Raw genomic sequence first — 288,358 nt, forward strand, 5'->3', positions numbered from 1 at the left:
TTTGCGGGCTTTCTTATGCATCATCTTTAGAAGAGGCTTCCTTCTGGGATGACAGCCACGCAGACCAATTTGATGACCCCCCACCCCTTCAACCTCTGTAGCAATGCTGGCAGCACTCATATGTCTATTTCCCAAAGACAACCTCTAGATATGATGCTGAGCACGTGCACTCAACTTCCTTGGTCGACCATGGCGAGACCTGTTCTGAGTAGAACCTGTCCTGTTAAACTGCTGTATGGTCTTGGCGGCCATGCTGCTGCTCAGTTTCAGGGTCTTGGCAATCGTCTTACAGCTTAGGCCATCTTTATGTAGAGCCACAATTCTTTTTTTCAGATCCTCAGAGAGTTCTTTGCCATGAGGTGCCATGTTGACCTTCCAGTGACCAGTATGACAGAGTGAGAGCGATAACACCAAATTTAACACAACTGTTCCCCATTCGGACCTGAGACCTTTTATCACTAACGAGTCACATGGCAATGGGGAGGGAAAATTGTTAATTGGGCCCAAATTGGACATTTTCACTTAGGGGTGTACTCACGTTTGTTGCCAACGGTTTAGACATTAATGGCTGTGTGTTGAGTTATTTTGAGGGGACAGCAAATTCACACTGTTACACATACAAGCTGTACGCTCACTACTTTACTTTGTAGCAAAGTGTAATTTCTTCAGTGTTGTCACATGAAAAGATATAATAAAATATTTACAAAAATGTGAGGGGTGTACTCACTTTTGTGAGATACTGTAGATAAAATCATTAATAAAAAGGTATAATAAGCATGCTTCAAGAAAACATACATATCATACAAGATTCCAAAACAACATCTATATATATTGATGCATGTTTCTCATGGATGTATATATCTAAAAAAAAGGCATAAATAGTTAATATAGCCACCAACTAACAAATCATATACTTACCCACAAGTGGGGATTTGATACAACCACCACATGCAGACAGTATAAACCATACATCTGTACTCCCAAAGATCCAACCAATTTATGAGCCAAAACAAAAATAATCATGTAGAAAATATGTATAAACCTATTTGATTGGCCATATGATGATATAGATGGTCAACCAAAAGAAAGAAGGGGAGAAATGGAAGACCAAATGACAAAGGTCACTGAGTCTGGCTGTATATGTATATCCATATACCGGACAACATACTCATAAGCAAAAGAAAAAAGATAAGAATGATAGGTACTTGTCGGAGAGTTACCACATTACCAGACAGGTTATTAGACAAGTTATTAGGCAAACCCACTATCGCTTGAAGGACAGAGAAGCGTAAGAGACCTATTAATAAAAGTGGCTTACATCAGCTACAAAATTAAAATCCATGGGAATGCAAGTCTGAAGGTGAAATATGCAATACACTTCTCTGCGGCACAACAAACAGAAGGCATCCCCACCTCTTTTCGGGACTCTAATCTTATCTATGACCTGAACCTTCATGGTGGCTTTGTCACCTCCATGACACAAGACAAAGTGTTTTGCTATATTCGTGGATTTTTTCTTATCAATACTGTAAGTGTGTTTGTAGAACCTATCACGTAAACGTCTTGTGGTCCTCCCTACATACTGAACACATCAGAAGCTGCATGAAACCAGATATATCACATAGCTGGTGTTCCAATTATAGAAGGAATCTATATTTTGAATTCTTTCCAACTTATCATGGAAGTAAATTTATTTCCACCCAAAATATATTTACAACAAGGGCATTTTACAGCTCCACACTTGTAGTTCCCCTTACAGTGTAACCATGTAAGGGACTTGATAGGTTTCCTGAAACTGGGGGACAAATAGTGTCCTTGGGTAGGTGCCCGCCACATTAACTCCATCCCTCAATTTCAGCGCAGGTTTCCTCCATGCATAAGATCGGTAAATATTTAAGGATGATATCTTTTATGGAGTTAAATTCTGCACTTAACTGCTTGCCGTCCAGCGCACGATGATATACGTCAGCACAATGGCACTGCTGCGCAAATGGGCGTACCTGTTTGTCCCCTTTAAATCCCCCCTACAGTTAGAACACACTGAGGGAACACATTTAACCCCTTGATCGCCCCCTAGTGTTTAACCCCTTCCCTGCCGGTGTCATTTACACAGCAATCAGTGCATTTTTATAGCACCGATCGCTGTATAAATGTCACTGGTCCCCAAATAGTGTCAAAAGTGTCCGATCTGTCCGCCGCAATAACGCAATCATGATAAAAATCACGGATCGCCGCTATTACTAATAAAATATAACAATTTATTTTACAAATGCCATAAATCTATCCCCTATTTTGTAGACGCTATAACTTTTACGCAAACCAATCAATATACGCTTATTGAGATTTTTTTTACCAAAAATATGTAGAAAAATACATATCGGCTTAAACTGAGTAAGAAATTCGTTTTTTATATATTTTTTCGGGATATTTATTATAGCAAAAAGTAAAAAAAATTGCTTATTTTTCAAAATTGTCACTCATTTTTTGTTTATAGCGCAAAAAATAAAAAACGCAGAGGTGATCAAATACCATAAAAAGAAATCTCTATTTGTGGGGAAAAAAAGGACATCAATTTTGTTTTTGTGCAACATCGCACGACTGCGCAATTGTCAGGTAAAGCGACGCAGTGCAGTATAGCAAAAAATGCTCTGGTCAGGAAGGGGGTAAATCCTTCCAGGGCTGGAGTGGTTAAGGGGGTGGTAATAGTGAGTCTATTGTCACGCTCTCTGTTTCTATTTGGTTTACTGCCTCTACGAGTGTCTTTATTGGATAATAGGTCTACTCTCCTTTTCCCTCCTGCAATTGATCATCCATCTCAGGTAACCTCTGTACAGGAAGCGCCTGTATATAGCAAAGGCCTCCTGTTCAAAAGCAGTATCACTACTACAAATCCTTCTCACTCTCAAAAATTGACCAACAGGTATCCCTTTGATGGTGTGTTTTGAGTGGACTGATTGAGCAAGGAGGAGAATGTTGCCTGAAAGGGGTTTTCTAGAGAGGGAGGTAGTGATACCCAATTCCCTACCAGTAAGCTCAACATCTAGGTAGCAAATGCTCCTATTGTCTCCCTGCCCTGTGAAGGATAAGTTTTTATCATTCAAGTTAAGGAACACAAGAAAGTAATCAATATGTACCATCCTGTCCTCACGACGATCAAAAGATCGTCTATATATCTAAGGTATAAACTTATTCAAAGCCTAAAGGAGTTTTCTGATCCAAAGATGCGGGACCGCTCCCACCAACCCATGTAAAGGATGGCAAAGGGAGGGTGAGAACTTAGGCCCCATCGCGGCCCCGCATCTTTGGAGGTAGAACCCCCATCAGAGGTAAAATAATTGTGTGACAAAAGGAACTCCAAAGTATCCAATATGAACATGTGATGCTCCGCAGGTAGCGTAGTCTCAAGTTCTAAATAGAACCAGACCCCCTCGATAGCTAGATGGTGGAGTATTAAAGAATATAGACTGCATACAGCGCATGCCAACAAGGAGAGATTTTCCTCCCAGTCCAGGTTTTTCACCATCTGCAGTAGGTGATTGGTATCCTTTAGGTAGCCTAGTAATTTCACCTCTAGGGATTGCAGCTGTTTGTCCAACCATTGCCCAAGTTTCTCATTAAGGGACCCAATGCCCGGGAGCCTTAAGATAAAGAAACTTCCATCCTTTGAACTACAAGATTAAAACCTGAAAAAAACAGTGGACGAATTCTTTGTCAGTCTGTTCAAACACTCTGATGAACATCATTGTTGTGTCCAAACAAAGGGAAATGGACACTCTACAACATGAAGTATCAGATCTGTAACAAGCCATAAGACCACTACAAGGTGCAACAGATTTTTTAGATCTTGACAAACGTTTAAATGATAAATGAAGTTGCCTGGAACAGGCAAAAAAGAAAAGATGTTACAGGACAAAACTGACTTTGAGACTAATAACATTTACATCTGGAAATGTGTTGACATCACTGGAGTATTCATCTCAGGTGGCCACTGGATCTAGGAAACGTGAGCTTTTCTGATGTGGAGTTAGATCTATTGAAGGATACATTTGCAGCGTCTGATTCCAAGGGGTCACCTGTGCGACTGACTACTTCAAATCCACAGGATGGTACACATACCTTGGCTTCATCAAAAAACGACCAGCAAAGGTGGACACAACACAGGAAGGGCCGGAAAAGGGGTAGAAAAGGACACGAAGAAGAGACCGGAAGTGGTGACGCAGGAGATCAGAAGCGATATCCATTACGCCCATTACGCAAAGTGTAGAGGAATTCTCTGGGACATCAAATGTTCAAGCTATCTGACAGGACACTCTCGGAGGATGAGACACATTTGCTTTCCAAAGGGTTAAATTTTTGTCCTTGTGGAAAAAATTCAATCTGTTTGATACCATTTTGGATATCAATAAGTTTATTTGAAATTTGACCATTAAAAAACATTATTTTGCAGCAGAGAACATAGATCATGGTGATTCAATCCAATCTTCTCATGACATATTCGATTTTAACAATCGTAAATTTACCTTTACCCCTTTCAGGCAACACTCTTCTACCTGGTCAATCAAGCCATTCAAAACACACCATCAAAGGGAAACCTTGGTCAATTTTTGAGAGTGAAAAGGATTTGTAGTAGTGATACTGCTTTTGAACAGGAGGCCTCAGCTATATACAGGCACTTCCTGTCAGAGGTTACCTGAGATGGATGATTGACAGAGCTCTGTCAATTGCAAGAGGGAAAAGGAGAGTTGACCTATTATCCAATAAAGACACTCATAGAGGCAGTAACCAAAATAGGAACAGACTCACTATTACCACCCTCTTCAGCGCAGAATTTGACTCCATAAAATATATCATCCTTAAACATTTACAGATCTTATGCATGGAGAAAAACCTACGCTGAAATTTTGAGGGGGGGAGTTAATGTGGTATCACGCTGGGCACCTACCCTGGGATGCTTTTTGTCCCCCAGTTTCTTTAACAGGAAACCTATCAAATCCCTTACTTGGTTACACTGTAAGGGGGACTACAAATGTGGAGCCCCGGAATGTCCTTGTTGTAAATATATTTTGGGAGGAAATAAATTTAGTTCCATGATAAGTGGAAAAGAATTCAATATAGATTCCTTCTCTAATTGCAACACTGGCTATGTGATATATCTGGGTTTCATACAGCTCCTGCTGTGTTCAATATGTAGGGAGTAGGGATGAGCTTCGTGTTTGAGTCAAACCCATGTTCGACTCGAACATCGTCTGTTCGCCCATTCAACGAATTGCGAACGATATGGGCCGTTCGCGCCAAAATCGTGTGGCGCGTCACGGCCCATAATTCACTGCGGCATCGCAGTGCATTGCTGGCTGATGATTGGCCAAGCATGCACTATGACCCGCATGCTTGGCCAATCACAGCGCCATCTGTAGAGAGAGCTGTAATTGGCCAAAGCCAGGGTGGCTTTGGCCAATTATGGCTCAGGGGGTTTAGTACACGCCCCACACTATATAAGGCCGCCTGCACGGTGGCCCTGTGTAGCGTGTTCCGGTGTTGAGAGACAGAGACAGAGAGACAGTGTCATTTGATTTAAGTTAGATAGATTAGGCAGGACAGTCAGTCAGTTAGCTGCACTTACAGTGTATTGTGTGTATATATATATATATATATATATATATATATATATATATATATACATCCCAGGTGTTGTGTATATATATATATATATATATATATATATATACACTGTATTCAGTTTAGCTAGATTCGTTCCTGTTATTATCTTCCTACTGACAGGCAGGCTTGTGTTGTTACAGTATTTACAGCTACCTGAAGAAAATTGCTGGTGTTCTTCTGATCCCATTAGTACCACAGTCAGGCAGCTAGACTATTTACAGTTAGTGTAGTGCGTCCTCCTCACAGTGTTCAGCTAAAGCTACAAGTTAGTTTAGTGTGACCTCTGCACAGTGTTCAGCTAAAGCTACAAGTTAGTGTACTGCGACCTCTGCACAGTGTTCAGCTAAAGCTACAAGTTAGTGTAGTGCACAGTGTTCAGCTAAAGCTACAAGTTAGTATAGTGCGACCTCTGCACAGTGTTCAGCTAAAGCTACAAGTTAGTGTGGTGCGACCTCTGCACAGTGTTCAGCTAAAGCTACAAGTTAGTGTAGTGCACAGTGCTCAGCTAAAGCTACAAGTTAGTGTAGTGCGTCCTCCTCACAGTGTTCAGCTAAAGCTACAAATTAGTGTAGTGCGACCTCTGCAGGCAGCTACATTATTTACACGTTAGTGTAGTGTGACCTCTGCACAGTGTTCAAAAATAAAAAGAAAAACTGCGCTGCAGAGCAAAAAAGGTCAAAGGTAAAAGCTGCACACAAAATACACCAATATCTGTGTATACCATGAAAAATAAAAAATAAAAAATAAGTGTTCAGCTAAAACTACCTGTAGAAGGTTGGTGGTGATTTCCTGATCCTATCACTACCTATCACTACCGCAGGCAGCTACATTATTTTAACATTAGTGTAGTGCGACCTCTGCACAGTGTTCAGCTAAAACTACCTGTAGAAGGTTGGTGGTGTTTTCCTGATCCTATCACTACTGCAGGCAGTTACATTATTTACACGTTAGTGTAGTGCGTCCTCTGCACAGTGTTCAGCTAAAGCTATCTGTAGAAGGTTGGTGGTGTTTTCCTGATCCTATCACTACCGCAGGCAGCTACATTATTTACACGTTAGTGTAGTGCGACCTCTGCACAGTGTTCAGCTAAAACTACCTGTAGAAGGTTGGTGGTGTTTTCCTGATCCTAACACTACCACAGGCAGCTACATTATTTTAACATTAGTGTAGTGCGTCCTCTTCATAGTGTTCAGCTAAAGCTACCTGTAGAAGGTTGGTGGTGTTTTCCTGATCCTATCACTACCGCAGGCAGCTACATTATTTTAACGTTAGTGTAGTGCGTCCTCTTCACAGTGTTCAGCTAAAGCTACCTGTAGAAGGTTGGTGGTGTTTTCCTGATCCTATCACTACCCCTGCTGCAGCATACTGCCAGGTTTGCTCCAGTGATGAGGAGGGAGGGGATGATGAGGTGGATAGGAGAGAGGAGGAGGAGGCACATCACCAACGAGGAGGATGCCCTCCAGGGGCCAGCCTAAGGGCAGCACACCGACTGCATCACACCGCAAAGCTCCGCATGTGCAGGGCGCTGCTGTCTCTGCACGTTATTCCAAAAGTTCTTTGGTGTGGGCCTTTTTTGAGACGAGTGCATCAGATCTCACCGCTGCTATTTGCAACATATGCCTCAAGCGTATCTCGCATGGCCAAAACATCTCCCGCTTGGGCACCACATGCTTGACCAGACATATGTTGACCTGCCATGCAGTTCATTGGCAAGCGTATCTAAAAGACCCACACCAAAGAACAAAGAACAAAGAGGACCTCTCCTTGCTCCTCATCAGCTGAGATCTCCAACCCCACTATACCTTCAGTCCTCTCTGAGACCTGCACTGAGAGGAATGAAGGTGTAGAATTAGGTGTGTCACAGCCAAGTACTTGTGTGCAAACTGCTTTCCTTCGGTACACCGACGTCAGATTGTACCAGGCAAATTTCCCTGCCCCAGCTGCTGCACCGCCGAAAGAGGTTCGCTCCCAGCCATCCACATGCCCAGCGGTTGAATGCTAGCTTGGCAAAATTGCTAGCACTTCAACTGCTACCTTTTTTAGTTGGTAGACTCTGCCCTCATCCTTGAGTTTGTGGAATGTGCGGTTCCTCAGTGGCAGGTACCCAAACGCCACTTTTTCTCACAGAAGGTGATTCCGGCTCTCTACCAGCATGTGGAAGGCTGTGGAAGGCAATGTCCATGCCTCGCTGGACAGGGCGGTCAGCATGCATCAGTGACACTGTTCCCCTTGTTCCCCTGTTGGAGCACACGCTGCGTGGAATAATGGACAGGGCACTTGAGGCAGAACAGAGGCACGAAGAGGAGGACTTCCTTAGCTCTCAAGGCCCCTTTTATCCAGACAGTGTTCCTGCGTGCCCGCCGATCACACAGGAAGAGGACGAGGAGGAGGAGGATTGTGTCAGTATGGAGGTGGAGCCTGGCACTCAGCATCAGCAGCAGTCTTTAAGGGATAATTTACAGTCCCAAGAAACACATGGACTTGTACGTGGCTGGGAGAAGGTGGCTGCAGATCATGTCGTCCTTAGTGACGCAGAGGACTCCGGACCGAATGCCTCAGCAAACCTACGCTGCATGGCCTCCCTGATCCTGCAAAGCCTGCGGAAGGATCCTCGTATTCGTGGTATCAAGGAGAAGGAACAATACTGGCTGGCAACCCTCCTTGATCCACATTACAAGGGTAAGGTTGTTGACCTTATCTTGCCGTCGCAGAGGGAGCAGAGGATGAAACATCTTCTGGAGGCCTTGCAGAAAGGTCTGTGCAACGCGTTCCCAGAGACTGGGAGGTTACAAACTCCTGTTTCTGGACAACGTGATGCTGAGGCATCGGTCAGTCAAAGAAGGAGCGGTGGAGAAGGTGGACATCTGACCGGTGCGTTCAGACAATTTTTTAGTCCACAGCCCCAAGGTATGATTGGTTCCAGCAACCATCGCCAGCGTCTGTTTTACATGGTGCAGGAATACCTAGGGGCAAGATCTGACTTGGACACCTTTCCCACCAAAAATCCTCTGGGTTACTGGGTCTTGAGGATGGATCACTGGCCAGAGCTAGCACAGTATGCAGTTGAGCTACTGGCCTGTCCTGCATCCAGCGTTCTTTCGGAGCGCACATTCAGTGCTGCTGGAGGCTTTGTAACCGATCACAGGGTGCGTCTGTCCACCGACTCGGTCGATCGACTGACCTTCATAAAAATTAATCAGTCTTGGATTACCACCAGCTACCAAGCACCTGATGCTGATGTAACCGAATACATTTTTTTGAAATGTCAGATCCCTTCAAAGACTGCCTATGCTGATGCTGAGTGACTATCCTGTTATTATCCTCTTCCTCCTCAATGATCATGATGATAGCTTGTTAGAACATTTTTGGTTCTGGGCACCGCCAATCCCGCCACCAGTGCCTAAGGCCCAATTTTTCAGCCCCTGTTTAACAGGGGCATGTAATTACAATTTTTCATGCAATTCTTTGCAGCAGGGCTAGTTCCTGTGCTCCAACTAGAGTATCTGTGAGGGGTTGCAGTGTTGTGGCACCAGCACCAGTGCCTAAGGCCCAATTTTTCAGCCCCTATTTAACAGGGGCGTGTAATTACAATTTTTGATGCAATTCTTTGCAGCAGGGCTAGTTCCTGTACTCCAACTAGAGTATCTGTGAGGGGTTCCAGTGTTGTGGCACCAGCACCAGTGCCTAAGGCCCAATTTTTCAGCCCCTGTTCAACAGGGACATGTAATTGGAATTCTTGATCTAATATTTCACAGCAGGGCCTGTTTCTGCGCCCTCCAAGAGGTTCTGTGAAGATTTACAGTGTTGTGGCACCAGCACCACCACCACCAAAGGCCCAATTTTTCTACCCCTGTTCAACAGGGGCATGTAATTACAATTCTTGATCTAATATTTCACAGCAGGGCCCTGTGAGGGCTTATAGTGTTGTGGCCACAACAACACCTAAGGCCCAAATTTCTGTTGAGTATATAGGGCAGGCCCCTACTTTCAAACATCCAACTTACAATTCACTCTTATGCCCCGTACACACGGTCGGACTTTGTTCGGACATTCCGACAACAAAATCCTAGGATTTTTTCCGACGGATGTTGGCTCAAACTTGTTTTGCTTACACACGGTCGCACAAAGTTGTCGGAATTTCTGATCGACAACCACGCGGTCACGTACACCACGTACGACGAGACTAGAAAAGGCCGGTTCAGAACCAAGCGCGGCACCCTTTGGGCTCCTTTTGCTAATCTCGTGTTAGTAAAAGTTTGGTGAGAGATGATTCGCGCTTTTTCAGACTCGTGGCTTTCAGATCGTTTTCTGCTGTTCAGTTTGTGCTTGTGGGTTTGTATCTGCTCTTCAGTGCGTGCAGTCAGTTCGTATCAGAGTTTTCTGTGTGATCTTGCCTGCTCGTTACTGTTTTTCAGGTCGCTCTTCACAGGCCTTGCTGTTCTTCAGTGCGTTCTGTTACTTCGTTCTGAGCAGCCGACCGTTTTCTAGCCATGTTTCCTATGCGTACTCCTCGTACAGTTCGTGCTGTGCGGGGGCTTGGTGTTGGGGTCCTGACTTTGACACAAGTCCAGTCCATGAACAGGGTGGGGAGGAGTTCATGGACCAAGAATTGGTTGCTCCAGCATGACCAGTTCTCTCATATGCCTTTGCTCCGTGAGATCCGTGAGAATAATCCTGATGATTTCAGGAACTTTCTCAGGATGACGGACCCCGTGTTTCACCGTTTGTTGGCTTTGCTGACCCCTTATATTAGCAGGCAGGATACCTGCATGAGGCAAGCCATCACTGCGGAGCAGAGGTTGGTCGCTACCTTGCGGTATTTGGCCACAGGGAGAAGCCTGCAGGACCTCAAGTTCTCAACAGGCATCTCCCCCCAGGCTCTTCTATGTGGACATTTACTGCTTGTGTTTGTTTTAGCTGACCCTGACAGAAATGTGTGGAGTGCAGAAAATGTCGTGATTGTGTAACCTTATACAAAGCACTGTTGGCTGTTATTTACTAAATGCAAAGACACTTTTCACTACAAGTGCACTTGCAACTGCACTGAAACTGCACTTGTAGTGCAAAGTGGATTTCCCCTTAGGAAATAACCCCCATTTTCTCATAAAACAACAATTACATCACCCCAAAAGTGTTGTAGCGTGAGACAATAATCCACACATTCTTGATGAACAATCTTTTTAATACCTGCACAATCACATGTGCATTTACCAAAGGTTTTTCTGACAAACCGACATGTTTGTTGTATAACAATTTTTGTGGTGTCATTATCCAAAATCAAAATGTCCATTTTATAGAAAACAGGCCTGTGTAAAACCCACAAGAAAGACACAAATCTTTTGATCTTACAAAGTTCACATTTGGTAGAACTTGAAGGCAATATCAGACATGAGTATTTAGGAACTGTGTTTGATATAGCGTTCAGATGGGGGGAAATCACCCCTGGAAAAGCCAAATTTGGAAGATGCACACAAATTTCCCAATGTCAACATGTGCTATCTGCCATCAGGGGGGATCAAGGGACGTGTTTTGGGGGAGAAAGCCCTTCCTCACCACTACTTTATTATTGAGGAAGGGGTTGCACCCCCAAAAAGCGTCCATTGATCTCCCGTGATGGCAGATAGCACATGTTGACACACTGTGTGCATCCTCCAAATTTGGCTTTGGGAAAAATCACAAAAACATTTAGCACACTGTAGCACACAAAAGAAGAAAGTGATTTGGAGGGGTTTTAAACTCGCCCCAAAACATCAATGATGTTTTTATATTTTGGAATAACATCATTGATGTTTTGCTTGATGTTTTCCAATTGTAAATTACACCCCATGATCTCCCCGATCACGATCTGGGCACTTTCGGATGTGAAAGGATCTGGATCCACAACCTCACGATCACCTAAAAAGAGAGGAACCCCAAAATAAATTAGGTTTCAAAAAAAATGCCGCAATCCATCTCTTATCTGAGCCTGTGGTCGCAGACACTCACCTGTTGTGGTGACTACTTCCACCACGTCTTCTTCCTCCTGCTCAGCTTGTGTTGGGTGGATTTCCCCTTCTTCCGGGGGGGGGGGGGGGGCTCTGGTCTCCTCGGATGAGGGGTGTCCTCCGAGTCTTTTCTCCCCTATGTAAAACAAAAATGGTATAATTAGCACACAGATATTTAATGTCAGAACTATAAAGATGAAACATTGCTTGGAAGTGGGGTACAATTGTCTATTTTAGCAGAGTTCCAAGATGTAGCTTTTTTAGTGCCCTTTGTCAAGCTGCAATACTTTACCTGTTTGGTAAAAGCTTCACAGATGTAGCCCCCCCTATAGTATACACTGGAGCACCTGTGTGGCCCCCCTAATAAAAATGGTGTTCTTGTGTCCCACACTAGTGCTCCAGTGTCCAGATGTGAAAACAGCTGCTGAGTGTCCTCTCCTTACACACAATCTAGTTTGCATTTCATTCTAGTAACAAAGCCATCTACACAACCCAATTCTTTGAAGACAAGTATAGGGCGTCAAAATGGTGGCCAAATGCATATGGCCTAAACAATGGTATTTTATCGTCCGAAATAACAATGTGTGATCCGAACGAATAATGTGCCCATGAACATGAAAGTTGCCATTTTAAACTGTACAACAGTTCCTAAAAGCACATGGAGCAGCACGAACATAATAAACATAAAGAATAGGAACACAGCACAACTACTTACTTTTTTGCAGCACTCTCCGGATCTTTCTGTACTGCTCGTGTTCTCGTAATTTCAGGTCCGACCACCGCTTCCTGAGCTGATCTTTCGATCGTCGTACCCCGAATTTCCGGTGCAGACTCCTGACCACTTTCGCCATGATCTTGGCCTTTCTGACATTGGGGTTGGGGTAAGGCCCATACTTTCCATCATAGTCGGCCTTCTTCAGGATGTCCACCATCTCCAACATCTCCCCAAAGGACATATTTGAGTCCTTTAATCTCCTTCTGGATCGGGACGTTTCAGGCTCCAGCCTTTCCTCCTCCTCCTCCTCGTTGCTACAATTAGCACGATCCTGCTGTCTATCCGCCATGTGCTCTTCCCCCACTGCGCCGAACGAAAAGGGGCGGGGAATAGACTAGAAAGAACGTCAGGGGCGGGCGGAGTTATACGCATGCGCAGTGTGTATAAATCATAACGCGCGCGTCTTACGTACGATCTGTGAGCGGAGGAAGGAGCATCGGAGACGCCGATCGTGCTAACGAAGGTAGGATCTAAACTTGGGCCTATACTGCTTCGAAATGGAAGCCTATATTGTAACAAGATTAGGGGAGTTTGGCCTGACATTAGGCTTTGTCTTGTGTTGTGTCTTACAGAGAAAATGGATGGGTTCAACGACCACAATTTCCTGCCCCTGTTCATAGACAAGTACAGGGAGCTGCCCTGTCTGTGGCAAGTGAGACACCCCCACTATAATCACAAACAGAAGAGGCAGGCAGCGCTGGAGAAACTGCTGGAGTTGGTGAAGCCGGTGGTCCCCACAGCAACCATCCCTTATTTGAAAGCTAAAATTGGTGGCCTGAGGAGCACTTATCTTAGGGAGCGCAAGAAGGTCACAGATTCCCAGAGGTCCGGAGTTGCAGCAGATGACGTTTATGTCCCCAGGCTGTGGTACTATGAGAGACTGCGATTTCTGTCAGACCACACTGAAGTCAGGGAATCCCTCTCTACTCTTCCTTCCACTCTTCCTTCCACCCCAGCTGAGGCTTCCGATGTCCAACCTGGGCCTTCCAGCCAGGAAGAAGTGGAGGAGCCCAGCTGGAGTCAGGTATAGCATTCTTCAACAGATTTCTGGGCAATAAAGAAATTATGTTTACTAGATGTTATTATTGATCACTAATTGCTGATTGAAAGTGTTTTACATATCAATAGACAGTAGTGGGCACCCAAAATTGGGAAAAGAATGAAAACTGCTGGGCTCAGAAGGATAGTCTGTTTGTTAACATTCAATTTGCAGCAGTCAGGAGGTGAAAATTGTGTGTGATTGATGAATAAAAAACTAAAACTATGTCCCTTTTTCATACACAGGAAGACCTCAGCCAGGAGGAGGTTGTGGAATGTGGCAGTCAGGAGGAGGCAGGGATTATTAGTGTCAGCCAGGAGGAGGCGGGGATTAGTGGCAGCCAGGAGGAGGCGGGGCTAAGTGGCAGCCAAGAGAAGCCTGGGACAAGTCGCAGCCTGACTGAGTCTCAGGTCCCTCCCCTCCGCCTGCCATATAAACGAGCCAGGAAGGCCACTCCGAGTCCCGTGCAGGATTCAGCGTACAGGCTGATCCAGGAGGCTTCTGCGTCCCTCAGAGCCTTCCCCAGTCCTGAAGAGGCCTTTGCCTTCATGGCTGCCACAAAATTGCAGGGCATGCAGGAGGGTCAACGCAAGATCTCTGAGGACCTGATTTATAAAGTCCTTCGTAAGGGGGAGAGTGGGGAACTGAGACACAAGACGGATGTCATTGAGAGGGACGATTCTCCTCCTCCTCCTGCTGCCACAACTCCACCACCACAGCCAAAGCCTGTAAGGAAGCGTGGAAGGAAGACCAAAGAGTGATGACCCTGGGTTCAGTCTGGTCTGACAGAAGATGCAGTCTCTCGTATGACCACAGCCTGGGGACACAGATGTCATCTGCTGCTTTCCGGATCTCTGGGACTTCTGGACCAGACTGCCCTCCCTTAGATAAGGACTCCTCAGGCCACCAATTTTGCTTTTAAATAATTGATGTATGCCCTGGGGGTCCAAGGCTTCACCCACTTCTGCAGTTTCTCCAGCATTGCCTCCCTCTTTCTTTAGTTGTGAGCCCTTACTAAAATTTTTTTGGGTAAATTATACTCTCCTGTGTGTGTTTTCATCCAAAAAGGACAGTTTGTTGGTGACGATTCAGGTACATTTCTAAAGTACAATGTGAAATTAACAAGGGACAACAACACCAAACAATCTCCTACAGATTAAATAGAACAACATATTAGTGGTGTTGTGGGAACTTGTCACCAAAAACACACACAAACATTTTTGGGAATACAAATCAAAATCACCAAAAAAAAAAAAAAATAAAAAAGAGAAACACAAAAAAAGAATCTACATTAAAGTCCAAAAAAAAAAAAAAATGTTGTTGTCAGATGTGAGAAATCAAAATATATTGAGGGAATCCCGATAAATAGTTCGAAATAAGTTTGTGAGAAGTGTGTGTGAATACGAGCAGCAAAACTACTTAATTCTTGTCACATTATAAAGAAGAAGAGAGTGCGCTGAATTAAACCATTTTGAACATTGCAGCGTGACGAAAGTGCTGTATCCATTCCGAATGCTACGTTTACCAGAACGAGCTGTCCCGTGTCGGAATTTCTTCTGAGCATGCGTGGCACTTTGTGCGTCGGAACAGGCCACACACGGTCGGAATTGACGCGATCGGATTTTGTTGTCGGAAAATTTTATCTCCTGCTGTCCAACTTTGTGTGTCGGAAAATCCGATGGAAAATGTCCGATGGCACCCACACACGGTCGGAATTTCCGACAACACGCTCCGATCGGACATTGTCCATCGGAAAATCCGACCGTGTGTACGGGGCATTACTTGCAAACGGAAGGAGACAACAGGAAGTGAGATGAAATCTACCCCTAGGAAGGGAAATACTCTCCTGTAAGAGTTAATATGGGAAAAACTTTTCTCCTTTCCACTGATGCTTTATCACCAATCCTTGCTTCACAAAAAAACCCAAATTTTCAAAAAACATTTGTCATTGGTACAAAAAGTGAGGTGAAATCTTCTGAAGAGGAGCACAGACAGCAAAACAAATGTCACAGGGGTGATAACCCTTCCCTAGGTTTTCCAAAAAGCTTAAAATAGATTTTTTGGTTGGAGCTAAACACATTAAAAATGTACCAGTTCAAAATTACAAACAGATTCTACTTAACAACAAACCTACAGTCCCTGTCTTGTTTGCACCGCCTGTATACTGCTGTTCAGAGTATATAGGGCCTGGGGGCCCCACACCTTTCCTTTTTTAATTTGGGTGCTGGGTTCCCCTTAATATCCATACAAGACCCAAAGGGCCTGGTAATGGACTGGGGGGTACCAATGCCGTTTGTCTCACTGATTTTCATCCATATTGCCAGGACCCGACATTACATTAAAGCCGCAAGCAGTTTTAAATGACTTTTTTTCCTTCAAAAATGACATTTTGTGCAGGAACTGTTCTAAGCACGGGAAACACGCGCCACTTTACAGCCATACTATAGACACCCCTCAGGTACGATATTTAAAAGAATATTTCACTTTTTTTTTTTTTACTTTAAGCATCATTAAAATCACTGCTCCCGAAAAAACGGCTGTTTTTAAAAGTTTTTTTTGCATTGATACATGTCCCCTGGGGCAGGACCCGGGTCCCCAAACCCTTTTTAGGACAATACCATGCAAATTAGCCTTTAAAATGAGCACTTTTGATTTTGAACATTCGAGTCCCATAGACGCCAATGGGATTCTAATGTTCGTGCAAATTTTCGGTCCGTTCGCAGGTTCTGGTGCGAACCGAACCGGGGGGGGGTGTTCGGCTCATCCCTAGTAGGGAGGACCACAAGTTGTTTACGTGATAGGTTCTATGAACATGTTTACAGTATTGATAAGAACAAACCCATGAATATAGCAAAACACTTTGTCTTGTGTCATGGAGGTGACAAATCCACCATGAAGGTCCAAGTCATAGACAAGATTAGAGTCCCGAAAATAGATAGGGATGCCTTCCGTTTGTTGTGCCGCAGGGAAGTGTATTGGATATTTCACCTTCAGACTCGCAATCCTATGGATTTGAACTCTGTAGCTGATGTAAGACATTTTACTGAATAGGTCTCTTAGGCTTCTCTGTCCTTCAAGTGATAGTGGGTTTGCCTAATAACTTGTCTAATAACCTGTCTGGTAATGTGGTAACTCTCCGACAGGTACCTATTATTCTTATCTTTTTTCTTTTGCTTTTCTTTTTCCATCTGAGTATGTTGTCCGATATATGGATATACACATACAGCCGGACTCAGTGACCTTTGTCTTTTGGTCTTCTCTCTCTGATTGTTGTCTTTCCTCTTCGGTGTCTTGAAGGTTTTTTCCTATGGTCTTCCATTTCTCCCCTTCTTTCTTTTGGTCGACCATCTATATCATCATATGGCCAATCAAATAGATTTATACATATTTTCTACATGATTATTATTTTTTTTTTGGCTCATAAATTGGTTGGATCTTTGGCAGTAAAGATGTATGGTCTAAACCAGGCATGTCCAAATTCTGGCCCATGGGCCAATTGGGGCCTGAGTTCTGGTTTAATGTGGCCCCCCTGGTAATTTGCATTTTTATAAAAATTTTGAGGTCCCTAGGGCCACAAAAGATATATACCATATTCATCGGCGCTGCCTCATATATATATTAGGGCTGGGAAAATTAAAGATTAATTCCTCGATTAATCGTTAATTTTTTTGATCGATCAAAATTATTTTGATCGGTACTCACCTCTCCGCCGGCTTCTGGGTCTTCAGGGAGATCCGTCGGAGATCTGGTGATGTCACGGACATCGGCGTCACCGGACTCCTCCCCCTTTCCCCAAGTGCCTCCGTCTGCTAACGAAGGGAAGGGGGAGGAGTCCAGTGACGTCGATGTCCCTGAAATCATAAATTGAGGAAGACAGATCCTAACGATTTGATTGATCTCACTGGTCAAAGTATTCAGATAAACATCTATGTAAATCCTGGGCTTGGCTATGAAAATCAAGATATCTGAGGGCTTTCCTGGCTGTAAGTCAGTTTGACGATGAACTGACATTAATTGGTTATCCAGCAATCAAGAAACATTTATGATGAGGGTACTTTTTTCCAAAGAGCTGACACTTTGCTGTCTCAGCAGGTGATGGTGTCTCTGGCTCTCCATCGGTCCCCCTGATGCACAACAATGCTATTTAAATAGACTGTAGGGTGACGCCATAGCCCAGCCCCGCTTAGGAAATTCTGATTGAACGCAATGCGTACGGGGGAGGAGCTACGCATGACATTGGCTAAAAGTAGTTGGATCTGTATGTGCATTATAATTAATCAAAATTAGTCGATTAATCGATTAAAGAAAGTAATCGAACATGAAAATTTTAATCAGTAACAGCCCTAATATATATATATATATATATATATATATATATATATAGTGTAGAGGAGGGAGAACTGCATACAGCTTGCAATCTAGTGCCAGCAAACAGGTCCTCCCACCGACCTTGTATATATAAGAATAAAGTTCCAAAGGTTGGTGCACTTAAAAATTTGTTGCTTTATTCCATCTTTAGAGCCCTTGCACACTGGGGCGGTTTGTAGGCGCTATTGCGCTAATAATAGCGCCTGCAAACCGCCCCGAAAGTGCCGCTGCTTTCATTCCAGTGTGAAAGCCCCGAGGGCTTGCACACTGGAGCGATGCGCTGGCAGGACGGTAAAAAAAGTCCTGCCAGCAGCATCTTCGGAGCGGTGAAGGAGCGGTGTGTATACCGCTCCCTTACCGCTCCTGCCCATTGAAATCAATGGGACGGCGCGGCTATACCGCCGGCAAAGCGCCTCTGCAGAGGCGCTTTGCGGTGGTATTTAACCCTTTCTCGGCCGCTAGCGGGGGGGTAAAACCGCCCCCGCTAGCGGCCGCATACCGACGGTAAAACGCCGCTAATAATAGCGGCGTTTTACCGCCGAAGCCGCCCCCCGCCCCAGTGTGCAAGGGCTCTTAGAAAAAGATTACAAAGAAAGTAGACTAATTCCAAACAAAACTGTTACAATCATCAGTCAGAACACATCTGCAAATGTGTTCTGACTGATCTAAGGAAGGGCGTAAACAAATCAGCCCGAAACTTAATCTTTGTCTGAACAGATGATTGTAACGATTTTGTTTGGAATGACTCTACTTGCTTTGTAACCTTTTTCTAAAGATTTGATGGAATAAAGCAACACATCTTTAAGTGCAGCAACTTTTAGAACGTTATTCTTATATATATATATATATATATATATATATATATATATATATATATATATATATATATATATATATATATCCAAATAACATGCCCAAGCTCATGTCTTTACCACACACAGTCACAAAGGCAAGATAATTCTTGTTGGGCAGTGTACTAGTGCTCAGACAAACACCCCTGGTCTATACTATCTGCATGTGGTGGTTGTATCAAATCCCCACATGCAGGGTAAGTATATGATTGTATATATAGATGTTGTTTTGGAATCTTATATGATATGTATGTTTTCTGGAAGCATGCTTATTATAACTTTTATTAATGATTTTATATGCATTTAGTATGTTTCACTTATTTGTTCCCTTTTTTTCTGGGTCCTGTTCTTTTCTTTTTTTTTTGTTTTTCCATTTTCTATTTTAACTTATTTATTTTTCACTGTTTATTTTTCATTTCAGCGGTATATATTTCACTTGTTTTTTTTAATTAGGTGTTGCCTAATGTATTTTCTACACTTTTTTTACATACATATATAATCCTATTTTTGTATAGTGATTTAAGGTTTTCATACTGGTATCTACCTCTATTTCTGTTGGTTCTTATCTGTGTTTTTGTTGGTATTGAACAACAGGGGATGGTTCGGTTCTTATGCACTTTATGTCCACCTGTTCTTGTACTTTATATCTTGACATTTTATGACATAGGATAGAGCGACATGACGAATCATCTCTTCTGTTTTGGTTTTCAATGCACAACATTAGATACAGTTTAGTCAGGAGGTGTGCTCACGGGTGGGGGGATGTTGGCCTATTTAAGGAATGTCAGTGGTACACCTCAGGGTTATGAGTAAGCACAATGTAGTTGAGTGAAATGCATCAACCTCTGCAAGAGCTGATGTACTTGTGGTGTGTGTCATGCACGTTTATGAAATTGCCAATTAATGGACTTGCGTTACATAGGTGTTGTGACGGGAGGGCCCATGGAACCCAGAATTCCTTGGAAAGGTTGGGAAACCCTTGTTTCAGCTCCCCATGCACCTCTTATGTCTAAGTCACCCAGTGCCATCCTGGCACAGGGTGACTGACCTGTGACTGAGAAAATGTATCTTGGATTACTTAGAATGGGACAGTAATATTTATCCATAATATCTCCCAGGATATATGTAAAGACTATTCTTGGTTTATTTGATTCTGAACTCAACATGTTAGTTGAGAGAGCTGATCACATTGGCCTCTGTACAATGTAGGAGACAGGCCGACCCCTGCTGGAGCTCCTGATATTGTGAGGAGGTGTCCTATGTTTATACTTATGATAATGTATAATCTACTGTGTGAAGCTCAGTGACAACAAGTCTGACCTGTAGTGAAATCCTGATTAATCATAACAATGCTCAGGAGGGCACGGAGTCACATTGGCTGCTTTAGGGGCTAGTTAATTAGCTCATGTTAATTAAGTTTCTGGTTACAGGTGTATTGTTACAGTAATATGAGCAGGAGGGGGGACCTCCTCTTCTACTGTATATAAGACTTGTATTTTGGTTCTAATAAACAGTCCATGTTCAGCAACTAAACAAGTATCGTCTTGTTTTGTGCTTGTGAGCGGATGGCATATCTGATATCTATATTCAGACTGGGAGAAAGCGGTATATGACGAAAGCACTTAAGTGGAGTGTGGGATATTTCATTACAGGTGTGCAGCCATTTTCTTCACATTACCATATCACCCCCAACCATGTTAAAAGGACTCCATCCCTCCAGCCTAGAGTAGCAAAACACTATACTCAGCTTTCATTACCTAGGAGAACCCCCAGGCATAACCCAACCCAATTGACCCACCCCAAACATCACATACCCCTACTGCCCACCATGTAAAATGTTGTTCAAACTATCACCAGGTTGCTGGATCCTCTCCTCCCACTAATCCACCCATCAAACCACACACAGAAAACCAATACAAACATGGACCCTCATACATTAGTGGACCAGAGCTGCTTTACAACAAATCAACCAAAAACATGTCTCACAAAAGTACTTGCTGACAACTGACAGACATAGAAATGAGGAGACAGGGAGATTGTGGTTATAAATGGGGGGAAAAAAGACAACACAAAAAAGGGGGGGTAGGAAAAGGGAAAAGGGAAAAGGGAAAAAGAGAAGAAAAGTAAAATTAACAAATTAAGCTAAGCCAAGGTTACTTTGTCCAAAGTATTAATTCTTATCATCAATGATGCTACAAATAGGGCCTAAAGGACAGTGTTAAATACACTGAAATTCTAAACATGAACTTATGTTAAACCACCGATGTAGCTTTATGTCTGTTTATTACTCGTTTTAAAATTTGTATGATCCAAATGACCCAAAAACTGTTTTTAATCTATGTGTAACAATAAAGATAGTTTATTTTAAGAGGAATCTACTGTATGTGTGTCTGCTTCAGCGACAACCTCACAATGGTTTTAGATTTTTGTACTTGTCTCAGTTAGGATGCTGATGTGACTAATTGTCCCTAGAACTGGTATTATTTAACCTTAACTGCAGATAGCAGGTTTCACAAGGTTTAGACAAGACAGCACTGGTCACATGCAACAAAGCAGTTTACATAGCCTGCTTGGAGTTAGCTTTAGTGACAAACGCTTGTATATGCACAACTATGTGCCAACCTTTCACACAGATACAGTATTTGTCCTGATGCACCATTCTGTTTATTGGCATGTCCATCTTACCACAGGCTTTACCTGGGGGGGGACATGTGTGAAGCTGCTTTCTGACCTCTTGGGCCTTCTGCCTGAGGAAGTCGCACGTTTGCTTTGAGAAACAAGGCCTTGGTTTTAGGCTTATAGCTTACATACCTTGCTGGAGAAGGGAAGCTGAGTTCTGAAACAGAGTACCAGGAGAAACATCTACTCCTGTAAGGCCCCATGTACACAGGACGCTGTTAAAAGTACATTCAGAGGCAGTTGAAAAAAGCGTCCAACTGAGTGAATGACAATTACTCAGTCATGCTACATTGTATCCAAACAAAATTTTTATCATTTTCTTCTCACAAATAGAGCAGTGGTATTTAATCACTGCTGTTTTTTTTTATTTTTTGCGATATAAGCGAAAAAACAGCGAAGATTTTGGAAGAAAAACACACTTTTTTTTTTAGTTTCTATTGTAAAATTTTGCAAATGATTCATTTTTCTTCATAAATTTGTGGCAAAATTTATACTGCTACATATCTTTGGTAAAAATAACCCAAATTAGTATATATTATTTGGTCTTTGTGAAAGTTATAGAGTCTACAAACTATGGTGCCAATCACTGAAAATTGATCACATCTGATCACACCTGATGTACTGAAGGCCAATCTCATTTCTTGAGACACTAACAAGCCAGGAAAGTACAAATACCCCCCAAATGACCCCTTTTTGGAAAGTGGACAGTCCAAGGTATTTACTAAGAGGCATGGTGAGTTTTTTGAAGTTGTAATTTTTTCCCACAAATCTTGGGAAAATTAAGATTTTTTTTTTTTTTTTTTACACAAACTGGTCATATTAACAGGTTATTTCTCTCACACAGCATATGCATAATTGCAACTACACCCCAAAATACATTCTGCAACTCCTCCCAAGTATGGCGATACCACATGTGTGAGACTTTTACACAGCCTGGCCACATACAGAGGCCCAACATTGAAGTAGCACCTTCAGGCGTTCTACAAGCATAAATTGCACATATCCTTTCTCAACCACCTATTACACTTTTGAAGGCCCTGGAGCACCAGGACAATAGAATTGTCCACAAAATGTCATCATTTTGGAAAGCACACACCCCAATGTATAATCTATGAGACATAATGAGTCTTTTGAACGGTTCATATTTTTCCAGAAGGTTTTGGAAAATCTGGGGAAAAAAATGAAAATGCATTTTTTTTTACACAAAGTTGTCCATTTTCCTGTATTTCTAACACGTACTTAGCAAAAATAACATCCCAAAATGCATTCCGCTACTCCTCCTGAGTATGGCCATACCACATGTGTGAGACTTTTGACACAGCCTGGCCACATACAGAGGCCCAACATCCAAGTAGCACATCCAGGCATTCTAGCAGCATTAATTACACATATAATTTTCTGACTACCGATCACATTTTTGAAGGCCCTTCATATTTCTAACACATAGCAAGTACATACCAAATAACAAAAGATTACCCGTGGTTTTAGAAGTACAGTAGTCCACAGAGGAGAGCATCGGTCCAGGCAGCAGGCAGGAATGAGGTCAGCAGCAGCAAAAGCAATCATCCAGGCAGTAGGCAGGAATACTGTCCATAGTTCGTACAGGCAGAGATACTGTCAGCACAGCCAGAGCATAGCCAGAGCACAGCCAAAGCACAAGTCCAGGTAGCAGGCAGAGGTGTCCCGGCAGAAATAAAGTCCAAAGTCAGTAGAGGCAGCAGGCAGATATATGGTCAACATAGCCAAAGTATTGGTCCAAGCAGCAGGAAGAAACATGGTCCATAATGTCATGGGTCATTACAGGCAGCAATATGGTCAGCACAGCCAAAGTATTGGTCCAGGCAGCAGGAAGGACCATCAAGCTTAGGGCCAGGGGGACAGGGGTAGAGACTTCTCCCACCCAAATCGCTTTGAAGCCTCCAGGCACCAGACCCTGTTCTGGGAGCACAGAAAAAGAAAAACTGGTTTTCTCTACTCAGAACGCTATTCTGAAGCCCCTCACATATGTGAGACCCCTGTGTACTGAAGTAGACGACCAAAAGATGAGTCCAAGTGGCAGGCAAAAACATTGATCGATTAACAGGCCAAGGTCGGTGCACGTGGAAGTCAGAAACATGGTTTAAATCGGCAGGAAGAGGCATCGTCGGTAAACAGGCTGATGTTGGTGCACGTGGAAGTCAGAAACATGGTTTAAATCGGCAAGCAAAGACATCGTCTGTAAACAGGCCAGGGTCAGTTAATTAACATGGTAGCAGGCAAATAGGGAAATGGCAGTCTGTTAATAATAAGGGGAACTAATATTGGATGGAAGTATGACAATTTTTGAAGCAATCTCCGATGCAAAGGCCAGGTTGGGAGGGACATTGGGGGCAATAATAGCTGGTATCTTTTCTTACTCCTCCTCTGCTGCATACACAGCATTTCTTTTGGCGTCTTCTTCCAGATTCTGTGGGGGGAATGTGATAGGGAAAGTGTTGCTCATGAAGTCGACTCACGCTATCAGAACGAATGCTTCCTGGGCCGGACCTTGTTGGTAAATGAGGGCAGTGACGATATCTTCAATATACTTGAGGTAGGTGATTTGTTGGTTTTGAGATGCTTTTTGGTAGCAGACAAACGAATTAAAAAGGGCCATGTGAAACAGGTGAAATGCAACTTTCTTGTACCAATAATAGGACTTTCTGGTTGATAAATAGGGCTGTAGCATCTGATCGTTTAAATCCACCCCCCCATGTACATTTGTAATCGTGGACACATTCGGGCTTTACAATAGGGCCGCGTCTTCTTTGGATCTCCACCACGGTGTCATTGTGAATGGTAGAGAGGATGTGGACATCTTTATTGTCCCTCCACTTCATGGCCAACACCTCCTTGTTCCTCATGAATGCCGATTCTCCATTTTGCAATTTTTTTGTCAACAGATTTTGTGGGAATCCCTTCTGTTTTTTTTTTTAAAGTACCGCAGGCCGGGGTTTTTTTACTATAAAGGTGACGAAAAAGGGGCAGGCTGGTATAATAGTTGTCGACATATAAATGGTATCCTTTGTCGAACAGGGGGTATGCCAGCTCCCAGACAATTTTCCCATTGGTTCCAATATATGTGGGGCAATCATGGGGCTGGAGCTGGGAGTCTTTGCCTGTGTAGATCCAGAATGTGAAGACATATCCAGTGGCTCGACCGATTTAATTAATTTCAGCCCATACCTGGCTCTCTTGCTTGGTATATACTGCTTGAAGTGCAGTCGGCCAGTGAAATATATGAGGGACTCGTCCACACAAATTTTTTGGTCTGGGATAAAAATGTCTCTAAATCGCTGGGAAAAGGAATTGATTATGGGGCGTATCTTGTACAATTTGTCGTGGTTGGGATGATCTCGGGGAGGGCACTGTGAATTGTCACTGAAGTGGAGAAAACGCATAATCATGTTGTATCTTGTCCTGGACATGACAGCGTAATATATGGGCATGTGGTGGATGGGGTTGATGGACCAATATGCATGGACTTCTTTTTTGTAAGCCCCATATTAAATGTAAGGCCCAAAAACAATATAAATTCGTCTAGTGTTAGGCGTCGCCACTGGAACATGCGGGCGTACGAAGAATTGGGGTTGGCAGCAATAAATTAGGATGCATACAGGTTAGTTTGATCCACCATATTCTGCAGCAAATCTTGTGGGAAAAATAAACAAAAATAATTAAATTTAGAAAAATTTGTGTCGGGCTGCACACCTGGCTGTGCAGTAAAAGGGGGGATGATAGCGGATCCTGAGTTGGCAGGCAACCATAAGGGGTTTGCCAGGGCATCGGGAAGGTAGGACTGGGGCTGGGTTCTTCGGGTTGGGCGTGTGATTCCAGTACTTGTACTGGGCTCCTCTTCCTGGGATCTGGCGCTGCTGGTGGTGGGCAGATCTCCTGATCTTGGTCCTGATCTCATTCTTTTGGGAGGGTCGGTTTCCTCCGAGGACTCTGATCCACTATCCTCCACTGGCTCATATTCCGAACCAGAATCGGATGATGGGAGCTCCCCGCTGCTTTCATCATCCGACATGGTAAGAAGGGCATATGCCTCCTCAGGTGGTGTGTAAACCCTTTGCGACATTATGGTAGTGCTTTTTGGCAGGACTATGTAATGGTACTGCTGGTGGTAGTGGTGGTACCAATGTGGTATTAGTGGTGGGCCTGTGTGGTGGAAAATATATATAACACTGCGCTGACCCAAAGTGTAACAAAAAGCAGCTACATATAAATGTGACTAACATTCAAAAGCATATGGTAAAAAATCAAATCAAGTTCAATGGTGTCCAAATGAGTAAACATGGAATGGTAGTCCCATAATGGTGAATGTGTGGAATAAATCCAACCAGAATGGAAAATCTTCACGTCTGTGTATCATTGACTGTATGATCTTGAATGGGAAACAGATGGAATACGCTTACTGGAAATGGTGGATTCGGATGCCAGTGACACAGAATCAAACAGGCTCAGAGATCCACGATGAACATGGTTGGTCCAAGAAACCCCGGATCTCAAGGGGAATCTTCCCTCTGCTGTCACAGTCACGACTGCCAGTCCGAAAGGCCAAGGGAGAGTCCCAGCTGCATGGAGGTCTCAGAGGAATAGGTGATTCTTACTCAGCGATGTTCGTGGATCTGTTGAATTTTAATTTTCCATCCAGAGCTTTTATAGAAGGTGTTAATAGGTGGGAAACCAGCCACTGTTGATTCCCTGACAGGTAAAATGTGAATGGGCCTGTGTGGTGGTACCGATGGCGGTACAGGTGGCGGTACGGGTAGTGGTGGTGATACCGATGGCGGTACGGGTGGCGGTACGGGTGGTGGTGGCGGTACATGTGGTGGTGGTGGCGGTATGGGTGGTGGTGGCGGTATGGGTGACGGTAGTTGTGGCGATACTGGTAGCAGGCCTGTGTGGCGGGCCCGTGTGGTGGTATAGATGGTGGTTCTGATGGCGGTACCGATGGCGGAACTGGAGGTGGTACTGGTAGCCTGTGTGGCGGTACCAATGGCGGTGGGCCTGTGACAGATGATTGACAGATGGGCTGATTGATTGACAGATGGGCTGATTGATTAATTGACAGATGGGTTGATTGATTGGCTGATTGACAGATGGGCTGATTGATTGGCTGGGCTGATTGATCAGATGGGCTGTGTGACAGGTCCTCTTTATTGGGGGGGTCGTGTTGTGCACAGTATAAGGACAGAACACTACACTGATAGCTCACTTACTGATCTCTGCTCTCTCCTCACACGATCGGTGTGTGAGGAGGGAGCAGAGATCAGATAGTAACTGCTCCTCAGTGTTTACATTTGGGACCGGCTGTGATTGGACACAGCCGGTCACGTGGTAAACAGCCAATTTCATTGGCTGTTTACCCTGATTGGGGAAGCGCTGTGTCCAAGGGACACCCACCTTCCTCAATCCCTTCCCTGCACTCCTCCGGCGGCGCGCCGCCAAGTTTGTTATGACATGTGATCGGCTTTGACACAGCCGATCACGTGGTAAACAGCCAAATTCATTGCCCGTTTACCGTGATGGGGAAAGCGATGTGTCCGAGGGACACACGCAGTCCCCGATAACCACGCTGCGCACCCCCGCGGGCGCGCGCTAGGGGGTTATCCTGCTGGACGTCATATGACGCCCAGTCAAGATAACACAACCAATCGCCCGGCCTTCAATCTGCTATAGGCCGGACGGGAAGTAGTTAAAAAACAAAAATAAAACCATATACAACTAACAAAAAATCCAATAAACATATTAATCAATTAATATTAAATTATTATAAATATTTTTTAAAAATTTGCCCAAAAAAATCTTATAAATTGTAAAAAATTGAATTAACATTTAAATATGCATAAAATAGACAAAATTTTTTTATACAAAAAAATAAAGGAAAAACAAAAATAATACATCTGTACATTTACGTATCTCTATATATAAATATATGCACATACTTGATCGTCACCAACAGACGTTCCTCTGGTGACACACTCTTCCTGTGGCAATGGACATGCGTGTGAAATTTAAAAATTTGTTGGGGTAGGTACGCAGCTGTACGCACATGTTTACAAAATATCCTGCTGACATTCGCTGCGCAATCAAAGGATGGGTCCAATAGCGACGAACTCTGACTCTGGACCTCTCACGCAATTTTCTACGTCGTTTTAGCCTCATCAAGAGCAATGTCAGGAGCATTTCCTCACATATGCTCATTATGGGATCCCTTGCAAAAAAAAAAGCACAGAAATAGAGGCAAATACAAGTAGATAACTACTCTCTCTGCTGCTGCTATTCACTCTGGTCAAAATAAACTATTCTAGACGCAAACGCGGCATGCAAATACGCCTAAACGGGCATTTTAAACGCCAGTTTCAAGGTGTAAAAAAAATTTGTTCAGAGGACTTTGCCTCAGCGTCCCGTGTACATGAGGCCTAAGTCTCCTGAAAAGTTGGATGATAATTGAAACCTTGCAGGAAGTCTGGTAACTTGTTTTTTTTTTTAAAGATATTTTTATTGGTTTTAGGTTCAACACAAACCAACAGACACAAAACAGTCACAAATAAAATAAAATAAAAACAAAAACAAAACACACCTGGATATCTGATCCATTCAGTATACACAAGCCATATTCAATTAGTAGGTAGATCACACAAGTCGTAGTAAGCATGTCATTTCGTTTCAAGAGAGTTGAGGAATTGGTAATCGCAACAGTCAGATATATGCATTTTTACACAGCATAACCATATTAATGGACCTGGTATTGGGGGTCCCTGCGGCACGGCCCATCAATGATCAATTGTATTCAATTTTTGGAAAGAGTTAGTGGACTATCCAACCATTTCCCCCAAATTTTATGAAAGGTTTTATTTCTTTTACGAATTTCAAAGGTTAATTTGTATAATGGAATAGAGTCATTGATGAGTTTTAACCAGAGGGACTTCAAAGAGGTCTGTGCACCTTTCCAGGACAGTAGAATAGATTTTTTAACATAAAAATAAAGAATACGGAGCAGTCTCTTGGCATGTGATGGTATATGTAAATCTCCAAATACTCCCAACAAGCAGTTCTTAGGGTGAATTATATTAGGAAGGCCCAGTACAGTCGAAATAAAGGCACCCACTTCTTTCCAGAAGTCACTAACTATCGGGCACGACCAGAAGCAATGTAAAAAGTCTGCCTCCTGGCCACAGCCTCGGAAACAGACAGCTGATGGCAAGAGACCCATTTTATGCAGTCTGGCCGAAGTGAGGTGGGTTTGATGAAAAATTTTAACTTGTATGATACGGTCTCGGGAGAAAATGACAGAGGTTTTATATGTGTCACTAAATTCTGTTCAATCGTCTTTTATCATATCAATATCCAATGTCTCCCACTTCTCCTGTGCTCTGTGAAACCTAGGGTTAGAGTCTGTCACTAAGGCTGCGTAGTAGGTGGAAACTAATTTAGAAGGTTCTGGTTGCCTAAGTAGTCTTTCCAGTGGAGGCAGATCAGTAATATCATCTAGGGTACCAAATTGAGTATGTATGGCATGTCTAAGTTGATAATAATAAAATAAATGAGATTTTGGTAGATCAAAGTCTGTACTCAACTGAGAGAAAGTTTTAAAGCCCTGCGTAGTATATAAGTGACATAGATATTTAACTCCCTTTGAATACCAGCGATTGGCATCTGGAAAAGAGTATAATTCTTGCAGATTGGGATTAAACCACAAGGGGTTATTAGGGGATTTCAACCAAGAATGTTTCGATATTTTTGTGGTAATGTATTTAAACAGTGAAATGGAGATTGAGAGTAGAGAGGTTCCAGGACGGTCTGGGACCTGGCCCCTAATATTATATTATGTAAGGTTTCATGGGAGGATGCGATAGCCCCCTCTGTGGCTGTACAGGCATTAGCTGGATCCGGGTTTATCCAGTCATGTATATGCACCAGTTGAGATGCCATGTAGTAAAGGAAAAAGTTAGGGAACGCCAGACCTGCCAGATGAGCTGGCAATCTCAAGGTCTCCAGTGCCACTTTGGGGGATCCGCCCCTCCACAGGAAAGAAGTACACAACATATCTATACGTTTGAAAGTAGCTTTGGATATTTTACATGGGGAGTTAGAGAGAATATAGAGCAGTCTAGGTAAATAAATCATTTTAAGTATATTGGCCCTCCCCATGAGGTCTAACGGTAAATCCATCCATTGTTTAGTTTGTTCCTGGAGGCGGGTCAGCAAAGGGTCAAGATTATTAGTAGCATATAAAGATAAGGGAACCTGAACCAACACCCCAAGATATCTAAAAGAAGACACCACCTGAAGCTTAGAGTTCGGGTGTACCCGAGGGGGGTCATTCACATCCAAAGGGAAAAGACTGGACTTATCCCAGTTAACTCGGAATCCAGAGTAGTCCCCAAAGGTGTTGACCTCCTCCGGCAAAGCCCCCAGAGACTCATCAGCATCTGCCAGGTATACCAGTGTATCATCTGCGTAAAGAGAAATGCGCTCCTCTATATTTGCAATTGGGAGGCCTTTAATTATAGGGGAGGAGCGAATGCGAACTGCAAGTGGCTCCATAGCCAGGGCAAACAACAGGGGTGACAATGGGCACCCCTGTCGAGTGCCCCTAGTAATTGGGAAGGAATCAGTAATAAATGAATTAACCCTTATCCTAGCCGTTGGGGAGGTGTACAGAATTTTTATCCATTCTATCACTCGGGGACCAAAACCATACTTCTGCAACACCTGAAAAAGGTACGGCCATTCCACACTATCAAATGCTTTACAGGTGTCTAAGGACACGATGACGCGTGTAGGAGGGCAGTCATGTGGATATTGCAAGTTATGGAACAGTCTGCGTATGTTCATTCTGGTAGACCTGCCAGGGATAAATCCACCCTGGTCGCTGTTAACCAAGGATGTGACCACAGTATTTAAACGATTTGCTAATATTTTGGCCAGAATCTTAACGTCTACGTTTATAAGCGAAATTGGACGATACGATTCACAGTGAAGTGGGTCCTTTCGGGGCTTCAGCAGAAGAACTATCAAAGCTTCCCGCATTGATGGAGGAAGGATCCCAGCCTCTAGTACTTTGTTATAGGTTCGGAGAAGGAAGGGGGATAGGAGGTCCTTGAACTTAGCATACCATTCAGTCGGGAAACCATCAGGTCCAGGGGTTTTATGTGCAGGCATTTGGGAGATAGCTGCTGCAATCTCTCTACCGTGATAGGCTCCTCCAACATGTCCCGTCCCTCATCTGACAGGGAGGGAAGGGATATGTCAGCCAGATAGTCAGACAACTGGGAATCATCATAGTCAACCCTGGAAGTGTACAATTTTCTGTAAAAGTTTAGAAAGGAGTCTAGGATGTCTCTTGGGTTGTCACTGATCGTACCTTGAGTAGTCAGGATTTGTGGTATAGAAATGGGGGTATGGTCAGGTTTGGTCAAATATGCCAAGAGACGTCCTGCCTTATTACCATATTCAAACGACTTTTGTGAGACATATAACATGCGTTTTTGTGTGAGATCTAGCAAACGAATTTCATATTCCCTACGGCACTGTAACCATGTCTCCCTAGTTTCAGAGACAGGGTTAGAGGTGTAAGCAGATTCCACACTTATCATAGCATTTTCTAATTCCTCAGTGCGCATCTTATTATTTTTACGTAAAATACCTGTAATAGACATAAAGGTACCTCTTAACGTGGACTTAAATGCATCCCACTCCGTGGGGGGGTCTACTTTGTTTAAATTTTGCTTCCAGTAATTAGAAATGCTCATCCTGCACTCACCCTGTACTATCTCGTCTTCCAGCCAGTATGAGTTCAGGCGCCACAAAGCAGGTCCCGAACCTGGAAGGATGAGAAGGGACACAGACAAGGGGGCATGATCGGAAACCCCCCTGGGCAAGTATGAGACGGCGGAGACAACCGGAAGGGTCTCCGTCGACGCAAAAGCCATATCTAGCCTAGACATAGTATGGAAGGAATCCGAATGGCAGGAAAATTGACGTTCATCCGGATGTTTCCATCGCCACACCTCGGTCAGACCATGAACCTGAGCCCAGTCTACAAATGAGGGAAAAGATCTACCTCCCCCACCCAGGCGATCCACCGTTGGGTCTAGGACTGCATTAAAATCCCCTATATAAAGTAGAGGGCCCGAAGGCCTATTCAGTAATTGCAGAGATAATTTAGAGAGTACTTCTACTGAGAATGGAGGGGGAACATAGATGTTCACCAATGTAAAGATTATAGTAGAAATTCGTAATATAAGAACAATATACCTCCCCTCTGGGTCTGTTTTAACGCTAATCAACTCAGCTGAAAGGGATTTAGCCAGGAGTATAGATACACCTCTTGAGTAGTTAGTGTGGGTGGCATGATATAGCTTAGATAGCCAGGGGCGTTTTAGAGCCCTTATCTTAGAACCTGTCAGGTGAGTCTCCTGGAGGCAAATAATGTGAGGGTGATATTTTTTTAACACAGATAAAACCAAGGATCTTTTCTGAGGTGCATTCAGGCCTCTAGTGTTCCATGAGACTATCCTGAGGGGTTGTGCCATAATAAAACATGAAGTAATAAAGATGCATAAGTAAACCTCTGAATTGATATCAATATGAGTAGATAGGCCGTGCCACCTGAAGCACACACAAGCACATGACAAAAAAGTGCGTGGGTCTGCCGATAAGGTAACATGGACCAGGAAAATTTTCCCTTCTTTGCCTTAGAAAAAAACATTAGACATATAACTGACCACAGAGGTATTAATAAATCCCTATATGCAATGACCCAGTATGCCTTTGATGACTTTCCATTAGCAAACGGTATAGGTGTGTTAGAAAGAGCATAAAAAGTAAAAAAGGAAGGAAAAAACAAAAAACAAAAAACCTGAAAAAAAACCCCAACCACCTTTTTCTTTAAACCTTTGTGCCCCCCACCCCGCTCAGCCATCCCAAACATAGCAAGCTTTGGATCCCTAAACTAGAAGTCCTTCCTAACTAGCAACTGCGGAAGTCAAAAAAAAAACTGTACTGTGGCCTCGCCACAAGCTGGTAGGGGGGGTAACGTGGGGTCCGGTGGGGCTCCCAACTATTGACCGAGGAGAGAGGGAAGAGAAAAAAAAACTTTTGTTCCTTCCCCTCTAGTAGACATGTCCTGTTGAAGGATAGATGAGCTGAAAAATTCTCTTCTTCTCTTTTCCCCCTTTCCTTCTCTCCCTTCTTTGATCGGATGATTGTTCTGGTATGATTGTTCCGGTACGCAAGTTACCATACGATGTAAATCGTAGCAGTGCAGGTTGGATTGTAAAGTAGAAGATCAGGAACAACAAAAAAAAAAAAAAGGGGGGGGGGAGAAACAAAAAAAAAAAAAAACCCCCCCAAAAACATTACAATGGAGAGACATGCAGACTGTTGACGCTGTAGCTTGCATAGGAGGGTGTAGATCTTTCCTTGCAGGTTAAGAGTGCCCTCAGTCTCTTCTGCTTCTATGTGCTGCACCATATTGATCGTGCAGCCATTTCATGGCCTCCTTGGGGTTGGTATAGAAAAGAGCCCTACCATCATTGATAATGCGCAATTTAGCAGGGAAAAGCATGGCGTAGGAGAGGCCTTCTGTGCGCAGTCTAGACTTCACTGCTGAGAAGGAGATCCGCTGGCGCTGAACTTCAGCAGAAAAGTCCGGATAAACAGAAATATTATTGCCATTAAATGTAAGCGGGCCTTTTTTAACGTGCCAGGCGTAGGATGGCCACTTTATCTTGAAAGTTGAGGATACGTGCTATGATGGAGCGTGGTGGGGCTCCCACTGGAGGTGGACGAGGAGGAGTGCGATGTGCGCGCTCTATAACATGTGAGAATGAGGGCGCGTCTTTACCAAAAATGTCCCGCAGCCATGAATAAAGAAACTTTTCAGGATGGGAACCTTCCGCGCGTTCTGGAAATCCCACAAATCTGAGATTGTTCCTGCAAGAGCGATTTTCCAAATCGTCGATTTTAGCGCGTAGTGCCGCCATCTCACTTGTAGTATCACGTATAGTAACAGACATGGGATGTACAGTATCTTCTAATGTACTAATCCGTTCCTCAGCATCCCCTGTGCGGTCTCTGAGATTCTGGACATCTTGTTTCAATAGTGAAAAGTCCATACGGATAGAAGCTATTTGAGTGGAGAGGGAGGCCTTGCAATCCTGAATAGCCAGCATAATAGTAGATAGTGTAGGCTCAGCAGGGGGAGAATCCACAGTCTGACTAAATTCAGCAGACTGCTGTGATTCTAGTATCTGCAGGGGTTCTGTAGGTGTGTGGAATATAGCAGGAATTGATGCACTCACCCCTGTTACAGAGTCCTGGATGGCTGAGGAGGAGGGCTGCAGCGTGTCTGAGTGCCCTGCATGTGTCTCGGCGCCATTTTGCCTCCGGAACCGCGCCAGTTGTTCCGCTGTATGTGAGGGCCGCGGCGGCCCGTATTTCACCATGTCAGCCAGTCTGGTGGGTGCCCACAGCCGTGGGGAACAGAATGATGCCTTCCACGAGGATCTAGGACCAAGGATAGTTATAGGATGGTCGTTGAGAGCCGGAGCTGTGTGTCTATGCGACTGCTCTCTTCACCATCCGGCCACGCCCCCCCCTGGTAACTTGTTTAGGGCAATTAAGCATTGCATCTGCTTTACAGCCTAAGGCTATGTTTCCACTAGTGCGACTTTTCATGCGACTTGGGACTGAAAAGTCGCATGACAAGTCGTACTCCATGCTTTCCAATGAGTACCATTCATATCTGTGCGACTTCAGAGTAGTCCCTGCACTACTTTGTCCCACTTTGATGCGACTTCAGGTCCATAAACACAGGCATTGCTTCAAGTCGCGGTAAAAAGTAATGGCAAAATCGCGCAACTTTGGGGACGCAATAGTAGAAACATAGACTAAATCTGAAGAACAGAGGGCCAGTCTCAGCTTGAGCTCAGGTTCACACTAATGCGGGTTAGACATTATGCGAGTTCAGCTGAACTCGCACGATTTCAAACCAGCAATGCAGTCCAACTTCCGGGGTGATTTGACATACATCTGTGGGTTCATGCACAGATGTCTATTCAAATCGTCCCCGAAGTGGTCAAAAGTATTACAGGAACTACTTTTGGGAATCGGTGCGGAGCCACAAAGTTGGTACCGCACCGATTTGGATGGTGCCATTTTCGGCAATAGCCGCCGATTTGGCATGCGATTTGACAGGTCAAATCGCATGCCAAATCAGCCCACTATGAACGTGGGCTGAAGGTCCTTTCTGAATTACACATTTCCAAGTTGACTGGCACCTAATCAATCCCACCACAAAGAGTACTAATAACTTACAGTTAAAATGTTTTCACATATTTCCTAGCAAAACACTGTGCAGCAGGAACCATATACTTTCTAGCAATCAATAAAAAGACAAATTGGGTGGAGCAGGGAAACTGAATGAGAGCCCCTTAGGCAACACAACCTCTCCCCCAGGCACACTCCCTGAACAGGGGTGGTGGCAACTGAGCTCTGCTTGAACTCAACATTAATAATGCCAACAAATCAGGCTCATATCAGGAAGAAAAAGGAGAAGCTTAAAATCAAGAAAGAAAGAAATGGTTTTCTATAAATTTCAATACCTTTAAATGGAGGTATTTACACATGAATGTATGAACCTGTATTTAATTTGTCGGTTCTTTTTTCTTGAAAAAAAAAACGTGCATGCCACTATCGCTGTGTTATCCATACTGCCTAAGTGGCACATGGGTGCTTGTGAGCATTTTCTTTCTCTAGCTCCATGCTCAAGTTTAAAAAAATAATTTAAAAAAAATTGCTGCATTACATAATTATTTTCATTATACTACCTTCAGCTCTTAGTAAAGACTTAGGAGACCTCTGAATGACAATTCAGCTGATTTAGCTGTAGGGTGGGGCACAGATATGCTTGTGTAATTCCTTGGTTTAGCCACTAGATGTCCTTTATCTGGTAATGAAAAGTGGTGTAAGTTTAGCTTCTTCATATACTGTAGCATTAATACTGCAACTTCAGTGCTATTTTAGCATACGATTTGCAAACACAGTAAGTTATTTTGCAACTAAAATTGTTGCCTCTCAATGGCAAATGTGATCTTCATCACTTATTAGATTGGCGCATTGGTGATACAATACACTTGGTTTATCTCAATAATTGATTCTGGTAAGGCATTAGCACTACAATATGAAATCAGCGATTAGGTGCATTTAGCTTTTCTGATTGCACAGTGTAAATGGCACTGAAGAATTTTTACATACATTTAGAAATGTTCACTAAATGCATTTGAATGCAGTGCCAGTGTGAATGAGGCATTAAAGCGGTACTAAACCACTGGGGTTTTTTTCTGGAACCTGCAAGGTAAAGTCATAATGTGCTAGCATGTATCGCATACTAACACATTATGTGAAACTTACCTTAGAACAAAGCACTTCCAGCGGTGAGCTGTCACCACTGACAAGGCTTCCATCTTCACCTGTCTTCTTTCAGGGTTCGAGGACTCCAGCTGTTTGACTGGCCAGAGCCGCAATGACGTCACTCCCGCCCTTGCGCGCGGGAGCCGCCGTTTGCGCCACAGGGCTCTGAAGGAACAGACCGGATGGCCAATCCTTCAGAGCGCATGCGCCGGTGACATAACCGGCTGCATCACCAGTAAATATCTCTAAAACAGTGCACGTTTAGGAGATATTTACTGTACCTATAGGTAAGCCTTATTCTAGGCTTACCTATAGGTACAAATTATGCATGTGAGTTTACTCCCACTTTAACCTCTTTCTGCCACTGTAACTCATATCACCAACAGCTCTCAATCTCTGTGACTGGAAGCAAATATGAGCTCAGACTTGTTAAGACACCTATACACGCCCCTTGCATAAATGCCTCCACCGCTTAGGCTCGATTCACACCTATGCATGTTGCTTTTGAGCGTTTTTGGAGGTTTTTTTTTCATGCTTGCCACATTTTTGAGCAGCCTTTTTGCGGCGTTTTTGCCGCGTTTGTGCCGCGATTTGCGTTTTGCGTTTTTTTTTTTTTTTTTTTTTTACAGTCTAAAAAAAAAATTAAAAAAAAATAAAAAAAAAAAAATGGCAAAAACGCATCAAAAACGCATCAAAAACGGTGCAAAAACGGTGCACTTGCGTTTTTGATGCTTGTCCATTGAAATCCATTACATGCAAAACGCTGCTTTTTGCATGAAAAAAAGTCCCCGACCCTTTCCAAAAATGCAGAGAAACAAAAAGGCATTGATGTGAACATGTTCCATAGGAACCCATGTTAAAAAATTCCCGTGCATTTCTGCAAAATGCAAAATGCATCAAAAAACGCGCTAGTGTGAATGGAGCCTTAGGCCTCATGCACACTGGGGATTTTTACAGCTGCTGTTTTGGTTGTCAGATGTTTTTTTAACTGCCTCTAAACTCCCATGCATGTTATCCTATGTGTTCACGCGCACATAAGCATTTTTGGCAGGAGAGCTTAGTGGCAGAAAAAAAAAAACTCTCTGCCAGTGCGTTCTGGAGCAGCAGGATTTTGGCAGAAAAAAATCCTGACAGCTCCTATACTCTGCTAAATACTGGTGTCCAGCGTTTAGCAGAGTTTCCTTCTTTTTTTTTTTTAAGCCACTGCCAGCGTCCTTAACAACCACTGATTAGCTGGTTGTTAAGGAGTGGGCTGGGAAGCAGGCCGTCGCATCCTTAACAACGTATACATCATCATCTGTCAGCGGAGTTCCCTGCTGATAGCTGAATATTAAAAAACATACAAAACATACAAAAACGGCAGATCTATACAATCCTTAGGTCTGTTATGGATTTTGAGGGGAGCCCCCATGCCAAAATGAAAAAGAAAAAACACAAACCTGGCCAGTGGTTGTGGGGGTCTGCGGGTGGGATGCGTATCGGAATCTGGAAGCTCTATTTAACAAGGGGGCTCCCGGATCAAACCGCCCCCTCCATGTGAATGAGTATGGGGCACATAGTACCCCTACTCATTCACCAAAAAAGTATAAAAAGTAAATAAAGATACAACACAAGCTTTTGACAAATCTTTTATGTAAAAATTTTAAAAAGTCCCCCCCCCACTGTAAATCCATTGTCAGTCACTATGCCCGCTGCTGCCGCCGACCCGTAAAAAGAAAGTAAAAAACCCTCTTGTCCTGATGAAGGCACCGCCATCTGACAGCTCTTAAATAACTAAGGAGCGGGCCACCTGGTGATGGCGCCGGGTGGCACTGCCCTCTTGTGACGTCACGACGCTTAGTTTTTGGGTCGGTAGTGGCGACGGGCGTCGTGATCGATAATGGCCTACAGTGGGGACATTTTTTTACTTTTCAAATATTTTATTGGCAATTTCACATACAACTGCTACATTAAGTTCCATGCATAGTTTCTTACAATTAGATGATCGTGTACATAGAAATAATGTCGGAAAACAATGTATTAAGGAAAACTGAGTTTTTAGATAGCAGATATATTTCCAAATCATACAGTTTGCTGGAACTAAACACGTAAATGTATGAAAGATTAAAGGGGACTACAATCCCATTTTTAACACTATAAATTTGGGCCTTTCCCCAACACAAGTGATGGGGGGCCCCAAAAGTAATACATGTAACAGAGTATATTACCTATTTTTGGATTTGGAGGGTAAAGTGAAATCAAGGGGTGGAATAAAGAGAAGGGGTAGAAAGAAGGGGATGTAGGCGAGAGAGTTGTGGGTTGGAGTGGAAGGGGGAGGAGAGGTGCCGGCCGGCCCGCGTGGGTAAAGGAATCATATTAGAGTCTGGGGATGGTGCTCATGCCCACTTAAAGCGATATTAGATCTTCAGCTATGTCCGTTGGTAGAAAGTGTTCAACCCAGGGTCGCCATACTCGGTTATGTTGGGTGGCTTTATCGAGAATTTTTGCTTCTATTTTGTCATGTATCATTGCTAGGGTCACCCTATTCTTTGTTTCAACTATGTTAAGAGTGGGTGTTTTCAAAGCCTTAGCTATCGTCTGTTTGGCTGCGGTGAATAAATGTAGGAGAAGTCTGAGTTGTGATCTGGTGTAGTCTTGTGGGAAAAGGTTGAGGAGGGCTATTGTGGGGTTAGGGGATAAGGTAATTTGGTGAAGAGTGGTAGCCATCTGAAATATTATTGCCCAGAAGCGCTGTGCTTGAGGGCACGTCCACCATATATGTAGGTGCGTGCCCCTGTCTCCACAGCCTCTGAAACAGTTCGGGGAGGATTCAGGTAAAAATTTAACGATTCTAGCCGGGACAAGGTACCAGCGCATTAGCACTTTATAGTTCGCTTCTGAGGCAACAACATTCTGGGATGAATTTTTTGTATTGGACCATATGGTCGACCAGTCTTCTGGTTCGAGGGTAATATCGAGGTCTCTCAACCATCTCTGTGCATATGTGGGTAGATCTGGAGGTGGTGATGTAAGATGGGAGTATAGACGGGAGATAATACCTGGGGCATGCGGGTCCGACTCGCACATATGCTCAAACTCGGTTAGAGTATCCAGTCCAGAGTTAGATTTTATAGTTGATTGCACGAAGTGTTTAATTTGAAGGTAGCGGAAACATTCTCTGTGAGGGAGTTGCGCTTGTTCCTGGATAGATGGGAAAGGTTTCACAGAGTCTCCACTAACAAGATCACAGATGCGAGTCAAACCCGCCTGAGCCCAGGCGTGGAATGAAGTTGGTTCTGTGTAGGCTGGGGGGAATTGAGGGTGACCTAAATAGGATAGAAGTGGGGAGTGTGGGGAGATTAGTTTGAAGGGAGTTTTTAGTCTATCCCAAAGTTTAAGTGTGTGAAGTGTAATTGGGTTAGTCAAGGTTCCTCTTGTTGATGTGGGGAGCCACAGTATGTTGCCTATATTAATCGGATGTAGATCGATGGCTTCGAGGGCAACCCAAAGTGGGGTCTCTGTTTTGGCGTGGTATAGGATGGACTGAGCTAGACGGGCTGCGTGATAGTAGTGTGAGAAGTTGGGAATGCCCAAGCCGCCGTGGAGCTTGTTACGGAGAAGAATGGGTCTCGCCACTCTGGGTCTAGTTGGCCCCCATATATATTTGAAAACTTTATTTTGTATGATCCTATGGTAATAAGGAGGGACTGTGATAGGGAGCACTCTGTATAAGTATAACAGTTTTGGTAATAGGGACATTTTCACGGCTGCTATGCGTCCTAACCAGGAGACGCATAGTGGTAGCCAGGTATTAAGTATGGAAGATATTTGTGAGAGCATTGGGAGGTAGTTGGATTGGAACAGGTTGGAGGGATCCTTAGTTAGCCTAATCCCTAGATATGGTATCGAAGTGGAAGACCAGTGGAAGGGATAATTGCTTCGTAGTGTTTCAAGATCAACTTGTGGCAGGGACACATTGAGGGCCTTCGATTTGGATTGGTTGACCTCCAGTCCAGATATGCTGGAGAATTTATCTAAGGTGTTCATGAGGTTTGGTAAAGTGGTATGGGGAGAAATAATAAACATAAGTGCGTCGTCGGCAAAGAGACATATTTTATGGGAGGTGGATGCTATTTCTAGGCCCCGGATGTCAGGATTAGATCTAATCAGGGCTGCTAGGGGTTCGATAGTGAGTGCAAAGAGCAGGGGAGATAAGGGGCAGCCCTGTCTAGTCCCCCGTGCTATTGGAAAAGGGTCCGACCGGAATCCGGAATAGTGCACATACGCCTGTGGGTGGGTATAGAGGGCTTTTATCCAGTTTATGAAATTGGGGCCGAAGCCCCAGCGTTGGAGGATAAAGAATAGATAGGGCCAAGAGACCGTGTCAAAGGCTTTTCGTATATCTAAGTGGGGACATTTTTTTAATAAAGAAATTTCCAAAAATTCAATTTTTATTTACTTTTTACACTTTTTTAGTGAATGAGCATATTCATTTACATGGGGGGGGGGCAGAATCTGGGGACCCCTTGTTAAAGCGGGCTTCCAGATTCTGATAAGCCCCCACCCGCAGACCCCCAAAAACACCAGCCAGGGTTGTGGGGCAGAGGCCCTTGTCCTTATGAACACCTAAGCTTATTCCTGATTAGGAGTCATTGGGACCACCAAACACAGCAATGATGTAATTGGTTTTGGATGGCAGCGAGAAGGGGATACATTTGAATTTGAGTATATGTAATGTGTGTGGCCCCCTGAATTTGGGTGTGACACACATTACATATCCTCCCTTTATTCTCCCCATTACCTCAGGTTTACCGACTTCCAAAAGTTGCCAGTTATGCACAGAAAATAAACAATTGGGGTGCCTGGTGAGGATAAATGACCATTCTAGGAAAAGTCGAGCTTTGCATAAGTATCTGACATTAGATGTGCACTATACTAATTGTAAACTGTAAGCAGACCTCTCTTGTATTTCTCATACAATAATAAACAGTGCTGGACCACAAGGAGATGTTTGTTTATGTCACATTCCGATTTCTTACACAGAAGCTGAAAAAGGAGGGAAGCCTAGCAGAGCGAGAGACAAGTCCAGAGCGGGGAAGGTGATTGGATGAAAAGGTGTCATATGACTAAGCCTAAAAACCAGGAAGTGTATGCAGTGCAGACAGGGAGCTGAGGAATAATAAAGACGGTCATAGAGGAGCAGGTATTGTATATTATAAGGAGGGGAGACTACTATGTGTTCTATCACAAGAAGGGAGGCCTGAGACTCAATATACGAGTTACACGGCGAGCAAACACTAGAGTATAATAGAAAGTCAATGGGACTGCAGAGAGGCGACTGCATACAATAGCTAGTGCTGTGAGTGCCTCAGCTTTCAGGTATCCTAGAGATGGCTGCTTATTTCTACACTCCTACCATTGTTTGTATTCCCTGTGCATTACAATTGTCCTCTATGCTGCCACACTATGTGCACTTCTCAGTGTCGGGATGCTTTGCTGATTGCAGCAGGCTCCTTTCATTATTCTTTCTTTGTATTTACTGAATGGCTCTCAAAGTTCACTTGCATGTGTTGTATGAGTCTGCTCCTCCTCCTCTAATGAAAAGCTGTGCTGTTTCAGCACCGTTATTGTATAGAAGAGTGGTCTCCAAACTGCAGCCCTTTTACTAGCTTTTATCTGATCCTTGGGGCCCTATTCCTCCCACTGAGACCAATAGCGGGGCCCTATTCCTCCCACTGAGACCAATAGCGGGGCCCCCAGGAATGCCAATGATGAGACACTTCCCACCCCCCCTCCGGGGAATGCCAATGATGGGACACTTCCCCCCCCCCCCCCCCCTCCGGGGAATGCCAATGATGGGACACTTCCCACCCCCCCTCCGGGAATGCCAATGATGGGACACTTCCCACCCCCCCTCCGGGAATGCCAATGATGGGACACTTCCCACCCCCCCTCCGGGAATGCCAATGATGGGACACTTCCCACCCCCCCTCCGGGAATGCCAATGATGGGACACTTCCCACCCCCCCTCCGGGAATGCCAATGATGGGACACTTCCCACCCCCCCTCCGGGAATGCCAATGATGGGACACTTCCCACCCCCCCTCGGGGAATGCCAATGATGGGACACTTCCCACCCCCCCTCGGGGAATGCCAATGATGGGACACTTCCCACCCCCCCTCCGGGAATGCCAATGATGGGACACTTCCCACCCCCCCCTCCGGGAATGCCAATGATGGGACACTTCCCACCCCCCCTCCGGGAATGCCAATGATGGGACACTTCCCACCCCCCCTCCGGGAATGCCAATGATGGGGCGTTATTGCCCCCCCCCCTCTGGGAATGCCAATGATGGGGCGTTATTGCCCCCCCCCCTCTGGGAATGCCAATGATGGGGCGTTATTGCCCCCCCCCCTCTGGGAATGCCAATGATGGGGCGTTATTGCCCCCCCCCCTCTGGGAATGCCAATGATGGGGCGTTATTGCCCCCCCCCTCTGGGAATGCCAATGATGGGGCGTTATTGCCCCCCCCCCCCTCTGGGAATGCCAATGATGGGGCGTTATTGCCCCCCCCCCCCTCTGGGAATGCCAATGATGGGGCGTTATTGCCCCCCCCTCCTCCGGGAATGCCAATGATGGGACGCTATTGCCCCCCCTCCTCCGGGAATGCCAATGATGGGACGCTATTGCCCCCCCTCCTCCGGGAATGCCAATGATGGGACGCTATTGCCCCCCCTCCTCCGGGAATGCCAATGATGGGACGCTTTTGCCCCCCCTCCTCCGGGAATGCCAATGATGGGACGCTATTGCCCCCCCTCCTCCGGGAATGCCAATGATGGGACGCTATTGCCCCCCCTCCTCTGGGAATGCCAATGATGGGACGCTATTGCCCCCCCTCCTCTGGGAATGCCAATGATGGGACGCTATTGCCCCCCCTCCTCTGGGAATGCCAATGATGGGACGCTATTGCCCCCCCTCCTCTGGGAATGCCAATGATGGGACGCTATTGCCCCCCCTCCTCTGGGAATGCCAATGATGGGACGCTATTGCCCCCCCTCCTCTGGGAATGCCAATGATGGGACGCTATTGCCCATCCTCCGGGAATGCTAATGGTGGGGTGCTATTCCTCCTAATGACTATAGGTGCTATGTAACTGACCACTAAGGATGAGCTCCGGCGTGTTCGCATGGCGCACGTGCCGAGCCCGCCAGGAAGTCGGCACGGCGCAGCGCTAATCACAGGCAGGGAGACATTTCCCGATCTCTGCAGCCGCACATCGGGAAATGTCTCACTGCTTGTGATTAGCGCTGCCCCGTGCCGACTTCCTGGCGGGCTCGGCACGTGCGCCATGCGAACACGCCGGAGCTCATCCCTACTGACCACCAACCCTGGGGCAATGTTTATTCTCACTGATGCTGAGTACGGGACATTGTTTACCATCACTTGCCACAATCCGGCCCCCTAAAGTCTAAAGGACAGTAAACTGGCCCTTTGAAAAGTTTGGAGACCCCTGGTATAGATCCTGGGTAAAGGGCAGGTTCATGTTTGTAACCCACCAACCTAACCTCCCTAACTCTAATCTAATTTAACATGCACACTGCATATGCAGATACTTAAACTTCATTCACAAAATGAACCATATACAACCCCTGGCAAAAATTATGGAATCACCAGTCCCTGAGGATGTTCCTTCAGTTGTTTATTGTTGTAGAAAAAAAGAAGATCACAGACATGGCCAAAAACTAAAGGCATTTCAAATGGCAACTTTCTGGCTTTAAGAAACACTAAAAGAAATCAAGAAAAATAATTGTGGTGGCCAGTAACAGTTAGATTTATAGAACAAGCACAGGGAATAAATTATGGAATCACTCAATTCTGAGGAAAAAATGATGGAATCATGAAAAAACAAACAAACAAAATAACACTCCAACACATCACTAGTACTTTGTTGCACCACCTCTGGCTTTTATAACTGCTTGCAGTCTCTGAGGCATTGACTTAATGAGTGATAAACAGTACTCTTCATCAATCTGGCTCCAGCCTTCTCTGATTGCTGTTGCCAAATCATCTTTGCAGGTTGGAGCCTTGTCATGGACCATTCTCTTTAACTTCCACCACAGATTTTCAATTGGATTGAGATCCGGACTGTTTGCAGGCCATGACATTGACCTTATGTGTCTTTCTTCAAGGAATTTTTTTCACAGTTTTTGCTCTATGGCAAGATGCATTATCATCTTGATAAATGATTTCATCATCCCCAAATATCCTTTCAATAGATGGGATAAGAAAAGTGTCCAAAATTTCAATGTAAACCTGTGCATTTATTGAAGATTTGATGACAGCCATCTCCACAGTGCCTTTACCTGACATGCAGCCCCATATCATAATTGACTGTGGAAATTTGCATGTTTTCTTCAGACAGTCGTCTGCATAAATCTCATTGGAACGGCACCAAACAAAAGTTCCAGCATCATCACCTTGCCCAATGCAGATTTGAGATTCATCACTGAATATGACTTTCATCCAATCATCCACAGTCCACGATTGCCTTTCCTTAGCCCATTGTAACCTTGTTTTTTTTGTGTTTAGGTGTTAGAGATGGCTTTCTTTTAGCTTTTCTGTATGTAAATCCCATTTCCTTTAGGCGGTTTCTTACAGTTCGGTCACAGATGGTGACTCCAGTTTCCTCCCATTTGTTCCTCATTTGTTTTGTTGTACATTTTCTGTTTTCAAGGCATATTGCTTTAAGTTTTCTGTCTTGATGCTTTATGTCTTCCTTGGTCTACCAGTATGCTTGCCTTTAACCACCTTCCCATGTTTGTATTTGGTCCATGTTTTAGACACAGCCGACTGTGAACAACCAACATCTTGTGCAACACTGCGTGATGATTTACCCTCTTTACCTACATACTAACAAGCAGATTTAATCTGATGCAGGTGTTAGTGTTTGTAATGAAAATTTACAGGGTGATTCCGTAATTTTTTTTCCTCAGAATTGAGTGATTCCATAATTTATTCCCTGTGCTTGTTCTATAAATCTAACTGTTACTGGCCACCACAATTATTTTTCTTGATTTCTTTTAGTGTTTCTTAAAGCCAGAATGTTGCCATTTGAAATGCCTTTAGTTTTTGGACATGTCTGTGATCTGCTTTTTTTTTTTTCTACAACAATAAACAACTGAAGGAACATCCTCAGGGACTGGTGATTCCATCATTTTTGCCAGGGGTTGTACAAGTGATTTCTAATTACGGATCTGAACACAGCTGTATTGCTTTCAATGGAGGAATTCACACAGGTGTATAACACATGTAAGACTAAGGTCAAAAACTAAAAATCAATATGTGCTAAAACTAAGTAGAATGTAAAATATGTCTGTCTTTGTCACGCAAATATATATAGAGAAATGTACCTGCTCCCCCTCCAGCTTGTCAGCTTCCTTGGTTGTGGAGACAACGCAGCATCCTCATTTTCCAAATAGTCCTGTTGTCCCCTTTTGCATTATGCCATTATACCGTTATACAAGGGACTACAGTGTGGTTCCGTGACATCATTGGGGGCCATTGCTTCCTTTCCTTAGAAGCCCTAGCGTGTCAATTATCTTTGAAAACACACCAAGACTCAGGGCATTTCTCGCATTCGATCCGTGCACAGGACTAAAAGAAACCTGAAAACATCAGTAAGACTTTTTTAACCACTTCAGCCTCTGCCATGTACTGGCCTGATGTACAGTATATTTTCACTTGAAGCTGAACTCCGACCAACTAAACCTTTAATTCACTTATGGATTTATTGAAAACACTAAGTAGCCAACCCTAAATTGGCCATAGAGGGATCAAATCTTGTCCAGTTCAGTGGGGACCATCTGAGATTTGATTTATCTATGGTGAAAGAAAATTGTATAATCTATGGTTTGCTGTAGTGTTGTGTTTTTTTGTTTTTTGTGTTCTGCATTGTATAGTGTTTCATGGACATCGCACTGGAAGCTTCCCTGCTGTGTGTGTGTGTGATGATACAGAAGGTGAACTTCTCCTTTTTTAAAAAGATGAGGTTAAGTTGAGATGTAGCCACGCTGTTCCCATTTAACATGGTTGTTAGTCACCAAGAATGATAGTGGGTATTTCTGAGGAGAGAAAGTAGGGCAATCAAGCAGAGAAGTCACCCTGGTCCAACAGGCCGGTGAGTCACTACAATCTTCAGAGAAATTGGAGAAAACAGACGAATACATTTGGGTCTCAAAAGAGGAGAGGGAAAGGTAGGAAAGACTTGAAAGGTGCTCAGTGTTGATAGAAGGAATCCTAACTCCACCTCCTTTCTGTCCACTGAGTCTGGGTTAGTGAGTCCAGTGAAGGCCACAGTGGGAGAGGGCAGAAGGACAAGCAGAGCCAGATTCTTAAGCCAAGTTTCAGTAATGGCAAGCATATAAAGGAATTGAAGATAGTCATGCACAAAGATGAGCATGTTACAGACCAAGTGTACATTCCAGAGGACACATGACATGGGAGCTGTTTTTGTGAAGCAGGCTGATAGAAATTAAACTGTGTGGATTGTGGCTGTTGCCAGAGGAGGAAGGGTGCTGGATGTGGGGAATGCATTTAGAAAGTGGAGGGCCAGGATTGGGGGAAATGTCCCCAGAAAATGGGGGGAGGAGGGTGCAGAAAGTAAGATGGAAGTAGGATGTATATGAGTGCACATACCGGTCTTGATGTTTGGGTTAGCATGTGGGTTCAGTATTTTGAAGGAGGTGGTGAGTGCAGTAATAGGGTAGGAGTAAGGGTGATATATAAGCTGCGGAAAGGAGGGGTAAAGGAGAATTTGAGGCCAGAGGACACTAATGTGAGAAGGAAGAGTAGAGTGAAGAGAGAGTGGGAATCAAACCTCATAAGAAACTATATACAAAATATGGGTTTGATTGTCATCTTTCCGGAGTGGAGCATAGTTCTTCTTGTATCTTCGTACTGCTTTAACCTTATAAACCTTAGGGTCTCTGCTCAAGCTCCTCTAAATCCATCCAGTGTTTCCTGCAATGGGTGCTGGCTGTGTAGGAGTCTGTCTAACCCCTCACATACTGTGGCTGTGCCTAGAGAAAGGTCCCAAACACCACACTCCTAGCAAAGCCTCTGGTAAACGGGTGAAAGCAGCCTCAGCCAGCTTCATCCAAAGCCACACCCCAGCACATTTCACTCTGCCCCTGATTAAGCCTTGTGGGCTGGATGCAATGCATTGGGGGCATGGCTTTGGATTAAGCTGGCTGAGGCTACTCTTACCTGTTTACCAATGGCTTTGATAAGTGTGCGGTGTTTGGGACCTTCCTCTATACATATTCATACTTTCGTTAAACTGCCTTAACAGAGAAGACCTGGTGAGAAAGATTTTACAGTTGTATAGAACTTCATCTGTTTCTAAATGTTGTTTGCAAACATTTTTTGAGTATTTGTAATTGAACCTTTTTACATCTGCCTAATGTAACATTACAACATTTCTTTATGGCTTTTTATAGGTTTATCAATTTTTTATTTCCCAAAACTGCCAACTTCAGACACGCTGCAAAACAGAACTTTAGCCATGCCTTCAAATAAGATTCTCCAACCGGTTTTGAAAGTGAAAGTCGATCAACTATTTCTGTATTGGTTAAGTGAGACACCAACCCAACTGCTACTCAAAGACTACCTGAGAAGAATAAAAAATGGAGAAAATGTTATGGCTGACACTTTGGAAGATGGTGTAGATGCTTCACTATCAAACAGTAAAATGTTGTTACACAAAACAATGGATAACTTATCTTTGTCACCTGTGACTCCTTGCAGTCCTCCATCACGCTCACCTTCTTCTCTCCCCATTGGCCCATTTGGCAGCCCCCGAAGCGGCTTCACCCCCAGAACACGTAAATCCATTGGCTCAAGATTGGTAAGTAATGTGAATGGGATATAGGGGACTGTGGTTGTTTATTTTGTCAAGATTTCCAAAACCTAAACAAATTGCCCTAATGTCCATATTAACATAATGTTCATCAATGATAGTGAATGCACAAGATGTAAGGCTAGCCACACTGCCTAAGATTTGGTATATTTGCTATAGAGCTTGGATGGAGGAATCTCCTCTGCCAGCTATTGTATTCTAACAGCAGCTGCTCCCATAGCTGTCAGAATGCCAAAACAATTGCTGCATCTGATTGAATGCCAACAATTCAGCCAATCATTTTCCAACTGGCTTCTTTCATTTGCAGACAGGGCCACCCACCGCTCAAATTTTGGCCCATTGGGCAGGAATTGGCCAAAATTCAGACCATAAATGGCCAGCTTTAGGGCCCCAGCTGTACCCCCTGACATCACCAGGGGGGAAAAACTATTATGTAATGCTACAAAAGATTTTGAACTCTTTCAGGAGATTGTCATAGACTGGGTTTGTTTCTGGAATGGGGTAGACTTGATATGTAGGAGACAAACTGACACTTGCGACTAGAGAGTTTACGGTTGCATCACCTTTACAAATATGTGATCCCAATAAAAAAATGCTGGGATTTGTGGGCCATACAACAAGTATAAAGGGATGAAGCCAGTGCATCACGGATGTACGTGTTTATAATTCTTGATGCACACGACCATCTGGGACCATGTGGACACCAGCAGTCAGAACCCAAAGTTGCACATCCATACACATCTGTATCTTAAAGTGGAAGTAAAGGCAAAACCTATTGAACTCTAAACTACCACCACCTCCATTTTAAGCCTAATCTATCTAGCCCTGTAAAGAAAAGATCACTATACTTGCCTATTCTGAAGCCAGTCCGGTCTCCAGCAGCACCTTCTGTGTACAGGAGAAAGCTGACAATGGCTGAGAAGTGACGTCACCCATAGACTTTCTATGGGGCTTCCATTGTCAGCTGCCTCTCCTACACATTGAAGCCACTGCTGACAGCTCAGCCTGGGACTGGACTGGAGCGGCTTCTGAATAGGTAGGTATAGTGATCTTTTCTTTACAGGGTTATATAGATTGGACTTAGAATGTGGCTGGGAGTAGGTTTATAGTTAGGTTTTGCCTTTTACTTCCACTTTAATGCAAGTACCGGCACATAACCATTTACATCCGTGTACAGCCGTTGCTTTCTCTGGGTAGCTGTATACAGAATCTGTGGTTTCTGGATGAGGAAAAAAAAAGCCAGAATGCAGCCATGTGCATAAAGCTTAAGGGGTAGGGCAAAGACCCACCTAGTTGGATACTTTTGAATGATTTTGATAGGTAGGCCCTTTTTTGTAACTGTGCAATCAGACTGCATGTACAGCCACGTTGAAGGTGGTAGCGGGTATATTTTGGTGAGTAGATAATACTTATAACATGTGACTGCGCCCAGCTTAACACTAAAGTGATTTCAGATTCGGTAATTTGTTTCCCTTGATTGTAATTGATGATTTTACATTTTGAAACAGTGCTTTAATGTGAATTATACCACGCCAATAGTTGGGTAACGGCACTGCTGTTGTTTGATGTTCAGAATAAAACTGTATGTGCTGGCTCTTGAAAGCTCTTGAAATGAAGTTGATGCTACTCCCTTGCATAGTAGTGAGCTATTTTAAGAAGCCTAGTGAAATTTCTAGATACATTGGCATTCCTCAAAGGATTAGCTAAAACTTCACTCTGTGTCATCTATCTGCCTATGCTTCTGACAGCTGGTGTAATACTGGCATTTGATACTAAATATATCCATCATTCATATTTTCTGCTATATCCACCCACTGCTTTCTACCTGTGAAATAAGGATGCGTTTTTGAGTGTCACTTTCAGTGTAATAAGAATGATGGGTGTTAAACCAAAACTATTCACTGTATTGATCTTCCATGAGCTGAATGTTCTTTTATTGTATTTAAAAAAAAAAAAAAAAATCTTTTTATCCTTTAATTTCAACAAGGCAAAGTTGTTTGGTGTGGATTTGTATCTGGAAGGAATGCCTGGCGCAGCTGGTCGCGTAATAGAAGTGATTATTTGCATTCTTATGAGCTTTGACCTTGATGGAAAAGGATTACTATTACTGCTTCCTAATTAAGTAAATCTATCAATGCATGTTCAGACACATATTTCTAGAATATAATTTTGCCTGCAAATTATTGCACCCGCAATCAGTGGATTGTGGGTGCAATGTCATGCTCCTCCAATTTCTTCTTCCAGCTCCCTGTCCATACCGCTGGATGGGCTTTCAGCTAGAGAGAGTATCAATGGATTATGGGTGCAGTGATCACTGTTCTTGTAAGCCATTGAGAACTACAAGGTGGCAGACAGGACTTCAAATTTGACAGTGGCTGTGGGGTGGAAAAACCCCACTCGGTCTCAATTGAGGGGGCACTTTGTGTGTGTGTGTGGGGGGGGTAGCTTGGTTACAAGGTGTAGTTGGCCTTTAACGCAAGTGTCGACAGGATTTTGTTCGCCTCAGAGCAGTTTCTCCCATTCAAGTCTATTGGAATGCAGAAGTAGATGAAGTAGGTCAAAGGCATCTGGCACGGGCATGAATTCTGAATTATCTCAAAAGCATATTAAACTGATTTCAAAAGTACACTGCATTTGCCTGTTGCAACCTAATTCAGCTTCTATTGTTTGTGCCACTTTGCTCTGAATACTTTCTATTATGTGGTACCTCTGAGCATATCCCAGCCTTTTATATGTATTGCAATAATCACAGATCTAAATTACCTTGTAAGGAAGCAATACAGATACTGCTGACACTTGCAAGTAAAGTGGAGCGCTGTCTAAAACTTTTTTGCTTTTGGGTAGAATATGAAAATCTTAGTAAATTTTGACAGATTGGATAGGAGTTGTGTGACGGAGGTGTGGGTGGGACAGAACGCACACAGAGAGCAGGAGTGAACCCAAAGTTCTTTATTGAAAAACTGGGCTGACAGATGTGGGCAAGGATAGGTTCATAAAGGCCGTACAAGCACAGACAGGAAATGCGGGCAATCTGGCACAGCAATTGTCAAGTCTAGGGTAAGAGGACAGTAATTAAGGCACAGGACAGTAATCTGAGCACAGCAGGGTAGGCCGCAAATGTGGTACAGTAAAGGCCAAGTGCAGCTGACAGCAATCTCATGCAAGGGGATCCATGTAGGGTGGCAGGGAGAGGCCAATCATGGGTTCTCAGAGGGCTGTGTCCTGGCCACAGCTATCGGCATACCGCTAGCATTTGTGAGAGAAGTAGAGAAACTGCAAAGAGAAATAGTCTGGGTAGCAATATGGAACCTCATTGGGCAATTGTCCACAGGGCAGTAAGCGCAGCCAAGTATTTAGAAAGTAGCACACTGCCTATGCGGACAGCTGTCCTAAGCACATTTTAGTGTCCTTCCAGTGGAACCTCCAGACATGAGTTCCCCTGTGTTCATCACTAGGAGAAGCTCTGAATAGTCTGACCCTCTTCTATTGGCAAAGGGATGTTATTTAGTAATTCAAATTCAGTCGAGATTTCAGCCCCCAAATCGTCAGTGCAGAAGGGTCTGGTTCTATTCTGGTACAGGAGACAATGACTTCTGTGCTACCTGCTGAGAGGAGCTTCATCGCCTACCTGCTGTGGAGACACAGGAACTCGCAGACCAAATTACAGAGATAAACTGACTTCGATACACACTACCTTTGGACTACAAGTCCTTTACAAAAAAAAAAAAATCGAATATTTCTGACCACGTTACAGGTTGGATCCTCTGTCAAGTTTATTGCTCTTACAATTACTGACCTGTATGTTAAGAATATTGGAGTTTACTCATCTGCATGCTTGTTACAGGTCAGTGTTTAAAAGTAGTGAATGCAGAGGGTCAGCATAATAGCCTGACAACAGGTGTTTTCTTTTGGAGGCCTTGAATTTTTCTAATAGGTTTGCTTTAAGCAACAAAATCCAGTAGTGGGAAGTAGAATAATTTAGCGATCCTAAAATTTGGCAGCCAGCCTTGTAAGTGGGAGCTTTTCTCACTCTGATTCTCATCACAAAAAAATCTTGACCATGTGTTCTGATGTTTGTATTCCTAATGGTTTGAGTTACATTTGTACCAGAATTTGATCCAGAATTTTGAATAGGTGATGACAAACCAAACATGTTTATGTATGTGGTCCTCTTCCCTATCTCCATAAAAAAAAAAATCCTAATTGTCATTAAAAATGGTTTATTTTTTATTGTCTTCAAATTAAACCTAATATCTGTGAAACTGTAAGGTTGTGTAATGCTGACCTGATGAAAATGCTGCATTACTAAATCCTGAAATTCACCAATCCCAGCCTGTAGCTGTCAATCGGTCCCAATATGATCAGTGTTTTATAGCACCTTTATGACGGAGCATTAATTCTATTAAAAGGCCTGCTCTAAAGTTAAACATAAATACTGAAATGTCCAAGATTGTTTGTTTGGTTTTTCTGTATTTGTGTGTCTTTATCGGGTACCGATCTTTGATTCATATTCTGAAGAGGTGTGCTGTGACTCAGCTAAATAGTTCTGTAGTTACAAATCTTCCTCTGGTAATGTTAATCATTTTGTTCATTTCTTTTTATTAATATTTTATTTATTTATTTTTTGGTAACACATATGGTGTATAGAATAGGAAATTGAGGAAGTTTCTCAAGCCCAATCGCATCCACTGTAATCTTATAGATATTCTAAAAGTATACAGCTTGAACAGCTAAATATTTGGGTGCATTCCGGAGTATATTTCTAGGAATGTGCTCATTTGATTAATAGCAATACCTCTGTAAAGCCTGCAGATGTCACTGCAATAGCTCTTTTGATGTTTAGTGTGACTTTGTGGGCTGATAAATGTTGGTTTTTGTATATCCTATAAATGTTCCTAGGTAAAAGTTTTCAAACACAATCTCTGATGTCTGGTTACAATATTTATGGTACTTGATACTTTATCACCTGTTTTTCCGAAGTAGAGCAGTGATGGCAGAAAATGTTCTGTAATGTACTTAACCACCATTTATTTATTTTTACAGAATGGTGACGTGGGGGTTAATGGTTTTTAGATGTTGTGACATAATAAAACACAGCTTATATTTTTACACCCTAAATAAAACCTTGTTCGTTCTGTGGTGTAATCACTTTCACATGTTGAGTGAATGAGGAATGTATGATTCTGTTGGTCAGGTGGAAAGCGATAAATAGCTTGCATGTATTCACTATAAATAACTCCAAGCTTTATTGTGGCTATTACAATCCTTGAAGCTAAAAAAAAAGAAAAAAAAAAGACTGCATGCAAAAGAGTAGAATAATATCGCCATACCATTGTCCCTGAAATGTGGTTTACCTTTAGGAAGAATAAAGAGCAGGCATTTTTAATTTAACAATGTGCAGATAGTATTAGTGTGAATGAAGCAATGGCCTTTGTCTGTCAAGGCAGTCACTTTAAATAGAAATAACAGCAATTAAACTATAAAGAGGTAGGGTACATATGTCTGCAAACATTAGAAAAAGCTCAAAAAAGATTAGTATCTAAAGTCAGTTTTAGATGCATTGGAAGACTAGTATTTGCCAAACCTTAAGAAAAGGGGCATGTCCAGCAACTGTAATTTTCTTAGTATGTTTAGTTATCGTTGCTGCGGCCATCTAGGCAAGTATAATTGTTTTGTTTTTTTGTTTTTCTAATCCAATACTTCTCTTTTAAAGTACACTTCTCCTTTAACCGGTTGTGGACATTGGGTCTGCTACTCATGCCCCAAAAAAACCTAGAAAAAAAAACTTAATTGAAACACAAAGTGTTTTGTACACACTGTCCTCCTCCCCTGCAGCATTTGTCAGCAATTATAAAGCCGAAACATGCTGTGTAAATACAGCAGCTATTACAGCTGCTGCTGTTCTTGCAGTGTTTTATAAATGTTGTTCAGTCATAAAGGGACAGATCCAGAGTAACATGGTTACTTTTGTGTTTAAGGCTCGGTTCACACTACTGCGATGTGATCTTGCCATCATTTTCAGTGTAATGATGTAGTGCTACTTTGATGTTGGCTGCGTTTTTGCATATTCTATGAAGCCAAATTGCACTGTAAATCGCACCAAACTAGCACAGGAACCTTTTCCAAAATGGCACCATGCTGAGTCGCATTGATAAGAATGGACACTGTTGAACATAATGTGATTTCCATTGTCATGTGATTCTGTGTGACTCAAGTCGCATCAGAATTCGCACTAGTGTGAACCAGCACTTATTATTCTGTTCATTTGCAGATCAAAGGAGTGAGCATTGACCTGCATATACTTTTATTTTAATATACAATTTGTACTACTTTAACCCCTTATTAACCCTTAGTTTACCCTAATCTACCCCAATTAATTCCTTCACTTCTCCCATTTAATTATACCGCTGACTTGGTTCTTTCTATTTGTAAATAATTTTGCAATGCTTTTTGTATCAGAATCCTTATTTGTGTAATTTTGAAACTGGACATATTGTAGAATTAAAATGTATGCTTTTTATCTACAATTATCCAATTATATTATTATTTTTTTTTTTTTTCCATTTTATTTATTTTTTTACCAATACCTGATCAGGGTAGAAAGTGTGTGTGTGTGTGTGTGTGTGTGTGTGTTATTCTGGTTACTCCTTCCTTTTTTTTTTTTTTTTTTTTTTTTTAAATCTATAGACAAGGGAAAAAAAGTATATACAGTATATAAACGTTAGTTTAAGTAATGGCCAACTCATTGCTAAATAAAGGTCCATAGCAGAAATATAACAATTCCTCATTAATTCATCAACAAAGTTTGTCAGTGATATATTGGTGGAAACCAGTCCAGAGACCAGGTTGGACATCCTGTGACACATTACTTCTTAAGATTGGGAACCTCAACTGTGTAAGCGATGCTTTCTGGATGTTCATTGGAAACTGTAGGTCGTTTTTTTTGTAGAGGACTTTTCACTCTGCAATCATTCAGGTGTAATGCTAACACACAGCACTAGAGGGAGGATTTCCCAATCTTATACAAGTCCTATATGAAAATGCAGAGCATTAAATTTGTTTGGTCTACAGCTGTCTGAAAATCTGAGGCCCATGTGCACTTGCATTGTTCTAGAAGTGTGTACAGTTTTGCCTGTAATGCGTAATAACGTATGCTTTTGGATATATTGGTTACTAAATGCATAGCATGAATTAACTGTAGGCACCTACATTTACCTCTGCATGCCGTTCCAATTAGTCATAAAAACCAGGCAGCTCAGTAATCTTCAGATTAACTCCGTATACTTCCTCCTGCTACCTGCGCCCATTATTCTGTGTGATGGATGACCTTTCCAAGCAGCAGTGAACTTCTGGATAGTACATGACATGCCAGAACTTGATATCAGAAGATGCCTATATCGTGCTGTCTGTTTGGTAATGTAAACCCAACTGTACTTCAGGATCAAATACAGTCTGTTTGAATTATGGCATCTCTGGTGGTGCTATTGTGTTTATTCTGCTGGGCATTCATCTTGCAAAGATAAGTGCAGTGCTTCCTAACAAAACACTGGTATCCGTGTCATAATAAATGTTCATCTTCTGACACACATCACTCCAGCACACTAGCTGAAAAATAAGTGCAATTTCAATAGCTATCAAAATGCCTTTAGCTGTTCCTAAAGGAAGATTGTGATTGCCCCCACAGTGAACTACTATAGTTACCAACAGACATGGCTAATCTTTGTTTGCTGTAGTTGATCAGCTCTTGAACTTACAGTGAAGTGCAGGTAACAGCCAATCATCGATCCCTGTACCAAATATCGAATGTTCCTTTTGGGCCGTGTATGTGGATAATGTATATCTTAAGACGTTTAGTGATTAGTACCCCTGTTGGGTCTTTGCAATCTGTTTTCCATTGGTGAGCTTCTGTAGACACAACAGGGCGTGAGGACATTTCTTTGTTGTAAAATCCCCTCTAAGACCTTGTTCACACAGACTTTAGCTTAAAAAGAGCAGTGTATAAAACAAGCTTCTACAAAGTATTTGCAGAGTCTGTAGAAAGCCATGTTAAGGCTCCATTCACACTTGTGCGACTTGTCATGTGACTTTGGACACTAAAGTCACATCCCATGTTTCTCAATGACAACCGTTCAAATATGTGCGATTTAAAGTAGGTTCCTGCACTACTTTGGTCCAACTTTCATGTGACTTGAGTCTCGCCTTGTGATCCTTGCAACAGTTGTCCATTATCATTGGTCAAAGCCAAAGTCACATCCAGGTTGCACCACCCAAGTGGTGCAAGTGTGAATTGAGCCTTAGAGCAGTTTTCAGTTCCAGTTTGGGCATGTTAAACACAGATCCTAATGGGATTGCTGACTGTCACTTTAAAGGAGACGTAGGCTCCTTTAAAGCTCTTTTGGCTGTACTTCTCCTTTTGGGTCACAAGAGTGTACTTGGTTCTGCACTCCTGCGACTCATATTGAGCCTACAGTGGGCTAAGGCTCGGTTCATGCTGCTGTGACATGGGATTTGACTTGTGAGACACCCCCCCCCCCCCCCCAAGTCAGATCCTGTGTGAAATTCAATGTTTCCCTGTGAGAGCCAGCTGATGCTGCACAAGTCACTCTGACTTTAGAAAAGGTTCCTGGTCTACTTTGTCCGACTTGGGTGCAGGTTCAGCCCTTGTACAGGCTCCTAAATAGCATCCAAGTTGGATCAAGTCAGAAGGAAGTTGCAGGACAAAGTCGCAGGCAGTCGTACGACTTTGCTGTCGCAGTAGTGTGAATCCAGCCTAAAGTGCAACTCTTGAGGGATCCCAACTTTTTATTGTTGGGATACACCCAGATGCCTGAGCCAGCCGCTCCGGCCCCCTTCACAGCCCGGCACTACAGTGAGAGCTGGAGGGGCAGAGCAGAGAGCCGGTGACTGTCAATCTCCAGCTCTCTGCTTACTGAAGACTGTTATTACTCGGTCTTGGAGGCGACGGGAGACTAGATGAGTATGAACGTTTTGTTTTTTTTGTTTTTAAAGCTGAAATCTGGGTGCAAATACAATATTTTATTCATAAGGGTATTTGTGTGCACCAAGTGCCTTTGCAAACCTAGTCATTTCCTTGTAAAAATAGTGATGGCAACAACAGTCTGCTGTGCAGAGCTGTGAAAGGGATCAAGCAGGACCACCCACTACAGACTACCTGCAGAAAACTAGAGGGGAGTCGGTTACAAAACTGGTCCCCCTGCATAGGGAGAGGGAGCAGCAATGACTGGTCTCTATTAGAGGAAGCTCCTGCACAGTGGTAAGAAATACACAAAGCGCACCATGATTTAAGTAAGATTGTACATGTCTTGTAGCTGGACAATATTTGTTTAACCTGGATTTCAGATCCTAAACAAGTATGCATACAAGCTTCAGTTGGCTTTAGCAATACTTGTTAAAGCCCTGATGAAGCCTGCTAGCCAGCGCTCCCATTAAGATCTGTTTTAACCTTCCCAAACCAGAACAAATAAGTTCTTTAAATGTTCAATTAAGCTGCTTGAAGCTTGCTGTACACGTTGCTCTTAGGGTCACTGTACTACACAGTATGATCTGACTATAATCAACTTCAGTTTACCATGTATGCAAAATGAGGACCTACCTAAACTATCCAATTAATTTGTGTCCAATTTGGCAGATAGTTGCTTTACATAGTTCTTGGTAGATCAGAAGGAGATTGTACAGTCAGTTTGGGGTGTGTGTTAAGCTTTATACAAGCCAAAGCATTTGTGAACAAGGCCCTAAAGCTGGCCATAGATGGATCATAATTCAGCCAGGTTAGCAAGGGCCAGCCAAATTTCCATCCGTGGCCGTTTCCATGCATTAGAAGTTGATCTAATGATTGACTTTCTCATGAATGGTTTTGTTAGAAAATGTTGAATTTTTCTTCAATCCACGCTGATCAGTGTATTCTGGCAGTGGAGAAATCTCTGCTGTCAGAATACAATAACCCAGCAGGGAGCATTCCTCAATTCACCTTGATTGTGTAGATTGCTCTGGTGGAATAATGCTGTATTTATAAAGCAGTTACAACACATTCACTGCAGGTGTATGTTCCTGGTGCATATGGCTTAATATACAGCAAAATGACTGCTTTTTAAGTTTGGTCATACATTTTTATTTTCTCTCCTGTGATAATGGACACATCAATAAATAAATAAACCTGACAGAGAATCTAAGCCCTCACATCTCTGTCTATAAAATCTATATTACTGTGCTGGTTACTACATTCCTGCATACTACAGTTTACACTTAATGTTCAATGGTCAATGCACACCTCTATCTCCAGTTCTGTTAATATTCTACTACTTGAGTTAGATCTGTGTAGTCCAAGAATCCAACACAGTGCCTTGCAGTGCTAAATTCTGCTGATTGAATGGCTCTCCTGTTTCTGCCTGGCTCTATCAGTCCCAACATATTTGCTGATGTGATAGAGGCCACATTGAAGGGAACAGGAATGTGAATGCACTAGTGAGTGCCTGTTGACAGTCCTGGGTGTACTTCATTCACAGAGCACTTCCACTGAGGTTTGACAAACTAGAAAGGCAGCAGGAAATTACATCTAGGTTACCAAGTTTTGTTTCGGCTGCTTTTTCATTTCTGTCCTGCTTCTGTCTCTTAACACTGTTCTTCACTAGATGGTGAAAAGAATCAACCTGTTGCTTAACTGAGGTCTCCGTGTGTGGAATGTCTTTTTTGTAAAGGGCAGCCCCCCTCAGTGACTCTGCAAGCAGTGTCTTTATCTGACAGTCTGTTTTGCTTTTGTCAATGTATAGACCTGGAGAGAGTTGCTGCTCTCCCTGCAAGTTTTCCGATTAAGTTGGAACCAAGTTTTGTACATATTTTGGGTTTTCCTTGTGGCATTGAAGGATTTATATGAAATCTGGAAATATGAGAATGAAAGAGATTTCTTTGCGGCAAGATCCGGATCTTAGAAAAGAATTGGCACTGCTGGCTCGTGGATGTGATTTTGTTTTGCCTTCAAGATTTAAGAAAAGACTCAAAGCATTTCAGCAGATCCAGCAGGTTGGCTTATATGGTGATTTGTGTTAGACTTTTATAGTGTATATGTTCCAATGTTTGCAGTTACATTAAATATAAGGCAATTTTTTTATTATTACACCAATAATTGTGCTTTAATTATTGCTCTTTAAGTTGTGTGTGTGTAGATAGAGAGAAATTATATTTTATAAAACAGCAGCAACCAAGATTCTTGATAGTGGAACTCATTCCAGCATTGAAACCTACCAGTTGTCTTGGACATGCTCACAGCCATGTAGTTACTCTTAGTATAGGTATACAGAGAGCTATATAGCAGGCTTTGTTTTAACTAATTTTTATCCAGTTTGGGGCAGTGACATTTCCAAACACTTCAAAGCATTAGTACATTCATTTCTGTTAGGCTGGGTGCAGAAGCAAAAAGGATTGTGCATCTTGTTTCCCGATGTAGGAAATTTTAGTGCAGAGCTGTTTAATACTTTCAGCATCTTTATAATGGTGCTAGACTTTTTTTATTTTTTTTTATTTATTTTTTTAACCGGGCAATGCAGCCAACAACCTTGCTTGCTTCCTTATGATCTGTTAATAATTATATTCCATTAATTGTTATACATGTCTGAGTGTAGAAAAAAAATACCTTTTTATGATCTTCGAGAAAACTTGTCAGCTGATAATATCCTGTACACTGTGCTGCAATTTTACAGGTTAGTGTTCCCAGTTATCTCTTAGAACTACATGTTGGGCAGGAGAGGGGGAGGTTACTGTAGTCCTGTCCAGATGGCAACATTGCTTCTCCATAGATAAGGCCCAGTTCACATCTAAGCAACATCTAGCGACACTCCTGCATTGCGTTTTTTTTTTGTGGCGTATTTTTGGAGCAGCACCCTTCATTTTGAATGGGCCTCATGTACCAAATTTTGGCACTGAACCAGGGGTGCATTTGATGTTGCAATTTTTGTGCGTTTTGTCACATGACTATTGCATCAAAATCACATGAAATAATGGCACTGCAAGTCCGTCTTATGTTTTACTGCAATTCTTATATCGCAGGCAGAATTGCAGCATTCTGCCTGCGATTTTAGTATGCTCAGGTGTGAACGTGACCTAAGTGTTTTTAATGGCCATATCACCAGGTGAAAACAGAGCTTGGAAAAAAGAAAACAAATACAGCTACCACTTCTAAGGACTGGTAAGCTGCAGTATATTACATTTTTGTTCTTGGATTTGGATATACTTTAATGGACATGCAATGTCTGTCCGAATAAGAATGTTTAAAGTGTTTTCCTCAGATACGTTGGCTTTCATTGCTGGCTTTATGTCCTGCAAATCCATGAGCAAAAAACTGAAAGCCATAAAAAGGCATTGAATTGCTTGACTGTATTGCACCTTGAATTGAATTTAATATGTTCTTTCATTGAAGTCAATTAAAAAAACAAATGATGATTGTGATTGGAGCATGCACTACTGTCCTGGGGATAGATTGTTTTGATGATTAAAATGACATATAGGGTTCCTCCTGTATCTTCAGTGGATATGCCTCATCACTAGGGACTTTAGTTGCACAATTGTATATCCTAACAATTGCCAGTCTGCACCCAGCCTAAAAGAGCCCATAAATCATATGGTTGTTGGGAAGTTCTTAAATACCCATGCTGTTTTTGATCTAGAGTCTATCTAATCTATCTAATCTATCTAATTATCTATCTATCTATCTATCTATCTATCTATCTATCTATCTATCTATCTATCTATCTATCTATCTATCTCTCCTCTGCAGGTTCTGCTTCGCTATACATGTGGTGTTAAAAATGTGCCCATCTAGTGTTAAAAATGATTTATACGTAGGGTGTTGTGTTTTTTTTTTTTTTTTTTTTTTTTTTTTTGGCTTGGCTGGTAAGGGGGTCCTGGTTATAAAACTAATTTTATTATATTGTTGCTAAGTCAAAACCTGTAGCTGTCGTTATTTGGTTGAATGTGAAAAGAGAAACTGATTGTTGAATTGAGCATGCCAGAGCTGACTACAAGATGTTCGGTATTCAGAGTCCCAGGCTGAAGAGAGTTGAGAATCCCTGCCTTATAGGGATGTTGTCTCACTAGTTAGAAAGGATAGTAATGACAAGTGCCAGGTATACGCTCTTAATACTTTGAGGTTATTTCTAAGATGCTGTGTTTATCGAACAAACTTTCTTATTGTAACTGATGTGAATGCGTCAGTTTTTAAACCTTGCCTTTCCACTGCTCCACCGCTATATGCAGTTGTCAGTAAATCTCAAAGTATATCCTTAAACATTAACATTTCCAAGGGGTCACGTGAACACAAACTCTGGTGGGTGCATCTGCGCAGGGCAGACAACAGCGCTGAATCTTTAAAGCAATTACTTCATGCTACCAGTGTCCATGGCTCTAAGGTGGTGTTGGCCCTGCAATTCATGCCCATCGGATGCACAGAAATGCAATCACCGGAACCTATCCATTCACAAAAATTTTTTTAAAGTATTTACATTGGGATTTATTTGTAACTGTATGCTAAGTGGAAACCATGGGAAGGCACAAGTTAAAAGATGAGTGATTGTGTTGCCTTTCCTCATACTTTAAAGTGTTCACCTTTTACAGAATAAAGTGAAGGTAAACTAACAGGTACACCTTCCCCACCCCCCTGCTTTACCATCAGGGTTGCTGAGCTTTCAGCACCTCAACAGCCACTCCAGTGGTCTGGGAATTTAAAATCCCTGCTGTTCTCCCTATTCTCCATTAGCACTTCCAGGACAGCCAAATGGATTTTGATTGGTCAGTACCATCAATGTGAGTGAGTGTCCACTGTTAGTTCAACTTTTTGTTCACCTTTTTATATTTTTTCTGTAAAGGTGATCTAACCCTTTAAGTTGAGAATATCTACATATCCTAGTTTTTATTGGGACTAGCAATAAAACTTTATCCCATTACAGTCCAGATTGGTTTGTTCCACATAGGTGCACGAAGCTTGTGGGGTCAGCCCTGGGCCTCCATTAAGTACATGGCAAGTGACTTTAGAGTGGTATTAACTTCTTCATGCTTAAGCCTTTTTCTGACACTTGTTGCTTACGAGTTAAAATCAGTATTTCTTTATCGTACATCATGGGACACAGAGCCTTAAGTAATTACTTAATGAGTTATAGGCCACCTTCAGGTGTTGACACTGGTAAACCCAATCAAAGGAAGTTTACTCCTTTTATATAACCCCTCCTCCTTCCTGGAGCACATCAGGTTTTTTTGCCAGTGTCTAAGGTGTTGGTCACGAGTGAAGAAGTGATCTGAGGAGCTCCAGGAGGGATTCACGCTGGATTGAAATTCCTCCATAAAAAGAACCCAGATCCATTCAGAAGTGCCTAAGATGGATGGTACCTGGGACCTTGTATCTGAAGCACAAGGTTTTGCCTGTAATGCCTCTTTGTGGGGCTGGACCCCAGGAACCCAGGGCTTAGGTCTTCTTACATTACCTCAAGCTTCCTGACTGGGTGCTTGTACTTGGCCCAAGGCAGTTGGACCCCCGTTTTTGTGGACCCAGTCCTTGAAGGTTTGCTAAACGTTGCCCGCCGTGATGGGTGAAAGTTGGATTTTCTGTTAATTCAGCAAAATCCTGCGGCCAGGACAAGGTAAGGGAAGAAAACTTGGATATTAAAAACATCTTTGCATTTTCTTTCATTTAAGGAAAAAATGTTGTCGTGCCTTAAAATCTCCACTAGATGGAGTCTATGCACATACCTTACTCTATTGTCTCACTGTTTGCTCAGTTCCGTGTCTGGCTGCACAGCATGTGGAAGGAGATTTTGCAAGGTAAAAACAAATCTGCAAAAAATGTCTTTTTACTTCCCCTGATGGGACCAGAGGGTTAGGGGGACAGCAGTGCTGTACCCCCTTACATTGCCCAGAACCCCCGTGGGGGATGCGGTAGGTCCCGCTATTTTAGCGCTATAGTTTGTTACTGTAGGCTGTATATTTACAAAGGTCTGTGCCTCACTGCAGGAGGCTCTGCCGCCCGTCCAGCCTCCCACCCCCCACCCTTCTTGTTGGGTCTGGAACCCGAAAAACGCCGCGCTCAGGCGCGGGAAACATTTTAAATAAAAAAGGGGGTGAAATTTTTTCGGAGGGGGCGGGGCCTAATGCAGGTGCCATGAAACGTCCACGAGGACGTACGGCAGGCTAATAACAGATAAATACAGCTGTGTCAGTCTCTCCTCTGCTGATGAGGAAGAAACAAGCTGCCTGGACACACGAGCTGTGGAACACGTATGGGTTGCAAAACTGGCATTCCTGATACAGGAAGGACACTCTTTTCCAGCACTAGGCTGAACTTTATAGCAGCTTTTAAAAGTCATGACTATTTTCAGGCGATTTAGTGCAATGTGTATAGCGCCTCTGTTTTTTGTACTTAGGACTATGCCTGCCAAAAAAGACACCACAAAAGCCAAAAGAGTAAAGGTTTTACCCCCAGGCATTGGAATTTCTAGCTGTATTTCCATGCTGTCGTCCTCTCCTGAATTACCAATTATGGCAACTCAGGGTGAGCCATTGGAGCAAATTGATGGTACTAGGTCCCCCTCCCCCGCTTCAGCTTTGCAGGGGGGACAGTGGGCACATGATGGGGTTTTACCCTAAATTGATCAGGAAGAGAAACAAACAGATGGCTCTTCTGCAGAGGAAACAGCGGTAGATGAACCTTTTTCAGCTTCTCTATCTGAAAAATTACTGATACAATCTCCTTACAGAAATGGTTCGTTCCACTTCATGTTGCCTCTAACAGTCTCATAAAAACTTGGCTTCTTCCTTTTAGGTTCTTTAAAACCTTCCCATCCATGCTTTTCCTGCACATGCATAACTTGAACAGCTCATTTTTTGGAATGGGATAAACCGGATACACACTTTCTCCCTCCTAAGAAGAGGTTTTTAATTCTCTATCCTCTGGAGGAAAAATTCTCCAAAAGAGGGAAAGCACCAGCGATTGACGCTGCGATTTCCAATGTGAATAATAACTGAACTTGTCCTGTAGACAATGCACAGATGCTTAACCACTTCAGCACTGGGCCATAGACATGGGATCTCCCATCCTGGGTGGACGTCATATGACGACCTGGGATTCCCGGCCGTCTAGGGGGCGCGCGCCCGCCGCGTTGCTCGGGACCCGGTGCGTGTGCCCGGCGACTGCCCGTTAACCGGGCCGGACCGTGGATCTGTGTGTGTAAACACACAGATCCACGTCCTGTCAGTTGTGAGGAGAGCGATCTGTGTTCCCAGTACAGCGGAACACTGATCGGTCTCCTCCCCTTGTACGTCCCCGCCCCCTACAGTTAGAATCATTCCCTAGGAAACATACTTAACCCCTTGTGTCCCCCTAGTGGTTAACCCCTTCACTGCCTGTCACATTTACACAGTAATCAATGCAATTTTATAGCATTGATCGCTGTATAAATGTGAATGGTCCCAAAAATGTGTCAAAAGTGTCCGATGTGTCCGCCATAATGTCGCAGTCACGAAGAAAAAATTGCGATCGATGCTATTACTAGTAAAAAAAAAAAAAAAAAAAATAATAATTTTTTTTTAAAAAATGCCATAAATCTATCCCGTATTTTTGTAGACGCTATAACTTTTGCGCAAACCAATCAATATACGCTTATTGCGATATTTTTGGGGGAAAAAAAATGTAGAAGAATACGTATCGGCCGAAACTGAGGAAAAATTTTTTTTTTTTTTAAATTGGGATATTTATTATAGCAAAAAGTAAAAAATATTGTGTTTTGTTTTTTTTTTTCAAAATTGTCGCTCTTCTTTTGTTTATAGTGCAAAAAATAAAAACCGCAGAGGTGATCAAATAGCACCAAAAGAAAGCTCTATTTGTGGGGAAAAAAGGACGTCAATTTTTTTTTTTTTTGGGGGTACAACATCGCACAACTGCGCAATTGTCGTTTAAAGTGCGACAACGCTGAAAACTAAAAATTGGCCTGGGAAGGAAGGGGGTGAAAATGCCCTGTATTGAACCGGTTAAAGATCAAACAGATAAGCAGTTGGAATCCCTGCTAAAATCTGCTTTTTCCATAGCAGGTGCTGTCACTCAGCCCGCAGTCGCCGCGATAGGCGCCTGCCAATCCCTAAAGGACCAATTTAAACAGGCCCTTAGAGCGCTTCCTGCACAACAAGCTCGGGATTTTGCTGAACTGCCTAAGGCATTATGTTTTTCCATAGATGCCATTAAAGACTCCTATTCACCAGGAATCCCGCCTTACGCTTATGCTTGTACATATGCGCAGAATCCTGTGAAAAATTGAAAAATTGGTCAGCTGAAACACCATGTAAAAACCTCCTAACTGGGTTCCCCTTTCATAGGGAGCGACTGTTTGGAGAAGACTTGGATAATTATATCAAGACAATTTCTGCTGGGAAAAGTACTTTTTTTTTTTTTTTTTTTTTTTTTTTTTTTAACCAGTCAAAAGAAAATGTAAATGCCCTTTATTTAAACGGGCTCTTTCCCCTGCACCAGGGGCTTCCGCCTCTAGGCAGTGGTGACGGCCTCCACCGTCGGACTCTAGAGGAAAACCTCAGGGTCAGACCCAGGCTCAAATGAAGCCCTGGGGTAGGAAATCTGCAAAACAGAATCCTAAAGCCTCATCATGAAGAGTCAACCCCCCCTCACCTAGGTGGAGGGAAGACTTCTGCAATTTTCTGAAGTCTGGAAAAAGGAAATTCAGGGCAGATGGGTCATCTCCATGGTAACGCTGGGGTACAAGCTGGAATTTCGGGACTTTCCACCATCTCGTTTACTGAGATCAAGTGTTCCCAAAGATCCAGAGAAAAAACAATCTCTGTTTCAGGCACTAGACCGATAAATATCTCAAGGGGTGATGCAGATACCCACAAAAGAGCAAGGTCTGGGGTTTTATTCAAATCTTTTCATGGTACCGAAACCAAATGGAGACGTCAGACCCATTCTAGATCTAAGAAAGCTAAATCAATTCCTGAAGATCCACTCCTTTTCGCATGGAGACAATCGGGTCAATAGTTTCTAGCCTTCTAGGAAGAGAACTTCTGGTGTCAATCAACATCAGGGATGCATATCTGCATGTCCCTATATTTCCTGCTCATCAAAAGTTTCTGCGGTTCGAGTTAGAACAGCAGCATTTCCAATTTGTACCCCTGCCCTTCGGGCTAGCCACAGCACCTCGGTTGTTCAGCAAAGTACTGGCCCCACCTCTAGCCAGGTAAAGGGCACAGGGCATAACAGTCGTAGCGTACCTAGACAATCTATTACTTATAGATCAATCGGTGACTCGTTTTGGAGCAAAGCGTACGCACTACAACCAACTATCTGAAAAGTTTGGATTGGATTCTCAACCTAGAAAAATCTTTCTTAATACCGCTAAAAAGGCTGGAGTACTTGGGTCTGATCATAGACACAGCCCAGGAAAGGGTGTTCTTGCCTCAGGCAAAAGGATATAGGATTGTTTGGGACTTTGAGTGAGGCGCATGGGAAATGCGCCTCCATCCCTAGTTCAGAAAAAAGAAAGGGGATTTGGGACTTTAAATGAGGCCCACGGACATCAGGAGGTAAATAATAATTGTTGTTTATTGATCCTGAACCTGTATCAAGCCATATCACAAATATAGACCACATGTAAAAGAAGAACATTGTAGTGAATGTCATTCAATATACCTACACCCATAAGTGGGGCGCATGCAAAAAAGCATCAAGAATACATCAATATGTCAAACTAGAGGTCACATAATGGGCACAAGTGATCAATGGATACATACAATGGTAAATAGATATATATACACACAATAAAAAGCAGCATATGACAAAAATCGTAAAATTGTGTAAACCCATAATTGATTGAAGAAGGTGTTCTGAGTTGATAGTGAAGTGTGAGCATCTATCAGCGTAACAGAATGCCCGACGCGTTTCGTGTAAACCACTCATCAGGGGCACAGTGCTCAAACAAATCTATAGAATGTAATAAGGTAGGCAATTAGTATATATGTAGCTGATAGTAGCTAGGGGAGGCAAATTGCGACCCCTGAGTACTTACATAAAGTCATTGCAGAGGAGGTGTAATGGTGATATACCCAAGGCCATATTGATAGTCCGCACCGGGAGCTGAGGTGACCGAAACATGCACAGGCGGGGCGTATGCACACAACCCCCCACACAAGCACAGAGCCCGGAACACTGGATCTAAGGATGAAACAGTAATCTGCTAGTAATGACTACCAAGCAGGGTCTGCAACCAAAAGAAAATTTCATATTCAGTATCCCATATTGTATTAATGGAGTAATACAGGAGTAAAAATATATGTCTATATGAGCATAAGATGCATAGGAACTGAAATTGGAAAAGTCAAAGCAACAAAAAAAAAAAAAAAAAGACCCTGCTGGGGATGAAAGAAAAAGTGAAAATATATAAATATTGAAAATGTTGAAGGAATGACGGTTGAAGAGTAAAAAACGAAAAAATCAATAAGGAAAATAGATAGGTAATAAAATGAAAGTAAGTAAAATAAAATAAAAAAGGGGATCATGTCCAATCCCCCTATAATGTGATATAAATGAAAAGAGTAACAAAACATAAACCTAGTAGACGAATAAGATCAAAAAAAAAAAAAAAAAAAAAAAAAACAGAGAGGGGGGAAAGGAATGGAAAGATAGTGCCTAGTATGGATGATATATGAATGGGGTAGCTGAGTAGAAGCTTACATGTTTCCCAGAAGAGTATGCGCACACGCCAGGGTGAGGTATGTCATCATTTGGTTTGTGGCGCCCAGACTGTGCCGGGAGGGGCCATATAAGTACACCCGCCCCGACCACGTGCACGCTCGCGAACACCAGCGTCACGCAGGCACGGCGTATGCAGGGAGGGGCTCCAATGTGGGCGAAGGGTACCGCCCACACCGGATGCCCGCATGACCCCGCTAACCGGCCGGGATGGAAAACCCAAAGCCTGCACGCCGCGACGTCAAGGTTGACGTCCCCCGTGCGGCAGGATGCGTGGCGCCGATGCGCTGTGGGCGCCCGCCCGCCCCCCGCATACATTCACTCCCCCCGGTCCTGATAGGACCGGAGGGGGCGAGAGGGGAGGGGGGACACACAGAGCGCATCGCAGCTCCCGGATAGCGGACAACAAAGCAGCCCTGGTAATTAAAAGGACACACATCATATCCCACACAGGGAAAGTGTGTGTAACGGCCTGTGCTGCCTGATCTCATGGGCACACATGGTGGTGTCCATTGAGAGTGTGTATGAGCCCGGATAAGGTAACAACCCTCCAGGACTAGAAAAAACCTAGCCTGTGAGTAGCAGGGGGACATTGCTAACTCTGTCCGTGGACCTCCATCCCTAAATTGCGAAAGGATATAGGATTGTTTGGGACTTTGAGTGAGGCGCATGGGAAATGCGCCTCAGGCAAAAATCAATTCCATAAGAGAGCTGGTGCTGAGGGTCAGGTCAAATGGCAATCCCTCCATTTGCCTCTGCATGAGGTTGCTAGGAACCATGGTAGCTTCATTCGAAGCAGTTCCCTATACCCAGTTCCATTCAAGACTGTTGCAAAACAGTATCCTGTCTGCTTGGAACAAAACAATTCAAGCTTTAGACTTGCCAATGCGGCTGTCCCCAAGAGTGGCCCAAAGCCTTATTTGGTGGTCATTAACTCAGAATCTGCTGAAAGGAAAATCCTGCAGACCAGTCATCTGGAAAGTGGTGACGGATGCCAGCCTTTCAGGCTGGGGAGCAGTACTAGAAAAGACAACTGTCCAAGGACAGTGGTCAAGAACCGAAAGAATCTTGCCCATCAATATCCTAGCAATTCGGGCAGTAAGTCTGGCTCCAAAGGCCTGGACTTTCAGGTTACGGGATTGTCCTGTCAGGATTCAATCCGACAATGCCACAACTGTGGCCTATATCAATCACCAAGGGGGCACCAAAAGTCTCTCAGCGCAGAGAGAGGTGAACCATATTCTAACTTGGGCAGAAAGGAATGTTCCATGCCTTTCTGCAATCTTCATTCCGGGGGTAGAGAATTGGCAGGCGGACTACTTAAGTCGCCAGCAGTTATTCCCAGGGGAATGGTCTCTGCACCCCGACATATTTTGGGCTGTTTGTCAAAGATGGGGGACTCCGGACGTGGATCTTCTAGCATCCAGGTTCAACACGAAGTTGGTCAACTTTGTGGCCAAAACAAGGGATCCATGCAGAACAGATGCGTTAGTGACCCCATGGGATCAGTTCTCGCTGAACTATGCATCCCTATTCAGTTGCTGCCTCGACTTCTTTGCAGGATCAAGCTGGAAAGAAAGCTGATTAATTCTGGTGGCACCAGCATGGCCCAGAAGGTCATGGTATGCAGAAATCGTAAAGATGGCTTTGGAGGGCCCGTGGTCCCTCCCACTACGACCAGATCTGCTCTCTCAGGGACCAAAATTCTAAAGAAACGTGGGCTTTCCGGGTCAGTTATTTCTACCCTGAATAATGCTAGGAAGCCAGCTTCCAGAACTATATATTAGAGGTCAACTGATATATCGGCCGATATTTGGGGTTTTTTACTTAATCGGCATCGGACGATTGTGCTGATAAAAAAAAGGCCGATATTAAGGTTGCTTTCACACTGGAGCGGGCATGCGTTGACGGTAAAACGCTGCTAGTTTTAGCGGCACTTTACCGTCATTTTAGCGGCGCTATTCAGCTGCTAGCGGGGCGCTAACCCAGCTTGCAGCCGAGGAAGGGGTTAAATGCACCCCTGAAGCACCACTGCCGAAACGCTTTGCAGGTGCTTCGGCAGCGGTGCGCATTCATTTCAATGGGCAGGAGTGGTGGTATACACCGCTCCAAAGATGCTGCTTGCAGGACTTTTTTTTTTTTTTTTTTTAACATTCTGCCAGCGCATCGCCTCAGTGTGAAAGCACTCGGGCTTTCACACTGAGACTGCAGGGGAGCCGTTTTACAGGCACTTTACAGGCGCTATTTTTAGCCCAAAAGCGCCTGAAAAACGCCCCAGTGTAAAAGGGGTCTAACTGTTAGATTTTATGAGGAAAAAAAAAATCGGCCTAATATATCGGCCCAAAAAAATCAGCATCACATATCGGCATCTGTCAGAGAAAAACCCATATCGGTCAACCTATACTATATATTCTAGAGTCTGAAAGGCTTATGTTTCCTGGTGTGAATCCAAGGGTTGGCACCCTCGGAGATGTATCATAGGCAGAATTCTTGCCTTTCTACAATTAGGGGTAGAAATGAAATTGGCCTTAAAGCGGAGTTCCACAAAAAAATGGAACTTCCGCTTTTCGGAACCCTCCGCCCCCCTCCGGTGTCACATTTGGCACCTTTCAGGGGGGAGGGGGGTGCAGATACCTGTCTAAGACAGGTATTTGCACCCACTTCCGGCATAGACTCCCACGGGAGTCTATGCCTCTTCCTGTCCCTCCGCGCTGTCTCCTGGGAAACACACAGGTCCCAGGAGATGGCGGGGACCAGTTACGACGCGCAGCCCGACTCGCGCATGCGCAGTAAGGAACCGGGAAGTGAAGCCGCAACGCTTCACTTCCTGATTCCCTCACCTAGGATGGCGGCGGCCGCTGCCGAGAGTCGAGCGAGTGATCGGCGTCGGCTGCCGACATCGCTGGACCCTGGGACAGGTAAGTGGCCATTTATTAAAAGTCAGCAGCTGCAGTATTTGTAGCTGCTGGCTTTTAATATTATATATTTTTTTTTTTTTTTTTTTTTTTGGTGGACTCCCTCTTTAAGTACTCCTTAAAGGCCAAGTCTCAGCTTTATCGGTCTTATTTCAAAAACCACTTGCTACTCATTCTTTAGTCCGGGGCTTTATACAAGGGGTGACGCGGCTTAATCCGCCAGTCAAACCTCCCTTGAACCCTTGGGACTTAAACTTAGTTTTTCTGTGTTACAAAAAGCCATTTGAACCAATACAACAGATTCTCCTAGTCCTTCTGATGAGAAAGTTATTATTTTTGTTTGCTATATCCTCAGCAAGGAGGGTTTCAGAATTGGCTACTCTTTCCTGTAAAGAGCCATATTTGATTTTTCACGAGGACAGAGTGGTGTTACGCCCTCGTCCAGGTTTTTTTGCCAAAAGTAATTTTCAGGTTTTCACTGCTCAGATTCGTAAGACTGATGTCTTATTTATTCTGCCGGAGGGTCCTAAGAAGGGACAGGCAGCGTTGAAATCCGCTGTCACTAAGTGGATTCGGCAAGTGATGATTCAAACTTATGATTTAAGGGGTAAGATTCCCCCGTTTCAAATTAAGGCGCAATCTACCAGGTCAGTTAGTGCTTTTTGGGCAATGCGCCATCAGGCCTCCATGACTCAGATCTGTAAGGCCGCAACTTGGTCTTCAGTGCATACATTCACAAAATGTTATCAGGTGGATGTAAGGAGGTATGAGGATATCGCCTTCAGGCGCAGTGTGCTGCAAGCAGCAGTATAGATCCTCAAGTCTGGGTGTACCCTGCGGGTTGTTTTCTCCCACCCCTCATGTGGCATTGATATGGGACATCCCATTAAGTAATTACTTAAGGCTCTGTGTCCCATGATGTATGATAAAGAAAATAGGATTTTTTATTACAGCTTACCTGTAAATTCCTTTTCTTGGAGTACATCATGGGACACAGAGGTCCCTCCCCTCTTTTTTGGGATACAAGTATATTGTTTTGCTCCAAAAACTGATGTGCTCCAGGAAGGAGGAGGGGTTGTATAAGGAGTAAACTTCCTTTGATTGGGTTTACCAGTGTCAACACCTGATGGTGGCCTAGAACCCCCAAAATACATACATACAACGCTTTAAAATTTAACGGTTACCAGTTTGGAGTTACAGAGGTCTAGTGCTAGAATTTTTGCTCTCGCTCTAACTATCGCAGCAATACTTCACGTGTGGTTTGAACACGGTTTACATTTGTGGGCGCAACTTATGTATGCATTCGCTTCTGCGCGCGAGCACAGAGGGATGGGGCGCTTTTAAGGTGTGTGTGTGTGTGTGTGTGGTGTGTGTTTTTTTTTTTTTTTTTTTTTTATATCACTTTTATTGCTTTCACAAGGAATGTAAACCTCCCTTGTGACAGTAATGGGCAGTGACAGGTATTCTTTATGGACCCCATATAGAAGACCCCAAATCCCTCCTTTGCACTTAAAAGCATTAAAAACGCCAAGTTTGGCTGTTGTGAATACTGTGTTTTGTTCTTGTTTTTTTAAGTCTGGTGCCTTTTAAGGCTTCAGTAAACCGGAAGTGATGTCATGACATCGCTTTCGGTTACTAGATCTGAGACCCGTTCAAAGCTGATTGCGGCATGGTTTGGGTCTCCGGCCAGCCGGCGGACTTGCCAGCTAGTCGCTCAGGCCTCCTGGTGGGATGAGCTGCGGGGGGGGAGAAACGTCCCCTCCCGCTACTTGTGATGAAGATTGAGCGGCTGCTTGGCTGCATCAATGCGTATCATAAGTAAGCCAACCGTCGGCTCTAAAAAAAAAAAAAAAAAAAAAAAAACTGACCCCCCCCCCCCCCCCAAACCATTCAACCTCTGCAGCAATGCTGGCAGCACTCATACGTTGATTGCCCAAAGCCAACCTCTGGATATGACGCTGAGCACGTGCACTCAACTTCTTTGATCGACCATGGCAAGGCCTGTTCTGAGTGGAACCTGTCCTGTTAAACCGCTGTATGGTCTTGGCCACCGTGCTGCAGCTCAGTTTCAGGGTCTTGGCAATCTTCTTATAGCCCCAGATCCTCAGAGTTCTTTGTCATGAGATGCCATGTTGAAGTTAGTGACCAGTATGAAAGAGGAAGAGCGACAACACCAAGTTTAACACACCTGTTCCCCATTCACACCTGAGACCTTGTAACACTAACGAGTCACATCAAACCGGGGAGGGAAAATGGCTAATTGGGCCGAATTTGGACATTTTCACTTGGGGGTGTACTTACTTTTTTGCCAGCAGTTTAGACATTAATTGCTGTGTGTTGAGTTATTTTGAAGGGACAGCAAATTTACACTGTTATACAAGCTGTACACTCACTACTTTACATTGTAGTCATTTCTTCAGTGTTGTCACATAAAAAGATAATAAAATATTTACAAAATTATAAAGGGTGTACTCACTTTTGCGAGATACTGTATGTATATTATTTTGACATTCTGCACTTCTCCTTTTAATGTGGTGGCTGCATTTAGTTTACTTTTTTTCCCAACACGCTTCCTGTATTGGTGTACCTATACTCTGGATGAAGTAGACCCCTTTAAGACAGCAACACTGGCAGTCATGTGAGAGGGTAGTGTTAGATGCACTAGAAGATTTAAATACATTAACAAATTGAAGCCAAACGCCAGCTAACATTTTTACAGCAGTTTTTTCCTTTTAGGATAAACTTTTTCCGTAAATGCTGATCATCATAAGCACCCCTGTCCATGGTAAAAGGTTTGTCTCATCCCTCTAAATGCTACATCTGCAGGGGCTCTGTGTTCGGATCTGTGCTCCTGCTCAAACTTTGACATGAAATTGTGTCCACACAGCCTGTGCATGCCCACCAACATCTATGGGTTGCTTGCATGCAGCTCCATGATGGATGTATACACATCTGCCAGCTGTTCTGCACAAAGGACAGGCTTAATCGTCCATCTGAATAAGCCCTAATGCAAAACTAAAGCTGCCATCTTAGCTTCTGTTTGATTTGGTGCTGCAAATGTGGTTTAGTTATGACTCCAGACATTTAAAGGAATGACAGTTCGATTACAACTGTGACAATTCTCAATCATGGCATGCCTTGAATATAACTGTGCTAGGAAACCATAAAATCAATGTGTTTAGTTCTACTTTATGATGGCTAAATTAAGGAGTAGTATTGCAGTTACATTTGTATAGTTTTACATACGGCTGTTTTCTAATACTTTCCCTTTCTGTTGCTCCAATATTAGACTGCTCTGCTATGCATACTTCTTAAAAGTGTATCCGAGAAAAAATGAGGGATATTGGTACTGTAGGACAGATGTTTGCAAAACGTTTTTAGTTAGATGTCTCTACAGACACGGGGCATAAACGCACACAAAGCCATGTTGGATTCTACAAATGAGGGGCAGCTGGATTTCTTAGCCCATGAATTCTATGCTGCTCAGTTATTTCCTTGCACCCCCCAACAATCCTGCCCTTTGATGCAGTTTTTTTGATTATATTCACATACATATTTTTTTTTTTTTTTTATCATATTATTTTCCTGCACTGTAAAGATTTGTTTAATTCCTCCCCCACTCCAAAGACATGATGGTAGGTTAATTGGCTCTGTCTAAATTGGCTCTACTATGTGTATGAATGTGAGGTAGGGAACTTGGATTGTAAGCTCCTTGAGGGCAGGGAGCAAAGTAAATGTACACTATATTACCAAAAGTATTGGGATGTCTGCTTTTACAAACGCGTAAACTTTAATGGCATCCTAGCCTTAGTCCGTAGGGTTCAATATGGACCACCCTTTGCAGCTATAACAGCTTCAACTCTTCTGGGAAGGCTGTCCACAAGGTTTAGGAGTGTGTCTATGGGAATGTTTGACCATTCTTCCAGAAGCGTATTTATGATGTCAGGCACTGATGTTGGACGAGAAGGCCTGGCTCACAGTCCCCGCTGTAATTCATCCCAAAGGTGTTCTATGGGGTTGCGGTCAGGACACCCCAAACTCGCTCATCCATGTCTTTTATGAACCTTGCTTTGTGCACTGGTGCGCAGTCATGTTGGAACATAAGAGGGCCATCCCCAAACTATTCCCACATAGTTGGGAACATGAAATTGTCCAAAATGTCTTGGTATGCTGACACCTTAAAAGTTCCCTTCACTGGAAATAAGGGGCCAAGTCCAACATTTGAAAAACAACCCCACACCATAATCCCCCTCCACCATGTGATTTGGACCAGTGCACAAAGCAGGTCCGTAAAGACATGGATGAGCGAGTCTAAGGTTGAGGAACTTGCCTGGCCTGACCTCAACCCGATAGAACGGGTTTTGGATGAATTAGAGCGGAGACTGCGAGCCAGGCCTTCTCGTCCAACATCAGTGCCTGACCTCACAAATGCGTTTCTGGAAGATTGGTCCAACGTTCCCATAGACACACTCCTAAACCTTGTGGACATCCTTCCCAGAAGAGAGAAGCTCGCTGTACTAACTATCCAATGTTAGTACTGCCATCTCCCCGCTGAGCTGTTGTGTTCTGACAGGGGGAATGCCCCCTCCCCCACCAGAACACACCTAGCAGCGATTTGGCTGCCAGCGCTGATTGGATGCCAATTAGATGCTGTTTTTTCCAGCACGCCCGTTCGGCAGAGGTCAGCCTCTTTCAGACAGGCTGGTGCACACAGGCCGAATGTCAGGCAATTTTCTGTTGAACTGGCTGATATTCGGGCAGTGTGTACGGAGCTTAAGCTCTGCGTAAATTGATAGCGCTGCATAAGTATCTGTAACAAATAAAATTGAAAAATATATTCTTTGATCAGCATAAGGAGTGAGGTTTCCTAAACTTATAAGCTTGCGTAAGGTATGTATCACACACACCCCAAGTGCAGTCCTGTGGTTTTGGTGCAGTTTCAGAAAGTGCACCAAAGATGCAGCATGTAAGAGTTTTGGTGTGCTCGAAAACCACAGGTTAGTGGCACTTCAGTGAAGCCGCAGAAACTGTTGAGAACATTTATCAGTTCTGCTGCACAAGGCATTAAAAAAAAAAAAAAAAAAGAGCAATAATCCTTAAAATGTATCTAAATGCAACAAATTGACTTGTTGCAGGCTTTCCAATCCTTGGCTAGGTTCACATTAGAACGTGGTGTGGGAAACCTGCGATCCTTGTGCATTTCCTGTACTACCCTCAAAACTGCAGTTGCAGTCTGCAAAGGGTGTCTATGTTCAGTTAATGGCAACCCAAACGCACTGCGCTTGCGTGCACCTGAACGCGTAGTACTTTTGTACCATCCAGTGCAGTGCGTTTTCAAAAGTAGTGCACTACTTTTGGTGCGATGCAGCGCAATTTGAGCCCATTCCAAATTAATGGGCTCAAATCGCACTAAACTGAATCCCATTTGAATCAAACAGGAATGTGGGGTGCATGGTTATTTTGTTTTGTTTTTTTGTGAAATTCATAATGTTAACCAGGGCTGAAGTGGCTGTATTTCCTTTTTTGCCTGTGATCCTGCCGATGGCTCGCTTTCTGTGTAGGGGTGACAGCGCTTACTCACTGTAATGTATATGTAGAGGACAAGTGTTCTTAGCCTATAACAGGCTACTCTGAGTGATGAAGTGGTGTTCACAATGAATTGCAGTAACCTATATTAAACTGCACTTTTTTAATGCTCATTACTGTATTGCAGTAGTATGAATGGATCCTGACAGTTGACTTTTTTATGATTGTTGATACACAGATCCCAAACGCACAGAATTTTTAGCAATCCTTTAAATATTGTGACAGCCTGATTTAAAGAAATGTTTTTTTAAGCCTATCTGTTACCAGCTAGATAAGGCTGCAGTCACACCTAAGCATATTGAGAATGCATGCAAAATCGTAGTAGTAGCTTGCTCATGTAGCATTTTTCCACATTGAACCTCGTGCATTTTTAAACGGCATGTTTTGTTGCGCATAAACGATTAATGAAACCACAAATGCAACACGTGTTTTTTTTTCATGTTTAGTAGATGTACGCAAAAATGCATAATTTTGCATGCATTTACAAAACGCTCGGGTGTGAATTAAACCTATGTCTCCAGTTGAATCTCGTTAAAGTTGCATTTGGATCTGTAGGATACAATAAATAGTTGTTTATTCTTCTAGCGTAGTGTACTTCTGTATGTAACTGTGTGGTAATTTTGGTGAAAGTGAAGCGAGGCTAAAGAAAATACTTGGCATGTCCTCAGAATCAGCTGTCACTGTGCAGAAAGACCCAGCAAATTCACTTAATTGCTGCTAGAGTTCAGTTTCCTAATCGCCACTCTATCACATTTAAACAATGTGCGTTGGTGACCTTAACTTTTGAGGACACATTCCCATTCCATATTTTTGCAGAGCACAGTTTAGGAGCTGTTGGTTTGCACTGAACTCTTGTGGCATGATGCCCTTGATTAATTTGAGCTGTGGGTTAGTTTTAGCACAAACACCTAGGCATAACTTGCTGACTATGGTTTACTAGTTGGGCAGTGGTATGCCCACTCTGAAGGTTTTTCCGACAGAATTCCGCTCAAGCTGTCTTGCATACACTCCAAATTCCGACCATCAAGAATGCAGTGACGTACAACACGTACGACGTCTCGTACTTGCTTCAGAGCATGTGTCATTTTTGGTACGTCGGAACAGCATACAGACGAGCAGTTTTCCTGATAGGAATTTGTTCCATCTGAAAAATATAGAACATGTTCTCTATCTAAGTCCATCTGAATTTTGGACGTAAAAAGTCAGATGGGGCATACACACAGTCGGAATATACGATCTAAAGCTCCCATCAGACTTTTTCTGCCAGAAAATTCTGACCGTGTGTACGGGGCATAAGGCATATTTATTGTGCTAATTTGTAATAAACGTCATGTGTGTTTTTTTTTTTTTTTTTTTTTTTTTTTCCATTTTAAAGGGTTAGTTCTCACATGCGTTTCACCATTTATTAACAAACAGTATTTTTAATCTAGATATACATTTTGCAACTGTAGTGGCAATTACCCAAATTGGCCATGCTAATCAAAACTGACAGCTTCTTTTGGGTGTGGCTTGTCATGCGAGTTTGGGATCCAAGGTCTCATGACAAGTCGCACAACTGTGAATGGGGCCTAAAGCCTGGTACACACTGCAAAAAACAAAGCAAGAAACTGACAGATCATTGTACCAACACAAGTGGTGTTGGTGTTGCAATCTCCCCCTGCTGTGCTATTGTGGTCTGACAGGGTGGGACTACTTACCCCCTCCCCCTTACCCTACCCTGCCAGAACACATTGATCAGCGCTCACAGCCATTGGCTGCGAGCGCTGATTGGATGCTGTTTTTCCAGCAAGTCCCTTTGACAAAAGCCGGACATTAGACCAGTTTCTGTCGGACAGACTGCTGTACACACTAACTGAAAGTTGGCCGGTTCTTGCTGAATCTGACAATTTTTGGACAGTATGCACCCAGCTTAATTAGCTATCCTAGTTTATCTTGAACTTCAGAATAATTAATTATGGAGAATGGGTTAGGAGCAGGGTTTGACTAGTTTTTAAAAAAGACCACTGTACAGGGCTGACACCACTTGAATGCTCTGTGGTGTTGGCCTACAACATAACTTTGGAGTGGTGTGCATTTCTTTCACAGCAACATGTATTCTTCTGTACTTGCAGTGTCTTTAAAGAGATACAAAATGGGCAGATGTGCATGTTTTTCAGTGATGTACTGCATGTGTTTGTTTTTTTTTTTGTTTTGGCACTGACACTTTAACAGGATATTGGTCTATCCTTAACAAATGTTAAAGTGGTAAAAAACCCCAAACCAAACGTTTATTGTATTCCAATATTGCAGCTTACCAATTCTTGTATATAGTGGCTGCATTGGTTTTTCTTTTATAGTCTTTCCTTTTCAATTTCACCTGGTGATCTGGCCAGTAAGTCTGTTTTTGAACAGAACAAGCTGCCCTGCAGATGTAGCAGTTAGAGGGTGGAGACAAGCCACTTACACGTGTGCATACAATGATTAGCTTTTGTGTAAAACCTTTATCCCAAAAGGTAAAAACTGTTGCCGTAACTGCCTGAAAAGTATTAGCTGCTAGCAATAATCACTGTGTTCTCTCAGAAGGGATGACTACCTGTGCCTCTTTCCTTGCTCACTCTCTCCCTCCTTACCCCATGGGCACATGTAAACTAGTTAAAGGGTGCGTGTGGGTGTGTATAATATAGATAGATGGATATCAAACATGCCTATACTTACCTGCTCTGTGCAATCGGTTTTGCACAGAGCGGCCTCGATCCTCTTCTAGGGTGCCCTGCTGTCGTTCCAGGCCCCTCTTCATCGCGTGCCCCCACGGAAAGCCCCTTTACATGGGAGGGACCCGTGTGGGCTCACCGCCTGCTCCCCTGTCCCTGGATTTGATTGACAGCAGCGGGAGCCAATGGCGCCTGCTTCTATCAATCTGTCCAATGAGGAGAGAGAGACAGCAGCTGGAGCCTCTACGCTCGTGTACATCGCAGGATTTGAGTCCGGCTCAGGTAAGGGAGGGGTCTGGTGGGAGCTGCTGCACAGAAGGTTTTTCACTTTAATGCATAAGAATGCATTAACCACTTGCCAACCGGCTCATGCCGATATACGGCAAAATGGCACAAGTGCGCAAAACTACGTACCCATACGTCATTGGCGGCTAGTGGGTGCGTGCACGTGCTGCGGATTCTATGTTCGCCGGTGGCCCGCAATCAGGGCACGGAGAGCCAGAACGGGGAGATGCCTATATAAACAAGGTGTTTCCCTGTTCTGCCTAGCAACATGACCGGGATCTACTGTTCCCAGTGATTGAGAGCAGTGATCTGTCATGTTGTATTGGGTGCTGCTCACATGCATGTGCTTTTCCCTGCATGTAAATATAGTTCTATGTAATAATGCGGCACTCTCACTAATGGCCCGTACACACGATCCGAAATATTGTCCGAGGAAGAATCGTACGATTTTTGGATCGTGTGTACACTACTTTCGAGAGCCGATCATGACAGTTCATCTGATATTATTGTTCAATCGGACAAGCACGAAAATTTTCCTCGTACGATGCCAGATCGTACGATTTCCGTTTTAGTCAGTATAGTTGTCGTCCGAAAATACATTACAACACATTACATCACTTCCGATTTATTTATTTTTTTAATTTTTTTTCTGTCGTACGAGAATTTTTGTGACTTTAGTTACCTATCCAATTTCTACTTGCGACTATTAAGTGAAAAAAGTTGTACGATCTGTCATAAGCTATTCGGATCGTGTGTACGGGCCACAAGTGTAGCTAAGTAATCAATTCCCTATGTGAATATGTACAGCTGTGGCCAAAAGTCTAGAGATTGACCACAAATATTAATTTTCACAAAGTCTGCTGCTTCAGTGTTTTTAGATCTTTTTGTCAGATGTTACTATGGTATAGTGAAGTATAATTACAAGCATTTCAGAAGTGTCAAAGGCTTTTATTGACAATTACAATACGTTTATGCAGAGAGTCAACATTTGCAGTGTTGACCCTTCTTTTTCAAGACCTCTGCAATTCTTCCTGGCATGCTGTCAATCAAAACTTCTGGGCCACATCCTGACTGATGGCAGCCAATGCTTGGAGTTTGTCAGAATTTGTTTTTTGTTTTATTTTTGCTCATGAGCCTCTTGCGGCTTGACCACAAGTTCTCAATGGGATTAAGGTCTGGGAAGTTTCCTGGTCATTGACCCAAAATGTTGATGTATTGTTCCCCAAACCACTTAGTTATCACTTTTGCCTTTTATGGAAAGGTGCTCCATCATGCTGGAAAAGGCATTGTTCCTCACCAAACTGTTCTTGGAAGGTTGGAAGAAGTTGCTCTCGGAGGATGTTTTTGTACTATTTATTCATGGCGGTGTTCTTAGGCAAAATTGTGAGTGAGTCCACTGCCTTGGCTAAGAAGCAACCCCACGCATGAGTGGTCTCAGGATGCTTTACTGTTGGCATGAAACAGGACTGATGGTAGTGCTTACCTTTTTCTTCTCTGGATGCCCAAAACAATCAGAAAAGGGGATCCCTCAGAAAAAATTACTTTACCCCAGACCTCAGAAGTCCAATCCCTGTACCTTTTGCAGAATATCAGTCTGTGTCCCCCTTCTTTTTTTTTTTTTTTTTTCCCCTGGAGAGAAGTGGCTTATTTGCTGCCCTTCTTGACACCAGGTCATCCTCCAAAAGTCTTTGCCTCCCTGTGTGTGCAGATGCACTCACACCTGCCTGCTGCCTTTCCTGAGCAAGCTCTGCACTGGTGGTGCCCCGATCCTGCAGCTGAATCAACTGTAGGAGGCGGTCCTGACGACACATGCTGGATTTGAGCAGCCTGAAGCCTTCACAAATGCAGTGGAATTTTTTTTTTTATGGCTGGGGTTAAGTTTATTCAATTCATCTGATCACTCTTCATAACATTCCGGAGTATATTCAGTTTTGACCATGGCTGTGTATATCACTTTACATTTTACAAAAATAATAAATGCTAAAAATGAGAAATGTATTTAAATTCAGAAGAATTTATTACGAGGAGCCGGGTGCCGCTGCTGCCGAGTGCTGGCTTGCAGCGGTTTCATTGATTTTAAAGGCACATTTACCTGATTTTAATGGAATTTATTTTTTTTTTCTAATAAATCTGGGATCATATTACACTATAGGTACCCACCTTGTGTTTCTTTGAGTGGTTGGCAGCAGAGCAAAAGAGACTGAGGATTTCCTAAAGAGGTACAAGCCCACTGCCACCAAGGAAATCCCCAGCTCAATGAGGACACCTGTGCTGAAGTGATAAAAACCTATTCACACCCCTAGGGGGTTCAAGCGCATTTGACCTAACAAAAACGTAAGTTCTTAGATCCATACTTTGAGGTAAGCGCATTGGAATGAAGGTGACGGTGGTAACACATTGTAACATTTGTACACGAAGCAGAGGAGGAGTTAATGTGGATGCCATAACTTGGGACTTGATCTTACTAATAGGGATGAGCTCCGGCGTGTTCGCATGGCGCACGTGCCGAGCCCGCCAGGAAGTCGGCACGGCGCAGCGCTAATCACAAGCAGTGAGACATTTCCCGATGTGCGGCTGCAGAGATCGGGAAATGTCTCCCTGCCTGTGATTAGCGCTGCGCCGTGCCGACTTCCTGGCGGGCTCGGCACGTGCGCCATGCGAACACGCCGGAGCTCATCCTTACTTACTAATAATGTGGTTATAGACTTTCTCATACCACGAAAGTTTCAGTGATTTAACCCTTTCATGACTAAGCCTATTTTTGAAATTTGGTGTTTACAAGTTAAAATCCGTATTTTTTGCTAGAAAATTGCTTAGAACCCCCAAACATTATATATATTTTTTTAGCAGAGAATCTAGAGAATAAAATGGAGATTGTTGCAATATTTTATATCACACGGTATTTGTGCAGCGGTGTTTTAAACTCAAATTTTTTGGGAAAAGGGACACTTTCATGAATTTAAAAAAAACAAACAGTAAAGTTACCCCAATTTTTTTCTATATTGTGAAAGATGATGTTACGCCAAGTAAATAGATACCAAACATGTCACACTTTATAATTGCACGCACTCGTGGAATGGCGACAAACTACGGTACCTAAGAATTTCCATAGGGGATGCTTTAAAAAATTTTTTCCGGTTACCAGGTTAGAGTTACAGAGGAGGTCTAGTGCTAGAATTATTGCTCTCGCTCTGACGATCGCGGCGATACCTCGCATGTGTGATTTGAACACTGTTTACATATGCGGGCGCGACTTCCATATGCGTTTTTTCTTTGCTTCGCGGGGACGGAGGCGCTTTTAAAAAAAATAATTTTTCTTATTTTTATATTTATAAATTGTGTTTAAAAAAAAAAAAAATTTTCATGTCTTAAATTGCTGTCACAAGGAATGTAAACCTCCCTTGTGACAGTAATAGGTGGTGACAGGTACTCTTTATGACCCCCGATCCCTCCTTTGCACTTCAAAGTATTCAGATCGGCGAAAACGGCGATTCTGAATACTGTATTTTTTTTTAATCGGCGCCATTGGCAGCCGAGTAAACAGGAAGTGACGTCATGACGTCGCTTCCGCGTTTACACTTAGAAGGCTGGAACGAAGCCACCCACAGCTTCGTTCCAGCCAGCCCCCAGCCGCCGGAGGCAGCCGATTGGTCATCGGGCCTCCCGATCGAACGGGAGGCCCAGTAAGAGCGGCGGGACGCGGCTAGAGGGGGGAACGTCCCCTCCCGCTGCTCCGGTATAACAGCTGAGTGGCTTTTAGCCGCATCGGTTGTTTTACCCGGAAAGCTGATCGCCCTCTGTAAAAAAACGGTACCGGGATGATACCTGCAGCTGCAGGCATCATCCGGTATAACCCCGGAAAGCCGAGTACGCACATCTGCATACGCTCGGCGCGAAGGCGGTTAATGAGTATATGAAGAGTAATTTTATAGAACACTTTGCATAAATTCTTTTTTAGCATGTTTTATTTTATGTAATGTAAATTGATATATATAGTGTGTGTGTGTGTGTGTGTGTGTGTGTGTGTGTGTGTGTGTGTGTGTGTGAGACACACACACACACACACACACACACACACACACACACACACACACACACACACACACACACACACACACGGGACGGAAAGTATTAAGACCCCCTTAAATTGTTCACTCTTTTTTTTTTTTTTTGTTATATTTTCAGTTTTTCTTTTTTAATAAATCTGCAAAAATGTCAACAATTCTGTGTTTTTCTGTCAATATGGGGTGGTGTGTGTACATTAATGAGGGAAAAAAATGAACTTAAATGATTTTAGCAAATGGCTGCAATATAACAAAGAGTGAAAAATTTAAGGGGGTCTGAATACTTTCTGTATGTATATGTGTATTATATTTCACTCCTCAGTCTTTCTAATTATACTGTTGATATCTTTATATTTTTATATATTATATACCGAGTGTGCCACTGTCTGCGCGCCGCCTCTGCCGCTCTCCATGTTTCTGTGCTAGTGCTGCTGGCGCTTCCCCAGCTGTCCGGCCTCAGTGATGGACATTCTCTGCGATTGGCTGCTCCAGTCATGTGTAGGCACGGCGGCAAGCAGAGCTGGCTTTGGCAGTTGATCGCGGGTTTGCTCCCACCTCGCTGTCCAGGTCTCATCGCTGGCTGTGCTGGGGTGGGCTTCCACCACACTCCGCAGTCCACATATGGGAGACAAGAAGAGCCCAGGTGAGTGATGGCTGTGTACTGCCGTGCCGGGGCCGTACTGGCTGGAGACTAGCAGGCTCAGCAGTGAATAGGAAACAGATCAGGTAGGATGGGGATGGCCGGGGTGACACCTTCTCTGCCAGGCTGAAATGAGATGGAGGGAGGAAGTTTATCTGAAGTGCCGCTCTTCTACCACTTCTGGGACACTTCCATCCTGGGAAGGGGGCACATTCCGACAGACTGGGAAACCAGAATTGCCAACCTGTACCCAGAGCTTTCTGCTTTGTGCTTCATACATGGGGTTCTGTGTATATATAGTACATGGGATGATGGGGGGGGGGGTAGTGTATGTATGTGTGTATATATAATATAAGGGTGGGTGGGCAGTCTACATATCATACATAGGGGGGGTCAGTATATAGGAGACATGGGGACCAGTGTATATATAATATATGGGGAGTCAGTGTACGTATATAAAATTCAGTGTATATAAAATATATGGGGTAATGGGTGGGGTTTTTGTATATAATTTATGGGGGTTGTATGTATAATATATGGAGATTAGTTTGTGTATATATAATATATGGGGGTTAGTGTGTGTATATAGAATATATGGGGGTTAGTGTATGCATAATACATGGGGGTTAGTGTGTGTGTGTGTGTGTGTATGTATATATATATATATATATATATATATATATATATATATATATATATATATATATATATATATATAGAAGGTAGTGTATATATAAAACATGGGGTGAGGGAGGGCAGTGTGGAATACATCTGGGGGGGGGGTCAGTGTATACATAATACATGGAGGGGCAGTGTGTAATTCATGGGGTGATGAGGAGTCAGTGTATATATAATACATGGGGTGATGGGGGGGGGGGAGCAGGGGCAGTGACACAGATGCATTTTTTTAATTACATACATGTGCTTATGTGGTAAGGGGTTTAATACTGTACTAGTGGAAGGGAGTACTAAAAGTTCACGAGTTAGGGGGCGCAAATTACTTGACTTGCCCCGGGTGCTGACAACACACGCTACGCCACTGGCTCCTAGGGCCATCTGGCTTTTTTTTCCTGACTCTAAACTCTCCTGCATGTTAGCCTATGTTTCCATGCACACATAGGCTTTTAGAGAAGTTTAGAGGCAGGAAAAAAAAATCCACTTCCACTGCATCCAGGAGCAGTAGTGTTGGCATAAACACTTGACGCTTGTAAACACGGCTAACTGCATGTTTCAGTGTGAAACTGCACATAAAGGGCAGGGTTGAGCATAATATTCATCTGTGACAAACTGCAGTGTGTGGGTCCTGAATATTCCTCCATAAGCACAGCAGTCATTGCTGCACAACAGATGTTTAAAGCGGAAATACACTGCATCTGAGCACCACAGACCAAAAGTGCTATTTTAATTTGTTTTTAATGTTTAATGTTTTTAATGTTTAAAGCAAACGCATCCATCCATCCATCCACGGTGTACTTTTGCTGAGAAAACCCCTCTTCCCCTCCTGAAGACTCCTGAGATGTATGACATCCTGTGCTTAGACCTGGGAACCAGGAAGTAACCTAATGAAATGTGTAAAAAAAAAAAAAAAAAAAAGTTTTGTCAATCGCAGCCTGTGAGCCGTTGAGGGGGTGGGGCCAAGCCACGGCTTTGTGTCTTATGGAGGCATAGAGCAGGGCTTGGGAGCGAGCACACACCAGTGCCCCTAAAGCGAGTGGCTAGCTATTGGGGACACTGGTTGAGGGGGAAGAGCCAGGAGTGCCAGTGGGGGATGCGAGAAGAGGAGGATCGGGCTGCTCTGTGCAAAACCACTGCACAGAGCAGGTAAGTGTGTGTGTGTTTGGTTTTTTTTTTGTTTTGTTTTGGGTTTTTTTTGCCGAACCTTTAATACTACTTTTAAAAATGGTCCATGTTAATTGAAAGAGTGAATTTCCGCTTTAATTTGGCAGTTCTGTAAACTTGTGTTTCTTTGACGCAAATGCCCTTCCCAAATTGCTGACAACAGAGGAGCGATAGAAACCGGCAGGTAACCTCCACAGGTCTGTGAATTCAGAGCCATTGTCGAGTTGCTCACTGACCCACGGGAGCTGAAATTTGGTGATCATGTGACCACACCAAAGTGGATTAAAAAAGGAATTTGCACTGGAGTGTTTATAAAACTGCGTATGTGTAAGCAGGGGGAAGCTGATCATAGATGGATTGAATTTCAGCTGGTTCAGCAGGCACTGTCCGAATTTCGATCCATCTATGGCTATTCCTGTTCAAGAAAAGTCAATCTAATGATCAACTTCTCTCAAACAAGCTTGTTGGAAATTTTTCTTTCAATCTGCACTGCAGCCAATCCGCTGCAGCACTGATCTATGTATTCTCACAGCAGGGGTGTCCAGTCAGAATACAACAAGGCTTGGTTCTCACGAGTGTGGGCCATGCAGCCCTCGTTTACTGGGGCTTTGCAGCCTATTAATTTGAATGGGCTGCTGTCCCGCGTGAACCACAGTAAAAAGGTGCATGCGCCTTTTTTAAAAATGCAGCCGAAGAGAATCTGTATGGTCTTTTTGACCATGCTGTTTCCCTGCAGTTCCCGCACCCACGATTGTGCTGCTCTTGCGACATGCTTGGGGGTGCCATTCATTTGCCGGTGCGAGAATCGATGCAATATCCGGAACGCATGGTACGGGTTAGTGTGAACCTAGCCTAAGGCCTCTTACACATGGGTGCCTCCGCTAAGTGGAATTTGCTTGCTCAGCAGGGGATCTTTGCGCTGAGCAGGCGGATGACAGGTCCGACAGTCCCGCTCTATGTGGCAATTGGATAGAAACGGACTGTCATTCCATTTCCATCTGATGCCCTTCGATCCGCGGGACAGCTGGGGAATAGGACCACCAGCTGTCTGTTTTTGGAGGATAGGATGGTTGAGGGGTGTCAGCTGACATTTGTCGCTCCATAGAAGAGATTGGAAGAACTGACAGGCAGAACTGATCAAACAGCCCGTGTAAAAAGGGGCCTAACACAGCAGGGAGGATTCCTTCATCCACCTTTGCTTGTGTGGATGGGGGAATACGTTCATTTTTTTTTTTTTTTGTGATCCCTGATCAGCACTTTTAGCAAATGGTAGAGTGTGCTGACCAGAGTGCTTGGGGGAGGGGGGAGATTGCTGTACTAACATTGGATTGTTAGTAAAGCAGCTCCTTCTGAGCCGTCAGTTTTTTGTTATTGCTTTGTTTGTTTTCATGCAGCCCTACTGGGTTGAACGGAAAAAAAATAGTACTGTGTACTAGGGTTAAATGTGCCTTGGCTAAATCTATCTAGCCACAGCCTGCTTTTAGCAGTTTGTAGTCTTCACTGATTTGAATGTATTGCAGCATAAATTTTTTTTGCTCATCGCTTTGATTTTTTTCCTGATATATGAAGTGGTTGTCTTCCTTGTTTTCACTCTGTACAGTATAGGAGTCTAGTATGTTGCTAAACCTAGGTACACCCATCCATATAATCTATATAAAATAATCAAATTGTATGTAGCGCCCTGCTCCTGAAGAGCAGACGCTATTCTTTTGAAATTTAAGCTGGCTGAAGCTACAGTTAGGCTCAGCTCATTATTACCTAAATTTATGGTTTCTGTACCAGTTTAGCTGTACTGTGCAGATTGCCATATGACCATGGGTGGTGCTGTCACCATTGGTGGATGTTGTAAATACTGTCTGGTTGGACATATTGAATGCTCTTTGCTCAGAAACAGGTTCGGTGGGAGTGGTTCATTCACCGTGCATTCTGGGTAAAGGTATTTAAGAGACTGACACCATTTTGTGTGGTTGGCGCTTCCAGACCTTATGGCCTTCCTGGCCTGGGGGAATTGCTGCTGCCTAGAAATCTGCCTTGGGGTTGGCGGACCTAAGGCTCTGTTACTAGAAGAAGGCCCAAGGTCTTTGGGACTGTAGCAACCAGGGGAAGACTCTTCGGGAGAGGACCGAGCGTAAGGCTGGTATCTTGAGAAGAGCCTGGGAACTCAGTTGGAGACGCTTCCAAGTTTGTCAGGTCTGTGGCAGAGACCGTATCAAGTACAGAAAGCAATTCATCTTAGATTGTCAGGTCTGTGGCAGAGACCATATCTGAGCATAGCATCGGCTGCTAGATTAGTGAGAGAGATCTAGCCGATGATTGCTAAGTCCAGCTGTGAAGCTGTTGCTTGCTGGATATAAGAAATACCTTTATACTACAAGATTCAAAGTACCTGAATCCCGTTCATCTCTTTATCCTGCTATTGCATTGTTTGGTTTTCTCAATAAAACTTGGAAAAAAGGGGAAGTGTTGGAGCCAGTTTTTCAATTTTAGTAAATGACAAGTACCCCTAGGACGAACACTGTGAAGATGGTAACAATAAGCCCGAAAAAAAAATTATTAGCGGCTCCTTCGGGGGTAAATGACTGCTATATGTATATACTGTAATTTATCTTAAAACATGTCCAAAACTAAAGATGGAACCATATTTCAAAAGTGGCATTACATTGAGTGTGTAAACAACTATATACTGCTGCACATTGCAAGAAATACAACAAAACTATCACCAAATACTGTTTCAGTGTATATATTATATTATAATCGGAATATATATAAAAAGATTCTAAATGTTTGCATGGGCCTCCAGTGACAACTGTTTGGAAGAAGAGACATAAAAGGAAGAGGAGATGGCTTTTATTTATGTTGCTTCATATGTCTGGTTTAATGAAGTGCTAATGTGTATTTAACTATGGAAAAAGTTATAGAATATTTGTACTTTAGTCACTAGGGGTTGCAGGAGTTGGCAGGACAAAAATGCCATCGGCATGCAGTAATTCATATTACACCAGTTTTGCTGTGTTGGGAAAAAGAATGGACACTTTGCCTGCTTTTAGCAATTTTTTTTATCTAGTTTGTAGAACATACAGCTTACAAAAATGGGCCAGTTAATACCAGTTTGTTGCCTTAATGAATGTGCATTTAAACATGCTTTATCTTGCGTATTACGTGCCTTTTGTTAAGGAGCCCACTTATTTTGAATGGGCTGCAAGTCCCCTAAAATTGACAGATCAGTCACATTGCCTTAAATTTTAGCAGTGTACTGTTTTTGCTTAAACATGTGTAGCAAGGTCCCAGGCCTCCTTCAGTCTAATGAGAATCTCCAGGGCCAGAGATGGCTGACATCCTTCTGTATATGGTGGATTCCAAGGCATAGTAGGTGTAATGTAAGGTAGATTCATGGGCGCCAGACACTCCTTGAATGCAAAGATTTTATTTCTCTTGACAGAACTTTGCGAGAGAGGGTTGGGGCCGGGACACCCTTAGGAAGTTGCAATGTTATTTTGGCAGACTCCGAGACTTCTACAGGAGCACAGCCATGCAGGGAAAGGCATTAAAGCAAGACTCTACATCTGCATGTGTAGGAATGCTGTCTCCTATGGCAACATTCTTTAACAGTTTCTAACACAAAGTGTAATGCCGCGTACAGACGATCGGACATTCCAACAAAACCGCAGATTTTTTTTCCTTCGGAGGTGGGTTTAAACTTGTCTTGCATACACACGGTCGCACAAATGTCGGGAATTCCGAACGTCAAGAACGCAGTGACGTACAACACGTACGACGAGGCTAGAAAAAGGAAGTTCAATAGCCAATGCGGCTCTTCTGCTTGATTCCGAGCATGAGTGGAATTTCGTGCTCTGGAATTGTGTACACACGATCGGAATTTCCGACAACGGATTTTGTTGGAAAATTTGAGATCCAGCTCTCAAATTTTTGTTGTCGGAAATTCCGACAGAAAATGTCTGATGGAGCCTACACACGGTCAGAATTTCTGACAACAAGCTCACATCGAACATTTGTTGTAAATTCCGATCGTCTGTACGCGGCATTACAGTTCCTTCACTTCTTCTACAATCACTTCTTGTAGTCTCTCTCTAGACTAGCCAATTCACTGCCACTAAATTTCTTGTGCTCCTCCAATCTTTGCTGTAGTATCTTCCTCAAGCGTCACTCCAATTTTCTGCTGAGTTCCTAGCTTGGCGCTACAGATACTTCTCAAGCTTCACCCCACTAGCCTGCTCAGTCCCTGGCTTGACACACAAGGCTGCTCTGCAAGCGTCACCTCCGCTGGCTGGGTCTCTGGCTTAATATATGGTAAACGTTCCGCGCTACCCCCAACTGTGATAAACCAATGTGAAATTTAAATTAGTGAAAATCTATTTAAAGTGCATAAAAAACACACAAAATCGCAAATATATGAAACATAAATAATCCTGAGTGCTGCAACTAAAAAACCTTGAACATGAGGTTTTGTACAGTATAAAGAAAAAAGTTCAGTGCGCTAGTCAAATTTAAAACCAAATAGTAATGTGAATCTAAAGAAATGAAAAAATTATAGTTCATATGGAAAATGATGGTATCATAAACCGGAGGTTTTCAGTAAATCTTCTATGGATCTTCTAAGACAGGTGTCCGTTTATGAAGCAGTGATCAGCGGTGATCCCGAGGATCACCGCAGATCACAGTCCATAAACAGTTTATGAAACAGTGATAATGGGGGAGAACATGTTTGAACTTGTTCTCCCGCCGATTATCTCTACACACGGAGAATCCTCATTGAATGACACAGTAACGGCCAGTTTATGAAGCGGTGATCTCACCGCTTCACTGGCGATCTGTGTCAGAATTCACACTCCCAGGTTCACCAGCTCAGAGGTGGTGAATCGGGGAGTGAAGAGGAAATCTGGGGGGATCTGAGGGGGAAGGAGGAAGATTTTTAACTTCCTTATGCCTCGTTCAGACCCCCCAACACTGTAAGCATGTCCCCCTGTCATATTTATGTGTATACATATTTATACATATATACATATAATGTGTATATGTATATATATATCATGTGTGTGTGTATATACATGTATATATAGTGTGTGTGTGTGTATACATATGTGTATAATGTAGGGGGACACATTATTTTATTAACATTAATCCACGCCGTTGAGCAGTGATAATTTATCAATGCTTGATAAACTGACATCTGGTGCTGTAATCTCGCAAAGTCTCACGAGATTCCAGTATCAGGGGACGTTCTCCACTATTTGAAGCATTTGTAGATCACTTCACTCCTCCAAAGGTGAAGCGATCTACACCGCTTCATAAACTGGCACACAGAGGAGAAGATTCTTCACTGTGAATGCCGGAGAACGAAGCAGTGAATAGATTTCACTGCTTCATAAACGGACACCTCAGTGCAGAAATAGGAAAAGGGGGCTGCTTACCAGATTTGATGGATCCCCACCACAGATCATGCAAGCCTGAACAAACTCCTCTTGGGGTCAGGAACAGCTGGTCTTTGAGTAGAGACAGACTTCCCTCCACGCCAGGTAGTTGAAATTTCAGAGGCGGTAATCAGGAACACTATCCTCCATTAGCTGCTCCAGCAAGACCACTCGTAGCAGGAAATAGTATATTTTAAAAGAAAAAGAGGCGCTTCATTGTGCAGTAGTTTAAAATGCTTTCATCCATGAATGGACAACTGACATCAAAGCATTGGCAGGGTAAAACACCGTTGCAATTAAAAAACACAGCCGACGCCGAAGCCGATCAGCTGAGAGTGTGGTGACGTCAGGTCCTCTGGCTCCACCCTACTTGACGTCACCACTCTTATGCTCAGAGAAAGATCGGTGACTTCTGTGCTCCCCCTATGGCTCCCCACTCACAGGCTCCTTATACCACTGCAGGGGTGACAGGCAATAAGGGATATCATAAGCAGTCTTCCCAGATGGTATCCTGTAGTCACTCTAGCAATGGCTCTCGTTTTCCCTTGTATCCGCTACCCTAGGACAACCGGATCAGTCATCTGTGCACCACAGCCTCCGCCACCACATCCAAGAAGGGGATCACCAGAGATCAGTCTTTTATATAATATTTTGGTGCTCTGGTCACTGGTGGGGAGGAGGGGTTCCCATGCAGGAGCAATGGAGAGGAGCAGGATCCGTTAGCAGGTGTAGCCGGCAGCATCAGATGACAGTGACACACAGTCACTGCTTCTTCCTGTGTTCACGTCGTGCTGTGCTGGTCCACAGCTTTCCTGCCCTGCTGGTGCTGCAGCTGATTGAGAATTATGAAACCACCCCATTAGAGCCCTTTCACACTGGCAGCGCTCGGACATCGGCGGTAAAGCGCCGCTAGTTTTAGCTGCGCATTACCATCGTTTTTTGGACGCTAGCAAGGTGCTTTTAACCCCCACTAGCAGACGAATAAAGGGTTAAAAGTGCCCGCAAAGCGGCGCTGCCCATTGATTTCGATGGGCAGGGGCGCTTTAGGAGCGGTGTACGTCCTGTAAGCGCAGCGCCCCAGTGTGAAAGCACTTGGGCTTTCACACTGGGATTGCAGATGAGGTTTTTTTTCAGGGGGCTTTACAGGTGCTGTTAGCGCTAAAGTGCCTGAAAAATGCCTCCAGTGTGAAAGGGGTCTTAGATTCACTTTCCTACATGGACACGGACAAACACACTTTGATTTCTTGAGAATAACAAAAGGTAGGAATCTGCAACAAAGTTTGTTAAAATCCTTGCATTGCACATAGATCACCCAGAGGGGATTTTTTTCCTCTCGGCAAAAGTGTTGATACGATTTAACACCACTTGTGATGAGACTGCATTGAGCTATGCAATCCAACACAAGGATGAGGTTATTTGCTTTCACTGTTAACAGTTGTTTACTGACACTCCAGTTGTCCAGTGCTTGTAAAGTTGACACTTGATGTTGAAAAATGAATGTTGTAATTTTAATGTTTTTTTTTTTTTTTTTTTTTTTTTTTGCTCTGTACAGTGGTTTTTCCAGAGCAGCCTGGATCCTCCTCTTTTCATGTCCCCGGCCGGCACGCCTGGCCCCTCCTTCCTGCTGGGTGCCCCCAGAGCAAGCATCTTTCTGTTGGGGTATTAAAGCAGGCTCACTCCCAAGCCTCTGCTCTGAATGTCCGTTCACACACACAAAGCTGCGGCTTTGTGACCCCATCCCCTCTCTCTAGTCATTGGCTCACTGGCTTTGATTTTCAGCAGCGGGAGCCAATAGTTTCTGCTGCTGCCTCATCCAATGAGTGAGAGTCCCTGGAAAACCCAGGCTCTTGTGCACATTACTGGATCACGATGGGGTTCATAAGTATTGGGGAGCCTGCTACACAGAGAAGGTTGTTTTTACCTTCATGCATGAGGGTAAAAACCTTGATCCTTCAGAACCACTAAATATTGATTATATAAAAATATTAATTACCTTCTCAAGACTTGATAAACTCTCACAGTATGTTAGATAATTGCATTATCAAGAAAAGGTTATACTAAAGCCGGGTACACACTAACCATTTTTTTTTTTTTTCCATTAAACCCAGTGGGTTGCATGAGAAAAAACTGACTGCTCCGGTCGGAGACACTGTACTAACCATGTGAGGTTAGTTCAGCAATCTCCCCTGCTGCTGTTGTGTTCTGACAGGGACAGCCCCGCTACCAGACCACTGATCTGCACTCTCTGCCATTGGCTGAGAGCGCTGATCGGGAGTCGGACAGCTGCTGGTTTTCCAACATGCACGTCCTACAGAAGCTGGCCGAATGTCCGACTTCTGTCGGACAGACTAACATGCACATGGGCCAGATTTCGAAATATGTGTGTGTGTGTGTGTTTTTGTTTTTTTTTGTTTTTTTTTTTTTTTAATTGGCCGTTGTCCTCTGACATTCGGCTCATGCGTGCGGGGCTTAAAGGAGAAGTCCAGCCTAAGCTCATTTGGCTGGGCTTCTCCTCTGGGCCACAGGAGTACAATTTCTTTTGCACTCCTGTGACCCGTTTTCAGCAGAGAGCGGACTTCAGATGTCGGCAAGATCAGTCCCGCTACCATGTCATCCCGACTTCTTCAGAAGTCTGGATCCGCCAGGTGCCTGGACTGATGGCAGTCTCAGCCTCTCAACGAGCCGCTGAGACTGCCGCTCCCCACCCCCCCACAGCTCAGCACTCCAGTGAGCATGGAGGAGCAGAGCAGGAGAGCTGCTGATTGGCGGTGTTCGGTGGCTCGGCTCTCGGTGAAGAGGCGGCAGGGGACAGATGCAGCATCATACTAGGTAAGGATGATTGACCAATAAAAAACAAAAACCCCATACTTCTCAAGATTTATTTAGCAGCTATAAAAAAAAAAAAAATCTTTAGGGTCCCGTAACACCTTTGCATTGCAGTACCATTTATTCTGAATGGCACCCAGCAATGCATGGTAACACACTACCATGCATTAATACACTGTGCTGAGGAGCGTTGCTAGTGCATTTAAAATGAATGTGCTGTCTTAACACGTGCATTAGTGTGTGTGTGTGTGTGTGTGTGTGTGTGTGTGTGTGTGTGTGTGTGTGTGTGTGTGTAATAACTCGCCCGCAGCGCCCCTGGTGTGAAAGACCATTTAAGAAAAGTTTTTGTCAACAGCAAGTTGAATGCCAGGCAAACACGCAAGTATAAATACACATGAGAAGATGTTGCCTTCCAAATGATTTGAATGTAATGTCCTTAGATTGTAAGCTCTAATGAGCAAGACCCTCTGATAACCTGCTGTATTGAATTGTATTGTAATTGTACTGTCTGGCCGCATGTTGTAAAGCGCAGCATAAACTGTTGGTGCTTTATAAATCTTGTAGAATAATAAATGCTCTTGGGCCATTCAGTACTGCCAGATGCTGGACCTATGCAATCTACACAGCAAATGAAGAATACAGTCGGTTAGCCAGTGAAGGAGCAACGGTACATTTAGGTCCTCCTTGGGCTCTTCCATGATGAAAGCATGTTGGTTGTGTTTTTATATCAGCCTACAGTTTTAACAGCTAAATATACAGCTGAAATGCATGTTACCAGTTTTACCTGCCAAAGGATTTGTAATGCTTTTACAGTTACCCATATTTGTGGTGCAACATCTTCATCCCAAACAGGTTATCTGTTCTAGAAAGTGTTAATTCTCTGTTGGATTAATGGAGTGGGTAACTCTCAACTTGAGATTACATTTATTTTTTTAATGTTTTTTTTTAGTACAGACTAGGGCCACTGTAAGTAGCTATTTTTTCTGTGTGTGTGTGTGTGTGTGTGTGTGTGTGTGTGTGCGTTTTGGGCAAAAAAAAAATGTTTAGCCATAGGATTGCTTATCTTTTAGGTTTCTGAGTTTTTTTTTTTTTAACTTGTTGAATGTACATCTAGTAATGCAGATGTTGGTAATTGTTTAGTAAGACAAACATTTCAGATCTATATATTAGTGTGCCAGCAGCTTTAAAATACCTTTTAGAAAAAAATGAAGATCAAAGGTCATTTAATGCGTTTATCTTATTTTAGGTACCGCCAAGTAGGGAAGAGCCAAGAACACCCGTCTTGAGCCAGAACATTCCAAAATTTTACTTTCCTAAAGGATGTCCAAAAGGAAATGTCAATATAGATGCTATAATTTTGACAATTGAAAATACGTTTTCAGCTTTTCCGAATGAGAGGGCAACGCTTGAAGATATGGGAAAAGTAGCTAAGGTATTTTTTCATATGTTTCACCGTTTTAGGCTCTGAATTGTGCCTTTTTGTCTTGTAAAAAAAATTACATTGTGTGCTCACATACATACTTTTTGTTTTTCTTGCCATTTGAATGGTAGAAAATCTGCTATATTCCTGTGTAACCATATAGCTGCTTACAAGACTTCAGAGGAATGTCTATTAAACTGACTGCTTTTACTTTTGAAGGGTGTTGGTGAGAGATGCTGGATTTTAAATTGTGATTTAGTGATGAATGGTCGGTTGCTTGTAAGAGTAAAGTTAGTTACCTCCTGTGCAAGGAAGGTGCCCTGGGAGCTGAGCAAAGGAGATTTAAAATAGGTACTCCCCACCAAATGTATAGTCCAAAGTGTTCTTCACAACAGTGCATGTTTCAGGGGTGTTTGGGTGTACTCACTATATCAGGAATGCATAAAAATCATGCAGCATACAGAAATCAAACTTCTGATTATGTGCTGATCAGTTACATTATGTATATTGCTTGCATTTCTGTAGTTTTGATGGGAGATCCCTTGAAACCCGCAAAACCCATTGGCTTGTCTATTTGACCTTTTAGGAAGAATTAAAATGTGGTGCTCTTTTAAATATCCTTTCTCCTGCTTCCATCACTCACTGTAAGTCCAGATCGATCTATCGATATCTATCTATCTATACATACATACATTTTATGCCCAACAAAAAAGTTGTCTCTGAGCAGGTGTATCTACATCTAGCATGGCACAATAACTTTGCACGTAAATGTATGTAACCATAATGTGTAGCTGTAAAAACCTGTGATCATTTATTCATATGTGTTTTATATGTCAGCATGAATGAAATGTTTGAAACCAAATGATCCTTTTAAAAACCTAAGTTTACACTTCTACAAGGGTTTCTTATGGAGATAATCTAGAAAAGATGCACTGCTACTTCATAAATAGTAGGAATGTTTTTCTAGTTCTGTGCTAGACAAGCCTGCCTCTTTAGACATGAATGCTACATACAGTGCCTTGCAAAAGTATTCACCCCCTTGGCTTTTTACCTATTTTGTTACATTACAGCCTTTAGCTCAATGTTTTTTTAATCTGAATTATATGTGATGGATCAGAACGCAATAGTCTAAGTTGGTGAAGTAAAATTAGAAAAATATATAAAACTAGTTTTCAGAAATAAACAACTGATAATTGGTATGTCCATATGTATTCACCCCCTTTGTTATGAAGCCCATAAAAAGCTCTGGTGCAACCAATTACCTTCAGAAGTCACATAATTAGTGAAATGATGTCCACTTGTGTGCAATCTAAGTGTCACATGATCTGTCCTTACATATACACACCTTTCTGAAAGGCCCCAGAGGCTGCACCACTAACCAAACACTGCCATGAAGACCAAGGAACTCTCCAAACAAGTAAGGGACAAAGTTGTTGAGAAGTATAAGTCAGGGTTAGGTTATAAAAAAAAAATATCCAAATCTTTGATGATCCCTAGGAGCACCATCAAATCAATCATAACCAAATGGAAAGAACATGGCACAACAGCAAACCTGCCCAGAGACGACCGCACACCAAAACTCACGGACTGGGAAAGGAGGGCATTAATCAGAGAGGCAGCAGAGACTGGAGTATCTGTACATAGGACGACAATCGTACGCTCCATAGAGTTGGGCTTTATGGCAGAATGGCCATAAGAAAGCCATTACTTTCAGCAAAAAACAAAATGGCACATTTCGAGTTTGAGAAAAGGCATGTGGGAGACTCCCAAAATGTATGGAGGAAGGTGCTCTGATCTGATAAGACTAGAATTTTACTTTTTTGGCCAGCAAAGAAAACGCTATGTCTGGCGCCAACCCAACACATCCCATCACCCAAAGAACACCATCCCCACAGTGAAACATGGTGGTGGCAGCATCATGCTGTGGGGATGTTTTTCAGCAGTCAGAACTGGGAAACTGGTCAGAGTTGAGGGAATGATGGATGGTGCTAAATACAGGGATATTCTTGAGCAAAACCTGTACCACTCTGTGTGTGATTTGAGGCTGGGACGGATGTTCTTCCAGCAGGACAATGACCCCAAACACACTGCTAAAGCAACCCTTGAGTGGTTTAAGGGGAAAAATTTAAATGTGTTGGAATGGCCTAGTCAAAGCCCAGACCTCAATCCAATAGAAAATCTGTGGTCAGACTTAGATTGCTTTTCACAAGCGCAAACCATCCAACTTGAAGGAGCTGGAGCAGTTTTGCAAGGAGGAATGGGCAAAAATCTCAACGGTAAGATGCAGTAAGCTTATAGAGACTTATCCAAAGCGACTTGGAGCTGTGATAGCCGCAAAAGGTGGATCTACAATGTATTGACTTTAGGGGGTGAATAGTTATGCACATTGATATATATATATTTTTTTTTTTTCTGTTATTTTGTCCTATTTGTTTGCTTCACAATAAAAAAAAAATCTTCAAAGTTGTGGGTATTTTCTGTAAATTAAATGATGCAAATCCTTAAACAATCCATGTTAATTCCAGGTTGTGAGGCACCAAAACACGAAAAATGCCAAGGGGGGTGAATACTTGTGCAAGCTACTGTATGTGGGCACTGGCTAGATAGAATATCAATACACGATGGTAATCTTTAGGAAGAAAAATGTGGGTACTAATACGTCATGAAATCCTTTGATTCAGCAAAGTTTAGATCTACACTTTGCGGTCTTTTTCTGAGCCATGTTGTCCATTGAATTTAAGCTTTATCGTCCATAGAAAAGCTAAATTGTTTCTTCGGAAGCCATTTTGATATGTAGATTTCAGAAATTAATTTTAATCTGAAACCAACAATAGCGGTGTATATGTAGTATATAAAACTACCCAAGAAATATGCAGTGTAGTGTTAGGTGAAAGCTTCCAAAGCCATCGGTTAAGAATTTGGTGTTTTGTTTAGCTCCTGCAGTTGACTTGCACCAAGCGTTCTCGACACTCCTCTGTACTTTAAGTATTCTCTGTTTGACCTCGACAGGGCAGAAATCCATCCCTCAGGAAGTTGGCTATCTCAGCAGTACAATACAAAGTGCCACCGTAGTGAATACTGACCTGCTCTGTCTCCCTGCACATAGCAAAACTGCACAACCTGCTGTCTTTTACTGAAGATGCAGTTTATTAAAGAGACAGCTTCCAAGGAAAAAATGTCATGCAGGGATTAATTCTAAAAATGCTAGCTTCTTGCCTGTCCATGACTTCAACACTTTTTTGAGTTCATGCATGCAGGAAAGACTAATCGGGACTTCTGGTCTACATAGTGATTGTAATTCTGGAGCATTTGGGTTTATCCAACAGCCAGGCACTAGTGTCTTTCAAAGGGAGAGATAAGCAGCTGCAGAATATATGTTTCTCATGACAAACTTTTTTTACATAGAATGATAGGCTCAACACTGGTAGCATGCATTAAGGTTGTATGTTAGTGCATTTGAAAGAGCTCAGCTGAAAAATAAAGGAAGGAATGTGCTTTGTTTTTGTCTTGCACTTTGTTTAATACTTCTGCAGGCCATGCCAGAATTCCCTAGTGGGACATATTCCCAAGATAGTGTGGAAGATAAATACAGCTCGTGATTAATAGGAGGATTTCTCAGCACCCGTACAGGCCTGCCTTCTATCATGAAATTGTATTGCAAAATGTCATTTCTACAGGGCTATGTATGGGCATTTGGTAATGGCTTCTTTTGGCCTCGATACCAGCATTTAGCTTGTTTTCCCTATGTTCTGTCTTGAGCTTGAATCATTTTTTTCATAAGCGCCAACCCACATTTCATTTTGCCATTTATGCACTATTCACACTCTTAAAGTGGCCACAAAGCCAGCCGCTGCATCCTTAACCGATGAGCCATCAGCAGGGTTTCCTGCTGACCGCTGAATGTTAGAAAATAATTACCAGCTAAAAAGTGTGTGGGGGGGGGGGGGGGGGGGGGGGGGGGGGGGGGGGGGGGGGGGGGGGGGGGAGAAACACGTTGCCCATAAACCAAAAAAGTGTAAAAGTAAATAAAGACCATATAAGAGCTTTTTGACAATTCCTTTATTAAAAAAAAAATAAAAAAAACAATGTCCCTCGATGTAGATCCGTCGTCAATCACTATGCCTCCGGACCCGAAAAACGAGGGGGGGAAAAAAGGCTCCGCTCGTCACGAATGCTAACGCAGTCTGCCTGCCCTGCCATGTGACATTTGTTAAATGGCTATGGGGCGGAGCCACCCAGTGGCGTTACGGGGGCGTTGCCACCAAGTGGCAAGGCCCCATAGCTATTTAAGAAATGTCACACATAGGGTCACGTTTGTGGCGAGTGGAGCCTTTTTTTTTTTTTTTTTTTGGGTCCGGGGACGTCGTGATTGACTTATAGATTCCTATAATCCCCTCCCGCAGACCCTCACAATCCCAGCCCAGGGTTGTGTTGAAGAGGCCCCTGTCCCCATCAACAAGGGGCTTGTGGCCTGGTATGGTTCGGGAGGGGGGGGTGCTTTTTCTTTTACATTCAGCTGTCAGTGGGGAACCCCGATGACTCATCGTTTAAGGACACAGCTGCCAGCTTCCCGCTCCGCCTCTTGGCAACCACCTATGTACGGTGATTGTTAAAGGGAGATAAAAAAAAACGCAAAATGCATGCAAAAAAGTGCCTGGAAAATGCATCAACCACAAAGATGTGAACTTAGACTGAATGCTTAACAGGATCCTGTTTTTCAGGACAGGACACAGGTAGAACATTTACAAATACTGCCTTCGGCCTTACTTTTCTGTGTTGATGCCCTGGAACAGGGGTATTGAATTAAAATTCACGAAGGTCCAGTCACTAAAATTTTCTTCCAGCATAGGTCTGAAGCCCATGGTTACTTCCTAATGGCACCTTGAAGCATTGGCCAAACGCTGCACATTTTCGTGACTGCCAAACTAATTATAAACCTAGCCTCAAATCCTTCACATCAGAACAGGGTTCACAGCCCCCTTCACATCACCCCGTTTACAGCAGTGTCTTCAACCCCCCCCCCCCCCCCCTTACATCACTCCCCACATTAATATCACCACCCCACCACATTCCTGTTCTCTGTCCCCTTTATATTAGCCCCCTCCTTCACATCACTGTCCTCGGGGGGGCCCCCCTTCATATCACCCCATCACATCGCTGTCATCGCCCCCACCCTCCCCCCACTTTGCATCACCCCCTTCTCCTTCACATTCCTGTCCTCGCCCCCTTTACATGGCTACCTCCATTCCATTCCTGACTCTGCCCCCCTTCACATCATCCCCGGCTTTCCACACATCCTTCACAGTAGTTTGATGTCCTACCTACACAAGGCAGGAGGCACATCTCAAGTAGACATTGGAGGCAGGATAGCTCCACCTGAAAGGCTGGAGGCTGACATCGGTGGTGGGATAGCTACGCATGGACCTGGGAGACAGCAGGGGGACATCAGTGGCAGGATAGCTCTGCATGGACCCTAGGAGATAGGAAGGGGACATCGGCGGCAGGACAGCTCTGGAAGGTGGTCGGGGAGCTGCACAACTTTTCCCGGTAACCTGCTTGTGATTGGTTGCTAGCAACCAGTCACCTGCTGGTTAACTTGGCAGCCACTGTCGTCCATCTGGAGCTGTACTGCCTCCGATGTCCTCCTCCTGCCATCCATGCAGAGCTGTCCAGCCACCGATAACTCGATAAGGATGACCACAGTGAGGGCAGCTGATCATGCTCCTAAATGGCGGGACTGCGGCCGGGCCAGATGAAACAATGACTGGGGCCTGACCCAGTCCGCGGTCTGCCATTTTGTGATATCTGCCCTAGAACATTACATGACACAAATTTCGAAGAATGGTTCTCCTTTCTGTCCATATGTACAGAATATTACGGCTGAAAGTCTGGTTGGCTGAAGCTGCCTGTAAAATGCCCCTTAGGCGTATGCTCTTTTGAAGCAGGATGTCTCTTTGGCGAGGCACTTAAATTCATAAACCTTTCCTCCTGGAACATATTTTATTTCCTACAATGAAAGGCTCCAACCCCCCCTCCCCCCAATCTTCTTCCACTTTTACCTCCTCACAACACAGAGTGCCGCATCTCTCTTTAGGCTTCATCTCCAAAAACCTATTTCAGCCCTTCTTTTTTTAGTGCAAGAATTGGAACACCAATCTCAGACACCCCCCCCCGTGATCATCCAGTGATTTAAAAAGGGTACAAAATAGAGTTCCAAACTCTACCCCATTGTTTGGTTTGAAAAAAAAAAAAAAACAATAAAAAAAAAATCTGCCCAAGGACAGTCAGAGTTAGAATTTCCCTGAACCATCTCTTGTCCCAGGGAGTGGTTGTTCGGGTCCTATTGGAGGACAGGTTTAAAAAATTCTATGCAATGTTTACAATATCAAAACCCAACAGAGGTGTTCGCCCTATCCTGGACCTTAGGTTCCCAAACAAATACCTTTTTGCTTTCACGAGTTTTGCATGGACTTTACAAGGTCAGTTATTGCCTCTCAAGACAAGGTGAATACTTGGCATTAGTAGGCATTCAAGATGCCTACCTCCATATTTCTATTTACCAAACTCATTAGCAATTCCTGCGCTTCAAAGTAGGGGATAGACACTTCCAATATGTTACTGCTAATTGGCCCATTCACTGCACCCAGATTATTCACACAGGTTCATGTGCCGTTTCTTTCCTCTTAAGAACTAAGGGCATTGAGATTACTGGGTGCCCCACACAATCCAATAGAAGACGATGGCCAGCATGGCAATTACAGATCCAGATGGGAAATTCTTCTGAAGTCCCCATATTCATAAAACCAATCTACCCACCAATATAGGGGCACTCCTTTTTATCAAAAAATTTTGAAAAAGACCAGTCCCCTGTTGGTCTCCAATGGACAAGAAAATGGACTGTCTCGGTACCAGTTTGGACAGATACACAAAAAGGATTATATAAAATAGAATATTTTTATTTTTACAAAAAAGTATAAAAACAGAGTATCAAAATGCGAAAGGAGACATACTATATAAAATTCATACCAGAGCAAAAAATATGGACACATCACATACAATGACACAAATTATGCACAGGGGAGAGAGGGAAAACACTGCCACTTATCTGAAGGTGTCAAGAAGCAAGCAAAGTCACCTTATATCGCAAGGTGCAGGGTCACTCTTAATTGTTTGGAGGTGGGATTCCTGGTGAATGTGCAGTAAGGCCTCATGCACACTGGACATTCCAGTAAAGCCAGTAACGTAAGCTGTAGAGTTTTTGTACTAGCGTTTTTCATCCTACTTTAGCGTTTTTTGGCGTTTTTTAGCTGTAGCGCTTTTTAGCTTTTTTTTTTTTTTTTTTTTTTTTTTTTAGCAAAAATATACTCCCATAAAATCTTGGGGCCGCAAATGCTGATAAACGCCGAATAGCCACGTTTTTAAGCCGTTTTAATTTTCTGAGCTGGAGCATTGTTGCAACTGAAACTCATCTCAAAACCCACTAGTTCTGAGGGGTTTTCCAGCTAGAAAACGCCCCTGCCAAGAACTGCTAACAGCCTATGTGTGCTTGAACACATAGGATAACATGCTGGGCAAAACGCCTGAAGCCAAAAACGGCAGCTATAAAAACGTCCAGTGTGCATGAGGCCTAATGCTTTTAAATAAATAGACAAACTTTTATTCTTACATTTTGGTTTTGTTTTAGGCTTGTGACTGTCCACTTTACTGGAAAGCTCCATTATTTTATGCAGCTGGTGGTGAGAGGACTGGATATGTGTCTGTGCACAAGTTTGTGGCTATGTGGAGAAAGTAAGTGATCTTGGTCATCTTTATTCAAAAAGCAGTGAAAAGTGTTGTAACTCATTTCATCCAATTGGAATCCCAGTTGATAAAATGTTGCTGCATGAAGTTGGGAGAGAACCCCAAAAGAGACATCACACTTCCTGTGTCTGTCCACAAAGGTTCTATTGTCATTACATTTTAAGGCTGTCTCTCATCCCTTTATTAAATTATGAGATCATCTTAAAACATATACCATTCCTTTTTAGAAGTTTTTGTTAGACTTAAAGGGTAGCTCCACTTTCGTGGGAAAAAAAAGTAGCAAGTGTCATTTTTGGGTGAGATACTCCCAAATGTCTAAAAGGATTCCGACCCTGCCACTTTCCTTATTAGAACCCTGCAAGTGCATCAGCTGATTGATAATTATAAAATCCTTCCAATTTGTTTCACTTTCCACATGGACACTCTTTAACCACTTTCCCGCCCAGCCTATATCAGAATGAAGGCCGGGTTGGTGTTTCCTTGTTCTGAGTGGATGTCATATATATGCTGTCCCACAGAACAAGGTGCGCAGCGCGACATTCGATGCGACATGTCCCTCGGACACACCACATCTCTGATCAGTTAAGAGCCTATGACGTAGGCTCCTTGCCATGTGATCATCTGTGTCCAATCACAGCTGATCAGTGTAAATAGGAGATGCCGGTTATCGGCATTCCTCTCCTCACGTGGACAGCGCATGAGCAGATGAGAGCTGGATAGGCGGCGCTTTTCAGTGGGGACATCTGCACTGATAATCAGTGCAGCCCCATCGGTGCCCCATCAGTGCTGCATATCGGTACAGCCTATTGGTGCCCATCAATGTAGCCTTATCAGCGCACATTAGTGAAGGAGAAAAATAACTTATTTATAAAATGTTACAACCAAAACTTTTTTTTTTTTTTTTTTTTTTTTTCATTTTCATTTTCGTTTTTTTTTTTTGTTTTAGCAAAAAATATAAAACCCAATGGTGATTAAATACCACCAACAGAAAGCTCTGTGTTTGTTTTGGGTACAGCATTGCATAACCACGCAATTGTCATTCAAAAGTGCAACGGTGCTGAAAGTTGAAAATTTGGCCTGTGCAGGGTAAAAGTGCCCTGTATTGAAGTGGTTAATGACCTTGAGATCACATTAAACTGTATTATATGTTTAGACTCAATGAATAACATCCAGCCTGCTGAGGCCATCACTTCATTTTAATAAGGGCAGACATGTTGGTCAAACTTGGTAAAGCGTGACTGCATGTAGGCCATATGTCACAACACCTATGGGGGTCCTGCTTAATAGAAAACAAAAATGAAAGTAAATATGAAACTCACAATCTATCTCAAACTTCAGAGGCATGATTTCCTAACAATAGTTTGTTTGCACACTCCCACAAAGCCATAATGAATCAAGTGTTGCAGCTGTGCTCCTCCGTTACAGCGGATGTGTATTTTCATCTTGGAGAATCTATTCTAGGGTATAAAGCACTATTTGAAAAATATAAAAATAAATAAAAGTTGACATTGGAAAAATTAACAGCCCTGAAGAAACTAATCAAAAGTGTATCTCCTGTCCCTTATGGTTGTTGTACTGTATTCCTTAGAATCTTACACACTTGCCATGATGAGGCTGCAAAGTTTATTCAGCTTCTTGCCAAGCCTAGCTGCAGCTATTTGGAACAAGAAGATTTTATTTCATTTTTACAAGTAAGTATTGAATTTCCAAGTTATGTATGTTGTGGATTGCAGCTCCTATTACTAGATTTTCATTTACTGTATAGCAGCAGTGTGATGATACTGCATACGTGTAAAAATTCAAAGCCATAAAACAAATATTTCTCTATTTAAAGACATACAAAGAAAATTTAAAGCGAGCAAATATAATTGTGGAATATGTGGTGTATATATAATCTAAATGCATAGTTATATGTGAAGAAATCCATTACTATTTTTGTGTTCAAACTGTTTGTTATATTGCTTTGCTATTGTACAGGATGTGGTAAACACGCACCCACATTTAACTTTTTTGCGAGAGGCCTCTGAATTTCATTCCCGCTACATAACCACAGTAAGTAACAATTTCCTCCTGTCTTCTATAGTGTTCTTGCTTGTTTTCTGATATGTCTTTTAAAGTAGAACTAAACGCAAAAAGGAAAGATTTGCTATCTGCTAGGGAAACGTTTAAAATTAATCGTGCCTAAGCATTTCCCTGCAAATGTTGCTTTTTGTCTGGAATTTCTGAAAAATGGCAATGCATTTTTGGCTATTACCTGCAGTTTGAGATCTAAAGTCACTGATGTGACTTTGCCTGCCATTTTTCTTTCTCCCTTGAGCGCCGGTTCACATTAGAAGCGGCACGACTTGCAGGGCGCCTCACCGAGGCGACCTGCACACGACTGCCGCGGCGACTTGCAAGACGACTTCTGTACAGAAGTCTATGCAAGTCGCCCCCAAAGTAGTACAGGAACCTTTCTTCTAAGTCGGAGCGACTTGCGTTGCTCCGATTAGAACGGTTCCATTGTACAGAACGGGAGGCGACTTGTCAGGCGGCTAGGTCGCCTGACAAGTCGCCCCCGTGTGAACCGGCTCTCACAGCCGAAGCTGCTATAAATGAGTAGAAAGGGGATACAAAGTAACTAGGCAGAACCGTTCCTTTTGCCCACTATTAATACTGGTGATCATGTGACTGAAACCACTTGAGTGGTTTCTGAACACACAAACAGGTTATCCAGTTGTGGGGCCCCTTTTGTAGATCACTACACTTCAGAGCATGGAGCACAGAAAAAAAAAGTTTGCATAAGGGCCACTTCAAAACCATTAAAATGAAAGCTGACACTAATACCAAATATATCTTAATTATACAGTAAATGACACAGGCAATATATTGATACACTCTGGGATATAGGTGTGTACCTTCAGGTGATTAGACACTGGCAAAGCTTTTGAGTACACACCCACTGGTGGCCTCCCCTATAATTTTTACATTTCTCTTTTGAGTCCTTAGTTTTGTGCTAGTGTTTGAAGGTTTAGGCCCTTTTTCTCCTTCACAGATAAGCCCAGCCTCATCCTAACTAGTATTATTTTATCTTCCAATTCTTCAATCGAGTCCTCAATGTCTTCTAATGCCAGCAAATAAACAATGTATCCAGATCAACACAACCTCAGTAAAAACCTGGTAGCTGTAGCCAGACCCCACGCTGTGGGGGCAGCCTGGAATTGTGATTTTGGCACTTGATCCTTGTGGAGCGCTCCAATTAGTATTTGGTGCAATGCGTTGAGTTAGCCTCAGGGTGATATTCAGGTCCAGGACCATTGTCCATCGCTTTGGAACCCAGCCCTAAAGACCCCCACCGTGATGAGTGAAGCCCAAACTTTATTTACTATCCAGCATTGTGAACAGGTAAGACAGGGCAACCCTGTATCTCTTACCATTTATCGTATAAAAATGGGGCTGTTGAAATGTATTCACCTCACGGTGTAAAACTTCTTCGTCCAGGGCCTCAAAAACAGTGATTCTTCTACTCCATTTCTCAACTGGAGTCAGATACTGATATGCCAGTCCTAGAGTTCACAGACACAAAAGAAGATGAAGAGATTATTGAGGAAATGATAGCGCAAGCTGTGGAATCGTTTTCTCCCCCAGATTGTCACTGCATTGAAGAGGGAGCTTCATGCAACCTGCAAAACCACCTTCTTCAGAAGCACCTTGCTCCTCAAAACCTGGAGCACTGTCTGCTCTAACCAGACTTCATCTTCAAAATCTTTCAGCCCTTCCTTTCAGCACAAAACTTGGCTCCCCAAGGCCACCAAGTCTTCCCAAAAGCCCTTTTCACAGTGGAGTGCCCACACTCTTCAGAGTGGTGGGACATCTGTTACAGTTACTGCCTCAAGTGCAGGCATCAACAATTCCAGAGAGCCAGGCAATGCTAGCGCTTTTTCATACCTCAGCACACAAATTGTGATCTTGCTGCATTTTTTTTGCAGTGCATCACAATGCACACTGATGAAGTTGGAGTACAATGTCCCCCTGCATTGGTGTCAGAGTGGAATAATAACTCCCAGCATTGGTGTCAGTGACCATAGTAATAACTCCCAACGCTGGTGACACTGGACACATTCATAACTCACAATGATGGTGTCAGTAGATGCAGTAGTAACCCCCAAATTTGTCAATAGATGTAATAGTAACCCACAACGTTTGTGTCAGTGGATGCAGTAGTAGCCCCCTACGTTGGTGTCGCTGGACGCAGCAGTAGCCCCAAACGATGGCAGCACATTTTAAGTAAGGCCATTACCTGGTCTTCTCTTCAAACTTTTTCAAAATTTTTACCAGGGGAACATCCAGGCTTCTGCTGATGCAGCTTTTGACCGCAGGGTTCTCATGGCGACTCTGAGGCTGGGTTTTTTTACCCTTGTTGCTGGGCCTGTTGGACAGTTGGGCTTGCCTCATTGTTGCCTACCCTTCCTATTCATTGCTTAGCATTGTACTGGTGTACAGTTGAGGTAGAGGAATTTTGACATGTCTGTAAATTCCATATCTTGGTGTACACAGGCCACCCCTCCTCTTCCATTCCTTGGTTAACTCTCCATTGCTTGTAACAAAACTGAGGACTTAATGAGCAGGGTAGGGTTGTAAGGGAGGTGCCCAGGGGGCGTGTCCTCTAAAGCTTTACCAGTGTCCAGTCACCTGAAGGTACATACCGATAGTGTGTCCATGGTGTATGAATATTCCATCTGTGTCCTGTACTATGCTGCAAGATATGGAATTTGCAGGTAAGTTTTAATTCCTCTTTTCCAGGCTCAAAATGAAGTGCACTTGCAAAATGGAGAAAAGTTTCATTTTCATTACAAACCAAAATTCCAAAAGTTGGGACACTGTCTAAAAATCTACATAAAAACAAGGAGCAATGACTTGTAAATCTTATAAACCCATATTTTTTTCACAATAGAAAATAGAAACAACAGACATATCAAATGTTTAAACCAAGAGAATATAGCTGCTGTTTGTTTTGTTTTTTTTTAAATCGATGGCAGCACCATGTCTCAGAAAAGTTGGGACAGGGCAACAAAAAGCTGGCAAAGTGGTATTAACTAGGAAAAGCTGGAAGAACATTTTGCAACTTATCCAGTAAATTGGCAACAGGTCATATACATGATTGGGTATAAAAAAGAGCTTTTTAAGCCAGCTATAGACAGTTCAATTCAAACCATGTATGGCCATGCTGATTGTACACACGTTGATCTTTCTATCAATTTGGGTACAACCAGCTTGTTGGATTTTCATGCCATTGGAATCGCACATGAGCAAAACCAGAAACCCTTTCTCCAGTGCTGCAGAGCTGCTGTCACAAAACTTCTTTTTTTTTTCTTCTCCTTGCTTACAGGTTGTTCAAAGGATATTTTATAATGTAAATAGGTCATGGTCGGGTCACATTACATGTGCAGAACTCAGGAAGAGCAACTTTCTACAGGTAAGACTGAATGTTTTGTCTTGATACAGGTTTTGTCCCCCCCCCCCCCCCCCCCCTTGTGTGCAATTTAGGCTACATGAACAGTTGTCTTCCATAGAAAAACAGGCAGGAGCTCTGCAAACCACTACCAGTTTTGGAAGACGTTTGTGGTGTACACACTGTATTTTCTATCCTTTATTCTCCATAGAGAAGGGAAGAACAAGGCCAATTTGGATCAAGTTTTTCGGGCAGGATTATATATGTAGTCCTCCATAAGTCTTTCATGAGAGCCTGCAATACTCACTCTCAGCAAAGCCTTTACTATGCTTCTGTGTTTTCTTTTATTTTAGCACATAGCCTTGCTAGAGGAGGAAGACATCAACCAATCAATAGATTATTTTTCATATGAACATTTCTATGTTATCTATTGTAAATTCTGGGAGCTGGATACAGACCACGATTTATATATTGATGAGCAGGACCTTTCCAAACACAATGATCATGGTAGGTCAACCCTTTGAGTGTTCTGTATCATGTAAACTTGTATCATTTACTTTTTATATTACTAGGCACACCACAAAAAGTTCACATCTATCAAGTTAGAATAAACACAAGAATTCTGAGCACTGAACAGCTGCACATTCCTCATTATTTATTTATCATTGTGTTCTAAATAAGAACTGTCTGTGTTCAACATGGCCACCAATCACATACTTCCTTTCCAATTAGAATCTACTTGACGCCTGTGGACAACATACAGTTCTTGGCACACACTGATATATTTGGAGTACTGCTGTGTATTGTTGGTGACATTATTGCTATCAGTGTATGAATCAAAATCCGTTTAAAATGCTGTTAAACATGCTACACAAAGTTCTATTTTGTGTTTTCAGTTATGAGGTATTCTTGATACTGAAAGCTTTGAGGTGTGTGGTCTGTTCTCAGCGCCTGCTATGTTTATTAGCTTTTGTATGGCATTGACTTGTGTGTTTATTCATTGGTATACAGTACACTCTCTGTTCCTTCCTTTTTACGTACTCCTTCTTCCTTTTAAGCACCTCTACAAAAATAGGCACTTTGGTTTTTTTTTCTTTTTTTTTTTTTTTTTTTTACTTTTGTTTGTTTTTATAAACATATGTAAAAAGAAACATACTAATGTTGCACTTTTTTTATTTCCTTACCCACAGCCATATCTAGCAGAATAATTGAAAGAATATTTTCAGGAGCTGTAACACGGTAAATAGAACATTTGTATTCTAGTTGTGTAAAATGCTGTCTGACAACATTTTGGTTTATTACATTTGGTAAGACCTGGTATAGCTAGCGCAGTCCTATTGTCAGTGTTTGATGCGTACAAACCTTAGATGGCCAGTCTGGCAGCTTTCTACACCTGTCTAAAGTAACCATACCGTAAAGTTTCAAGGATCTTCTTTCTTTTTCATACATCATGGGACACAGAGTCAGGCTAATATCCGTTACCTGCTGGGTTATACTTCATCAGGTGAATGGACACTGGTAGACCAAAGGTCTTCAAGCAGGAAGTGATCCCCTATTTAACCCCTTCCATACAGGAAGTACTTTAGTTTTTTTACCAGTGTCTGCAAGGTGGATGGCACGGTTTGTTTGAGCTCTCTGAGCTCCAGGTCTCTAGTCCCACAAATGGTTCCAAAATGAATCAAGCGATTGGCCGATCGGATCCATTTGACACAGGCTTTTATGCTTAGATAAATGGTACCCGAGCCTTGCAAAGAAGACTCAAGATCCTGCGAGGTTTTGCCTGTAATGTGGCCTCCGGGCGCTGGACCCTGCGGAGTGGACATCCTGGACACTACAGCGCTAGGGCATTTCCTGCAGGGTGCTGTACAGGTCCAAGGAAGTGGACCCTAAATTTGAAAAGTGTACCAGTCCTTGAAGGCCCAAGTGACAGGAACCCGCTGTGAAGGGTGAAGATTGGGCTCTTAGTTTCTAAGTGGCCCTGCGCCTAGATGGGTAAGTGAAACCCCTTTATTTTATTATTGTGGTGTGTCCCAGTGATTGTAACAATCAGTCAAGCTAGCTAAATGCTGGACACCTGTGTGCGGTGACCATATGGGGGAGTTCTGTGCTAGTCACTCCTCTCAGAACAGGGAAGTGTGTGTTTACACACACTCGTCCCTGTTCTGTCTCTCGTGCTCGCATTCGCTCGTGACCGGCGGTCATCGCAACCGTCGGCCACAAGCATTGGCACCCCGCTGTGCAGTGGGCGCACACCTGCTATCCCGATCCCGCGAACTGACGTACAGCTACGACGGTTCGCGGATTGTGCCAACCTGCCACAGCAAAATGACGGCGGCTGGTCGGCATGTGGTTAAAGGATTCAATACAGCAAGTTTCTCGTCTGGCTCTCTTGTCTGTACATATGCGCAGACTTTTATGGCTTAAGAACTGGTCAGCCAAGCTTCTTTGTAAAAAGTTATTGCCAGGTTTCCCATTTCATGGGGAACGTTTATTCGGTGATCACTTGGACAAATCTATCCAAAAGATTTCCGGAGGGAAGAGTTCTCTACTTCCTGTGAAGAAAAGCACCAGACATCCCTCATTTAAAAACCCAGGGATTGCTTCCTCAAATGTCTCAGCGTCAGAAAGGTTCCTCTGCTAACTGGGCACCAGGGCCAGAAAAGGCCCTGGGTCCAAATTTCTTCTAAACCCAGCACCAAGCCCTCCTTTTAAGGGGACGCCCCCACTCCATCGGGTGGGCGGAAGGCAGCTACACTTTGCGGACATTTGGAAACCAACAATTCAGGACGGGTGGGTCACCTCAATTATATCTTGCGTTTACGAGCTGGAGTTGCTGAGGGTTCCCCCTCAGAGGTTTCTAAGATTCAGCGTTCCCTCGGATCCTCCAAAAAGAAACGTATTCCTTCAGGCACTATATTATCTAGTGCATCAAGGAGTGATTGTAAAGGTTACTGTATTTTTTTTTCACTCAAACCTGTTTACAGTTCAGAAACCAAACTGGGACACAAGGCCCATTTTAGACCTAAGGTGAACAAGTATCTATTGATACAGTCCTTTTGGATTGGAGTCTGTCCGCTCAGTAGTAACCTCACTCCAGAGGACAGACTTTCTAGCCTCCATCGATGTAAAAGACGCGTATTTTACACGTACCCATCTTTCAGCCTCATCAGAGGTTCCTACGTTTTGCAGTAGAGGAACGTCATTTTCAGTTTGTGGCTCTCCCTTCGGGCTGGCTACAGCTCCCTGGGTGTTCACAAAGGTCCTAGCACCAGTACTGGGTCTTTTTATGGGCCCAAGGGATCCTGGTGCTCGGGTATCTGGACTACCTCCTGCTCAGAGATCACTCAGTACAGGCTCTAGAACAGAGCATAATATACACGGTGCGATATTTGAAAAGCTTAGGCTGGATCATGCTGAAAAGTCAGCCTTGAGACCAGCTCAAAGTCTAAATTATTTACGTCTGATCCTAAACACCATCCCGTAAGGATCTGTGCCCTGAAGGATCAGGTGCGTCAGATATAGTCACCAGACAACCCTCCATTCGGCTCTGTATGAGTTTTCTAGGGAGGATGGTATCCTCCGAGGCAGTGCCCTATGCCCAGTTCCATTCCAGGCCCTTACAACAAGAAATCTTGTTGGCTTGGAACAGAGGAAGAAAAGCCCTGGATTATCCAATGTGCTTATCTCCTCAGGCATGCTTAAGCCTAAACTGGTGTTGCAGGATCAGAACCTGCGAAAGGGAAAATCTCCCGGTAACTTGGAGAGTACTGACAACAGATGCCAGTCTCTCAGGCCGGGGAGCGACCCTAGACAGGCTCATAGCTCAGGAGAAATGGTCAGGGACAGGGAAGACCCTGCCCATCAATGTCCTATAATTACGGGCAGTACGTCTGACCCTACGGTCCTGGACGGTGGAGCTTCAGGACTGCCCCATCAGGGTTCGGTTCGATAATGCCATGGCAGTGGCCTATATAAACCACCAAGACGGTACCAGGAGTCGTTCAGCTCTGAAGACGGTAAACCACGTAGTAGCCTGGGCAGAGGGACATGTGCCAATTATATCGGCAGTCCATATCCTGGTAGTAGAGAACTGGAAGGCAGATTATCTCAGCCACCAGAAGATCTGCCCAGGGGAATGGGTCCTACACCCAGAGATGTTCCAGGAAATTTGCCAACGTTGGGGATGGCCAGAAGTCGACCTACTGGCATCCAGGTTCAACAACAAGCTACAGCAGTTTGTGTCTCGAACAAGAGATCCTCTGGCAATTGGAGCAGATGATCTGATAGTTCCATGGAGTCGGTACTCCCTGGTTTATGCTTTCCCTCCAATCCTTCTCCTTCCACATTTGTTGGGCAGGATTCGTAGAGAGGGGGGTTCCAGTCATTCTGGTGCACCAGAAGGCCTTGGTTCCTGGAGATTGTGAGACTGACAATAGATGGGCCATGGGTGCTTCCATGTCGCCCCTGATCTACTGTGTCAAGGTCCTGTATTTCACCCCAATTTAGAGTCTCTAACTTTGACGGCATGGCTATTGAAGCCAGGGTGTTAACGGACCGTGGCATCTCAAGACCAGTGGTGTCTACTCTAATGAATGCTAGAAAAGCTGTCACTAGGAAGATTTATCATAAGGTCTGGAAGACTTCTATTGCTTTGTGTGAAGCCAGAAAATGGCATCCTTGGAAATATGTGATTGGGAGAATTCTCTTTTCTACAGTCAGCTGTGGAAATCAAATTGGCTTTGAATACAATCAGAGGTCAAGTTTCGGCCCTATCAGTATTCTTCCAAAGGCCTTTAGCCTCCCATTCACTGATCCGAACCTTTATGCAAGGGGCAACTCACTTGCTCCCCCCCCCCCCCCATTAGGTCACTTATGTGTCCTTGGGACTTGAACTTGGTGCTGTCTGTGTTACACAAACAACCATTTGAACCTATTAAGGAAATTCTGTTAGACTTGCTGTCACGCAAGCTAGCCTTCCTGATGGATATCACCTCGGCTAGAAGGGTGACGGAGTTGGCGGCCATTTTCATGCAGGGAACCTTACTTGATCCTTCACCATGTGAGTCGTGTTTCGACCTGTCCCATCCTTTTTGCCAAAAGTGGTGTTGGCCTTTCATTTAAATTGGGACATTATTTTGCCTTTTTTCTCTGTGTCGTTCAGCAGAAGAGAGACGACTGCATTCTTTGAACATTGTCCAGATTTATTTATCTAGATGTGCAGAGATCCAAGTATCAGACTTTGTTTTTACCAAACGGACCCAAGAAGGGAAGCTTCCAAAGCTTCCATTGCCAATTGGGTCCGTCAATTGGCCATTCAGGCCTACGGTCTGAAACGTAAAGCTCCTCCCTTTAGGGTGAGAGTTCATTTTACCAGGATTGTAGGAACCTCCTGGGCTTTTCTCCATTAGGTATCCGTGCCTCAGATTTGTAAGGCTGCCACCTGGTCTTCAGTGCATACGTTCACAAAATTTTATCAAGTGGATGTTCGAGCAGTCAAGGAATCTGCTTTCGGCCGCAGTGTAGTGCGGGCTGCCGTATAAGTTCTGATGGCTATTGTTTGGCAGGATGTCTCTCTCCCCTCAAGGCTATTGCTCTGGAATGTCCCAGCAGGTAATGAATATTAGCCTGACTCTGTGTCCCATGATGTATGAAAAAGAAAATAGGATTTTTTCGTCATACTTACCTGTAAAATCCTCTTCTTTGAGTAAATCATGGGACACAGAGATCCCTTCCCTCTTTTTTGAGGATTTAGTGCTTGCTACAAAACTAAAGTACTTCCTGTATGGGATGGGTTATATAGGGGATTACTTCCTGTCTGAAGACCTTTGGTCTACCAGGGTCCATTCACCTGATGATAAAGTATAACCCAGCAGGTAATTAATATTAGCCTGACTCTGTGTCCCATGATGTACTGAAAAGGATTTTACAGGTAACCATGACAAAAAAAATCCTATTTTCTCTGTATAGTTTATAATAATGCATTATTATAATTATGCATGATTTATATAGCACCAACAGTTTGCACATCGCTTTATAGCGTGAGGGCAGACTGTACTGTATGGTTACAATACAATTAAATACAGGGGGTATCAAAATAAAAATAAATACTGCAGACATATCTGTTCTTTTCATTCTCTTTCATTCTCGCTGCAATTCTTCCAGGCAGTCTATCTAAAGCGTACCTTACACCAGTAGAATTGATTAATCTGAAAATATTTACATTTTTGGAACGTTTGACTTTCTAATGGTTGGTGGGTCATTTTTGTTTTCAAAACCGTGATGAGAAAATTGGTCTTGAGCAAATTTATAACTGTAATTGTGGCTTTTGTTTGGGGAAAATTGTAGCTATTGAATCCCATGTATTTCTTTACAAGTGGCAGGTTTGGACAAAATATTAAGGGCTTTCCAATGAAACATTTGACTCAATGACCAGAAAGAGAATTCGTTTAAGGCGCAACATAGACATAACAGTCTAATTTATACAGGCTCACAGCATCGTGCTAGTACATTGAAAACTACAAGCTGACAGCCACAAAGGCTGCTGGACCTTGTAGCTTTCCATTCACAAGACACTGTGAGTGACACGGCCGGCGGGTGGAGCCCCGCTCGGCCATGTGTTTTTTTTTTTTTTTTTTTTTTTAATTGTGACAGCAGGGAGGGAGAAGATCCCGGCTGCGTGGGCTGGTCCATTGGCCGTTACTGTTAGTAACATGAATATGGGTGTAAATGTTACGAAAGGTGAACTTCTTCTCTTTTTAAAGCTAAAGCCCATCACACACAGTGTAGGGCCTGGCTGATTGGATACAAACTGATTGGTTAGATGACATAGGTGACCACGTCACATAGTTATGGTGTATCTAAAGTTGATTGCACAAAGAATATAATGTGTATGGTGGCTAGGCTTGAGGTCACATGAAGGCTCCTTGGGTGCTTTTTTTATTTTTTTTTATTAATGGCAAGCAAGAAGTACTTTTTTGGCTCGGCATATTAATGCAAATTAATAATACAAGCATGTGTTCTATGGATTTATGTGGAGTGTTAATTATACTGTTTCTATAGGCAGATAGACAGTGGAAATGTTGCTCATTTCTAAATGTTTTTTCCCTCAGAGGTCGAAAAGCACAGAAGGAGGGGAAGATTAGCTATGCTGACTTTGTATGGTTTCTTTTATCTGAAGAAGACAAGAAAACACAGACAAGGTGATTACAAGAGTAGCTTTGAATCTTGCCATCCTACTCCAAATACCTGCTATGTTGTTAGTTCAATCACAAGAGAGAATTGTTAAAAGTAGATATTTTATTCGGGTGCAGAACAGAAGCAGCAGTAGTATGCTGTGGCCAAGGCAACCAGTCAGAATTCAACTATCTTTGGCCTACCCACTTCCATGTTGATTTCAGGCTGCAGTCATTTGCTATACTTGCTCTGCAATCTACAATCTACAATCTTTCAGTAAAACTAGATTCAAAGCAAATAATTGGTTATCCTACATCTCATAAGTGGAGCTACGACAATTTACATTCCACAGAAAATTAAAAACAAACCGGTATGATGGAGCTGTGCTAATGTGTATGGAGCAACATTGTGCTACCAGAGGTAGGTGTGTAGAGTGCAGCTAAACTCGCATTAAACTGGTTCTACCTGAGCCTATCAATGATCCAGTGATGTCCTGGCTTCAGGTCTTCTTTCCTGTCTTTCTCTTCTTACATGGACTCAGGCAGCCGCAGTCAAATCCTGAGAACAGTAGGCCAGGCCAAGCCTCCAGGTGTGCCCCCATAGCAAGCGGCTTGCTATGAGGTTACACAAAGAAGATGAGGAGCCTGGAGTGCCAGCGGGGGACCCCAGAATAGGTTTTGGGTCACTTTGTGCTAAACCATGCTTTATTATTTTAATCATTTTAAATAAAACGCATATCATAAATCACACCACTTACAGATACCGCTATTTGTGTCAAGTATCGACTAGTATCCACAATAACAATCATGTACTGTATTAAAAGCAGCTGTGTAGATTTACGGGAGGAAGTGTTATTTTGTTGAAACCTGGATCAGGATATAGATATATTCATATTACAATGAAAAGAATCACAAGTATAAAAACTTTTAGTTTTCTTTTTCATACATCATGGGACAGAGTCAGGCTAATATTCATTACCCACTGGGTTATACTCTATCTCCAGGTGAATGGACACTGGTAGACCAAAGGTCTTCAGACAGGAAGTGATCCCCCTATATAACCCCTCCCACACAGGAAGCACTTCAGTTTTTTACCAGTGTCTGCAAGGTGGATGGCACGGTTTGTTTGAGCTCTCTGAGCTCCAGGTCTATAGTCTTACAAACGATTCTTAAATGAATCAAGGGATTGACCGATTGGATCCATTTGACACAGGCCTTATATGCTTAGATAAATGTTAGCGAGCCTCGCAAAGAAGACTCAAGATCCTGCGAGCTTTTGCCTGTAATGCGGCCTCCGGTCGCTGGACCCTGCGAAGTGGTATCTGGACACCACAGCGCTAAGGCATTCCTTCAGGGTGCTGTACAGGTCCAAGGGAGTGGACCCTAAACTTGAAAAGTGTACCCAGTCCTTGAATGCCCAAGTGACAGGAACCCGCTGTGATGGGTGAAGTTTGGGCTCTTAGTTTCTAAGCTGCCCTGCGCCTGGACGGGTAAGTGAAATCCCATTACTATTTTTGTGGGGTGTCCCAGTGATTGTACCAATCAGTCAAGCTAGCTAGAGGCTGGACACCTGTGTGCAGTGACAATACGGGGGAGTTTTGGGCTAGCTGTGGGTGTTTGCAAAGTGTACCTTTTTTTTGCTTGTGTTTGGCTGTTTCTTACCTGTATGATGGTGCACGATGGTGCGCCATTTCGCCTTGGTTCACCATGGCACACAAGTGCAGCTGTATTCAGCAGTTGTTTGGGGGCCATGGCGCACGTGCATTCTCAAAAGTGCCGCTGGACTTGGCAGTTTGTTTGGCAGCCATGGTGCACGCGGCTTTGCCGCACATGCGCAGTAGCCTTTATCTGGGCGCACGATGATTCACGTCATACGCGAATACAGACATGCCCGTTCACTGGGACCACGCAGTGGTCCCAGTCTGGTCCAGCGCTCACCCAGCTTATTTAAGCTGTATAGGCCAAGCATGCAGTGCTTCCAGAAGGCAGCTGTAGGACACAGAGCAGGCTCTGAACAGACACTTGCAGCGGTTCATTCTTTCCTTACCGGGTCACGTGAGTCACCATGCGTTGCTTGGCAGGCTAAACGTGCTTAGCAGGATTGTTGCTTGGGAGCCCTATTAAAGGGTCTCCCTTCAGAGGTGTTTTAATACTACACCCGAGTACTTTTTTTTTTTTTTGCGGGTAAATGTCTTCAAAAAAGGAGCGGGATTAACACTATAGGGAAGGGCACACAATGTCCTCAGTAGTTCCTGATGAACCTAGTCATATCCCTAGTGTTGTATCTCGTGAAAGACCAGAGGTGTCCGGGCAATCTGAGCCGCTGTGCCTAACTGGTATTGTGCCTACAGTTGCTGCCGCTTCACCCTTTATCACTAAGGATGAACTGTCCTTGGCCCTAGCCGAGTTAGAGCACAGGATTTCTGCCATGATTGCCTCCATCCCGCAGGGTAGCCAGAAGATTGACAGATCCGCCTCCCCGGAGCCTCCTAGTCTAGAGCAGGAATGGGTTGAGGATGGGAAGAGCTTAAAGCTCAGGACTCTGTGGAGGGCTCGGCAGATGAGTCTGCTTCCGAGCAATCTGGACAAGAAGATATCCAATTGAGTCGCAGAGGCTTTTGATCCTGACTCTGACTGAAATGGTTCATTCTGCCTTTAAGTTGCCTCTTTCAGAGGTGACTGAGCCCCCCTGGTCTTCTTTGGGATCCCTGAGGCCTCTTTAGGCCACAAAGGCTTTTCCTCTACACCCCCTGTTGGAACAGGTGGTGTATACTGATTGGGAGCATCCTGACATGATTTTTGTTCCTCCTAAGAAGAGGTTTTCACTTTTATATCCCATGGATGAAAAGTTCATTAAAAAAATTGAGCATGCCAGCAGTAGATGCAGCAGTCTCTTCCATAAACAAGAACTTAACTTGTCCGGTAGATAACGCACAGGGTTTGAAAGACCCTGCTGACAAGAAATTGGAGTAATTAATTATTAAAGGCTTCCTTTTCTTTGGCCAATTCGGCTATTCAGCCAGCTGTTGCAGCAATTGGTATCTGCCAGTCTGTAAAGGTCAAACGGCCTGATAGGCCTAACCAGGAGGATGATCTGCTTGAAAGTAAGACAGATATTTCTCAAGCGCTGTGTTTTGCTATTGATGCCTTAAAGTGAATGTAAACCCGAAAAAAAAATTTTTTTGGTGTCATAATGTAGACAGGGCCAGATTAAGAGCAACATGGGCCTGGTGCTAAGTATTTTGGTGGGCCTTTTTATGAAAATAAATAAAATGAAAACGCAAACAATTTTTTGTTGAATTAAATTAAAGAGAGAGAGGGGTGTGAGAGGGGGGGGGGGGTGATAGTTAGATAGGGGGAAAAGAGAGAGAAAGGCATTGAATGAGAGAGATGGGGACGAGAGAGAGGGGGTGAGAAAAAGGGGACTAGAGAGAGGGTGAAAGAGAGAGAGGGTGGTAGGAAAGAGGGGGTTGAAGGGGGCGAGAGAGAGAACAGGGTGAAAGAGAGAGAGGGGGGTGAGAGTGAGGGGGGCACAGCACATTACATGGTTGGCACTACACATTACATGGTGGATACATGGATACAGCACATTTAATGGTGGGCAAAGCACAGCACATTACATGGCGGGCACAGCAAATTACACTGTTGGCACTGCCCAATACAGCACATTACAAGGTAGGCACAGTTCATTATATGGTGGGCACAGCACATGACATGGTTGGTACTGCACAACACAGCACATTGCATGGTGGGCACAACACAGCACATGCACACGGTGGGCACAGGACCTTATATGGTGGGCACAGCACATGACATGGCGGGCACAGCTGAGCACATTACATGGTGGGCAGTGCACATTACAAGTGGGCACTGCACAGCACATTATATGGTGGGCACTGCATGACACAGCACAGCACATTACATTGTGAGCACAGCACATTAAGGCCTCATGCACACGGACGTTTTTACAGCTGCTTTTTTGAGCTTTTTTTCAGCTTAAAAAGGCCCGTCTATGTTAGTCTATGGCTTCATGTCCACCTAGGCCTTTTTGAGCTGCAAATGGCATAGGTGTTTTTAAGCTGTAAAAAAAACCCAGGACCAGTGGGTTCTGAGAGACGTTTTTCAGCTGTAAAAACGCTCTAACGCTGATAAACGCTCAAAAACGCTCAAAAACGTCATTCACCAACGTTTTTTTGACATTTTTGGTCCATTGAAAAAAAAAAACGCTCAGAAACGCTAACACGGAAAAACGCTCAAAAACACTCAAGAACGCTAACGCGGAAAAACGCTCAAAAACGCTATTGCAAAAACCTTGAAAAAAGCTGAAAAAAGTAAAAAAAAAATCACTGCAAAGATACTGGCGTTTTCATAACGTTATTTTAACAGCCTGTGTGCATGAGGCCTAATTGGTGGACACTGCACATGACATGGTGAGCCCTGCATAGCGCATTCCATTGTGGGTACTGCACGGCACATGCCATGGTGGACAATGTACAGCACATTACATGGTAAGCACTGCATGGCGCAGCACATGACATGGTGGGTACAACACAGCACAACAGGGTGGGCACTGCACATGACACGGTTGTCACTGCATGGCACAGCACATTACATGGTGGGTACAGCGCATTACATGGTGGGCACTGCATGGCACAGCACATGACGTGGTAGGCAAAGAGCATTACATGGTGGGCACTGAATGGCACAACACATTACATGGTGGGCACTGCATGGCATAGCACATTTCATGGTGGGCAATGCAACTGCACATTACATGTTAGGAACTGCACATGACATGGTGGGCACTGCTGAACAGCCCAGCACATTGCACAGTGGGCACAACACACTACATGCTGGGCACAACACATGGCAGGGTGGGCACATGACATGGTGGGAACTGCACATGACATGGTGGGCACTGCATGGCACATCACATTACATGGTGGGCACTGTACATTACTTGGTGGGATCACTGCATGGCACAGCACATTACATGGTGGGCACTGCACATGACATGGTGGGCACTGCAATGTACAGCACATGACATGGTGGGCACTGCAATGTACAGCACATGACATGAGGGGCACTGCACTGCACAGCACATGACATAGTGGGCACAGCACATTACTTGGGCACTGCAATGCACATGACATGGTGGGCACAGCACATTACATGGGGCCACTGCAATGCACATGACATGACATAGTGGGCACAGCACATTACATGGGGGCACTGCAATGCACATGACATGGTGGGCACAGCACATTACATGGTGGGCACTGCAATGCACATGACATACTGGGCACAGCACATTACATGGGGGGCAATGCACATGACATGACATGGTGGGCACAGCACATTACATGGGGGGCACTGCAATGCACATGACATGACATGGTGGGCACAGCACATTACATGGGGGCACTGCAATGCACATGACATGACATAGTGGGCACAGCACATTACATGGGGGCACTGCAATGCACATGACATGACATGGTGGGCACAGCACATGGGGGGCACTGCAGTGCACATGACATGACATAGTGGGCACAGCACATTACATGGGGGGCACTGCAATGCACATGACATGGTGGGCACAGCACATTACATGGGGGGCACTGCAATGCACATGACATGGTGGGCACAGCACATTACATGGGGGGCACTGCAATGCACATGACATGGTGGGCACAGCACATTACATGGGGGGCAATGCACATGACATGACATGGTGGGCACAGCACATTACATGGGGGCACTGCAATGCACACGACATGGTGGGCACAGCACATGACATGGTGGGCACAGCACATTACATGGGGGGCACTGCAATGCACATGACATGGTGGGCACAGCACATTACATGGGGGGCACTGCAATGCACATGACATGACATGGTGGGCACAGCACATTACATGGGGGGCACTGCAATGCACATGACATGACATGGTGGGCACAGCACATTACATGGGGGCACTGCAATGCACATGACATGACATGGTGGGCACAGCACATTACATGGGGGCAATGCACATGACATGACATGGTGGGCACAGCACATTACATGGGGGCACTGCAATGCACATGACATGACATGGTGGGCACAGCACATTACATGGGGGGCACTGCAATGCACATGACATGGTGGGCACAGCACATTACATGGGGGGCACTGCAATGCACATGACATGGTGGGCACAGCACATTACATGGGGGGCAATGCACATGACATGACATGGTGGGCACAGCACATTACATGGGGGCACTGCAATGCACATGACATGGTGGGCACAGCACATGACATGGTGGGCACAGCACATTACATGGGGGGCACTGCAATACACATGACATGACATGGTGGGCACATTACATGGGGGGAAGCAGCAGTTTTTCCCCTAGCACAATAAAACATCTCCCTAACAAATGTACTGACCTTATCTCAACAACAGCATGTAAGATGTCCTTCCTCCCGGGCTCCTGCTGGTTAGAACATCAGCGCCCCTCCCCCAGACAGCTCCCAGACACTGAGGAGGATCTGTGTGAGTGAACAGATCCTGTGATAGGAGTCAGGCATCCACAGAGACAGGACTCGGCTGCACTGACTTGTCTCCTCCATGTGAGCACGGAGGGCTCCTCTTCTTCCTTCAGGAAGGCACACAGATATTCACTGCCATGGGCCTATATTGAGGGAGGGGCCTGGAGCTGCAGCTCCATCAGCCCCTATGTTAATCCGGCCCTGAATGTAGAGTATAAGATTTCCTATAATTTGAGCCCAGTCTTGTCACGCAGAGTTAATCCATCTCTGAGCAATCCTCTTTTATTGTTCAGTGAGATAAATCTTGACAAAGAGAGAAAAACTTTGTCAAATTCTCCCCCTTGCTGTGAGTGACAGGTGATTTACATCTCTTGCACTAGCTTAAGACACATGCATTCTTTTTTAATTCCCTCCCCCACTCCTTTCTTCTGCTGCTCTACCAGGATTGGATGTTAATATCTATAATGATATACAAGCCTCAGACCTCAGCATAATCTCAGCCCTGGCTGCAGACACGGAGGAGGACGGAGGAGTAAGATTTCTTCTGCACATGCGCAGGAATAACATGAGCGCGCTATGTTTCTTCACAGAAAGTGCTCTGTAACTCCTGCACACGCACTTCAATCTTCCCTGGCACGAAGCTCGTACTCGCAACGCCGGATGGCCAGTAGTGTAGCGGTGGGCGGAGGAGTCCTCTGATGTCACGACTCCGCCCACCGAGCGCCGGGAATGAGAAACGCCCACCAATTCGGTGATATTGCGGGGCAGATTATAGCTGAGGGGGTGAGTAAAACAAACGGATATAAGCAGTAGGGCTGCAACTAACGATTATTTTCATAATCGATTAGTTGGCCGATTATTGTTTCGATTAATCGGTTAATAACCTTAAAAAAAAAGTGTGGTGTATAATTTAGTTAATATGTAAAGTTTTAAAAGGCAATTTATTCTTAAATATCTCTATGCAGTGGTAAATATAAATAACCAACTATATGTTTAGGGGGCAAAATATCTAATCCACTCTGAGAATAACAGACAGAAGAGATATACTGTATATACTATAAGAGGAGATATACTGAATATACTATTAGAGGAGATATACTGTGTATATACTATTAGAGGAGAGATATACTGTATATACTATTAGAGGATATATACTATTAAAGTTTGAATCTGGTAAAATATCATCAGACTCAGAGATCAAATTTTTTTATTTAAAGAACAAACCATGTCTTTCTTCAAAAAAAAAAAAAATGTAATTTTAAGAACGTTCGTTCGATTTTCTAATTGTTAGTGGGGTCAAATCGACGTTCATTTTCAACCACAGTGATGGGAAAATTTGGAAATAGAAAACTTCTTGGTGAAAGGAATTTTCAGACAGTGTATGTGGTTTTTGTTCAGAAATTACATTCGTTTTAAACACAGAATGTTAAAAACAAGTGGAAATTTCAAACAACATTGTTTCATTCAGCGAATGTACAAAGATTTTTCGTCTGAATATTCTCGTCTGAAAATTGATCCGTGTGGCCAGCATAAGGCTCGGTACACACCTATGCAGTTTGCTTTTGATCTGTTTCTGCTGTGCTTTTTGCTGTGCGTTTTGATTTTTGCGCACGTGATTTTGCTGCAATTTACGTTTTTGCATTTTTTTTGGCCAATTTGTTGTTGGGCAGATTAAAAAACACAAATTGCTGCAAAAACGCATTACATGCTTTTTCTGCAGATTCTCCATTGAAGTATATTGAACCAAAAAAGCACCGTTTTGCATTAAAAAAAAAAAAAGTCCTTGACCCTTTCCAAATACGCAGCGGCTGAAAAAAGCATAGGTGTGAACTTGTCCCATAGGAAACTAGGAAACCATGTAAATGAACTGTAGTGCGTTTCTGCAAAAAGCACCAAAGAAATGCATAGATGTGAACCAGGTCTAAGATGTTTAGTAACATAATGGGGTTAAAAAAAAAAAAAAAAATAGCCCTTTATAGTACAAAAAAGCAGATAATCACTACTGTAAGGGGTTCGTTTTTTTTTACTGTAGAACTGTGAAAGTAATATTTACAGTAGCGATTATTTTCTCTTTTTGTACTATAAAGGGCTCATTTTAGTTTTATTTAACCCCATTATGTTACTAGCCGATTAATCGATTATGAAAATAGTAATCGATTAATTTCATAATCGATTAGTTGTCGATTAATCGATTAGATGTTTCAGCCCTAATAAGCAGGAGGCTTGTATATCGTTATAGATATTAACTATGTTAATATCTTGCAAATGATGCTAGTGGGTTTACATCCACTTTAAAGAATTCAATATAGCAGGTTTCTCGTTTTGGCTCTCTCGTTAACCCATAAGAGTCTGCGTATATGTACGAAGAACTGGTCAGCCGAGCTTCCTTGTAAAAAGTTATTTGCAGGTTTCCCTTTTCATGGGGAACGTTTTTATTTGGTGATTACTTGGACAAATATATCCAAAAGATCTCCGGGGGAAGAGTTCTCTACTTCCTGTGAAGAAAAGCACCAGACATCCCTCATTTAAAACCTCAGGGACTGCTTCCTCCAATTTCACAGCATCAAGGCAGTTCCGCCACCAACAGGACACTAGGGCCAGGGGCAAGCCGCAGGCCCAGAAGAAGCCCTGGGTCCAAGATTCATCTTTGCTCCATCAAGTGGGGGGAAGGCTACTGCACTTTGCGGACATTTGGAGAACAATAATTCAGGACGAGTGTTTCACCTCAATTATATCTCGCGGTTACAAGCTAGAGTTGCGGGGGGTTCCCCTTCAGGTTTTTAAGATCCAATGTTCCCTCAGGTTCCTACAAAAAGAAACTTATTGCTTCAAAACCTGTTTACGGTTCAGAAACCAAATGGGGACCCGAGGCCCATTTTGGACCTAAGATCACTGAACAAGTATCTACTGATACAGTCCTTTCAGATAGAGTCTCTCCACTCGGTAGTAGCCTCACTCCAGAAGGGAGACTTTCTAGGGTGTGTATTTACATATACCTATCTTTCTTTCTTTTTTTTTTTTTTTCCCTAGATCCTTTTTTATTGAAAAAATTCACATTAAAAGCAACAGATCAAAACATGAACCGGGACTGACATAGCCAACATCTACGCAGTCCTTAAACTTATCACATTTGTACAGTAATCCACATAGAAAGCAAAGAAAATGATCGTTAATAAAATACCCTCCTTTTGTCAGAGGAATGTTCGAGAGTTTTTTTCCCTTTTTCCCCCTTTCCACCCCCCTGCCCCCACCTATACATCCCCCTCCCCCTCCCTTCCCCCAATCCTCCTATACCTCATTCTCCCTCAAAACCATTCATTCTATGCTCCTCCCACATCACCCAATGCCTCCATATTTTCTCACATTTTTTATAATTACTTCTTTTCTTATATATATATTTCTCTCTACTGACTTCCTCCTTTACTTCCTTCACCCATTCCTCAAACGTCGGGGGTTCTTTACTCTGCCAGTTCTTAGCTATGAGCTTTTTCCCTTGAAACAGGCACCTAACTATTGCGGTTTGTATATCCCTCGCGGGCTGTTGATCCTCCATCAGGCCCAGAAGACAGGTCTTGGCATCCATGCTCAGTGATGTCTTGAAAATGAAATTAATCCTGTCTACTATACGTTTCCAATATCTGTACAATTTGGGGCAACGCCAGAACATATGAAACATCTCCCCTCTCACCTCCACACCTCTGGCACCCCGCATCTACCCTCTTCCCCATCCTAAACCTCTTTAGGGGCGTAAAATACACCCTATATATCAGATATAAATGAGACACTGCCTGTGATGGAGAGAGGGAGACCCTAGGTCCAGATGATAAAACATACTTCCATTGACTGTCCGACATTGACCCAACCTTCTCCTCCCATTTCTTCCTATTTTTGTCTACCGCCCTGTCCCCCTAGACCGAAACTCTCAAACTACTGTACATATCTGAAATTAAGCCTTTCGTGGAATCTGCATCGACCAGCTTTCTCAAAGAGATCATATCGCTCCATAATGGCTCCTTGCCGCTAAATTGTGCGTCTAGGGCATGCCTTAATTTCAAGTATCTGTAGAATGATCGGTTGGGGATCTCAAATTCAATCACTAGCTCCTGGAATGTTTTCAGTCTCCCAGCTTTGTAAAGCTGTGGTAGAAAATGGATGCCCTGCCGGTCCCACTCCTCAATCTCCCCCATTTTTTTTAACTCGTTAAGCTTGCTATTTTCCCACAATGGGGAAAACTCAGAGAAATCCACATATCCCATTATTTTTTTAACCTTAGTCCAGCTCTTGACCATCAACCGGGTGGTGGGACATCTAGTGTTAAAGGAGTCCGTCTCCAGCGCTTCTACTATAGTATCATGGTTAGTGTCGTTTAATAGTACACTGTTCCCCGCTACCCATTTCCCGGGCCTGTTACACCCTCCCATATGCTGGACCTGTGATGCCAAAAAATAGCATCCTGGATCCGGCACTCCCAATCCACCCTTCTCTCCCGGTCGCCGGAGCGTCTGCAAGCCGATTCTTGCTACCCCGCCCTTCCAGATCAGCTCTCTAAATAGGCTATCCATTTTGTCTTCCCCACACACTCCCTCTCACAGGCAAACCTCCGTTTTTGAAATCGCTTTTTCCTCTCCATCTTTTCCATAACCGTTCTACTATACTCATTTTGCCTCTCTACCCACGCCTCATATTTGGATGGGGTCGGTGCCTCAACATACCGTTCTTCTGCCCTTCTAACCCTCTCCTTGACTTTTAGTTCTTCTATCTGTGATTTTTTTCTTAGTATAGGATATTTTTTGAATTAGGATCCCCCGGAGAAAAGCCTTCAGGGCATCCCAAACTATCCCTAATGGAGCAGTGCCTATATTCAAATCTGCAAATTCCGCCAGCCTCTCCACAACAGTGCCTCGCGTCCTCAATAATCTCGAGCCAAAAGGGATTTACTTTCCAGTCGCCTTTGTTAAGGCCTCTCTCACCCTTTAAATCAATTATCACTGGCGAGTGGTCTGAAATCCCCCTTGGCTCGTAAACTATTTTTTCCACCATGTCTAGCGATTCCTCATTGCCCAGCACTAGGTCTATCCTGGACAGGGTGGCATGTGTCCTAGAGTGACAGGAGTATTGTCTCACCTCGGGGTGCCTCTCTCTCCAGATGTCCATTAATCCCACTTCATCACAATATTGAGAAAGAGGACTCTTAGGTTTTCCTCTACCCAACTTTTTTGATGGGAACCTATCTGTCTCATTGTTCATGGTCCTGTTGAAATCCCCGACCGCTATTACCGGGACCCCTGAGAAGCCGCCATAAATTCAGTTAGGTCATCCAAAACCTCCCTCCCAAAAGGGGGAGGAATATAAATATTAGCTAATACACATTTCCTATTCTCGATTTATGCAATAGCGAAAAATATACCGGCCCAATACATCCACCTTACTCTGGCTGCAGGAGAAGGCCAACCCTGATTTTATCAAGACGCTCACCCCCCTTGAGTACGAGGTGTGAGTGGAATGAAACTGTATCTGAAATTTTTTATGGTCCATTATCTTAATTGAATCCTTATCCAGGTGCGTCTCCTGCAGGCACAGTATCTGAACCCCCCCCTTTATCTACCATAGAGAGGATCAGCTGCCTTTTCAAATTGTCTTTAACTCCCTGAACGTTCCAGGAACATATAGTGAGCTTCTTTTTTAAGTTCCCAGTGCTATTAAAACCACCTCTACCATGCATCAGTAAATCCTATAACCTTGTGTCTCTTAGCAAAATTGAACCAACTCTTAATGTGACTCCAGTGATATTTGTGGTTTAAACTTCGCCCTACTTCTCCTCCCCTTCAAAAACAACATTCCCCCCTCCCCACCACACACCCATGCACATATTCCTCCCCTCCCTCCCCCTACCCCCCAACTATTTTTTACCCCATTGCCCCATTTTGGGCCTACCCCTATGGCTTCTATAGTGACCGGCCACATTTTAATTGAGGTGAGAAAAACAAAGCTACACCCCCCGGACCCAGTAAGAGGGGAGCTATCCCCATTGTTTCCATTGTGCCTATAAAACATCAAATTTACATACTCCCCCCCCCCCCCCTCCCCCCTATATCAATAGAAATGTGCGTATTACAACACCCAGAAAAGACACAAAAAAAAAAAAAAAACCAAAAAAGGGGGAAGAACAAGTTCCTTGCTTTATCTACCTTTCCTCTTCTCGCTGTACTCTTCCTATATTTCTCTCTAGCCAGGATGCAACTTCGGTGGGAGTGTCAAAATAATGAGTTTCCCCCAATGCCACTATACGCAGGCGTGCTGGGTATAATAATGCATAATTAATTTTTAGCTGCTGAAGCTTACGCTTGCATTCCAAAAATTTTGCTCTCTGCCTCTGAAGCTCGGGAGAAAAGTCCGGATAAATTGAGATTCTTACACCTCTATATTGGATATTCTTCATCTCTCTTGCCTTCCGGAGAATAGTGGTTTTGTCCCTAAAGCATAGCAGCTTGAAAATCAAGGGTCTTGGATACCCTCCTGCAGATCGTGTCCTAGTGGCCACTCTGTGTGCACGCTCAATGGCGAAAAATTCTGAGAGTGATTCCCTCCCAAAACTTTCCTTTTAACCAATCTTCCATAAATTTAACAGCATTATTGCCTTTGCAGCCCTCAGGTAGGCCCAGCACCCTTAAATTCTCTCTGCGTAGTCTATTTTCCATACTGTCCATTTTTTGCATGTATTCATTAAGTTTTTTCATAGCTGAGACTTCATGTCTTAAAGGGAAAACATCATCCTCCATCTGGCTAATCCTGTCTTCCAGGGCTGCTGTTCGGGTGCAGACCACCTGCATATCATTCTTTACCGACACTAATTCATCTTTGAAGCTTTTCATTTGTGCTGATAAGCCAGTAATAGATACTTTACAGCTATTTACTGCTAGAAGAATATCTCTCAGTGACGGCTCCTTCTCGGCTATAAGTACTACTCCGCCATCTCCTATCTACGTATTTGGGCCAGGACCCCCCTCCACCATACCACTCGCCCCTGGATCCAATGGTACATTCGCCGCTGCACCCCCAATGGGGGCTACGCTTCTCCTCCCCGGCTGGCTAATTTGGAGTTGGGTCCCCCCTGCATGACTGCTCTTTTTAGGTGTCGTGCTTGCCAGTTGATTCGGTGTATGGGCGAATCGGTCCAATTTGGCAGCTACCTGGCTTCCTTTCTCTTTGGTGTTGCGCTGTGCTAGAGCCCCTGTGCCCTCCTGTGCTGATGTCTCCTCCAGCCCCTTCCTTCTGGTCATGGTGGACCGTTTTTTTTCCTTTTATTTCCTTTTCCCCTCCCTTACAGTGTGTACACGTCTGTGTATATCCCTCAGCGAGGGTTGTCACGGCCTCACTCTCCTCTGGCTATGAGATGCTAAGTGTCCCGTCACAGTAAAGAGGTTCAAGTTGCTACATAAGTTGCTATACAGGCTAGCATCAGCCTTCTCACTATGACTTCCAGCTCCCGCTTATGCAGGTCACTCACCCCTCCAGTTCAGGGTTGACGGGGCACAGGTCGGCTCCACTCATACGGCTGCCATCGCCGCTCATGCTCAATCCCGAGCCGGCGCGTTCCACTCTCTCTCACACAGGCAGCGCGCAGCTGTCAGTCCTCCGGGGAGAGCTCCGAGCGCGAGGCTTGTTCCGCTGCTGCTATCGGCTCCCCTCCACTCCTTGCACAGCGTCTGACATCCCAGGAAAAGCAGACTCCACGAGTCAGCAGTGTCTCCCACACCGCATTACCCTGATGTATTCGACATAGGAATGGGGACTGAGCAGGGACTAGGTCCGGCTGCACCTTTTCTCCCTCACCTCAGCATCCGGTCACCACATATACCTATCTTTCAGCCTCATCAGAGGTTCCTATGTTTTGCAGTAGAGGAACGTCATTTTCAGTTACTGGTTCTACCCTTTGGGCTGGCTACAGCTCCCCAGGTGTTCACACAGGCCTTAGCACCAGTACTGGGTCTTTTAAGGGCCCAAGGGATCCTGGTGCTCGGGTATCTGGACGACCTCCTACTCATGGATCACTCATTACAGGCTCTAGAACAGAACATAATATGTACAGTGCAGTATTTGAAAAGCTTAGGCTGGATCATAAATACTGAAAAGTCAGCCTTGAAACCAGCTCAAAGTCTAAAGTATTTAGGTCTATTCCTAGATACGGTTCAAGCAAGAATTTTCTTGGCCCCCGTAGGTATCTGTGCCCTCAAGGGTCAGGTGCATCAGATAAGGGGCACCAGACACCCCTCCATTCGGCTCTGTATGAGCCTTTTGGGGAGGATGGTAGCCTCCTTCGAGGCAGTGCCCTATGCCCAGTTCTATTCCAGGCCTTTACAACAAGACATCTTGTTGGCCTGCACCAGAAGAGGAAAAGCCCTGGTTTTTCAATGTGCTTATCTCCTCAGGCACGCTTAAGCCTAAACTGGTGGTTGCAGGATCAGAACCTGCGAAAGGGAAAATCCTTTCTCCCTGTAACTTGGAGAGTACTGATTACAGATGCTAGTCTCTCAGGCTGGGGAGCGACCCTAGAAGGGCTAACAGCTCAGGGGAAATGGTCAGGGACAGAACAGATCCTGCCCATCAACGTTCCTGGAATTACGGGCAATACGTCTAGCGCTACGGTCCTGGAAGGTAGAGCTTCGGGCCTGCCCTATCAGGGTTCAGTCCGACAATGCCACTGCAGTGGCCTATATAAACCACCAAGGCGGTACCAGGAGTCGTTCAGCTCTGAAGGAGGTGAACCACATACTAGCCTGGGCAGAGGGTCATGTGCCGCTTTTATATCGGCAGTCCATATCCCGGTAGTAGAGAACTGGAAGGCAGATTATTTCAGCCGCCAGCAGATCTGCCAGGGGGGAATGGCCCCTACACCCAGGGGTCTTCCAGGAAATTTGCCAGCGTTTGAGATGGCCGGAGGTCAACCTATTGGCATCCAGATTCAACAAGCAGCTACAGCAATTTGTGTCCCAAACAAGGGATCCTCTGGCAATCGGAGCAGATGTTCTGATGGTTCCATGGAGACAGTACTCCTCTGGTTTATGCTTTCCCGCTGATCCCTCTTTTTCCACATTTGTTGCGCAGGATTCGGAAAGAGGAGGTTCCAGTCATTCTGGTGGCACCAGCCTGGTCCAGAAGGCCTTGGTTTCCGGAGATTGTGAGACTGACAATAGACGGGCCATGGGTGCTTCCACGTCGCCCCGATCTACTGTCTCAAGGTCCTGTATTCCACCCCAATTTAGAGTCTCTAACTTTGACAGCATGGCTATTGAAACCAGGGTGTTAAAGGACCGTGACAGAATGCTCTTTTCCACAGTCAGCTGTGGAAATCAAGTTGGCTATGAGTACAATCAGAGGTCAAGTTTTGGCCCTATCAGTATTCTTCCAAAGGCCTGTAGCCTCCCATTCACTGATCCAAACCTTTATGCAGGGGGCAACTTGGTTGCCTCCCCCCCCATTAGGTCACCTTGGGACTTGATCTTGGTACTGTCTGTGTTACAGAAACAACCATTTGAACCTATTAAGGAAATTCCATTAGACTTGCTGTCACGCAAGCTAGCCTTCCTGATGGCTATCACCTTGGCTAGAAGGGTGTCAGAGTTGGCGGCTGTTTCATGCAGGGAACAGCACTTGGTCCTTCCCCACGACAGGGTTGTGTTAGGACCTGTTCCATCCTTTTTGCCAAAAGTGATGTTGGTGATGTCGGCCTTTCATTTATATCGGGACATTATTTTGCCTTCTTTTTTTCTCTCGGCTTTGTTCGGCGGAAGAGAGACGACTGCATTCTTTGGACATTGTCCGGGCAGTCGAGGTTTATTTGTCTAGATCTGTGGAGATCCTCGGATCAGACTCCTTTTTTTTGTTTTACCAAGAGGACCCAAGAAAGGGCAGGCAGCTTCCATTGCTATTTGGTTCCGTCAATTGGTCCTCCCTTTATGGGGAGAGCTCATTCTACCAGGGGTGTAGGAACCTCCTGGGCTTTTCGCCATCAGGTATCTGTGGCTCAGATTTATAAGGCTGCTACCTGGTCTTCAGTGCATAGGTTCACAAAATTTTATCATGGATGTTCGAGCAGCCGAGGATTTGGCTTTCGGCCGCAGTGTACTGTGGGCTGCCGTATAGGTTCTGATGGCTATTGTTTGGCAGGGTGTCTCCCTCCCCTCAAGTATATTGCTCTGGGACGTCCTAGTAGGTAATGAATATTAGCCTGACTGTGTCCCATGGTTTACTCAAAGAAAAGGATTTTACAGGTAAGTATGACGAAAAAATCATATTTTATTTGGGTCTGGACTGTTTGTGCTTTAATCCCACTAGCAGTGAATTCTTCCAGAGGTCTTTCAATCTGTGCACCAGAGAGGGAGCCTGGTAGAAGATGTGCTACTGGGATTGTGGCTGCACTGCAAGCTGCAAACACATTTGTAATGAAATGCACACATGTATTCTGCGTATAGGTTGCAGTTTTTATATGAACGAATGGGGAAATGCATACCTGGTTTTTGCATATGTTTACTCCACTTCCTGGCTAGGCCATGAGCATCCTCTCGCTGCAAGGCTGTTTTCTCTATTTTTCCATATCCTATTTTCCTATACAATCCTCTGTTGGAAAATGCATTAGGTGGTGGGTAAAATGGAAATACTGAAGCAGATTTTTCGTTTTGGTTGGTGGCCCAGTACATCAGGCAACGTCTGTTATGTCAATGTCAATGTAAATGCTTAGCAGGAGGTTACTCTACCTATGAAATGTAAGCAGCTTTAATGCTGCTCTGTTTTTAATCTTGGCTAAGTCTTGTGTCTCCTGTTTTAGCATTGAGTACTGGTTTCGCTGCATGGACTTAGATGGGGATGGTGTGTTATCAATGTATGAGCTGGAGTATTTCTACGAGGAACAGTGTCAAAAAATGGAAAGTATGGCCATTGAGCCCTTGTCTTTTGAGGATTGTCTATGTCAGATGTTGGATCTTGTCAAACCACAATGTGAAGGTAAATTTCTTTATATTAAAGGTAACATTCTGTACATTTTATGAACATTTAGAAAGATAATTTTTTTTGTTATTTTTAACAGGTAAAATTACTCTCCATGACCTGAAGAAATGCAAGCAGGCAAATCTCTTCTTGGACACATTTCTGAACCTAGACAAATATTTAGACCATGAGCAGAAAGAACCTTTTTCTACGGTACGGGTAGGTGGCACGCAGTACAGGTGATAAACCTGCTGTTGCTTAGCTTCAGGGAAATGTTACTTCACTGAATATATGCATCCCGTAGGTTGAAAACGAAGGACAGGAACTTACAGACTGGGAAAAGTATGCTGCGGAAGAGTATGCCATCTTAGTAGCAGAAGAGGCCGCAACAGAGCAGTGGAATGATGGGTAAGAAAACAATCTGAGGCTAAACCTTAAGCATCTTGTTATTACAGGGAACAGTGATCTGTATGTCTAATGGTATACCGAATGGCATCATTTCATTAAGGGTGGCCATGCATTATACAGTTTTCCTTTTAGATTTACAAAAAACAACATAATATGCGGTCAAACCTAAACACTTTTAATTTGTATGAAATCAGACAGGCCCTTGCACTACATAGTTGAAAGTAAATCTAAAGGAAATTGAACAAGAAATTTGTATAATGTATGGCCAGCTTAACTCTGAATTTCTGTAAATCTATATAATGCCACTTAATTGTAGAAAAGTAAAACACAGATAAAAAGGTTTATCCTCATTTCAGTGACCTCTGATGGCAACACTGAAACATGAGATGGCCTAGTTTAAAGGTATTCACTTTGCAGAGTGAATTTTCACTTGGCTTAGTAGATGAGGTGAAACACTGGCAATTTCACTCCTAAAATTGTGCAAGCAATATCCGGTGTGGTTTTTTGTTTTTTTTTTATTTTTCTTGTTCCCCCCAAGCATACAATTGAGTATCTTTGCAGAGTTAATTCTCACAATGTTACCTTCTTCACTTTGAAAATTAACGCATTTTATATATTTCTATACTTCTTTAGTAAATCAAAACCAATATCTATGCTGTGTGTTTGTATACAGTGGGGACGGAAAGTATTCAGACCCCCTTAAATTTTTCACTTTGTTATATTGCAGCCATTTGCTAAAATCATTTAAGGTCATTTTTTTTCCTCATTAATGTACACACAGGACCCCATATTGACAGAAAAACACAGAGTTGTTGACATTTTTGAAGATTTATTAAAAAAGAAAAACTGAAATATCACATGGTCCTAAGTATTCAGACCCTTTGTTCAGTATTTAGTAGAAGCACCCTTTTGATCTAATACAGCCATGAGTCTTTTTGGGAAAGATGCAACAAGTTTTTCACACCTGGATTTGGGGATCCTCTGCCATTCCTCCTTGCAGATCCTCTCCAGTTCTGTCGGGTTGGATGGTAAACGTTGGTGGACAGCCATTTTTAGGTGTCTCCAGAGATGCTCAATTGGGTTTAAGTCAGGGCTCTGGCTGGGCCATTCAAGAACAGTCACGGAGTTGTTGTGAAGCCACTCCTTCCTTATTTTAGCTGTGTGCTTAGGGTCATTGTCTTATTGGAAGGTAAACCTTCGGCCCAGTCTGAGGTCACTGAGCACTCTGGAGAAGGTTTTCATCCAGGATATCCCTGTACTTGACCGCAGTTATCTTTCTCCCAATTGCAACCAGTCATCCTGTCCCTGCACCTGAAAAACACCCCCACAGCATGATGCTGCCACCACCATGCTTCACTGTTGGGACTGTATTGGACAGGTAATGAGCAGTGCCTGGTTTTCTCCACACATACCGGTTAGAATTAAGGCCAAAAAGTTCTATCTTGGTCTCATCAGACCAGAGAATCTTATTTCTCACCATCTTGGAGTCCTTCAGGTGTTTTTTAGCAAACTCCATGCAAGCTTTTATGTGTCTTGCACTGAGGAGAGGCTTCCGTCAGGCCATTCTGCCGTAAAGCCCCGACTGGTGGAGGGCTGCAGTGATGGTTGACTTTCTACAACTTTCTCCCATCTCCCGACTGCATCTCTGGAGCTCAGCCACAGTGATCTTTTGGGTTCTTTTTACCTCTCTCACCAAGGCTCTTCTCCCCCAATAGCTCAGTTTGGCTGGACGACCAGCAATGGGAAGGGTTCTAGTCCTCCCAAATGTCTTCCATTTAAGGATTTATGGAGGCCACTGTGCTCTTAGGAACCTTAAGTGCAGCAGAAATTTTTTTGTAACCTTGGCCAGATCTGTGCCTTGCTGCAATTCTGTCTGAGCTCTTCAGGCAGTTCCCTTTGACCTCATGATTCTCATTTGCTCTGACATGTGAGCTGTAAGGTCTTGTATAAACAGGTGTGTGGCTTTCCTAATCAAGTCCAATCAGTATAATCAAACACAGCTGGACTCAAATGAAGGTGTAGAACTATCTCAAGCATGATCCGAAGAAATGGACAGCACCTGAGTTTAATATGAGTGTCACAGCAAAGGGTCTGAATACTTAGGACCATGTGATATTTCAGTTTTTCTTTTTTAATAAATCTGTAAAAATGTCAACAATTCTGTGTTTTTCTGTCAATATGGGGTGCTGTGTGTACATTGAGGAAAAAAAAGAACTTAAATGATTTTAGCAAATGGCTGCAATATAACAAAGAGTGAAAAATTTAAGGGGGTCTGAATACTTTCCGTCCCCACTGTGTATGTGTATATTTATGTATGTATGTGTGTATATATGTATATATTAACATCAGTGAAGTATGGTTGGCTATAACCTAACTGTGTTGGATTTCTGATGTCTGATGGTAGACAATGTAAAAACTCTTAGCAAGACTTCTGAATGTTTGTTTTCCCTTTGGCCCTATATGTTGTAGCCTTTTAAGGTCTGCTTCTGTCAAATCCCAGTAGTAGTAAGTGTGTGTGGCCAAAAATATATACAGTATTTTTATTTACTTTTTATTTACTTTGCATTTAATAAAATGCAAATTGTCCAGCTTTCTGCTGCCAAGCTGAACCAATCATTAAATTATTTTAAACGCTACTCTGAAATGATTATGTAGCTCACGAGTTCTGACCTCACCTTGTTTACACTTGAAGGTCAGTGAATTAGATTGTACTGAAGCCAAAGACAGCCAAACAGCAAGCATTTTTAGCAATGGTAGCCTACAGCACGTTATTTCACTCTTCTGTTTTCCCACATGACTCCGTTGCAGACACCGTTAAACAGATCCTAAATAATCCTTTTACTTTAAACACTTGTTTTTGTACAGAGCGGTATGGGTACATAGAGGTTGCTTCATATGATGTGCATTCATAAAGCAGTTAAACAGAATTTGTTGATTTCAGCACTGGTTAGCTAATCAAAAGTACAGTTTTCTGTAGGCAAAGAATGACCTGTAAAACATTTTAAACTGTGGATGATTTAGTAGATCAGTTAAGAACAGTAAAACCAGCAAATTGGCAAACGTGTTGGACATTGATCCTTTTGACTAATAAAGACTGGTGGCTGTTTGACTAATACCTGGAAATACTTTTTTGGATCTGACCTGAACAGAATAGATTTCAAGAATGAATCCTTTAAACAAGTGAAAGTGTGAATTCCAAAGAGGAAAGGACAAAAGCCCCAGTAACTAATTCTAAAATAGGATCCAGGTTTATAAAACGTTCAGTGGGAGACTGGTCAGTTTACGTTTATATTCACTCAAAGCCCCTGGCTCCCAAGTATTATCAGATGACAGCACAAACAATAGCTTAAAGTGGCTGTTAAGTCTATTTTGTAATTAAAATAATAAACGGGTTTATACTTGCCTGCTCTGTGAAATTAAATTGCACAGAGCAGGCCCAAACTTCCTCTTCTGGGGCTCCAGCTGGCGCTCCCCCCTTTTCTGGGTCTGCCCCCATAGTAAGCTACTTGCTATGAGGGCAGACATGCAAGCTCACTCCCAAGCTGGGCACTGTGTGTCCATAGACACGCATAGCTCAGCCCCACCTCCCGCTCTGCTCCCCAGATTTGACTGACAGAAGGAGGAGGGAGGACGACAAAAGAGTTGTGGGACATTCTGAGAGGAATGTATTATTTATTACAGGTACTTGTATATCTGGTACTTGTCAATTTTACGCAGCGCTTTACATATACAGTATATTCACATCAGTCCCTGCCCTCAAGGAGCTTACCTCGCTCACATAAACATACTAGGGCGAAGTCAGATAGGAGCCAATTAACCTACCAGCATGTCTTTGGACTGTGGGAGGAAACGGGAGTACCCAGAATAAACCTGCACAGGGAGAACATGCAAACTTGATACAGGTATAATTCTTTTCAACCACTTTTCCACCTAAGACAAGGAAGGGCCTCCTAATAGGTCCAGCATCATGGATAAGGTAAGACAGGTTTTCCCTGTGTATTTGCATTGATTCTTTGGAGGATGAGGTAACTGCCTCATGCCTCCTGGATGACAACTTCTCGCCTACCCTTTCTGCTGTAAATGCACGCAGCATGCTGATGCACTCCAGATGCTGTCTTCTACAGGAATACAACCACATTAACACAATAAGTACCTGGTTATAGCGGCTCCTAAATCTGGACACACGCAACCCTCTCCATTCTGCATACATTAACCAAGAGTACCACTCTGTGGATCCCATCACTTGGCGGTGGTGAATCACAGGCTCAGTGGAGATGGAACAAAAGGGCCAAAGTGCAAGCGTTCTGCAGGCAGCCTACAATTCTAACCACTTCTCAGGGTGATAGCCATTACCTTGTCCCAGAGCTTTGTCCTTTCACGACACCACTTCCATTATTTTACTCTGGCTCCCTCTCAGGCACACAAAATTTGGCTTGCCTGACAAAAGCAGATTTCTCTGCCATTGTGCCTGAATTCTTTGGAAGTTTCCTGTACTTCTACAACCTTTTGGTTTCTAGAGGCCAGAAATGGTACAAATCCATGTCCCTCTGACCCAGTTCAGAATTTAGAAGAAGAACCTGCTTTACTTGAGGATATTATGAACGAAGGTATTGCAGACCCTGATTTTGTAGTAGAAGCTGCACAGGATGTGCCCAGGATTTTATGAGGTCCAAGCTGTGGCTTCACATCAAATGCTCTGTACTGTGGGCATGCTAATTGAAGTGTTATGCACTAGTCTTGTCTTTTCCCAACAGCACCTGGCTCTCCACAGACTAAACAGGTCCTAATGGGCACTAAAAACTTGGCTAAAGCTGGGTACACACATACCGAAAATCAGTAGGACTTGGCTGTGTACTGCTCTCAGACCAGCTTCCGTTGAACAAACGACTGGCTTCCATCAAACATTCAGATGCTGGTTAACCAGCTTTCAGTCAGCGCTTTCAGCCTAAAGCTGCAGAACTGATCTATGTATTATGGAAGAAAACAATAGCACAGCAGGGGAGATCCCACTGAGTTGTGTAGTTATACCCTGCTTAAGTCCACAGACTTTTCCAATATGCACACACACATCATGCACTTTTTGACTAACCCCATTCTAAACCATATTCTCTCCCAGCTCTTGCTCAATTTATCCTATGAAATATTTTTTTGATAGAAATAGCCCTTTTTTGCCCTTGAAGGTCCTGCTGTGGAGCCAGCTGCTGCTATGTCCATTTTTCCAGACTATTGACAACTGGACAGGACACCTGAATAGCAAACATTAAATCTACCTTTTGAGGTTTTGCTCTTGGAACAATTACAGCTGATTCCATCAGCATTATCATTTTGTGTCGACTGCAATTCTCCAAGTCTCTAGCATGTCCTTTGTCCTTTATATCCTTACACAGGGCCCCGGTGCAAGGATTTTTGTCTACTTATGCGAAGGTGCATTTTAGCGCCCCCCCCCCTCCAGCACCCAACGGTGTCTGCTAAACAGCCTTAAAAGCGGTAGTTTTTTTTTTTTTTTTTTTTTAACTTCCATGCTTAAAATAAAGCTTACCTGTAAGTTAGATGAATATCTCATAAATGTGCACCTTTTAGGAGATATTCACTCTTGGCAGCTGGTGACATCATGGGTGCATGTGCTCTGAAGGAATGGCATTCCTGTGCCATTCCTTCAGAGTGTTGTGCCATGGCTAGGACTACCGCGTGTCATCGCGGTTTGGCCAATCAAGGTGCTGGAGCCTGCGAACACAGAAGGAAGACCGGGTGAAGATAGAAGCCCTGTCAGCAGTGATGGTGTGCCACTGTAGGGCTTTGTTCTAAGGTAAATCTTTCATAAGATGCTAGTATGCAATGCATACTAGCACTTTATGCAATTCCTTGCAGGGGATTTTTTTTTTTTTGTCACGGCCATGGTTTACTACCGCTTTAAGCCTCCTGGATATGTCCTTTCCCCTGGCCTGTACTTTATGCGTTACTCCACTTTCATACTGTTAATACTGATCAAATCTGATGGTGTCTTGCGCTGGCCCATGAGAGATGTGGCTGAGCTATAGCATCTTGACATGAAAATAATCTTGCATATAATGTAAATTGTTTGGCAAGTATGTTGTAAATAATTGCATGTGTCCCACTACTTCCATCAGTGTCAAGTGTGAGCTTTGGTTACTGTGAACCTGCCATATTCCCTGTTCACTGCCTGAGCTATGGAGCAGATAAGCATAGATCTCCCCAGGCTTGATAACACTCACCTACAGTGTGTAGCAGCCATGAACCCTTCCTTCCTCCCCTCGTTCTCACTCCTCCTCCTCCTCCTCCTTCTCAATCCTCGCTAGCAGCAGCTTCTGAGGTGATGGGAGAAGAGCCGTCGGCCTCCTGCACAATTATCTGAACAAACAATCTGCCGGCCGCCACCGCACTGACCTGACTGAAGCCCTTCATTGAATGGTTGACACTCGGGACAAGTAGCAGATGTTTGCAGTTGCCTTCCACGGCGGCCACACCGGCACCCTGGAGCAATTTCAACCCCTGAAGTTCCCGCCACTGCTGGAAATGCAGGCTGAGCAAAGGCAAGGCAGAGTTGTGGGGGCGGAGAGAGGGCTAAATGCTGTGAGTAAGCGAAAGAGACTAATGCACCAGAGAAATGCGAGCGGATCGGGAATGGGTGCATGGAGGATGCGGATGGTGTTCAGAGTCCAGGACATGGAGCATGGGGGTCTGTCTACAGAGGCAAGGGGGCATTTTACCACCCACCCCCTAGCTTGGCACCCTAAGGCAGCTGCCTGTGCTGCCTTATGGTAGCACCGGCCCTGTTTGTGCATATACAGTATGTGTAGGATCTTGTGGAAAAAAGCATGGAATGCCGAACTTTTTTTGTAAAAAGCGTCTTTTGCACATGCTTTTGTTGAACGCCTGTTTGGGGAAATCCCTTGATAAATTCATCAAGGAAGTCGCAGGAAAAATAACTTTTACCCACAAAAAAACCCCAAGTCTCCTATTCCTACAACTATGTCTTAGCAAATAAGTTATTTTCATTCTCCCCATTTGTTTGTGTCCAAACCAAAGCTTAGCACTTCCTTTCATCGCAAGCCCTGGACTCCCAAATCCACTGAGTCTGTCTAGAAACCCTCTCCACAATATAAGGGTGCCCTCACTCTTTTTTTTTTTTTTTTTTTTTGAGTTGGGGGGGACATCTGTTTGCACCAGTCTGCAAGCGGACAGCTGTGGTCACCAGGCTCTTACACTGCATTGATAGACTGCCTGCAGCCGCGGTTATGCATGTTAGCACAGCCAGTGAGCAGCTGCACAAAACACGCATCCAGCGACAATCACCTCAGATAATCGCTGACTGTGCTACCAGGCACAAATGGCTGCATCCCACAACAGCCTGTCTTTGCAGTGTACAGGCTTGGTGGCCTGTCAAACCCAGCAGCATAAATTGATTGATTCCCACTGCTGGGATTCGCACCGTGGCAAAACGGCTGTGCAGATGGAGCCGAAAAGGATAGGTGGTATTCTGAATTTTATTCCCTCCTTATGCAGAGCAAGAAAATCCCAACTCCTGTAAAGCTGGGTATACACTAGTAGAATTTTTCATTCAACATTTTTCATTTTAAGAATGTTCCTTTTTATAATCATTAGTGGTGTCAAATCAATGTTTGTTTTCAACTGCAGCAACTAGAAAATTCAAAGGCACAGGATGGAAAAAAATTCTCGCATGTACGAGTTTCTTACCATGTTTGTGGTTTTTTGCTCTGTAAAGTCCATTCGTTCCAAATGTTAGAGGCAAAAGAAATCTTGAACTACTTTTGAATGACATTCAAATGTTCTAAGCATTTTTCATACAAATTTATTTTATTTTTATTTTATTTTTTTCAATTCTGCTAGTGCTTACCCAACTTTAGATTGTACAGTCGCACATGGAAGGCTTACATTGCTTGGTGCAAGACAGGAAGCTGAGTCACAGTGAATGCTTGATCACTCGCTTTGGTCACTTTGGTCTTTCTTCAAGCTGGTCTTGACTAGCATCTGACCCTGAGTACCCTCAAGGGAAAGGTGTATGCTTTTTCCCTTGAGCTATTGCAGTCCTCAAAGCCATTGCATTTTTTAGGCATACTGTATTTGAGTTGGCAGCTCTTTCCTGTAAAGAGCCTTTTCTTGTTTTACACAAGGACAAAGTGGTTTTAGGACAGCCTTTCCACCCCACTGAGGAAATTCTTCCCTTTCTCCTGTTCTAAAACATGACAACGAACTTGCTCTTTGTTGTCTAGATGTGGTCAGGGCTGTTGGGGTCTGCTTAAAAGCCACACGTCCTTTTTCCTGCCCACAGGCCCCTGTAGAGGGTATCCTGCTTCTCATTCTGGATTCCAGCATTTGCAGCCTCTGGGAACAGGGGAGATCAGAGATGACGTCTCTTCCAAGTGCAGGATGAGAGAAAGCGGCTTACCGTTCGGAGCATGCATGCTCCTTCCTCAGGCCATGGCCTGAGGAAGGCGCATGCATGCTTTCACCGCGAAGCCGCCTCCTCTCATCCTGCACCCGGAAGTGACGTCATCTCTGATCTCCCCTGTGTTCCCCGCTGTTCTTAGAGGCTGCGAATGCTGGAATCCACCTGCATGAGCAGTCAGCTGCACCACAGAGACAAAGACATTCAGGAGAACACCACCTCCGGATCCTGCTGCAGGATTACTACTATGATGCTTGAATTCATGCTCCTTTTGTGAGTAGTTTCACTTTTGTCTTATCAAATGGTTTATCCATACTGCACTTAGAAGCGCTGTTTCTTTTCCTTTGTCTGAGGCTTACTGAATAGGCCAAGATTCTGGGAAAAGGTCTGAATCCTGAACAGGTGTCCCAGGTATATGTGTAACTGGCGGACTAGTTGGTTCAGGTCCTGAAGTACCTATGTGAAGGATCCTTGGATGCAGCCCTGCTACTTTCCGAGCTCTGTCTCGGCAGTGGTGTTTCGGTGGGTGCTTTTGGTTTAAATGTTGGTCTCCTGACCAGACATCTAAAAAGGCCCTGGAGGACCTGCTCTTCAAGAATGAACGTCTCATCGGTGCTCCGTTTGATGAATACATCAAGAGCCTTATGGTTGGCAAAAATTTCTTCCTCCCACAGGTCAAGAAGTGAATGAATCGCTTCGGAAATCTGGGCCTTCTGACACTGCACGTAATGCCGCGTACACACGAACGGAATGTCCGTCACAAAAAGTCTGATGGGAGCTTTTCATCGTAAATTCCGACCGTGTGTATGCCCCATTGGACTTTTTACGTCCAAAATTCAGACGGACTTGGATAGAGAACATCTATATTTTTCCGACGGAACAAATTCCTATCGGGAAAACCGCTCGTCTGTATGCTGTTCCGACGTACCAAAAATGATGCATGCTCTGAAGCAATTACAAGATGTCATATGTGTTGTCCCATTGTACGTCACCGCGTTCTTGATGGTCGGAATTTCGTGTGACGGTGTGTATGCAAGACAGCTTGAATTCCGTCGGAGAAACCTTCAGAGTTTTTTCCGATGGCAAAACTACTCGTGTGTACACGGCATAAGGCTTTTTTTTCCTCTGCCTCCTCTGACAAGGGTGCCAAGTGATCTGGGCCCCAAAAAAACTTCAAGTCCATGGACAAGTACTCCTTAGCATGAAGGTTTGCCCCCAACCATTTCCAGGGTGGGGGTGGTCATCTTCGCTGGTTTCACGGGTCCGCGGATCTCCCTCATTGCTGACAATTGGGTCCACTAACTGATTGTGTCTTGCTACAAAATAGGATTTTATTTTCCTCCACCAGAGAAAATCTTCATCTCCCACCTTTGGTCCTGTACGGGGCTGCTTCTCTAGGAAGTGATTGTCCAGGTGCCTGATCCACTCCCTCAAGGCCCTGAATTGCCTTGTGCAGGTACAGAAATTCAAGTTGGAATCCATTTGTTTGGTGATGGCCTCCCTTCATCAAGGGACTTTTCTGGCTTCCATAGACGTCAAAGATACATACCTGCACATTCCCATTTGCGAGAGATGTCCGTGTTTTACGCTTAGTAGTCGAGGATGCACATTATCAATTTGTGAGCTCCCTTTTGATCATGCCTCTGCTTTCTAGTTACTCACCAAGGTGTTGGGCCCCAGTCCTTGCGTTACTGAGGCATTGGGGTATTGCTGTGATTGCGTTTGCACGAGCAGGTCGTCCAGGTAACCAGACTCATTCTGCACTGGTGGACACCTGGAGATCACGATGTGCTACCTGCAGGACTTCAGATGGTTGTTGAACCTCAAGAATTCTGCCTTGAAACCAACCCAGAGGTTGGAATATCTGGGCCTGATACCAGGCAAAGGTCAGGGTGTTCCCTTACTGGCAGTTAAGCTCCGGAAACTTGGGACTGCTCTCCAGCTGCTCTTGAACTGCAATCTGACCTCCCTGCAGTCCTGCATGCAGGCTCTGGGTCTTATGGTGTCCACCTTTTGATGTGGTCCTGTATGCGCAGTTCCATAGGCGGGTTCTGCAGAGGAAAATCAAAATGGGACAAATCTCTTGCTTCCCTGGACAACCAGATCATCTGGACTGGTCGATAAGGGTCTCCCTTCTCCGTGCTTGTGCTTCACTGAATGGTAGTCATGACAGGGAGACCAGACGTGGATCTTCTGCTGTCTTTCCTCAACCGGAAAGTACTAACGTTCTCAGCGAGAGTGAGGGACCCCCTGGCGGATGCAGTGAATGCACTGGTGGCGCCATGGGATCAGTATTGCCTCATTTACATGTTTCCTTCTCTAAAGGTGCTTGCCTCTTCAAGAGGACCTCCTGCCCCGAGGTCCAGCCTACCACCTTGCTTTACCATCTCGCTTTATCATCTCTGGCTTTGACAGCATGGCTATTGAAAACCAAGTTTTGAGGAACAGAGGGTTGTTGGGGTTGGTGATCCCCACAATGTTGATGGCACGCAAGTCTACTTCTCAGATGACTTATCGCACTTAAAAGGCTTATATTGCCTAGTGCGAGGCTCTGGGGGTCAATCCCCGCTCCTTCTTGGTGGCTTGGGTTTTAGCCTTTCTCTAATGGGGGCTAACAAAAGCTTGCCTTGAGTACCATTAAGGGCCAGGTTTCTGCCCTTGTGATCACCTTTCAGCGTTATTTGACCATTCACGCTTTTATTCGTACTTTTAACGGGGTGCTTTCCCCATTGCCACCGTGGGACCTAATTTTGTTTTTTTGGTTCTCCAGAATCTTCCCTCCTGAGAGCATTCGGGATATTCCCTTGCTTACTCTTTTTCTCAAAGTTTTTTTTCTTCTTGGTTACAATCACTTCGGCAAGGTGATTTGTCAGAACTGGCAGCCTTATCTTGTAAGTCTCCCCATTAATCTTGCAAAAGGATATGGTGATCCTCTGTCTGAGCCTTCCTCCCAAAGGTGATGTTGGATTTTCACCTTAATGAGGCCATATTTTAAGGAGGTTGAGTTGCACTCCTTGGACATGGATCGGGTGGTTTGTGTATACTTGTCTGCTACAGCTTTCTTCCAGAGGTCAGATTCTCTTTTTGTGCTCACAGATGGCACACAGGCTTGGCTGCCGCCTCTCCCACTATTTCCCGTTGGATTCGGCAGATGATTGTTTAGGCATACGCCATTAAGGGTCGAGCTCTTTCCTTCCCCGTTCCGGCGCACTCCACTAAGGAGATTAGTGCCTCCTGGGCGTGCCAACATTGGGGTCTGTGTCTCACATCTGCAAGGTTTCTACCTGGTCCTCTGTGGACACTTTTACAAAATGTAACAAAGTTGATGTGCTTGAATCTTCAGGTGCTTGTTTTGGCGTCAAGGTTTTGCAGGCTGCTGTTTAACGTTCCTTGTTTGCCCCCTCTGGAATATTTTGGTGATTGGCATGTTTGCCTGGTTGTCCTTGTTTGGTTTGCCCACTCTTCCGTTGAGGCACTGCTTTAGGTTATCCCTATGGTCAAATAAATGAAGAGCTGTGTCCATCATTGAACACAAGAGAAAACAGGATTTTTGTTACCGTAAAATCCCTTTTTGTCTTTTAATTGACAGACACTGCACCTACCCTTCTGTCTGAGTTTATGCTTCCTTGCTTTGTGGCTAACTGGTTTGCCTATAGCAGATGGGTTTTATACCAGATAGGACTGCCCATAGGCTCTGTTCTTTTCGGCCTAGTGTCCTACTGTAGGTAGCGATATAAAACCCTATGGTCAAAGAAGTGAAGAGCTGTGTCTGTCAAGGGATTTTACAGTGAGTAACAAAAATCTATTTTTTTTTTTTTTGGACTATACAATCAAAACCTTTAAAACCCTTCTGCAAAGTTTTTTTTCTTTTTTTTTTTTTCTTCCTGGAGTGTGGCTGTAACATCTAATTCCTTGAAATGACCTACTGTAAGTTATTTCATTATTTAGAATGACTTCAGCAACAAGTGCTGATAGTTAACTTGGGCTGTTATGTATAATCTTGTGTTTAGAAAGTTGCTTTAAATGTTTTCTTTAAGATAAGGTGGTAATTCTTACATTTTAAAAGTAACCTAAAGCTTAAAGTGGGAGTAAACTCCCTTGTAGTATTTTTACCTACAGGTAAGCGTTATAAAGCTTACCCATAGGTACAGTAAGTATGCACGTTTAAGAAATCTTTACTTTAGATGCAGCTGGTGACATCACCAGCACATGCGCCCTGAAGGAACGGCACGGGCATGCCATTGCTTCAGAGCCGTGCCATAAACGGGGACTCCCACGCGCACGCACAGGAGTGATGTCATCGCCGGCTAAGCCATTTATATTGCCGAAGCCCGCGAACCCGGAAGGAAGACCAGGTGGAGATGAAAGCACCTTCAGCAGTGACAGTGTGACTTAAACTGCCCGGTGCCTTTTTTTTTTTTTTTTTTTTTTTTATGGGGTTTACTATAGCTTTAAATGAAGCTAAGGTAATTTTCTGGATCTTGGGCCAAATTTTACTAGCCAGCTTATAGCGTGCTCTGTGGGAGCAATATAGTTTCATTGGGCAGAGATATTGGGTTCCATAGGGTGGGTGGGTATTTGTTTTTGGCACAGTAATTGGTGAAAAAAGTTGGTTATTTTTCAGTCTAGTTCCATGTAACCTCATCCATTACAGCAGCAACACCATCCATGTACCCAATACAAATGAAATATAACTTGAAAGTGTTAATTGTAATGCACTAGGCTATGTAATGTGGAGAGGCAAGTTAACCTCTCTGCTTCCTGTCCCTTCAGGTGGGCTGGGCCTATCTCTTGGTGGTGCTGTCATGGGGGTTACATGGAAATGCAATTCCCGGTAAGATTACCTTTCTTGTTTCCTAGGCCAGAAGCCTTCATGTTTTAGCCAATAAAATGTATTTTGTATATCCTGCAACTCTCCATCCAAACCTAAAACAAATTATCCACGCACACGGGTATATAGAAAACTATAATGTCCACTAGTTTGATCCCTGGGAAATGTGTTTGGTATTCTCTCATATTCGCTTCATATTTAACCTCTCCTTTTGATTTGGATAGATGGCTTTAAAAGATACCAAATGAATTTCATTAACGCCATCCCAGAAAAAAACAGGAATACTACTTATGTAGCAGAATAGGAACTAGTATGCTACACATAATGGCCATTAAAATTTTATATTCTGATTGTACAATCTCCTGTAAACGTATTAACTATGTAGTGCAATAACCTACTTGGATATAGCTTGACCAGATAGGTTGGCCCTGATACTTATAGTTTTTGGTATCTATAAAAGTTTGTATAGATTGAAAATTCTTGCATGTCCATCTTAAACAGTTATGGAATTTGGACCTTGTAGACTTCCTCCTACAGCTCCAGGGGTGTCTGAAATCCCTGGGACCAGCTGGCATTTTGTCAGCCTGGTCTGTGTTAAGACAGACGTTTGTTATAAAACAAAACCTGAGCACAATGTGAGGAATTAACAGAGTTCTTCTGCAAGCACAAGCCCCTTTGTTAATCACTTCAGCCCCGGAAGATTTGGCTGCTCAATGACCAGGCCATTTTTTGCAAAATGGCACTGCGTTGCTTTAACTGACAATTACGCTGTCGTGCGACGCTGTACCCAAACAAAATTGACTTCCTTTTTTTCCCACAAATAGAGCTTTCTTTTGGTGGTATTTGATCACCTCTGCGGTTTTTATATTTTGCGCTATAAACAAAAGAAAAGCGTCAATTTTGAAAAAAACACTATCTTTTACTTTTTTGCTATAATATCCCACATTTATTTTCAAAAAAACAAATTTTTTCCACAATTTAGGCCGATAAGTATTCTTGTACATATTTTTGGTTAAAAAAATCGCAGTACGCGTATATTGATTGGTTTGCGCAAAAGTTATAGCGTCTACTAAATAGGGGATAGATTTATGCCATTTGTATTATTTATTTTACTAGTAATGGTGATCTGCGATTTTTATCAGGACTGCGATTATTGCAGCGGACAAATTGGACACTTGACACATTTTTGGGACCGTTGACAATTATACAGCGATCAGTGCTATAAAAATGCACTGATTACTGTATAAATGTCGCTGGCAGGGAAGGGGTTAACACTAGGGGGCGATCAAGGGGTTAACTGTGTTCCCTAATGTGTGTTCCGACTGTAGGGGGATGGGAATGTCTAGTAGGAGAGAGATCGGTATCTCTCTCTACTCCCCTGAAAGAACCGGTATTTGTGTGTTTTACGTGCCCCTGATGGCCAAAAGGTGAAGCGATGTAAGGTAACCTTGATTTGCCCTGCCGAGCCAACTCGCTGCAGTAAAACTGCGGCGGCTGGTCCAGAAGTGATTAATTAGGGGCCATCAGTTCTCTGTTATGTGTCTGTGACAGGCACAGAACAGAGAACATAAGAGCTGGAGCAGCCAGCTCTGATCGGTCTGCCCATCCCCCCCCCCCCCCCCATTACAATGGTGCAGGAAGCTTAGTTAACTTCCCAGAATATATTTAGACTAACTATTTTATGTGTGTTTTTTATAAAGCAGTATTAAACCTAAAAACAAAAAAAAATAAGATATTGCAGCTTACCAATCTGTACTTGTTTTTCTTTCATGCTTTCTTTCCTTCATTTTCAACTAGTGGTCTGACCAGTAATACACTTTCTGTCTGAGGGTGTCTCCACTCGAGGAGCAATGGAACACCTTTTGGACACCAGCATTGCCAATCTGGGGAGAAGGTAGTGTTAGATCAGCTAGCAAATTATGATAGACGTGAAACAAATTTAAAGTAGAACTCAAGTCAAAACCCAATTACTTTTAAAAATGCTTAAACCCCCCCCAAACACTTATTCAGACTAACCTGTATAAGAAAGTTCTGTATGCTTGCCCATTTTCAGATTGTTTCGGTCCAGTTACATAATCCGACTCCCCTGTTTCAGCTAGCAGGAGCTGTAGATGGGAGGAGATGGCGCCGACCATGGATGGGCATTGCCAGCCACTGTTGAGCACGCTGTCCTCTCCCCTGTAAGCCGGCGCTGGCTGACAGTGGAGATCCCGTAACCAGACTGGAGCAGCACGAAGATAGGTATGTATATAGATCTTTCTTGCACAGACGACCTCTAGCTAATGCTTTTTAATCAGATGGAGCAAGTTTTAATTTTTTTCGCTTTTGGGATAAGATTTACCTAAATTGATAAAGGCTAACCATTGTAGGCACCCCAGTCAGTGGTAAATGTTTTTTGTCTCAACCACCTAACTGCAGTTTTTGCTGGACAGCTTGGTCTACGAAGGGAATTTGAAAAATAACAGACTTAAGCCTTGTACACACGATCAGATTTTCGGCAGGGAATTGTGTGATGAGACTGTTGGCCTAAAATCCAACAGTTGGTACGCTCCTTCAGACAATTGTTGTCCAACTTTCCGCCAACAAATGTTGGATGGCAAGCTAGTAAATTTTCGGCGCACAATGGTCTGTTGTCAGATTTTCGTATCGTCTGTACACAAGTCAGTCACACAAAAGTCCAAAGTACAAACACATGCTCGGAATCAATGCTCACCAAACACGACATTAGAAGAAGGTGCCCAAAGGGTGGCGCTCAAGAGCTGAAATTCCACGTAGTACGTCACTACGTTTGTGTTTGTTGGCCAACAATTGTGTGCCCTTAGTATGCAAGACAAGTTCCTGGCACACGTCCTTCGGACAAAAGTCTGACGCTCTGTTGGCCAACAATCCGATCGTGTGTACGAGGTTTTACTGGCCAGATCACCAGATGACAAAGGAAAAAAAAATCTAAAAAACTAAAACTAAAAACTAAAAAGTCTAAAAACTGCTGTGAAACACTATTTCAGAGTCACTGTAAACAGGAAAATTTAAAAAATAATATAACTTACACTTTATCTACGGTAACCTTTTGATTTTAATACAATTCTCTTTTCTTAAAGAACGTTTTTGCTGAATCGATAGGCCTTAGCCCTTATGCAAAATAAATTATCTAGACCAGGGTATACAGATATGGGAGCTGAATTAGTTAAAGCAGATTTTGTTGCCCAGTAAAGACAGAAAACCTGAATAAATGCTGCCCAAAACCATGGGGGGCTCATTCATACCATCTGGACCAACAAAAATGCACTCTCCCTTTCTTAATCGTACATCACAGGACACAGAGCCATAGTAATTACTATGTGGGTTATAGGCCACCTTCAGGTTATGGACACTGGCACACCTAAACAGGAAGTTGCCTCCCCATATAACCCCCCCCCCCCCCCACACACACTACTGGGAGTACCTCAGTTTTTTCACCAGTGTCTAAGGTGTTTGTCACGAGTAAAGATGTGCTGTGCTGAGCTCCACTGGAGCAATCCTTGCTGGGGCTAGCTATACAGCCGGATCCATTCAAAGTGTCTTTTCAGGTCGAATTGAATGGTACCCGGGCCTCATGGTGGAAGAAACGAGGTTTAGCCCGTAACGATTCACTTTTTAGAGAACTGGACCCCGGGATCCAGTGCTTTGGTGTTTTCAGCCATAAAGTTTTTACTGGCGGGGTGCTTTACGGGTCTAGGAGTGTGGGTTCCCCGAGGGTCCCCGGTTCCTGAAGGTTTTGTAATGGAGCCCACCATGAGGGGTGAAGATTGAGTCTGTTGGTTTTACCACAGAAATCCCTGCGGCTGGAAAGGTAAGTGGAGGTTTCTAAGGAATTTTTAAATTTTCTTATGAAATGTCTCCTTCAAAAAAAGTAAATGTTGTCATGCCTAAGAGTCACCACTGGGAGCTTTATAGAGCACGTACCTTGTCATGCTTTCCTCAAAGATCACGCTGTGTCAGCAAAAGCAGCCGGCGAGCAGCTCAGACCTCCAGTAAGATTGGGGGGGGGGTATTTTTTTTCCACTAAAACCCCCCACCTGGACAAAGCTCTCCCCCTCTTCCTGGATATGGGGGAAGCCAAAACGATTGGCGATGCCACTCCGTTTTTTTTTTTCACCGCTCCTGCACGGCAGCTTGTCACAGGTCTCCTCCTCGCCATCCCCTACCCACACACACGCACGCCGATCCCGTCGGATCGGAGGCCCGCGCTCGCGTGGGAAAACCCTGTTTTGAAAAGAGAGGGGGGCGCGATGTGACGGAAGGGGCGGGGCTTAGCGTGGCGTTGGCGTGCAGCAACGTCCAGCATGGGAGTATATTTAAAAGCTCCATTTTTGCTGGCTGCAGATGTCGGAAGAACACGAGGAAAAAGGGGCATGTAAGAGGTTGGTGACACAGGCATTCCCTTGGCACATTTACTAAAAGCATCAGGCTGAGCGTTAATAGCAGCGGCAGTTGCTGGACTATTGCTCAAGCAGTGCATGCGATTTCTTCTGGTAGTACCTCTGCATTTGCGCATCGGGCTATGGTCAGAAGGGGGGTTTGAAACACCCCAAAAAAGGGCTAAAAGGGTCTCCCTCAAGCTCTGGAAAGCCTACTCATCTCTACAATGGCATTCTCCCCTGAGGGGGGGGGGCTTGTCAGAGTGAGCATCGGGGCCATGAAATGTTTGCAACTGTTTTCAACACTGCAGCCCCTGTCTATATTGCTAAAGAGGTCTTTTTCCTCAGCCATGATAGGATTGGAAAAAAGGTTAGCGGCTTTAATCACATCCCAGTGTGGAACAAAATGCGACAGGTTCCCTTCCATTACCCAGGACCCTCAGACTGAGGAACTGGGGACGGGAGAAGATGAATTCCCTCAGGGGACTGTGGTGAGGCTAATGACTCCTCTTCTGAGGGGTCAAATGCGGGGGGGATCAGCTTCACAATCTGTAAGATTGATGGTGCAATTTCTTACTGAATCGTCTGCTCCACATTTATGCTACCCTTAACTGAGTGTTTGGGTTCGCTAAAGCCTCATCAAGCTGTGCATTCCTTTCCTGTCCATTCATTGCTGGAAAAGCTTTTTGTATCTGAGTGGGATAACCCAGATAAGCAATTTTTTTCCTCCTAAAGTTTTTCACACCTTAACCTATGGAGCAAAAATTCACTAGAGGTGGGGATACCAGCAATTGATGCTGCTATATCCTCTCTGAATAAAAGTTTGACTTGTCCGGCAGACAATGCTCAAATGCTTAGGGATCCAACAGATAAAAAGTTGGAATTCCTATTAAACCCTTTATTTCTCTGGCAGGTTGAGTGTTTCAGCCTGCGCTGACAGTAATTGGTCAATCCTTGAGAGACCAGTTTAAACAGGTGCTCAAGGTTATTCTGTTCAGCAGGCCCAGGATCTGGCAAGCTACTAGCAGCTTTGTTTGCAATAGTCACTATGAGAGATTCTGTCCTTCAGGCCTCACGCCTTTCGCTAAGCGCCATGCAAGAAGCTCCTGGCTAGTCTTCCTTTTTGCGGTGAAACGGCTGTTTAGAAATTCTTTGGATGTATTGCCCAAATCTTTCCCAGTGGGGAAAAAGTACCCCTTTGCCATTTAAGAAAAGGAGTAAACATATTTCATTTTAACAAGCTCCTTCTCCAATGCCAGGGGCATCAGCCTCCAGGCAGTCACGACGGCCTCTGGCGTCAAGTTCAAGAAGTAATCCTCAGGGTCAACCCCAGGCACAAAAGAAGTCTTGGGGGAGGAAACCTACAAAATACTAAAGCCTCCTTATGAGGAGGCGCCCCGCTCGCTCGAGTAGAGGGAATACTTATGCAGTTCTCAAGGATCTGGCAGGAAGAGCATCAAGACAGATGGGGGACTTCCTCAATAGCTCCAGGGTACAAACTGGAGTTCCAAGAGTTCCCGTCTCCTCGTTTGCTCAGATCAAACGTTCACAAGGATCCAGAGAAAAAAGTCTTTCTTTCAAGCATTGGACCATCTTTTGTCAAAAAGTGATCATGGTGGTCCCCATGAAAGAGCAGGGGTTGGGGTTTTGTTCACACCTTTTTTAACGGTGCCAAAACCGAATGGAGATGTCAAACCCATTCTGGATCTCAAAAATCTAAACCGGTTCTTGAATATCCGTTCTTTTTTTCACATGTAGTCAATCCAATCATTTGTCTCCATCCTACAAGGAGGGGTACTTCTGGCGTCAATCGACATCAAGGATGCATACCTCCATGTTCTTACTTCCCCACTCACTAGTAATATCTACTTTTCAAGGTAGAAAATCTTCATTTTCAGTTTTGTAGTGCTGCTTTTCGGTCTAGCTATTGCACCTTGAGTGTTTACAAAGCTTCTGGCCCGTCCTCTAGCCAGATTAATGGCCCAAGGTATAACGATTATAGTTTACCTAGACGATCTGCTCTTGATAGACCAGTCGGTAGCCCGCTTAGACCAAAGTATGGTCACCACATTCAACTACCTGGAATACCTAAGTTGAATTCTCAACCTAGAGAAATCTTCTTTTAAAACCTTGAAGTAGGCTAGAATACTTGGGTCTGATCATAGATACACCCAGAAAAGGGTATTCTTGCCCCAGGCAAAGATCAGCGCCATAAAGGATCTGATTTAGGTTGTCGAAGCAAGAAGAATCCTTCTATTCGGCTTTGCATGAGGTTGTTGGGAAAGATGGTGGCTTCATTCGAGGTTGTTCCTTATGCTCAGTTTTGTTCAAGGCTGCTGTAAAACAGTATCCTATCTGCTTGGAACAAGAAGGTCCAAGCTTTAGATTTCCCAATGTGTCTGACTCCAAAGGTACACCAGAGCCTCAGTTTATGGTTAATAACCAAAAATCTGCAAAGGGGAAAATCCTTCATACAGTTACTAGAAAGTGGTAACAACATACGCCAACCTTTTTTAGGTTGGAGAGCAGTCCTGGAAGAGGCAACTGTCCAAGAGAAGTTGTCCAGATCAGAAATTACCTTGCCCATTAACATTCTAGAGATTCGGGCAGAGCACTTGGCCCTGAGGGTCTGAACATTCAGTTTACGGAATTGTCCTGTCAGGATCCAATCTGACAATGCCACAGCAATGACCTATATCGATCCCCAAGGGGGCACAAGAAGCTGTGCGGCCCAGAGAGAGGTGAATCGTATCCTATCTTGAGCAGAAAACAATGTTTTTTTGCCTATCGGCGGTCTTCATTCTAGGAATAGAAAATTGTCAGGCGGACTACTTGAGTAGCCAGCAGCTGTTCCCGGAACAATGGTTCCTTCACTCCGATATCTTCCTGTCAATATGTCAAAGATGGGGGATCCCAGACGTAGATCTGTTTGAATCCAGGTTCAACAAAGAAATCGACAACTTTGTGTCAAGAACAAAGGGTCCGCTAGCATGTGGAACAGATGCCTTGGTGTTCCCGTGGAATCAGTTTTCACTGATTTATGCATTCCCTCCTATTCTGCCTGCGTCCACGACTTCTTCGCAGGATCTAGCAGGAAGGAAAGTCGGTGATTCTTGTGGCCCAGGATATCTTGGTATGCAGAGATCATAAGGATGGCGGTAGGGGTCCCATGGACCCTACCACCACGTCCAGACCTTCTCTCACAAGGTCCGGTATTCCATCCTACCTTACAAACACTAAATGTAACGAGTTGGCTATTGAGACCCACATTCTAAAGAAACGTGAGCTGTCAAGTTCAGTGGTATCTACCTTGGTTAATGCAAGGAAACCGGCCTCCAGAATCACATAATATAGAGTCTGGGATGAATCCAGGGGTTGGCACCCCAGGGGGTATGTCATAGGTAGAATCCTTGACTTTCTGCAGATGGGGTTAAAAATGAAGCTGGCCTTGAGTACTTTCAAAGGCCAGGTCTCGGCTCATAGTTTTTTTCAGGGGGTAACGCGGCTTAATAACCTGGTTAGGTCACCTCTGAAGCCTTGGGACTTGAATTTAGTTCTGTTGGCATTACAAAAACAGCTTTTTTGAGCCGATACGACATATTCCCTTGATCCTTTTGACAAGGAAACTAGTTTTTCTGGTAACCATATGTTGGCTGCTCTTTCTTGTAAAATGCCATACTATTCACAAGGATAAGGTAGTATTGTGTCCTCATCCTAACGGTCTACCGTAGGTAGTGTCAGGTTTTTTTCTAAACCAGAATATTGTTCTACCTTCATCTTTTTTTTTTTTTTTTTTTCCAGAACCCTGTTCTATGGAAGAAATATCACTACATTCTCTTGATGTGGTGAGAGCAGTCCATGTCTACTTAAAGGCGACAGAAAGGCTTGTCTACTTAAAGGCTCAGATTCAAAAAACGGATGTTTTGTTTGTGTTGCCTGAAAATCTACTATTTCTTAATGAATTCGACAAATAAACATTCTAGCTTATGATTTAAAGAGGTAGCTTCCACCCTCTCAAATCAAAGCGCACTCCTCCAGGGCTGTTTTTGCTTCGTGGGCAGTGCATCACCAAGCCTCCATGGCTCAAATCTGCAAGGCCGCAACTTGGTCTTCAGTCTATACATTTACCAGATTCTATCAGGTGGAAGTAAAAAGATATGAGGATGTCGCCTTTGGGCGCATTGTGCTGCAGGCAGCAGTAGAAGTCCTCTGATCTCATGTTGCCCTACTTTTGTTGTGTCTCCCTCCCCTCAGTTGGCATTGCTCTGGGACATCCCACATAGTAATTACTATGGCTCTGTGTCCCGTGATATACGATTAAGAAAATAGGATTTTTATAACAGCTTACCTGTAAAATCCTTTTCTTTGAAGTACATCACAGGACACAGAGGTCCCGCCCCTCTTTCTGGTATACATGTGTATTGCTTTGCTACAAAAACTGAGGTACTCCCAGTAGTGGGAGGGGTTATATAGGGAGGCAACTTCCTGTTTAGGGTGTGCCAGTGTCCATCACCTGAATGTGGCCTATAACCCACATAGTAATTACTATGGCTCTGTGTCCCCTGATGTACTTCAAAGAAAAGGATTTTACAGGTAAACTGTTATAAAAATCCTATTACTTACTCCCATGATCATGTGGCTATTCATTTCTTTGGGAAAACATACTCCATGGCCTCATTTAAAGCCATTTTAAAAAATAAAAAGTAATTGCCTTGGATGATAGATCTGCTAAATTTATATTGGCTCTACAAATCAGTAATCTTTTGACAAACTGTACATTGCAGATAGGATTGTTTACAATAACATTCTAGTATACACACAATACAATCCTAGACTGGACCACTCCTATTGAAATAGAACTGCAAATCTTTCACTAAAATGAAGGAATAGTCCTCCAAGCTCATTTTAAATAAACCCGTTTTCAGTATCTGCTTGTGAAGGTTTATGGATGCACCAATGTTGTGTTTTTCATTTATATTCTTTTTAAATACAAATGATTAAAGAGTAGGCTGTCCCAAATAGTATTATACTGCCTAGCAGGTTAGTCTGCCATGGAGGGAGCTTTGCATCATCGAGGCTGTAGCAACAGTAGTTGGATTCCCTGGGTTATGGGGTAGTCAGGAACTCCATTGTGAAGATATTCCTGGATTACCAAAGAAATATGTTGTGTGACCCTGGTGCCAACCCAATAGCAGGTAGATGAGATTCAGAAGTGCCTATATATGTAATGCTGGGAAATATGGTGTGCTGTGGGAGTGTGTATATGTGGGGGTCTCTCTTGACTTCTGTCCTGTGTTCTGATTAAAACATCAATACAATATACATGGACAACTTGTCCTAACTCCATTGCTTATTTTTTTCTTGTTTCAGTTATGACACAGAATTAAATGCCTTAGAGACCGATCTAGTGGATGAAAAGAAATATGGAACTGATAAAAGACCCTACTTGGACGTGCCTTCTGAACAGTCACAAATTGACCTAGGAGAATATGAATATGAAGATGACTTTGAATAAACAGTACTGCAGTGTAAAAAAGGGGGCATCCTACAGCGGGTCTGTTAATTCCCCTGGAGTTTATTATGTATTAGCTGTGGACGGCACTTTATAAATGCTTTACAGATTTACTAAAAGACTCATCATAACAATCTGCTGATAAGCATAAGCAGATATTTTTGTATTTATTGCTAAAACAATATTTATTGTATCACTTTGTTTTGCTGTGCGGTCTGCCTAGAAAATGTCCTGTATTTCAACAATGTGAATTTCCCTATCCACTTTTCTGATCATTTCTGTGTAGCAAAACTGGCAACAAGTTTAGTGTTCGAATGGTAATGCAAGTTAAAAAAAAAATGTCCAGAGGACCTAATTGTTAACCCTTTGTTAAGCAAATTATTTTAATAGATGTTCCATTTATAGTGGCTTAAAATGAATTTTTCCTAAAATAGCCAAATGTAACATGGATAAGGGACATTAAAATGTTAATTTGGGAAGCAACTGATTTGGTGTTCCAGATCCTCCGATATGCTTGCATTCAAGGATATGCAGCCTGCACTCCAATTTACTATTTCTATAGACTTGAATTGGCCTATTACAGGCTTTTGCTCTGGCAGAAGTATTTTGCACTTACAAGAATACATTATACTAACCCTAGCAGTATACATACAATGTCTAGAATGTATATATTGTACTTCCTCTGTCTCTACCAGTCTGCCCTCAACCTGATGTTCCATCATGTATATCAATCAGCTCTGGTTCTTGAACTGCATACTAGAAAGGCAGATACTCTGTGCTACCCGGGCACAAGCTGCATTTTGCATAGTGTGACAGAGGTATTCATTAGTTTGGTGTGGTCCAGCACTGTAATGTGTTAAGGCAGGGTTCTCAAACTGGTGGCCCTCCAGCTGTTGCGGAACTACAAGTCCCATCATGCTTCTGCCTGAAGGAGTCATGCTTGTAATGATCAGCCTTGCAATGCCTCATGGGATTTGTAGTTTTGCAACAGCTGGAGGGCCACCAGTCTGAGACCCCTGCGTTAAGGTGACAGGAAGGATACTGTTAATAGACAGTATTTCTTGATGCCATGGTGACCAAGATCTATTTACCTGGTCTCATAGAAGAGAGAATTGAAGTGCAGTCTGCAGGTCAGAGAATATTTCTGGTATTGTGAAGGATCAGGGACACTGAGGTGATAACTTTACACACACCAACCTCCAATGTCTGCTTGGCATGTTGGTTTTTGGTTCGATCTCATCATGAGATTTTTGGCACTAAAAACAAATCGTTAAAAGTATTGTCAAACATAATATCCCTGCTCTTTAATCCACCCCTAATATATAACCCTAAAAAGGCCCATGATATTAAATTTTGAAACTTGCCAAATCCCAACCTAAACCTGATATTGTTAAAGGCCTCATAAATCCAAATCCCAACTGTACCCTTGCTAAGAAACAATACTTGGGATGCCATGACCACAAGAAAATACTATATTTCTGGATGTCATGCTGACCTTATGGTTTTAAGGCATTTTTAGGCCCCATCCACACCTTGGTGTTCCAAGAACACACGAAAAATGTGCGTCATGCTTGCAAAACAGTTTATTCTTAATGGTACCCCAAATCCTGGTAGGAGTCATGTGCCAAAATGTGCGAAGCTCACTGCCAGAAAAAGGTACATTAGCTATTTGGTGTGGAAAAAAATGATTAGTCACGCAGGTGTGAATGCAGCCTCACTCACTGACTTGGAACAAGTATGCTCTTCAGGAGTTCACACTTCTCTCATCAGTCACTCAAAGTAGTTCAAAGCTAGAGACACAGGCAACTAATACTACCTAAAGGCAAAGTCTGCAATGGCAGCAGCCTACATGTTTCTCTCAGACGCTTCTAATTTAAAACCCAAGTGCACTAATATGCACTTTATGAACAGATTTCCCAGTTGAAGGCCTGACCATCTCAAAGCCTCACAATTTGCTAGTAAGGCCACCCAATACACATATGGGACAGTACTAAAGAAGTGCCTGTTGTGTTGCAATTAGATGTTTTTTTTGTTTTGTTTTGTTTTTTCACTTGACTTCTAATGATCCTGAAATGTGCATACCTGTCCTATTGAGTGCCAGAAGTCTCTTGTGCTAAGTTTGAAGAGCACCAAACTCCTGGCACCAAAAGATACTGTGCTAGCTGACTTACTTGAAGCCTCCCTTGAAATTCCCCAGCTGAAGAAAATTCTGTTCAATTGCCTTAACTCATCTCTTTATTCAATTGTATGTCATGCTGCCTTGTTTGCACAATAAGCATTGTGCTAAAGTGCCATATAACGCAGAGTCCATTCGTTTCTATAGTTATCACATTCCAATCCTTTTCAGATCCCTTTAATGACCAGCCTTAAGTCCAGTCTCAGATGAAAGCGGAACAAATTTGTTTGAGTGCCTTCAAATGTACATATGTAAATTGGGGCATTTCCAGTATTTTATTATGATAAATTTAGATGAAAATGAATTTGTACATGTTTGCAGTGTAGAAATATTAAAATAATTTATATATTGTATTTTGAAATAAACTTTATTTTGCACACAGTTTTTGTTTCTCAGGCTTGCAAAGTAATCTAAAAATGGACTATGTCATTGTAGTGTAGTAGAAACCAGGTACTGTATGTTCAAACCAGTCATGTAGCTTCTGCAAAGGAGAGGTTTCAAACCCACAGGCATTGATATTATTTTGATTTGTAAAATTCCACCAATGTACATTTTAGTGAAATCTTTTCACTCTTTTGAAAAGGGATATTTTACATGGTTATGTGGCTTTGTACTTGGTGACCTTTGCTGCAGCTTCTACACACACCATGCTATTTCTGGTTGGTTTGTTTATATTCTGTTAAGGATAATCCAGGAAGAATTAAGACCTCCCAACCAACTGCAGCAGGAACACTCCATGCATGCAGGATATGCACCAAATGTAGGAACAACCTCATAATGCAAGCATGACCTTATACTGTACCTTTTTATAGATGGTGCCCTGTGAAACAAAGTACGCTAATCTAACAACAAAATCAGGACCAATAACTTCTATCTTGCAAGAGTTTCTCTTGTTCTTTGTTGCATTTCTCAGCCTGCAAATTACAGATCAGTAAGGATGAGCTCAGGCGTGTTTGCAAGCCGCACGTGCAGAGCCCACCAGGAAGTCGGCACAGCGCTAATCACAAGCAGTGAGACATTTCCTGATCTCTGCAGCCGCGCATCAGGAAATGTCTCACTGCTTGTGATTAGCGACTTCCTGGCGGGCTCTACATGTGCGGCTTGCGAACACACCTGAGCTTATCCTTACAGATCAGTGTAATAGAAAAGCCAGTCCATTAAAGCTTTGCTTTGCAATAAAACAAAACAAAATAACCTCTCTCAAATGGAAGTTGCTTAAAGAGATGCTCCAGTGCAATTTCAAAATATTGAAAGTCAGCAGCTACAAAAACCGTGCCTGCTGACTTTAATAAACGGATATTCACCTGTCCCAGGATCCAGCGCTGTGCTCTCCCAAGCCATTTGTTCCACCAGTCTTTGGCCCCCGGCTGCATCTTAACTGCAGGCACATGCCTGCAAAAGCTTTTGGCTTCACAGCCAGCTGCACAGGCATGAGCCACGATGCGCATTGTGAAAGGTCCCTCAGTCTTCTGGGACCTTTGACATGTCTGAGAAGACTGGGGGGAGGAGAACTTCTGCTCAATACCCCCCCCCCCCCCAAAAAAAAACAAAAAGTGCCATTTGGTAATAAGAAGTGGGGGACGAGAATCTGGTACTTTTTCAGATCCAAACTAGAGTGTTCACATATGGCCAGAACATTCAAGATGGTGACAAAGGCCTGCTGTGGACAACACTCACCATCTCACCTCACTACTGTCCTTGTTTTCAGCAGGAGAGACAAACTGCAGATCATGCAGCCCATCTACAGAATCCATACAGGAAGAAAAGGGATGTGATCTGAGAGCCTACCAGAAGGCCCTATTCATACGTTAAGACCTGAAGGCTGTGCTCCCAGCTGGAAGCTGTCTACAAATGAGAGATGAGTAACCGTAAACATGATTTATGCCATGTGGGCAACAAGGTGGCAGACTTAATGGACACAATGGAACAAGTAAAGGAGGAGCTGGAGACCCATCAGATGGCACTAAATGGTCATACAACACAGCTGCAGGATTTACTATTCCATGTAGATGACATAATTAAAAACTACAGCTGCCACATAAAAGGGTATCCCTGATACAGTGGAGGCAACCACCATTACTGCAACAGTTAAATCCATTTTTATCAGGCTCCTATACAAGTCACCTGATGCTGACTTAGTCATTAACACAGGGCTCACAGATCACTGGGCCCCAAACATCTGAGATGACATATGTCGCATCCATTTCTACTTCCAAAAATAAATAATCATAGTTGCAGCACACGCCTGAATGCATGTTGACTCTAATGGCAATACCAACTTATTACTACCTGACTTTTTGCGACAAACACTGGTATATTTGTAGAGCTCTGTGCAGACTCCTAGATGTCCTGAGGGCCAAATACCTCAGGTAACGTTGGGGTTACCTATTCCAGTGCCACACCCCCTAAAGAATAAATCTTTTTAAACTCTGGAAGAACTCCCCCCTATTTCTCCAGACACTCGCACTTCCCAAATCGTTCTGCTTGACTTTCATCCAGTAGAAACCCATCATCTCCTGTTACCTAAGTGGCAACTTCATCCTATCCACTACCTCTATTAGGCAATAATTCCTATGGATTACATTACATTTTTGTTTAACCTATTTCTCATTCCTTACTTCTGTGAACCTGCTGAGGCTCATCTGAGGACCCTCACTCTACGCTATTGCTCTTTTTTAAAGTATATCTCACAAAAGTGAGTACACCCCTCACATTTTTGTAAATATTTTCTTTTCATGTGACAACACTGAAGAAATTACACTTTGCTACAATGTAAAGTAGTGAGTGTACAGCTTGTAATAGTGTAAATTTGCTGTCTCCTCAAAATAACTTAACACACAGTCATTAATGTATAAACTACTGACAGCAAAAGTACACCCCAAAGTGAAAATGTCCAAATTGGGCCCAAAGTGTCAATATTTTGTGTGGCCACCATTATTTTCCAGCACTGCCTTAACCCTCTTGGGCATTGAGTTCACCAGAGCTTTACAGGTTGCCACTGGATTCCTCTTCCACTCCTCCATGATGACATCACAGAGCTGGTGGATGTTGGAGACCTTGCGCTCCTCCACCTTCCTTCCGTTTGAGGATGCCCCACAGATGCTCAAAAGGGTTTAGGTCTGCTTGGCCAGTCCATCACCTTTACTCTCAGCTTCTTTAGCAAGGCAGTGGTTGTTTTGGAGTTGTTCTGTTGGAATGCTGCCCTGCAGCCCAGTCTCCTAAGGGAGGGGATCATGCTCTGCTTCCATATGTCACCTTTCATGTTGGCATTCATGGTTTCCTCAATGAACTGTAGCTCCCCAGTGCCGACAGCATTCATGCAGCCCCAGACCATGACACTCCCACCACCATACTTGAATGTAGGCAAGACACACTTGTCTTTGTACACCTCACCTGGTTGCTGCCACACACGATTGACACCATCTGAACCAAATAGGTTTGTCTTGGTCTCGTCAGACCACAGGACATAGTTTCAGTAATCCATATCCTTTAGTCTGCTTGCCTTCAGCAAACTGCGCCCCTGATCCCACCCAGTTGTGTGACATGTCTCCGCACTGTGCCTCCGCTATGCCTGCTGACCGGCCGACCCACCAGCCGCCGCTGACAGAGAAGAGGTGTCCCTGCTATGACGGCTGACCCACCAGCCGCGGCTGACAGAGGAGCTGTCTCCTTCCACCAGGCTGCATCTGTTTTTCAGGTCAGTAGAGGGGGGCTGCCTGATCTAGTTCACCAGTGAAAGACTTACAGGCAGCAAGTGGGGGTTCTCAGCCTTATCTGTCTAGCTTTTGCTGGCTCAGGTGACATGGGCAGGGTCAGGGCTGCCTGGGTAGCCCAGTAGTTCACTTTGCTGATGGATGATGTGAGCGCTCTTCCCCCAGCATGGCTCTGATCAGGACCAGTACAGTTACCTGCTGCTGGTGAACTACAAGTGCAAGCATGTCCTGCCAGCCAGGGTTACTACAGCTCTCCTGTAAAGTTGGTGCTGTTGAATTTTGGGGACATGCTGGGTTTGATTTTTGTCTGCGTGGAGTTTGCAGGTTGCCTATATGTGAGCTGCGGCGTACTGGGTTTGATTCCTGTCTGCATGGAGTTTGTAGGTTGCTTGTGTGTGAGCTTGGTGGATATGGTTCTTCGTAAGGTGCCACGGAATATGTTAGTGCTTTAAGTCTTGGTGTGTGTGTGTTTACGAGGGGACTTCAAAAAGTTTCCATACCTATTTTTAACTCTATTAAATGTATAAAAGTGCGGAAAGTTTTTGAAGACCCCGTGTGTGTGTGTGTGTGTGTGTGTGTGTAATAAAAATATATATATATATGCAGACCTGAAGGGGTTTGTTTGCGCCACCCCCCCCCCCCCCAAACAAAATTTTAGCACCAGCCACCACTGGCCATAAAAAGTCTTGTTTGCAGTTTGTGAGATGCCATGTGGGGGACACGGCAAACGTGGAAGAAGGTGCTCTGGTCAGCTGAGACCAAGATTTTACTTTTTGGCCTAAAGGCAAAACGCTGTGTGGCGGGAAAATATCACTGCCTGCTGAACACACAATCCCCACTGTGAAACAGGGTGGTGGCAGCATCATGTTGTGGGGATGCTTTTTTTTTTTTTTTTTTTTTTTTTTTTTTAAACAGTGAAGATGGTCAGAGTTGATGGAAAGATGGATGTAGCCAAATACAGGGCAGTCTTAGAAGACAACCTGTTAGAGTCTGCAAAAGACTTAAGACTGGGGTGGAGGTTCACCTTCCAGCAGGATAACGACCCTAAACATACAGTCAGAGCTACAATGGAATGGTTTAGATCAACATGGAATACTTGATTAAATTGCAGTTCCCTTAGGTGGCAATAAGGCACCCATAGTAATAATGTGCTACATGCCAAATAGTCTGAATCGAATAGAAATGAGAATGATGAACTTTAGAGGCACGTATAAAAGTAAATATTTTATTGATTTACATTAAAATTCATAACAGTATACAAAGACAATAATGTAATAAATAGGTAGGACTCGATGTAGTTCCCCTGGAGGGTGTAATAGATAATACTTCCTGTGTGACTATAATGGAGATACACATACACATATAAATATATATATTTATATGTGTATGTGTATCTCTGTAAACATGTTCTCATACACAAACAGTGTGTTCAATACTACCAACACTCACTTGTGCCATGAGCACCAAAGCCACAGTACCAGCCACCAAGTAACCACCAGAATGGCCTCAAATTAGCACATTTGCCAGGATGTGGGGACATACAAGGTAACTATAGTGATATAAAATATAAAAATGGTAAGTAACCCAGAATATGTTTACTTATATATGGGTATAGACTTAGTCCCCCCCCTCCCATTACTCACGTAGCAAGATAAAAAAAATGATGGAAGTCCGCTAATGCTGCAATGAAGCTATAAAGAGCTAAAAAACAAACAGAATCTTGTGAGCTACCATGTGAAAATCCAAATGATAATTAGAGATGATTAAAGGACAGCTGCTAGCATTGATCACGCCCCATATGCTCGTGCCAAAAAGTTGTAGACCAATATAATGCTGCGCTATCCAAATGTAATCATACGGTAATCGTACTAAACTATAATATTACTGGCTGCAGTTAAATGGTGGTGGTGGGATATACTATTCCTATATAAAAAAATCTAGTGAATATTATAATGCAACCTATGTGATTATAAGTTGTGATCATGAACAATAAAAATTGCAATCCTATGCGATCTTCCCAATGACAACCTGTGTAGCATACACACCTTTATATACACATGTAGCATTCGTATGCAATAGAGAAATTTGCAACCCTGTGTGATAATTGCAATAATAAAATCGCAGCATAAAGTCCATAACTACTCCATTCTTCTGGTGCTCATTGCAGATGATAAAAAAGATTATATAACAGTAAAGTGCTCATGTCCACTCTTGTGCTCCCCTTTGGTGTATGCGCTCACCTTAGGGCGTGTGACCTTGCACCTAAGCTCGGTCAAAACACGCTTTTAAACCACCTCTAGGTTTATGGTCAGCATTTAGATCCTTGGATGGTTGCTTGCAACAACATTCATATGGAAAACAGAGGAAACTGGATAGTGTATTACCATTTTAAAAGTATAAAGCTATAAAGAGCTGTCAAAGATCTAGGCCTAGGGGGAAAAAAAGTTTCCCAAAATTAGCTTAAAAGTAAATAATAACTGATGCCCTGGTTGGTGACTAGGGATGAGCTTGATGTTCGGGTCGAACATTGGGTGTTCGCCCGTTCGCAGAACAGCGAACATTATGGGACGTTCATGGGAAATTTGATCACCGCAGAACACCCCATAATGCACTGCGAGATGGTGATCTAACCTGCATGCTTTGGCCAATCACAGCGCGCTCTGCTGAGAGAGACATAAGTGGCCAAAGGCAGGGTGCCTTTGGCCAATCATGGCTCAGGGGGATTAAGTCCACGCCCCACACTGTATAAGGCTGTTTACATAGCGGCTGTGTGTTGTGTTGTTGGTGTGGACGGAGAGATAGCTTGAGTTAGATTAAGCAGGCAGGTTATTCAGTTAGTGGCAGTGTAATATATATATATATATATAACATACATACATACATACAGTGGGGCAAAAAGTATTTAGTCAGGCACCAATTGTGCAAGTTCTCCCACTTAAAAAGATGAGAGAGGCCTGTAATTGTCATCATAGGTATACCTCAACTATGAGAGACAAAATGTGGAAACAAATCCAGACAATCACATTGTCTGTCTGATTTTTGAAAGAATTTATTTGCAAATTATGGTGGAAAATAAGTATTTTTTCAATATCAAAAGTTTATCTCAATACTTTGTTATATATCCTTTGTTGGCAATGACAGAGGTCAAACGTTTTCTGTAAGTCTTCACAAGGTTGTCACACGCTGGTATGTTGGTCCATTCCTCCATGCAGATCTCCTCTAGAGCAGTGATGTTTTGGGGCTGTCGCTGGGCAACACGGACTTTCAACTCCCTCCAAAGGTTTTCTATGGGGTTGAGATCTGGAGACTGGCTAGGCCACTCCAGGACCTTAAAATGCTTCTTACGAAGCTACTCCTTCGTTGCCCGGGCTGTGTGTTTGTGATCATTGTCATGCTGAAAGACCCAGCCACGTTTCATCTTCAATGCCCTTGCTGATGGGAGGAGGTTTGCACTCAAAATCTCACAATCCATGGCCCCATTCATTCTTTCATGTACACGGATCAGTCGTCCTGTTCCCTTTGCAGAGAAACGGCCCCAAAGCATGATGTTGCCACCCCCATGCTTCACAGTAGGTATGGTGTTCTTTGGTTGCAACTCAGCATTCTCTCTCCTCCAAACACGAGTTGTGTTTCTACCAAACAGTTCTACTTTGGTTTCATCTGACCATATGACATTCTCCCAATCCTCTTCTGGATCATTCAAATGCTCTCTAGCAAACCTCAGATGGGCTCGGACATGTACTGGCTTAAGCAGGGGGACATGTCTGGCACTGCAGGATATGAGTCCCTGGCGGCGTAGTGTGTTACTGATGGTAGCCTTTGCTACGTTGGTCCCAGCTCTCTGCAGGTCATTCACTAGGTCCCCCCGTGTGGTTCTGGGATTTTTGCTCACCGTTCTTGTGATCATTTTGACCCCACAGGGAGAGATCTTGCGTGGAGCCCCAGATCGAGGGAGATTATCAGTGGTCTTGTAAGTCTTCCATTTTCTAATTATTGCTCCCACAGTTGATTTCTTCACACCAAGCTGCTTGCCTATTGCAGATTCAGTCTTCCCAGCCTGGTGCAGGTCTACAATTTTGTTTCTGGTGTCCTACGACAGCTCTTTGGTCTTCACCATAGTGGAGTTTGGAGTGTGACTGTTTGAGTTTGTGGACAGGTGTCTTTTATACTGATAACAAGTTCAAACAGGTGCCATTAATACAGGTAATGAGTGGAGGACAGAGGAGTCTCTTAAAGAAGAAGATACAGGTCTGTGTGAGCCAGAAATCTTGTTTGTTTGTAGGTGACCAAATACTTATTTTCCACCATAATTTGCAAATACATTATTTCAAAAATTAGACAATGTGATTGTCTGGATTTGTTTCCACATTTTGTCTCTCATAGTTGAGGTATACCTATGATGACAATTACAGGCCTCTCTCATCTTTTTAAGTGGGAGAACTTGCACAATTGGTTTCTGACTAAATACTTTTTTGCCCCACTGTGTGTGTGTGTGTGTATATATATATATATATATATATATATATAATGTGTGTGTGTGTATGTATGTATGTATGTATATATATACAGTCAGTCTAGTGTATAATAATATATATATATATATATATATATATATATATATATATATATATACATACACAGGGCTCAAAATTTCAAGTCCTGAGCTACTAGCCAGGCCTCAAGGGTTACTCGCTCCACCCCTAAACACACCCTCATTGATTATCTCATGAAATGGAACTTAAATGTTTTATGCAGAATTAAGTTATAAAAATAAATATTGACAACTTTATCCGTCCCCAACAATGCAGCCTGCCTGTGTCCACCAGTAAGGCCTGTGCCCCCAATGCAGCCTGTGTCCCCAATTCAGCCTGCCTGTGCAGGGGAAGAGAGAAGAGAGCCGCCGCCTGGTTGATTAGAGTGCTGGGAACATAACAGCTTTCATTTCAATAGCTGTGTGATCCCTGACCACGTGCCGTCATATACAGCCCCTCCCCCTTGTCCAGGGAACTTTGATAGACAGATCACCCATCCCAGGATTGGACAGGTGATCTGTCTATCAAAGTGCCCAGACAAAGAGGAGGGGCTGTATATGACGGTGCACGGCGGGGAACACACAGCTATTGAAATGAAAGCTGTTATGTTCCCGGCGCTCTAATCAACCAGGTGGCGGCTCGCCTCTCTCTTCCCCTCTGATCGCTGGGAGAACAGTTCCTATACAACCCGCCTGCCAGTGGTGGTCGCCCCCCACGCTCCCAAGCAGCCCATACTCACCAGCTTCCAAAATCCACTCGCAAAATGCGAGCAGGTGAATGAAATTTTTTGGTGTATTAATATACATATACAGTCTCGTGTGTGTGTGTGTGTGTATATATATATATATATATATATATATATATATACATACACTGGTGGTGTACACAGTATCTAATACAGTGTGTACAGTTTCTACTACACTTCTGGTGGTGTACACAGTATCTAATAGTGTGTACAGTTTCTGATACAGTTCAGGTGGTGTACACAGTATCTAATACAGTGTGTACAGTTTCTACTACACTTGTGGTGTACACAGTATCTAATACAGTGTGTACAGTTTCTAATACACTTCAGGCGGTGTACACCGTATCTAATACAGTGTAGTGTGGTGTTGCAAAACTAAAAATACATCATGGCCGGAAGTCCACCAAGGAGCGGCAGATGCTCACAGGCCACCAATTGAGGGCAAGCAGCCTCTGTGTCTACAGTCAACAGTGGTTGTCGTGGACATGGTGCATCCTCTGCAGGTGGCTGTGGGGCACGCTTGTCCTTTTTTTCTGCTGTTGGCCATGTTATTGAGCCACAACATGCAGAAGAGCTGGTGGAGTGGATAACAAAGCTGTCCTCATCTTCCTCATCCTCTGTCACCCAGGCTCAGAGTAGTTTGCACTCCAACGCAGCTGCCAAAGTGGCCTATTCCAACGGCTCCTTGTCCACAGTCACTCCTTCCGTAGCCCCACCATCATGCACGGAGGAGTCCCCAGAATTTTTCGACCACAGTGTTGGGTACATGCTGCTGGTGGATGCGCAGCAATTTGAAGGCTCTGATGTTGGTTCCCAGGTTAAGGAAGGGAGTAACATGAGCCTAGAGAGAGGGGTGCCACAGAAGGACAAGAAACTGGCAGTCATGTTCCCCCAGCTGCAGCATACTGCCCTGTTTGCTCCAGTGACGAGAAGGGAGGGGATGCTGAGGTCACTGACTGTACTTGGGTGCCCAAGAGAAGAGAGGAGGAGGCACAACTTCAACGAGGCACGATGTCCTCTAGGGGGCAGCTACCCTATTGCATCACACTGCAGAGCTCAGCAGGTGCAAGGTGCTGCTGACTCCCTGCTGACTTTTAAAAGTTCCTTGGTGTGGGCCTTTTTAGACGTGTGCAGCAGATCGCCCCATTGCTGTTTGCAACCTATGTCTGAAGTGGATCAAGCGTGGCCAGAACAGCAGCCGCTTGGGCACCACATGCTTGACCAGACATATGATGACCTGCCATGCAGTTCGTTGGCAACAGCACTTGAAAGACCCACATCAAAGAAAAAGGCGGACTTCTTGCTTCTCATCTGGGATCTCCAACCATACTATTCCTCCAGTCCTCTCAAAAACCTACACTGAGAGGAATGAAGATATTAGCAATAGGTGTCCCAAGTACTTGCAGCCAATCTGCTAGCAGTACACCACCAATTGATTTTAGCAGGCAAATTTCCCTACCCCAGTTGCTGAACAGTAAAAAGAAATTCGTTCCCAGACATCCACATGCTCAGCGTCTAAATGCTAGCTTGGCCAAATTGCTAGCACTGCAACTGCTGCCTTTTCAGCTGTAGACTCTGCCCCCTTTTGTGAATTTGTGGAATGTGCTGTAACTCAGTGGCAGGTTCCAAAACGCCATTTCTTTTCACGCGAGGCCATTCCGGCTCTCTACCAGCATGTGGAAGGCAATGTTTTGGCCTCGTTGGACAGGGCAGTCAGCAGTAAGGTCCATATTACCGCTGATTCGTGGTCCAGCAGGCATGGGAAGGGACATTGCCTTTCCTTCACGGTGCACTGTGTAACTCTGGCAGCTGGGAAGGATGCAGGACAGGGTTCAGTGTTGTTCCACCACCATGGCTCCAAAATGCTAGTGGTGATTCTACCACAGCTCTCTCCTCTACCGCCCTCTCTTCTTCTTTCTCTTTGGTCTCTTCTGCAGATTTGTCCTCTGAACCAGCAGTGCTCCATAAGCGTTCAAGGGGCTACGCAAGCAGTCTGGCTAAAAAGATGCCATGCGGTGCTTGAGTTGGTCTGCCTACGGGACAGAAGCCACACTGGGGCAGAGATTCTGTCAGCTCTGCAGGGGCAGGCTCAGAGGTGGATGACGCCATGCCAGCTTCAGCCAGGACTGGTTGTATGCGACAACGGCACCAACCTTCTCTCCATCCTCCGATAGGGACAATTGTGCCAAACATGGAACATGGGTCACATCCTGAATTTGGTGGTGCAGCGGTTCTTGAGCAGGTACCCAGGCTTACAAGATCTCCTGAGGCAGGCCAGAAAAGTCTATGGTCATTTCTGCAGGTCATACAATGCCAGTGCTTGGCTGGCTGACATTCAAAAGGAATGCAACCTGCCCACCAACCGCCTCATTTGTGACATGCCCACCAGGTGGAACTCAATGTTTGCAATGCTGCAGCGAGTATGGCACCAGGACAGGGTCAGGGGAGCTTGGCTTCTTTTCGCCACACCAGTGGCTACTGATCAAAGATGCATGCACTGTCCTGTCACCATTTGAGGAGGCCACAAGGATGGTGAGCAGCGAGAATGCATGCATCAGTGACACCGTCTCTCTAGTCTTCCTGCTGGAGCACACGCTTTGTGGAATCATGGACAGGGCACTTGAGGCAGAAAGCCCTCTTCTTCTCTGGGAAGAAGAGGGCTTTCTTTCCTCTCAAGGCCCCCTTTATCCAAATAGCATTCCTGCTGGCCCGCTAAACACACAGGAAGAAGAGGAGGAGGATTGTGTCAGCATGGATGTAGAGGATAACACTCAGCAGCAGTCTTCAAGGGATGGTTTTCAGTCCCCAGAAACCCCAGGAGTTGTACGTGGCTGGGAGGAGGAAGTTATGGATAATGTGATCCTTAGTGACCCAGAGGACTCAGAATCGAATGCCTCTGCAAAGATACGCCGCATGGCCTCCCCGATTCTGCAAAGCCTGCAAAAGGACCCTGGGATTTGTGGTATCAAGGAGAGGGATCATTACTGGCTGGCAACCCTTCTTGATCCACGTTACAAGGGTAAAGTTGCAGAACTCATCCTGCCTTCGCAGAGGGAACAGAGGATAAAACCTCTTCAGGAGGCCTTGAAGAAAGGTTTGTGTAACGCATTTCCAGACCCTGGGAGGTTACCATTTCCTGGTGCTGGACAATGTGTTGCTGAGGCTTCATTCATTCAGAGGAAGAATGGTGGAGAAGGTGGCCGGCTGACTGATGCCTTTAAATAATTTTTTAGTCCTCGGCGCCAAGGTCTGATCGGTTCAAGCAACCATCGCCAGCATCTGTATTATATGGTGCAGGAATATCTAGGGGAAAGAGCAGACTTGGAGACCTTTCCAACAGAGCATCCACTGGGTTACTGGGTCTTGAGGATGGACCACTGGCCCGAACTTGCTCAACATGCAATTGAGCTACTGGCCTGTCCTGCATCCAGCATGCTTTCTGAATGCACATTCAGTGCTGCTGGAGGGTTTGTAACAGATCAAAGAGTGCGCCTGTCCACAGACTCTGTTGATAGGCTCTCATGCATAAAAATTAATCAGTTGTGGATCAGCAGCTATCAAGCACCTGCTGCTGATGTAACTGATTGAATTTGCCATGGATCTGAGATCCCTTGAAGACTGCCTATGCCGACTATCCTATTCCTCCTCAATCTTGATGATGCTAGCTTCCAACAATATTTTTGGTTTAGGGCACCACCACCATCACCCAAGGCCGAATGTTTCTGCCCCTGTTTAACAGGTGCACATAATTACAATTTTTGGTATAATGTTTCACAGCAGGGCCCGTTCCTGCGCCTAACAAGAGTAACTGTGAGGACTTGCAGTGTTCTGGCACCACCAAAACCAAAGGCCCAATTTTTCTAATCCTGTTTAACCACTTCCCATCCCAGTCATTGTAATATGACACCCACACAGTGGCTCTCCCATCATATGACATCCTCGGTTTCCCGGCGTTGTAGAGGGCGCACACGCTCTGCTGTGTCATTTGGAAAACTATGCGCATGCCTGGTGGCCGTGATGTCCGCCGGGCACCCGCAATTGCTCGTCACAGAGCAGGAACGTGGATCTGTGTGTAAACGCACAGATCCACGTCCTGTCAGGGGAGAGAAAACCAATCGTGTGTTCCTAGTATATAGGAACACTGATCAGTCTCCTTCGCTAGTCAGTCCCATCCCCCCACAGTTAGAATCACTCCCTAGATAGCACATTTAATCCCTTAAACGCCCCCTAATGTTAACCCCTTCCCTGCTAGTGACATTTAGACAGTAATCAGTGCATATTTATAGCACTGATCGCTGTATAATTGTCAGTGGTTCCAAAATAGTGTCAAAAGTGTCTGATGTGCCCGCCGCAATGTCGAACTCCCGATAGAAATTGCAGATCGCCGCCATTACTAGTAAAAAAAAAAAATAATAATAAAAATGCCATTAATCAATAACCTATTTTGTAGGCGCTATAACTTTTGCGCAATCCAATCAATATACGCTTATTGCAATTTTTTTTTTACCAAAAATATGTAGAAGAATAAATATCAGCCTAAACTGAGGAAAAAATTTGTTTTAAATGTGTTTTAGCAAAAAGTAAAAAACAGTGTTTTTTTCAAAATTGTAGGTCTTTTTTTGTTTATAGCACAAAAAATAAAAACCGCAGAGGTGATCAAGTAGCACCAAAAGAAAGCTCTATTTGTGGGGAAAAAAAATTATCAAAATTTCATTTGGGTACAACGTCACACGACCACGCAATTGTCATTCAAAATGTTACAGCGCTGAAAGCTGAAAATTGGCCTGGGCAGGAAGGGGGTGAAAATGCCCTGTGTTGAAGTGGTTAACAGGGGCATGTAATTACAATTTTTGATATCATATTTCACAGCTGGGCCCGTTCCTGCGCCCAACAAGAGTAACTGTGAGGGGTTACAGTATTCTGGCACCATTAAAACCAAAGGCCCAATTTTTCTGCTCCTGTTTAACAGGGCAATGTAATTACAATTTTTGATATAATATTTCACAGCAGGGCCTGTTCGCCCCCAACAAGAGTAACTGTGAGGGGTTTTTCTGCAGAGCATATAGGGCAGGCCATATAGTGCTGTTCAGAGTATATAGTGCCTGGGGGACCCCCACTCCGTTTTTTTTTTTAATTTTGGTGCAGGGTTCCCCTTAATATCCATACCAGACCTGAAGGTCCTGGTATGAATTTTGGGGGGGACATCCACGTCTTTTTTTTTTTTTTTTTTGTATTTTTATCTATATTGCCGGGACCCGACAATACATTACAGTCATGAGCAGTTTTAAATGACATTTTTTCCTTTAGAAATGTAATTTTGCTGTTGTACTGTTAGAAATAGGGAAAGATGCGCTACTTTACAGGCATTCTAAGGACACCCCCCAGGCACGATATATAAAGGAATATTTCATTTTTATTGTTTCACTTTAAGCATTATTAAAATCACTGCTCCCGAAAAAACTGCAGTTTTTAAAACTTTTTTTGCATTGATACATGTCCCCTGGGCCAGGACCCAGGTCCCCAAACACTTTTTATGGCAATAACTTGCATATAAGCCTTTAAAATTAGCACTTTTGATCTTTCGCCTTCGCGTCCCATAGACTTTAATGGTGTTCGCACAAATTTTTTGCCTGTTCGCATGTTCTGCTGCGAACTGAGCCAGGGGTTACATAGTTACATAGTAGGTGAGGTTGAAAAAAGACACAAGTCCATCAAGTCCAACCTATGTGTGTGATTATAAAAAGGTAATGAGAGCAAGGTGTGTACAGGGGGGGGGGGGGGGGCAATATCCTAGGAAATGTAATTATAAAAAGAGATATGCACTATAAGTGCATTTAGGTCGCCCTTAATGGATATTTTTACTGGCCAAAAATTAGTATTTAATCTCATAGATTGTTTTATATAAAAGTGCACTAGAGTGCCATCTTTATTAAACACATTCAATATATAAAAGGTGACAGTAGAAAATACAATTGTATAAAGTGCAAATACAAACACTGTACATTCAATTGCATATAGAGCATATAGCACCCATGTGCCTACAACCCGCAGCCTGTATGTAGAAGATCAGGCGGATGAGGTGTATGGCACGTAACCCGACATGTTTCGGAAATAGGTATGTATTACTCCTTCATCAAGGGATTTATGATTAGGTGCTCAAATCTATCTGTAAATATCAAAAGACAATAAAAGAAAAAAAAAAGGTAGTAGAAAATATCTATATCGTCATAAATTGTATGCGACTGCATTTTTGCAATATATGCGATTTTAGTAATTATTGAAAAAGTAGTATAAGAAAAGTCTAGTATGGACTAATTATACTTACATCAATTTGATTCATAAAAACAGGCAGAAAATGACAAAGAACAGCGGTTAAACCAGTACAACTGGGAACAGGCTGGCTTCTGGTTCACATAACACAAGGTGGGCAACCAGGAGTGCAATGCAGAGCGTTGCAGCACTTTCACAAGGGATGGCCGATGGAGATCTGTGTGTTTAAAGAGTGATGTTGTAAATGTACAAGGCATATAGTTAAGCCAATGCTTTGCTGAAAGACAAAGTAGTCGTTCAGCTATAGTAAAAGGGGAGAGTAAGCATGTAGGGTAAGTATTCAAATATATGGAGCAAAGTATCTAATCAAATTACCTTGTGGCTGTTTAGTGATCTCTCAAGACTCAGACCTCCAGGCAGCAGTTCAAAAGACTGACAGATGCCAAAGGAGTGTCTGTGTCTTAAAAAGGACAGCTGATTGGACATCAGCCAATCAGTGTCCACTCCACGTAATCAGCTGCATAGCAGGCAGCCATGTGTGGAGATCAGGCATCCCCCAGACGACGAGGCGCGCAGCGTAGCCACGCCCCTAAGGGCGCGATGACGTCACGCGTCTCGACGTCACCGGCGGGTATGCGGTCCCGGCGCGAGTAGCGAAGCTCACACAGGGACGCCTCGTCGTCTGGGGGATTTGTATTTGCACTTTATACAATTGTATTTTCTACTGTCACCTTTTATATATTGAATGTGTTTAATAAAGATGGCACTCTAGTGCACTTTTATATAAAACAATCTATGAGATTAAATACTCATTTTTGGCCAGTAAAAATATCCATTAAGGGCGACCTAAATGCACTTATAGTGCATATCTCTTTTTATATGTGTGTGATTATGTGTCAGTATTACATTACATATCCCTGTATATTGCGGTCATTCAGGTGATTATCTAATAGTTTCTTGAAGCTATCAATGCTCCCCGCTGAGACCACCGCCTGTGGAAGGGAATTCCACATCCTTGCCGCTCTTACAGTAAAGAACCCTCTATGTAGTTTAAGGTTAAACCTCTTTTCTTCTAATTGTAATGAGTGGCCACGAGTCTTATTAAACTCTCTTCTGAGAGTTTAGGCTCATCCCTATTGGGGACATACATATGCAAGAGGAAGGCATTGAAATACCTTAAAATCCTTGCTGACACATTGAAGGTAAGTTCAAGCTCAGAAGTGCATTGATAGGCAGTATAGTTTATGCAAAGCTGATTCTGCTCACACTCCCTGAAAGGGAAGAAGGGGGCAGTGATGAGAGGGAGAACGAGCCCAACATTGCAAAGCTATGCTGGGTGTTGCAAGGGACAGTAACATACCTGTATAGTAATGTGTCCGAATGTATCCTATGGATGTGGCTTGATGGTAGTAAAAAGAGGTGCAGGGTGATGTCCGTCTCCCCCAAGATGCCTAGGGCAATGGCCTCCTAACCTCTGTTTTGTATGTTCCGACTGGGATCGCGCATCTGATGTCACCCAGTCCGGCTGCTGACCTACCGCGTATGCGCAGTATAGGCGCATGCGCACTGGGATACTCCCGGACAGGCCAGTTCCAGTGCCCATCAGTTGGGGTGGCTGCGGTGAGACAACGAGACACTAGATACACAGTGTCTCCAGAGTGCTGTGGGCGAATGCACACCAACTCCCTAGCAGCTGGCCCCCGCAGGCCACAGAGAGCTGGTCACATCCCCAACAGCTCAGGCGGCTGCACATACTGACTGTGCTGAGTGGGGCTCTCTGCATATAGGTCCCCGGTGAACAGAGGGAGGCAATGCAGCAAATGCCCTCAGGCTAATTGAATGGAAAATTATAGACACATCAAAATGTATATAAAAGTGCCATATACACCAGGATCCCCCCAGGGGAAAATACCGCGATTGTAGCAACCCTGGGGGGACAACCTGGCATAGAGGCTGATAAAGACCAGACCAGGGCATCAGTTATTTACTTTTAAGCTAATTTTGGAAAACTTTTGTTCCCCCCTAGATCCTCGACAGCTCTTTATAGCTTCATTACAGCACTAGTGGACTTCCATCATTTTTTTTATCTTGCCATGTGAGAAATGGGAGGGGGGGGGGACTAAGTCTATACCCATATATAAGTAAAAGTATTCTGGGTTACTTATATCAAAAATGAAAACTCAAACCAACACGCCCTTCTTGAGTTCTCACCACTGCGCTCAATGCCAGCCAGAGGGATATTAACCCCCTAAAAAGGATGTGAAAAAGAATATGAAACAAATATGTGTAAACCAATGTGTAAAAAAACTAATGGAGTAAATACAGAGCTGCCACTTATTAAATAAGCAGTACAAAATTTCCTATTGTTTCCAAGAGCCCAAATACGACCCCTGTGAATCAATATAAGTGGCGCTAAATGACAGTGATTAAACCATCCAAAGTGATCTAGTGCAACTAACTATAAAGGAAAATTAATACATAAGGCAATCTATATAAAAAAACTATACAGTATAAACTATAATGGTGGAAATTGAAGCAGTGTATGTAAAGATGTACCATACACAAAGCAATTTCAATTGCAAATAAAATCAAAGGTGAAATCAGGTAGTATAGTCCATAAAAAGTCCATAGACAGGTCACCGTGCAGGGAATGTGATATATCTGGAAACAGTCCACCAATTCACTCAGTGTCAGTGACTCCACTCCCCTTGAATTCAACACTCACCGACTAAAAATGCCTCACACTCTCGTGTTTTGGCAAAAAAGCATAGGTGTATAGTTGGTCAGCTGAGGGTGTAAGCTCCGAAATCCTTATTTATCCCAGTGTCACCTCAATGCATGGAAAAAAACTCAACATAGTGTGATACCGTAAAACATATAAAATTTATTAAACTTAAAATCCTCAATCATTGAACTCACAAGAAAACTCTTGAATCAAACCAAAATGACACTGCAAAGCAAATTCCAACTCAATCCTCCTCTGTGAAACGCCCAGCACCACTGTGGAAAGAGGGTCGCGGCGGACCCCAAAGAAAAAGGTTGGATGGGTTCTCACCCCTCTTCACTGACGCTTTGCTGGTGTGAATCTCCTGCTGACCTGCGCGCCCAAGCCGCGGTTCCTCTAGCGCCTTCAAAAGCTCCCGCCGGTATCTGGAGATGCACCGCAGCGTCCCGTCCTTCACTAGCTGTTAATAGTGGATGCCGTGCAGCCACGCCCCGACATGTTTCGTCATAACTGACTTCTTCATGGGATTGGCTGTACTGTACGGCTCCTCCCTCTCTTATACCCCTCACGTCTATCGACGTAGCAGTATGCAAATCTCCCTTCACGTTCCCAGGTGTCCCCGCAGTCCTTAACGCAGAGGCGCTGGGCCGATCACATTCACCAGAGGGCATTTTTATTACAAAATATCCTATAGAATGTCGGAGTAAGTATAGCTAACCATGTTACAAAAACTGGGTTACACACAAACAAAGATCGCCAAGAAGCTTTCACTCAAAGCGCTATTCCTCAGATCATGGTTGACAATATATATTCATCATAGTTCTAGAACATACCCCACTTGATAGTATAAAAGATTCATCCAGAGTTATTGTACTTAAAAGTTCAACCTGACATACTAAGTGATCAATCAGTGCAACCCATACAGTGCCCGATCAAAGCTATAAGTTGGGCTATTTCCCTGAGACCCCATTACTACTAAAATAAAAGTGAAGAAGTGATAATGAGTCCCTTCATGAATCTATACATCATAAACATATAATATATATAGTGGCTAAAAAGTATTATGTGCTTAGTGGATCTCTACATAATCATAAGGTGGCTCTACACTGTTGAATAGTGCCAGAGCCCTCTAGAGGCGAAGTTAAAGAAGACTCCCTAGTTTTCTCTTTCAAAAACCAAAGTTTGAACCGCACAATTACCGCCACCTATATAAGTGTAGCCCACTATACCTCCTAATGTGCTAAATCAGTGTAAGCATGATAACCATGCAATAAACAAATATCAAAAATCCATAATTAAATGCCTCAATTGAATGATAAAAAATATAAAAAAATATAAAAAAATATTTTTATGAAAAAAATAATTAAAAATATATAAAAAATATATGTATATATATAGTATGAAAGGTTGTCTCTATGGGTACATTATTCAAAAATCATTAATAAAGCAATTCAGATCTACCTCAATATTCAAGCCCCTAGGGGCAAGGCTTTTCAGGCGATATATCCATAGGGTTTCCCTTTGTGAGAGGTCCCTAACTCTATTAGACCCTCTCCAAGATGGATATACACAGTCTAATCCACAAAATTGTGCTAAGGAGGGATCTCGATGGTGTTTATCTCTAAAATGTAGCGATACACTATGGTTTTTGAAGCCATTTTTGATGTTCGTGAGATGTTCGGAAATTCGGAATTGGAGTAGTCGTTTCGTCCGTCCAACATACAGTAACCGACATGGGCACCATAGAAGATAAACGACATGTGAGGAATTGCATGAAATATATTCCTTAATTTCAAAGGTTTCCTGGTCTGTGCTAGTGACAGAAGTCATTCCCCTGTTGGAGACCTTTACAGTTTTACAACACACACACTTCCTACATGGGAAAAAGCCTTGTAGGTTGATCCTTAAGGACTGTTGTCCTGGTGGGTCCAAAATCTTTCTTACCACTTTATCCCCAAAATTTGGGGCTCGTCTGTAGACGAATTTAGGTGATGAGGGTAAGATTTGGCCCAGATGTCTGTCACGACCTAAAATGTGCCAGTGTTTTCTAAATATAGTCTCAATGTCCTTATACTGAAAATGGAAACCTGTGATGAACCTGATTTGATGTTGGGCACTACCACCTGATGGGTGTCTTCTCCCAAAACACTGGTCTCTGGGTGTGAGTGCTACCTCCTGTATTATGTTATCCAATGTCTGTTCTTGGTAACCTTTCTGTATGAATTTATCCCTTAATATTTTAACTTGGGTGTGGTAGTCCTCCAACTCGGTGCAGTTTCTTCGTACCCTGAGTATTTGCCCCTTCGGTATATTGCGGATCCAAGTGGGGTGGTGCCCACTTGTGATGGTCAAATAGCTGTTGCGATCCGTGGGCTTGAAATAGATTTTTGTCTTTAAACCATTAGCATTCCTTTCTATAGTTACATCCAGAAAGTTGACCGAAGTGTCGCTAATTTGGTAATCTAATTTGATGCCATTGGAGTTATCATTCAAATGCCCCAAAAAATCAATCACTGATTCCTTTGAGCCTTCCCAGATGAACATCAAATCATCTATGAAGCGACGATAGAACTTCAATTGGGGTCTATGGGTACTAAATACTCGTTTGTCTTCCCACTCGGCCATAAACAGGTTGGCGAGGCTGGGAGCGTATTTAGCTCCCATAGCCACGCCAACCTGTTGTGAAAAGAAAAAACCGTGGTACCAAAAATAATTGTGGGACATGCAAAAGTCCAGAGCATGTCCCAAAAAACGCTTTTGCATATGGGGGATTTCATCCCTCTTGCTGAGTGCCCAATTCAGTGCCAGCAGTGCATCCTCATGTTGTATGATGGTATATAATGAGGATACATCAGCCGTTACCAAATATGTCTCTCCTTCAGGGTTGATGACCACTTCCCTTATGAGTTGCAACAGGTCTGATGTATCCTTCAAATAAGCTTTAGTGGTGAGGACGCTAGGCTGCAAAAATTTATCTAAATACTCTCCCAAGCGTGCCGCAACTGAACCTATCCCGTTCACAATTGGGCGGGCAGGGGGTGTTTGCACGTTCTTGTGGATTTTCGGTAGTGTGTAGATGATTGGAATCCTGCACACTGAGGGCACCAGATAGCGCTTCTCTTTACTACTCAAAGCGCCAATCTGGTGACCCCATTCCACCAACGCACTCAATTGTGCTCTATACGCTTCAGTTGGGTCAACTCCCAGTTTCCTATATGTGATTCTATCCCCCAAGAGTTCCATGAGCTGATGGTGATAGAAATCTTTATTCATTAGGACCACCCCACCTCCCTTATCCGCCGGGCGGATGATGATATTTTTCTTATCTTCCAAAGATTTTAAACCATCCTTGATATACCTCGGATTTACCATTTTCTTGACAGGGAGCTCCTCGATGTCTTTCAACACCAAGTGCTTAAATACCTCTATGAAGTGATTGTTCGATAATTGTGGATTGAAAATTGACCTATTCCTCAAGCCACTATCAATTCTCTGTCCTCCTACATTCGCCCTAATCCCTGACTCCACAGGGTGACTGAGAAAATATTTCTTTAAATTAAGTGTTCTAATAAATTTGTGTGTATCAATGTAAGTTTCAAACTTGTTCATCACTCTCCTGGGGGCACATTTAAGACCAGTTTGTAATATATTTAATTCCTTCTCGTTTAACTTAACCTCACTCAGATTGTATATACCCGTATCTACAGGTCCCTTGGTCTTTTCCTTGGGTTGTCTACGTCTGCCTGCCCGACATCCCCTTCTCCTCTTTGATAAGGGGTAAACTCTCGATTTGGGTACTGTGGGGGCCCAGTGACATTGCCTCCCCTGTGTTCCCCTGGGTGTATGTTCCTCCTTGGTGTTCCACCCCCCCGCCCCCCCCCCCCTCCCCCGTTGTCCTAAAAAAGGCTCCTGTTGATGTTGTATTCTATATTCTTCATCCATTAATGGTTGATACCTATTATAGAGTGGTACATGATAATTGGGTTCAGGAGGAGGATAGTGATGCCATTGTTGGGGGTGATCCACGGTTCGTCCCCCCCCTCCCCTTTTATGTTGATGTGAGTGGGGTGAGGAGTAACCATACTGTTGTGAATACCCCCCATTGCTAGGTCTGGTTGGACCTACTGACTGATAATAATCATTATGGTAATAATCCCTATTGACTGGGGTATTGCCATTCCGATTAAGGTTGGGGCCTGATGTACCTCTATTATTGACGCCCCTAGGGGGTGCATTTTTGGTTTGGTGAGTTTGTGCGATGGTTCTGACGGGCTCTCCCTCTTTAGTAACATTGTCAGTCTCAGTGTTTTCAATGTTTGAGTTCTGCCAGGCATAGACCTTATTGGTCTTAAAGTCATTGGAGTCCCTATTGTATTTTTTTACTTTTTTCTTTTGGGTTTCTCAATCTATTTTTTCTAATTTCTTTTGCATGTTGATATTGAATTCTTTCATCTGATTGGACTCCTTAATTGGTTCTAACTTGCCCAGCAAAACAGTGATTTTCTCTTTAATTGTACTGAGTTTAATCTGTTTTCTCTTTAAAACAAGGGTTTGTAATTCCCTTCCTACTTTGTTAAAAAATTCAAACCACTCATCCATAAACACCTGTTCGTTGAGCCCATCCTGGGGTGCTACCTCCCATCTTAGGCTCCGAAAGATGAGATTTTCCCTTAAATAATGCTCAAATGTGAAAACATCCCACCATGTTTTAATCTGCTTTTCCAGCAGATTATCTAAATTTTTTAAAATACTCGTGTAGTCTTCCTCACAGTCAGTCATTTCATGACTAGTGGAGAAGACAGATTCGGGGTTCATTTGTCTGTTGGATAAAAAATTGATGGCATCCATGGCTGCAGGTGGTTGAAGATAGTGTAATATATCAAAAATGAAAACTCAAACCAACACGCCCTTCTTGAGTTCTCACCACTGCGCTCAATGCCAGCCAGAGGGATATTAACCCCCTAAAAAGGATGTGAAAAAGAATATGAAACAAATATGTGTAAACCAATGTGTAAAAAAACTAATGGAGTAAATACAGAGCTGCCACTTATTAAATAAGCAGTACAAAATTTCCTATTGTTTCCAAGAGCCCAAATACGACCCCTGTGAATCAATATAAGTGGCGCTAAATGACAGTGATTAAACCATCCAAAGTTGGAGTATGTTGGGCGTACGATTAGGAAACTTAACGTGAGGTTGGCAGAACATATTACCAATATCAAGCAGGGCTTCGATAAACACAGTGTCTCTAGGCACTATGATGCAGTACATGACAGGAATCCTAAGGGAACTGTGTTTATCGGTATTGAGAAGTATGTTCCCCATTGGCGGGGCAGTAATGGAAAAAGAACCATCTCCAGGTCCGAAACAAGCTGGATCTATAAACTTGGTTCTCATGCCCCCAATGGGTTGAACATAGAATGGGATATCAATTGTTTTATTAACAATAGTTGAAAGAAATTCCCGTGATGATGATTTTGAAATAAATATATATTCCTTTTTTAGATATACGTTTTTACATATTTGGGCAAATAAAAGTGTCCTCACTTTGGATACACACTATCACTATCTTTTTTACATATTGTAAGTATGTTTGTATCCACAATTTTTATTTTATTTAAATTTGTGACAGGTCTTGGCTGATGGAGAACTTAAATTCACTTGTATTTTTTATGTACCTCCCTTTATGCACTTTAATGGGCCCCATATTGGTGATTGCTTCTTCTTTCCAGCCATCAGATGGTAGTGTGTAATACACACTTCCGTTTTATAGGAATACTTGTTTGTCTACACATTTAACGAGTATTCATTTCATTTTGGAATACGTTTTGGTTCCGCCCTTTTTCAACCCCTAGATGGCAGTGTAATACACGGTCCTGCCCCATGTGAATATTCCTTTATCTACATTAAGGAGGAGGTATGCATGTGTGGGCGGTCTCACTGTGCTGGAGTGATTGACAGCACCGGATTGATGTCCGCCCTTGTTCCCCCTCAGCCAATGAATGAGCTATGGCGCTGCAGCGCTTGTGTATTTATAGCGCATGCGCGAGCGTGGCCACGTACCCCTGATGACGTCAGTTGTGACGAAACGGCCGTAGGGTCACAACGTGAGCTCGTGTCGCGCATGCGCGATTTGATTTTAAACGGCGGTGGAGTTCGTTTTTGTTACTATTCCCTGTCAGAAGCTTCGTTTTTAGATTTGTTGGTATCATTTTTAAATAAAGCAGTAAGATTGGTCTGCACTATCGGAGTCCTCTTTTTCTTTTTGGGGCACCTGCTGACAATTATTGCTGTACTTTGCCTGGAAACCCCTCGGTTTGCCATGAGAGGAACACCCTTGAAGAGTACCCGGTGACCACAAGCAATATCTTCCTGTGCAATTGGCAGAATGCCTATGGAGCCCTTCTAGGAGATATCCACTGGACCCATACATCTCTACTGAGCCTGTTTAGACCCCCCTGAATAAGGGTGGTCGCAGGCTGTCCGGTAAGCCTCCAGCTGTATTCTCTTGGTGGTGGGCTACAGTTGCAGTGGAACACTGAATCGGAATATATGTTGAAATTTCACCAAGTTTGGGACTCTACACCTATTTGCAGTATATGAACTTTTTGGGTTGGTCCTAATTCATCCATTCATTCCATTTATTTCTCACCATGTCTGGGAATTTTTATTTATAGCATATGATTCTTTTGTGTCCGTTTAACTAACAATTTCAATATTGTTGAGTATCATAAGTTCTTTGGAATAATCAACGTCAATTGGCTGACATATTTTCTTGATTATACACTGCCAATCATCACGGCATTGACCTTTGTTGTTTATGTTGATATTTGGCTCACATAATTTATCCACATTATATATACGTATATGTTCACATTATTCACTGTTCTCAAACACACATAGGTTTATTTGAACACTTCCTAGAGTCACTTATGATCTTTACACATGTGTGCTTGATCACTTCAGAATAGTGATACACAGTCTTCATCATTTACTCACTTCTAAATTTCACAGGTTTTGGTATATTCGCATATATTATTATATGCGCTTTCTTTTATAATCCAGCGCTACACTGTTTTTTTATATTATGTATTCTAACTAAGGTGTGTTTTTTTGAATAGAAATATTTAAGCTCCCGAAGAAGCGACGTTCTAGGTCGCAAAACATGTAGAGCAGAACTGTTTTATATCAGAGGACAAGTGGAACCCATTCTGAGAGGAGTGTGTATATATATATATATATATATATATATATATATATATATATATATATATATATATAGGCATATATCAATTATTGTTACACCCTCCAGAGAAACCACATCGAGTCCTAGCTATTTTTTTATCATGTTATTGTCTTTGTATAATGTTATGAATTTTAATATAGATCAATAAAATATATTACTTTTATACGTGCCTCTAAAGTCCATCATTCTAATTTATATTCAATTCATGGTTTAGATCAAAGCATATTCATGTTCATTCATAGAATGGCTCAGTCATAATCCAGACCTAAATCCAATTGAGAATCTGCGGTAAGACTTGAAAATTGCTGTTCACAGATGCTCTCCATCCAATCTGACAGAGCTTGAGACTTTGCAAAGAGAAATGGGCAAAAATGTCACTCTTTAGATGTGCAAAGCTGGTATAGACATCCCCAAAAAGACTTGCAGCTGTAATTGCAGTGAAAGGTGGCTCTACAAAGTATTGACTCAGGGGAGCTGAATACAAATGCACACCACACTTTTCACATATCTATTTGTAAAAAAAATTGAAAACCATTTATCATTTTCCTTCCATTTCACAATTATGTACCACTTTGTGCTGGTCTATCACATAAAATCCCAATAAAATACATTAATGATTTTGGTTGTAACATGACAATATGTGGAAAATTTCAAGGGATATGAATAGTTTTTCAAGGTACTGTAATTCTGGATTTTATACTGGACTTGTAGTGTTGATTTATTTACATTGTGCACAGTCATTTATGTGGAATGATTACATATTGTTTTCACAAAGTGTGCAATATTTTTAGATGCCGATATTATATAGTGCGCACTGTGCAATATTTATTTTGCTGTGGCACTATTAGCCCTGTATTTGTTTATAGGGAAAGCGCAACTTTATTAGCTGAAGTGTATGTTTTGCATTCAAACATTTTTGTACGTGTGGCATTCCCTTTGTGTTTACTTTTTCTTTATTATTTACTTTTTTATTTTGTCACTGTTTTGCTGGACCTAGTGTAGGGCTGTTTTTGTTTATTTTTCGGTTTTATATTGGACGCACAGTACAGAGTTGGCGTTGTTTCGTTTTTTAAGAAGTTTTTTACAGACATCATATTTACTGTCTTCACCACCGTGTCCTGAAATTAACTCTATGCCATCAGACTTTACATACTTTCCCACAAAAACACGTTTTGTGGCATGACAGTTGCCAGTTCATTATCTTCAATTAGGTTACCCCTTAAATAACACATACCAAACCTAAACATGCTAATAAAAAGAAAGCAGCATTATCAAAAGAATTATATTTATTGCAAAAAGTATACAGTTCATTTTAAAATAAAATCTGTACATTGTACACAATAGGAAAATCTATGACAGTCATTGTGGTTGCAGTGAGACGCATGCACACAAATTACAGTCCTATGTGGGAAAACCTAAATCTAAATGTGGCGAGAAATGTAGCATCTTCCCATGAAGACAGTAGATTCAGCTTATTTCTTCTGCTTTTTACAAGTACTTTTTTCGGTGGGCAAGTAATAAGGTACTACACAGACCTCTGTTCTGTAACATCTTCTGATCCTTTTATTTGAAAAGTAGTGAGCTCCTAGAAATTAAAATACATTCACATGATTTTTTATATAAGCCAGTGGTACAGTATGATGGTTATATTTCCAGTTCCTAAAATGTAAGTGTATGTTTCAGTCAATAAACCCTGAGATGCATATGAGAAGCACAGTCTACCTGCTCAGTACGTAAAGAGTAACTCCAATTTTGTTGACAAAAAAAACAATCCCCGCTGGGTGATAAATGTTCATTACAAGGGCTTTAACAAAGTTTGGTAATGTGAGTCCAAATACTGCCCTCCTAACTCACTTCCCACCACTGCGCCTCAGATTTGAAACCTAGACTTAATCTAAAGCTGCCACTTTAAAGAATCAGGGTACTGTACATAGTGTTTCTCTGTGTGCAAATGGATAACTATGTAACACAAAGCAAATCACAGTGGCGCTAGTGCTAAAGAACCTATAAAATATCCAAAATTAAACCACATAATATACACAGCAAATATATATATCACATAAATAAATGCCCACCCAGTGACAAGTGATAAACATATGTAAATATAAATATAAATATTCCAGACGACTACTAGAAAAACAACAATAGTCCTTTCAATGTAGACTTTATTTTCTTTTCTTTACTTCAACTTCCACCACACCCAAGTGTTTGGTGATCCCACTCCCTATGGTAATCCACTCACCGACTCCTAAATGCCCACACTCTCGTGTTAGGGTTTAAAAGCTTGTTGACCACATCATACGGGTCACATTGGCAGATCACAATATCAGAATCGTGTGCAGGGATCGTTCCATATGTGAAATATAAAAAAATACTCCAATAGTGCAAAAACGTATATCAATTTATTTAAAAGCACTTCAAATCTTTAGTATAAAACTCACATGTAACAAGTATCAAATACGCAGATAAACACTTCCACAGCAAACTGATCTTCACAGCACAGCAACAAACGTATATAGATCAGCCACTAAATGAGTTGTGGTCACGGCGGACCCGAGTTGTGCAGGCGTCAGGTTATCTCTCTCACCTACTCCCCGGCGCCTCCCCGCTCTATCGATGTGTCACTTCCTCATACGATGCGGCAGCGTCACTCGTCATTGGTGGGGTACGTCACAGCCAGCCACGTCGGTGAGTGGATTACCATAGGGAGTGGGATCACCAAACACTTGGGTGTGGTGGAAGTTGAAGTAAAGAAAAGAAAAGAAAATCTACATTGAAAGGACTATTGTTGGTTTTCTAGCAGTCGTCCGGAATATTTATATTTATATTTATGTTTACATATGTTTATCACTTGTCACTGGGTGGGCATTTATTTATGTGATATATATATTTGCTGTGTATATTATTTGGTTTAATTTTGGATATTTTATAGGTTCTTTAGCACTAGCGCCACTGTGATTTGCTTTGTGTTACATAGTTATCCATTTGCACACAGAGAAACACTATGTACAGTACTTTAACAAACTTTGTTGCAGATTTCTACCTGTTTCTGCTCTAAATAAATTATTGTTTGACCCACTTTGTGTCTTTGGATACTAATTCTGAATGGGATTTTTTTTTAATTGCTAGATTTTTTTTCCCAGGAAAAATAAGTCATCCTTTAAGTCTATGATCCACCACACTGCATTTCATTAGTAATGTTCTTATCTGAGAACCCTTGCTTGTGATGCGAGAAAGATGGTTCTTAAACACACCCACTGCGCACTCCTTGGCCATGTAAAAAGTCTCAAGCTGTGATGCAGGAAACCGATATAGAGGGAGTAACAAAACACACACACTCTCTGTAAGCTGTGTGTGAGCTGGTTGAAGGAGTTTACAGAAGACTTAAGCGGGTTGCACCAAAAAAAACTGACAGGTTAATTCTCACCCGCTGAGCCGTTGTGTTCTGGCAGGGGGACCCTTCCCAGCCAGAACAATCCGATCAGCGCTCTCTGCCATTGGCTGAGAGCACTGACCAGGAGTCAGTCAGCTGCAGGTTTTCCAGCATGTACGTCCGACAGAATCTGGCCAAATGGTCAGCTTCTGTCAGACAGACCGACATGCACACGGGCCGAATGCGGGCCGTTTTTTTTTTAACCAGCTGCTCCCCCCCCCCCCCCCATTCGCCCGTGTGTACGGGGCTTTACAATAAGACAAGTGAGTGAAATGTCTGGACCTTAGCAAGACATTGCTGCTTGCTGCACCAAATTAGTAGCTCCCTATTTGCTTTAACTTGTTTTCTACAATTGGTAATTAAGCAATTAAAGTAGTAACCTTAATACTTACTCTCATACTGTAATAATTCTTTGCCCTTCACCCTGAGTTTTAGATTAAAGTGGTTGTAAACAATCGCCTTGTAAAACAACCCATTCAGTTTAAAATAGAGATGAAAGGTAAAACATTTGTGTATACATTAAAAAAAACATTATAAATACCTTTTTCCTCTTTTTTTTTTTATACGTGATCACATTCCCTCTGTTCTCAGTTGCATAAGAGCTTGGGGGAGGAGAAGCAGCAGCACGCTGAGCTTCCCAGTGAATGGCTGTGTAGCAGGGGCATGTCAGGACAAGTCTGATCATTGGAGGAGTGCACACTGAGTTTCCAGCATAGCTAGAGAACTGGCTATGATGTGCTCTTCTGCTTAGTATGGTCAGTTTTTAATAGGTAAGCAAGGGGACTAGCAGGAACACCAGAGATTGCACATAAAGGAAACAATACAAAGAGAACATGATACTAAGTACATGGTACGGTAGGCACATATCAGGTATATTAAATGTTGGAGTAACAAATGCTTTAAAGCCAGTCAACACACCTAGATGTGAACATGCTTATAAAAACGAAGGGCACAAAGGTGATCTTGTTGATGTCCCGCTGTTCCCTAAGGGTTCATTTACACTTGCGGTTGAGGGGCTATAAAAACATGCGGCTGAGCTGCATTTTTCCCACCCCCAACCACTCCCCCTTAAGCTGCAAAGGCAGCAGCTGGGGATGTGGGTGTACACAAGCTTTGCTTCGTCTGTAAAACACCTCTGAAACGTGTGGATAGCTCTTTAATAGAGTGGCAATCCTTGCCACTAGTGTAAATGAGCCCTATAAACACCAGAAAAGCCAGGCGCATGTATGTATCCGGAATACCATATGAATAGAAAGACTCAGACCCTGGCCGCTGCTCCCAAACTCAAACAACCAAATGAGGGAGAACAAAAATCAACAAAGGGAGCGCTGTTACGGTGAATAGATGAAAACAAGTTGAAAGTTCAAAAGTAACAATCATTTATTGCAGATTAGGGCAATCTGATGCCATAAAACAAAGTGTCATAAGCCCTTGCAGGAAAATGAAAATGTGCCCATGAGGCAATGTGACTCACAGGTAGTGTGATATCCTCCGCTAAGCTGGATGGGATGGATGGCTGCCTTGGACCCTGGAGCTCCTGGTGGTGGGCAGTGAGCTTGATGGTGGAACACTAATGGAACTAGGAGATGTAGTGCAGGGCTGATCAGTACCGATCAGGAAGAACACCAGGAGCGGACGGAAGTGCTCCAGTGCAGTCTGCAAATGGGCAGGCAGCGACAAAGTGCCAGACAGACTGTAGCCGGTCACATTACAGAAGCGCGGTAAATATATAGAGTAAGTGATGAGAGAAGATGTCGGGGCTCACTACATGTTTCAGGGATTAACCTCTTCGTCAGGTCACATGATCTTAGCCGGCAGAGAGGGGAGTATAAATACAAGTACCAGGGGGTGTAGCAGCCATTTATTCCCACCCAAGTTGCAATTAACCCATGAAGTGGAGAAACAATAAGAAGCATGTACACCAATAGATATAAAATTCTAGTACATAGTGAAACAAAATTAAGTTGTTACTTTTGAACCTTCAACTTGTTTCCATCTATTCACCAGAACAGCGCTCCCTTTGTTGATTTCTAAACAAGTCGTCACTGTCCAGCCACAGACTGGGGCAGTGATATATGTAGTACAAGTCCTTAGAAATACAACCACTAGATGGAACATTACATAAAATGTATCAAACCTACCTCATTTGTGTCCATTTCATCAACATCTACATCTTCATTGCTATCATCCACTTGTGCATTTAAACTTTTCACTTTGTTCGGAGGTTGTAAACTTTGAAGTGGAATGTTTTGTAAAAAAATACAGAAAATGAATCAGTGGAGCTATCCTTTCCTTTGGTGCAAGCAATAGAGTAAACCAACAGGACATCTGTTTCGTTGACTATATGCTAAGACGCTGTATATTTCAGGCCCTTTCAAAATCATTACATGCATTGTTGATGGGGGGCATATTGTGTGCATCTCTGTGGATTAAAACAGTAGGGGGAATTGACCAAAACTGGAGGAGACAGAATCTGGGTAAGCTGTGCATGGCAAACAATCAGCTTCTAACTTCAGCTTGTTCAGTTAAGCTTTGAAAATGAAAGATAGAAGCTGACTGGTTACTATGCACAGCTGCTCCAGATTCTGTCTGCTCCAATTCTGATAAATTCCCTTCAGTAACTTTTCTGCCATCACCAACAATTATCCATAGGCATATTTAGCCTCCCAGTTTAAATGCTGTGATAAAATTTAACCCAAGCTGAGATTCTATTGTTTTCAGTATGGGAAGACTAATAAACTTGCATTGAGAAATAGAAACAATTCTGCAGCAGCACTACCAAACAAAAACGCACTGGGCTTAATTTACTAAAGCCGGAGAGTGTAGAATCTGGTGCAGCTCTGCATAGAAACCAATCAGCTTCCAGATTTTTTTTGTCAAAGCTTAATGGAACAAGCTGAGGTTAGAAGCTGATTGGCTCTTATATAGGCATTCAAAAGGCCTGCACTGCTGCAGGTCACTGGCATCTTAGAAGTGATATCAGTAGCTGCAGCAGACTCAGATCTGGCACTCAAGTGGCACTCTATCAAGCAGGTTTCATGCAACCTTACAGTTGAAGAAACATGATTGGATCACTTCCTTGTGGGTACCTTGCAGACACATCTAAGAGTGACACTGGATACAGTGGGGTTGAAGCTGCCAGCAGCCTCCATACTCCCTTTTAGCGTGACCCTAGGGGTGCTTAAAGCGGCAGAGTGAGTTGAGCAGGGAAGGTGTGGTAAGTGCTGGTGACAACAGAGGAGTTCTGGGCACAGGCAGTGTGAAACCTGGATGTATGTGCAGTGGGCTGGCTGTGCCCAGATATGGGAACACTGACTCTGTGAGAGGCAGATCTGCCACAGCAGAGTGGCCATGAGCCAGACAAACCAGCATAGAATGAGGAAGTGGATGCCTTGAACACATTCTGTAGTACTGATGAGACTGGGTTCATCAGTGCTTTTCCTGGAGAGGCAGCCTATACCTGCATTTTCTTTGCACTGTCAAAGCCAGTGGCCATGCATCATATGGTGACATGTTTATTTGTTTTATATAAGTGGAGACCGGTTTGTGATATCTAATGTCAGGATAGACATCACAGGAGTCGTCAACCTAGAAGTGTTAAACTGGGGGTTCGAACATTGAGCAGCTGTGATCAGTGTTCCAGTAAGGGGGATAATAGAGCTTTGCAATTATTATATGAGAGTGAGAGTTCCAAGCCCATTATATGTCCTCTTTTCAAGGGATCCTCCTTGGTAAAAAGGTTAAGATTAGCATTAAAGGTTAGCATTCCCCTTGACTCCTCACCCAGTAGCTACACAAAAGACTATGCGGTAAGGTGACGGGCTGAGGAGCTGGGCCAGCACAATGTGTAATTAGACACTCCCAGAAGAGAAGGGGACGAAGGAGGAGAATGTTGTGATAAGGATTTAACCTTTTTTCAAATATGGAATGGAAAAAAATGGAATACTTGTTTTTTTGTGCTTTATCCTGCAATGTTTTAAAATGAAACTTCACACTTCTGGGTTGAACTGGACCCAAAAACGAAGTTCCACTCTTCCCGGCATCTGATTTAATTTGGAACATATTTTTTTTGGGGGAGGGGCTCCAAGTTTTGACAGATGCCTTTGGCAATCTGAGCAGAAGTTCTCCTCCCCTTGCCTTGCCTTGCCTAGGTGTCTGTGTCCCCATTTTAAGGGTTTCCTTTCTACCCTAATTTTTAAAGAACATCAGATAGAACAATAAGTGAACAAAATCCCCCTAATGGAACACAAACAGCAATAAAACGTTTTTTTTTTTTAACTGCTTGCCGTCCGCCTAACATATATATACTGCGGCAGAATGGCACAGCTGCGCAAAACCCTGTATGGGTACGTCGTCCCCTTTAAGAGCCGCTGCACGGCAGGAGACCCGATGCGTGTCGCCGGCCACGCGCAATCACGTGCACAAGAGCCAGCATGGGGATTTGTGTGTGTAAACACACAAATCCCTGTTCTGTCAGGAGACCTATCGTTGTTCCTACTAAGTAGGAACAACGATAGGTCTCCTCCGTCAGTTAGTCCTATACCCATACAGTTAGACCACACTGAGGGAACACACATTTAACCCCTTGATCGCCCCTTAGTGTTAACCCCTGCCATACCAGTGACATTTACACAGTAATCAGTGCATTTTTATAGCACTGATCGCTGTATAAATGTCAATGGTCCCAAAAATGTGTCAAAAGTGTTCGATCTGTCCCCCCGCAATGTCGCACTACTAGTTAAAAAAAAAACTTTTGCGCAAACCAATCAATATACACTAACTGCAATTTTTTTTTACCAAAAATATGTAGAAGAATATATATTGGCCTAAACTGATGAAGAGATTTGTCTTTTAAAAACATATTTATTATAGCAAAAAGTAAAAAATATTGTTTTTTTTTTCAAAATTGTCGCTGTTTTTTTGTTTATAGTGCAAAAAATAAAAACCGCAGAGGTGATCAAATACCACCAAAAGAAAGCTCTATTTGTGGGAAAAAAAGGACTCAAATTCCGTTTGGGTACAGCATTGCATGACCGCGCAATTGTCAGTTAAAGCGACGCAGTGCCAAATTGTAAAAAGTGCTCTGGTCAGGAAGGGGGTAAAATCTTCCGGGGCTGAAGTGGTTAAATAGAGTGCTTAGGGGTAGTGCTTCTGCCCTCCAATCAGCAGGAAGAATTAATGTTCCTGATCCCAAAAAGAATAAATAAAAACTGCACTTAGTGCTCCCAAAATCAATACTCACAGCTGCACTCAAGAAAACACCAAATACAAAAGTGTAAAGAAGCTTAAGTAACTAAATATTGTTGTGCTGTGCCTTTAAATCTTAATTTAGTTACTTAGTTAGCAATATTTAATTACTTCATTTTGCTGATTGCTAGAACTCTGACTCAGGTGGTGTGTCAAACCTCTGCAGAGACACCACGTCTTCCACACAGAGAGCAAGGGTCCTTCTACAGAGCATGCTGGCAGGGAGGCAGGCTTTCTACTTAGCTGTGGCTGCTTTCTAATGAAAACAAACTGTAAGACTTTGCACACCTGTTGTTTTGATGCCCCTGAAATGCATCTTCAAACTGAAAGTTCAATTGGGTTTTCATTTTGAATAAACCTTTGCTCTATTTGTATCATGATTAGCCCCCTATTAAAAAGAAGAAAAAAGGGGGAAAAAAACTTGCAGCTAGGAATCCTTTGTGTGTCTATTACAACCCCACTCAGCTGTTCCTGCCTCCTATGTTTCTCCATGCCATTAAAACAGCTGTCTCTTCCCGTAAAGATTATTTACCAGCTGTCTTCTGTATCAGTCACCTGCCTTCTCTCTATTCCTCAGCTGTTTTTTTGTTTCTGTCTACTTGAAATCTTTTCATCTCTAGAATTCTATATCTGTGACTACTCATACATAAAGAATCAGTGTCCACTGCTGCTGATGCAACTTCCTGTCCATGCATAAATCACCCAGGTGCATAAGCTACACTAAGGTCAGCAGGGAGCTATATAATCAGTAATCAAACATTTACTATATAAATACGGCTAGCTTAGATATTAAAACTAAATTGATCACAGTCACAGGTAAGTTGTTTTGTAAAAATCCCAATAAAGCTCCTCTACATAAACCACCCAAGGAGTGCACAAACACTCAATTCAAACCAGTCTAAGGCTGGGTTCACACTAGTGCGAACTGGATGCGGATTTTCCTGCATCCAATTCGCATTTCAGGAGATTGTGACAAACTCTCTATGGAGTTGGTTCACACATCTCCAGAGCAGCTCCAGTGTGGATTGCACAGGAACGCTGTGTGTCTTCTGGTCCATTTCAGGTCCGAATTCAGCCAAAAATTCAGACTGAAATCGGACCTGAAACAGTGAACAGGGACGCACCGGACTCCTACTGTGAGCCGCTCTGTGCGGCAGTGTGAACCCAGCCTAAGACATTTTAACAGTGGTAAATGCTAATTAAAAGAGCATTAAAAACCCACACTGCCTCTTTTGTAGATGTCATGAATTGGGTTTCACATGTCACGATCTTTGAAAAATGAACTAACCGCTAGACAAAACGATAAGACCGGTCATACACACAGCAAAATTCAACCCGTGGTTGCAGGAAAAAAATTTGCACAATTCCCCCATCAACACAGACATTGTTGATAGGGGAAGCCCACCTGCCGAGCCTCTCCGGGAGAAGAAGGAATCCAGCAGCCTGGTTGTACTCAAGTTGATTGATCAACTTGGAACATTCAGCCTGCCCATTAACGGTTCAAACCTCAGCCAGTTCCTGCTGAAGATGGCAAAATTCAAGAAGGTATGTGAACCAAGATTCAAGTTTTATTTGCTACTTGTAGCCCTGACTTACTGAACCTTGGAAAAAAAAGGTTCCCCATTCTTTTTTTTACTCTCTTCTCTTTCTTATCTTCTACATTTCTTCCTCACTGTACTTATGCCCTTTGAGGGTGAGTAAATGTAACCACCACATCTGAAGGAGGAGTAATTTAGATACACTTAAATTGGTTCAGTTTAAGTTTTCCGGTTTCTCGCTTCTGCCACGTGGATAGTATTCTTTTATAGATTATAGCTGTTGTGCTCCCTTGTGCCATATAATTATGGTTTCTACAAAAATATCTTCCTGGACAACGGCAGTGATACAAGATGTTGTTAACTTGATATAAAGTCTGAATTTATCATTGTAAAAATAAGTATAACACAGTATGTAGGGTTCAAAAGAAACATTTTGTGCCTAATTTACCAGAAATTCAGAGGCTGTCATTGCTGACCTTCTGAAAATACTAGTTGCCTTTTATGGGGTTTGGGTCAATTTTCTTCAATTTAAATGTTTAGAAATGTATGTAATTTTCTTTGTTTAAAAAAAAACTGTTTATACAGGACAAAGAACTCCCAGAGCACTGTGGGTTATAGGCTTTGTCTGCAAGAAACCGCAGACTGAGCCATATGATAATGTTGAGTCATTGAAATGAATGATTTCAGCTTGAGCTGTTGACCTCTATAACCAGGCTTATTTTTCAGCAGACTATACAGATAGCTCCTATGATGGGTAAAAAAAAAACATGCAAAAATGTTTAAATTGCATTTTTTCAGTCCAAATAAAATATGTAAAAAAAAGTCTGTTACTCTCTACTTAGAAGATGAAATTCTTTGTGACATATTAGCGTTTTGTAGTTTGAAACTCCATAATTCCCAACATCCAAAATTCCGTGGTTTTCAGTTGTTTCACACTTTAGCATAGTTTTGCTTGAAGGTTGTAGCTTGAAAAAGTGCATTAGCTTTGTTTGAGCTACAAGCTTCAAACATTGTTGACCCCAACAGGAGCATCTGAAAACTACATGAACACGTGCAGAAAAATATGCAAAATGCCCTTACCACACATTTTATTCCCTAGTAACTAGCTTTCCATTGGCTAAAAATCATTTAAAAAACTACACACCTCGACTACCTGAAAAAGTGCAAAAACTCTTGTACTAACATTAACAAAAATAAATCCTGTAAACAAACCAGACGCTCAGCTCAAGTATCAATTTGAGGTTTAATTTCAGGTTAAGAAAAGCACGGCTTTGTTACAGTCAGAGACCTGGGGATAGGAAAGTACACCAAACCAGGGCAAATATCTATTGCAAGACTTTTAGTGGAATATTATAGGAGTATCACTCAAGTATATCTAGCTAGTGTTTGTTTATGGGTTTATTATTTAGCAAATTCTGTAATATCCAGTTACCTGTTCACTGATGAAATGTCTTCTGATGCCTGCTCTTGAAGCATTCCTGGTCTCATGCTTTTAGCGGAATAAAGGGAGTTGTGTTTATGAAATGCACTCTTGTCTTCCATACTGTTTCTCGGAATGTGCTCTGTAACAGAGAGTATAAACACACATTACCCATTGCTTGGTCGCAAGCCTGAACTGTATCACTGCTAACCAGTATTAAGAAAAATATATTTCATATAATTTTCAGATTTGCAAAGCACTGAAAGGAGGGGGGGTACTGAATTAAACTGTGCAATAGCTAATTAGTGTTCACAACACACAGAAGCATTATGGTGTCAAAAACAGCCTAACAATATGGGCCAGAAACCTCATGAACAGTCTTGTAGACACAAAAAACAGCAACTAGATTTCACATAAAATGCTTGTTACTAAATGTCTTTACTTATCGTTATTATGGTCAGGACTAAAGAAAAACAAGTTAAAAAAAAAAAGCATATGCGGTAATGCAAATTAGTATTATTCAGTCAGGTGATTAATTGGGCCCCTTTTTCAAGAATTCCCCACCCTCCCTTACATCTGGAGGAAGACCAGAGGAGGGCTGGAGCCAGCCGCCGGAGACTGTTGAAACAAGAGACCTGGGGAGGCGGAGATAAGCTCTGAGCTCCCCTCTACTGCCAACTGCTGAGATGAGGGGGAGGGGGGGGAGACACGAGACTCTGTCGCTGCACAAGGGGGGTGCCACAGCTACAGGAGAGGTGCAAGGGCCACATGAAAGGCCATGTGTGTTTGACATGTGGCCTAAAGTCACCAGAAGGTACATGCATTTTATCTGTAATATTAATAAAGTTGAACCCCAGGCAAACTTCAATCTCCAGGCGAAGAAGTTGAGTAGTTGTTTACTCCTTAATATTTAAAAAATATTTAAATGTATATTTTTATACAGCTAGCATAAGTACCTGCATCGGTCTCGATATCATTCCTTGTACAGCAGCACTCTGAGTAGGAGAGAGAGGATCAGCAACAGAAACCATGAAGAAGCAGATGTGAGGCGTTGGACTCTGATCTTTCACCCGTCACACAAAAAAGTGACAGTAGGACTCAATGGAAATGACCTCAGCAGCTCAACAACAAGGTGGGAGGCCAGCTGGATTCATGTGAAACCGAATAACAGAGTGCTAAATGTTCATCATAAGAGTCCATAATTCTTTATTCCCCATGATACTTTGATAGCAGTAAAAGAAACTGTAGCCAACATGTTTTCAGGGCAAAAAACATCCCCTCGTTCAGGGCTTACATTACATAGAAACAACGTTTACTGCATTCTATTTAGGGAACTCCTGAAGGAAAGTCTCTGGCAAGAGTAGAAATTGTGCTGTCTCAATGGACATGTAGTAAGAGTGCTGGTGTGCTGATGACAGTTACATTTAAATTATAACTGAAATAAGATAATATATGAAATATAATCATACCATAAGTTGATTTTCTTTTTAACTGTTGGGATGTGCCCAAAATCAAATGGTCTCTAGAAAAGGCACTGCCTGTTAGAGAACTTTCTTCATCATGGTTATCTAACAGAGAATTACTGTACACAACCAGTGGATTCCATTCAGATCCTTTATGCAGCATTTGCCCATTGGCAAACCTCTGTAGATATCCATACCTGTCAAGTAGAAAACTTGTGTGAGCACAAAATATAATGACAAAAATGTATAGTACATGTCTGTCAATAAAGTGGAGCAACTGCTCTTGCAAAGTGCACAGTCTATTTGCCTTTAGTAATTCAACCCCAGTGATTTAAATTTAATTTACGTATGCTGTGTAAATAGGAACACATAACAAATATACAGTAGAGCTTTCTCAAATTTGACTCCTTCCAACGCCATTTCCCAATTCCTTCCTATGCAGTGTCCTTAAGTTCTACGCAAGGAGATAAATTAGCATGTTAAAGGGTAGGCAAAGGTACATTACTACCCCAGCAGTAAAATAAGAGGGACAGTACAGTTAAATAAAAAATAATTCTCCACTTCCCCTAGTTAATGTATAACTAGATGTCCACACTTAAAATGTAAAGAATTTCATCTATGCCCATCAATGCATAGCATGAAGTACACGTTAATGTAGAAATTTGGTAATGGCAATCAGCAGCACACAGGATGTCGGATTGAATCTGTGCAGATGTCTTCCACAGGGAGAAGATATTCTATAGTAATACAAGTATTATTACAAAATGACACAGATGAGTCATGCATATATGTTCCTATCCAGGGAAAGTGAAGCATTAGTCACTCTAAATGTACTATGAAAAAATTACAGCATCATCAAAACCCAGCTAAACAGCTAGTATAATTCCTGTGTCAGTATTTTGATGTATAACACCTAGTTGGACTTAATAGAGCCGTGAAATGTCCTTATTTCCTAAGAGGAATTGTAGTCTGGATTGACATTTCTACTATCAGTAGACGAGTCGCTGAAAACCTACAGAACACCAGTGACATTTCTGTATTTTTCATTAGAATGCATATGAAATAGTGGAACCTGTGGGACTAAAACAATGGTAGAGACTTGGATTTCTTTTTAACCACCAATGCCAGGCTAACCTGCATATATGTCAGCCTTCTGGCAACTGCCTCTCATTTCAGTCCGGAGACAATAGTGAATTAAATACAGTACAATGAGACTTGTAACAATGGAAAACTGTTCTTAATATACCAAGTACATAAAGACTTGTCTTGTCGGAATCTGCTTAGGAAACCATCTATGAAACCTATTTTCAAACCTTTTAAGCCGGCTATACATGGTACAAATTTCTTTCCTGCAACCATGGGCTGCAGACAGTGCTGATACAGGAATCCCACCTGCCAAGCCATTGTATTCTCCCAGCAGGGGAAGCCGTCCCCGCCGGGAGAAGACAGTAATTATTGCTAATGGCTACAGTGGCCACTAGCGATAATCGCAAGTAAAATCCAACAGGCTGCTTGTACCCAAGTTGATCAATCGATCAACTTGGTACATTCAGGCTGCTCATACACTGTTCGAATCTCGGCCGGTTCAGCAGGAACCGACTGAGATTCGATTTGTGTATGGCATGCCTTAGGCTTATTTGTGTATCTGTATGTATTTTATGTACCTAAAGTAGAACTACAGGCAAAACTTTTTTTTTTCGACCATACACTATACAATTTTCTTGTTCAACTTTCTTTTAGATTTACCAAAACCATATAATGAGGTCAAACCTAAACCCTTTCAATTTGTATGCAGTCAAGCAGGCCCTTGCACTACATAGTTGAAGGTAAATCTAAAGGAAATTGAATAAGAAAAGTGTATGGTGTATGGCCAGCCTTAGGGAGGGTTATAACCCCGGACGTTTTTTTTTTTTTATTCAATCTGTGTCCTATTGGGGAGATTTCCCTTCACTTCACTTGTCTTATAGCCAAAACAGGAAGTGAGAGGAAATCTCTCCAAAGTGAGGGAATTCCTTGTTGTGACTGGGGTCAAATGTCCCCATTGGAACATTCCCCTCTATTACTGTTGTTGGGACAATCCATAATTTGGGTTTTACTTTAATTTTCAGTGATAAAAGTAAACATAACAAACAGAGGGCGTATCATAATAGGGGCACAGAAAGCAATAAAAACATGACTGGTGTTTTAATCCATCTCCACTCTGTCCAAAATTAAAAAAAGTTTTGCCTTTATACTTTAATTACATTCATGCAAACAAATATTTCTAGGAAAACCTTATCTAACATAGGACACGTGCAGCAAAATTTGGTTCTTTGTACAATATTTTTTTCTGTTGTTATTATCCATAAAGTACATTCAAACCATAGGATTCTTACGAAGCATAAAATAGAGAGCGTACAAGCATACTTGAAATAAACTTGAAAACAAAGTTTGCTACAGTGTACTTATAAATACCAAGGCTGAGAGACATGGGAGGTGTGGGAAGTAAACAGCTGTTTCATGCTTGCCAACACTTTGTCAAGACTTCATATATCTGTTCACCTAGTGTGTGCAGCCAGACTCTCTGCATCATGATTGGTTGACTTTCTGTATGTCAATGTGAACAGCATCACTGATCTTTGTACTGCTTTACCAAAAGAGATGATGCAAAACCAAAATGTATGTTTTCACTATCTGACCTGAAGGCAAAGAAGACTGGGAGTTATTTAGGGTAAATTGACTGTTCACTTTGCAAGGGAATTTTACCCCCAAGCTCAGTGAATGAGGTAAAGTTTTGCTGACTTCCATTATCCAATCATGTGCAAGCAAACTGCTGTTTCCTTTTTTGCAACATGCAATTGCACTACATTCTCTAAGCTCTGGGGTTTATTTCCTTGCAAAGTGAACAGCCTATTTTCTTTTGGTAAATCACCCCCTAAATGTCTACAAACTTGATGGTTGGAATATGATCGAATACAATGACTAGAAACATGATTATTGATCATCAATGACTAGAATCATACTGTAATATGATTGATTGAGTGCTATGGGAAATAGACAACTTCTGTTCATACAGTTATCATACCTTGACCACAAGTGACATGACTACACCTGGTGTAAATGAGCCCTAATAGTTAATCTGGTCAGGTACGTTTTTTACCCCCACCCGCCTGGGGGTATGAAGTCCTCCCAGGATCAGGCCACGCTCTAGCACACTCAATTATACGCTGTGTTCACCGGACACAGCCGATGACAAATCACTGTACCGGCCCGCTGCTGGTACCATGTGATCACTGTGGCCAATCACAGCAGATCACATGACAATTGTACACAATGAAAGGCTTTGATTCATGCCTTTCATTGTGTACTATTGTGATCAGCTCTGTGATTGGTCACAGTGATCACATGGTACAGACAGGGCCAATCACAGCCCATCTGTACCATGTGATTAGCTAACACAGCAAATCACAATAAACACTAAATGAATAGTTTTCATTCATCAAAAAATTGTTGCTTAAAACTGTAAAATTCACAGTTATAAGCAATCATATAAAATATCCTGATTACCTCCCCAGAGTATTGCTCTGGTCACTGAATGTAAAAAAAAAAAAAAAAATGTAAAAAAAGAAAAATAAATGAAATAAAAAAGAAAAAAAAAATATATATATATTCTTTTTTTTTCTTTATTTTTTTTAACATACTGTCACCAGTAAGTGTCCCTGATCACCGCCACACCAGTCTTATAATAACGCTGTACTGCACTGGTGACAGTTAGCAAAAAAAAAATTAGAAATTGTGAAAAAAACATTTTTTGAAATTTCTTCATTTTCCACAAAATTGTGACAAAAAATTACAACTTTAAAAAACTAGTCATGTTTTTTACTAAATGTCTTGGACTGTGTTCTGTCCAAAAAGGGGTAATTTGGGGGAAATGTGTACTGTCCTGCTATTGACAGACATGAGATAGACTGTCAGTACAGCAGGATTGATCAATTTTGAGATACACTATAGATAGCATAGAGTTTGTGGACTGAATACATTTTGGCCTAAATTTATAAAGAAAGATTATTTAATTGAAAACAATTTGTTTTTTCAAAATTTTCGGTCTTTTTTTAGCAAAAAAATAAAAAAACCCAGTGGTGATTAAATACCACCAAAAGAAAGCTCTTTGTGTAAAAAAAAAAAAAAAAAAAAAAAATTTCATATGGGTACAGTGTTGCATGACCGCACAGTTGTCATTCACAGTGCGACAATGCTGAAGGCTGAAAATTGGCTGTGCAGGAAGAGGGTAAAAGTGTCCAGTACTGAAGTGGTTAAACGCAGCATAAACGCAGTAAAAACGCATATGCAAGAAAAAATAAGTTTATACAACTGCACTGCACCATGTCCATTTAAAAAAAGTAGAGCATGCTGCATTTTTCTTGCAGCTGAAACTCACGTAAATGTGAGCAAACACACATAAATGCGCACAAACACGTGAAAATGTAACTTAGTGAAAATAAATGGAAACAAATGAAAAAATTACTCTAAAAAACACACTGAAAATGCACTGCAAACACATGTAAACACATTGAAAGTGCCTGTAAACACACATGCAGAAATGCACAGTTAATGCAAAGATTGTGGTGTAAAGATGCCAGATGGAAAGATGAAGTTTTTCCCTGTATAGTTTAAGCCAAATATATTTTTCCATCATCAGTAAAAGTAAAGACATCTGATATTTGTATACTATTAAAAGTCAGGTTAAGGCTAGAAAAATGTTATGTGGAAAAAAAAGTGTCCCTAGGGGTGTTGCTTTAGGCTGCAAAAGTTGTATATCTGCAGGTACCTGTGACGGCTATTCAGCCATACACAATATGTTTAAAAATAAACAAATGTGAGCCATATCACATTCAGTACTGAGGCTTTGAATACATATTGTGCAAAGAAAGGTATAGTAAAGTTTAGTTTGTGAAGATCATGGAAACAATAATTTCCAGTATGCAGAAAAGACAGCTTACACCAGCCTCTTGTCAGCTCGAAGGAGTTTATTGGAGAATTCACTGATGAGGACAAGGAATGGCAAGTTAGGAGGTGGTAGACCATCTTCTCTTGCTGGCTCTTTGAAAGCAAATTCAATTCCTTGCCTTAGAAAGTAGGAAAATAAGGATGAAAGTTAAGATTAATACATTTCACTGTTCTGGAAGAATCCACAAAGATACATAAAAGTATGGGCAAAAAAAAAGTATGCTTAACAAAGAAAATAAATATGTACCAAAGCATGGCATGGCACATATTTAGATTTAGTTTCTAATGCCAAATGGTCTCATATTATACTGAAATACACAGACGGACACACTTATGCCACTGATACCTAAGAGGTTTAATAAGGAATTTTTGTGAAACGTGTGTTTGTGTGTGTCTATGTAATGCCTAACTCCAGCCATTTTTTTAATAAAGAGATAACATTTCTGTCAATTTTTCTGTCTGAAATCTTCTAAGCATTCCCTATGCTATCCAAACATAATGGATAACATTAGTATTAGCATCACAAGATGGGTGTCACATATCAAATGTAATCTTCCTTCATAAGTGGATTGATATACCCACTTTCAAAAGTGAAATTACCATACTGTGCAATAACCAACCAATAGCAACCAATCAGGAATGCTTGATATGGGTCTTTTTAAATATACCCATGTATGTATGCATTTTTTTCCTATAAAAAGTATGTTTTCTGAAGAGCTGGGATTACTATTCAAATAAAAAAAAATACCTTACATAGTTTGTGAGGTTGAAAAAATACATCAGTTCATCCAGTTCAACCTGTGTGTATGTGTGTATGTGTTTATGTCAGTATTACATTCTATATCCCTGTATGTTGTGGTCGTTGAGGTGCCCATCTAAGGCTACTTTCACACTGAGGCACTTTACAGGTGCCATAGTGCTAAAAATAGCACCTGCAAAGTGCCTGTAAAGCACCTCTCCTGACACGCCCACTTTTAACCCTTTATTCGGCCGCTAGTTGAGGTTAAAAGCACCCCGCTAGCAGCCGAAAAGCGCCTCCAAAAATACCATAAAGCGCTGCTAAGACTAGCGGCACTTTACCGTCGACGCCCCCATGCCTCAGTGTGAAAGTGCCCTAATAGTTTTTTTAAACTATCGACGTTCCCTGCTGATATCGCTGTTTGTGGAAGAGAATTCCACATCCTTACCGCTCTGACAGTAAAGAACCCTATATGCAGTTTATGGTTAAACCACTTCTCTTCCAACTTTAGTGAATTGTTGCGTGTCTTTAAATTCCCTTTCACTAAATATTTTTTTTCCTATGCTAGGGTCACCAGTACGGTATTTGTACATTGATATCATATCCCCTCTCAAGTGTCTCTTCTCCAGAGAGAATAAGTTCAATGCTTTTAATCTTTCCCCATAGATGAGATCCTCCAGTCCCTTTATTAGCTTTGTTTGCCCTTCTCTGGACTCTCTCAAGTTCCAGTACATCCTTCCTGAGGACTGGTGCCCAGAACTGGATGGCATATTCAAGATGCAGCCGGACCAGAGTCTTGTAGAGTGGGAGAATTATTGTTTTATCTCTGGAGTGAATCCCCTTTTTAATGCATGCCAATATTCTGTTGGCTTTGCTTGCAGCAGCCTGGCATTGCATGCCATTGCTGAGCCTGTCATCTACTACCTTGTTTTATGCTTCATACAGGATAAAGTTGTAGCTCTTTTGTTAGCAAGCTTAAGCCAGCCATAGACAGTTCCCACTGAACCAGCCGAGATTCGAACCATGTATGAGCAGGCTGAATGTACCCAAGTTGATCAACTTGGGTACAACAGCCTGCCAGATTTTACATGCAATCATTGCAAGTGGCTGCTATAGCCGCCCCCCTGCCGTGAGATCACAATTGCTCGGCAGGAGGGATTCCCCCATCAACACTGTCTCTGTGCCCATAGTTGCAGGAAAGAAATTCACTCTGTCTATGGCTGGCCTTACACAACCTTTAGGTGTTAAGATCAGGCAAGGGCCCTCAAGGCAACTCTATGCATTTCTATGAAAAAGTAAGGTTAGGTAGGCCATAGATAATGCAATCTTCTTGGTGGAAGGAAAAAAAAAATCGCTAAATTCCCCCATCAACAAAGATAGTGTTGATGGGGAAATCTCTTCCGCAGCACTAATGTAATCTGCTAGCGGCAAGCACAGTGGGCCTTCCCTGTCGGCAGAATACAATGATTAGTGTTACCGGCTTTAGCCGGTGCCACTAAGACTGGCCATATATTATACAATTTTCTTGTACAATTTTACTTTAGATTTACCAAAACCATATAATATGAGGTCAAACCTAAACTCTCTCAATCTGTATGCAATCAGGCAGGCCCTTGCATTACATAGTTGAAGGTAAATCTAAAGGAAATTGAATAAGAAAATTGTATAATGTATGGACAGCTTTATCGTTCTGGAAAAACCTGACAGGCTGGCTGTGCACAAGTCAATCAATAGATCGACTTGTGTACAACCAGGGTGCCCATACATGGCTTGAAATTAGTCTGTAATTTAACATTAAACTGTTTTTGAACTTTTTTTTTAATGTGTTGCTACACAACCTTATTCTGAAATTATACTATTTTTTTGTTTTAAACTGCAGAACTATGACAGTTATCAAAACAGTAGGGACCACTTCACGATACCATGCATTACAGTGCATTGCGTTAAGGTAGACTATTAGACTATATAATTTTGAACACGCTGGCAGTGCACTTTTACATAGTAAATAGCGGCAACTAATTTTTAAGGCAGCACACCGCAAAACATGTTATATGCGTTCTGGTGTGGTGCATTGTGCATTATCCAGTGTGGTGAGGTGCCATTCAATATGGATGGCACCACAACAAACTGTGGTGCACATGTAACTGAAATGCAAAGTTCTAAATTAGTTCTAAAAAAAGGGATCTGCTGGGTAAAGTTAGTCTGAACTATCATATGCAAAATATTACTTTTTGTGTTTTATACAATTTTCAATATCCAGTACTACACTGTAATTGAAAATAACACTTTAACTATTAGTACCATTAACTCTTTTTTTTTTTTGTCTCTGGTCAACTAGAAAACTGCATGAAGTGTCTGAGCTAAGTTTTTCTTGCTCCCTTTCATGTTTGAAATACAGCTTGGGGGAGGACAGGAGAAAAATCTGGTTGGTTGCTATGGACAACAAAAAGTGTTTAATAAACTTTAGACACTCTGATACATGAGGGCCAATGTACTTTAAATGGGCTCAGTCTAATACAGCTTTGCTTGTAGTGCTATGTAGTGGTATAAATAGCATAGTGAATGTAAGGGGAAAACCTCCACTTCACATACTTGTGCATCATAGCAATAGATTCTCTGCATTTCACGTGGTCCATGCCAAACGTTAGAGAAAAGCGGCGAGCCAGCTCCTTTATGTTAGTGAATGACGTTGGGGACGGGGTGGCACTGTCATGTGCTTCTCTGTGCTCCAGAAACAGCTGCAATCACATCACCATGCCGGAGAAAAGAAAGCAGAGCTGTGATGGGTCATGTCTTTTTAAGGAACAAGGACATTCAGTTTTGTTAATTTGCATTCATTTTCAGCTGTCTCTCAATGACCTTCCTCCCTGGTGTCAAGGGGGGCTATTTACAATGCAACTGAATGAAATGGCAAGCATTTGTATCCCTCTAATAACAAGCCTGACGACGTGATAAGTCATGCTTTCAATTATGTTTCTAGATCAGCCAGGAAACATGCAATCCTGTCACAAATCACACACGGTTCTATCTTCTAGTGCTTTCAATTAAAAGCCGCAAAATAGAAGCTGCCTGCCAAATCTGATAACTGATAATCTTACTAAGTACATTGTATTTCTACATATATGACATACAGCTGACACTGATTCAGAGAAATCATTATCTATTGCCTTACATGGTACATAATGTAAATGGCATTCACCCTCACTCTCTGCTGACACATTTTGACTAATTGCACTAGTACCAGATTATTCAGCAAGGCAGTGCATAAAAGCAAACTTGAAGGCCATTGTGCTGGAACCCATAGCAGCCAATAAGAATACAATTATTGAAGTCAAAAGACTGGAATGTGAATTATAATTGGTTGCCAAGGGTTACCGCACTTGCTCTTTGCCTTACTAAATAAGACTAACACAATATTATTGTACTATTTGTGTTCTGTTATATATTATTATAATAAATTATGTTTTTACCAGTGGTTGTTTTCAAACATCTAGTAATACAAAGTACACCTCTGCTGAAAATATTTTTTATTCCACTGTTATGTTTACTACAGAATCAGGGAGTATATATTGTGTCAATAAACAAAATAATATACCTCCTTTACTAAGAATTGCCAGTTTAAGCTTCTTTCATTTTCTTCAAATTTGAAAAGTAATGCATACTGTAAATCATGAGCATATAAACAGCAACAAGAAAAAGAAACTGTTTGGCCTACAGCTACTAAGATGCAACCTAAGTTTTTATAAGCTGTAGTAGAAAAATCATTTATATAATGAAGTATCTCATGTATCGAAGTCATATCATAACTAGTAGTAGTTAGAGACCTTCAGAACAAATTCAGTTGAAAGCAACTACTACCTTATGTAACCTTACCGGTTAGGCAAAACATGCAGGTTCTTTTTCCCCATTTCATAAGTGAAGAAATGTCACAGGACACCAAGGATTCCTTGAAAAGGGTCCAAAGCTTTATTTTCGTGGTCACATGATAAACATATGTTTCAGGGCCACGCAGGGCCCCTTCGAATAAGACTAACTACTACTAGCTAACTTATGTAACCTTATTGTTAAGGCAAAACATGCAGGTTACTTTTCCCCATTTCTGATACATAATTTGTCCTATCTATGACAGCTTATGTTCCCAAACCTGGAAGCTACTGGTCAATGAACTTCATGCAAAAAAATTGAAATAAAGAACTAGTGGTAGTGTTGGGCAGTTACTAACCTGTTTCCTGTACTTATTTTAAGTGCCATTTATTTATTTATTTATTGTTTGGATCTCAAAAAAGCAGATGTTTGGTCATGCGAAATATCCAGCACTTTTTGGCTTCCTTCATTCCCTCCTGTAGCCACCATGACTTTACTGAGCCTGGATTTTTAACCAAGGATGCAGTTTTCAGCTTTTTTCTGGCACTTCTCTTGTTTTCAATTTCCTTACACTTCATTTACCCTCTTATATTATCCCTATTCTGGTTTTAATTAAAGAGGTATTAAACCCAAAACCAAAAATGTAATATATTGCAGCTCATTAATCATCAGATAAGTGTTTTCTTTTTTTAGGCTTTTTTGCCTGTTTTTGAGTTCAATGTTTTTAACCACCTGACCTCCGGAAGATTTACCCTCCTTCATGACCAGACCACTTTTTGCGATACAGCACTGCGCTGCTTTAACTGACAATTGTGCGGTCATGCAACGCTGTTCCCTAATAAAATTAGAGCTCCCACAAATAGAGCTTTCTTTTTGTGGTATTTGATCACCTCTGCAGTTTTTATTTTTGGCACTATAAAAAAAAAAAAAAGACTGACAATTTTGAAAGAAAAAACAAAACATTTTTTACTTTCTGCTATAAAATATATGTAATAAAAAATGAAAAATAAAATGTAATTTCTTCATAAATTTAGGCCAATATGTATTCTGCTACATGTTTTTGGTAAAAAAAAAATCCCAATAAGCACATATTAACTGGTTTACGCAAATGTTATAGCATCTACAAACTATGGGATATATACTGGAATTTTTTTTAGTAATGGCAGCGATCAGCAACTTATAGCGGGACTGCAATATTGCAATGGACAATTGGACACTAACTGACACTTTTGACACTTTGCAGGAACAAGTGACTAATATAGTGACCAGTGTTAAAAATATGCTCCGTTACTATACTAATGGCACTGGCTGGGAAGGGGTTAAACATTTAGGCGATCAAAGGGTTAACTGTGTGCCTAGCCAGTGTTTCTGTACTGTATGTGCTGCTTTTACTAGGGGAAGAGATGGATTTAAGTGCCAGCTTTGCGGGAACACAGAATCCATCCCCTCCCCTCTATCAGAACAGAACTCTGCCTTGTTTACATAGGCAGAGCTCCGTTCTGAGTCTTTGCCCAACGATCGGCGGGTGTCAGTAGACATCGAATAACTGGCACCCGCAGATTGGCTTTTGCTGTGAATAATCACAGCAGAAGCGGCACGCATGCCCCCTGCAGGCAGAAGTGCGGGATCACATATATATATATATATATATATGTAAAACTACAGCAAGTGGTTAATTAATTTTCCAAGTTATACAGAGCAAACAATGTATGTTGTGTATACATAAAAAGAACAAGTGGAGTACAGTGAGCAACATTATTATCAATATACGTTTAATAAACACAAAATGACAAGGATGTGATGTTATTTTTGGAGAGCATCCTGGATCAGTGTAATAGAGATCAAGTCAGAATAGAGAATCTCAGTACTACATAACACAACACATGTGTGAACAGGTTAGATTCAGACGGTCACCTAGGAAAGAACTGTGTGAGGAGAAGGCAAAGAGAATGGAAGTAAAAAAGGAGGGAGAGGAGAGAGAGGCAAAGTCAACGAAGAAGGGAAAAGCCTGTACTATAGGAAATAAAACCTAAAAAAGTAAACTAATGCATCCATCACATCAAAGAACTGGTAATCTGTAATATAATAAATGTTTTCTTTTGGGTTTATTACCGCATTAGGATTATCCCTCTTTATACTTAGTTTCTGTTTCTTAGTAGTTTTTCACTACACTAACATTTAGCACTTTGCCCCATTTGTTGCTGACCACCGTATTACTGTCATATTAGCCCTGAGAATATTGTATTTTTTTGTGACATACAGTGCCTTGAAAAAGTATTCACACCCCTTGAAATTTTCCACATTTTGTCATGTTACAACCAAAAATGTAAATGTATTTTATTGGGATTGTATGTGATAGACCAACACAAAGTGGCACATAATTGTGAAGTGGAAGGAAAATGATAAATGGTTTTCAACATGTTTTGCAAATAAATATCTGAAAAGTGTGGTGTGCTTTTGTATTCAGCCCCCCTGAGTCAATACTTTGTAGAACCACCTTTCGCTGCAATTACAGCTGCAAGTCTTTTTGGGGATGTCTTCTACCAGTTTTGCACATTTTTTGCCCATTCTTCTTTGCAAAATATCTCAAGCTTTGTCAGACTGGATGGAGAGCATCTGTGAACAGCAATTTTCAAGTCTTGACACAGATTCTCAATTAGATTTAGGTCTGGACTTTGACTGGGCCATTCTAACACACGAATGTGCTTTTATCTAAACCATTCCATTGTAGCTCTGGCTGTACGTTTAGGGTCATTGTCCTACTGGAAGGTGAACCTCTGCCCCAGTCTCAAGTCTTTTGCAGACTCTAACAGGTTTTATTCTAAGATTGCCCTGTATTTAGCTCCAACCATCTTCCCACCAACTCTGACCAGCATCCCTGTCCCTGCTGAAGAAAATCATCTCCACAGCACGTTTCACGGTGGGGATGGTGTGTTCAGGGTGATGTGCAGTGTTAGTTTTCCACCACACGTAGCATTTTGCTTTTAGGCCAAAAAGTTAAATTTTTGGCTTGGCTGCTTCTCTGATTTATGCTCTCCTTGCCCAGCCTGTCAGTTTAGGTGGACGGCCATGTCTTGGTAGGTTTGCAGTTGTGTCATACGCTTTCCATTTTCGGATGATGGATTTAACAGTGCTCCATGAGATGTTCACAGCTTGGGATATTTTATTTATAACCTAACCCAGCTTTAAACTTCTACACAACTTTATTCCTGACCTGTCTGGTGTGTTTTTTGGCCTTCATGATGCTGTTGTTTCACTTAGTTTCTCTAACAAACCTCTGAGGGCTTCACAGAACAGCTGTATTTATACTGATATTAAATTACACACAGGTGGACTCTATTTACTAATTAGATGACTTCTGAAGGCAATTGGTTCCACTAGATTTTATTTAGGGGTATCAGAGTAAAGGAGGCTGAATACAAATGCACACCACACTTTTCACATATTTATTTGTAAAAAAAAAATTGAAAACCATTTATCAGTTTCCTTCCACTTCACAATTATGTGCCACTTTGTGTTGGTCTATCACAAAAAATCCCAATAAAATACATTTACGTTTTTGGTTGTAACATGACAAAATGTGGAAAATTTCAAGGGGTATGAATACTTTTTCCAGGCACTGTACAGTAATTTATATAGGTGCAGTCCTAGGAATTTCTCCTTTGTACTTTAGCATAGCTTATGTACTGAAGAAAAGGTATATGTACTTGGGATTATTTATGCAATTTAAAAGAGAAGTATGGGTTTGTTTTTTGTTTTTTTAGATTCATACTTATCTATGTGGATGCAGCATCAGGCCAATGCTGCAGCTTTCTCCTAGCGTCTCTGCACTGAGAACCGAGCCACCAAACACCGCTGATGGCTCAGTTCTCACGCCTCCCCCAGAGGAGAGATGCTGGCTGTCAGTCAGCATCTCTCCTGCTCTGTTCCTCCACGCTCATTGGAGCGCTGAACTGTGGGGGGGTGGGGAGCGGCCGTCTCGGCTGCTGGCAGATCCAGACTTCTGAAGTCAGGATGACGCGCTGCCTTGACTGACTGCAGTGACGTCAGCGGAGGGCGGACTTCAGACCGCACTCTGCTGAAAACGGGTCACAGGAGTGCAAAACAGATTGCACTCCTGTTATCCTTAGGAGAAGCCCAGCCTATAAAGCTCCTTTAAAGGCCTGGGCTTATATCCAGCCATGAATACATTGTAATTTTCTATATTATTGTTATCAATGTATTTTAATGCTTTTGGGGAATTCTACACTTTCAATGTTTATTATTTATTTTTTTGTTTACTGTGTGAACTGATGAATAAATGGTTACATTTTTATATGGGCAAATAGTTTTGGAGGATTGCTTTTGTGTGATTCCTGTACTAATTTTAGAGCAGGTTACAAACTAAAGGCCAATGCTCAACCATTGTTATGGACAACAACCCCACTTTTATATTTTTTTCATGGATCATAACCATAAGCGACATTAAAGTTGATGTAAACCTGATTCATGAAATTTGACCTAAGTACATATATTTGTAGCCTTTTCCTATCTCTCTCCAAAGCCCTGGGTCATGCATGTTTCTGATATTTCTACTTGCTCTGTTATCAGCATGATAACTTCTGACAAGTTCTCCATCAACCAAGATAAAACCAGCCTGAATTTTGTGTGAAGGGAGGTTGCTATAAATAGATTAGCAGAGAGCTTACCTTGTCACAGCACAGCACAGCAAGTCTCTGCCTATGTGGAGTGGGGGTGTGTGCCTTTCCTCCAATCGGCTGTCTTCGCTGTATGCCAAGAATCCACTCCCAGTACTGAACAGGAACAGAAAATCTCTAACACATTGTGCACTTTCTAAAGAATATACAGTGGGGACAGAAAGTATTCAGACCCCCTTAAATTTTTCACTCTTTGTTATATTGCAGCCATTTGCTAAAATCACTTAAGTTCATTTTTTTTCCTCATGAATGTACACACAACACCCCATATTGACAGAAAAACACAGAATTGTTGACATTTTTGCAGATTTATCAAAAAAGATAAACTGAAATATCACATGGTCCAAAGTATTCAGACCCTTTGCTCAGTATTTAGTAGAAGCACCCTTTTGATCTAATACAGCCATGAGTCTTTTTGGGAAAGATGCAACAAGTTTTTCACACCTGGATTTGGGGATCCTCTGCCATTCCTCCTTGCAGATCCTCTCCAGTTCTGTCAGGTTGGATGGTAAACGTTGGTGGACAGCCATTTTTAGGTCTCTCCAGAGATGCTCAATTGGGTTTAAGTCAGGGCTCTGCCTGGGCCATTCAAGAACAGTCACGGAGTTGTTGTGAAGCCACTCCTTCGTTATTTTAGCTGTGTGATTAGGGTCATTGTCTTGTTGGAAGGTAAATCTTCAGCCCAGTCTGAGGTCCTGAGCACTCTGGAGAAGGTTTTCGTCCAGGATATCCCTGTACTTGGCTGCATTCATCTTTCCCTCGATTGCAACCAGTCGTCCTGTCCCTGCAGCTGAAAAACACCCCCCACAGCATGATGCTGCCAACACCATGCTTCACTGTTGGGACTGTATTGGACAGGGGATGAGCAGTGCCTGGTTTTCTCCACACATACCGCTTAGAATTAAGGCCAAAAAGTTCTATTTTGGTCTCATCAGACCAGAGAATCTTATTTCTCACCATCTTGGAGTCCTTCAGGTGTTTTTTTAGCAAACTCCATGCAGGCTTTCATGTGTCTTGCACTGAGGAGAGGCTTCTGTCGGGCCACTCTGCCATACAGCCCTGACTGGTGGAGGGCTGCAGTGATGGTTGACTTTCTAAAACTTTCTCCCATCTCCCGACTGCATCTCTGGAGCTCAGCCACAGTGATCTTTGGGTTCTTCTTTACCTCTCTCACCAAGGCTCTTCTCCCCCGATAGCTCAGTTTGGCTGGACGGCCAGCTCTAGGAAGGGTTCTGGTCATCCCAAACGTCTTCCATTTAAGGATTATGGAGGCCACTGTGCTCTTAGGAACCTTAAGTGCAGCAGAAATGTTTCTGTAACCTTGGCCAGATCTGTGCCTTGCCACAATTCTGTCTCTGAGCTCTTCAGGCAGTTCCTTTGACCTCATGATTCTCATTTGCTCAGACATACACTGTGAGCTGTAAGGTCTTATATAGACAGGTGTGTGGCTTTACTAATCAAGTCTAATCAGTATAATCAAACACAGCTAGACTCAAATGAAGGTGTAGAACTATCTCAAGGATGATCAGAAGAAATGGACAGCACCTGAGTTAAATATATGAGTGTCACAGCAAAGGGTCTGAATACTTAGGACCATGTGATAGTTCAGTTTTTCTTTTTTAATAAATCTGCAAAAATGTCAACAATTCTGTGTTTTTCTGTGGGGTGCTGTATGTACATTAATGAGGAAAAAAATGAACTTAAATGATTTTAGCAAATGGCTGCAATATAACAAAAAGTGAAAAATGTAAGGGGGTCTGAATACTTTCCGTCCCCACTGTATAAAGCTGAAGACAGCAGATATACATGTAAAACTTATGTAGGGAGATTTGTTTCCTCCCTGTGTATCATCTGAGGCTGTTCACTTCACTGGGTATATTAGAATTTGGAAAGGACAAAAATAGTCAACTGAAAGCACCACATCCCATAATTAACTGTAAAGTAAAAAGTATGAAAGGGACAGGAGGGGAAAAAAAGAGGTATCTCTCCCCCCAGGGACTTTTAAGGTGCTCTTTAAATCAATGGTTTAATCACACAATTTCTGTACATTTATATAAAAAAGGAACCAATATACATATATTGGTTCCATAAAAGGTAATATATTCCCTAAATTTAAAGGTGAATTATATCAATATGCTATTTCCCTTTCTTAATCCACAGTTCATCTGTTGTTTCTTAAAGGGTCTTCTTTGAATACTTTATATTCCCCTGTGGTCCCCTTATGGCGGTGAGGTCCCTCCTATATGAGAATACCCCTGTTTGAAATTGGCAGTAGATTTTACACTACTCAAGCATTTACGTCACATTGGTGCACTGTAGCCTGGTAAGATATGTAAATTTAAATGTTATATATATAATCTGATTGGATTGTTTGGTTTCAAACCTATGTGTTTATTGGAATGTTCTGTACTAATTTGGATTCCACTTATTGAACCCTATGGCACTGGATTCGTTTTGTAATCTGTTTAAATTATTGATGTATTGATTGTTGCCTATTCTCTCATCATTTAGAGTCTACTACAATCGTTGCCCTTTAAAAACTCCTGAAGAAGCTCTCATTTAGAGCGAAACATGTCGAGCAGAGCAAGTGGCAGATTGTCATGGCACCTTTGATTAGTTGCCATATGTTACACTGTTTAATGTGAAAGAATCTAGGTGAAAGTGTTTATGTCTAGGTATTTTAGAATCATGTCTAGGCATTTTAGAATCATGTCTTAGCCTCTTATGTGAGGCATTGATGTTTTAATCTGGATCTAATAAAAACCTTTTTTATATAAATGTACAGAAATTGTGTGATTAAACCATTGATTTAAAGAGCACCTTAAAAGTCCCTGGGGGGAGAGATACCTCTTTTTTTCCCCTCCTGTCCCTTTCATACTTTTTACTTCACTGGGTATATGTGAGGGTTTACATTCACTTTAAAGCACTTAGCCCAAGGTATGTGCACACCACACAGGAGATATTGTAATTATCAGTTGCGGTTAGAAATTAATTAATGTAAGACCCAATGGGCCCTTGAGAAGCAAGGACTTGGCCCTAGCAACCCATTGACATATTTGGGAAAGGCAGATAGTGTATATTCCTATATGTCCTAAAGAGAATGTCAGCATGCCTATGAACAACGTAAATTCCCTCTGCATCTTTAGCTCATTTCTGTTGCTACCTTTGTTTATTTCATACTTACAGCAGATTTCATGTGTCCTTACAAGTGTTAGGGGGAATTTCACAATGGTCTGTCTTGGGTAATGACATCAGTAAAAAGTATTAAAATGTCTGCACATAAATGTATAATCTTCTCACCTTTTTCAAACAAAGGACCAATGTTTTTGCACTCTCTATTCTGTTGATCTGTCTTGTTCGACTCAAGGTTTCCTTAATTATATCACCAAAGTCATTGTAGGTCTACAGTAGTTAATAAAAAAAAATCCTAGATTGTAACAGTTACACAGCTCCAGGCGCATAAGTTATATACTTAAAATGTTTTTACAATTGAATAGGTTGAACATCATAATAATAATAATAATAAACCAATAATATAATAATAATAATGCAATTCAGATATGGAAATAATTTCATAAAATATTAAAGATATCTGCAATAAAACGGTTTGTGTTTGGTCTGCAGAAAAATATATGCATTCAATAAATGTTCATCCACATGCCCAAGAAAGAAAACCCCAGCGTGAAAGACTGCATACTAAGAGCGTAATTTACCTTCATATAATGCTTGTAAATCTCTGCTACAGCTGACATCTCTACTACACTGGAGGTTATCATTTTGCAATAAAGAGCCAGCAGCATCCTCCTCCTGTGTAGGATGACCAGGGTTGCGTCCTCATCTTTATCTGCAGACATTGCTGCATAATAAAATAATAAATGATAATTACCTCTTACACAGTATCTACTCAACATTTAAAAAGCAATAGCACTCCAGTATACAGTACACTTAAACATTCTGTATTTTTTATTAATCCTGAGCCCCTGGTATGTACTGCTACTGGAGCATGATTCAGTGATGACCTTTTTACCTCCAGTGATATTCTTAAAAAAACTAAACATATACGGTAGGAGACTGGTTACTGAGGCTTCAAAGCTTCACTAACCAGTCTATGTATACATTTGGTCCTGCCTACTAGATTTTGTGGTTCGAGGAATGAAAAAAAAACAGCATAAAAAAGTAGGAGACCACCGGTAATAACCGGGTAAGGTCTGGACTAGATCCCAGCTATAGTATGTTTTAGTTTTTTATCTTAATCCCAAATAAAAGTAAATCCAAAGTAAAAATGTGTTCAAACTCTAACTACTCCTAAAAATGCTCCTTTCCCCCACACCTATTTTGACTAACCTGTATAAGAAAAGTTATATATACTTACCTATTTTCAGGCGGCTCTAGTCCAGTCTCCCTTGTGTCTGCCTGGGGCAGCTGCAGGGGAATGGAGAGAGTGCTCGGCAACGACTGGTAATGCCTGAGCGCTGACATCACCCATAGGCTTACTATGGCCCATCTGTTGCAGCCCTTCTCCTCTGCAGCCAGCTGACAGAGGGGAGCCGGTCATGTGACCAGACTGGAGTTGCCTGAAAATAGTAATTATACAGATCTTTAATAACACAGGTTGGTCATAATAGATTTTAGGAAGGGGGAGGGAGTGTTTTTAAGAGTAGATTGTGTTTTTTAAAGTAGAATTCCAGTCAAACCCTGTCACTTCCAGCGCTAATAGGTCTTCCAGGGTGTGGAGTAACCAATGTCAGATAAAATGGTGGTGTGAAAGGTATCTATGGTATCCCAAAACTAGGTGGATGCTGCCTTCCTCAGATGGGGTAATCCGAAAGGAACTACAAGAAAAACAGAAATGGAAGGCGCGCACACCTAGTGCATTACCAGAGATAATTTAATAAGAAGAAATTTTTATATAAAAGTGGGTACTCACAAAATGCAACTGACAAAAGGCCATAAACACAGTGCATGGACAGTGCTAGCTCTGAGGAAAGGGGTGCGCCCCCGAAATGCATTAGCTGTACCCCGTGTTCTGTGCATGTCCATGCACTGTTTATGGCCTTTTGTCAGTTGCATTTTGTGAGTACCCACTTTTATATAAAGATGTCTTATTATTAAATTATCTCTGGTAATGCACTAGGTGTGCACACCTTCCATTTCTGTTTTACTTGGAACACTACTTTAAATAGATGGGGAATTGAGAAGTTCAAAAACAGTCAATCTTTGACAATGAAATATATAAAAGGGTAATTCTGTTCAAATACAGCAGAAAATGAACCAATAAGAGTTCCCAGATAATCCACAGTAATTAAGAACCACCCTAACCAAAGGCGTATATGCGCCATTTCAGAATTAGCCCATAATAACCTATCTTTTTACTCTAAGGTCACTTCATTAAAGACAGATTAAAAACAATCAAAGCTATATGCAGAAAATCACACGTTTAATATTTACATCAATTTTATAGTGATTGGCAGCTGGGCTGCTGTTAGAAATCACGGGGCCCCATACAGCCTACCTGGCAGAGACCCCCCACCCCACCTTGGAAAGAATGAAATTATATTTTTGTTAAAAATATACTAAAGTCATTATTAGTGGACACAAAGACAACACAATTCCTGCTAAATCTAAAAGATAAAATGTGAATGAGGTCTGGGTGTTTATTCACATGGGTGCTGTGGACTGTACAGTGTGAATCAGCAGTTTGTTTACGTGACTGGAGCCACCTGAAGATGTGTGCAGGCAGCCTATTATGCTATAGGGAGTCAGCAGCTATACAAACAGGTCCTAATTTGACAGGTGTGTGAGTGCAGGTGTACGGCCCAAAAAACACAGACAGTGTGCATTCAGGGCCACTCACCCACTTATCAGATTAGGACCTGTGGCTGTATTCATACAGCCGCTGCATCTCTTTACAGTAACAGGTGGTTCCAGAAGCATGTACAATTCTCTCATTCGCACAGACAGAGTACTTGTGAATGAGTCCTTAGGGTTCATTAAAAACATGAGGTTGGGGGACGGTAAAACCCCATGGTTCAGCTGAGCTTTTACCATCTACCAAATGCTACCCCCTTTAGCAACATAGGCAGTGGACAGGGGAGTACACATGCTATGACCGCGATGCTATTGCTATGCTTCTCAGCCATGGACGAAATTATCCCTCCATTCAAGACTAACTCAAGTGAAGAGTGCTGCCCTGCAAGTGCCCCGCAACCACAAGCACAGCACGCGGTTGCAGTGCACTAGTGTGGGATTAACATAGGCAGTAAGCAGGCAATATACCTCAATCCAAATCCAAATGCTGGCCGCTCTTCAGGGAGCAAAGCACATGTGAATGAGCCCTTCTTTTTTTTATTTTTTTTTAGATTTATTTTTTTTTTTTAGATATTTTTAACTGGTCTGCTGGGGGCTTTGGTGAAATATCAGGGGTCTAAACAGACCCCTGATGTCTCACATTTGAGACAGAGAAAGGGAATAAGGACACTTCCATCCCCTTCTTCACAGCCTCAGCTGCACAGATGAATGAACAGGAAGGGCTCAGAGGCTTCCTGCTCATTCACAAGAGTAAACACAGTTTACTATGCATCTGAGATGAATGAATACAGGAGCAATCGGTAACGATCACTCACTGTGTTCTTTCATGAAAAAAGGGCTGGCAAATATGACATATTTACTGCCCCCCCCCATCTCCATTTTGAAATTAACCCCCCCCCCCCCCCCGTGTGCCCTCAGCAGCCAACAGGAGGGAGAGGAGAGGATGGAGGCAGCCCTGCCAAGGAAAAGGATACACAGGGCAGCCTGGATAGCATGGGGGGTGATCAGAAAGGTTGAAGGGGGGATGGGGGTGCAGATACTAGGACCAATCCCACTGCAGCTCAGCCGTAAGGAGGGAGAGGAGGAGGGCTGGCTGTACTGCCTTATCAGCCCTGACAACAAAATATTTGCAAACTAAAATATTTTTAAGTTCTGACCTGATACAAAAACTTGTATATGTTTGGGTATGAATTTTAATACAAACTTTTTTTTTATGTGCACCAGTTGGTTTGTAATGCATACTTATGTATAATTCCCTTCACACAGCATTAGTGAAATGCAGATGGACTATATTACTAGATGTTATGACATCTTCTTGCAATAGAATACTAGACTCACTGAAATCACCTTTGTCTTTTTCTGCTTGGGGAGTTTGAAAGACATGTTGAAGGATAAATGAGAGAAGCTCTGACTCCAGTGCTGAATCCACATGGTAAAATATCCCTCCTCTTCTGTTACTTAGCAACAAAAGTAGGTCACACAAGGAAAGGAAAGACTGAAAGAAGGTATTCATAGTTATGCGCACATATTGTAAATGACATCTTTCAAAAAATTACATTAGCTCATTATTCTAACACAAAATGAATTTTACCCTATTTTACCACATGTAACACTCACCTGCTCCCTCGCCAACTGATCTCTATGATTCAAGTATTTCCTGCAAAGCTGACAAAAGTCATTTACCTTTGTCCTAAGTATGTTAGCTTCATCCTAGAAAAGCAGAACACATAGCTGTATATAAAGGTGTATCAATGTCTGCAAGGCTTAAAGGGTCTCCAGTGAACTTTCATTATAAAATGTCCAAAATCAACCCTACCCACCATCGTTCACCCATCAAATGAGAGAATATAAACAGATCTCAGGTGTGAACTTCTCTCTATTGGCCAAAGTTTACTTCCTGCAGGTTACTGGTAACCTCATGTTAGCCATGGGGAAAACCCAGCAAACAGTCACATGGCATGACCTATTAATCACCTGCAGTTACATTTCTACTCAAGCAATCTTTGTGTAGATTTTGGCAGGCATTATAAAAAAAGGAAAATTACTGCAAACTATGAACCAGTATAACATTAAGACAGTGTGATATCAGTGTTTCAAGAAATACAATGCTTTCATTGAACTGTATATCAGCTAGGGCCAGGCAGAGGCAGAAGAAGCACGGCTGTCTTCTCCCTGCGTAATTTTCTGGAACTTTTGACAGTTTGGGCCCTGTTCTGCATTAGTTTATAATATAAAGCTACTACTGTAGCTTTTACTTATAAATTATTGCTAGGTTTGGCCCATGTGTGTCAAATCCTGGCATTTTTGGATGCCCAGGTACAGCAACCAGCCTGCTGCCAGCAAACTCTAAAAATCTATGACAGGCTGAAACACATGGCAGTTGGGCGTGGCTGGATGCTGTACCAAGCAATAGGTGCATTTAGGGCTATATGCATTTGGAGATGTATGCCCAGAACGCAAGAATTCCTGTGTCCCGGGCATAAATCCTTGAACACAGATGGTCCTAAGTGTGAGTGCCACTGCATAGTTCAGTCTGTCATAGATTTTTTCAGGATGATGTACCTCTGCCTCCCATGCACCCAAAAATGCTAGGCTTTTAGTCCTTTATTAACCCTTAGTAAGCCCTATTTAGTTTTTATAATATCCTTCGTTTCCTTCTCTCACTAAATTTTTTTTTGCTTTTTTTTTTTTTTGTTTTGTTTTATGGAAACTTAAATGCTTTAAACCAGAATCATGAATTAAGTGAAATGGAAAAAACACATTTGTAGTTAAAACTACTTTTTTCCCCTACAATGTATAGGTTGAAATTATTATTTAATAACTATCATTCCCTTAGTGGTTTAAATGTGTCAAAGGACTCTGGGATGCTTTTGGCATCCTCGTCTTGGGTGCCAGAGAACTTTGTCCCAGCAATATCACCCAAGCAACCCATAATGATTAGTACAGATTCAAAATAAAAGTACCTTTTGGTATGGCTCTTCTATGACAGATATCAGCTGCCAAAGGAGGGCATAATACATGCACTGGAAAGCAGGCAGCAAAAGCTACACAAAAAACAGAGAATGGAGAAAGGCGGTTATACAAATGTGACATATTTCTACGGTTGGTAGATGTTTTATTTTTTGTACTGTGTGTTTTAGCTACTCCAGTATAACTGATGTGTGATATTAGCTTAGTATTCTGTTAATATCCACAATTATTTGGCCATTGTAATCATGAAGTGACACTTCTGCCAAATACTCGTTATTTTAAAATTTCTCAAAATGTATCTCAAATAAATATCTAAGCATTTTACCTGTACTGGTAATCTTTGTTGCTCCATATCAAACTTGAATAACTTAAATGCCTTCTGAAACAGATTCCACTGACTAAGGTTATGAGCACTGCAGGTAAGAGGCAAAACATTATTTTTATCCAAAAAACTATTTTAGTGTGTGTGTTCAAAGACTCTTATCACTGTGTAATCTTTCACAAATAATGCAAATGAAAAGAATACAAGTGTTTTCCAGAACAGCTGTCTTAACAATGAACAGTGTTAAGTAGGAAGGGATTTTCCTGCGTTCCCCCTTTTACGGTGCACATACTACACTGACATTACTTATGGGATAAAAGTAATAAAGTATCTCCTTTCCACTACATCCCCCTTTATGAAACTCTAAACAACTGACATTATTACTTTATTGTTAAATATTATGGTTGAGGTTACAAAGAGATTATGTCCATTGTCAAAATAAGGTCTGTGTATCACATTATAATGGTGGTATGACTCACTTGTGAAATGCTGCAAGCCTTTTCAGTGTGCAGGACATGGGGTGCACATCTTCTGTAGTCAGAGGCTCTTCTCCCTGAAATAATATATACATACCACTACTACAATACTAAACAAAAATCAACTAAAACATACATCGTGAGTTAGTTCATTTTAAGGAGCCTTTAGTGAAACTGATAGATAAGCATTTAGAACTTTTAGAAAATATCTGAAGTACAGTATCAATTAATTGATTTAAAAGTTACATTATAGTATACAGTACAAAACAATTTCAGCACATCTGACCTTGTGTCCAGTATGCACACAGAAGAATGCTAAAAAACGATACCTTTAGGTCTCCTCAAAGCTGAACTCTGGGCACAAGTGCACTAATTTAATTATAGTTCTCAACAGCCAAAAAGGTTATAAATCAATTTTCTGTGCAACAAATGCCTTTGTAAGCCCATATATTACCTTGTTGTAGTGACATTATACATAGTTACATAGTTAGTAAGGTTGAATAAAGACACCTGTCCATCCAGTTCAACCTGAGTGAGTGTCTACAATCATCCCTATTTTTTTTTATTTAAGGTACCCATATAGCGCCACCAATTCACACAGCACTCCACACATACATCGTACACCCACATCGGTCCCTACCCTCAAGGAGCCCACAATCCAAGGTCCCCAACTCACATTCATATACTAGGGCCAATTTTGAACAGAAGCCAATTAACCTACCAGCATGTCTTTAGAGTGTGGGAGGAAACCGGAGTACCCGGAGGAAACCCACGCAGGCACAGGGAGAACTTGCAAACTCCAGGCAGGTAGCGTCGTGGTTGGGATTCGAACCAGCAACCCTTTTTACTGCTAGGCGAGAGTGCTACCCACTACACCACTGTGCTGCCCTAACATCATCACTAGTTGCACATAAGTTGTGCAGACAGCAGAGATTTCCTCTCACTTCTTGTGTCCTCAGAACAGGAAGTGAATGGATATGTCTCCAATGTAACACATACATCAAAAAATACATTTGCAGGGTCTTAATTGTTGCCTACTCTATCTATACAAAACTAAGGTTTGACAATACACTTTAACTCAGAAAGTCCCATTTACTTTTATCAATTCTATCAATTATTTAATCCACTGCACCTATATTTAATAGAGCTCCTCACATGTATAGAGAGTGTGCCTGCTTCCAGTCTCTCTCTCTCTCTGCTGTACTGTAATACCTTGGTTTGGGAGCATACTTCGTTCCAGAAGCATGCTTGTAAACCAAAGCACTCTTATATAAAAGCATATTTTCCCATAAGAAATAATGGAAAGTCAGAGAATTCGTCCACAACCATTTATTCATATAAAAATGATCAAAATATGAGCAAAATGCTTATATTAATACCACACAGTACTGTAGTAGGAATACTGTACTGTACCTCTGTGTTGAAAAAAAAAAAGAAGAATCACAGTTTTAATGTAAAAAAAAAAAAAAAAAAGAATTACACTCACAATGTTAAGGAGTCTGGAGCTCATCCATGTAAAGCCACTGTGTATATTACAGTAAAGCTGCTGGTGTACAGTATACAGCGCTATATGTCACCAAAGGCTCTGGGGCAATGGTGGCTCCCAGCACTTCCTGGAGAACTCGGAGACACTCGGGAACTGTTGATATCACTTCGGGGTGCTCCGAACGCACGTTACAAACACCCCACCCAGCTGGGAGAGTCTCTGGATGTCTCTGACAGCTTTACTGTACATATACACAGCGGCTTTACATGGGTGAACACCATGGATGAACACTCCTTAACATTGTGAGTGTAATTCTTTTGTTTTTACAGTAAAACTACTGCTCGTATATAAAGACAGCGCTCGTATATCAAGACAAAATTTTTTTTTTAAATGTTGCTCGTCTTTCAAAACGCACGTATACCGTGTTACCCGTAAACCAAGGTATTACTGTACCACCAATCACATTTAAACTTCCAATGCAGGTTTCCAACTGATTTGTAGCTCTGAATTCTTAGTACTGACTCTTTTTTATGCAAGGGACAGTGAGAAGCCTATAGTAGGTGTGTTTCGAAAAACTGAGTACAGCCTCTCCTGCATTACCAACAGGCAAATAAAAGCTGTGCTGAAATCAAAAGATCACCAACTACATACTACAGTAAAGGCCTGAAGGAAAAACTGAACCCCTGGGCAGGCAGGCTGATTCCCTGCTAAAATTTCAAGGCTAAATTTTTGATTTGACAGTTTGTACAGCTTTACATGTAAAAACAGAGGGGCGATTAAATAAGCATTTCTGACACTTTTTCTGGTATTATAGCCACATTAGAAAGCCTATGCCCAATTAATGAAAGCTGTGTATCAGTTTTCTTGCTATTTCTAGAAAGTGTGACAAATTCAGGCAGCTGTTATATATGACACTGTTACATTCTGCCACTATGGCTGCAACAAATTAATTAAGAAATACTGACATTGGTGATAAAAAAATGTTAAGGTAAATAAGAGCCTTTCCATGTTAAAGTAAATTGTGTTGTACATGTAAGTATTGCTTTGCAAACAAAATTTTGTCTGGGAAAATACTGTTGTGTGGACTGAAGACAGATATCTATGGAGTGCCTACAACACTCTATAAAGTCCACAGGTAGTGTCATGGTGAATAACAAAACTACTGTTCTATATTTATGATACCCCTACCACTGTATATATACACAAAGATAACCCGAGTAAATACAAAATGCAGTTTTTAAATGATGGTTTCATTTATTAAGGCAAAAAAGCTGTCCAAACCTGCCTGGCTTTATGTGAAAAAGTAATTGCCCCCTAAACCTAATAACTGGTTGTGCCACCCTTGGCGGCAACAACTGCAATCAAGTGTTTGGGATAACTGCCAATGAATCTTTTTCACATTGCTGCGGAGCAATTTGGGCCCACTCTTCTTTGCAAAATTGTTTTAATTCAGCCACATTGGAGGGTTTTTCAGCATGAACGGTCTGTGTAAGGTCATGATATAGCATCTCAATTGGATTTAAGTCCAGGCTTTTGACTAGGCCACTCCAAAACTAAAATTTTGCTTTGTTTGAACCATTTGGAGGTGGACTTGCTGTTGTGTTTCTGATCATTGTCCTGCTGCATAACCCAAGTGCACTTGAGCTTGAGGTCATGAACTGATGACCGGACATTCTCCTTTAGGATTTTCTGGTAGAAGCTCAGAATTCATGGTTCCATCAATTATGGTAAGCTGTCCAGGTCCTGAAGCTGCAAAGCAGCCCCAGACCATCACGTTACCACCACGTCTGACTCTTGGTATGATGTTCTTGTTATGAAATGCTGTATTAGTTTTATGCCAGATATAACGGGAAGCATACCTTCCAAAAAGTAAAATTTTTGTCTCATCAGTCCACAGAATATTTGCCTAAAACTCTTGGGGATAATCAAGATGTTTTTTGGTAAATGTGAGATAAGCCCCTGTGTTCTTTTTGGTCAGCAGTGGCTTTGGCCTTGGAACTTTCCCATGGATGCCACATTTGCCCAGTCTCTATCTTATTGTTGAATCATGAACACTGATTATTCCAGAGGCAAGTGAGGCCTGCAGTTCTTTAGATGTTGTTCTGGGTTCTTTTATGACCTCCTGGATGAGTCGTCGTCATGCTCTTTGTAGGCCAGCCACTCCTGGGAAGGTTCACCACTGGTCCAAGTTATCTCCATTTGTGGATAATGGCTCTCCCCGTGGTTCACTGGAGTTCCAAAGCCTTAGAAATGGCTTTAAAACCCTTCCTAGACCAATACATGTACACTTCTTTGTTTCTAATCTGTTCTTTATTTTTTTTAGATTGTGGCATGATGTGTAGCTTTTTGTGCTCTGTTAGCGTGCTTCACTTTGTCAGACAGCTTCTATTTATTTGATTTCTTGATTCAACACCTGGGTGTGGCAAGTAAAATTTAACTCAGCTTGTCAAAAAATTGTGGTTAATCACAGTTCATTCATGATTTAGCATGGGAGTTGGCAATTACTTTTTCACATAGGGGCAGGCAGATTTGAACAGCTTTTTTCCCTTAATAGATGAAATAATATTTTCAAAACTGCAACTTGGACTTACTCAGGTTATCTTATATTTAAATAAAAATTAGTTTGATGATCTGAATCATTTAAGTGTGAGAAATATGCATAAAAAATAAAAAATCAGGAACGGGGCAAATACATTTTCACAGCACTGTGTATATACAGTTAGGTCCATATATATTTGGACACAGGCACAATCTTAGTTTTTTCAGGTACCGTATTTATCGGCGTATAACACGCGCCGGCGTATAACACGCACCCCAAGTTTAGGAGGGAATTTTAAGGAAGAAAAACTTTTAGGAGTAAAGTTTAAGGAAGAAAAACTTACATTAAAATGCCCATCAATGCAGCGTTATCGGTGTCCATCTGCAGCCTTGTCAGTGTCAGTGCAGCCTTGCTCCAGTGTCTATTGCAGCCTTGTCAGTGCAGCTTTGCCCCAGTGCAGAATTGTCAGTGCAGCCTTGTCAGTGCAGCTTTGCCCCAGTGTCCATTGCAGCCTTGTCAGTGCAGCTTTGCCCCAGTGCAGCCTTGTCAGTGCAGCCTTGTCAGTGCAGCCATGTCAGTGCAGCCTTGCCCCAGTGCAGCTTTGCCCCAGTGCAGCTTTGCCCCAGTGCAGCTTTGCCCCAGTGCAGCCTTGTGTGATCGCCGCCGACATACACAGCCATGTGTAAATTCAAATATAGCGCCGAGACTGCAGGGACTCGGCGGAGCCGAGATACACATACCCGAGAGTCCTCGGCTTTTCTCGGCGCCGCTTACAGTCCCGCCCAATGATGGACATCACACAGGTCCAATGGCGGGACTGGGCAGGACTGTAAGCGGCGCCGAGAAAAGCCGAGGACTCTCGGGTATGTGTATTTTCGGCTCCGCCGAGTCCCTGCAGTCTCGGCGCCATATTTGAATTTACACACGGCTGTGTATGTCGGCGGCGATCGCGGCAATCGCTCCGATCACACAAAATTGGCGGGGATCGGCCTATAACACGCACCCACGATTTTCCCCTGATTTTCAGGGGAAAAAAGTGTGTGTTATATGCCTATAAATACGGTATTTACCAAAACATATTCAAGCTATAGTTATATCATGGACATGGACTTAAAGTGCACACTGCCGGGTTTAATTTTAGGGTATGTACATCCAAATCGAAGGAAGGGTTTAGAAATTACAGCTCTCAAGATTATCCATCCCCCTTTTTCAAGGGACCAAAAGTAATTGGACAATTGAATCAAAAGCTGTTTCATGGCCAGGTGTGAACTACTCCTTTGTTATTTCTTCATCAATTAAGCAGGTAAAAGGTCTGGAGTTGACTCTAAGTGTGGTATTTGCATTTGGAATATTGCTGTGAACCTACATAATGCGTTCAAAGGAGCTGTCCATGCAAGTGAAACAGGCCATTGTAAGGTTTCAAAAACTAAACAAATCCATCAGAAAGATTGCAGAAACATTAAGAGTGGCCAAATTAACAGTTTGGTACATTCTGAGGAAAGAAAAAAGCACTGGTGAGCTCAGCAACATAAAAAGGCCTGGATGTCCACAGAAGACAACAGTGGTGGATAATCGCAGGATCCTCTCCATGGTAAAGAAAAACCCATTCACAACATCCAGACAAGTGAAGGACACTCTCCAGGAGGTGGGTGTATCATTGTCAAAGTCTACAATTAAGAGAAGACTTCATGTGAGCAAATACAGAGGGTTCACCACAAAGTGCAAACCATTAATAAGCATGAAGAATAGAAAAGCCAGATTAGACTTTGCCAAAAAACATCTAAAAAAGGCAGATCAGTTCTGGAAAAGCATTCTTCGGATGGATGAAACTAAGATTAATCTGTACAAGAATGATGGGAAGAAAAAAAAGTGTGGAAAAGGCTTGGAACAGCTCATGATCCAAAGCACACAATGTCATCTGTAAAACATGGTGGAGGCATTGTGATGGCATGGGCATGCATGGCTTCCAGTGCCACTGGGTCATTGGTGTTTATTGAGGATGTGACAGAAGACAGAAGTAGTCGGATGACTTCTGCAGTGTTTAGAGATATACTGTCAGCCCAGATTCAGCCAAATGCAGCAAAGTTGATTGGTCGGTGCTTCACAGTACAGATGGATGGACAATGATTCAAAACAATAGAAATGTAGTGAATGGGGTGAATGGCGCTACCTAAAAATAATACTGTTACAACGTGAGTACGGGTATGTGTGTGTGGCCTTACAGTAGTGTACAACCTCTTAATACACAAAATAAAAATATATATAAAATAAACACTATACGTGATAGTGACACATCTAGCTCAAAAATAATACTAAAAATGCATATATAACCCACTAAGCAATAGCATGCTACAGGTTCTCTGGTGATTTCCTGGTGCTTATGTAACCGTATTAAGGAGAGAGAACCTTTTAAGTAATGAGCCACATTCATAAAAGTATCACCTTATATGTATCCAAGTATAAGTAGAAACCACAACAAAAGTGAAAATGCAGTGAAAAATAAGACCGCAATGAGCGGACACACTATAATTCCGTGACTCTGCTTACATGGCATATACAAGTAAAGTTCATATATAAACGTGCAAATAATAGTCCATATACTGTGCATATATTCTTCTTCAAATAATGTGACATAAAACACAAATGGTGACTTGGGTGCTCCCAATATCTTCTGGTGACTCTGTGCTCCCCCTCCAGGGTCCCCACTCACCGAATCCACTCACCCCTACAGGGGCAATGCGCATATAGGTGCAACCACTGCAATTACTCCCCCATAGTTGTTGCGATATCAAGGATAGACTTATGCCTTCAGGTAGATTTAGTATAATCTGTAGTTGGTTCCTCAGTGTAGTAAATCATTGTAAATGTATTTAAAAAACATCAACGAAAAAAATATATATAAAAATATATATAAAAACACTTGATGCAAAATAATATAAGGATTATTAATGAAAAGTCCCAAACAAGGCTTGTATAACTAACCAGAAGGTCGTCCACCAAACTATATGTGTAGTGTGGACGGCTGCTAATGGAGATCAAGCCTTAAAATTGCAAAACAAGCGCTAGGACACATAGTGGAGACAGCAGCATCGCACTGCGTTCCATCTGCGTTCCACTTGCTCATAAAAACAGGAAATAACGTAGCATGCGTGGTGCCGTCGTACGCGTTTCGTCATAGACGCCCTCAGCGACGGTGCCAGCACGCCACGCACCACGTCATTAAATGGAAGACTCTTCCATTTAAGCCTTGTGGACTTTTCTTTAATAATCCTTATATTATTTTGCATCAAGTGTTTTTATATATATTTTTTATATATATTTTTTCCTTGATGTTTTTTAAATAAATTTACAATGATTTACTACACTATGGGAGTCCACATCTCTTTCCTTCTATGAGGAACCAACTACAGATTATACTACAATCTACCTGAAGACAGAAGTCTATCCTTGATATCGCAACAACTATGGGGGAGTAATTGCAGTGGTTGCACCTATATGTGCATTGCCCCTGTAGGGGTGAGTGGATTCGGTGAGTGGGGACCCTGGAGGGGGAGCACAGAGTCAGCAGAAGATATTGAGAGCACCCAAGTCACCATTTGTGTTTTATGTCACATTATTTGAAGAAGAATATATGCACAGTATATGGACTATTATTTGCACGTTTACATATGAACTTTACTTGTATATGCCACATAAGCAGAGTCACGGAATTATAGTGTGTCCGCTCATTGCGGTCTTATTTTTCATGGCATTTTCACTTTTGTTGTGGTTTCTACTTATACTTGGATACACATAAGGCGATACTTTTATGAATGTGGCTCATTACTTAAAAGGTTCTCTCTCCTTAATACGGTTACATAAGCACCAGGAAACTACCAGAGAACCTGTAGCATGCTATTGCTTAGTGGGTTATATATGCATTTTTAGTATTATTTTTGAGCTAGATGTGTCACTATCACGTATAGTGTTTATTTTATAAATATAATATATATAAATATTTTTATTTTGTGTATTAAGAGGTTGTACACTACTGTAAGGCCACACACACATACTCACGTTGTAACAGTATTATTTTTAGGTAGCGCCAATCACCCCATTCACTACATTTCTCTTGCCTGGAGACCCCTTAGGGGAGCTCTATTAGGGGTGGCTGCAGACCTATTGGGTATCCTAAGCGCAGTCACATATTATTCGTTATATCAATGATTCAAAACACACTGCAAAAGCAACCCAGGAGCTTTTGAAGGAAAAGAAGTGGAATATTCTGCAATGGCCGAACCAATCACCTGATCTCAACCCAATTGAGCATGCATTTCACTTGCTGAAGGCAAAACTAAAGGCAGAAAGACCCACAAACAAATAACAACTGAAGATAGCTGCAGTTAGAGCCTGGCAAAGCATCAGAAAGGAGGAAACCATGGGTTCCAGACTTCAGGCAGTCATTGCCAGTAAGGCCCCATTCACACTAGCGCGTTTTTTGATGCATTTTGCATTTTGCAGAAATGCAAGGGAATTTTTTAACATGGGTTCCTATGGAACATGTTCACATCAATGCTTTTTTGTATCTCAGCGTTTTTGGAAAGGGTCGGGGACTTTTTTGCATGCAAAAAGCAGCGTTTTGCATGTAATGGTTTTCAATGGACAAGCATCAAAAACGCAAGTGCTGCGTTTTTGCAGCGTTTTTGATGCGTTTTTGCCGTTTTTTTTTTTTTTTTTTTTAATTTTTTTTTTTTTTTGTAATTTTTTTTTAAGACTGTAAAAAAAAATGAAAAAAAAAAAAAAAAAAAAAAAAAAACGCAAAACGCAAATCGCGGCAAAAACGCCGCAAAAACGCGGCAAAAACGCGGCTCAAAAACGTGGCAAGCATGAAAAAAAAACCTCCAAAAACGCTCAAAAGCAACATGCATAGGTGTGAATCGAGCCTAAGGCCTGGTTCACACCTGTGCATTTTTAGTGCATTTTCAGTTTTGCAGAAACACACTACAGTCCATTTAACATGGTTTCCTATGGATGTAGTTCACATCTGTGCAATTTATGTAAAGGGCCAGGTTTTTTTTTCTGGTTCCATAGGCTTCAATGGTTTAAAGATGCACCTGCAATATGCAAACTGCAACCTGCACAAATGTGAATCAGGCCTAAAGGATTCTTAACAATATATAAAAAATTAACATTTTATTTATGATTATAATCATTTGTCCAATTACATTTGAGCCCCTGAAAATGGGGGAATGTGTATAAAAATGGTTGTAGTTCCTAAAATTGTACTTGATATTTATGTTCAACCCCTTGAATTAAAGCTGAAAGTCTGCACTTCAAATTCAATTGGATTGTTTCATTTTAATTTTATTCTGGTGGCATACAGAACCAAAAGTATGAAAATTGTGCCTGTGTCCAAATATATATGGACCTAACTGTATATGTATATATACACAGTATCTCACAAAAGTGAGTACACCCCTCACATTTTTGTAAATATTTTATTATATTTTTTCATGTGACAACACTGAAGAAATGACACTTTGCTACAATGTAAAGTAGTGAGTGTAGAGCTTGTATAACAGTGTAAATTTGCTGTCCCCTCAAAATAACTCATAAAAGCCATTAATGTCGAAACTGCTGGCAACAAAAGTGAGTACACCCCTAAGTGAAAATTTTCAAATTGGGCCCAGTGTCTCAATATTTTGTGTGGCCACCATTATTTTCCAGCACTGCCTTAACCCTCTTGGGCATGGAGTTCACCAGAGCTTCACAGGTTGCCACTGGAGTCCTCTTCCACTCCTCCATGATATCATCACGGAGCTGGTGGATGTTAGAGACCTTGCGCTCCTCCACCTTCCTTTGAGGATACCCCACAGATGCTCAATAGTGTTTAGGTCTGGAGACATGCTTGGCCAGTCCATCACCTTTACCTTTAGCTTCTTTAGCAAGGCAGTGGTCCTCTTGGAGGTGTGTTTGGGGTCGTCATGTTGGAATACTGCCCTGCGGCACAGTCTCCGAAGGGAGGGGATCATGCTCTGCTTCAGTATGTCACAGTACATTTTGGCATTCATGGTTCCCTCAATGAACTGTAGCTCCCAGTGCCAGCAACACTCATGCAGCCCCAGACCATGACACTCCCACCACCATGCTTGAATGTAGGTAAGACACACTTGCTTTGTACTCCTCACCTGGTTGCCGCCACACACGCTTGACACCATCTGAACCAAATACGTTTATCTTGGTTTCATCAGACAACAGGACATGGTTCCAGTAATCCATGTCCTTAGTCTTCTTGTCTTCAGCAAACTGTTTGCGGGCTTTCTTGTGCATCATCTTTAGAAGAGGCTTCCTTCTGGGACAACAGCCATGCAGACCAATATGATGCAGTGTGCGGCTTATGATCTGAGCACTGACAGGCTGACCCCCCCCTTCTTCAACCTCTGCAGCAATGCTGGCAGCACTCATACTTCTATTTCCCAAAGACAACCTCTGCATATGACACTGAGCATGTGCACTTCTTTGGTCGATCATGGCAAGGCCTGTTCTGAGTGGAACCTGTCCTGTTAAACCGCTGTATGGTCTTGGCCACCGTGCTGCAGCTCAGTTTCAGGGTCTTGCAATCTTCTTATAGCTTAGGCCATCTTTATGTAGAATTCTTTTTTTTTTAGATCCTCAGAGAGTTCTTTGCAATGAGGTCCCATGTTGAACTTCCAGTGAACAGTATGATAGAGTGAGAGCGATAACACCAAATTTAACACACCTGCTCCCCATTCACACCTGAGACCTTGTCACATGACACCAGGGAGGGAAAGTGGCTACTTGGGCCCAATTTGTACATTTTCACTTAGGGGTGTACTCACTTTTGTTGCCAGCGGTTTAAACATTAATGGCTGTGTGTCGAGCTATTTTGAGGGGACAGAAAATTTACACTGTTATACAAACTGTACACTTACTACTATGTTACATTGTAGCAAAGTGTAGCAAAGTGTCATTTCTTCAGTGTTGTCACATGAAAAGATATAATAAAATATTATATATACACGCACACACACACACACAGTATATATACTTATGTATCTGTTTAATAGCAGCAACAGTGTATGTAAATACAGTGGGGCAAAAAAGTATTTAGTCAGCCACCAATTGTGCAACTTCTCCCACTTAAAAAGGAGAGAGGCCTGTAATTGTCATCATAGGTATACCTCAACTATGAGAGACAAAATGTGGAAACAAATCCAGACAATCACATTGTCTGATTTTTGAAAGAATTTATCTGCAAATTATGATGGAAAATAAGTATTTGGTCACCTACAAACATGCAAGATTTCTGGCTCTCACAGACCTGTATCTTCTTCTTTAAGAGGCTCCTCTGTCCTCCACTCATTACCTGTATTAATGGCACCTGTTTGAACTTGTTATCAGTATAAAAGACACCTGGCCACAACCTCAAACAGTCACACCCCAAACTCCACTATGGTGAAGACCAAAGAGCTGTCGACGGACACCAGAAACAAAGTTGTAGACTTGCACCAGGCTGGGAAGACTGAATCTGCAATAGGCAAGCAGCTTGGTGTGAAGAAATTAACTGTGGGAGCAACAATTAGAAAATGGAAGACATACAAGACCACTGATAATCTCCCTCGATCTGGGGCTCCACGTAAGATCTCACCCCGTGGGGTCAAATTGATCACAAGCACAGTGAGCAAATATCCCAGAACCACACGGGGAGACCTAGTGGATGACCTGCAGAGAGCTGGGACCAACGTAACAAAAACTACCATCAGTAACACACTACGCCGCCAGGGACTCAGATCCTGCAGTGCCAGACGTGTCCCCCTGCTTAAGCCAGCACATGTCCGGGCCCATCTGAGGTTTGCTAGAGAGCATTTGGATGATCCAGAAGAGGATTGGGAGACTGTCATATGGTCAGATGAAACCAAAATAGAACTGTTTGGTAGAAACACAACTCGTCGCGTTTGGAGGAGAGAGAATGCTGAGTTGCAACCAAAGAACACCATACCTACTGTGAAGCATGGGGGTGGCAACATCATGCTTTGGGGCTGTTTCTCTGCAAAGGGAACAGGACGACTGATCCGTGTACATTAAAGAATGAATGGTGCCATGTATCGTGGGATTTTGAGTGCAAACCTCCTCCCATCAGCAAGGGCATTGAAGATGAAACGTGGCTGGGTCTTTCAGCATGATAATGATCCCAAACACACCGCCCGGGCAACGAAGGAGTAGCTTCATAAGAAGCATTTCAAGGTCCTGGAAAGGCCTAGCCCGTCTCCAGATCTCAACCCCATAGAAAACCTTTGGAGGGAGTTGAAAGTCCGTGTTGCCCAGCGACAGCCCCAAAACATCACTGCTCTAGAAGAGATCTGCATGGAGGAATGGGCCAACATACCAGCAACAGTGTGTGACAACCTTGTGAAGACTTACAGAAAACGTTTGACCTCTGTCATTGCCAACAAAGGTTATATAACAAAGTATTGAGATGAACTTTTGATATTGACCAAATACTTATTTTCCACCATAATTTGCAAATAAATTCTTTCAAAAATCAGACAATGTGATTGCCTGGATTTGTTTCCACATTTTGTCTCTCATAGTTGAGGTATACCTATGACGACAATTACAGGCCTCTCTCATCTTTTTAAGTGGGAGAACTTGCACAATTGGTGGCTGACTAAATACAGTTTTGCCCCACTGTACATAAAACATTATTTAACCCATTCCTGCACTCCCCAGGATCCCTTTAAATAAATAATGGTCACATGATCGGAAGCCAGTCCCCCCAGCTACAGATCTCAAACTGTAACCCAGAATGAAAGCTGTCTGCGACAGCTCGGTCTTTGTGCTGAAAGTATTCAGTGAGTGTGCGCTCTCAGCACATAAACAATGGCTGCCCAGCGGTGTATATAGTATGTGCGGCATGTGGGCGTGAAAGCTCACCCTTTTGTCGCCATACATATGTGTCGGGCAGTCATAAAGGGGCTAAAACACAACAGTAAAAAATAACAGAAAGATTATTTTAAAAAAAACTATGAAAAACAGAAATTGTATAAGCCATTTAACCCAAACTAACCTTGAGTTAATATAGCACTACTAAAACTTGCCCTGTAACTTACCTCCTGCAGAATATCATCCAGCATTTGGTTGAAATTGTCAAAGAGATGGTCAATCAGTTGTCTTTTGGAAAGGCTGACCACACTAAGGATTGCTAGGTTCTCTTTACTCAGGCTGCTGTATGTCTTAGAACAGACTTCAAGCACCCCTGCATCTGAATGATTAACAGCTATGTGTTCCATGTGCTTTAACAAAGCCTCCAAATTCTGTAAAACAATTTGTTGTTATGAGATATTCATTTATTTAGGAATTTATCTTTACACATCAGTGAACTTAAAGTTATTTGAGGTACAAAAATGTGCAATACAAGTATAATGACTTTCCACACCGTTTTCCATTTCAGCAGTGTCACACCTAGCCCAGCTTCAAGATCTACAAATTAGTACAGGTTCTAAGAATCTGAATATTTAAAGTGGTTGAGCACTAAGAGCACTAAGTGTCATTTCTGTCCGCTGCTTCGTTCCTCTGCTATCAGCATGAATCACTTCTGACAAGTTTTTCTGTCACCAAGAGAAAAATGGTAACAGAGGAGGGATCTCCAGCTGAGGGGTGTGTCTCTTTCCTCCAATCAGCTCTCAGAGCTCTCCTCAATGAGCTTTGCGGAGTGTAATTTCAGCTCTCCGTCCCTTTTTTTCTGAACCCTCAGACAAGCTTTAGAATAACAGTTTTTTGAACAGATGTAGAGAAGAGAAGACTGCAGATAGACAAGTAGAAGTTATGTAGGAGGATGTGTTTAATCTCTGAGGTCAGTTACTTCACTGTGTAAGGGTTTACAACCACTTGCGGACCATCCCCACAATCGTTATACCTCGGCTGTTTGAAGAGGTATACCATTGTTATGGCAGCAGATAGCTGCCATAACCCCCGTATCCTCTTCTTCAGCAGGCGGTCCGCTTTCAGATAAAAGTGGTCTCTACGGCGGATTCGCCGCAAGATCACTTTTATCTGCGGCGGGAGAAGGGCCCCCCTCCCACCGCGCTCCGGTGCCCTCCGCCACTTACCGGAGCCATTGGCAGCGGCGGAGGCGATGGGATCCTCTCACGTCAGTGGCATGGAGATGATTGACGGAAAGATGGCCCCCACCCATTCGCAAATTCACCACAAGATGACTTTTATCTGTGCCGGGAGAGGGGGGCAACCCTTCCGCCGCACTCCGGTGGTCTCCACTGCTTACCGGAGCCGCCAATAGTGGTGGAGACAATTGGGTCCTCTCTCGTGTTTGGCTGGCTGCCAAGTGAGGGGAAGATGGCCCCCACTTGGCTCCATAGCATTGACTGGCGGAAGCAACGTCAAACGTCACTTCCGCCCAATGCTCTTAAAGGAGAATTTTTTTTTTTATTGCATTTTAGTGTAAATATGAGATCTGATGTCTTTTTGACCCCAGAGCTCATATTTAAGAGGTCCTGTCATGCTTTTTTTCTATTACAAGGGATGTTTACATTCCTTGTAATGGGAATAAAAGTGACCCAATTTTTTTTTTTTAAAAGGCAAGTGTCAAAATAAAAAATAAAAAGTAAAATAAATAAGAAAAAAAAGTAACGTGCCCCGTCCTGACGAGCTTGCGCGCAGAAGCGAACGCATACGTGAGTAGCGCCCGCATATGAAAACAGTATTCAAACCGGCATTTAAATGTTTAAACATTGCCTATGGAGATTTTAAGGGCAAAAGTTTGTCGCCATTCCACGAGTGGGCGCAACTTTGAAGCATGACATGTTGGGTATCAATTTACTCGGCGTAACATTATCTTTTACAATATAAAAAAAAAATTGGGCTAACTTTACAGTTGTCTTATTTTTTTAATTAAAAAAAGTGTATTTTTTCCAAAAAAGTGCACCTATAAGACCGCTGCGCAAATACAGTGTGACAGACAGTGTGACTGCCATTTTATTCTCTAGGGTGTTAGAAAAAATATATTTATAATGTTTGGGGGTTCTAAGTAATTTTCTAGCAAAAAAAAAAAAAAAGATTTTATCTTGTAAATACCGAGTCTGAAAAATAGGCCCGTCCTTAAGTGGTTAATGTTAATACAGACATTTCATTTTTGGAGCTACAATTAATGCAATCAAAGATCAAGTGGCCATAGCATCAGATTTGTACTGGTAATTTTTGGTCCTCACTCCTTCTGCTTCACTAATGGTAAAACACATAGACAATGGCATAATTTATTGTGCCTTTTATTTTACAAACAAGAAATTAAATAACAGGACCGGCAGGTTTATGGTAAGCTATTTGAGGGTTCAAAGTAAGGAAAAAAAATTACAATTTGTACTTACCTTTTCCATATGTGTTTCGGAATAAAGCTCCATATCAAAATATTGAGGGATTTGAAGGAGGTTTATCATTTTATCAGGATCTGATGAAAACTGTAAATAAAATCAGACACAAGTAGAATGCATGAGAAATATTATTAAATAATAGTAAATGCATGCCATAGAAAAGAGGCCCTATTAACAAAGCACAATGCTTCACAGTAACTGCTATGCACCTTATGGCAAATATGGCATAACACTTAATTAGCAGGTGAAAGCCAAAGCCAAGCGCTAACTCATCTGTGCAAATATGCACAGGCAGAACATACACAAGTCAAACACCATATTTAGGTAATGAGTTGTTACTTGTATGTACATAAACACATATGGGAAAAATAACATAAACTGGATTGCATAAAATCAGGTTCAGCCATCTACTGCTCTCACAAAAACATGCTTCAGCTTGCCTTGCATCTCATATGACCGCATTACACCAGCAACCAACTTTCTAAGAAAGAATTGTTTTTTTTTTAATATGCACTTTTCCCGGGTTGAATCTCTAAATGCTTGAATAATCTGTTGAGAACCCCATATACCTTGCAAAGGCTTCCCACGCTGCTCTGATGTAACTTGAGTGACTAATGTATTAATTCTCATGTGTTACCTTTGCCAGCAGCAAGGGAATGGTGGCTGCAAAATGTTCAGTAATTCTTTGTCTGTCTTCCAGTTGAGCTTTCTTTTCCTTGGCTGAGAGAACCTAACAGAAAGCAACAAATACTTACACACAATATTTCTATACATTTCACATGTGTTCTATATATACAATGTAACATGTAAGAGGCATAAAATTTGAGTCCCCATATTGTAAAGGTAACATAATCTAAGTGATAAAAGCATAATGGTGCTCAGACCACAAGAAGGCAAGAACTATATTTAGGTTTGCAGCTGTTTGTATCCAATGATAAGTCTGAGAAGTACACTGAATATTCAACATAAGCTAGGGCAACAGATGAATGTGGCACAGCACATGTTCCACTTCTCCTTCCCTCTATTCAGAAAATATGCATAATGAGGTCACTCTGCTAGGGTTATACAACCAGTGCTGCTAAATGAACTTTGTATGAACAGACCTTTCTGCCCGCTCCTCTGCCTATAGGTGGATGGCCCTCCATGGCTTCTCGAACAGTTGCTAGCATTAGTTCCACCAGAAGGTTTTCTTGTGTCACATTTAAACCTGAAAAAGAAGCCATTTGAAAAGACAAATTATATCTTATTATGCTGAACAATACGAAAGGGGACCTGTGTTTAATTCCACATAACTCAACATTCAACTCACTAACTTTTAAAGCCACTCTGTCGCCAACTAGCACATAAAAGTGAAGCCAATCATCACTACAGCTGACACTGGAATCTTCAGAATTCAATGGGTCTGGGTGTGTCAGATGCCTGCATCTTTGTGCTGCACGCTTTGGTTCCACCTGCAGGCTACTACTATATTACTAGTGTGTTCCTGCAGCTCTAAAGGGAAACAGCAGTGGAGCAGCCCCCAGCAGGACTGTCAGATGCTGGAAATTTCAGAATGGAGAATATTTGTCCAAAAGAGTGTATTTACGAACTGAGGGCCTTATAAGATGCGCACTAAAAGCCGATGAATAGTAAATAGTGAAGATAGTACACTGGGATGAGCATGCACAGCTCAGTGTACAATATTAGCTTACAGTTGTGCCCAGCTTAAAGTGATCATAAAGGATCAGTTTTTATATTTTTAAGCAACAAAAATGTCATACTTACCTGTTCTGTGCATTGCAGCCCTGATTCTCCTCTTTTTGGGTCACTCACCGGCGCTCCAGGCTCCTCCTCCTGTCAAGTGCCCCCACAGCAAGCCACTTGCTCTGGGGCACTCATGCATGCTCGCTCCTGAGCCAGCTCTGCGTGTCACCGCACAGTGTTCTCTGCGTTCAGGGTACACCCAGTGTGCCCTGAATGCAGAGCTACTGAGCAAGCAGCGATGACATCATTGGCTGTAGCCAATGTGAATATCTTCTAAATGAGGCATGTTTTGAAGATATTCACAGTATTAACAGATAAGCCTTATGATAAGCTTAGCTGTAGGTGCAAGTGTATAAAAAGGGTTAACTATCACTTTAAAGTTTATACCTGTGCTAAGCCTAGGTGAACTAGCACCATGAGTTAGCTACAGCAAGGTGCACACAAGTGCCTTCAATTATTCTTCTGCCTTTTTGTAAGTTTTATGCAAGTACTAATTTCAGATCCTGAAATCAAGTTCAGATCCCATTTCTGCACTTCCCTTCTGGCTGGCCGTTATAATTATGGACCGATAGTGAGGTGCAGGAGGTTTCAAAGCTTCACGGCAATCTGGGTGCTTTTAAAATAACTAAAGGTGCATTCAACCACCTCTGGGCATCAGTATTTAACAGATACTGAAAATTTACTGGCCTTTTGTATTACCACATTACATGGACAGGTGTTACTTTTTTTAAAACCCACCCCTGCATTCGTTCTTTCAGATACTCAAATACTGAATTTTGAGAAAACGTAATGCGCAATCCTTGCTAGCTACTACCGGTCATATACTACAGTGATACCTCGGTTCACAAACGTTTCTGTTCACGAACAACTCGGTTCACGAACAGAAGAGTTCACAAAAAGTAGCTTCAGTACGCGAACTCTGCTTTGGTTCATAAACATGAGCCACGGCCATCTTCCCTGCACTGACACGTGGTCGCAACTTCCTGTAGGTGAGATTGCGGTCACAGAGAGACACTGAAAGTGTACTGTGAAGACACTTACAGTATTGAGAAGCTTATTGGTGTGCTTTTTAGCACATACTGTACAGTACTGTACTGTACATCCCTGTGCACACTTTCTGTAAAGCTTTTTTGTGTGCTTTTTATCTCATACTGTACTGTACCGGACATCCAGTATGGCTCCAAAGAAAATTCAGAGCAAGCATGGTGGTAAGAAGAAAGTGTGGAGCAGTAATGAAGGTGACAAGACTGTTCAGAGCAAGCATGTTGTTGAAAATAAAGTGCAGAGCGTTAATGAAGGTGATAAGAATGTGCGGAGCGGTAATGCAGGTGACAAGAACCCACCTTCCTCCATGCCAGAAGTCGTCTCAAGCAAGGTTAGTGTTCTCGCTCTTCATACTGTACTGTACTTTGTTTCATATTTTTGTGGTTCAAAAACAAAAAAAATGTTCAGAACGGATTAACCTTATTTACATTGAATCCTATGGGAAAATTTGCCTTGGTTCGTGACCAATTTGATTCGTGACCAGAGTTGTGAAATTAATTAAGTTTGTGAACCGAGGTATCACTGCATATACTTTTTTGTGTCTCCCTTGGGGGTACATGTTCTGTTCCTTGAAATGTAAACTTGAAAATATTTTCTCTTGACAATGGCATTATTGGTGCAGATTGACTGGTATATATTGCCTTGTTTTTTCGTGACATTGTTAGATACTGCTTTTCTAAATAAATAATTAGAAAAAAAAAGTAATACACATATTTTTCATTAATTGTGAGTTGTCAGGTGTTCACATTGCCTAAACTAAAGGGCTCTTCTTCCATAACTCACATGTTTTTTCCTTATCTTGAAGGAGGATGGATGTCATACATTGCCAATCCTTTAGAAATCCAGGTGTGCAATCCCAAAGACTGTCAACAAGGTATGTCATGTGCTCATGCAACTGAACAGGAAAGAGATTTTTATTCATTAGTAACAAAATTAGTAACAAAAACTCAATTACTGTATTTATCTGTGTATAACACGCACCCCAAGTTTAGGAGGGAATTTTAAGGAAAAAAAACTTACATTTAAATGCCCATCAATGCAGCCTTATCAGTGTCCATCTGCAGCCTTGTCAGTGTCATTTCAGCCTTTTCAGTGTCAGTGCAGCCTTGCCCCAGTGTCCATTGCAGCCTTGTCAGTGCAGCTATGCCCCAGTGCAGACTTGTCAGTGCAGCTTTGCCCCAGTGCAGCCTTGTCAGTGCAGCGTTGCCCCAGTGCAGAATTGTCAGTGCAGCTTTGCCCCAGTGCAGCCTTGTCAGTGCAGCTTTGCCCCAGTGCAGCCTTGTCAGTGCAGCTTTGCCCCAGTGCAGCCTTGTCAGTGCAGCTTTGCCCCAATGCAGAATTGTCAGTGCAGCTTTGCCCCAGTGCAGCCTTGTCAGTGCAGCTTTGCCCCAGTGCAGCCTTGTCAGTGCAGCTTTGCCCCAGTGCAGAATTGTCAGTGCAGCTTTGCCCCAGTGCAGCCTTGTCAGTGCAGCTTTGCCCCAGTGGTCAGTGCAGCCTTGCCCCCAGTGTCCATTACATGCTTGCCTTGGACAGATCGCCGCCGACATACACAAAACGTGTAGTTTTAAATTTGGCGCGGAGTTCGGAGGGACTCGGTGACTGGGCGGAGCCGAGATACACATAGCTGAGTGTACTCAGCTCTTCTCGTTGCCGCTCACAGTCACGCCCAGTCCCGCCCTATGATGGACATAACATAGGTCCAATGGCAGGACAGGGCGTGACTGTGAGCGGCGCCAGAAAGAGCCGAGAACACTCAGCTATGTGTATCTCGGCTCCGCCCAGTCACTCAGTCACTGTGATCTCGGTGGCTCTCGTTCAGCTCCGCCGAGTCCCTCCGAACTCCGCGGAGCCATATTTAAAATTATACGCTATGTGAATGTCGGTGGTGATCGCTCCGATAGATCACAATTAGCGGGGATCGGCGTATAACACACACCCACGATTTTCCCCTGATTTTAAGGGGAAAAAAGTGTGTGTTATACGCCGATAAATACGGTACTTCTCTAAACATTGTACAAGTAAGAATGGCCTTACAACATAACCTCATAATTTTTCTCATTCAATGTTCTTATTAGAGCATTTTCAAAAATGACAGATATCAAAGATGGGCTACAATGCTTGGTAACATAACTCCAGTGACTTTTTATAACAGTTTGCCAATCCAATACATTACAAACATATACATACAGTATTACAGTACTTTTAGGTCCATGTAACGTTGCTCAACAAGGATCAATAATTTTCAGGAAAAAAAAGACAAGAGAAAGGGGGAAAACAGGGTCAAGGAGAAGGAAAGAGGGCCTTCAAGGCCACAACTCGGGGGGTATACATATGAGCCATAAAAGCACTGAGAACAGAGCAGAGTAGTGTAGAAAAACAACTTCAGGACAAAGAGCAAGAATGCTCTAAGGCACATGCTGATTCACCCTCCCCTGCCACGTTGGCTCAGTTGCAGTTCGCAAGGAGGAATATATCTCTCCATTATCATGATGGAACTACTTGCCAGTTGCAAAGGAGTGCAGCGAGAGTCTTTGAAAAAGGAGATAAAAATGGCAAACTTTTAGCTCTACTGACGGCAGGGGACACGTCCCCGACAGTAGTTCCCTGCATACTGTCTCCGTCCGGACAAATATTGAGAGACGGAGAAGATATAGTACGGGAGTTAGTATCCTTCTATAGGTCACTGTACTACCCTATAGATTCATATGACACTGATGACCTCAGGGACACCTTGGGGACCCTACAGTTGCCTGGGCTGCCAGAGGAATCTAGCAGTTTTCTGGATGCCGCGTTCATGGAGGAAGAGGTAGCCTCAGCAATAGGGTCATTCCCTAGTGGTAAGGCTCCTGGATCCGACGGTCTGCCAATTGAGTGGTACCGCCATTACTCAGAGACCCTGGCGCCCAGACTGCTGCAATTATACACAGACTGTTTTCAAAAGGGAAGCCTCCCCCTCTCCTTTTATGAGGCTCATATAGTATTGTTGGCTAAGCCAGAGAAGGACCAGTTACAGTGTTCATCATATAGGCCCATCTCTTTATTAAATATGGACTTCAAAATACTGAACAAACTGTTAGCTACTAGACTGATGTTGGTCCTGCATCAGGTTATCTCCCCAGACCAAACAGGTTTTATGCCCCAAAAGGCCACGGATATTAACTTGTGCAGGGTTTTCACCCACACTCAGTTGGGCCCAGATATTTCCAGCGGTGGAAAACTGGTCTTTCTAGATCTGGAAAAGGCCTTTGATTCCGTGGACTGGAATTACATGAGGGTGGTATTGGAGGTATTTGGATTTGGTCCTAGGTTCTGGAAGTGGATCGACATTCTATATCATTGCCCCACAGCAGCCATAAAGTTAAACAATACGTTATCCAAATTTTTTCCAATATATAGGGGCACTCGCCAAGGATGCCCTTTATCCCTGGGTCTTTTCTCTATCATGATCAAGCCCTTGGCAGCGGCCTTGCGAGCCTCTGAGGAGGTACAAGGGATAACGGTGGGTAGTCTGACTGAAAAAACAGCACTGTATGCAGATGATATGGTTCTTTTTTTGCGAGACTCCAAGAATTCCCTGTCGGCAGCTTTAGACATCCTAAATTCCTTTGCTCGCTTTTCGGGTCTGAAAGACAACTGGGGGAAATCCCAGATTCTATCACTCAGGACGCCATCCCCCAGATGTGAGATTCCCACAGATTGTCCTTTGCAGAGGGTAGAGGTGATCAAATATCTGGGGTTACATATCTAAAACTCCGTATCAGACTTTATTGCTTTGAATGTCGATCCACTTTTGACTAGACTAAAATCCAGGCTACAGGCATGGCAGAATTTGGACAAGGCCTTGTCTACAATATACAAACAACTGTTCGGTGAGGGGGGAGATCTCCTTGCAAAGTGTAGGGCGATGTGGGGTGAGGTGTTCCCCCAGATGGACGGGGATGACTGGGACGATGTATGGGACATAAATTTTACTAGATTGGTTTCTGCTAGAGACCAGCTCATTCAATTTAAATTCCTCCATCGCATATATCTTACTCCAGCTAGATTGGCTAAGATGTTCCCTACCCGGTCACCTGGTTGCTGGTGGTGCAGTTCCCTCACTGCTGATTTCATGCATATCTTCTGGAATTGCTTGAACATTCAAGTATTTTGGAAGGGAGTCACAGAATGTATAGCAGAAGTAACAGCCATTCCTATGCAGCCCACAATAAAGGTGTGCCTTTTGGGGCTGGTGGACAATCTAGCCCCAAAGAGAGTAACTCGTACTTTGCTGACGATCCTGATCTATTACGCTAGGAAAATGATAATGTTATCATGGAAAAAGCCCAATCCTCCATCTGTATCAGTGTGGAAGGGTGTGGTAAATAGGGCTGCACCTTTATACAAGGCTACATACATTAGCAGGGGCATACCACAAAAATTTGATAAAGTGTGGGGCAGTTGGATGAATAGTGAAACTACGGTGGCAGATTGAGTAGTACCTAATGGAATATACCTACAGTGGGTTTTAACATGTATGTAACTATCTGACATATCTTAAATCTTTCATTGACTGTTATTATGAAAAGGTGGCCTAATTACTATTATCTTAGTTTTTTCACTGAAGGTCTGGAGGTAGGAGGAGGGAGTCAATGCTGAAGAAATGTAAATAGTTTCCTTTGTGTGTGGCCCAATGGGTCTTGTATGTACCTGTTATGTTAAAAAAGTAATAAATAAAACTTTTCAAGAAGAAGGAAAGAGGTAAACGTCAAAAGTAAGAGAATGGGGAAGGGTTGGGTCAGGCAATTCCCCTAGGGTCATAGGCAGGGCATAACCAGCAGCATCAAGTGCGCCTAAAGGTACAGCAACTGCCGATAAAAATTGCTTAGCAAAGACCTGGTGACTCAAGACTCCCAACATTGTTTTTAAACCTTAGCATAGTTTTTAAAAACTTAGCAGAGTTTCTAATTAGAAAATGTCCATTGAAGTCTGAAATTAGATCATATCTAAACTCGAGAATAAAAATGGAATGTATTGCAGATTACCTTTCCTTAGATGTGGTGGCTGAACTCATTTTCTTTTTTTCACACGCTTTTCTTCTTTATTATCCCCTGCCAGGAACACACTATCTGTCCTAGGGTGACAACGGTACGGTATCTAGGAAGAGCAGTGTTGTCTATATCACTTCCCCATTTCCCTAACATAGGGGGAGGTGTTTTGTGGTCAGTGAAGATATCTGGGAACAATGCTAACCAATCTCTTTTCTCATTTACCTCCTTTTCTCTGTCTATACCTTCCCCTTCCCTTTATTCTCCCCTCCTTTATTTCTTTTTTACTTCCTAGCCTTTGAAGTATCTTTTATGTTGTTCAGATGTACCTGATTTGGTTTTTAGATTTCAATGCCTTTTTATGGTATCGTTGATGGCTACCTGAAATCAAAATACACTAGGTGCTGTTTTACCTTTTTTTTTCTTTTTTCTTGTTCTTTGTTTATGCATTTATGCAGATCTACTGTGTGTGAGTGTAAGTGCCTCCCCTTCCTTACCTAACCATCGTACCGTGTTTCAAAGTATGTATTATTCCCTTCCAACAATGTCTCTTTTCATGTAAGCTATCACAATGTCGTCCTTTTGCTGACATTGTTTTTGACTTTGTTAGAAATCTGTTTCACTTGTATCTGTATTTGATGGATGTGACCTTTCCTGCCTGTTTTGCACCACACTTTTGTGAATAAAGTGAATTAAAAAAAAACAATGCTAACTGATAACAGTCCGCAGAGGAAGAGAGCACAGTAAATTATCAGATCATGTGATTTCTGGCTGAACAGCTAATTTTTTTTTGCGCTTGTCAAACAGATATATTAAAATGCTTTCAATGTTATGTTTAGCAGACCATAAGGGAGATAATAAGAGAAGTTTATTGTTAGAGTTTTTAATTTCAGCCAAATTCAGCAAGCTAATGAGCCAAGCTTTCACAATAGTATGTTTTGCTGATATTTTGTTGTTGTCTGTTGTTCAGATTAAGGACTTATGACCATAGGTGTAATAAAGTTTGAAGTATGGCACAAACTATTCACCATAACTTTTGGATAACTGGGCATGACCACCGGTATTGAAAAAAGGTGCCAGGCTCAGTACCATATGTGCTATACTAGAGGGAAGATACTACCAAAAACTTGTTATCAAAATAAAAAAAAAAACTGTTCAATAGAATAAGCTTACTTCCATGGTGGTCTTATGCATCTGTCTGATGCCTATGTAAAAATGTATTTGTTAGAGACATTACAGTGTATGTAAACCCTTCCAACTAATTTCACATATTTTCCCTCTTTTGGTCTGTTTAATATAGCAAGAATTTTGTCATATCTGTTGGATAACTACCTAATAGTTCTGCCAGAAATCTAGTGAGCTAAAAACATCCTCTACTCCCTGTCGCTGCTGACTGTTATCAGTTTGCACTGCTCCCAGTTCTCTATATGGACCACAGAACACTCCATCCTATATTACTGAGATGAAGAGAGGGGTGGTGTTCTGTAGTGCATGCTTCTTGTCCTGTCAATGTGACAACACTGCTCCTCATAGATAAAATACAGTGAGTGTGTCTCACTTTAGAACATGAAGTGTGCTACTGGCAGGATCACCAGGCAAAAAAATAAAGGGTGAAAAAAGCCTCTAAAGACAATGCAGTCATCACATCACATCTATAGTCTGGTAGGCTGCAATATATATATATATATATATATATATATATATATATATATATATATATATATATATATATATATATATAGTTCTAAGGTTAGATAAACGTTAACAACTTTGATACAAGCCATATTTAAAAGTTTTTACATTTTCATTGGAAATATCTCTCCAGCTTTTATGTTGCACAGAGAATGCTGCTCCAGAACAGCACTGTTTTCCATATTCAGATTATTTTCTAACTCCTCTACGTGTCTGGAGATTGTATGCAATGCAACCTCTAGACTAAAGGCATTCATATTATAATATACATAATTCTGCACTCAGCTGTTACTTGCTTCCTATTTTCCAGAGGGCCTTGTACAAATCTCTGCCCCACAACATATCACGAATACAGAAATATACCAAGTGGAAGCAGAGATGGTATTTGCCCTCATTAGAGTTATATGTAGTTGAGAAAATCACATAACAAAACACTGTTCAGTATTGAACAATGTGGAAATATTATGGATGATGATGAATAAGTTGCTTATTATTTCAATGTGGGATGTTTGGACACCACTCTGGTTAGTTGGTTTCCATTTTTACTACCTGACACTAAAGTACGCCAGGGATGAGTCATTTTTCTTTCTTTCAACCAGCAGGTTTTGGACACAAAAATGACTTGATTCCCCCATCCACACTCTCGATTTGGATGGGGAAATCCTTCCTGCTGAGCTCAGACTTCTTTTATTTCTTACATAATGGGTCTTCTTTTCAACTATTACCTATTTACAGAGCTATGTCTACTAATTTGTACACAAATAGTGGCTTTAGAATTTTATCATACCTCAATTTCAAGGAAGAAATCCAGCAGCTTCCTTAACAGCCTTACATTGTGCTCGGATCCTTTTATCTTCTGTGAAGTTACGCCTGGGATCAAATACCTGTAATTCATATAAGGTAGTGAATCTAATATTCACCAAACATTTTCTGCAGATTAATCTTCTAGGTTGATGTGTTTTAAATTACAGTGATTGATTCACCACCACATGAATGTTCAGTGAAATTTACATTTACTGCTTCATGAATATGACCATGCTTTCTTTCTTCTTGATTATATATTATCACGTATGACAACTGGAGCAAAGGAAAATAAGACTGTTGTCCGTATCAACCAATCAGGACAAAATGTCCCAAAAAAGTATACATTTTAATCTATAATGTTATATATTTACCGATCAACTTCTGTACAACCACCCTGTCCGTTTTTTCTGACCGTTCAGTGCTGTCAGCTACAGTCGGCAGTATTAATTGGTGTATTCTGATGGCGAATATGTTTCCCCACTGTCAGAATATGAAGGCTCAGTGGAAAGGATCCCCCCATCCACATTAAATGTGTGTGGATAGGTGAACCTTTACCTTTTTGACTATAAAATCAATAAATATATTGAAAACAAAGTAATTTGAAAAGATAACAGTTGTCAGTAAAGCATGCTTCCAGCTACGTTTTAGCAGAATTCCAACATGCCTTAAAATAATTTGACACTTGAAAAGAATGTATACTGCTTCTCTTGGTGGTGTTGAACTTTCTAGATCAAGGGGTCCTCAACTGTGGCCCTGACATGACCAAAGGGCTGTACATAGTATTGGGCATCTCCAGTGCTACAGAAGAATAAACAACAGATTATAAACTGTGGACATGCCACAAGCATTGCTGCAGACTAAAGGCTAAGGTCCTTGCGCACAAGTGTCATCAGTTTCATTCCGAAAATTGATTTTAAAAAATGCTTAAAAACTGAATCTTTTTACATATGTTTATTCATCCATCTTCAGTTCAGTTTACATCAGTATACAACTGTTTTTCATGTGTCCATTTTTTAGCTGTTGAAGAAAATTGAGGTTTTCTTGTCTAAAAAGAGATGTAAATGGAAAGGATGTAAACCGACAACATCCGTTTAGATCAGCAAAAGCGGGAAATTATGCAAACCTTTGCAGTTCTTTTCTACAGACATGAATGGACTCAGATTTAAGTGGAAGTAAACAGACATACGTCCATTTACAAACATCCTCTAATAAACATACGCTGTAGTTCAGTCTGGATCTGAAAAACGGATCCAGACTGAGCGCCCCTGTGAAAGGGGTCAAACTGCAGAAGAGGTGTTTCAGGAAACATGTGACATGTGCTGGGGGCATGTTACATGCTGCTTTAGATCACTATTAAAAATACTGCCTCTTTACAAACCATTGACCTCACATTTGTGCTCCATACAGTCCCCATAAAAATTGTTGTCCCCATGGCCGTCTTTAATATTGATTGAACCCTGGGCAAAACTTTTCTTGGGGCCCCCCATGCAGTTTTGCTCTCCACCTGCTCTGAGACTTAAAATAAATAGCAGCTAGACTTAGAATCAGTTTACTGAATCAGATCAGGCAGCTATTGCGATTGGTTGCCAGAGGTTACAGTGTATCATTACTGCTCACTGACTGGTTGCTAGAGGTTACAGCACACATTACGGCTCACTGATTAGTTGCTAGAGGTTACAGCACATGATTTCTGCTTTCTTCAGGGGGGCATGATATACATATCAATGCCACTGGTCGCCCCTATTTACATATGAATGCCAGTAATTTACATGTAAACACAGGGTCTGAAAGTGAGTCATCTTTACACAACAATAGGGCAGAGCTGGGCAGCATTAGTAGCAGCACTTCACACTGAGATAGTGGGACACAGCACAGGACTAAAACCTCAAGGGATGAGGGAATTTAAACCAGGATAGTTGGCAAGTATGAGGCAGCTGCTTTGGGCCCTACAACAATGACAGGGCCCAGGGCAGCTGCCCCTTTTGCCCTGCCTTAAAAACGGCCCTGCTTGTCCCCACATTTGATGGTCCTCTCAACAAGATCAATTATAAAAGATTAAAAAAAATACATAACGAGATACAGGAATGGACAGCACCAAAAAAAAAGTGCTAAAAAAAAGCAAATTAAACCAATGTAATGACTATTTTTTCCTTCATTTGTCTGCGATCTGGTTCTGGCAGTGGAATGGGACCTCAGTTCTGGAAGTGCAGGTACTACAGTACCTGGGGACAGTTCTTCTAATTCACATTAGGTGCTACACATTCTCATACCCCTTTATTAACGTGGCTCCTTTATTTGACTTTAGCAACTTACTCGATCATTTAGACCTCATGCACACTGTGGGATTCATTTACTAAAACTGGAGAGTGCAAAAATCCGGTGCAGCTCTGCATTATAGCCAATCAGCTTCTAACTTGAGCTTTGACAAAAAAAACATGGAAGCTGTTTGGTTTCTATGCAGAGCTGCACCAGATTTTGTACTCTCCAGCTTTAGTAAACCAACCCCTGTAAGCTCTTTAGCAGCTGCAAAAATGTGGTAAAAAGCAGCATTTTGCATGGGCGTTAACGCACAGAATTCTGGCCACTAAAATGGATTAACTTGGGAAAGCACCCAGAGTTAATGTGCATCCACACGCATTAAGGAGCTTTTGAACATTTTTTTTCTGCCTGTAAACTCCTCTGCCACTAAACTTCTGAAACCACCTATAGTGTGCATGGACACATAGGCTAACATAGAGGGGAGTTTACAGGCAGAGAAAGCTTCTTTGAGCTTCAGTGTACATGAGGCCTTAAATTAGGTGAATTTTAAAAATTAAATAATTCAACTACTAAACTCAGAACAAAATGAAATTGGGCTTTCAAAAGAAGTATCTATGTTTACATTATTATTAACTATAGTAAAAATCAGGACACAAAAATGTTTTAATTTAAATTACCTTGTGTACAGAAACTCTCCAGCTGCTGTTGCCAGTGGCCTATGTGTAGCATATACAAACTGGTACAACATCTCACAATCTTCACTCCCAAACACATCTTCACAGTTTCTGTAAGAAGATAAACCAGACTCTATTCTGTGAGGTCAGTTTCATTCCAACACAACAAAGGACAACACATTTATTGTACAAATGCACAAATAAAGCAATTCTTCACTTTGTGTAAAGTGCTACTGGTAGTGCCAGAAGGACAACAATACCTCTAGTACAGAGATATTCTTTCATTCCCCGTAATAAGAAGTGACTTGGTACTTCTACTGTATATGTAGTGCTATTTAAAAATTGATCAACGAATACAAATATTATTAATACATAATGTGGCTAAAGATAATAAGATGCAAACACACAAAGCATATTACTATGATCAAATCCAATATTTTATAAATTTTCCTTTTTATGACAGAAGAAATTCACACATATCCTCTCTACATCTAATAAAGATAGATATAGGAGTTGATTTACTAAAACTGGAGAGTGCAAAATCTGGTGTAGCTGTGCATGGTAGCCAATCAGCTTCTAAGTTCAGCTTGGTCAATTAAGCTTTGACAATAAAACCTGGAAGCTGATTGGTTTCTATGCAGAGCTGCATCAAATTTTGCACTCTTCAGTTTTAGTAAATCATCCCCACAGTCTTTATTTGAGGAATTGCAGGTAGAGTGTATGGGCTTATGACACACTAGGCCAGAATCACAACAAAAGCTTATTGATCGCCGATCTTGTACATGCAGAACAAACATGAACTTTGAAGCACATGCAAAAAGTGGAGATCTGCCAAAAAAAATTCTAAAAAAAAGAAGACATGCTATCCTAGTATAGAGGACACCTAAAGAGGTTAAAGCATATAAATATTGTGGATATTGTGAGTATCCACAAAACATAGAACAAACAATGCATTTTCATCAGAGGAACAAAGAACCTTGATATTTATATAGATCAATTGGGATTAAGGCATAGCATTCCCTGAAGAGGAGGAAAGTAAGGAGAAGAGGTGTGGGTGTGGATTGAGTGCAAGTGAATAACCCCCCTTCTGAAAGGGGAAGGCGCAAGTTGACCTATTAAAATTTATAGGTCAAAAAAAGAACGTGAGAAATTGGTGTGAATGGTGGAGGACACAAGGGAAATCATGATCTTATATGTGAAGCACGAAAGAAATGTCACAAGGGGGAGTCACAAAGAGACTGTTTATACCGTGGGACAATTTTTTACACTGTTGCACATGGAGATATCACTTACATGGATGTTATGGATGTAAGCTGTATATTATATTGAGTAGAAATATTTCAGCTTACTGGATAATGTTTAGTTTAGTAGTTGAACACACAGAGAGCAGGGCTGCACTATATATTTACTAGCACAGAGCCGTAAAGTGAAACTATGCTCACCTAAAATCCAGCGATTTGCCGTCCCCGGAACTCCCCACCTCCCTCTTTCGGGTCCCAATCGCCAGCTGCTGTCATTGGCTAGACCGAGAGGACGCATGCATGGGGGTTTTGTCAGATTTGCCATTGCCAAAATTGCACAGTGAGCTGCGCTTATGCAGCTTACTGTACAGGGGTGGACAGGCAGGTAAGTGGCTTTAATGCAGAAGAGACAAAGCCTGTCTCTTCTGCATTAAAAATCCTGCCTGTCTGCACATTTTCATTTCCTAGCCTAAAGTTCAGCTGTCATGTTTCATAGGCAAAAGGGAGGTTCAAAAACAACTGGTTATTTTTTTTAACGGACATGAGGTTAGCTGTGTGCTTGAAAATAGTGGTCTCCCTTATGCAACTGTAATAACTGTAGAGGTATTCTGTTTTGATCTTTCCCTGAAAATGTCATATATTTATCCATGACTAAACATTATGTTTAGATATAACAGCTTGTTATTTGCTATTTATCAGCTTCTATATACAGACACCATACAGGCATACCCCACTATCGAGTACACAATGGGGATAATTTACTGGAAGCTGGAAAGTGCAAAATCAGGCTCACTTCTGCATAGAAACCAATGAGCTTCCAGGTTTTATTACCAAAGCTTAATTGAACAAGCTGGGTTTAGAAGCCCATTGGTTTCTATGCAGAAGTGAGCCTGATTTTGCACTTTCCAGCTTTCGTAAATAAACCCCATTGTGTACTTAAAAGTGGGGTATGCCTGTACAAAGAATATTTATATGAAAGGTTGTACCTTAATTTTATATTTCTATAATTAGATCTAAAATATCAGCTTTGTTCATTTGAACAAAAGGTGTTTTTGAATCAGACAAGTAAGAATAACATATTTCAAGTTTACTACGGACATGGACCATTTGTTATTAGCTGTCATTACAGACGTCAGATGTTATTATTGGTATAAATTACATATTCTGAATTAATATAAATTGTTATGTAAAAAAGATATTTGTTCCTCATTATTACTTAACTGAGTTATACAGCTGACTACTGCTGATGAAATATCTGACAGTTCTGCCACACGTGGAAAACTTGTCATTACTGACAACTGGTGACAATCCATTGCATGATGGGCAGCCATTAAACTCCACAGTGTAAAAGTGAGACCATGGCTATAGCCAAGCTGCTATGTCAGTAATGATGTGGAACTGTCTACTTTTCCCTGAAAGGCTAAGTGATGGCTCTGCATGATCCATCACTCGGTCTACAATCCCCTAGCAATAAGTATGAAATGACTAACAACACTAGCTGAGAGATAATTCAAATACTTTAACAGCAAATATTAAAAAAATGCAGTGGAAGATACACATATGTGTTATTGAGTATTGCAAACCTTAGTTCTGCTTAATTTGATTTAGATAAATATTTTTTGTGACATTCATACATCAAAAATGTAGGGCAAGCCTATTCCTGCTACTTCTTTAATGCTGTTAGAAGTAACATGTAGTACTGTCAGAGTGCTCCTCAACCGACATGCAAATGCCCTGGGGAGAAATGCGCCTGGAGATTACATTAAAATTCTGCCAACTTATTATAGTGTCTGTGCCATGCTGACCTGTATTACGTGCCCACCTTTCCATTATTATCTATACATAATACTTCAACAAACTTCCAATGCTCCTGTGAGCTTCCATTCAATTATGGATTTAAAATCTGTCAATATTTCAAGACTATGCATATAAAATAAAGTTATTTTGGAAAGTGTAGTTCTCAAACTGTTGGAAAAAACAACTAGTAATACTATGGGTCTTGCTTTTTCTGGCAGTGCAATGACTACAGTATGTAAAGCAGTATTCCACAGTGGACTTCAATTTACACGGTCACATAAGAAAAACTATTTTTTTTTATTACTGCACTACCCGACTTCAAAAAAAACTCAAAAAGTCAGAGTCATGTACACTGAAGCAACACACAAGCTCAGCCAATAAAGAGCTATTATCCACAAAAAACAAAAGACGAAACAGGTTTTTCAGCAGTGTTTGAAAAATAGCTAATTATTGTATAAGGAAGGTCGTGAATTCTGGGCAAGATTAGGCATTCAGCAATACTATGACCTAGAGCTGCATGATTTTGGCTAAAATAAGAATCATGATTTTTTCGCTCAAAATAAAGATCACGATTCTCGTGATGTAACATCATCTTTCACATTATACAAAAAATTGGACTAACTTTACTGTTTAGTTTTTTTTAATTCATTAAAGTGTATTTTTTTTTAAATTGCAAAAATATTGCAACAACCACCATTTTATTCTCTAGGGTCTCTGCTAAAATATTTATATATAATGTTTGGGGGTTCTGAGTAATTTTCTAGCAATAAATATTGATTTTAACTTGTAAGCAGCAAGTGCCAGAAAAAAGGTTTAGTGGTTAAACTTCCCTCACCTACACACAGAAGTTAATTCCTTTGAGCTAAGAAGAAAAGTTACTTTGTTTACTTATCCAAGATGTGGTGATAAAACTTGGCAGGCTGCCTGGATTTTTTTTTTTTTTTTTTTAGCTGTGAGAACTCTCTGCACGAAAAAATCGTGACATGCTGTTTTGAAGATCAGGAAGGGAAAAGAATTGCGATTTTGATTCTTAATGATTAATTGCGCAGCTCTACTATGACCTTTATAATAAGTATCACTTTAACTTTAGTGTAAAAATATACCTAAAAATGTTTATAAAATCACCTATAAAACCAGGCACTGCCTTAAAAACATAGAAAATAAATATCACAAAGATATTCAGATATGCTACAAACATGCACACAGTATTTTTTTACATATAAACACACCTGCCTCAGTTAGTAGCATTCAGTAACAAAAGCATGATCATACACTCAGGGGGGAAAGACCTGTGACCCTCAATGGACTCCAAGAAAAGGATTTTATGGTGAGTACAGACATATTATTTTCTTTCTCATCCATTGAGGTACACAGGAAGTCATATACTGTCAGGATGTTTAAAATTAGTCCAACTGTGGGATGAGCAACAGCAACGATCACTAACAGACCCAACAAAAGTAGTACCTTGAGACTGTCCGTAGCCCAAGAGATCCCTAAGGTCTGAATGGGATATCGGATGAGGCCAAAACCAATGCCTGATAGGAAACAGGACAGACACAGAATCAACCTGATGCAAAAGATAAAAAATGGCCACCAATCAGAGAGGAATGGAAAAACGTGGAAGGAACCGTGGACCAAACATGAAGCTGCTCAACCCACCAAAAATGGGTGGAACAAACAACAAATTCACATTTAGGAAAAAAAACTCAACCTGATGGGGCCAACAAGGAATGAGACCAAGTCCCTAGTAGGAACAGGTACCAGACAAGAACCCAAAGAAAAAAGTCCATGTGAAAGGAAGACAAGTTAGTCGAAGTAGGAAGACTTTAAGCCCATACTAACCTGACCCCATAAGGGTCAAGAAATTAGAAACTCCATGTGTAGAGACACTGTTGGGACAGACAACAACCTCACCAAGCAGGATTTACTAAAGGAGAACCCTAATTAATTAAAAAAAAAACAATCTACAAAGGTTGTAAAATGGACTTCTGAGTCCGATAGAGAACCCAGGATTTGATCCCCTGAAACCAAAATGACTGAAGGGATAAGGTGCATGAAAACACCCCCAACAAGGGTAGGCAAGAGTTGGAAGTTAGAACTTAATCATAAACCGGTAAGATGGATTGCCACCATGATGGAGCTGAGGTTGAAGCTAAAAACACCTTCTCATCAGTAAGCAAGAGGCACCTCTGGGGGTCCTCTAGGCAGCAGGCCTAAAAAGGATCTTGCTAAAACAAAGCAGTAACATTGATGGAATAAGGAGCAGTAGTCTTCTCAGTACAAGTCCTGAGACAATGCCAATGGCTCTGGACCTTGAAATCGCTCCTCGGCTAACTTCTTCCCAGAACGGGGTCTGGAAATGCCCAATGGTAACTTCCAGGCTAGCCTTACCACATAAAATCTTGCGGGGTTCACGTACAGTACCCCAAAGCTAAGCTGGGAAAAGGCTAATCCAGATGGTGGCCATGTAGAGACCACCAGATCAAGTAGTGATGCAGCAAGGAATCTTGATAAAAAAAAAGTAGAAGAATAATCAAAGAAAGAAGCTAGCAAAATGGTTATACCTTTACCAGCAGAGCAGAAGAAAATATGTTTACCCTCCTAGGATAATACCATGTTTCCCCGGAAATAAACCTGGGTCTTATATTAATTTTGTCAGCCAAAAACACACTAGGGCTTATTTTCGGGGTAGGGCTTGCCATGAAATGTGCCAGTGGTTGCAAAATGCCCTCTATCACAGGATCATTTAATGCAAAAGGTGCTCTTCAAATTTTTGTTTGTGACCATTCCTCGCTAGTGTTCTCCTATAATTATTATAAATTCAATCTATACAAGTAAATCACAACATATGCCCAATCATGCCTATAGTAATAAATCACCTAAAAATCCAAGTTTGGTTGCCAAAAGCCTATTGACATTTCAAACTACCCATGAATAATAAATAATGCACCTACTATAAATAAATACTGTACCCCAAAAGGGCTTAATGGCTGATCAAACATTACAATAAACATACACTTCATATGGAATTGACAAAGCATGATACTTTAGTGACAGAATGTCATTCTAAAATAATACCAAAACCTCAATGTAGTGAATTCTGGTTTGATTGCAATGCCCACATGAATTACAGTGCCTTCCAAAAGTATTCACCCACCTTGGCATTTTTCGTGTTTTGTTGCCTCACAACCTGGAATTAACATGGCTTGTTTGAGAATTTGCATCATTTAATTTACAGAACATGCCCACAACTTTGCTTCACAATAAAAAAAAAAAAAAATCTTCAAACAACAAATAGCACAAAATAACAGAAAAAGTCAATGTGCATAACTATTCACCCCCTAAAGTCAATACTTTGTAGAGCCACTTTTTGCAGCTATCACAGCTCCAAGTCACTTTGGATAAGTGTCTATGAGCTTGCCACATCTTACCACTAGAATTTTTGCACATTACTCCTTGCAAAACTGCTCCAGCTCCTTCAAGTTGGATGGTTTGCGCTTGTGAACAGCAATGTTTAAGTCTGACCACATATTTTCTATTGGATTGAGGTCTGGGCTTTGACTAAGCCATTCCAACACATTTACATGTTTCCCCTTAAACCACTCAAGTGTTGCTTTAGCAGTGTGTTTGTCCTGCTGGAAGGTGAACCTCCATCCTAGCCTCAAATCACACACAGAGTGGTACAGGTTTTGCTCAAGAATACCATCCATCTTTCCCTCAACTCTGACTAGTTTCCCAGTCCCGACTGCTGAAAAACATCCCCACAGCATGATGCTGCCACCACCATGTTTCACCGTGGGGATGGTGTTCTTTGGGTGATGTGATGTGTTGGGTTTGCGCCAGACATAGCATTTTCTTTGATGGCCAAAAAGTTCAATTTTAGTCTCATCAGACCAGAGCACCTTCCTCCATACATTTTGGGAGTCTCCCACATGCCTTTACGCAAACTCAAAACGTGCCATTTTATTCTTTTGCTGAAAGTAATGGCTTTCTTCTGGCCACTCTGCCATAAAGCTCAACTCTATGGAGAGTACGGCTTATTGTCATCTTATGTACAGATACTCCAGTCTCTGCTGTGGAACTCTGCAGCTCCTCCAGGGTTACCTTAGGTCTCTGTGCTGCCTCTCTGATTAATGTCCTCCTTGTCTGGTCAGTGAGTTTTGATGTGCGGCCGTCTCTTGGCAGGTTTGCTGTTGTGCCATATTCTTTCCATTTGGTTATGATAGATTTGATGGTGCTCCTGTGGATCATCAAAGATTTGGATATTTTTTTATAACTAACCCTGACTTGTCCTTCTCAACAACATTGTCCCTTACTTGTTTGGAGAGTTCCTTGATCTTCATGGCAGTGTTTGGTTAGTGGTGCCTCTTGCTTAGGTGTTGCAGCCTCTGGGGCCTTTCAAAAAGGTGTGTATATGTAATGACAGATCAAGTGACATTATCAGTTTTTTTATTTCTGAAAAATAGTTTTATGTATATATTTTTCTAATTTTACTTCACCAACTTAGACTATTGTGTTCTGATCCATCACATATAATTCAGATTAAAAAAAACATTGAACTAAAGGCTGTAATGTAACAAAATAGGTAAAAAGCCAAGGGGGTGAATACTTTTGCAAAGCACTGTAAATAGTCTTGCTAGGCATTTAAAACATGATTATGGAATCCCTGAACTCAGTTCACCCTTTTAAGATAATTTGATGATTTTAAAATAATATTTACAAATTGGATACCTTTTTGACCACATTTGTATAGAGCTACTACATGAGTACAAGAAGGGCAAGGAATTGACAAATTATTATTTGACAAAGGAAATTCCCATACATTTTTGGAGGAGACAGAATAGGAGATGAGTCTAGCAACCTATGCAGATTAAAATGAATAAATGCAAAAGTTGATACAAAGATTATTCATCAATCATTTACATATTTTGAATCTAGGCAACATACAGTAGCCCAACCAAAGCGGCTCAATGCACGTAAACATTTTTTGTATCATCAGAGCAAAACAAATAGGTGTAGTGCTGACCTCTAGTGGTACATATTATAAACCCATATATTAGCTTACTATGCATTAATTTCCAGCAAATGATGCAAATACATGTTCCCTCAAGCCAAATGTGGCTATTTGTTAAAGACAGTCATATGTTGTAAGATCAGGAAGGAATTTTTCCCCTGCTGGAGCAGATTGGATTATGCTTCTTTGGGTTTTTTTGCCTTCCTCTGGATCAACTGTGGGTATAGGATTGTGTATATAGGATTGTATAATTAGTTTCCCCTCCTATTGGTTGAACAGGGTGGACTTATGTCTTTTTTCAACCAGATTAACTATGTAACTATGCATAACTGTCCAATCACTAAATTCCCCAAAATTTTCTGGCCAGTGGCCCATAGATATGACATTTCCAGCAATACAGCCAGATTGGGCAATGACCAATTCATATCATCCTAAAAGTTTTATAAAGAATTGCGAGCACTGAATAATAAGCTGTAATGCTAATTAACATGTAATAACTTTGGACATTTCCAGAAGATAAAGAGGCATAGGTTCAACAGGTCTCCATGTGACCCAGTCACCTGATCTTGAACAATGGCAGGTTTCTGAAATAAGCTAGTGCAGTGAAATTATTAATATATCCAATAATCTATGACAGTTAAACTTCATTTACTGTAGTCAGGTCAGAAAAAGATTAAAATGAATAAGAGGAGGTTGATTTACTAAACGCAAATATACTGTGCACTGCAAGGGCACTTCGAAGTGCACTGCAAAGGCACTTTAGGTGCATTTGCTCTAGATTTGAGGGGAAGCTCTGAAATGAGGGGAAGCTCTGCTGGTTTCTAACATCCAATCATGTACAAACAAAAATGCTGTTTTTTATTTCCGGTGTTTGTTATTGAGTATTCTTTGTAGAGTAAAGTTTTGCATGGTATGTTTGCCTTCAGTAAATCAACCCCAGTGTGTTACTATGGGTTGCTTCACTTGGCATACATTCACTGCACTCTGCACTACAATTAAGCAACACATTACTAGATCTGTCCACCCACAGGCTAAACAATATATCCTTCCATCTAGCACAGGAGTCTCCAAACTTTCTAAACAAGGGGCCAGTTTACTGTTCTTCAGACTTTAGGGGGGTCAGACTGTGGCCATTGGGAGTAGAAAAGGTGCCAACTTCAGCAGAAAAAAAAATGCCTTCTTTGGCGTCAGTGGGAGGGATTGTGCCCCATTGTTGGTGTCATTGGGAGAATTCGTGCCCCATCAATGTACATGCTGACTGGCTGCAAGGGACATCACTATCACTACTACTACTATGTTACTTTCACTTATCACTACATACCGTATCTTAAATAATGAAAACAAACTTTGGTTTTGTTTTTTCAAACTAAGACTACACTGATCAGTCATAACTTTATGATCATTAGAAGGTTAAGTGAATAACATTGACCATCTCATTGCAATGGCATCTGAAAATTGGTAGGATATATAGGGCAGCCCATAAACATGCTGTCCTTGAAGGTAATGTGTTGAAAGCATTCAAAAATGGGCATCACAGTTTGTTGTCTATGGGGCTGTGTAGTAACAGACTGGTCAGGGTTGACTTGGCTTCCAATTTAGGAAACAGCCAAAAGCACCTACAATGGGCACTTGAGCATCAGAAGTGGACCATAAAACAATAGAAAAAGGTAGCCTGTTCTGAGGAATCACATTTTTCTTTTACATCATGTGGATGGCTGTGTGTGTGTGTGCATCACTTACCTGAAGAAGAGATGGCACCAAGATGTAGTATGGGAAGAAGGCAAGCCAGCGAAGGCAGTGTGATGCTTTGGGCAATGTTCTGCTGGGAAACCTTGGGTCCTGCCATTCATGTGGATGTTACTTGACATGTACCACCTACCTAAACATTGTTGGTGACCAATTACACACCTTCATACAAATGGTATTCCCTTATGGTAATGGCCTCTTTCACCAGGATAATGTGCCCTGTCAAACTTCACAAATGGTTCAAGAATGGTTTGAGGAACACAAACATTCCCTAAACTAAGAACCTTGCTAGAAGCCATAAATTGGAATAAAATCTTAGGAACGAAGAACACGGAGGAGAGATAGGTTTGCTTTAAGAGCATATTAAATAAAGGCATTAGCCAGTGCATCCCATTGGGTAATCAATTTAAAAGCGTGAACAAAAGTCCTGGATGGCTTAACTCCAATGTAAAAATGCATATAAAAGCAAAAGAGAAGGTCTTCAAAAAAATACAAGGTTGAGTGATCATCATCAGCATTCAGACTTTATAAAGAATGCAACAAGAAATGTAAGGATGCAATTAGGGTGGCTAAGATAGAACAAAAAAGACAATAGCGCAGGAGAGCACAAAAAATCCCAAGAAGTTCTTTAACCACTTAAGGACCGAGCCTCTTTTTGAGATTTGTTGTTTACAAGTTAAAAACAGGTTTTTTGCTAGAAAATTACTTAGAACCCCCAAACATTATACATCTTTTTTTCTAACACCCTAAAGAATAAAATGGCGGTCATTGCAATACTCTCTGTCACACCGTATTTGCGCAGCGGTCTTACAAGAGCCCTTTTTTTTCTGGAAAAAATACACTTTTTTGAATTAAAAAATAGGACAACAGTAAAGTTTTTTTTATATTGTGTAAAATAATGTTATGCTGAGTAAATTGATACCCAACATGTCCGCCTCAAAATTTCGCCCGCTTGTGCAATGGCGACAAACTTTTACCCTTAAAAATCTCTATAGGCGACGTTTAAAAAATTCTACAGGTTGCATGTTTTGAGTTACAGAGGAGGTCTAGGGGCTAGAATTATTGCTCTCACTCTAACGATCACAGTGATACTTCATATGTGTGGTTTGAACACCGTTTTCATATGCTTCATATGTTCACTTCTGCATGCAAGCTCGCCGGGACGGGGCGCGTTTAAAAAACGCAAAAAAAAATTTCTTATATATTTTACCTTTTATTTTTATTTTTACACTGTTCTTTAAAAATAAAATGGTGTCACTTTTATTCCTATTACTAGGAATGTAAACATCCCTTGTAATAGAAAAAAAGCATGACAGGACCTCTTAAATATGAGATCTGGGGTCAAAAAAACCTCAGATCTCATATTTACACTACATTGCAAAAAAAAATGGCCCTTTAAGAGCTATGAGCGGAAATGATGTTTTGAAGTCGCTTACGCCCTGCAATGGTATGGAGATGGGTGGGGCCATCTTTCCGTCAATCATCTCCATGCCACTGACGTGAGAGGATCCGATCGCCTCCACCGCTGCCGATGGCTCCGGTAAGTGGCGGAGGGCACCGGAGCGCGGTGGGAGGGGGGCACTTCTCCCGCTGCAGATAAAAGTGATCTTGCGGCGAATCCGCCGTAGAGACCACTATTATCGGAAAGAGGACCGCCGGGTGAAGAAGAGGATACCGGAGTTATGGCAGCTAGCTGCTGCCATAACAACAATATTCATCTTCAAAGTTATGGCGTATATTGGCGTAAGTTGGTCCGTAAGTGGTTAAGTATGTAAACAGTAAAGAAGGGAGGACAGACCATATTGGCCTCATAAAGAATGAGGAAGGACATCTGGTTACAAAGGATGGGAGATGGCGGAGGTATTGAATTTATTCTTCTCCTCAGTCTTCACAAGGGAATCAGGGGGCTTCAGTAACCAAAACTGCAGGGTTTAGCCTCGTGACACATCACAGGAAGCACCCTCATGGCTAAGAGAAGACAGAATTAGAATTAGACTTGGGAAACTTAACATTAATAAATCACCAGGACCGGATGGCTTGCACCCGTGGGTGCTTACGGAACTCAGTCAAGTAATTGCCAGACCATTGTTCCTAATTTTTACTGACAGTCTACTGACTGGAATGGTACCAGCGGATTGGAAAAAAGCCAATGTAGCCCCAACATTTAAAAAGGGCCCAAAATACATCACTGGGAATTACAGACCAGTTAGCCTAACATCAATAGTATGCAAGCTCTTAGAGGGGATGATAAGAGACTATATACAAGATTTTAGTAAAGAAAATGGTATCATTAGCAGTAATCAGAATGGATTCATGAAGAATTGTTCTTGCCAAATCAATCTATTAACCTTCTAGGAGGAGGTAGGTTAAATCTAGATAAAGGAAGGCCCGTAGACGTGGTGCATCTGGATTTTGCAAAAGCATATGACACAGTTCCCAATAAACGTTTACTGTACAAAATAAGGTCCATTGGCATGAACCATAGGGTGAGTACATGGATTTGAAAACTGGCTACAAGGGTGAGTACAGAGGGTGGTGATAAATGGGGAATACTCGGAATGGTCAGGGGTGGGTAGTGGGGTCCCACAGGGTTCTGTGCTGGGACCAATCCTATTTAATTTGTTCATAAATGACCTGGAGGATGGGGTAAACAGTTCTATCTCTGTATTTGCAGACGATACTAAGCTAAGCAGGGCAATAACTTCTCTGCAGGATGTGGAAACCCTGCAAGAAGATCTGAACAAATGAATGGGGTGGGCAACTACATGGCAAATGAGGTTTAATGTAGAAAAATGTAAAATAATGCATTTGGGTGGCAAAAATATGAATGCAATCCATACACTAGGGGGAGAACCTCTGGGGGAATCTAGGATGGAAAAGGACCTGCGGGTCCTAGTAGATGATAGGCTCAGCAATAGAATGCAATGCCAAGCTGCTGCTAACAAAGCAAACATAATATTGTCATCATTAAAAAAGGGTTTAACTCCAGGGATAAAGCGATAATTGTCCCACTCTAAAAGACTCTGGTCCGGCCGCACCTGGAGTATGCTGTTAAGTTCTGGGCACCAGTCCTCTGGAAGGATGTACTGGAAATGAATGAGTACAAAGAAGGGCAACAAAGCTAATAAAGAGTCTGGAGAAGAGACGCTTGAGAGGGGATATGAATTTAATTTACAAATACCGTACCGGTGACCCCGCAATAGGGATAAAACATTTTCGCGGAAGGGAGTTTAACAAGACACGTGGCCACTCATTAAGATTAGAAGAAAATAGGTTTAACCTTAAACTATATAGAGGGTTCTTTACTGTAAGTGCGGCAAGAATGTGGAATTCCCTTCCACAGGCAGTGGTCTCAATAGGTTCAAAAAACTATTAGATAAGCACCTGAACGACCACAACATACATGGATATACAATGTAATACTGACATATAATCACACACATAAGTTGGACTTGATGGACTTTTTTCAACTTCACCTACTATGTAACTATAATATATGTAAGATATGTAAGCACCATCATAAATTAACAGCTGTAGTAAAAATACACAATTGCAAAACATATATATAGTGAGAAAAATATGTACTTTGACATGTGAACAAGTAGCCTCATCGCTTGAACAGACACCTCCTGATCTTTGTCCAAAGTCATTGATATAATGCGTTCCTAGGAGACAAAAATAAACAAAGACTACATATATACAGGAATTTTTAATCCAGACATCTGAAAATTAAGAAATGTAACATAATGGAGGAAAAAAATCTGCTCTTTCTGCTTTACTAGTAGGCTGTGGTGCTTTCCCTTTATGGGCAAATACTTTAGATATGTAAGACATAAAAAGCAAGATAAATACAGAAAAAGAAAATACAAAGTTTGATTGCTCTTTGCAGTGATGAAGGATTAGAACACATACAGTATGTCAAACACAAGCCCGCGGACGAATACGGCCCGCCAGGCCTTGTCATGTGCCCCCCCCCCCCGAACCCTACACTCTATACATAGTGCACTCCTGAACCCTGCACTCTGCTTAGCTCACCCTTACACCCTGCACTCTGTACATAGCGTACCCCTGAACTCTGCACTCTGTGCACAGGGCACTTCTGGAACTGCTCTCCGTACAAAGCGCAACCTTGAACCCTGCAATCTGTACATAGCGCACTCCTGAACTCTGCACTCTGTAGGTAACATAATCCTGAACCCTGCACTCTGTACGTAATGCACTCCTGAAATATGTGCTCTATACGTAGTGCACCCCAGATACAAACGGCCCTTTGAGGGCAACCATACTGCTGATGAGGCACACAGTGTAATTGAGTTTGACATCCCTGGGTTAGAACCTCTGTTAGGTTTTCAACGCTAAGACATTTACTTTCAGTTCCTGTATGAGGTACATGAGGGATCAAAGGGACAGGAAGGGATGAGAAATCTCTTGAACCTGAGACAGCATCCAACACATTTGATGTTAGAGGAGTTGGGAAGATTCAAAACTTCTATGAAGTTTTAATGCAGTCTGTGCCTTTCTGTCCAACTGACTCCCATTTCTTGCCTTGGTCATAAAACAACTAGGAGGAAATCCCCCCAACAAAGTCACACACAGAAATAAAAGTATCTTGTGCTGTCTATGTTTGCATTGTTGAATGCCAACCAAAATTGGTATTTCTAGTTTTGGATAGCCTAGGGAAGGTGAGAGCTTTTGTCAGGATTTTACAACTGTCTATATTTCCAATACAGATATTTCAACTCACTTCCTTCTCTGGAGACACAGAGGAAAGTGAGATGTCCCCAAAAGGGAAGAAAGTCCCACATTTGACAATTGTTAAAAAAACAGCAGTCCCATTTGAGAGATCTTCCACTTTACTCCTATTTCTGGTGACACCTGTAAACTTTTACATTTCCATTCACTTTATATTCCAGTGACAATGATCATCAGTACTGAAATTAGAGTGAATCTCCTAAATGGAAACACAAAGAGCAACGTAGAAAATGTAATTCTTCCCCATTCTACCCACACTTAGGAAGAAATAATCTTTTACCCATATACTACTTTAAACACAACTTAAATACCTTACCTTAAACCTTGCTGTGAAAAGATCCATTTTGGTAACAAGATCTTTTTTCTCATAAAATCCCTGCAGAGCAATAAGACTTTTCAAGCGTACATCTGGAATCTAAAAGTAACCATGAAAATAAAAATTAAGAGAGGGAATATTTAATGAAAGACAGCACAAATAAACATGTATCCTTCATGTGACATAGAAAACAGAATAATTGTACATGAAAAAGCCCCATATTTGCTTTCTATGTAACATGAGCAGCATGTTATGCACACTCTAATCCATGCTACCCATAAATGCTACAGTTACCCACCTCTGGTGTAATGCAAAAAATAATATAAAAAATCCATCATAAAATCTACAGTATACACCCATTGCTGCCACCATTACTGACTTTAGCAGGCTTGAATGGAGGAGAAGATTTGGATGCCGCACACTGGATGTAGTCAAAAAACTTCACTTTATTGAAAAAATGGGATCATCAAAACAACAAGACTGTCATGCAGAAAGTACAGGTAAGCTGACGCGTTTCGCACTCAGGACTGAGTGCTTACTCATAGCTAAGAAATATTAAAAAGACAAACTCTGATATAGCTCAATGGAGTATCACATGATTGCCCAATTAGATGGTCATTGAGTCTCAGCTGGAAGCCAATTTAATGAGGTCTTGGCATCTGCTGGCTATTTGGTGTGTTAACTGATTGAGAAATGTTTTCAAAACCGTGACATGTAAATAGATGACAAAGAATGTGAAAAAAGATGTGTATATGTACATGTGTAGGCAAAAAATATATATGTGTGTATATATATATAGTGAATCCTATCAATAAACGTGTATATAATAATGAATGTACTTCTATAACGTGTATATATGAAAGGTGATAAGTATCAAAAAAAGGGGTTACTATTAAGTGAAAGGAAAAAATGTGTAAAAAATATTTCTCATTAAAAAAAGAGAAAATATATTGATAAAAATATTCAGACAACGTGCAAAGTAAATGTGAAGAGTGAATGTAATGAAACTATATGTGAACAAAATATATAAATATGATGAGACTCTCTATAATATGCCGGTGAAGTGGATGAAGCTCTCTATAATAAGCCGGAATAATACAGGTGAAATATAGAGCAATGTGACCTGAAATAATGCGTGATATGCCCGCGGTTGATAACAAGGTACATATAGGGCCCTATAATAATAAAAATAAACTGTGGGATTCAAAGACATGATAAATGTTAAAATATGTTAGTTTGTGATCCGTCTCGGGTGGCTCATATAAAAGCATACTTTTATATGAGCCACCCGAGACGGATCACAAACTAACATATTTTAACATTTAGAATCACTACGCTACAAGTCAGTCTACTGGGACCCTGCATATATCACTGCCATTTGACCAGATCAGGGCTACCCTGATCAGCGTGATTTTATGTCTTCGTATCCCAGCCTATAGTATCTTACTTGTTTTTCATTTGTCCCTTTTTGTGATCCCTTAAACTTGGGTGACTGGCCGAGACCTCTACCAACTTTATTACCATCACTATAATTCCATCTAGACATTTAGTGTGACACAGACTAGCGGCGTTCTATTACTTTGAACACCGCTGCTTCATTCTTGAAATTCTACACACACCCTGCTCTCGGCCAGGCTCATCATTTAGAATCATTACGTTACAAGTCAGTCTACTGGGACCCTGCATATATCACTGCCATTTGACCAGATCAGGGCAACCTTTATCAGCGTGATTTTATGTCTTTGAATCCCACAGTTTATTTTTATTATTATAGGGCCCTATATGTACCTTGTTATCAACCGCGGGCATATCACGCATTATTTCAGGTCACATTGCTCTATATTTCACCTGTATTATTCCGGCTTATTATAGAGAGCTTCATCCACTTCACCGGCATATTATAGAGAGTCTCATCATATTTATATATTTTGTTCACATATAGTTTCATTACATTCACTCTTCACATTTACTTTGCACGTTGTCTGAATATTTTTATCAATATATTTTCTCTTTTTTTAATGAGAAATATTTTTTACACATTTTTTCCTTTCACTTAATAGTAACCCCTTTTTTTGATACTTATCACCTTTCATATATACACGTTATAGAAGTACATTCATTATTATATACACGTTTATTGATAGGATTCACTATATATATATACACACATATATATTTTTTGCCTACACATGTACATATACACATCTTTTTTCACATTCTTTGTCATCTATTTACATGTCACGGTTTTGAAAACATTTCTCAATCAGTTAACACACCAAATAGCCAGCAGATGCCAAGACCTCATTAAATTGGCTTCCAGCTGAGACTCAATGACCATCTAATTGGGCAATCATGTGATACTCCATTGAGCTATATCAGAGTTTGTCTTTTTAATATTTCTTAGCTATGAGTAAGCACTCAGTCCTGAGTGCGAAACGCGTCAGCTTACCTGTACTTTCTGCATGACAGTCTTGTTGTTTTGATGATCCCATTTTTTCAATAAAGTGAAGTTTTTTGACTACATCCAGTGTGCGGCATCCAAATCTTCTCCTCCATTCAAGCCTGCTTTGCCTAGCATTCAGCCAGCACCTGGAGCTCTTCTGCTCTGAAACTTCTACTTACACCTGGGTCAGTGTCAGCCTGAGCGGTGGAAACACTTTCTTTACCATTACTGACTTTAACCGCTGTCATCTGGCAAACATTAATGAGCACACATTAAATGCCTAAGGCCTTGATTCAGCAAGCTGCAATGGTGCAAATGTAGCATTAAAGCTAAGTATTCAGCATACAGCTAAATATGTGAAATATACTTATATGGGCAATTTTACCTGCCAAAGGATTTGTGTGTATGTCCATCTACGCCTGAGATTTACACAGCTCTGCCAAATAGCACAGCCCTGTTTGGAAGGGTAGAAGACCTATTTTTTTGCTGCAGTTAAGTAACACTTACAGGCCTCCTCCCCAACACCCAGCCTGTAACTGAACAGGGAAAGGAGAAGAAGACAATGATGAATTCATTTCTCCATCACTCTGTGTTCTCCTCCTATTAGCTTACTTGTTTTTAGCACATTATTACTGACACATAGCTGATTGTCTCTTTGTGTTACTTCTATCACTCCCTCTCTGAAATAATTCCTAAAGTTCTGCTTTAATATATCATTACATGCGCTTAAGTGCAAGCAGTGTCAGTACCTGAATTTGTCCTGGTATCAGTCCACTGCAGTTCCTGTATAACACAGCTGGACTGTGAGATGAAAAAGCAGCAAAAGGAGCCTATCAGTTTATGATGTTGGTTTATGTATGCTTTTAGGATTACAAAGCAGAGCAAGAGAGAGATAAGCTCATCACTGTGCTGCTCTCCATTCACTATCCAGTTACAGGCTGGGATGGGTCCAGGATGACTTGGGATCACAGGAAATGCTGATGCTAAGGACATCTCATGGCAGAAAACAAGTGCTGTTGGGAAATATCTGGATTAAAGTGGTTAAAACATTTCAGACATGAAATATGAGCAAAACATATTCCTCTATATTATGTACCTGTCTCTATTAAGAATACTAAGTATCGCTTCTGTCTGCTGATTTCTTCCTCTGCTATCAGCATGAGCCTCTATTATGACAAGTTACAATATGGGAAGATCTCCCCCAGTGGGGTTTTTCCGCAGCAAAAATACAAACGGTTAAAAGAATTTTTTATCGAAAATTGGCGAAGTAGCATGGACACACAAGCGTTTAAAATATGAGCTCTGGTCGGGGGATATGACACCATTCAAAATTCTACAAAAATATGCAAACATAAAATAGTACACAGCATTAAATCAAAATGTCTGGTATGCAAATTACCAACGCGTTTCGACCTGCACGGTCAAAGTCTTCCTCAGGGAATTGATTTGTTGTCAAAAAATATATATATTGTTTACACTTATTGACATAGTTTCATAGAGTATACAAAAACAGTTTTGTTTGTATTATCGAAAAGGAGTAGAATTTTCATGGGGTATAGTTACCAAGGGTGTAGATAAACAATCTCCTGACCAGAGTTCCTCTAAAATCGATCAGATGGTCCCGTATGTTCGTACCATATGCATTCCAAGGAAGAACAGATCCGTCCCTTTTGTGACTTACAAGGAGTCACACTAAAAAACAGCCAACAAGGAATGTGATGGGTAGAGGGGTTCCGCACTTGCAGCAAAACCCCAATAGGTGTCATCCAATTATAACATGAATTTAAGTTCAAATTTGTTCTAAAAAAAGGGATTACCTATTTTTTGTCTATAGTGCTAATGATTACCACATATTAGATCAAAAGTATTGTATGTCTTAGTGAGTTATGCATGTGATGAGATGTGACAGTGAATGGTGTGAATAGGGGAAAAATAAGAAGTGATGGTAAGGATTACCAAGATTATGAAAGGGTGATACCCATAACTGTATGGGAAGGCGATAAAGAATTTGTTACTAACGAGTGGGGGAAAGACTTGATGCTTGAAGTAATCTGATATGGTGAGAATGCAAGTGATGAGGACTGAGTGAGAAAAGAATACAAGGAAATGCTTAGTTGGGGAGTTGGAAAAAATAATGATGGTGAAAGAAAAAATGGGAACTGGATAGGTTGCCTAAGAAATAAGCAAAAGAATAAAATTGCTTATGGGTGTGAAAATGTGGTTGGGTGGATGCAATATTGTGATAAAAAAATAAAATTTGTATGAAGCACAAACCAAAGCACAAACACACCCGTGGAACAAAGGGGAACAACATTATGGAGAAATGTATCAATAACATGAATTATATTGGATAATGGTGCAATTGATTGTGTGAATAATAGAAGGTAAAAAAAGTGAAAGAGTGTTGTTTGTTGTGATTGTAAAAATATATTGCTCTGTTTTGGCACACTACTATTACATATCCCTCGACCAGAGCTCATATTTTAAACGCTTATGTGTCCATGCTACTTCAACATTGGTTGACACCACCTCCGCCATTAAGGTATAATCAATTTTATTAACTCTTGGAATTATTTCCCTAAGTTTTCCAGCACAACAAGTATACACTATAGGGTTTGTCACAACAAACAACACTCTTTCACTTTTTTTACCTTCTATTATTCACACAATCAATTACACCATTATCCAATATAATTCATGTTATTGATACATTGCTCCATCATGTTGTTCCCCTTTGTTCCACGGTTGTGTTTGTGCTTTGGTTTGTGCTTCATCCAAATTTTATTTTTTTATCACAATATTGCATCCACCCAACCACATTTTCACACCCATAAGCAATTTTATTCTTTTGCTTATTTCTTAGGCAACCTATCCAGGTCCCATTTTTTCTTTCACCATCATTATTTTTTCCAACTCCCCAACTAAGCATTTCCTTGTATTCTTTTCTCACTCAATCCTCATCACTTGCATTCTCACCATATCAGATTACTTCAAGCATCAAGTCTTTCCCCCCACTCGTTAGTAACAAATTCTTTATTGCCTTCCCATACAGTTATGGGTATCACCCTTTCATAATCTTGGTAATCCTTACCATCACTTCTTATTTTTCCCCTATTCACACCATTCACTGTCACAGTGACGATCTAATATGTGATAATCATTAGCACTATAGACAAAAAATAGGTAATCCCTTTTTAGAACAAATTTGACCTTAAATTCATGTTATAATTGGATGACACCTATTGGGGTTTTGCTGCAGGTGCGGGACCCCTCTTCCCATCACATTCCTTGTTGGCTGTTCTTTAGTGTGACTCCTTGTAAGTCACATTAGGGGCGGATCTGTTCTTCTTTGGAATGCATATGGTACGAACACACGGGACTATCTGATCGATTTTAGAGGAACTATGGTCAGAAGTTTGTTTATCTACACCCTTGGTAACTATACCCCATGAAAATTCTACTCTTTTTTGATAATGCAAAGAAAACTGTTTTTCTATACTCTATGAAACTATGTCAATAAGTGTAAACAATATATATATTTTTTTGACAGCAAATCAAATCCCTGAGGAAGACTTTGACCACGCAGGTTGAAACGCGTTGGAAATTTACATACCAGACATTTTGATCTAATGCTATGTACTATTTTATGTTTGCATATTTTTGTAGAATTCTGAATGGTGTCATATCCCCTGACCAGAGCTCATATTTTAAATGTCTGTGTCCATGCTACATTTTTCAATAAAAAATTATTTTTAACTATTCCTCTAACCATTTGTATTTTTGCTGCAGAAAAACCCCACTGGGGGAGATCTACCCATATTGTAATTCATTTGGGGTGGCAGCACCATTATCACTCTCATCGTGTGTCTTTCCCATGCTATTATGACAAGTTTTCCTGACACCAAGAGAAAAAAGGTGACAGGGGAGGGATCTCCAGCAGATTGACAGCCTCAGCTCTGTTGCTGTGTGCAGGGGGGTGTGGATCTTCCCTCCAATCAGATGTCAGAGCTCTCCTCATTGAGCTCTGCAGAGTGCAACTTTAGCTCTCAGTCCCCTTTTTTCTGAACTCTCAGACAAGCTTTAAAAATTCAGCACTTTGAACAGATGCAGAGAAGAGATGGCAGCAGATAAACAGGTACAACTTGTGAAGGAGGATTTGTTTTATCTCTGTGTATCACCTGAGGCCAGTCACTGGGTATATGTGGGGGTTTACAACCATTTAAGGTGAAAATTGCAGCAAAAGCTGGTCTTGTTTATATTTTTTAATAAGCGATTTAACCGCTTGCCACCCGCTGGCTGTCATATGACGGGCAGGCGGCTCTCATTCTGGGAGGGCGTCGTATGACGCCATCGTCTTCCCGGCCCACCAGGGGGCGCGCGCACCCGCCGTGTCACTGGGCACCCGATGTACGTGCCCGGCGGCCGCGATGTCCGTCGGGCACCCGCGATTGCCCGGTAACACGGCAGGACCGTGGATCTGTGTGTGTAAACACACAGATCCACGTCCTGTCAGAAGAGAGGAGACCAATGTGTGTTCTCAGTATAGAGCAACACCGATCGGTCTCCTCCCCTTGTGAGCCCCCTCCCCCTTCAGTTAGAAACACTCCCCAGGAACATAATTAACCCCTCGATCACCCCCTAGTGTTAACCCCTTCCCTGCCAGTCACATTTATACAGTAATCAGTGCATATTTATAACACGGATCGCTGTATAAATGTGAATGGTCCCAAAAATGTGTCAAAAGTGTCAGATATTTCTGCCACAATATCGCAGTCACGATAAACATCGCAGATTGCCGCCATTACTAGCAAAAAAAAAAAAATAATAATAAAAATGCTATAAATCTATCCCCTATTTTGTAGACGCTATAACTTGCGCAAACCAATCAATATACGCTTATTGCGATTTTTTTTACCAAAAATATGTAGAAGAATACGTATCGGCCTAAACTGAGGAAAAAATTTGTTTAAAAAAAAATATTGGATATTTATTATAGCAAAAAGTAAAAAATATTGTGTTTTTTTCAAACTTGTCACTCTTCTTTTGTTTATAGCGCAAAAAATAAAAACTGCAGAGGTGATCAAATACCACTAAAAGAAAGCTCTATTTGTAGGGAAAAAAAATAATAAAAATTTCATTTGGGTATAGTGTTGCATGACCGCGCAATTGTCATTCAAAGTGTGACAGCGCTGAAAGCTGAAAAATGGCTTGGGCAGGAAGGGGGTGAAAGTGCACTGTATTGAGATTGAACAGAGTTCTGATTAAAGTGTTATTGCAGCTTAAAGATTTAGGGAATAAATTGACTCAAACGTTGTATTTCACTTTTGGGTAGAAGCTGGATTTCTTAAAAGAAATCTGTTGCCTAAACCTATTCAAACAGATCTGCCTAGACGATCGGCCACTTTCTCACTCCCTTTCTCACTTTTATGCTCTTTTAATAGACTCGGGAGATGAGCCGGAACTCCCTTTCTTAAGGCAATGGGAAAAAAGATCTTAATATTTCCTTTTCCCGGGTCCAGAAGTAAAGAATGCTTCTCTTTTCCCACAAAGTGTCCTTGGCCAGCAGATACCAGTAGGGGGGTTATAAGATCCTCACGCGGTAGTACAAGACTCCAACAAAACGAATAAAACCAAATATTCCCTCCATAACACCTGTTGGCGCTGTGGGGAGTCTGAAGGGACTTTTCTTCATATTTTCTGGGAATGCCTGAATTTACAAGACTCTGGGATGAAGTAGAAAACACAATCCAAACCCTTAACAGAAAAAGTTTTATTTCTATTGTAGAGTCACCAGTACGGTATTTGTATATTGAAATCATATCCCCTCTCAAGCGTCTCTTCTCCAGAGAGAATAAGTTCAGTGCTCGCAACCTTTCTTCATGACTAATGTCTTCCAGAGTCTTTGTTAGCTTTGTTGCCCTTCTTTGTACTTGCTCCATTTCCAGCACATTCTTCCTGAGGACTGATGCCCAGAACTGGACAGCATACTCCAGTACTCCAGTTCTGGACCAGAGTCTTGTAGAGTGGGAGAATGGAAGAAACCATGAAATCAGACCGAGACAGAAGTACAGTTAATTCACACGCCGTCTAAGAGTGAGACGTTCAGAGAGGTCCGTTAGCCACACACGTCTCACTTGGATGTTGCCCAGGGTTCCTAGTGCTCCGAATCAAGTTCCTCCCGCCTCTTCTGCTCCGGCCACAGAAGCTCCAGAAACCATGCAGCTCGGTCTGCTCCGTCCATCCCTGACCCCAGAAGAAAAGACGCGCAGACGTATGCTCAATTTGTGTCTGTACTGCGGAGAACAAGGACATTTTGTGAGGGCCTGCCCCAACAAGAGACGTAAGTGCCTGCCGTCCTCTTCTTTATGTGCACCTGTCTTACCCAGATCTGGTAACCATTTGACACTTTCTGTTATGTTACAGCTTCCTGGAAAGAACATCCCGGTACCGGTCATTATTGACTCAGGAGCATGCAGTGGCTTCATTGACCGAACCTTCGTTGATAACCATAGTATTCCTCTCCAACCCAAGGCCCAGGGACTTGCAGTATTCTTAGCAGACGGTTCCACCCTCAGCTCCGGACCAGTTACCCAGGAGACCGTTCCCTTACTGGCCACTATTGGCCCGGAACATCAGGAACTCTTACGCCTGGATGTCATCTCCTCTCCCCTCTTTCCAATTATCTTAGGAATGCCTTGGCTGCAAGCTCACAATCCCAGCATCGACTGGTCCACAGGAAAGATTCAGTTTCTCTCCAATTACTGCAAACAACACTGTCTACTGGGAACACCCATAACACCATCTCAGTGTCTTTGCTTAGACTCTGATACCAAGCTTTACCAATCCCTTCCCGAGCCCTACCGGGATTTCCTGGATGTGTTCAGCAAGAAGGGGGCAGAGACTCTCCCGGTACACAGGCCCTACGACTGCCCAATAGAACTCTTACCCGGAACTGAAGTTCCCTTCGGAAGGATTTTTCCTTTAACTGAGCAGGAGCTGGGCACCCTGAAAACCTATATTGATGAAAACCTAAAGAAGGGATTCATTCGCCCCTCCACATCTCCAGCAGGTGCGGGCATCTTCTTCGTTGAGAAGAAGGATCACTCCCTACGTCCCTGCATAGACTACTGGGAATTAAATAAAATTACCATAAAAAACAGATATCCGCTACCCTTAGTACCTGAACTGTTTTAAAGATTGGAGTCCGCTACAATTTTCACCAAGTTGGATCTCCGCGGAGCCTACAATTTGATCCGCATAAGAGAGGGGGACGAGTGGAAGACGGCTTTTCGTACTCGATTTGGGCACTTCGAGTACCTCGTCATGCCCTTTGGCCTGTGTAACACGCCAGCCACCTTCCAACACTTCGTTAATGATGTCTTCCGTGACTTTCTGGACCTGTACGTTATAGTCTATCTGGACGATATTCTGTTTTTTTCCGCTTCCCTGATCGACCACCACAGACATGTACGAAACGTACTTACCCGACTCAGGCAACATGGGCTTTATGCCGAACTCGAAAAATGTGAGTTCGAGCTCCAATCTATTCAGTTTCTAGGCCTGGTCATCTCTCCCGAGGGTATCAAGATGGACCCTCAAAAAGTATCCGTTATCCTGGATTGGCCTGCACCTGTAGATAAGAAAGGAGTACATCGCTTTATTGGCTTCGCCAATTTCTATAGGAAGTTCATCAAAGGATTTTCTTCGATAATAACCCCCATCACTGAACTCATCAGACAAGGGACCCAGTTTTGCTGGACTCCTAAGGCGCAGCTGGCCTTTGAAGAACTCAAGGCTTTGTTTACCTCAGCCACCATTCTTAAACATTCCAATCCAGCCCTACCTTTCGTATTGGAAGTTGACGCATCCGAAATTGCGGTAGGAGCTGTGCTCTCGCAAAGACAAGGCGCTAAAGCCCTCCTGTACCCTGTGGGGTTTTTCTCACGTAAACTTTCATCTTCAGAAAGGAATTACGACGTGGGAGATTGGGAACTTCTAGCCATCAAAGCAGCTTTAGAAGAATGGCGTTATCTTCTGGAGGGTGCTGCTCACCCCATTTTGGTCTACACAGACCATAAAAATTTAGAATACCTGAGAACGGCTAAGAGACTAAAACCTCGGCAGGCCAGATGGGCACTTTTTTTTTCCCGATTCCAATTCCACATTACCTACAGACCCGGATCCAAGAATGTCAAGTCTGACGCACTCTCTAGCATGTTCCACGACTCAGAAAAAGCCCTACCTCCAGACACCATCCTCCCTTCTGGGAATTTCCTGCTGCTTCAAGAAGATCTTGTCTCTCAAATTAGATGGGCCTCTATGGGAATGACACCACCTGCTGAAGCTCGTGCCAAAGATGGGCTGTTTTGGTATGAAAACAAAATTGTGGTCCCTGAGGAGCTAAAAGTACAGGTGTTAGAACTTTGCCATGATCACAAGTTGGCTGGACACTTTGGCTCACAAAAAACAATCAATCTAGTACAACGTACCTTCTGGTGGCCTCATCTTGTCAAAGATTGCAAGGAGTATGTTGATTCTTGTAATACCTGTGCCAGAAGCAAGAATAGCCGGGCAAGGGCGTGGGGTCTGTTAAAACCTTTACCGGTCCCAGAGAGGCCGTGGACCATGATTTCAATGGACTTTATCGTTGAACTCCCCCCATCAGAAGGGTTTTCTTCCATCTTTGTTGTGGTAGATAGGCTGTCTAAGATGGCCCATTTCCTTCCCATGAAGGGTACCCCCTCGGCTATGGAAACAGCTACTATCTTTAACAGAGAAATTATCAGATTACATGGAGTGCCAACTAACATAGTTTCTGACCCTGGTGTCCAGTTCACCTCCAGATTCTGGAAAGCCCTCTGCGGCTCCTTGGAAATTGAATTAACATTCTCCTCGGCCTATCATCCCCAGTCAAATGGAAAGGACGAATCAACCTTGGAGCAATTTCTCCGCTGTTTTTCTGCATTCTCCCAGGACGATTGGGCCTCCCTGCTCCCTATCGCAGAGTTCTCTTACAATAATTCATTGCACTCAGCTACCACTCAAACACCATTCTATGCTAATTACGGCTTCCATCCGTCCTTTTTGCCTGGGTCAATACCCGAGTGCTCCGTCCCTGCAGTGTCTGAAACTTTGGATTTCTTTTCAACAAACAATAAACTACTACAGGACACCATGGCCAAGGCTCAGGAATACTACAAGAGGATGTTCGCAAGGAAGAGGCGTGGAGAGCTTGTCTTGGAACCCGGCAACCCAGTTTGGCTATCCACCGCTAACCTGAAGTTGGCCTGTCCGTCCAGAAAATTAGGCCCTAAGTACTTGGGTCCTTTCTTGGTTAAGAGGAAGTTTAACAACGTGGCCTATGAACTTGACCTGCCTAACTCCCTGAAGATACATCCAGTCTTCCACGTGTCTCTTTTGAAATTGGTTACTCCCAATTCCTTTGTTGGCCGTAGTATCGGTCCACCCAAGCCTATCCTAGTTGACGGCGAAGAGGAATTTGAGGTGGAGGCAATTTTAGATTGCAGAAGAAGACGCAACCAAACCCAATACCTCGTAAAGTGGAAGGGCTATGGGCCTGAAGACAACTCATGGGACAAAAAATCTCTCTCCTGCGCTTGAGTGACTAAAACCTCAATAATGATGATAAAGCCAAAATGCTTCAGTGGTGTCTGCCGTCTTGCAGCCCTCTTCAGAACATTGGGTATTCATGGGCTACAAAGAAACAAAAAGAAAAAGAGGGCGCACCGACCTAGTGCATTACCACAAATAGCGTTTATTAAAAAGATAAAACAACAAATGGATACTCACAAACGAGCATGTACGTTTAAACATGAACAATAGCTGCAGGTACGCAGTAGCGGACATCAAGACGTGATCGGGACCGGACATCGGATAGATGAGGCGATGGCTGACGCGTTTCTGGGGAGAACCCCTTTCCTCAGAGCCTAAGCGGGTGGTGACTCCTCGCAAGTGAGAGCTTCTTCATTTATGTGTGTAGGCGTATGACCATGTGTCAGCCAGCACCAGCCCACAATCAGCCACTCCCACCCACCCAGACCCAACCCTCCAAGGTGTATGGACCCACCCTGATGTCACTAGGTCGCCACATTGGCGATAGTCCCCTTACATCTAGGGCAAAGATGTGCCCAATCAATCATTCATAAATCAATGGTTGGAGTTGGTAAAGCATATTTAGAGTTGGTAAAACATATTATTAGTGTCATACTGGACATCTTAAGCAAGCACAGGTGGTCTAGCCAAAGAAGTATTCAGGTCACATCTCATATACAAAACAGTGGATGGGCAGAGGTAGCCAAGCAATAGCACCATTCATAATACTCCCACAAGCACCGCACATTTAGAGACGCCAGAAAGGGAAACGCACTTACTAGGATGTGTGTCAGGGGATCTTCAGATGTCGTCTATCGCTGGTGGAACACACGCCGCCTAGATGGACCGGAAGCGCAGACTCATTTGCGCTCCACCAGCGAGTTCCGGTTGTCCTGGACGTCACCTCACTTGCGCCTGCGCAATGAACCCAGAAGTGTGGGTGGATGTGCATTCCACACGCTCCCTCCGGCCAATGGAACCTAGACGCTCACTCTGAGCGATGGTGTAAGGATGCGCACGCATCCCCGCTAATGAGGCACTTCCAAAGCCCTAAGTATGGGATACTGGTCATCCTCTGAAAGGGCTCACCCGTATAGTGTGAAAACGGAGCGAGACCCTGGAGGGGGGAGGGAAGGAAGAGGGGAAAGGGAGGGGAGGGGAGGGGGGGCCAGATGGAGGGGGCTGATGCTGGAGACCCATAGAACCGCACAGAAAACACAGACACACAAAATAAAAGAAATCAAACTCATGAGATGGTCGCTAGAAAGTCCCCAAAATAGCAAACATGAAATCATTGTATTTAATATAGGCATATAAATATGTATATATATAAAAAACATTACATCCTACAATAAATCATAATTGATCATATGTTCATATTAGGAACCCTATCTACAGAATCTAAATACGTGTATGTACATACACACACGCACGCTTTCTCAACAAGTATGTATTAATATTAATTAATATTGGATGTGAATGAGGCGACCTGATCCAACATTAATTTATATAAAATAGGGAGTATACAAATTGGAAATAATAATGAATAATTAAAAATAGCCAATAGTAATAGAATTAAAGATAAAAATAGTATTAAAATAGAACCACAAAGATTCTCGTTGATAGACAATAAATAATAAATTAATACACAATAATATCATCATAGCAGTTCATAGGCAATAGAGGGATGGACACAACTCCTGTGCGAAGGAATATACACTCGTGTCGACCCATTCTTGTTTACGTAAGGAAATTTTCTAAAACTGGACGTATATATATATATATATATATATATATATATATATATATATATATATATATATATATATATATATATATATATACACACCAATGTGGCTACAACGGAACTAAAAACACCTAAAGGTGGGTGTTAGATTCCTGATATTGGACTTTCCAGCGCCATAGACCCGCGGATATCTAAAAAAAAATTGTAAAGAATGTGGACTAAGCCCAATGTGGAAACCACATATACTGTTGCAAATACATATAAAATATTAATTATTAACTATAAAACCACATGGAGATAACCTATAAAGGAACCCCTATGCTAAACATACTGGACAACTATCTATGTCCTACAAAAGGAGGGCCCCAACACAACCAGGTGGGGACCTTCTTAATCTTACAGTGAATATTCTATACCTCCCATAGACATATGTGTGGTGAAACATACCTCCATAGTACATGGGAAAGGGAGGAAGGGAAAGGGGGGAGGAAAACAATCATCACGAGTAATAGTGAATGATCGTCAGTAATGATAAGGCATTAAATGCTCAATTTTCCTAAATTGTGTAGGGGACCAAGATGGAAATCACAAGGGGGAAAGTGGCGGACTAACAGGAGTAACACATGTCATAAGACACTATGCAATTCTATTTCTTCATTCGGGCCTTTCGGGGCCAGAGTCCCTAGGGTGAAAATCCAATAGGCCTCTCTAGTACACAGTAACTGGTATTTTTTCCCACTATCAAGATCATTAGGCATAGCTTCTAAGCCGAACACCCTAAGGCCATCTATACTACTATCATGAGCTTCTAGAAAGTGCCTTGGTAGGGAATATTTATCCTTCTTGGTCAGGATGTTGCTTCTGTGCTCGTTCATTCTAGTTCTCATGGGTCTAGAGGTCCGGCCAATGTACAAGAGGCCACAGGGACAAAGGAGACCATAAACCACGTAGGCTGTGCCGCAGTTGATGAATTGTTTTATCTTGTAGACCTTACTATCAACTCCTACTATGTCTTTTTTTCTGCGACACATGTAGGTACAGTTGCCGCAGTTTGGACTCCCGCATCTATAATTACCTTTTTGATCAAAGATTGTTGTCCAAGGGCCATTAAGTCCTCTATTTTTGATCTTTTTCACCCTACTTGGGGCAATTAGACTCCTCAGATCTTTGGGTCTTCTAAAGACCAAATTGGGGTGTGAAGAGAGACTTGTCTTCAGAACTGGATCTGATTCCAAGATCCTCCAATTCTTTTTAAAGATTTTGTGAATTAGGGAAGCCTTATTATTAAACCTCGTGCAGAAGCGTACTTGTAATTTTGTTGTAATGAATCTTCATGGGGTCTCACCCTTCTTATGTTCTCATCGCCAACGCTATCATACAATGCAAGATATTTCTTGAAGGCTTCCTCGATATGTTCATCTTTGTATCCCTTTTCCTTGAATTTGGTATTTAGAACGAGGCTTTGTTCCTCATAGTCCTGTTTCAAGGTGCACGTCCGCCTAAGCCTACAAAATTGACCATATGGAACATTACGGATCCATCTTGGATGGTGATGACTGCGAGCATGGAGGTAAGAATTGCCAGCGCTTGGCTTAAAATGAGTTTTGGAATAGATACCACCAAGCTCGTCTACTCGCAATTCAAGATCCAAAAAGATCAGGGACTGGTCGTTCACTACATGTGTGAATGAAATACCAAAAGGATTTTCTGCACAATGTGCTAGGAACCCATCCAACTCTTCATCAGTGCCACTCCAGATAATAAGAACATCATCGATGTATCGAGCGTATAGTACTAAATTCCTTCCAAAAGGGTTATTGGCTCAGATGTAGTTGAGCTCCCAGTATCACATAAATAGGTTCGCGTAGCTGGGAGCAAACCTGGCACCCATAGCGGTACCCTTCACCTGCCTATAGAAGCTATCCATGAACATAAAATAGTTGTGAGTCAACGTGAACTCGATACACTCATAGAGGAAATGTGCTTGTGCAGGATTGAAGAGGTGTGCCTCAGCCAGGTAGTACTCTATAGCTCTTAAGCCAAATCTGTGTTGGATGGATGTATATAACGATGTCACATCCAAGGACAACCATCTATAGCCTTTTTCCCATGTATAGGTACTCAATATCTCAAGGGCATGGCTGGAATCCTTAATAAATTATGGCAAACTTATTACCAACCCCTGGAGAAAATGGTCGATATAGCTACCAAGGTTACTAGTCAGGCTGTCCATTCCCGCAATAATAGGTCTACCTGGAGGCTTCTCCATATCCTTGTGTATCTTTGGGATATGGTAGAAGTAGGGGACAACTGGATGTTTTGAATACAGGAATAGGTACTCGCTCTTGGTGATAACTTGATTGGCTAGTGCTCTATCGAGAAGCTCTTTGAGTTCTGTATTGTAATTGGTCGTAGGATCCCAAGTAAGCCTTTCATATGTATCGGGGTCGCTGATCAATCTAGATGCTTCTTCTAGATATTGGTCTCTATCTTGTATGACCAAACCTCCGCCCTCTGCTTTTCTGATTATAATATCAGAATTGTTTCTCAGACTATTTAGAGGACCATCCAGAAAGGCTTCATGGCCTTTATTATATTTCCGAGTGTTTCCACCACAGATCTTCCTAAACTCCTCCATTACTACCTCATAGAAGGTGGGTATAAAATTACCCTTATTCCAATGCGGATAGAAACTTGATCTTGGTCTGAAATTGGTATTAATGATCTCTCCCTCAAGGATCGAAGGGGGAGTCTCATAGGTGCACTCAAGATTTCCCTCTGTATAGAGTTCTTCCAAGATCTCAAGTAATCCCTCATCTAGGGACTCCATAGAGGCAGACGAAATACTCGTCTCAGGGTGATCGTCAGTTATTCCATTCATTTCCTTCAACCTAAAGTGACGCTTAACAGTGAGGTTCCGTATAAATTTATTCAGGTAGATGAAAAGTTCAAACAGATTTGGGGGGCTCTCTGGAGCATAATTGAGTCCTCTTCTAAGCAATCCGAGTTCTATATCGGAAAGTTCACATTTGGACAGATTATATATTTTGATCGTGGAATGGGTCTCTAATTCCTTGGAAAAAAACACAGTATAAGCCCAGCGCCAATGGTGGGCTACCTGGAGTGTCCTGTATAGAACATGTGATACGTGACTCATCTGAATCTATCGTACCAGGTGTCAGACATTACGTAACTCGACACCATTATCTATACAGAAAAGCGGGTGAGAAAAAAAAAAAAAAAAAAAAGGAAACAGGACCCCCCGTGCAGCTGGACCAACCGTAGCTGGTAGATACAGGTCATAACAAGCAAAGAACAAATACAGCCCAGCGCTCAGGATGTATTGAAAAACTAGCTACTACAACAGAACATAAAATAAGTGTTGATTTATTAAACCAAAATATAATTGAAGGTGGTAACTATTGAATAATAAAACCACCAAGTGTACAAAAATATATAAAAAAAAAGCTGTTGTAGAGAGTACCACAGTAACACAGAATTAAAAAACAATAATGAACAATAACCAAAAGTTAAAAGCAGTGCAATACAATATTGACATATAAAAAGCACTCGCAATAATGGACAGACAGCTCTTTAACGACAGAAGACCAGCACAGGAGATTAAGTCCAGAAAAAAACTAAATATGAAGCAATGGGTAATATGACGGCACAGTGGTGCAGTGGTTAGCACTCTCGCCTAGCAGTAAAAAGGGTCGCTGGTTCGAATCCCAACCACGACACTACCTGCCTGGAGTTTGCATGTTCTCCCTGTGCCTGCGTGGGTTTCCTCCGGGTACTCCGGTTTCCTCCCACACTCCAAAGACATGCTGGTAGGTTAATTGGCTTCCGTCCAAAATTGGCCCTAGTATATGAATGGGGACCTTGGATTGAGGGTAGGGACTGATGTGGGTGTGCGATGTACAGGGTTAGGGACAAGGGTCAGGGTTGTAGACACACACTCACTCAGGTTGAACTGGATGGACTGGTGTCTTTATTCAACCTTACTAACTATGTAACTATGACACAGTTGAAGTATGGAACTTGGAGCAGATGGGTAGAGTAATAAAAGTACACAGCGTGGAGAGAAGATACTGACAGCCTACCCATGGTGGAGGGAGTCTGACCTCATGTGAGGAAGCTCGCCGGCTCCAGTGAGCTGTCGGGTGGCTGCGATGGTCAGGGAGATGGAGGGACTGTAGGCTCATGCAGCGGGGCTCACTGGCTCTGATGAGCTGAGATCGAAGAGCCGACGCTCTGTCATGGGGAAAACAACCCGACTGAAGCTCCGGGGTGACGGCTGATGACGTCAGCACGGGGAGAGCCGCCGGGATGTCAGCAGGTGGAACACTGAACCGCTGTGTGTCTGGAAGGTGTCTCCACGAGGGTAAATGCTCCTCAGTACAACTTGGTGTCACTGCTCAACAACCAACGCTGGACATGATGTAAATGATGGGGGGGAGAAGTGAAAGAACAAACAAGCTGATGGAGCTCGCATCAGCCTGGAGGACCTCAGGCTCCCCAAAGAAGTGCAGAGTCAATGGGAAAAAAAAAAAAAAAAAAAAAATAATAATACAAAATAAAAAATAAAATAAAATTAAATAAAAAAAAAAAAAAATAAAAATAAAAATTGTCCAAAAATCATTTGCCAGGGGAAAATGCGGAGGAAAAAAATGGCTGAGATAACCGCTGCTAGCTATAGTGAAAGGTACGCAGGGATGGTGGGTGGGTGGCCGGATGGATCAATACCCACTGTGACCAAGTCCTGGCAAGTCCTGGCAAGGGCTGCTGTCCTGGGGTTGCCTTGACCAAGTCAAGGCAACCCCAGGACAGCAGCCCTTGCCAGGACTTCCATTTTCCCCTGGCAAATGATTTTTGGACAATTTTTATTTTTATTTTTTAATTTTTTTTATTTAATTTTATTTTATTTTTTATTTTGTATTATTATTATTTTTTTTTCTTTTTTTTTCCCATTGACTCTGCACTTCTTTGGGGAGCCTGATGTCCTCCAGGCTGATGCGAGCTCCATCAGCTTGTTTGTTCTTTCACTTCTCCCCCCCATCATTTACATCATGTCCAGCGTTGGTTGTTGAGCAGTGACACCAAGTTGTACTGAGGAGCATTTACCCTCGTGGAGACACCTTCCAGACACACAGCGGTTCAGTGTTCCACCTGCTGACATCCCGGCGGCTCTCCCCGTGCTGACGTCATCAGCCGTCGCCCCGGAGCTTCAGTCGGGTTGTTTTCCCCATGACAGAGCGTCGGCTCTTCGATCTCCATAGCCACCCGACAGCTCATCAGAGCCAGTGAGCCCCGCTGCATGAGCCTACAGTCCCTCCATCTCCCTGACCATCGCAGCCACCCGACAGCTCACTGGAGCCGGCGAGCTCCCTCACATGAGGTCAGACTCCCTCCACCACGGGTAGGCTGTCAGTGTCTTCTCTCCACGCTGTGTACTTTTATTACTCTACCCATCTGCTCCAAGTTCCATACTTCAACTGTGTCATATTACCCATTGCTTCATATTTAGTTTTTTTCTGGACTTAATCTCCTGTGCTGATCTTCTGTCGTTAAAGAGCTGTCTGTCCATTATTGCGAGTGCTTTTTATATGTCAATATTGTATTGCACTGCTTTTAACTTTTGGTTATTGTTCATTATTGTTTTTTAATTCTGTGTTACTGTGGTACTCTCTACAACACCTTTTTTTTTATATATTTTTGTACACTTGGTGGTTTTATTATTCAATAGTTACCACCTTCAATTATATTTTGGTTTAATAAATCAACACTTATTTTATGTTCTGTTGTAGTAGCTAGTTTTTCAATACATCCTGAGCGCTGGGCTGTATTTGTTCTTCTCTAATTCCTTGGATTCCTTTTTGGAAGAGATTTTCCACCCTCCTCTACACCCTCTCCTCATGGTCTTAGTTGTCTTTGAGTGTTTAAGGTTGATGGTAATCGGGAAGCACTGCTTTTCTTTGCTGCAGGTACCATCTTCCCTGCAGCTCCTTCCACCAAAAAAGGAACATCATCATTGGATTTAGGTGCCTCAATATTAGTAGCATTCTCTTCTTTTCTCAAGGGATCCTGAGGTCTTGATCTTTCAGGGGATTTCTGTATGTTCTTAGCTGGTACATCTACAAGTGTATGTATCCCCATAGTTACATCATGTTTGATGGTATCTTTAGTGGAAAGGGAATTACCTATATTATCAATGGCATGTCTGGAGCAGTCCCCCATTCCCTTTACACCATGATTATGGACTGCATTGGAAACAGAGTCTAAGGGAAGTGCTGTTATAGTACAGAGGGGAGGGAAATCGTCATTGACCCACCCACTGGAGGGGCCACTGTTGGACTGATCATGTTGTACTTCTCTATTGGGATATCTAATGGTGTTGGAGGAATTATTATAACTGTAGGAGTTGTATTTGTTTTTATTCATATGTATGTGTTTGTTCTTATTTATATTATTCGTATTCTTATTCAGATGATGATTGATATTTTTCTTTATCTTTTTATTTTTATTGTTGGTCTTTTTGTTAGTACTGTAATTAATGTTGATGCTGGAACCCCTGATTCGATTTCCCTTATAACTACTATTGCTTGTAGGCGGAGCAATGATCACCTGATGTTGTTCTTGCTCCAAACTCTCCTCCTGTGTAGGAGTAGGGAGTGAAACCATCCTATCCTTCCAATTAAACTCCCGCCCTGTCATGTAATCCTGCCTATCCCTCTCGAATTTTCCTGATTTTCTAGTAATCAGGTCGGCCTCGAATTCTATAGTTTGTTCATTTATTTTCTTATCCCATTCAGTGAATGATTCTAAGTCTGTATAGGCCACTAGCTGTTCCTGAATATTGGTGACTTCTAACTTGATGCTATCTAGATTTCTCTCCCTTTGTTTAATAATCAGGTTTAACCAAGATTTATTGTAGGATCGCATCTCCCTAATCCATTCTTCACCAATGTCATCGTCAAGGAAACTACACAGCTTATTGAGTCTAAGACCTCTGGGAATCCTATTAACATCCAAATACTTTTGCAACAATATAATATCCCACCACTGGGTCATTTCACTCTCTAGCAAATGTTTGAGCTTATAAAAAGCTGATATCATCGCCTCCTCTCTATTTGGTGTAGTTATAGTAGTCTCAATACTGTCAGGTCCTTCTGGTCGCAGTTCATGGTCATACGCCTACACACATAAATGGAGGAGCTCTCACTTGCGAGGAGTCACCACCCGCTTAGGCTCTGAGGAAAGGGGTTCTCCCCAGAAACGCTTCAGCCATCGCCTCATCTATCCGATGTCCGGTCCCGATCACGTCTTGATGTCCGCTACTGCGTACCTGTAGCTATTGTTCATGTTTAAACGTACATGCTCGTTTGTGAGTATCCACTTGTTGTTTTATCTTTTTAATAAACTCTATTTGTGGTAATGCACTAGGTCGGTGCGCCCTCTTTTTCTTTTTATGACAACTCATGGGAGCCAGAAAGCAACTTGCACGCCAGAGAGCTCTTGCAGTCATTCAAAGCTTCTCATGACTCAAAGTTGGCCCAGCTGGGCATCCGGAGTCTGCCCTTGAGGAGGGGGCACTGTCAGAGAGGTTACCTGGTTGGGCGTCGGTGCGCGCCGGGGCGCGTTAGTGCGCGCGTTCCTGTGCCTGCTGGGGCGCGTGCTTCTGGGGGCACTGGCGTGTCTAATCTGGCTGGCCGTGCTGTGCCTGGTGGTGCTGGTGTGCGCGCCGGTGTTCGGGGGTGCGTTCGGGCATGTGCGGGTGCGCGGGCGTCTGTGCGTATCGGCGCGCACGAGCGCGGCGTTTGGCGCCAATCAGCCTATTTAGGTCTGCTGCTATCTCTGATCGGTGCTGCCTGATCAACAGCTCTGTGCCTAGTTCCTGTTTCTAGTTCCTGTGTTCCTGAGTTCCTGATCTGTTGACGACCCGGCTTGCCTTTGGATTCTTCTGACCTCCGCCTGCATCTGACCCCGCCTTGTTTTGACCTCACTTCTGCCTGCTCCTCCTGTACCTCTGCTGCCCGCCTGTTGCCAAACCCAGCCTGTGCATTGACCTGTCTTTAGCTCCTGCTCAGCATCCCTTGCCTGTGCCTCTGACTATCATCTGCTGTCTGAAGACTGCTAGCTTCCGGAATACGGACTCCTGCACAGGCTCTCATACCACTCCGCACTCGTGTGCTTCCTGTCTGCTCTACCAGGGGCCGAAAGTCGGATACGTAAGGGAGCCTACCCTCTGCCCAAGTGGACTCTATGGTCTGGTAAGTGAGAGACCTGACAGTGGCACCAAGGTGGTAAAGTGGTTGCAGGCCAAAGGTTTTAATAAGGAGACATGAAATACATTCTAAATACGCATATTAGAAGGAAGGTCTAATGCGTAAGGCACTGGGTTAATCCTGCGAAGAATACAAAAAGGCCCAATAAATCGAGGTGCGAACTTCAAAGAGGGAACACGAAGTCGGAGGTTGCCAGATGACAGCCAGACCCTGTCCCCAACCTGGTAGTAAGGCGCAGGCAGGCGTCTGCGGTCAGCATGTAGTCTGTACCGATCATTAGCATGTCGCAAAGCCTCCTGGACTTGTGCCCAAGTGGAACAAAGACCACGGAGATGCTCCTCTAACGCAGGAATACTCTGTGGAACAAACAAGTCAGGCAACATGGAAGGTTGGAAACCATAATTCACCATAACCGGGGAGAATCGGGAAGCAGAATTCAAGGCACTGTTGTGAGCAAACTCTGCCCACGGTAATAGGTCTTCGAGGCGATGTCTCCATTCTTTCAGGGCTAAGATGATCGCCAACAGCTCTCTGTCACCAATCTCATAATTGCACTCCGCAGGTGACAATTTCTTGGAAAAGTAGCTACTAGTATGCAAGGCGCTCTCAGAGGTAGGACGTTGCGACAGAAGGGCGCTAACACCAGTCTCAGAAGCATCAACCTCAAGGATAAAAGGTAACGTAGAATCAGGATGTGCCAACACAGGAGCAGAAACAAAAGACAGCCTTGAGACTCTCAAAGATCTTAACGGACTCTAGAGACCAACTCTGTGGGTTGCCGTCCATTCTGGTCATATCAATTAGGGACTTGACCAGAGATAAGAAGTTACAAATAAACATCCGATAATAAGTGGCAAAGCCCAGGAAACGCTGCAGAGGACGTAAACCCACGGGTCGGGAGGCCACTGTAGGACTGCTGAAAGTTTCTCTGGGTCCATCGAAAAACCAGCAGTGGAAATGACATAACCCAGGAATTTAACCTGTTCACGATGGAACTCGCACTTACATAGTTACATAGTTACATAGTAGGCGAGGTTGAAAAAAGACACAAGTCCAACCTATGTGTGATTATGTGTCAGTACTACATTGTATATCCCTGTATGTTGCGGTCATTCAGGTGCTTATCTAATAGTTTCTTGAAGCTATCGATGCTCCCCGATGAGACCACCGCCTGTGGAAGGGAATTCCACATCCTTGCCGCTCTTACAGTAAAGAACCCTCTACATAGTTTAAGGTTAAACCTCTTTTCTTCTAATTTTAATGAGTGGCCACGAGTCTTGTTAAACTCTCTTCTGCGAAAAAGTTTTATTTCTATTGTAGGGTCACCAGTACGGTATTTGTATATTGAAATCATATCCCCTCTCAAGCGTCTCTTCTCCAGAGAGAATAAGTTCAGTGCTCGCAACCTTTCCTCATAACTAAGATCCTCCAGACCCTTTATTAGCTTTGTTGCCCTTCTTTGTACTCGCTCCATTTCCAGTACATCCTTCCTGAGGACTGGTGCCCAGAACTGGACAGCATACTCTAGGTGCGGCCGTACCAGAGTCTTTTAGAGTGGGAGAATTATTGTTTTATCTCTGGAGTTGATCCCCTTTTTAATGCATGCCAATATTCTGTTTGCTTTGTTAGCAGCAGCTTGGCATCGCATGCAATTGCTGAGCCTATCATCTACTAGGACCCCCAGGTCCTTTTCCATCCTAGATTCCCCCCAGAGGTTCTCCCCCCAGTGTATAGATTGCATTC

General features: G+C 42.4%; 2 protein-coding genes across 11 annotated transcripts in view; one reads left to right on the forward strand and one right to left on the reverse strand.

Annotated features, from left to right (window-relative positions):
• Positions 1–40,852: 40,852 nt before the first annotated feature.
• LOC141127797 (serine/threonine-protein phosphatase 2A regulatory subunit B'' subunit beta-like) lies at positions 40,853–158,052 on the forward strand. 7 transcript variants are annotated; one of them, XM_073614577.1, is made up of 15 exons: positions 40,853–40,981; positions 47,278–47,684; positions 94,967–95,152; positions 102,825–102,928; positions 104,529–104,631; positions 104,918–104,992; positions 108,309–108,395; positions 108,725–108,878; positions 109,562–109,610; positions 115,481–115,570; positions 132,907–133,082; positions 133,165–133,283; positions 133,369–133,472; positions 156,499–157,501; positions 157,667–158,052. In XM_073614577.1, exons 2-14 carry the CDS (start codon positions 47,343–47,345, stop codon positions 156,641–156,643), a joined length of 1,734 nt encoding a protein of 577 aa, XP_073470678.1. In that variant the 5' UTR covers positions 40,853–40,981; positions 47,278–47,342; the 3' UTR covers positions 156,644–157,501; positions 157,667–158,052. The 7 variants fall into 7 exon arrangements, with proteins under 7 accessions (XP_073470678.1, XP_073470679.1, XP_073470680.1 ...); XM_073614578.1 differs by having other exon boundaries at positions 133,165–133,277; XM_073614579.1 differs by lacking the exon at positions 157,667–158,052 and adding an exon at positions 146,674–146,734 and having other exon boundaries at positions 156,499–156,634.
• A 27,263-nt stretch (positions 158,053–185,315) lies between these two features.
• LOC141127799 (cohesin subunit SA-2-like) overlaps positions 185,316–288,358 on the reverse strand; it is a 139,873-nt gene continuing 36,830 nt past the window's right edge. For 2 of the 4 annotated variants that reach the window (XM_073614584.1, XM_073614586.1), the window contains exons 12-33: positions 264,529–264,627; positions 263,046–263,125; positions 249,666–249,773; positions 246,713–246,809; positions 239,990–240,101; positions 237,523–237,626; positions 237,057–237,149; positions 236,417–236,506; positions 234,146–234,349; positions 221,014–221,087; positions 220,538–220,625; positions 220,206–220,286; positions 218,860–218,952; positions 218,581–218,737; positions 215,148–215,290; positions 214,735–214,836; positions 205,466–205,611; positions 202,128–202,253; positions 197,155–197,345; positions 195,698–195,827; positions 189,622–189,712; positions 185,316–185,632 (exon numbers count right to left, since the gene is read on the reverse strand). In XM_073614584.1, the coding sequence (XP_073470685.1) occupies positions 185,573–185,632; positions 189,622–189,712; positions 195,698–195,827; positions 197,155–197,345; positions 202,128–202,253; positions 205,466–205,611; positions 214,735–214,836; positions 215,148–215,290; positions 218,581–218,737; positions 218,860–218,952; positions 220,206–220,286; positions 220,538–220,625; positions 221,014–221,087; positions 234,146–234,349; positions 236,417–236,506; positions 237,057–237,149; positions 237,523–237,626; positions 239,990–240,101; positions 246,713–246,809; positions 249,666–249,773; positions 263,046–263,125; positions 264,529–264,627 (2,469 nt within the window). In that variant the 3' untranslated portion in view covers positions 185,316–185,572. Of the gene's footprint in view, positions 185,633–189,621; positions 189,713–195,697; positions 195,828–197,154; positions 197,346–202,127; positions 202,254–205,465; positions 205,612–211,313; positions 211,531–214,734; positions 214,837–215,147; positions 215,291–218,580; positions 218,738–218,859; positions 218,953–220,205; positions 220,287–220,537; positions 220,626–221,013; positions 221,088–234,145; positions 234,350–236,416; positions 236,507–237,056; positions 237,150–237,522; positions 237,627–239,989; positions 240,102–246,712; positions 246,810–249,665; positions 249,774–263,045; positions 263,126–264,528; positions 264,628–288,358 lie in introns of those variants that run through there. The other 2 variants (XM_073614587.1, XM_073614588.1) reach the window with 2 other exon arrangements.

Source organism: Aquarana catesbeiana, linkage group LG02, assembly GCF_042186555.1.
Source record: "Aquarana catesbeiana isolate 2022-GZ linkage group LG02, ASM4218655v1, whole genome shotgun sequence".
In the NCBI taxonomy this organism is placed as follows: domain Eukaryota; kingdom Metazoa; phylum Chordata; class Amphibia; order Anura; family Ranidae; genus Aquarana; species Aquarana catesbeiana.

Bases quoted from the DNA above. Each gene is read 5' to 3' on its own strand.
- LOC141127797 (XM_073614577.1), top strand. From the start codon at position 47,343: ATGCCTTCAAATAAGATTCTCCAACCGGTTTTGAAAGTGAAAGTCGAT. The intron at 104,632-104,917 runs GTAAGTATTGAA...GCTATTGTACAG, and splicing joins ATTTTATTTCATTTTTACAA to GATGTGGTAAACACGCACCC. The intron at 115,571-132,906 runs GTGATTACAAGA...CTCCTGTTTTAG, and splicing joins GACAAGAAAACACAGACAAG to CATTGAGTACTGGTTTCGCT.